The sequence below is a fragment of the Hyla sarda genome, chromosome 9, assembly GCF_029499605.1.
Source record: "Hyla sarda isolate aHylSar1 chromosome 9, aHylSar1.hap1, whole genome shotgun sequence".
Classification (NCBI taxonomy): domain Eukaryota; kingdom Metazoa; phylum Chordata; class Amphibia; order Anura; family Hylidae; genus Hyla; species Hyla sarda.
Genome location: NC_079197.1, coordinates 17,539,297 through 17,808,277, shown reverse-complemented (window position 1 = coordinate 17,808,277; position 268,981 = coordinate 17,539,297). Strand labels below are relative to the sequence as shown.

At 43.6% G+C, this 268,981-nt stretch overlaps 3 protein-coding genes across 19 annotated transcripts; 1 reads left to right on the top strand and 2 right to left on the bottom strand.

Moving 5' to 3' along the window:
* The first annotated feature begins 22,500 nt into the window (after positions 1 to 22,500).
* On the top strand, positions 22,501 to 66,146 carry KDM5C (lysine demethylase 5C). 3 transcript variants are annotated; one of them, XM_056539013.1, is made up of 28 exons: positions 22,501 to 22,822; positions 23,576 to 23,887; positions 35,412 to 35,489; positions 36,782 to 36,904; positions 36,993 to 37,163; positions 37,248 to 37,385; positions 37,621 to 37,686; positions 37,977 to 38,100; positions 40,026 to 40,198; positions 40,385 to 40,543; positions 41,238 to 41,357; positions 41,958 to 42,116; positions 42,205 to 42,386; positions 43,212 to 43,374; positions 43,469 to 43,588; positions 44,466 to 44,842; positions 44,953 to 45,077; positions 45,167 to 45,317; positions 45,725 to 45,821; positions 45,899 to 46,254; positions 46,348 to 46,486; positions 53,787 to 53,966; positions 56,224 to 56,364; positions 56,439 to 56,960; positions 60,431 to 60,485; positions 60,574 to 60,779; positions 63,873 to 64,091; positions 65,061 to 66,146. In XM_056539013.1, exons 2-28 carry the CDS (start codon positions 23,744 to 23,746, stop codon positions 65,067 to 65,069), a joined length of 4,497 nt encoding a protein of 1,498 aa, XP_056394988.1. In that variant the 5' UTR covers positions 22,501 to 22,822; positions 23,576 to 23,743; the 3' UTR covers positions 65,070 to 66,146. The 3 variants fall into 3 exon arrangements, with proteins under 3 accessions (XP_056394988.1, XP_056394986.1, XP_056394987.1); XM_056539011.1 differs by having other exon boundaries at positions 65,058 to 66,146; XM_056539012.1 differs by lacking the exon at positions 22,501 to 22,822 and adding an exon at positions 22,975 to 23,104 and having other exon boundaries at positions 65,058 to 66,146.
* Positions 66,147 to 78,163: 12,017 nt separating this feature from the next.
* On the bottom strand, positions 78,164 to 211,469 carry LOC130291575 (semaphorin-3F-like). Of its 12 annotated transcripts, none has more exons than XM_056540487.1 (19): positions 192,746 to 192,858; positions 176,420 to 176,565; positions 117,840 to 118,000; positions 112,214 to 112,321; positions 112,038 to 112,100; positions 108,382 to 108,534; positions 104,863 to 104,956; positions 104,304 to 104,423; positions 102,165 to 102,304; positions 101,957 to 102,071; positions 95,090 to 95,159; positions 94,411 to 94,555; positions 90,303 to 90,525; positions 89,709 to 89,797; positions 88,982 to 89,023; positions 84,345 to 84,508; positions 82,525 to 82,592; positions 81,107 to 81,240; positions 78,165 to 79,016 (listed from the first exon to the last, which is right to left on the bottom strand). In XM_056540487.1, the coding sequence occupies exons 3-19, from the start codon at positions 117,993 to 117,995 to the stop codon at positions 78,771 to 78,773; spliced, it is 2,130 nt and encodes a 709-aa protein (XP_056396462.1). In that variant the 5' UTR covers positions 117,996 to 118,000; positions 176,420 to 176,565; positions 192,746 to 192,858; the 3' UTR covers positions 78,165 to 78,770. The 12 variants fall into 12 exon arrangements, with proteins under 12 accessions (XP_056396459.1, XP_056396461.1, XP_056396462.1 ...); XM_056540481.1 differs by lacking the exon at positions 176,420 to 176,565 and adding an exon at positions 210,467 to 211,469 and having other exon boundaries at positions 78,166 to 79,016; XM_056540491.1 differs by lacking the exon at positions 176,420 to 176,565 and adding an exon at positions 210,445 to 210,564 and having other exon boundaries at positions 78,166 to 79,016; positions 117,907 to 118,000.
* A 1,039-nt stretch (positions 211,470 to 212,508) lies between these two features.
* On the bottom strand, positions 212,509 to 250,121 carry LOC130291576 (protein SETSIP-like). 4 transcript variants are annotated; one of them, XR_008847966.1, is made up of 10 exons: positions 249,965 to 250,121; positions 242,441 to 243,233; positions 240,362 to 240,439; positions 238,126 to 238,237; positions 235,173 to 235,312; positions 232,450 to 232,535; positions 232,210 to 232,370; positions 228,457 to 228,709; positions 217,598 to 217,720; positions 212,509 to 213,065 (listed from the first exon to the last, which is right to left on the bottom strand). XR_008847966.1 is itself a non-coding variant. In XM_056540494.1 (8 exons), the coding sequence occupies exons 2-8, from the start codon at positions 243,167 to 243,169 to the stop codon at positions 228,528 to 228,530; spliced, it is 1,488 nt and encodes a 495-aa protein (XP_056396469.1). In that variant the 5' UTR covers positions 243,170 to 243,233; positions 249,965 to 250,121; the 3' UTR covers positions 227,415 to 228,527. The 4 variants fall into 4 exon arrangements, 2 of the variants coding, with proteins under 2 accessions (XP_056396469.1, XP_056396470.1); XR_008847967.1 differs by lacking the exons at positions 212,509 to 213,065; positions 217,598 to 217,720 and adding an exon at positions 220,044 to 220,113 and having other exon boundaries at positions 228,461 to 228,709; XM_056540494.1 differs by lacking the exons at positions 212,509 to 213,065; positions 217,598 to 217,720 and having other exon boundaries at positions 227,415 to 228,709.
* Between the last annotated feature and the right edge of the window lie 18,860 nt (positions 250,122 to 268,981).

Here is a 268,981-nt window from a genome sequence, read left to right as displayed (position 1 = left end):
TAAAGCAATGTGCATAATTTATGCCGACTTAAAGGGGTTCTCCGGTGTTTAGACGTCTTATCCCCTATCCAAAGGATAGGGGATAAGATGCCTGATCGTGGGGGTCCCGCCGCTGAGGGACCCCCGTGATCTTGCATGCCGCACCCCGTTAAAATCAGTCCCCGGAGCTTGTTCGTTCCGGGTCTGATTACTGTCGGTCACGAGGCTGGAGCATTGTTACGTCAAGGCTCCGCCCCCGTGTGCCGTCTTGCTCCGCCCCCTCAATGCAAGCCTATGGGAGGGGGCGTGACAGCTGTTGCATAGGGGATAAGATGTCTAGGCGCCAGAGTACCCCTTTAATAAGAATCTAGGGGATCTGTGACACAGCATGTGACGGATTGCCATGACTTTTTTTTTTGGGTTCTGTGCCAACGTATGGCGGTAGTATGGGACCATAGCAGATTAGCCTGTATGCCACGGGCCCTTTAAGACATAAAGGGGTACAGAGAATATCCTATGCTATCTATACAACTGGTGCCAGAAAGTTAGACAGATTTGTAAATTACTTCTATTTAAAAATCTTAATCCTTTCAGCACTTATCAGCTGCTGTATACCACAGAGGAAGTTGTGTAGTTCTTTCCATTGTGACCACAGTGCTCTCTGCTGACACCTCCTCTGTCCATGTCAGGAACTGTCCGGAGCAGGAGCAAATCCACATAACAAACCGACCTGGAAATGTTACAAAACGCAAAAGTTTTACAACTTAACTTATTATTTTTATTTTTTTTAAATAAATTTCGAACTAATATTATGTTTTCGGACGCTCCATTTATCATGTGATGCTATTAAGAAGCCATGTTGTATAGCACAAATAGTAACATTTATGTGACCTAGTGAATGCACTTTAAATGAGGTGATGCCGTTTTTCCCCAATATATGTAGTTATTAGGGAATTTCCATGTACTGTGACTATGTGAGGCTCCTTTTATACGTTTTTAGTCTTTAAAAATCTTAGTATTCTGTAACAAATACCTTTTATGCATTGGATATTGAGATGAGAATCCAATGTATACAGCAATGTTTTCCAAACTGTGTGTCTCCAGCTGTTTCAAAACTACAACTCCCAGCAGGCCCGGACAGCCTTTGGCTGTCCGGGCCTGCTGGGAGTTGTAGTTTTGAAACAGCTGGAGACACACCATTTGGAAAACATTGCTATACAGCAAGGGAAATGTATAGACGGAGGAAAATTAGGAAATTTATTTTGGATTTCAAACCATCCCATCATGCTTAAGTAGTATCTGATTTATGTTATGATATCCATTGCAAGACAATTTAAAAGGTGATCTCCTAGTGATCAGCAGTAAGTCTTCAGTTCCCCTGCAGCACTCCCAGAGGAGACATTAGGCATTACACTGCTCTCATTTAAATTAAAGGGGTTATCCAGGAATAGAAAAAAAAACAGAGCTAATTTCTTTCAAAAAACGCTCCCAGTCTGTCTCCAGGTTGGGTATTGTTCTGCAGCTCAGTTCCAGTTGTAACACAACACACAACCTGGGAACAGATGTGGAGTTGTTTTTTAAAGAAATAAGCTCTGTTTTTCTATTCCTGGATAACCCCTTTAATGGTCTGTTTGTGTAATGCTTATTTCCTGCTAGGTCCACACGTGTTCAGTTCCCCTGCAGCACTCCTAAAGGAGAAATTAAGCATTACACTGCTCTTCTTTAAATTAGTGGTCTGTTTGTGTAATGCTTCTCTCATGCCAGGTCCACTAGTGATCAGCAATAAGTGTTCAGCTTCCCTGCAGCACTCCCAGAGGAGACATTAGGCATTACACCGCTCTTGTTTAAATTCGTGATCGGTTTGTGTAATGCACTGATGTGTTGGGTACTCCAAAGATAAGGTAGCTGTCAAGGGTCCTTAAATAGATTATCCAGGAATAGAAAAACAGCTTTCAAAAACAGCTCCACATCTGTCTCCAGGTTGGGTGTGGTATTACAACTTGGCTCCATTCATTTCAATGGAACGGAGCTGTAGAACCACACCCAACCTGAGGACAGACGGGAGCGGTTTTTGAAAGAAATTAACTGTTTTTGGATAACCCCTTTAATGCTGGGACCACCTTTGTTAACTGGCTTAACCAGACAATTTCTGTGCCCAGGGGTCATATGTGGGCATAGATATCACATTTCGCCTATTGAGAGTTTTTTCCTATTGATATCATGAGACTACGTAGGCCCTTCCATGATGTGGATCCCAATAATCAAAAATATTGGATTGCTTAAAATGGAAGGGAAAAATCTTTATTCGACCTTATTGACAGGAGGTCTTCACCTCCAATGGGCATGTCCAATCTGAGGTGGGTCCTTCCTCTATGGGTCCTATACGGACCCCATTTCCTCCCTCCATGGTTCATACTTTCTTGTCCATAGAATCATTTTTCCTTTTTTTCTCACGACCCTTGACCCCTTTCTATAAGATAGTAAGCATTAAACCAACACAATCTCATAGACATTAAAAATCATGGCACAATTTTCGATCATATCTGGCATCATATACCCCCGATATTCTGCTAAAATAATGCCTACAAGAAAACGGGAGCGCATCACGTAGTCACTATACTACATTGGACTTAAACATTTTTCTAAGTATCGCTGTAATTCTCAGGGTGTCCTGTAGGTGGTGCCTTTCTTTTCTCTACTGGAGTCCCCATGCAGAGATTCTACCATTGTTACGAAAGTGGATTCTCAAAACCAATTACAACAAAAAGATTGTTTGGATTTGGGCTAGAATACCCTCATATGGTAGTCTCCGAAACCTCAAGGACCCAAAGATTGTTGTTTTCATATATATATATATATATATATATATATATATATATATATATATAATTATTTTTTTTCCTCCAGAATGTTGTCACAATAGCTCGAATGTTTCTGGCATGCGTGTGTGATACGTAGCAGGTTGTTTCCATTGGAAATAGGTGAAATAGGTTTTATGGGTAGGGTCAGATTCATTCACTATGACTTGCTATTTCTGTTCCCAGACAGGGCCAGTACACTCCATTTTTTTATTCCTCTTAATGGCTTCTGTTCCCTTCTGTATGCTCATAGCATGCTCGTGGTGTGCTGCTTGCAAGCACAACACTGCTGTACAGTTCTGGATGTGTGTATAGAATATATATGATAAATATTTCCTATGGAATGGTTATCCAGCCTGTGCCGCGTGGGGTGGGAGGGACGTTTTTTGGGCAGTATTGGGCCATTTTTTTCCTGTGGGACAGGTATCTTGTCCTTATTTTCAGTTGGTTATTTTATTTTTGATCAGTTTTTACGCTCAATTTGGGACTGATTTTATTTTTGTGTCTGGACGTGAATAGGGGGGGGGGGTACATAAAATCCTATGAAGTATATATGAAATCCAGATGTATATATTGTGTATATTTAATGCTTCAGAAATGGAAAAAAAAAGTCTGTTACTGGTGTGTATTTTACTGTGTTGTTCATTTATTTCATTTGGCGTCTATTTTATATACAAGGTATGATCTGTGTCGTCGGGTCTAAAGCAATGGGCTTTATATGGAGGGAAAAAAAATGATAAACACTGACGATCCTAGAGATGGACGTTAAAACATGTGTATAAAAGTTTGTAACAGAGCTAGAATATAGATGCGTGATGCAAAAGGAAAAGGCAAGCAAAGAATTCTGCAAAAATCATTGTCTGATTTTTAAAGAATTTATTTGCAAATTATGGTGGAAAAGAAGTATTTGGTCACCTAAAATCAAGATTTCTGGCTCACAGACCTGTAACTTCTTCTTTGAGTCTCCTCTGTTCTCCAATCGTTACCAGTATTAATGGCTCCTGTTTGAACTTATCAGTATAAAAGACACCTGTCCACAACCTCAAACAGTCACACTCAAAACTCTACTATTGCCAAGACCAAAGAGCTGTCGAAGGACACCAGAAACAAAATTGTAGACCTGCACCAGGCTGGAAAGACTGAATCTGCAATAGGCAAGCAGCTTGGTGTGAAGAAATCAACTGTGGGAGACATTATTAGAAAATGGAACACCTACAAGACCACTGATAATCTCCCTCAATCTGGGGCTCCATGCAAGATCTCACCCGGGGTGGCAAAATGATCACAAGAATGGTGAGCAAAAATCCCAGAACCACATGGGGGGGACCTAGTGAATGAACTTCAGAGAGCTGGGACCAAACGGACCAAGGCTACGCATCTGTAACACACTACGCTGCCAGAGACTCAAATCATGCAGTGCCAGACTGTCCCCCCTGCTTAAGCCAGTACATGTCCGGGCCAGTCTGAAGTTTGCTGGAGAGCATTTGGATGAGCCAGAAGAAAATTGGGAGAATTTCAGATGAAACCAAAGTAGAACTTTTTGGTAAAAACTCAACTGGTGTTTGCAGGAGAGAGATTGCTGAGTTGCATCCAAAGAACACCATACCTACTGTGAAGCATGGGGGAGGAAACATCATGCTTTGGGGCTGTTTTTCAGCAAAGGGACCAGGACCACATCTGTGTAAAGGAAAGAATGAATGGAGCCATGTATCGTGAGATCTTGAGTGAAAACCTCCTTCCATCAGCAAGGGCATTGAAGATGTAACGTGGCTGTGTCATTCAGCATGACAATGATCCCAAACACATCGCCCGGGCAACAAAGGCTTGGCTTCGTAGGAAGCGTTTCAAGGTCCTGGAGTGCCCTAGCCAGTCTCCAAATCTGAACCCCGTAGAAAACCTTTGGAGGCAGTTGAAAGTCTGTGTTGCCCAACGACAGTCCCAAAACATCACTGCTCTAGAGGAGATCTGCATGGAGGAATGGGCCAAAATACCAGCAACAGTGTGTGAAGACTTACAGAAAACATTTGACCTCTGTCATTGCCAACAAAGGGTATATAACAAAGTATTGAGATGAACTTTTGTTATTGACCAAATACTTATTTTCCACCATAATTTGCAAATAAATTCTTTAAAAATCAATGTGATTTTGTGGATTTTTTTTCTCATTCTGTCTCTCATAGTTGAGGTTATAACCTATGATGAAAATTACAGGGCTCTCATCTTTTTAAGTGGGAGAACTTGCACAAATAATGGCTGACTAAATACTTTTTTGCCCCACTGTACAAAGAAACCAAAACAAATAAGATCAGAAATTAAGTTATGTAGGAAAGGTCCCACAGGTGCACCCGGACTGGACGTGTCCACACAAATAGCAAGAAGAAGCAAAATGTCCAACGCAAATTCGTGAAAAGGAACTTCTTTATTCAGTCATCATGGTTGCCATAGGAAACACACAGGATTCAGTAAAGTGGTGACTCGTTTCGACTAAGGCCTTACGGGCCGAAATGCGTCACCACTTTACTGAATCCTGTGTGTTTCCTATGGCAACCATGATGACTGAATAAAGAAGTTCCTTTTCACGAATTTGCGCTGGACATTTTGCTTCTTAATTAAGTTATGTGTAATAATGTGAAATGACACAGGGAAAAAGTATTAAACACATGCAGAAAGGGGGGTACAAAAAGGGCCCCTTGTCAGTGCAAATTAATATCAGCTGGTTCCGTCCTAACTTAGGGCTACAAAAAGGTCTCATTGCCAAGACTTCACCCAAGACACATCTCATGATGGGTAAAAGCAAAGAGCTGTCTCAAGACCTTTACAACCTAAGTGTTGCAAAACATAACAATGGCGTTGGTTCTGAAGGTTCTGAGCAGTGTTGGGGCCATAATGCGGAAGTGGAAAGACAATCATTTCACCATAAATTTGCCTCGACCAGGGGTTCCTCACAGGATTTCTGACAGAGGAGCGAGAAAAATAATATAGGAGTTGTCCAAGAGCCGAGGACCATTGGGGAGAACTTCAAAAAGACCTGGAATTAGCAGCTACTGTTGTCTCAAAGAAACAGGATTTAGTGAGAAAATGGTGACAAGTTCAATACTTTCACCCGCTGTATGTGATTAATTGTAAAACAAAATACCGATTACACAATTCCGTAATAGAAAACAATACCTGACTAATCCCACTATTCACTCAATAACAATATCAGCAACTGAAATCCAGTAATTCAAATCTGGTTAGTACTAAAAGTTAACACAAGAGGGCAGTGCAACTACCTGAATGCAAATACTCCCTTCTGCTGAGATATTCAATATCCATTTTACCCCCAAAATTTGTAACATCAGCCAACTCAAATCTAATGGAACAGTACCTGTTATATCAGAAAAAAGAATGCTTCTATATGTGACTCACTGGGTCATGCAGATGCTTTACATGTCTTTATGTGTCTAGCTTCTGTATTTGGATCACAAATCTCTCTGTTCTGCTGCTTACTCATTGTGAAATCCACTGCTCAGGAAGGGGTGTGTCCAAGGTAAGCACTGACCCCGCCGTTACTCACCCTGTAATCACTTCCTTCCTGAGTCTGCTGTGCTGGGTCCCTTGATCCAATCACTGCAGGCTGCTCTGTAAGCCCCCCCCCCCCCCACTCTGTTTTCATATTACAGTCTTATAGGGCAGGAGTGAGCCCAGAGTAGTGTTAGTCCCGCCCTCACTGGACTTTGTCCCAGTCTGTGCTTCAGATGGGACAAAGATAATGCTGTAGCTGGGCAGGATTATGTTCTGGATGGTAAGAGGACCCCTAGTGGCCTTGTTTTATTTTTTTTATAGCCACCAATATTTTACCAATATCGACAATATATAAAATGTTTTTGAATCTGACAGTGCCTATTTTAGGCTGTATTATCACCATGTTTGGGGCATATTGCAGTCGGATCCTTTAGGAGAATTTGCATACCGGTTGCCGCCGTATCCCTGCCGGACCCACGCTGTTCATCATTTATTTCAATGAGCTGTTGTAGTCAGCTCGTGACACTCGTCAGCTAATTTATGGACCAAGGTCTGCTGCGCTTTCAGTACCGCAAAAAAACACGTTCCCAGACATGGTACCATTTTGAGTTCAACATCATTGTCTTGAGAAATATAGGAGAGAGCGAAAAAAAGAGAGAGGACCGCGCCTCGTGTAATTCCGTGGGATCGATGGGTCCTTAGGTTGGTAGTATGATCACCTTATGTGAACCTTGGGTTCATGCGTCTAACCCCTCCGTGTTGGGGTACAGATGTGCCATCTGGAGCTGCGGCCGATGTCCTCGAGGGGGTCAGCAAGTAGGCAGGAGTAAAACTGAAGAAAAAAAGGCTGGCGATGGCGCTGCTCGATCAGGCACAATTCACAGGAGTCCAAATGTAAAGAGTATCAAATTTTAGTGGCACAAAATACAACAGGACAGGACATTACATAATACAAGACGCGTTTCGGGAGTAAATTCCCATCGCCAGCCTTTTTTCTTCAGTTTTACTCCCACATCATTGTCCTGACATCTATATCTTTACTAAAACCGTTTTCCAAGCAGTGTGCCTCCAGCTGTTGCAAAACTACAACTCCCAGCATGCCTGGGGGTTGTAGGTTTGCAACAGCTGGAGGCACAATGTTTGGGTAAACACTACTCACTGTTACCAAAAAGATTCTATATGGTTGGTTTAGGGCAATGTCTGGTTGTCTTAGATTTCCTAACCAGTTTAGTCATTTACAACCTAGATACCACATACACCGCTGTAGAAAGACCCCAATAAATATCTATTGTATGTCCGGGCATGCTGGCAGTTGTAGGTTTGCAACAGCTGGAGGCGTTCTAATTGGTAAAATATTGTCCTGTGAATAGGTGATACCTCATAATGGACCGATTGTTTCTGATTTAGATAAAGAACATATTACAGCCTCCAGGGGTGTAAAAAAAAAAAAAAAATACACTATAGTCATTTTTTTGGAGCCCAGTGCCAGCGCTCCAGTCTGGTCCCTTTGATTAACCTGCCCTGATGCCACTCTCTCCCATCCTTCCTAAAGAAGTCCCGAACATGCCGCAAACATTATTGGTCCAGAAGGTCATTAGGGTAAGAACACCGGCGCTGGACTCTGCAAGGAAAATAAAGTATATTTGATTATTTTACGCACCTGGTAGACTGTAATGTGTTTTTTTAATTTAAATTGCTGAACCCCTTTTGGGCATGTTCACATGGTGTGGGGTTTTTTTTTCTCCAAAGGAAACATATGCTGCAAACATTTCTGAAGGTACTCAAAAAGAATACGTGCCCAATTTACAGTGCAGACATACAGAACATAGCAAAAATGGTAATGGATCTTAGAAGCACGAACGAGAAAAACTTTCCACTTACTGATTTAACTTTTTAGGAAAAGGCCTTAAAGGGGTACTCTGGCGCTAAGACATCTTATCCCCTATCCAAAGGGTAGGGGATAAGATGCCTGATCGCTGGGGTCCTGCCACTGGGGACCCCCGTGATCTTGCACGCAGCACCCCGTTATAATCCATCCCGAGAGCGTGTTCGCTCCGGGTCTGATTACTGGCGATCACGGGGTCCAGAGCATTGAGACGTCACGGCCCCGCCCCGTGTGACAGCCCCAGCCCTGTCAGAGATTTTGATTGGCAGGGGTCAGACCTCCACCGGTTTGGAGAACGAGCCATGATAAGACTGCTGTTGTTCCCTCCTCTCCCGGATAAGTCTGCTGCCATGCCCTTCTCTCCCTGAATAAGTCTGCTGTCTTGCCCTCCTCTCCCTGATAAGTCTGCTGTTGTGCCTCCTCTCCCTGATAAGTCTGCTGTCGTGCGCTCCTCTCCCTGATAAGTCTGCTTTTGTGCGCTCCTCTCCCTGATAAGTCTGCTGCTGTGCCCTCCTCTCCCTGATAAGTCTGCTGTCTTGCCCTCCTCTCCCTGATAAGTCTGCTGTCTTGCCCTCCTCTCCCTGATAAGTCTGCTGTTGTGCGCTCCTCTCCCTGATAAGTCTGCTGTTGTGCGCTCCTCTCCCTAATAAGTCTGCTGTCGAGCGCTCCTCTCCCTGATAAGTCTGCTGCTGTGCCCTCCTCTCCCTGATAAGTCTGCTGTCGTGCCCTCCTCCATTCTGATAAGTCTGCTGTCGTGCGCTCCTCTCCCTGATAAGTCTGCTGTCGTGCGCTCCTCTCCCTGATAAGTCTGCTGTCATGCCCTCCTCTCCCTGATAAGTCTGCTGTCGTGCGCTCCTCTCCCTGATAAGTCTACTGTTGTGCGCTCCTCTCCCTGATAAGTCTGCTGTTGTGTGCTCCCCTCCCTGATAAGTCTGCTGTTGTGCGCTCCTCTCCCTGATAAGTCTGCTGTCATGCCCTCCTCTCCCTAATGAGTCTGCTGTCGAGCGCTCCTCTCCCTGATAAGTCTACTGTTGTGCGCTCCTCTCCCTGATAAGTCTACTGTTGTGCGCTCCTCTCCCTGATAAGTCTGCTGTCATTCCCTCCTCTCCCTAATAAGTCTGCTGTCGTGCGCTCCTCTCCCTGATAAGTCTACTGTTGTGTGCTCCTCTCCCTGATAAGTCTGCTGTCATTCCCTCCTCTCCCTAATAAGTCTGCTGTCGAGCGCTCCTCTCCCTGATAAGTCTGCGGTCTTGCCCTCCTCTACCTGATAAGTCTGCTGTCGAGCATTCCTCTCCCTGATAAGTCTACTGTTGTGTGCTCCTCTCCCTGATAAGTCTGCTGTCATTCCCTCCTCTCCCTAATAAGTCTGCTGTCGAGCGCTCCTCTCCCTGATAAGTCTGCGGTCTTGCCCTCCTCCATTCTGATAAGTCTGCTGTCGTGCGCTCCTCTCCCTGATAAGTCTACTGTTGTGCGCTCCTCTCCCTGATAAGTCTGCTGTCATGCCCTCCTCTCCCTAATGAGTCTGCTGTCGAGCGCTCCTCTCCCTGATAAGTCTACTGTTGTGCGCTCCTCTCCCTGATAAGTCTACTGTTGTGCGCTCCTCTCCCTGATAAGTCTGCTGTCATTCCCTCCTCTCCCTAATAAGTCTGCTGTCGTGCGCTCCTCTCCCTGATAAGTCTACTGTTGTGTGCTCCTCTCCCTGATAAGTCTGCTGTCATTCCCTCCTCTCCCTAATAAGTCTGCTGTCGAGCGCTCCTCTCCCTGATAAGTCTGCGGTCTTGCCCTCCTCTACCTGATAAGTCTGCTGTCGAGCATTCCTCTCCCTGATAAGTCTACTGTTGTGTGCTCCTCTCCCTGATAAGTCTGCTGTCATTCCCTCCTCTCCCTAATAAGTCTGCTGTCGAGCGCTCCTCTCCCTGATAAGTCTGCGGTCTTGCCCTCCTCCATTCTGATAAGTCTGCTGTCGTGCGCTCCTCTCCCTGATAAGTCTACTGTTGTGCGCTCCTCTCCCTGATAAGTCTGCTGTCATGCCCTCCTCTCCCTAATGAGTCTGCTGTCGAGCGCTCCTCTCCCTGATAAGTCTACTGTTGTGCGCTCCTCTCCCTGATAAGTCTACTGTTGTGCGCTCCTCTCCCTGATAAGTCTGCTGTCATTCCCTCCTCTCCCTAATAAGTCTGCTGTCGTGCGCTCCTCTCCCTGATAAGTCTACTGTTGTGTGCTCCTCTCCCTGATAAGTCTGCTGTCATTCCCTCCTCTCCCTAATAAGTCTGCTGTCGAGCGCTACTCTCCCTGATAAGTCTGCGGTCTTGCCCTCCTCTACCTGATAAGTCTGCTGTCGAGCATTCCTCTCCCTGATAAGTCTACTGTTGTGTGCTCCTCTCCCTGATAAGTCTGCTGTCATTCCCTCCTCTCCCTAATAAGTCTGCTGTCGAGCGCTCCTCTCCCTGATAAGTCTGCGGTCTTGCCCTCCTCTACCTGATAAGTCTGCTGTCGAGCATTCCTCTCCCTGATAAGTCTGCTGTCATGCCCTCCTCTCCCTGATAAGTCTGCTGTTGTGCGCTCCTCTCCCTGATAAGTCTGCTGTCGTTGGGCTCGGCTGGATCCCAATCCCAGTGCTGCACTCCATTCATTTGAAGGAGCCGGACAGAGCCCAATAGTGACTCCTGTCGGACAATTATTTTTTTTCTTATTAGTGTTTTTTTGCCGATCTTCTGACCACAGTTTTCAGTCAGGTAACAAAACCTGATACAGTCCAAAAGTGAGCTGACCATAGTCCCTATCTGACTCCATCCGGCCCATTCAAATGCATCAGGGATATGGCAGCTGCCGCTTTTAAATTCTCGCACCAGATCTGGCTGCCGAGGTGTGAATGTACCCAAACACTTCCGAATAGGTCTTATGACCCTTCTAGCTTTGCTTTTGTGGCTGCCCAAGGTTTTAAGGAAGCCAAAAACAAAGTCTACTGAATTGCGCAGTTGTGTAACTTTCTTTAATATTATTGGTAGTTGTCCAAACAGTTTAGTACCATGAGAGATTTATGTAACTCTATGGGAGCCATATTTAAGGGGGTACTCCAGTGGGGAAAAAAAATTCTAATCAACTGGTGGCAGAAAGTTAAACAGATGTGTAAATTACTTCTATATAAAAATCTTAATCCGTCCAGTACTTATCAGCTGCTGTATGTTCCAGAGGAAGTTGTGTAGTTCTTTCCAGTCTGACCACAGTGCTCTCTGCTGACACTTCTGTCCGTGTCAGGAACTGTCCAGAGCAGGAGAGGTTTGCTATGGGGATTTTCTCCTTCTCTGGACAGTTCCTGACATGGACAGAGGTGTCAGCAGAGAGCACTGTGGTCAGACAGAAAAGAACGACACAACTTTCTGTGAAGCATACAGCAGCTGATAAGTACTGGAAGGATTAGGTTTTTTAAATAGAAGTAATTTACAAATCTGTATAACTTTTTGGCACCGGTTGATTTTAAAAAACCCTTTAACTGTGTAAAACAGGGGGTTAGAGGGCCTGTGGCACAGTGCTAGGGCTGAACTAGGGGAGTAATACTATGTTTGCAACAATATAATTTTGTGATATCAGGGGATTTATTATGTTTATAAGCTTTGGTTCTCAGTCCCTCCAGAAATGAAGTGTAAGGACTCAGTCGCTGTGCTGTACAACAATTATAGCACCAGGGTTCCCAGAGAAAGGGCCCATGGGTGTCTGCTATGGGACCTAAATAACCCTCATTGCTACACATATCATTGTATTTCCCTAGTGCAGTCTTATTTCTTCATCTCGTGTAAAAATAGATCGACTCTCATATACATCATGTTTTATATAGTGTGTAGAGCCAGGGTCGAGGAATCAGAGCGTACAGTCCTATGTAAAAGGGGCGTGTCATCAATGAATTACCTATTGTTTAATTACCACTAGATATCTTATCCCCTATCCATGAAGTCATGGCCATGCCCCCTCAATGCAAGTCTATGGGAGAGGGCGTGACAGCCGTCACGCCCCCTCCCATAGACTTGCATTGAGGGGGCGTGACCGTGTAGTCACGAGTCTATGGCGCTGCACCAGACGCGCTAAACTAACGCCTGGTGCAGCAGGGAGATCACGGGGGTTTCCCATTGGCGGGACCCCCATGATCCGACATCTTATCCCCTATGCTTTGAATAGGGGCGGAGTACCCCTTTAAATAAAAAATTAAATAAAATTTCGCCATAGATTTTGTGGTGAAATGATTGAGGTCATTACAAAGTAAAATTGGTGACGCAAAAATAACAAGCCCTCATATGGGTCTGTAGGTGGAAAACTGAAAGCGTTATGATTTTTAGAAGGTGAGGAGAAAAAAAAATGAAAGTGCAAAAATTAAAAATGGTCCGGTCCTCAAGGGGTTAAGGATCTGCTACTAACGTCTTGGTGCTGATACCTTAGGACGCCTTTACAGGTCTTGTGAAGTTCAGGTCTTGATGGGTCAGCATGTGGGGGGACCTAAACTATGTGAGGAAGGTATATTGAATGTTATGACTGATCAGTGTATGTTAAAGGAATAGTGCAGTGAAATATAACTTTTCCCCTATACAAAGGATAGGGGATAAGTTCTAGATCGGGGGGGGTCCGACCGCTGGGACCCCCGCGATCTCCCAAAAGCGGTACTCTGACCCCTGCAGGAAGCTGTGGCTGACACACCCCCTCCAGGTATCTCTATGGGAGACGTGGAGAGGGCGTGTCGGACTCCCAGGGCCCCGTTCAGGAGATCACGGGGGTGCCAGCGGTTGGACCCCCACAATCTATAACTTATCCCCTAACCTTTGGATACATATTAATTATATATATATATATATATATATATATATATATATGGAGTACACTGATCTTTTTCCCATATGTAACACCCAGTTTCTAATAATACCGCCCCTACAATGGAGTCTAGGCCGTATACACTGTCAGGGGTGTAAAACAAAGAGCCACTGGGACTAGGGTACATTTTGTATTTTGTTTTAACTTTTTTCAAGGCCATTTAGAATAACATTTGCAGCTTCAATGCAGCTATAAATAGGTTTTTTGCTTTACTTCTTGCTATAAGAAGGAGGCAGTGTAGGCCTTTCCTGGAAGGTTCTATAAAGCTTCTGTTTTTTCATTGATTCTCGCACTATTCATCCTGAGCTTCCTGGTTCATGTTCACAACAGCACAACTGAGTTAGCTGCTGGTCTTTACACAGACCAGGCCAGAGGAAGCAAATGAGAAATATTACTTTGATTAGCAATAAAGATTTATCTGCCATTCCGGATCTATATACACTTGTGGTGGCCCAGTACGGGATGGTGTTTCTCCCTACCTCTCCTGCCCTGTCAGGCAGTGTCCCTTCATGTCCCCAGGGCCCCCCTCTAGTGTTACCCACAGTGTACATATGTAATACATTAAATGTGTAATGTTTCTTTAATTGCTATGACCATGTGATTGTTACCCAGGAGGCACTAGTGACCAGGTGACCCCCCCCAAGTGACCTATGGGATCCTTGCACAGACCCCCCCTATATAACCAGGGGAGGGGCTGCAATCGGTCTTCCAGGATTCTTGCTCCTGCTGAGGTCCAGTTCAGTGCAGTCGTCTCTGAGAGTCCGGAGCATTAAAGGCCTCAAGCCTAAAGTCTGGAGCCACAAGTCAGCGCAAAGTCATCTTCATGTCAATTGTCAAGTCTTCTATATGGTCACCGTGTCCTGCACTAAGGTGTCTCTACCTACTACAAGTCCCAGGAAGCCTGCGAGGTCCCCTTGTGTCACTGGTCACCTCCTTGAGATATTTGGCTGTACTGCATAGACCAGGGGTCCTCAAACTTTTTAAACAGGGGGCCAGTTCACTGTCCCTCAGACCATTGGAGGGCCGGACTATAGAAAAAACACTATGAATAAATTCCTATGCACACGGCATATATCTTCTGAAGAAACAAAACGGGAACAAATACAATATTTAAAATGAAGAACAAGTAAAGTTAAATCAACAAAATTACCATTATATTTCAGCCCCCATCCCCCCCTGTACCATTATATTTCAGCCCCCATCCCCCCTGTACCATTATATTTCAGCCCCCCTCCCCCCTGTACCATTATATTTCAACCCCCCTCCCCCTGTGCCATTATATTTCAGCCCCCCTCCCCCTGTACCATTATATTTCAGCCCCCTCCCCCTGTGCCATTATATTTCAGCCCCCCTCCCCCCTGTGCCATTATATTTCAGCCCCCCTCCCCCTGTGCCCTCATATTTCAGCCCCCCTCCCCCCTGTGCCATTATATTTCAGCCCCCCTCCCCCCTGTGCCCTCATATTTCAGCCCCCCTCCCCCCTGTGCCATTATATTTCAGCCCCCCTCCCCCTGTACCATTATATTTCAGCCCCCTCCCCCTGTGCCATTATATTTCAGCCCCCCTCCCCCTGTGCCATTATATTTCAGCCCCCCTCCCCCTGTGCCCTCATATTTCAGCCCCCCTCCCCCTGTGCCATTATATTTCAGCCCCCCTCCCCCCTGTGCCATTATATTTCAGCCCCCTCCCCCTGTGCCATTATATTTCAGCCCCCCCTCCCCCTGTGCCATTATATTTCAGCCCCCCCCTCCCCCTGTGCCATTATATTTCATCCCCCCTCCCCCCTGTACTCATTCACCAAACCCCCCTCCCCCTCTGATCCCCTGCTATTACTTGTCCTCCGTCCCATGTGCGCTCCAGCAGGCTCAAGGGCTCGGCAGTTGTTTGTGTTGCTGGACCGCATCCTCGGTCCTGACGGAAGTGCATGCGATGAGTGATGTCATTGCACGCGCCTACGCTGGGATGCCAACGTTCTGCACGGCTCGCTATGGACTGCAGCATACAGCTGCCGTCTATAGGAGTTTAGTGACTGGGCCCGTTATATGTGAATTCCTCAGGGATTTAGCCCTGCTTACCCGAAGCCTGAAGAATTTACCTGCCCGGGCGATACAATTTCCACATCCCTGATCAATGCGCAGCAGCCGTGCGAGAGTAAGTAGTACCTCCTGGCGGGCCGGATAAATGTCCTTGGCGGGCCGCACGTGGCCCGCGGGCCGTAGTTTGAGGACTAATGGCATAGACAGTATCATCTGTCTAACCTCAGTAAAGCTACCGTAGTCCGTAACTTGGCGTCGGTGTCTTCATTGCCCCGGGCCTAGCCCAGGACCAGTGGTATTACCTACGGGTGGTTAAGGCTAAACCACGCCCTGGCGTCACAACAAGAAGGGGTTAATAACATCTACCCAACATTGCACCCCGCTGACACCACACACTTATACAACACAATGTAACCAAGTCAATCACACTGTGAGATCACACTGTCCACTCAAGAAGCAACACTGATTGAAAATCTATTTCACACGATGTTGTGTTGCTGGCTGTTTTGGTCACTTTTGAATGCTGGCGGTGCTTTCACTCTAGTGGTAGCATGAGACGGAGTCTACAACCCACTCAAGTGGCTCAGGTAGAGCAGCTCATCCAGGATGGCATCAATGCGAGCTGTGGCAAGAAGGTTTGCTGTGTCTGTCAGCATAGTGTCCAGAGCATAGAGGCGCTACCAGGAGACAGGCCAGTACATCAGGAGACAGGGAGGAGGCCGTAGGAGGGCGACAACCCAGCAGCAGGACCGTTACTTCCACCTTTGTGCAAGGAGGAGCAGGAGAAGCACTGCCAGAGCCCTGCAAAATGACCTCCAGCAGGCCACAAATGTGCATGTGTCCACTCAAACGGTCAGAAACAGACTCCATGAGGGTGGTATGAGGGCCCGACGTCCACAGGTGGGGGTTGTGCTTACAGCCCAAACCGTGCAGGACGTTTGGCATTTGCCAGAGAACACCAAGATTGGCAAATTCACCACTTGCGCCCTGTGCTCTTCACAGATGAAAGTAGGTTCACACTGAGCACATGTGACAGAGTCTCGAGATGCCGTGGAGAACGTTCTGCTGTCTGCAACATCCTCCAGCATGACCGATTTGGCGGTGGGTCAGTAATGGTGTGGGGTGGCATTTCTTTGGGGGGCCGCACAGCCCCCCATGTGCTTGCCAGAGGTATCCTGACTGCCATTAGGTACCGAGATGAGATCCTCAGACCCCTTGTGAGACCATATGCTGGTGCGGTTGGCCCTGGGTTCCTCCTAATACAAGACAATGCTAGACCTCATGTGGCTGGAGTGTGTCAGCAGTTCTTGCAAGAGGAAGGCATTGATGCTATGGACTGGCCGCCCGTTCCCCAGACCTGAATCCGATTGAGCACATCTGGGACGTCTCGCTCCATCCACCACAGACTGTCCAGGAGTTGGCGGATGCTTTAGTCCAGGTCTGGGAGGACATTCCTCAGGAGACCATCCCCCACCTCATCAGGATCATGCCCAGGCATTGTAGGGAGGTCATACGGGCACGTGGAGGCCACACACACTACTGAGCCTCATCGTGACTTGTTTTAAGGACATTACATAAAGTTGGATCAGCCTGTAGTGGGGTTTTCCACTGTGATTTTGAGTGACTCCATATCCATACCTCCAGGGGTTCTTACATTTGATTTCCATTGATCATTTTTGTGTGATTTTGTTGTCAGAACATTCATCTATGTAAAGAGGAAAATATTTCATACGATTAGTTCATTCATTCAGATCTAGGACGTGTTATCTTTATTTTTTTGAGCAGTGTAGTTATAGATGACAACCCCTATGTACACTCAGTGCATGATACAAGCTCCGCTCTGGTGCTCGCGTCATGTACAAAACGTAAATATACGTCCTGGTGCAGCAAGTCCCGTCGCCTAAGGACGTACATTTGCGCTGATTTCCCCCTTTGGACACCATGAATCAATACTGACTATCTACAGCTATTTTCCCTATGGCTTTGTCTTCAGACATGTTTCATCAACACAGGTGTCGCTTATCTGGGCATGAAGGAGAAGAATTGTCAATGCATTACTGCCACTTTTTTGGCTGTAATTTGGTGCATTTATTTTGCGCAGTGAGTACTTACGCAAACATTTTGGGCCCTTTAAATGCAGGGAATTATTCTCGACTATCCAGTGGACGAGATTTGTTAATTTATATTTATTAAAGGGGTACTCCGGTGGAAAAACATTTTTTGGGAAAATCAACTGGTGCCAGAAAGTTAAACAGATTTGTAAATTACTTCTATTAAAAAATCTTAATCCTTCCAGTACTTATCAGCTGCTGGATGCTCCAGAGAAAGTTGTGTAGATCTTTCCAGTCTGATCACAGTGCTCTCTACTGACACTTCTGTCTATGTCAGGAACTGTCCAGAGTAGGAGCAAATCCCCATAGCAAACCTCTCCTATTCTCGACAGTTCCTGACATGGACAGAGGTGTCAGCAGAGAGCACTGTGGTCAGACAGAAAAGAGAAAGAACTTCCTGTGGAGCATACAGCAGCTGATAAGTACTGGAAGGACTAATATATTTAAATAGAAGTAATTTACAAATCTGTCTAACTTTTTGGCACCAGATGATTTAAAAAAAAAATGTTTTCTGCAGGAGTAACCCTTTAACTGCATCTTTTTTTCTTTTTCTTGTTTTTTTTTTCTTTTTATTTTAAAGGGCGCAAAAATACTTGTTGAACAGAAACGCAAATTCATACTACTTCTGCCTTGCCTTAGAAAAGTGACATTCTACCACAAGTTCTGAGGGGATTTTTATATTTGGGCAAAATGTATTAGTCTGTGCGCTGTTTGGATAAATTTGGCGCACGTAAGCCAAAAACACAGCGAGAAAAAAAAACAACATATTGATAAATCTCTCCCTCATGTAAGTATTATAACCTGAGATTCGCTTGTTCCCACCAGAATTTTCAGAGAGTGACAATTTGGTGCCTAATGGTGCCTTCACATTGGGCAAATCTCGCTGAATCTCCGCTCGCGGAATTCAGCGAGCGGAGATTCAGATCTGGCAGCCGCCGCTGAAATACTTCGGCGGTAGGACTGCGCGGCACTGCGCTGTCACCACTGACTGCTATGCAGTGCTCGCGGAATTCCACATACAGAATGTACATGTTCCTTCTCTGTGCGGAAGAATTGTCTGCCGCTGAAATTGCTCAGCGTGAACAGGTCTCGCGGAAATTACTTAGTGTGAACGCACCCTAACTTGGACAATTTTGGTATGGAAAAAAAAAAAGTGGCGTGGAAAAACAAACAAACAAAAGTGACATGAGAATAACCTCTCACATATTTATAAGGCAGTAAAAGGGACCTTTAAAGGGGTATTCCACTGGAAAGCTTTTTATTTTTATTTTAAATCATCTGCTGCCAGAAAGTTAAACAGATTTGTAAATTACTTCTATTAAAAAATCTCAATCCTTCCAATACTTATTAGCTGCTGAATACTACATAGGAAATTCTTTTCTTTTTGGAGCACAGAGTTCTCTGCTGACATCACGAGCACAGTGCTATCTGCTGACATCTCTGGCCATAGTAGGAGAAAATCCCCATAGCAAACATATACTGCTCTGGACAGTTCCTAAAATGGACAGAGGTGTCAGCAGAGAGCACTGTGCTCATGATGTCAGCAGAGAGCTCTGTGTTCCAAAAAGGAAACAATTTCCTCTGTAGTATTCAGCAGTTAATAAGTACTGGAAGGATTAAGATTTAGTGATTTACAAATCTGTTTAACTTTCTGGCACCAGTTCATTTAAAAAAAAAAAAAAATAGTTTTCCACTGGAATACCCCTTTAAGGTGACACACTGTTCTTCTAGTTCCACAAATGCAAATATTCATATTTTAAGCATCAGATATTAATGTTATTAATGTTATTAATTTTTTTTGTATCTGAATAATCCCACATATTTATAGAAACCATAATCAGAATAAAAAATGAAGCCATAATATCCTGTTTGTTCACGGTTTCCTGAAGAAATCGGCAAAAAACAAACTGAAAAATTGGAAATAAAATTAAAATAAAATGATTAAAGATAAATTAGATAACTTTAGATTTACCACTTGCTGATTATATTTCAATGCATCCTGATGTTAGAATGAAGCGTGTGGCAGGTAGCAGAGAGAATTCAGAACTGAAAAAGACATCTGTTTCCCGTGTGATGTCTCATGCGGAACCTGTAGACATTTTCGGACCTGTCACTATTCTCTGACTAAAAGTTTTCTATAACATATAGATCTGACCAATCATTGTCCATTAAAAAAAAAATTCAAAACAGCTGGTGCCAGAAGGTTAAACAGATTTGTAAATGACGTTTATATAAAAATCTTAATCCTTCCAGTACTTATTAGCTCCTCTATGCTCCACAAGAAGTTGTGTAGTTCTTTCCAGTCTGACCACAGTGCTCTCTGCTGACACCTCTGTCCGTGTCAGGAACTGTCCAGAGTACAAGCAAATAGAAAACCTCTCCTGCTCTGGACAGTTCCTGACACGGACAGAGAGCACTGTGGTCAGACTGGAAAGAACTAAAACTTCCTCTGTAACATACAGCAGCTGATAAGTACTGGAAGGATTATGATTTTTATATAGAAGTAATTTACAAATCTGTTTAACTTTTTTGCACCAGTTGATTTTTTAAAAAAGTACCTCTTTAACTCTTGCCATGCACTTTTCTACTGTAACATAAAAAACTTGGGACACATTAGGTAATTTTGCTGACCTGCTAAGATAACTCTGCTTTGGCAGGCAGAGCGCCGATAACACTGATCAATGCTATGCTATGCTATGGCACAGCAGTGAACAGTGAAGAGTGCATATAATAGTTTACTATGGGAACTAAAAATAGTGAAGAAAAAAAAAAAGTGTGAATAAACCCTTCCTCTGGTAAAAGTTAAGATCATCCCCCTCCCCCACTTTTCCACTTGTCATAAGAAATAACGTAAACAAAAACAGACATATTTGGTATTTTTGCATGTGAAAGTGGTCGAACTATTAAAATATAATGTTATAGCAACTGCATGGTGAATGGTGTGTGGTGGCCCAGTTAGGGAGGTGTTACCCCGTACTCCTGCTGTCCTGTCAGGCAGCCTCCTTCAGTGTCCCCAGAGCCCCCTGCATTAGTTTCCCCATTGTAAATATGTTGTACTGTATAAAATGTGTTATCACTTTAAGAGTTATACCATGTGATATGTCATGCTGCCAACCTAATGTGGGGGGAACTATACTGCCAACTAATGTGGGGGAACATGCTGCCTACCTAAAGTGGGGGGAACTATACTGCCTACCTAATGTGGGGGGAACTATACTGCCAACCTAATGTGGGGGAACATGCTGCCTACCAATGTGGGGGAACATGCTGCCTACCTAATGTGGGGGGAACTATACTGCCAACCTAATGTGGGGGAACATGCTGCCAACTAATGTGGGGGAACATGCTGCTTACCTAATGTGGGGGGAACTATACTGCCTACCTAATGTGGGGGGAACTATACTGCCAACCTAATGTGGGGGAACATGCTGCCTACCTAATGTGGGGGGAACTATACTGCCAACCTAATGTGGGGGAACATGCTGCCTACCTGATTTGTGGGGGGAACTATACTGCCAACCTAATGTGGGGGGAACTATACTGCCAACCTAATGTGGGGGGAACTATATTGCCAACCTAATGTGGGGGAACATGCTGCCAACTAATGTGGGGGAAACTATACTGCCAACCTAATGTGCCCTTTGAGGGTGACCAAAGTGCTGATGCGGCCCCCGATGAATTTGAGTTTGACACCCCTGGTATTGAGGATAAACCACACCCTGGCGTCACGAATACAAGGGGTTAATTCCATTACCATTACCACAGGTGTAAATGTGAATAAATACCAAAGCCCAAAGTTGGATTAGATTCTCACCTAGCTTTTCTCTACTCCTTAATAGCATATCTACACCTGCAGGTAGTATATATTTGTGCACAGGACACTTTGGTGCATTATATGACTACAATCCCCCTATAGTCAGAGCCCCACACTCTGTACCCTAATCATCATACACCATGTTGTGGTGACGCACCTGCCTCGGGGGAGCTGATCATTTTGGAGGTAGCGGCGTTCTCGGGGCTGTCCATGCTGGAGATTTCCAGTCCTTCCACAGCTCTGCCACTTTAAAAGCGGGGCTACTGGTAGCAGATGTGCCATCTGTCATCGAGAGGCCCCGACCACCCATGCAGTCCTCTACGCCAGGATAAATGCAATTGTTTCTAGTGCCCAAATGACTTTCCAACCTGTAGATCCCCAGCTGCTGCCAAAATTCATCTTCGCCATTGCATGCTGAGAGTTGTAGTTTCCGAACAGCAAGTGGAACACCACCACAACCATAGCAGCTGTTAGGCTACAGCCACACGTGGCAAAAATGCTGCAGATTTTCTTCACTGAATTTCCATGGTCTAAGAATTTATTCTGATTGTTATATTAGAAAGCGGTAAGGAATGGGAATAATGGAGCTAATTTCTTCCAAAAACAGCACCACTCCTGTCCTCAGGTTATTTGTGTTATGAGCTTCAGCCCTAGCAGCTTAAAGAGGTAGTGCGGTGATCTTATCTTATTCACAGGATAGGGGATAAATGTCTGATCGCAGGGAACCGACCGCTGGGACCCCAACTCTGGCGCTGAACTTACCAAACTCCTAGCGCCCCAGCCCCCACCCTCGAAGATGTGGAGTGACAGTCTGCTCAGGGAATTGGCCGAGCGGTTCGTCACTACTGCTCATCTCAGAAGGTGGCTCAGAGAATGGGTGAATAGCCAGGCCCTGTAGAGGAGATTGTGGGGTCCAACCACTGGGACTTCCTTCAGTCTTCAGTACAGGGCCCAGCTACTCATAGGGGATAAGTTTAGTTCCTCAGACTACCCCTTTAGTAGATGACCAGATGGGGTGATCAAATAGCTGACCCTCAGCCAGAGGAACCATGAAAAATGTAGGTTGCATTACAGAATGCACATCGTTGTGCATTTGTAAACCAAAATGGGGCCTATCCCATGCCTGACACATCAGCAAAAAGAGGTAAGCCCAATGCATACACAAGAAGCTCCTCGTCATTCTCTAATAATACAGAGAAAAAATCCCAGAATGCTTCAAGGGAACATTGACCTAAATAACCATTTATTAACTGCTGTGCTAAGAAGTGGCCGGGGCAGTTCTGCAGCATTGTCAGCAACGCTCCTGTCCCTTTAAACATTGTTTTTCAGCGTGCATTCCCACACTTCCGGGTTCCACTGACGTCACCCAGCAGGTATTTCCCCCCTCCCTTCACCAACCCGCTTCCTGTGTGGCGACGCATGCGCAGCTGGGACCTTTAAACGTGCGACTGGACGGGAATATCAAGTCCGGGCTCCCTTCCCCGGCCTAGTTGCTGTGTATTCCTATATCCTTCCGCTAAGGTGGACTTATTGACGTGCGCGTCACACCGGCCTCCTCCCGACCTCCGTCCTCTCACTGACGGTCTTGACAAGTGTCACGTTGGACGGTTTCCCGTCTCCTGTCACCCCTGGCGCTTTTCTCTCCCCGTATAGGGCCCGGTAAAGGGTGGGGTCACCGAAGGGGGCGCGGAAGGACATCGGTGATGCGATTTTTCAAGATGGCTGCTGCGGGAGACTGAGGGGGAGAAACGACTCTGAAAGCAGAAAACAACAATAACAAGGTGGAGAGCTGCTCTTGGGTGTCCTTGTGGGCAGGCTGGGCCCTGGCTGTGGAGGCTGGAGGAGGTGTGAGGGGATGGGGAGCCATGTTTGAGGGGACCCCTTATCTGCCATATTGTCATATAACTCCATGTTTGTAGTGACCAGGTGGTGGGGGGGAGGTAAGGCTGGAAACTTCCGTGACTGACGACTACGACAACAACTGAGCGTAATTATGTCACCGCGCCGATCGTGTGGATAAACCCACGTCGACCAATGTTAAATTTTATGCCGAAATTTTTAAGGTTACGTTTGCGATTTTTATTTTACGCCTTGTTATAGCGAATATATCTATATAGTCTAGACCAGTGTTTCCCCAACCAGCGCGCCTCCGGCTGTTGCAAAACTACAACTCCCAGCATGCCCGGACAGCCAACGGCTGTCCGGGCATGCTGGGAGTTGTAGTTTTGCAACAGCCGGAGGAGCGCCGGTTGAGGAAACCCTGGTCTAGAACTTTGTCGTGTGTGTATATACACTGTGAAACTACATCTTCCATTATGTCCTGACATCCAAAGGCTGATGGGAGTTGTAGTTTTTCAGCCATCGAAATGCATGCAATTGAACTATCTGATTTATGCGCAGTCTGACCGCTGCTGGTACGCCACGCTTTTTGGGCTGTGTGTAATAATACAGGGCGGGGGGGGGGGGGGGGGGGGAAGTGTTGTCTATGCTCGCCCTCTTCTCACCCTGTTTTTATTATTATTTCTTTAATACAGGCAGATCTCAGGAAACAGTCACAGTCTGCCCATTTGGGGGGGGACATCATCTCCATTCAGGATTTGGATCTGGCTCATCCTCCATTACAGACGCGTAAGGATAATGCAGTGATACACGCACGCCGTCGCCCTTCCTTGGATTTACGTTCCCATAGCCCACCCCGAAACATGGAGTCTGAAGATTTTATCCCCCCTCCGGAGTGTCCCGTGTTTGAGCCCACCTGGGAAGAGTTTGCAGACCCCTTGGGTTATATCGCCCGCATCAGGCCTATAGCCGAGAAGTCTGGTATATGCAAGATCCGCCCGCCCGTAGTGAGTATTGGCCAACACCCGGCTACGTTTGCCGACCGATGTGTAAAGGTCTTATTTTTTACGTTACAGATCCCCCCCCCCCCCCCCCCCCCCACCCCCCCCCCGCTTATCTCTTTGTTTTGTAACTTTATTCGACTGCCTTATGTATCACAATAGCTTATAACGCTCACAGCTAACACGAAAAGGATCACTAGAGGCGACTAAAGGATGTGTTTACGGGGAGTCTCCCGCTGCGATTTTGAGTCACGACTGGTGTTCCGCGTTGGAAAATCCACAGCAGACCCCATTGAAGTAAATGTAATCCGCCGTGGACTTTTCCCTTTTGTAAAACTCTCCGCTGCTCAAACTCTCAGCAGGAAACTTCCACCCATGTGAGAACTCGCCCTATGGGGGTACATTCAGACGTGCGGATTTCGCTGCGAATCCGCAGCTGAAGGACCTCTGTATGCTGCCTTTACATGTGCCTGCTTGGAGTGTCAATATGCCCCCTATGAGCAGACACACTGTGATGTGAGTCGCCGTGTGCATGCGCAGTATACTCGCTCATCGCGGCAGCTCTCGGCCTAGCTCATGGAGCGGAGGGAACGGCAGCGATGTGTGCTAGTACACCGCGCATGCGCGGCAACTTGCACATCGCTTCAGTGTGTCTGCTCGTAGTGGCGTATTGCTGCTCCGAGCAGGCACATGTAAAGGCAGCACACAGAGGTCCTTCAGCTGCATAAATCCGCTCTTCTGAACGTACCCTTAAGGAGTGTCCCCAGCTGGGCATCAGACAGGATATGCCTATGGGTACGTTCACACGCGCGGTATTTTGCTGCAAACAACCGATGAAGGACCCGCTAAAGGACCCTCTGTATTCTGCCTTTACTGGTGCCTGCTCGGAGTGGCAATACGCCGCTACGAGCAGACACAGTGCTATGTGCGAGTCACCGTGCGCATGCGCAGTATACTCTCACATCGCGGCAGCTCTCGGCCTGGCTCATTGAGCAGGGGGAACGTCAGTGATGTGTGTGAGTACACTGCGCATGCGCGGCGACGCGCACATCTTTGTGTCTCTGCGTATTGCCGCAATGAGCAGGCACATGTGAAGGCAGAATACAGAGGGTCCTTCAGCGGCGGATCCGCAGCGTAAAGTACGCTGTGGATCCGCTCGTGTGAATGTACCCTATTAGATGCGGATCCCACCCTGATATCTGGCTTGGTTATGGCTGCCGGAGGGGTCCAGGAAGCCAAAAATAGTTCAAATGGTATATGCCGTAAATGTCTTATGGTGCAGGTCCCCCTCCTCTGTCTCAAGATGGTGGATGCTGTGGCCTTCAGGGTTATTTGGGAAAGCACAAATAGCCAAACCTGCTGTTTCACACAGTTTGCATAACTCCTATACAGGTTACCAGGAGTTGCGTAAACAGCGTAGCCCTGCGCACAATGCTGTATCTGTAACTTGAGATGTAAACTGCGTAGCAGTTAACCATAGCAGTAGGGGCAGCCATTTTGGCAGTCAGGCAGGGTTTATTGACGTACTGGAAGCTGTGATGACGGCCATATTTGTGTCACCCCAACTTTCCCAAAATTGGATTGAAGAGCTGTTATTTTATAATTCTTACAGGAAGACTTATAAGCCATTATTGTAGCTGTTATGTGGTCTCTTTGTTGCTCCTAATATGAACACCAGGCGCCTCCCATGCCTTTTGTTTATAATAACCTCAAAGGAAGTTCTGTAAAGTGTGTAAAATGGCCCTTTTAGCTGTTTTCGACATCCATTGGCCGGAGGACTCTTGATCCAGAGATCAGACCGGCATCGATCAGACGTATAGCGTAGATTATGCCATAAATGTATAGATAGGACTAGACCTTTTTTTTTTTTATTAAGTTTCCAATATGGCTGCCATTACAGCTCCCATAGGGGGTTGCCTCCCAGTTTTTGTCATATTCCCACAGGCCCGTTTACTATGTCCCCCTGCACAATTATATGCATAAGGCTTTGTTTACATGTCATGGGCCCCATAGCATATGCATACGGTTTATAGTGACTACAGGGGGTAGAACTTTTACTTGCCAAGAGATGGCGGTACACCACGTTACACGCTACCACCCCAGCTTAAGTGGGTAAATCTGCTTTTCAGTATCTGGGGGGAAAAACCCACAGCAGTAGTGGCAGCCATTTTGGCAGTCAGGAGAGGGTTTGTTGACGTCTGGGGAAAACTGGAAGCTGCAACGGCGGCCATATTTGTGTCACCCGGCTTTTCTAAAAACTGGATTGAAGAGCTGACATTTACTTTTAGAAGCCATCATTGTAGCTGTTAGGTGGCCTCTTTGATGCTTCCTCTATTATATTGGTGTAATCGCCTCCCACGCCTGTCGTCCGTAACGACAACCAGTGAACTTCTACATTATAGAACCTGCTAGCCCGGTGCTTTCCAACCAAAGTGTCTCCAGCTGTTGCAAAACTACAACTCCCAGCATGCCCAGACAGCCGAAGGCTGTCTGGGCATGCTGGGAGTTGTAGTTTTGCAACAGCTGGAGGCGTCCTGGTTGGGAAACGCCATCTTGTGGCAGACACCCCAGGCCTTTTTTTTTCTTTATTATCCTTTGACCCTGGAAGACCAGACGACTGTGAGATCACTACAGTCCGATCCGCCTCCCCCCCCCCCTTCCTCTCCTTGTCACCGCTATACACACACCTCACATTGTATAACATGGCTTCTAAGTGAGAGGCTTTGTCAGCGGAGCCGCAGGAGGGGGCTGCCCCGGGCAACATGGCAGCACTGTGGCCCTCATCCAGGCCTGAGGACACAAGCCAAGTCTAACTCTATTCATTGAGGACTTTTTTTTAATTCTTTATACTACTACTAAGGCACTTGTGCTGAAGACAGATTATAATTTTTTTTTTTAAGTTGTAAAACTAGCTGACTTGGCCAGAGCGGCCTTGTAGTATGTACAAGGGGGGGGGGGGGGGGGGGGGATGGGCCTCATAGGCCTAACAATGCTCAGTAGGTTCCTGGATGATCCGCCATATGTATGCTGGTGCTGCAGGTATAGATGTGAAGTGACGCAAGGTTATCCGTCCGCAGGAGGACGCCCTAATTCTCTAATAATGGTGCAGGCACGCCCCTGAGGCAGACGGCGATGACTGTCCATTATCTGGATCGTCCTTTTTTCTCACGTCACCAGTGAAATTCGAAGATCTGCTTTGCTGCAGTAAACACTGGCTCGGGCCTACACTGAATCACTGCCATGGGTGACGTAGACGGAGCGTTGTGCAATGTGGATTTGCTGTTTTTCTTAAAGAGGACACGAGCTATAAATGACTGGCAGTGTGGTCGACCCTCCCCTATATGTAAGGATCACATTCACGTTCGCTCCTTTTAATAGAAAACATCAGGCCCACAGTGAACATTTTTCCCTTACATGGACACAGATGAATTGCCTGACAATAGAAAATGTGGGTGGGCGGTGGGGGGGGATACAGGGAATCCTCTTTGGAAACAAGCACCCAAAATTACGCTTAATAAGTAGTGGCCTAAGGCAGTGGTCTCCAAACATGGCCCTCCAGATGTTGCAAAACTACAACTCCCAGCATGTCCGGACAGCCGTTGGCTGTCCGGACATGCTGGGAGTTGTAGTTTCGCAACCTTTGAAGGATCACAGTTTGGAGACCACTGGCGGTCTTGTCAAAGAATGCATAATACGGCCCGTAAGGCTGCGGCTAGAGATGAGCGAACTTACAGTAAATTCGATTCGTCACAAACTTCTCGGCTCGGCAGTTGATGACTTATCCTGCATGAATTATTTCAGCCTTCAGGTGCTCCCGTGGGCTGGAAAAGGTGGATACAGTCCTAGGAAAGAGTCTCCTAGGACTGTATCCACATTTTCCAGCCCACGGGAGCACCGGAAAGCTGAACTAATTTATGCAGGAAAAGTCATCAACTGCCGAGCCGAGAAGTTCGTGACGAATCGAATTTACTGTAAGTTCGCTCATCTCTAGCTGCGGCCTTTCTTTTGGAGAGGTTTCACTGTTAAAAAATTAAATAAAAAAATAATAATTTTGCCGGCTAGTTTGGGGTACGGTATGATTCGTGGCGGACATTCATGCAGCGTTTTCTGATGCGATCGGTCAGAATTTTGCTGGACTAATAGTAGACTGTAAAAGGGGTTCAAATTTTTTTATCTATTTTTTTTTTTGCGCTATGCTAGCTCCAGATTTATAGACTTTTTTTTTTTTTTTTTTTTTTTGCAACATACTGAAAAGAACACAAAATGAATAAAGGTTTGGCGGTATTGTAACTCTTAAAATTCATGGCGAAAAACATGTGCAAATGCAATGTGCGTTGGTTTTTTAATGGCAAGTGCACCTCAGTTCACACTGTGTTGCGGCGCATTTTTTTTTTTTTTTTATCGCTTACTATGGCGTGGGACGATGGAAAATGAAGGATGGAGCTTAGCCCCATTGCAAAAATCTGAGACTACCCTCAGTAGGTTGTGTGTCTTGTTTTTTTTATTTAATTTTTATTTTTTTGTCCTTTCCAAAATGACCACCTCTTTAAGACCCAACCCCCCTAGAATACTAATAAGGTGGGCTTCTCAGATATTTCCCTGTAAATCTGGGCCAATATGGTGTAGAGTTTATTCCCTGTGTATGGTTTCTGTTTTATCCCAAAAATCTACAGGAACCTTTTTTATTGTGAATTTTTTTTTTACTTCCTCTTTGGGGAAAAATCCATACCACAGGTAAATTTCCCTACAGATTCTGATATAATTTACATAGCTGGTGTCATAATAAGCTGTGGATTTCCTGCACGCTTATCCATGCAGAAAATCTGCGGTGTTTCCTACCTGTGTGAAAGGACATTACAAGAGGAGGACATTTTAGCTTTAGGGTAGAGTATACGCTGCATATTTCTCTGCTAGTAAAGTCTATAGAAGTAATAAACACCCATAGACTTTGTTAGCACTGAAACATGCAGCTTATGTGTTACGTGTGACCCTACCCTTAATGGGGTACTCCGGTGGAAATTTATTTTCTTTTTTAAATCTATTGGTGCCAAAAAAGATTTGTAAATTACTTCTATTAAAAAAAAAAAATCTTAATCTTTCCAATACTTAGCTACTGTATGCTCCACAGGAAGTTCTTTTCTTTTTGAATTTCTTTCCAGTCTGACCACAGTGCTCTCTGCTGTCCCCTCTGTCCATGTCAGGAACTGTCCAGAGCAGAAACAAATCCCTTTTGCTAACCTATGCTGCTCTGGGCAGTTCCTGACATGGACAGAGGTGTCAGCAGAGAGCACTGTGGTCAGACAGAAAAAGAAATTCAAAAAGAAAAACTTCCTGTGGAGCATACAGCAGCTAAGTATTGGAAGGATTAAGATTTTTTTTTTTTTTTAAATAGAAGTAATGTACAAATCTGTTTAACTTTCTGGCACCTGTTGATTTGAAAAAAAAAAAATAGCTTTTCACCGGAGTAACCCTTTAAGAGTGTTTATACTTATTGTAAAATGCAATTGGGCACTTTTAATATGTGTCAAATTTATCAACCCATGGAGGTCTGGATATCGACCAAAAATCAAAGTGGAAAACCCCACTACAGGCTGATCCAACTTTATGTAATGTCCTTAAAACAAGTCACAATGAGGCTCAGTAGTGTGTGTGGCCTCCACGTGCCCGTATGACCTCCCTACGCCTGGACATGCTCCTGATGGTCTCCTGAGGGATGTCCTCCCAGACCTGGACTAAAGCATCCACCAACTCCTGGACAGTCTGTGGTGCAACGTGACATTGGTGGATGGAGCGAGACATGATGTCCCAGATGTGCTCAATCGGATTCGGGTCTGGGGAACAGGTGGACAGTCCATAGCATCAATGCCTTCCTCTTGCAGGAACTGCTGACACACTCCAGCCACATGAGGTCTAGTATTGTCTTGTATTAGGAGGAACCCAGGGCACCGCACCAGCATATGGTCTCACAAGGGGTCTGAGGATCTCATCTCGGTACCTAATGGCAGTCAGACTACCTCTGGCAAGCACATGGAGGGCTGTGCGGCCCCCCCAAAGAAATGCCACACCATTACTGACCCACCGCCAAACCAGTCATGCTGGAGGATGTTACAGGCAGCAGAACGTTCTTCACGGCGTCTCCAGACATGTGCTTAGTGTGAACCTACTTTCATCTGTCAAATAACAACAAGAGAAAAGGTAGTGGCACCGGTACCTTGAACCTCCTGAGACCACGAGATGGAAATGGCGTCCCGCAGATATGGAAACCCAAATCTGGCAGCGGAGGTGCTAGGACAGTGAAAACAACAATCACCAAATAGTAATATACAAAGGACAGAGGTGCCCTGCACTCGCCGCTATAGTCCAGGTACTCCTGCTCCCATCTCGGGTCACGGCTCGGACACGGAGGACTCGCACAGTGGAGCACTCAGAGGCGACTGCCGGCGGTTTCACGCATAGGAATGCGCTTCATCCGACCTCGTACTTTCATCTGTGAAGAGCACAGGGCGCCAGTGGCGAATTTGCCAATCTTGGTGTTCTCTGGCAGATGCCAAACGTCCTGCAAGGTTTGGGCTGTAAGCACAACCCCCACCTGTGGACGTCGGGCCCTCATACCACCCTCATGGAGTCTGTTTCTGACCGTTTGAGTGGACACATGCACATTTGTGACCTGCTGGAGGTCATTTTGCAGGGCTCTGGCAGTGCTCCTCCTGCTCCTCCTTGCACAAAGGCGGAGGTAGCGGTCCTGCTGCTGGGTTGTTGCCCTCCTATGGCCTCCTCCACGTCTCCTGATGTACTGGCCTGTCTCCTGGTAGCACCTCTATGCTCTGGACACTACGCTGACAGGCACAGCAAACCTTCTTGCCACAGCTCGCATTGATGTGCCATCCTGGATGAGCTGCACTACCTGAGCCACTTGTGTGAGTTGTAGACTCCATCTCATGCTACCACTAGAGTGAAAGCACCGCCAGAATTCAAGTGACCAAAACATCAGCCAGGAAGCAGAGGAACTGAGAAGTGGTCTGTGGTCACCACCTGCAGAACCACTCCTTTATTGGGGGCGTCTTGCTAATTGACAATCATTTTCACCTGTTGTCTGTTCCATTTGCACAACCTCATGTGAAATTGATTGTCAATCAGTGATCTTCCTGAGTGGACAGTGTGATTTAGGGATCGACCGATTATCGGTATGGCCGATATGATCGGCCGATAATCACGATTTTGGGCATTATCAGTATCGGCAATTACCTTGCCGATAATGCACCGCACCGTGACCGCCCCCCTGACCCACTGCACCGCGTCTCACCCCCCACCGTAGTGCTGGGCGGTATACCGGTATGGATTTTTGCCCATACCGCTATACCAGTCGTGCCCCTCCCCAACCCTCCGAGTCAATAAAAAAAAATTAAACTTACCCGTAATGGGGGTGGTCCGTGCCATCCATCCTTCCTGCAGTGTCCGGCGGCATTCCGGGTGGAGGGTGCACCGGTCCGGGCTGTCCTTCTCCGGGGGTTATCTTCTCCACTCCGGGCAGGCTCCGGCCTAGTACGCTGCATAGACGCCGTGACGTCAGTTGCGTCGCTGCGCACGGGCGTCACTGCGCAGCGGCGTCTATGCAGCGTTACTAGGCCGGAGCCTGCCCGGAGTGGAGATGATGACCCCCCCCCCGGAGAAGGAAAGCTCAGACCGGTTCACCCTCCACCCGGAATGCCGCCGGACACTACAGGAAGGATGGATGGCCCGGACCACCCTGACAGGTAGGGGGAGAGAAGCAGGTGGTGGCGGCGGCGGCCTATGGCACCGCAAAAGCCACGGCAGTGCATTGATTTAAAGCGCCCGCTTTAAATCAATGATCTGCAGCGGTGTCGCGGGGGGATAAATAGCCGATATTCCGGTATAAGTTATCGGTTATCGGCCCTAACCTCCACCGATTATCGGTATCGGCCCTAAAAAAACGATATCGGTCGATCCCTAGTGTGATTTCACAGAAGTGTCATTGACTTGGAGTTACATTGTGTTGTTTAAGTGTTCCCTTTATATTTTTGAGCTGTGTGTAGGTAGGTATGTATGTCCCGATCCCCTCATCTGCTTCTGATGTGACCTTTTGTAGTATCGGCCACTTATTGTACTGATATGACCATATGCTAAACGGTCACCATTAAAATAAGTTTTGGGGTAAAAATGTCACTTATCTTGGCAGATGTTTGTGAGAAACCAGTTGCTTGTTTCATGCTGCCTAAACCACAGGCAGCCTGGAAGAGATACAGGATTCCTACACACTATGACCATGTTTTCTAAGCCGTGCGTCTCCAGCTGTTTCAAAACTACAACTCCGGGCATTCTTGGAGTTATAGTTTTGCAACAGCTGGAGGTACACTGCTTGGGGAAACTCTGCACCAGGAAAACTACTACCTTCATCTTCCCATCAGAACTCATGTGGAAAATGGGGGTTGTAGTGCTAATATACCATCAAAGAGCTGCTGTGCCTTAGTTTTCTTACAGGAGCTAATCACATAATTGCGTACATGTCGCTAACGCCCTACACTTATCCCTAACCACCTTGATTCACCTGAAGAGGATGGTGGGGGGGGGGGAGGGTGTAGTGTCCTACAACATTGTCCTGTTGAATATACCCAAATCCATTTTTTTTTTATTTTTTTTTTTAAACCTGGGCTGCACAAAAACAAATACTACTACTCCTATCTTCTCACTAGAGCAGTGGTTCTTAACCTTGTTGGAGGTACTGAACCCCACCAGTTTCATATGCGCATTCACCGAACCCCTTCTTAATTGGAAAAATAAAATTATTTTTTTCAAATTCAAAACATAGGAGGTATATATTTATACATAGGAGGTATATGTTTAAGTATATATTTATACATAGGAGAACAAAACCATTAAGACACATTAGGCGCAGGCAGTGGTCTTCAACCTGCGGACCTCCAGATGTTGCAAAACTACAACTCCCAGCATGCCCGGACAGCCAACGGCTGTCCGGGCATGCTGGGAGTTGTAGTTTTGCAACATCTGGAGGTCCGCAGGTTGAAGACAACTGATGTAGGCAGTGTTCCCCCACAGACATACAGCCTCCAGCCATATACAGTGTACATATACTGCCCACTTCAGTGCACCGCTCCGGCTATAGCAGTAGGTCTTGGGACCGGTGGTCGGAGCTAGAGATGAGCGAACTTACAGTAGATTCGATTCGTCACAAACTTCTCGGCTCGGCAGTTGATGACTTATCCTGCATAAATTAGTTCAGCTTTCAGGTGCTCCCGTGGGCTGGAATAGGTGAATACAGTCCTAGGAGAATCTTTCCTAGGACTGTATCCACCTTTTCCAGCCCACTGGAGCACCTGAAAGCTGAACTAATTTATACAGGATAAGTCATCAACTGCCGAGCCGAGAAGTTTGCGACGAATCGAATTTACTGTAAGTTTGCTCATCTCTAGTCTGAGCACCAAAGATGACGTGCCGCTGGTCAATTACCAAGCTGGCCAGCGCGCATCTTCCTCCGGTCCCCTGCGCCTTTGTTTCCATGGGCGCACACACAGGACTTCAGTGAAGTCCCGGCGGCCCTGCATTTTTAAACTTAACGTGGGGCCTCAGGGGGTTAATAGTGATGGGGGGGGGGGGGGGGGAGAATTGCCCCATCACTACAGGATGGGCAAACACCGGCTCTGCTTGGGGGCCCCAAGCAATTGCTTGGTTTGCCTGTCCTGTTGCGACCTCCCCCCGCCGAACCCCCGGGACTGACTCGCCGAACCCCTGGGGTTAAGAACCACTGGTCTAATAGGAAAAAGAGCAGCAACTTCGGCAAAATCCTGTTAGTCTGCTTGTTGCTTGAGAGAGGCTCTATTGTTGAGCCGAAACGTCGCTTTTGCACAGGTGTGAATAAATCCACGATTTTTTTTTAATTAAATTTTGGAGTGCCGCTTCTACTTTTACTTTAACTGTATATCTATATAGCAATCGGCCTGAGCCCAGCCCAATAATTACAGATTTGGGCCCGCTGGGGATTTTTGTTTCCTCTGACCACCCTCCAGACTTCTTTGTCTATTGAGGATCTTTACTTTTTATTATTTTTTTTTCAAGGTGCTGCCGATAAGTGTGAAAGTCCCTGCGTCACCTTCATTATACACAGGCAAAAAAAAAGTGAGGGTTGTTGCTTTATACGGGGATCTATGTCGCCTTTTGCTCCTTTTGAACTTTTTCGGGCTTTGTCTGTGCTGGCAGAAAGTTATAAGGAAGGGTGAACGAATTAATGCTTATAGCAGTGTTTTACAAACTGTGTCTCAATCTGTCACAAAGCTGCAACTCCCAGCGTGCCCGGATCCGGGCACGCTGGGAGTTGTAGTTTTGCAACAGCTGGAGACAGTTTGGAAAGCACTGGCTTCTGTGAAAGCGTTGCTTGGTCGGCTTTTGTAAGTCACATATAGTTAGAGCAGAAGTGCAGAACGACCACTCCCATCCTATACAAGGGAAGAAACCGTGTAAGGCTGGGGTCACACCACGTTTTGTTAAATACGGTTCCCGTCTACGGCTGGGAGGAGGGGGGGGGGGGGGGCTTAATTGTGGCACCCGCACTCAGCTGTATTCGGAAACCGTATTTAATGTATGTCTATGAGCCGACCGGAGTGAACCGCAGCCTCCGGTCGGCTTAGTTTTCGGCCGTGTGCGGTTTCCCGACCGTAGGCAAAAACGTGGTCGACCAGCCGTATACGGGAACTGTAGTTAACAAAACGTGGTGTGAACCCAGCCTAAGCCAGTGTTTCTCCAACCAGAAGCCTCCAGCTGTTGCAAAACTACAACTCCCAGCATGCCCAGACAGCCAAAGGTTGGGAGGATATTGCTCTAATGTAGTGTTTCCCAAGCGGTGTTCCTCTAGTTGTTGCAAAACTACAACTCCCAGTATGCCTGGACATCCAAAGGCTGTCAGGACATGCTGGGGGTTGTAGTTTTGCAACAGCTGGAGGCATTAGATAGTGGCTGGATCCTCTCACAACTGATGGGATCTGCTGACTGCACTATAAAGTCTACTCCCAATGCACCGCACCCTTCACCCTTTTTATTACGATGTGAAGGCGTTTCTGTCAGTCGTGTTCCACTATTGTTTGCTGTTTCCCATTGGGAATTGTAATGAGTAGTTGCACCAGTGCAGTTCCCGTCTGTTCTGTTGGAAGTAGTCAGGTGAGGTGCAGTATTACTACACTAGGGGGCAGAACAATCCATTAAATGGCTGTCCTTTATAAATGGCTGTCCTCTGGTTAGAACAGATAGTTTCCACTTTATTATTCAGTGTAACCAACTATTATCTGTCCTGTTTCTCTTGTGTTTTAATATTATACAGATGACACTTTATTAACTTCTGTAAACCGCATTGGAAAGCCTGTACCCTGTAAAGCAAACGTATATATGTTCTGTTCTACAGTTAACACTTGGAACATTGTGGAAATGTGCTTTGCCCTTTTTGCACTTATTGCATATAACTAATGACATTATTGTAACTTTTTTTATTTTCTCTACTTTCCAGGACTGGCAGCCGCCATTTGCTGTTGAAGTTGATAACTTTCGTTTCACCCCACGTATTCAGAGACTAAACGAATTAGAGGTAAGTCGGAAGATTGATAGCGATTTGTTTAAGTAAGGTATCTCCTGTAGGGTCTTTTCACATGTACAGGATCTGCTGCATATTTTGTGCAGCTGATTTTGCTGCCCACTGATTTTAGTGGATAGCAAAGTCAGCTGCAGAAAATAAGCAGCAAAAATATGCAGCAGATCCTGTACATGTGAACGGGCTCTTAGGCTATAAAAATGAATGGGATCCTCTGCTCCCCTTAACAGTATACGTTGGCATCCATTTTTCACCAGGGGGTTGCTACCGATATGATTGCAGCAAGAACGCTGTGTGATCGTACACAAAGGGCACTTATATGCTTGCACGGCATATGGCTTTGGGCTAATAACGGACTAGAATTGGTATCCTTGTTTAATTCTGAATAATTCACATATTGGATCAAGGTCTTGTGCACGTGGTGTTCCTGTGGCTCGACATAGCCCAGTAGTAGGGAAAAAAAAGTTAAAGGCCTTATCCAGGAATAGAAAAGCAGAGCGAATTTCTCTCAAACGGCTCCACGTCTTTCTCCAGGTTGGCTGTGGTATCACATCTTTGTTCCATTCACTTCCATGGAACTGAGCTGCAGAACCACACCCAACCTGGAGACAGACGGGGAGCATTTTTTAAAGAAATTAGCTCAGTTTTTCTATTCCTGGATAACCCCTTTACATTCACATACACAGGTAGTTTGTTCTAGTATAGTGCCATATTAAAAATTCATGCTGTTAGCAAGTGTATTGGCGCTGTATCTTTTACGTGATCCCTTTAAAGGGGTACTCCACACCCCTAGACATCTTATCCCCTATCCAAAGGATAGGGGATAAGATGTCAGATGGCAGGGGTCCCGCTGCTGGGGACCCCCGGGATCTCGGCTGCAGCACCCACCTCTACGGCTTCCACCTCACACTGGCAACGCTGGAGGCTTCGGATCCCGACCTCAATGGCGGAAGAGCGTGAATTCACAACTCCGCCCTGTGTGATGTCACTCCCCACCCCCTCAATGCAAGTCTATGGGAGGTCCGTCACGCCCCCTGCAATCTGACATCTTATCCCCTATCCTTTGGATAGGGGATAAGATGGCTAGGGGTGCGGAGTACCCCTTTAATGTGAAAAATGAACACCTCTTTTCCTAGTAACATGCATAAAGTTTATCTGGACAGTGATTGAAATGCCTGTAATATTCCCTGCACTCTTACTCACCTTGTGTATGAGCAGTGCTAGAAGGGTGCAGTGTGAGGGTGTGGTACCTAGAGTTTAATATGCTAAAATGTGTTACTTGTTTTCAGGCCCAAACTAGAGTCAAGCTAAATTACTTGGACCAAATTGCCAAGTTCTGGGAGATCCAGGGATCATCGCTGAAAATTCCCAATGTTGAGCGAAGAATCCTTGACTTGTACAGCCTCAACAAGGTAATGTTTTATTTGCACATAATATACAGACCTCCTATGGGAAAATCCTATTATGTTGCAAAATCTCATTCCTGTGTGTCTCATCTAGATTGTACAGGAGGAGGGCGGCTACGAACCAATTTGCAGAGAAAGGAGATGGGCTCGTGTGGCACAACGCATGGGGTATCCCTCAGGGAAAAACCTTGGCTCCCTGCTGAGGTCCCATTACGAACGAATTATATACCCCTTCCATATGTACCAATCAGGAGCGAATTTGGTGGTAAGATTTCCAGTGTTTTAAGCACTGACCCTGCACCGAGGTATGAGGCTTTTTTTCCCTTACATTGGGGTGTTTTGAATACAGGATTGCGGTGAACGACCACGTTACGACAGCGAAGAGAAGGATAAGGAATACAAACCACACAGTATACCGTTGCGGCAGTCTGTCCAACCTTCCAAAATCACCAGCTATGGGCGACGAGCCAAACGTCTAACTCAGGAGGTGAGAACCACAGGGTTTCCTTCGATTCTGACGCTTTCTTTCTCTAGTGCAATATTCTCATTCCTCAGATTTCCACCAAATACTTGGCAGGTTGCTTAGTTATTGCGATAATGGTTTCATCATCACTGTCGGGATGGTGTGGAGGCTGAGGAAGGTTTCACTGAGAGCCTGTGCTCCAGGGACTGTCCAGTCTCATGCCTTTTTTCTCTTCCCTTGTTCTTGTCATTTCACGTAGGATCCTGACAGCTCAGATCCTGCCTCTCAAAGTTCCTCTCGGCCCCCAGAACCATCACCAACCTGGGTATATGGTCTTGTGTGTTTTCATTACATTGCATTAAACGTGTGTTTCTAATAACTGGGATGTACGTGACCTTCATATAGTTTATAAGACTGTGTGTGTAATTCTGTCCTGTTGGAAGAAATCTTACCTAACCTTTTTTACTGTTACCATTTTTTTACTTGTGTAGATTAAGTCCTTGAATGCTGCTTTGCTTTCCTCTTTGCCTTACCATCTTCCTCCTGTAATAATCATGCTTTTGGCTTAACGTTTTTTTTTCTTTGTCATTTGCGCGTTACCCCCCCCCCATTCAGCCGGAGCCCACTGAAGAAGATATTGAAAAGAATCCGGAGTTGAAAAAACTCCAGATTTATGGCGCTGGGCCCAAAATGATGGGACTTGGATTAATGGCAAAAGATAAACATCTTAGGAAAAAAGGTATGCAAGAGAACGTTGGGCTGTATGTACATATGGCTGACTTATTGCTGAAACTTATGATAAAAGTCCCAGTCATCTGAAATGCATATCTGCCACACGTGAACTCTCCCTTACTCCAGAGGAGGCTTCTGTCATGTAGATATTGATGTCATATCCTTGGGATAGGATATCTATACCGGATCCCTAGCAGTCTGATTTCTAGAAGCTCTGCCTGGTGTTATAGGGCAGTGCTATTCGCTTGAATAGGAATGAGTTGCCGTACGAGGCACAGCAGCTACCGAATACACTTGGTAAACTAGGAGGAGGAGGCTGCGGTGCTTTTTGGCGTTCTATGGCCCCTCTGAGTTAAATACGACATTTGGTTTGTATAGAAATTAGAATAAAGCTAATGGGTCATATCTGGTTTTTATGCTTAGCTTCATTTACTTGGTACCTGGAGTACTAGATACAGCACAGACAAGTGGTGTGTGTGTTTTTATAATCTAGACAATACAGGAAAGCGGTCGTTTTTTGTTGCAAGGTTAGTAAGAGACATGAAGTTTGCTGAAAGTGTTTAAATTATATAATATTTTGGAAGATTAAAGCTAAAATTAAAAAAATGTTGCATTCTGTTAACCCTTAAAACTAGGCATGTCCCGATACTGATACTGGACATTTGCACGAGTACTTGTGCTCGTGTAAATGTGCCCGATACCTGCTGGCGGGAGTCCCGGTAAGCTGCCTGCACTCTCCGTTACCGAGCTATGCAGTGCGCTCAGCAGCTGAGCGCGCATTAAACCTTTAGACGCCACAATCAAAGTTGATCGCAGCATCCAAAAGTCCTGAGATGTACTGCTGGTTAGCTCAGGAATGCTGGTTGGGATCACCGCGGTATGATCGCGGTGTCCCCAATCAGCTGTGAGGATGGCCGGAGGTCCCTTACCCTGCTCTGTGCATCCGATCGTCGCTCCAGCCATGGCAGGCATTCGTAAAGGAGCGCCAATAACACTGATCGCTGCTGTGCTATGGCATAGAATTGATCAGTGTATGAAATATACAGATTGCAGATATACAGATTCCCTGTGGGAACTAAAAAAGTAAAGAAAAACATTGTAAAAAATAATTTTGATTTAACCCCTTCCAAATAAAAATTTAAATCACCCCCTTTTCAATAAAGTTTAAATAAAATAAAAATATTTTTAATACAAAAAAAAATCATAAAAACAGAAAAAACACCCCTTTTTTTTCTCATTAAGGGTATGTTCACACGACGGATCCAAAGCGTATTTTACGCTGCAGATTTGCTGCTGAAGGACCGCTACCTGCTGCCTTTAGATGTGCCTGCTCGGAGCGGCAATACGCCACTACAAGCAGACACACACTGAAGTGATGTGCGAGTCGCCATGCATGCACGGTGTACTCGCACACATTGCGGCTGCTCCCCCCCCCCCCCCCCCCCCCGAGCTAGGCCGAGAAAGGCCACAATGTGCGAGTACACTATGCATGCGTGCTGCAACTCTCGCATTGCAGTGTCTCCGCTTGTAGCGGCGTATTGCGGCTCTGAACAGACACATCTAAAGGCACCACATAGTGGTCCTTCAGCGGCCGATCCTCAGGATAAAATACGCTGTGGATCCACAAGTGTGAACGTACCATTAGGGTCTATTCACACGTACAGTATACTGTGCTGGATTTGATGCTGCAGATTTCAATGTAAACGGACTGCACACAGCTTGAAATACTGCGTTAAATCTGCACAGAGTACTGTATGTGTAAATAGACCCTAAAGGGGGGGGGGGACCCTGTCACATGACATTGAAAAAAGTATGGGTACTTTGGTCTTAAAAGAGTGGTATCGGGATATCCCTACTTAAAACAATATATAACAATATGGAAAATTTCTGCTTTATGTAGCGTATGTAACCTAAGCTCTGTTTCTGTTACAGACAGTGATATTCCAGAATGTCCACCAACACTGGTGGTGAAGGAGGAGGTTGTAGATACAAAAGGTGAATATGGTGTATACCATTCACACATAAAGCGGGAACGGTCCCTCAGCCCTGAACCCTGCACGAAGATGACTATGAGGCTTCGAAGAAATAATAGTAGTGCCCGAATGGTAAGTCCACTTTTTTTTAGAACTTCTCATAAAGGCAACCCCTGTTCACATACTCCTAGGACATATTGCGTCATAAAGGGGATCCCCTAAGGACCTAGCAGCAATGCCAGTTTGTCTAGCAATCTATTAATCTCCCTGGCAGCTGCATACGGTCTTACGTTACCTCCTCTTACATTTTCATTACAGGTGGATGCCTATGTCTGTCGGATTTGCTCCCGTGGAGACGATGATGAAAAGTTACTACTTTGTGATGGTTGTGATGACAACTATCATACATTCTGTTTGCTCCCTCCTCTACCAGAACCTCCAAAAGGCATTTGGCACTGTCCTAAATGTGTCATAGCAGTAAGTACCTGAGGACCTCCATATATTGCAAAACTACAACTCCCAGCATGTGAAATATTGATCCCTTAAAGGGGTACTCCGGTGAAAACCTTTTTTTCTTTTAGATCAACTGGTGGCAGAAAGTTAAACATATTTGTAAATTACTTCTATTAAAGAATCTTAATCCTTCCTGTACTTATTAGCTGCTGAATACTACAGAGGAAATGCTTTTCTTTTTGGAATGCTCTCTGATGACATCACAAGCACAGTTCTCTCTGCTGACGTTATTATAATAACGCTTTATTTATTGTTGTCCTTAGTGGGATTTGAACCCAAGTCCCCAGCACTGCAAGGCAGCAGTGCTAACCACTGAGCCACCATGCTGCCCTTAGCATACATCTGCTATGCATGGTTGCTAAAATGGACAGAGATGTCAGCAGCGAGCACTGTGCTTGTGATGTCATCAGTGTTCCAAAAAGAAAGGAATTTCCTCTGTAGCATTCAGCAGCTAATAAGTACTGGAAGGATTAAGATTTTTTAATAGAAGTTATTTACAAATATGTTTAAGTTTCTGCCACCAGTTGATTTAAAAGAAAAAAGGTTTTCACCGTAGTACCCCTTTAATGTCCTACTTTGTATGTTTTTTGGTCTTTATTTCCTCTGCCCCTTCCTTGCCTTCACTGTATAAAGTCTTCTGTTCCTGCTTTGCCTCTAGGAATGTAAAAGACCCCCTGAAGCTTTTGGGTTTGAACAGGCAACTCGAGAATATACATTACAGAGCTTTGGTGAAATGGCAGACACATTCAAGGCAGATTACTTCAACATGCCGGTTCACGTAAGTTGTACCACTTGGTTTGCGCTTACACTGAGGGCACTTCTGAATACATGCAACTGGTTTAAAAAAAGGAAATGACTATTTGTACCCTGCAGGACACACTGGCACCGCACCAATAACCAATATTTATTTAGGAGCACAATACCTGGTTGCAAAACTGCCTCAGTGCAGGCTATGCTCTAGTACAGTGGTCTTCAACCTGCGGACCTCCAGATGTTGCAAAACTACAACTCCCAGCATGCCCGGACAGCCAACGGCTGTCCGGGCATGCTGGGAGTTGTGGTTTTGCAATATCTGCAGGTCCGCAGGTTGAAGACCACTGCTCTAGTAACTCAATTTATACGTTTCCTTCAGGGTAGTATATGCTATGTCTCAAAGCAGTACCCACACTATTGCAGCCCCTAGTATGATTGATTATACTTGTCATTTTATATTGGTAAGTGCTATAACAATGTGACCACAAAGCACACATGGGCTAAAGGCTACGGAATATCCTTCCCTGCAATAGTCCTATACCTCTTTATGATTGGGCTTCAAGACAAAGCAGACATCATTCTTACTGATCCCAGGAGACTGACTATTCTTCCTTGTTGTCTACAGATGGTACCTACAGAACTGGTAGAGAAGGAGTTCTGGCGCCTGGTGAGGAGTATAGAAGAGGATGTGACCGTACAGTACGGGGCAGATATTCACTCCAAAGAATTTGGCAGTGGTTTCCCAATGCTTGATGGCAAAACAGAGTTGACTCCCGATGAAAAGGTGATTTTATGTATAAATCCCATTTAAATCTACGTATTCTCTTGGCCTGTAAGGTTTCCTCTTCTGACACTTTCTTTGCTTCCTTCAGGCATACGCTACAAGTGGCTGGAACTTGAATGTTATGCCGGTGCTCGAGCAGTCTGTCCTGTGTCACATTAACGCCGACATCTCTGGGATGAAGGTGCCCTGGCTGTATGTGGGCATGGTTTTCTCTGCCTTCTGTTGGCATATTGAGGATCACTGGAGCTATTCCATCAACTACCTTCACTGGTAAGTGTCCCAGAAGGAATGTTGTTCCAATGCGAAGCCCTATTTCATTTTATTTATATATATTTTTTGGAGCCTAGTCAATTGGCCTCAAGATAAAGTAAAATCTAAGGGTAGGGGCACACGTGTCGCATTTTGCTGAACATGTCTCCTGCTGTTTTAGATACCCATCGGCTACAATGGTTAGGAAAATACGCAGCAGTAAATACGGCATTTGTGACCCTACCCTTATAAGTGATGCTCAAATAAATATAGGGACACATAACCTCTTCGGAATTTTCACTGTAAATGAGGGTGACTGTAACTTGTAGTTCCTTAACCTGTGACTCTCCAGCAGCTATAGCAAACAGCCTTCTGCGGTCAGGACATGATGGGTGTTGTAGTTTGCTCCAGGTTGGGAAACAAACCTATAACTCATACGTAAGGTTTCACCTATCAAGATCAGTGACCTTAAAGGGGTTCTCTGGTGCTTAGACGACATATCCCCTATCCAAAGGATAGGGGATAAGATGCCTGATTGCGGGAGTCCCGCCGCTGGGGACCCCCATGATCTTGCACGCGGCACCCTGTTTGTAATCCGTCCCCGGAGCGTGTTCGCTCCAGGTCTGATCACCGGCGACCACAGGGCCGGCGGCGTGTGACGTCACGCTCCGCCCCTCAATGCAAGCCTATCATACCAGGAAGCTCTACTGACCTATCTATCCCAGTGACAGACGACCTGCAGCAGAGCAATCCGGATTACACTTATATGTATTTTTATCTTAATCTGAGATGATAATGTTGTTTTTGGAGAGTAAGATTAAACCTTTGCCTTTGCTATTTTTCCAGGGGCGAACCTAAGACCTGGTATGGGGTGCCATCTTCTTCTGCTGAAGAACTCGAAGAGGTTATGAAGAAGTTGACTCCAGAACTGTTTGAAAGTCAGCCCGATCTCCTTCATCAACTGGTCACACTGATGAACCCCAACACCCTGATGGCACACGGAGTGCCGGTTAGTTATCGTTTATTATGTTTTCTATTGTTTATCTTATATTTTTACGCTTGTCGCAATAAATTGTTGCCATTTATTTATTAATTTTTTTTAGGTTGTGCGGACAAACCAGTGTGCTGGAGAGTTTGTAATTACATTTCCAAGAGCTTACCATAGTGGCTTCAACCAGGGGTACAACTTTGCTGAGGCGGTCAATTTCTGCACTGCTGACTGGGTAAGTTGCTTATTTAGTGTGTTAAAGCTTAGAATGTAGATCATAGCATTTTTAAAAGGCTAAATATTAAAATAAAAAGGCCTTAAAGGCTACGGGCCCGACCCCTTTTAAAATATGGGGGGAGGAGTTCTTGACTCGCTTTCAAGTGTTTCACTTAGTTTGCATCTGAAATCTTAAGAGATCTGTGGTACACGTTTTTTTAGAATCCCCTGTGCCTGGGCTGAAAAAAGCAACATAACAAACTTAAACTCTCCTTCCGAAGTCTCCCTGTTGTGCAGTTATCGGTGTCTCTGTCCTCCAGTGATGGGCTGCTTCCTGGGGACGGGGACTCCTACTGCGCTCAGTGTGTCGCCGGCTCCAGTGATGTCCCACCTTGGCCGGTGATAGGCTGAGCGCAGTGTCATGTAAGGAGCCCGAGCAGCAGGGAGAAGGCGGGGTCCTGTCTCCTTACAGGACACTGCACTCGGCCTCCTTTAATCCTTTATATTCTGTCTACTTGATATTCAGTCTGCAGCTAGCTCCTATGTTCATGTTGTTCTTATATAGGGGTATCCTCCATGTAATACATGTTGGATGGGAGGAATGTAAGTTTGTACTAACTTTAATGGGGTACTCCACTGGCCAGCGGTCGTAATATTTAGTTCCAAACGCTGTGCGCGCTATGGGGGTCGGCCATGCCCCTTCGTGCCGCCAGGCCACGCCCCCTCAATGCAATTGGCCAGATGGCATGAGAGGTATGGTTGACCCATGCCCCGCGCAGTGGAGTACCCCTTTAAGACCAGTGTGTGTATGTATATATAGATATATGTGTGTATATATAGTTAAAAAAGTGTCTTAGTTTATCATTCAGCCTTACTGACATTTGTCATAATTATAGCTCACAGCTGGCCGAAAATGTATAGAGCATTATCGGAGGCTCCGGCGATACTGCGTCTTCTCACACGAAGAGCTTATGTGTAAGATGGCTGCGTGTCCTGAAAGACTAGACCTTACTTTGGCTGCTGCAGTGCACAAGGAGATGCTTATTCTGGTGCAGGAAGAACGGAGACTACGTAAGTCGCTGATGGAGCGCGGGATAACCGAGGCAGAGCGGGAAGCTTTTGAGTTGCTCCCAGACGACGAAAGGCAGTGTCAGAAGTGCAAGACTACCTGCTTCCTTTCTGCATTGGCGTGCTATGACTGCCCTCAAGGCCTTGTGTGCTTGTATCACATAGACGACTTGTGTCAGTGCCCACCAGCTCGTCAGTATCTCAGGTAAGACTGGCACATCCAACAAACTTCCTTTGCTACAGTCTAGGAGTCTGGTTTAGAGTTGGACACGGTAGTTGTTGAAGTTTTGTATTGAATGATCAAATGCATTTTAGGTACCGCTATACTCTCGATGAGCTGCCAGCCATGTTATACAAGTTGAAGATTCGGGCGGAGTCTTTTGACACCTGGGCAAACAAAGTGCGTCGGGCCTTGGAGCTGCAGAATGGGGCTAAGATAGGTAAGGTTTAAAGTGTTCTTAAGATTGTTCTTTTACCTCCGGCTGTCTCCGTTGTCTTAACTTTGCTTGGGTTTGAATTTGTTTTGCAGATCTTGAGCAGCTCCAAGCTCTTGCAAAAGAAGCATCAGACAAGAGGTTTGCCGAAAATGATATGCTCCAGCAACTAAAGGGCACCATTAAGGAGGCTGAATCTTGCATTAGTGAGGCCCAGAAAGTATTTGGCGATCCCAAATCTTTAGGGTAACGTTTCATATATTATATTTGGCATAGCATGTCTGTGTAAATCAAGAAGTGTATAATTCAATGTTCACAGCTGAGTTTCTGTGCGGGGTTCTGCAGAAATATTCTGCTCTGAAATTCTGGAAAGTTTAGTTTTTTTTTTTTTTTGTTTGTTTTTTTTTTTTTCTTAGTTTTTGTTTTTTCTACTGGGGATTTCATTGTCCAATTCACACAGCAGAATCATCACGGAAATGACCCATTCTGGACTCAATGGGACTCTGAAATCGACCAAAATTCTGCAGCCTGGACTGGAAATGCAGTAATTCTGCTGTGTGAATATAGCCTAAAGGATCATGTTCCATTATGGTTTTACATAGGAGACGTACAGTTTTACATTTTAGAATGATTGCATTCTTCTTGATTTTTAGGAGCAACTCTACAGTAACGTCTCTGGACAGTTTGCATAAACTTATAAAACGTATCCAAGCTCTTCCATGTACGCTGGATCTGCTGTCATCACTACAGGTATTTATAATGGGATCATCTTGCCCATCTTATTCAGTGTTGTGCAGGACATTACTTTGTGTGTTAAATCTCCTCAGATACTTCTGGAGCGGGCTGAAGCTTTACAGAAAGAGGCAAAGAATTGCTTGAACTCTCTCCCAGACAGCGCACCTCAGATGCGGGAAATGTTAGACCGTTGCAATGCTCTTGGTGTTCAATTACCTGAAGCTATACAGCTGGCAAGGCACTTGCGTCAAGGGCAGTGGTTATCGCGGGTACAGGCAGCCCTTGTAGCAGGACGTCCAGGAACACTCCAAGAGATGCGTTCATTGTTACAAGAGGCTGATGAAGTGGCGGAGAGCCCTGCGGTGGAGAAGGCTTGTAGTGAACTGCAGGAACTAATCTCCATTGCTCTCCGCTGGGAAGAAAAGGCTCAGATGTGTTTAGAAGCAAGGTGATCTTTTACTTTATAATGAGCCACATTTACTAGTAATCAGCCCATTATTTCACATATATCGATACAAACCTCCTCATGTTAACTTTTCAGGCATAAGCATCCTCCTGCTACCCTTGAGGCAATCATTAAGGAAGCCGAGCACATTCCAGTACAACTTCCTAATACACTAAGCCTTAAAGAGGCCCTCTGCAAGGCCCGAGCCTGGAGTGCAGATGTGGAGGAAATTCAGGTTAGACCTTGTTTTGATTGACATTTTATTTGTCTGATGAAGGTTTGAAAGACTTAGCCGATTACCTTTTATGAGTGTGTTATAGAGATATAGATATATATTGTACACTTTAATTCTGAATATGTAATTCTGATCTCGCTGGTGTTCCCACACGTTCAGCCTGCAGTGGGCTTGTGCTAATGCCTACCCAAGGCCTCCTGAGAACTATATAATGGAAAGGACTCTTAAGTGCTTCAGGGTATGGCTCTTTTATAGGCTAATTACAGAGTACAAAGATAAAGGCTGTCCAGTCATGCTGGGAGTTGTAACTTTACAACAACTGGATGCACCATTTTTTGGAAGCACTGATTTTTGAAGTACAGATCGTGACTAGAGATGAGCGAAGTTACAGTACTTCGATTCTGCACGAAACTCACGGCTCGGCGGTTGCTGACTTTAGCCTGCATAAATTAGTTTGGCTTTCAGGTGCTCCGGTGGGCTGGAAAAGGTGGATACAGTCCTAGGAGCCCACCGGAGCACCTGAAAGCTGAACTAATTTATGCAGGCTAGTCAGCAACCGCCGAGCCGCGAGGTTCGTACAGAATTGAAGTACTGTAACTTCGCTCATCTCTAATCATGACCATGACCTGCTTTCAACTTTGGGATTTGTTTGTGCTTTACATCTTGCTTGTGTTCAGAAGCAGCAGAGGAAATGTTCTGTTCCTGCTGAACCAGCCGGTAGAAATTTTTAAAGTGAAACTGACAGGCTGTTCATCTGCACAAAACCAAACTTGCTGTGGTGTAGTGCGGGTGAACAGCATTGAATTGCGGGGACACTTACTCGTATTAATCTAGTGTTGTAGGAGTTATAGATTTTTAATCTTCTAGCTGCATAGTGCAGCTCTGTGCAATGGAGGTGGGCAGCCGGCTCGCCAGGCTCCACCGTCTGCTCCATATTTTCCGCTCTGGCCCTCCCCGTAATGAATATGCAAAACTTTCTTGTTCGGCTACATTGGGGATACAGAGACCATGGGTATATGCTGCTGCCACAAGGAGGCTGACACTAGGCAACAAAAAAGAAAGTCTGCCCCTCCTGGCAGGATATACCCCGCCTACAGACTGAGCTAATCAGTTTTGGCGTCCGTAGGAGGCAGACACAGGTCTGGAGCTCTCAAGACCTGGTCTTTTTCCTTTTTTTTTCTAGTTAGGGACGTATGTTTATTTTTTTATTTTTTATTTTTTTACATTTTATTTATTTATTTTTTCCCTCCCTCTTTGTTTCTTTTTCAGGTGGGGGCTCAGGAGCATGGTGCTACCTGGGGTCTGGTTTGCCCACTCTGTCATCCTGAAGTTCTCCTGTGCTGGTTCGCAGCATTCCTCGGCATTAGTATTTGTGGGTTATTCCCCAGCTGGCCTTCCTATTCGGCGCTAGAGTGCGCCAGAACATTGTCAGCTGCACGGCTGGCAGCTTTAGTTTTTTTCCGGCGCATTTCCTCCACCCTATAGTGCGACATGGCAGCACCGTTGGTCGCCCTTCTCCTCTGCTGGCCTGCTTCAGGGAGGTCATTTTCCAGGCATATCCTCCCCTCCCCTCTCCTCAAATGTGCTTCCTGGAGGACCATGCTGGCTCATCTAGCACCTCCCCCCTTCTTATAGGGGGTCAGCCTCTGTCTGTACCGCTTAGCTGCTGCTTCTCCTGCCTGAACTGAGTGATTGCTCCTATCAGCTGGAACCTGCCTCTCCATCTGCAGGACACAGGACCTGGGTGAGATTGCTCCATTGATCTACGGACTCTCTCCATTTTTTCTTCTATGTCCGACCCCAGACAGGTGACTGCAGCCCTAGTCACTTATTACTCTTGTGTGGGCTGCAAAACCAAAATGCCTGGTGACTCCGCTGAATCCACCTGCACTACTGCACACCCCAGCCCTCCTGATCCTTTCACCTAGGATGTTCCTTCGGAACATGCGGGTTCTGCTCTCCCTCTGGAATGGGTCTCCTCCCTCTGTCTATTTCCGATCTGGCTCTCGTCTCCCGTTCCGTGGTTACCTTTTGCACGTTCTTCCTTGCCCTCCAGGGAGGCTTGCTCACTCACCTGACCCCCCCCCCCCCTCCCCCTTTTTGGGCGATCTCACAAGCACCCTAAGGTGTTGACCACAGGCTCTTCTCTGGAACCCCCAAGCTCGGGACAGGCGCACTCCTCCTGAGTCTTGCTCCTCCATCCCAGCAGTGCCCCCGTTCAAGGGGTCGCTCTCCTGGTCGCTGTTCTAGGCTGCTTCCACCTGCTCCCGTTCTCCTGGGGAGCTGGAAGATGTCTGGTTCTGCCTCTGATCCAGAGGACCAAACCAGCGTGTCAGACATGGTGGACAACCTGGTGTCGGCCATCAGAGACACACATTTCGCCTTGAGGACCCTGAAACTTCCGGCCCAGCTCTAGAATTTTTCTTTCATCGCTCCAGTCTCTCTCCTAAGGTATTCAGCTCTCATGTTGAATTTGACGCCTTACTAGAAACTGCATGGAAGCATGCAGACAAATGCTTTCAGGGGACTAAGAAGGTTCAGGCACAGTTTCCCTTTGCCCAGGACCTTATTGCGAAATGGACGTCACCGCCGGCTGTGGATCCTCTGCTTTCCAGTCTGTCGAAATCTATTACTCTACCATTGGCGGATGCGGCATCCTTTAAGGAACCAGCGGACAAAAGGATTGAGAATCTGGCCAAGTTTGCCTTTGAAGTGGCGGGTTCATCCTTTCTTTCGATTCTGCTTGGGTGTCCAAAGCCCTTTCTGTCTTTGCTTCCCAGCTCCGCCAGGGCATTTTGTCCACGGCTCTTGCTCTTCAACTCTCCAATGCTGGAGACTACTTGTGCCCTGCTTCCTTGCAGTCTGCTCATTGTATAGCTTTTGCCACAGGTAACCTGGCAGTGATTTGTTGCTCCAGGTCTGGGATGCCGATGCCTCTTCCAAGAAATATCTCGCTGAGCTTACTTTCTCTGGGACCCGACTCTTTGGGAAACGCTTGGATGAGATTATCTCCAAGGCTACTGGAGGTAAGAGCTCCTTATTGCCACAACCTCCTTTTGGCCCTTTCATTCTTCTGGCTAGGGTCAGGCATCCAGACCGGTGCCCTCACAGGATAGAAAGGCTCCTTCCTTCAAGGCTCTCCCCTCCGGGAAGTCTGATACCCGTTTTGGCCATTTTGCGCCCAAGTCAGGCAACCGTAAGCCTTCCTCTGCCTGAAAGGACTCTCCCACCTGAAAATTAATTTCGGGAGGGAGGTCTCTTGTCCCTGTTCCAGGACGTTTGAATTGCCCACGTGCAGGACTCTTGGGTCCAAGATGTCGTTTCCAATGGCTATTGGATCGAGTTTGCTTCCTTTCCAAGGGACCGCTTTATTCGATCCCACCCTCCTCGCTCTTCCTTGGCAGAGGCTTTTCGAGTCGTGCTTCGGACCCTTCTAGCTCAGAGTGATCATCCCAGTTCCTCCAAGGAGTGTTTTTTGGGGTTCTATTCAAACCTGTTCGTTGTCACCAAGAAAGGGGGTTCTGTCTGCCCGATCCTGGATCTGAAGCTCCTCAATTGCCACCTTCTCCTGCGCCATTTCCATAGTCTCTGTTCTGTGGTGGCATCCATGGATCAAGGGGAGTTTCTTTCCTCGGTGGATATCCTAGACTCTTACCTTAACATTGTGATTTTTCCGGCGCATCAGCATTCTCTTCGCTTCGTCGTTCTGGAGGGCCATTTACAGTTTGTGGCCCTTCCTTTTGGCCTTTCCTCGACCCCAAGGGTCTTCACAAAGGTCCTTGCGGCAGTGAACGCCATCCTGCGAGCCTGGGGAGTGTCAGTAATCCCCTACCTGGACGACTTCCTGATCAGGGCTCCTTCCGGGGACCAGAATCGGGAGTCTCCTTCTCACTCTTGAAACCTTGTCCCCTTTCGGCTGGGTTGTCAATCGGGAACACGGCAGCCGCCCGGGTTCGGCTCCCGCTGGACAAGTGACGCGCTCTGTCAACAGGAGTTAGTTTTCTCCGTCGTCCTCTTCCAGTGTCCATTCGTTTCTGCATGGAAGTCCTGGGTCGGTTAGAGGCCGTTCCCTTTGCCCAGTTTGTCGCCCTCTTCAATTTTCTCTTCTGTCCTGGTGGGACAAGTCACCGCTGTCCCTAGATCGCAGGATGATTATTTCTAAACCACCCCCCCTCGCCAGTCCCTACTGGGGTGGCTTCGGTCTCCTCTTCGACAGGGGCGATCTTTCCTGCATCACGACAGCTGCCAGTCTCAGTGGTTAGGGGGAAGTTTTCAGGGTCGCTGGTCCTCCCAGGAAGCTCTTCTTCTTCTCCCCATCAACATCCTGGAACTTTGGGCAATTTACCTTTTTTGTAACTTTTGCCTTCTCCAGGGCCATCCTGTTCGTGTCCAGTCGGACAACTCCACTGCTTTGGCATATGTCAATCTCCAGGGTGGCACTCGCAGCCCTGCAGCGATGTTCGAGGTCTCTAGGATCCTTCTCTGGGCAAAAGTCAGAGTTCCCTCCATCTGTGTTTCACATCCCGGGGGTGGACAGTTGGGAGGCGGCCACTCCTCTGCTGACCCCGGCGAGTGGTCTCTTCATCCAGAGGTGTTTGCTGAGATCTGCAACCTCTGGGGGACTCCGGACATGGACCTCTTAGAGTCTCTACACAACCAGAAAGTTCCTAGCCTCGTCGCGAAGTCCCAAGATCCTCTGGCCCTAGCTGTGGATGCCTTAGTGAGCACCTGGTCACCTCTCGTCCTGAGGAAACTCAAAGCGGAGGGCATCCCCGCCATACTCGTGGCTCTGGACTGGCCCAGGTGGGCATGGTAAGCGGGCGTTGTTCGTCTAGTGGCCGACGTACCACTGCGCCTCACAGTTTGTCTTGACCTGCTCTCTCAGGGCCCCCTTTGCCACCCCAATTTACTGTCTCATTTGATGGCGTGGTGGTTGAGACCGCAGTTCTAAGGGCCAGGGGTTCTCTCCCCAGCTTATCCGCACAATGATCAGGTTGCGCAAGCTTTCCTTTGCCAAGATTTTGCACCATACTTGGCGGTCCTACTTTCGATGGAGTGAGTTTCAATCCTTTTCCCCAGTTGTTTTCTCCCTTTTGCGCCTTCTTTCCTTTTTGCAGTCTGGACTGGAACGCTTGGCTCTCAGTTCCCTTAAGGTTCAGGTGTCTGCTCTCTCCATTCTTTCAGCGCCCCCTGGCGCCGACCCTCACATCCGCACTTTTCTGCACGGTGTAGCTAATGTGGCTCCCCCATACAGATCCCCCTACTCCTCCGTGGGCTCTGAATCTGGTTCTCAGAGTTTTCCCGGGTACTCCCTTCTAACCTCCTCGGGATGTTTCTCTGGGTCCTTTTCCTGGAAGATGACCTTCCTCATTGCAGTTACTTCCATTAGAGTTTCTGAGCTGGCGGTTCTCTCCTGCTGTTCCCTCTACCTGGTCTTGCACCAGGACAGTTTTCTGTCCGGTGCCATCTTTTTGCCTTTTTCACGTAAATGAGGATATCGTCCTCCCGTCCTTTTGCCCAGCTCAGTCCCATCCCAGGGAACGGTTGCTTCATGGGGATGTTCGGATTTACCTTTCGGTCACTTCATCCTTTCGCCAGTGTGACTCTTTCTTTGTGTATACGGAGGGTCGTAAGGGTTTTACTGCTTCGAAGGCGACCATTTCATGGTGGATTCGTTCTACCGTCTTGGAAGCTTACTGCTGCATAGGGAAGACTCTGCCTTTCCGGGTCTCATCTCATTCCACTCGTTCCATTGGGGCCTCCTGGGCTCTTTGCAATAGGGCTTTGGTTTTGCAAGTCTGTAAGGTGGCCACCAGGTCGTCCTTGCACAATTACAAAATTTTACCAGGTGCACACCTTTGCATCCACTGACGCTGGTTTGGGTCGTAAGGTGTTGCAGGGTGTTGTGGCCCAGCCTTCTACCTGAGTTGCTTGGGTTCTCTCCCACCCCGGGGACTGCTTTGGTACGTCCCACGGTCTGTGTCCTCCAATGGAGCTGAACGAGATAAGTAGATTTTTATGCTTACCTTTTAAATCTTTCTCAGAGGATCCATTGGGGGCCAACTTTCTTTTTGTTGCCTAGTGTCAATAGCATATACCCATGGTCTGCCCCGCCCCCCCCCCCCCCCCCCCCCAATGGATCCTCCGAGATTTTACGGTATGCATAAAAATACTTATTCGCTCTCACATCACGTTGCTAGGACATAAGAACCTGCAACCAGAGTGCAGGACAGCAGAGTACAGGCTGTCATGTCCTAGCAATGTGAGTGACTATTTTGCATATTCATGGAAACACAGAACCAATAGTTTGCATGTAAGACTAACCAATAAAGACATACAACAAATGTAGTGGTGAAATAAGGCTGCAATGTTTAAAGTAAAACCGTTAACAATAAAGTAAATAAAATTACAATAAAATAGAATAAAGAATATTATGTCCACCTGCATTAAACAGGCGACTACCCCCCCCCCCCCCCCCCTATAAACATTGCTACAAAATATAGAAGGAAATAAAAAGGTAAAAAATAAAATTTAGGGAGGGGGGGTGGGTCTTGATCCGAAGGCTGAAGTGACTTCACCGTACCGCCACCCGCTATATAAGGGGGAAAAACTGCCAGTTGCACGGGCGCTACAGCCACTCCAGTAGGGGAATCTACCACTGCCAGCCACACAAGGTATCTGCAGTTAAGGACATTAAGCAAAGGAAGCCCATAGACAACTACAGAAGTACAGGAGCGGCAGCATCAAACCATATAACATTGTTCATCTTTCCATGCGGTCCCCCCTTCTGTATGTGTCTTGGGGGTCCTTACATTACTGGAGCGGTAATATGTAGGAGGCAGGGGAGTGTGGAGTCTGCTTCCCGCCTCAATTGTGCAAGTTACACAATACAGCTAAAGTGCTATAAATTCTGCAGTACCTGTAAATGACCCTGCAATGTAATGCTGCTCACCTGCACTTCACCACAGTATATTGGGTTTAGTGCGGGTGAACAGCCTCTCCCGACATGGAGTTATGTAGTCCCCTCGCTCCAGTACCAGGACAGTGTCATTTTAGCATTAGTCAATGAGCTGTAATTCTCCCAGAACAAGTCCTGATCGCAGTACATAAGCTGCCATCCAGTAATAAGCTCATTCAGTTCACAGCCTTGTCTGAAAATCACTAGAAACCGTAATGCTGAGAGAATGGAGGCTTGGAATATACCAGATAAGTGTTTTGGTATTTGGCCCTGTATACAAATTGGGAAATCTGTGCTATTCTAATATCTTATTTTATTTATTTTTGTTGTTCTTGTTGTTAGAGTGGCGATCACTATCCCTGTCTTGATGACCTAGAGGGTCTTGTTGCTGTGGGTCGGGACCTCCCTGTGAAAATGGATGAACTGCATCAACTGGAAGTGCAAGTGGCTGCAGCTCATTCCTGGCGGGACAAAGCGACAAAGACCTTCCTGAAGAAGAACTCCTGCTATACTCTTCTAGAGGTGATTACTTTAAAAACTGAGTTTTAAATATGTCTGTCGTGTATAGCAATAAAGCTTCTTAAAAGTAAAACTTTTATTAACTTCACTAGCCTAGTCTTCCCATAGCATCAGTAGGGTCATGTGCCAAACTACCTTATAATCGGGAGGCTCCCACATTGTGGTACAGTGCAATATTATTACAGCACAAGTCACTATTTGTGGTCACTGAACAAAAACAACCCTGGTTACAATATTAGGGGACAGCCTCTCAATTTACAAAGTTGTAATAGTGGACTCTGTTACTCCGCAGCCTGACATATGTTCTATACACGGATGAGCAATAAGTAGCTGTTTTATTAATAGAGAACTGCCACAAAGGGCCTTGTCATATATACAATTTTATGTATAGATATATTTAAAATAGAAATTTTTCTGCAAAATGACAGAAAAGGATTGCAGTAACACATGTTTATTCCCTTTTGTGTGTATTGGAACTAAACCAAAAAAGAATAAAAAAGCAAATTGGACATAATGTCACCAAACTCCAAAAATGGTCTGGACAAAATTATTGGCACCCTTTTTCAAAATTGTGGGATAAATAAGATTGTTTCAAGCATGTGATGTTCCTTTAAACTCATCTGGGGCAAGTAACAGGTGTGGGCAATATAAAAATCACACCTGAAAGCAGATAAAAAGGAGAGAAGTTCACTTAGTCTTTGCATTGTGTGTACACTAAGCATGGACAACAGAAGAAGAGAACTGTGAGGACTTGAGAACAAAAATTGTGGAAAAATATCAACAATCTCAAGGTTACAAGTCCATCTCTAGAGATCTAGATTTGCCTTTGTCCACAGTGCGCAACATTATCAAGAAGTTTGCAACCCATGGCACTGTAGATAATCTCCCTGGGTGTGGACGGAAGAAAAAAATTGATGAAAGGTGTCAATGCAGGATAGTCCAGATGGTGGATAAGCAGCCCCAAACAAGTTCCAAAGAGTTCACGCTGACACTGATGCTCCCTGAGCCTGCAGGTCAGCTTGATTATCTGTCGACATTTAAATGAAATGAAACTCTATGGCAGGAGACCCAGGAGGACCCTACTATGGAGGAGACCCAGGAGGACCCCACTATGGAGGAGACCCAGGAGGACCCTACTATGGAGGAGACCCAGGAGGACCCCACTATGGAGGAGACCCAGGAGGACCCCACTGCTGACACAGAGACATAAAAAAGAAACACTACATTTTGCCAAAATCCTTCTGTGAAAACATTGTGTGGACAGATGAGACCAAGATAGAGCTTTTTGGTAAAGCAAATCATTCTACTGTTTACCGAAAACGGAATGAGGCCTACAAAGAAAAGAGCACAGAACCTACAGTGAAGTATGGTGGAGGTCAATGATGATTTGGGTTGTTTTGCTGCCTCTGGCACTGGGGGCCTTGAATGTGTACAAGACATCATGAAATCTGAGGATTACCAATGGATTTTGGGTCGCACTGTACAGCCCAGTGTCATAAAGCTTGGTTTTCATCCGAGATCTTGGGTCTTCCAGCAGGACAATGACCCCAAACATGCGTCAGAAAGCTCCAGAAATGGATGACAACAAAGCGCTGGAGAGTTCTGAAGTGGCAGCAATGAGTCCAGATCTAAATCCCATTGATCACCTGTGGAGAGATCTTAAAATTGCTGTTGGGAAAAGGCGCCTTCCAATAAGAGAGACCTGGAGCAGTCTGTAAAGGAAGAGTGGTCCAACATTCCGGCTGAGAGGTGTAAGAAGCTTATTGATGGTTATAGGAAGCCACTGATTTCACTTAATATTTGGTTGCACACTCTTTGGAAAAATATTAAGTTAAGGGTGCCAATAATTGTGTCCAGCCCATTTTTGGAGTTTGGTGACATTATGTGCAATTTGCTTTTACACATTTTTACGGTTTAGTTCCAATACACACAAAGGGAATAAACATGTGTATAGCAAAACATGTTACTGCAATTGTTTTCTGTGAGAAATAGTTAATTTTGGATCAGTGGGGACCGACTGATGGCTCATCTGCTTTAGAGCTGGAAGCTGGACCTCCGCAGATCTAAATTGATAGGCTGAGAATAGGTCCCCAATCTCAGGTTGAATAAGCTGTTTAACTACACAACATTTTTACCATGAGGGGAATCCCTAAAACTGCCCGATCTCTTCTGTGTAAGTAGTATCACTGTAACCATGATCTGATCTGTGGAGCCTTTACAGTGGTCCTGTGCGGGAAGGTAACACTTTGTCTCTTATCAGGTGCTGTGCCCGAGTTCAGATGTCTCCTCAGGTACTGGCAAGAGGTCCCAGTGGAGGAGGGAGAAGGAACATGGCTTGTATCGATCTGATATAGAAAGTCTGGGGTTATCAGCACAAGATCTGCGGGATCCTGGATGCATTGTAAGTAACACCTGTTGTACTATTGGCACTTGGCCTGGTGAAGTGTTTGTATTAATTTTTGTCCATCCATTTAGGTCCTGGCCTTTAAAGAAGGGGAACAGAAGGAGAAAGCTGGCATTCTCAGACTACGGACTATGAATTCCTCTCTGGAGAGAGGCTGTGTTTGTGTGTGCGGAGAGCCTCCAGGGGAGCTTATGCTGCGTTGTGAGCTTTGTCAGGACATGTTTCATGGGCTGTGTGTACCTGGACCCAGACTGTTTTCTCACCGCGGACCGCACACGTCTCCATCTCTGGCTTGGTGGGAATGGGACAGTCGGTTTTTGTGTCCACTCTGTGTGCGTTCACGGCGGCCTCGGCTTCAGACTATACTTTCTTTGTTGGTTGCTCTTCAGAAATTGTCAGTGCGCTTACCAGAAGGAGAAGCGCTGCAGTGTTTAACGGAAAGAGCAATGAGCTGGCAGGATCGAGCTCGCAGAGTACTGGCTACACCAGAAATATCTAATGCTGCTACAACCCTGGCAGAGAAAAGACAGCGGGTACTAAATTATAAGGACCCACAGGCCCTGAGGGAGACGACACGCAATGAGCAGAATCCTGTAAGTTTTATGTGTCACTGTCATTTGAGACAACTATCCCAATGTTGCCCAGACATGTCGAGGGTGTAGATCGCAGTAGGTTCCGATCCTGAGACCTGGTGTGAACCTATTTTTTTGACATGTCTCAGCAACATGTCATGTAATTTCAACTGACATCGACCCTTTTAACACCATCTTTAACCTCTGTGAAATAATTTTTATTTATTTTTTTTTTTTCACAGTAAATTTTCTGTGAAAAAAATAATCAGCAAATACACTGTTGGCTGTCCGGGCATGCTGAGTATTTGTTTTAGCTTTGCAACAGCTGGAGACAGACTGGGCAATGCTGAATGACTTAAAGGGGTACTCCGGCGCTAAGACATCTTATCCTCTATCCAAAGGATATGGGATAAGATGCCTGATCGTGGGGGTCCCGCCGCTGGGGATCCCTGTCATCTTGCACGCAGCACCCCCGTTACAATCAGTCCCCAGAGCATGTTCGCTCCGGGTCTGACTGGCGATCACGGGGCCGGAGCATTGACGTCATTCTCCGCCCCTCCTCCCATAGGCTTGCATTGAGGGGGTGGAGCGTGACGTCACACGGGGGCAGAGCCGTGACGTCACAATGCTCTGTCCCCGTGATCGCCAGTCATCAGACCCGGAGCGAACATGCTCCGGGGACTGATGGTAACAGGGGTGCTGCGTGGCGGGACCCCCGCGATCAGGCATCTTATCCCCTATCTTTTGGATAGGGGAAAAGATGTCTTAGCGCCTGAGTACCCCTTTAAAGGGGTTGTCCAGGGTTATAATAAACATGGCTAATTCCTTCAAGAAACAGCTGCTCACTTGTCCTTGTCTGGTATTGCATCTTTGCACCTGTAACTTAAAGTACAGATAACAGTTTAGTGTCCGGTGTCTTCCGTTTCACCTCTGCACCCCGGTAGTCTAACAAAAATGTCCGTGACCCAAGTTGGATATTATGAGATCCAAACTTTACTGCTGTGTCTGACTGGAAAATATATAAAGCCGGATGGGACAAACCTTGCACAACTCTTGAGTAAAACTCCTCCTCTTTACGTTCCAAGTATCGTAACTCGCAGCACATTTACTCTACCATTCACTTCAACCACTACCCTGGGAATTTTATAAATCTATTGTGGACTTTTGGTGGTCCCGTTGTTGGAGGGATTGGTAGTGTAGCTCACATCAGGTTACCCATGGTGAGTTACGATTGTGTGAACATAACCTTCCATGGTGTTCTTTAGAGATGAGCGAGCTTACAGTAAATTCGATTCGTCACAAACTTCTCGGCTCGGCAGTTGATGACTTTTCCTGCATAAATTAGTTCAGCTTTCAGGTGCTCCGATGTGCTGGAAAAGGTGGATACAGTCCTAGGAGACTCTTTCCTAGGACTGTATCCACCTTTTCCAGCCCACCGGAGCACCTGAAAGCTGAACTAATTTATGCAGGAAAAGTCATCAACTGCCGAGCTGAGAAGTTCGTGACTAATCGAATTTACTGTAAGTTCGCTCATCTCTAGTGTTCTTGATAACCTGTCAGAGGGTCGAATGGGATGGATGAGAAGATCGCTCATCATTTAGTATGACCTACCAGAAGTATATGCGGTGCAGCTTGAAAGATGACAGGAATTCCCCTATTAATAGCTGCACAAGTGTTATGTGGAATATTCTACTAATTAATAAAATTAAAAAAAATTAAAAATTAGTCTGTAAATTTCTTAGGCTCCTTTCATACTATACTGTTGCTCTGTTTTTGAAGACCTGTTACAATGTCCTGTTTAGAAAACCCTTAAAAACGGCTGTTAAAAAAAAAAATCCCATAGACATATAGGATTTTTTTGTCTATGGGATTTTTTTTTTTATGTCTATGGGATTTTTTTTATATCAATTCTCATTGGACGTTATTTGTGACTGGAGAAAAAAACGTTACATGCACTAATTTTTCTCCCATCACAAATAACGTCAGTCATATTGGGTGAGAACGGATAATCAAAAAATCCCATTCAAGTCTATGGGATTTTTTTTGAACAGCCGTTTTTAAGTGTTTTCTAAACGGGACATTGTAAAAGGTCTTCAAAGCGGAGCAACAGTATAGTATGAAAGAGGAGCCTAAGTAGTCTTTGAGAGAGTATTTTTTTATATATCAGAACTGCTCTGAAAAGTGAGTGATCCTTTTTTTTTTTTTTTTCTTCTTTCTTTATTGGTCTTTTAAAACCATGTATTGTGTTTTTTTTTTTTTTTTTTTTTTTAAAGGAGTATTCCAGTCTTGAAAAACTTATTCCCTATCCTTAGAATAGGGGATAAGTTTCAGATCGTGGGGGGTCCGACCACTGGGACCCCTCGCAATGTCGAGGACGTGGCCCTGGCGGCCCGTGGGAAGGGAGCGTGTCTGCCACCATACGAAGCGACGGCCAACACGCCCCCTCAATGCAACTCTATGGCATAGCCGGAGCGCTGCCTTCGGCAATCTCCGGCTCTACCATAGCGCTGTATTGAGGGGGCGTCTCAGCCGCCGCTTCGTGCCGTGGTCAACACTCTCTCTCCGGCCAGCGAGCCGGGGCCCCGTACAGGAGATCTGAAACTTATCCCCTCTCCTTTTTAGGATAGGGGAAAAGTTTTCAGGACTGGGCTAGTCCTTTAACATTTCCTTAGGACAGTGTTTCCCAAGCGCGGTCCTCAAGTACCCCCAACTGGTCATGTGTTCAGGATTTCCTTCCGTCTTTTACAGGAGATATAAATGTGGTGACGTCTGATGCACTGACCATAATGATTACCTATAAAAGACCAAGGAAATCCTGAATACATGACCTGTTGGGGGGGGAAACACTGCCCTTGGAGATGGAAGCCCCACACTTTTTTTGGGGGGGATTTTTTCCTTCCCCATGTGAACTTTGATGTACTGCAGCCTCCCATTTACCATTTAGGGAATGGGTGCTTTTTTTTAAATTTAATTAGGATTCTTTTCTAAATGCTAAATTAACTATCGGCAGTCAAAAACCATGGCAGCAAACCATAATAACAGATGCTATGACTTTTTTTATTTTTTTATTTTACTGCTATATCCCTTATGCAATTGGTCTCCAAACTGTGGCCCTCCAGATGTTGCAAAACTACAACTCCCAGCATGCCTGGACAGCCAACGGCTGTCCAGGCATGCTGGGAGTTATAGTTTTGCAACATCTGGAGGGCCACAGTTTGGAGACCACGGCCTTAAACATTAGAAATGTTAGACAGGAACCACTAACCATGATGGCCTCCTGACTCCCCTGACAAATGATGTCTAGGATCAGGATGTTGGATTCCAGGTGCCTGGCCTTTTTTTTTTTTTTTTTTTTTCGGAGGGGACACCTGTCCTAACCTAAGGTTCAGGCCTAATTAAAATAATTATCTCAAATCTAAATGATCTGGTTTTATACCGCCAATAGTTTTTGTGTTCCTAGCTGAACTAAATTTTAACTTTTTACTAAACAGGTTCCCCATGAAAATGGAGATGCTCATTCAGAGAATGGCGCTTGTGCAATGCCAGGTAACCTAACCTCTATTGTCTTTGCTATCTCGGTGGCCATGTTGGATGTGACCTTTTTTATTTTGCTTGACTGTATACTTCCTTTCAGATCTAGATGCCATGGCAGCCCTGCTCCCTCGCATTGACAGGACGTCGGTTCTGGATATCTCTATAGGGTCTCGTACTCTGCTGGAGGACCTTATGTTGGAAGGGGACCTACTTGAAGTCACGTTAGAAGAAGAGGAAGTCAGTATTTGGAGGCTAATACAAGCATCACAGACACCGCCAGTGGAGAGGCTACGGGCGCTGATAGAGGTAACACAAGTCTTCATATTATTATGCATTTATTTTACAAACTATAAAAAGACCTAGGTTTGTTGGGCTCCATTCACATCACGTTCCGGGTTCATGTATGCAGACGTGTACAGTGGTCCCTCAACATACGATGGTAATCCGTTCCAAATGAACCATCGTTTGTTGAAACCATCGTATGTTGAGGGATCCGTGCAATGTAAAGTATATAGTTATACTCGCCCGTCCTCGCCGCTCTGGACCGTCACCGTTGCCCTGGATGTTGCCCTCTATCGCTGTCACCGCGTCCCCGGGGTGTCCCCGACGCTCCAGACGTCTCTGCTTCCCTTCCCCGGGATCCTCGCTCTTTGTCGCCGCCATCACGTCACTACGCACGCAGCTCTTATTGGATGACTGGACGGCGTGCGCAGCGACGTGATGACGACTGAGAGTGCCGGCGATGCAGGGGATCCCAAAGAGGACGCGCCGGAACCCCGAGGACAGGTAAGAGACCATCACCGGAGCACACAGAGCACCGTAAACTGCTATCCGGTGGCAGCTGAAGCAGTCTGCGCTGCCGGATAGCTGTTTATGCGATGGCCCCGACATACGAAAGCATCGTATGTTGATGCTGCCTCTGAGAGGCCATCGCATGTTGAAATGATCGTATGTCGGGGCCATCTTAGGTCGAGGGGTCACTGTATTTGGGAATTCTCACGGCAGGCCCATTGACTTTAAAAGGAACCTGTCATCACTTTGTCTGCCTTAAACTAATCATGTTGGGGATTTTTTTCCCCCGCCTTTCCGGCCTTGAGTGATCTCTCCCTGTGCCTGGGAGAAGCGGCCGCGCACCACACTGACTTGTGGTTCAGGCAGGATTAGTGGCGATTGGTTCCCTTTTTAAAGGGGTAGTCTCGGGAACTAATCTTATCCCCTATACACAGGGGCTTGACTACTCACCTGTCCTTGTCTGCGAGTAGGAGAGGCAGCCCGGTCAGCCATTCACTGGCTGAGGCTAAGTCCCATCTCAGCTGCTGATTGGCTGAGCGGGCTGTCACTCCTGCTTATCTCAGAGGTTGGTGGAGGGGGCAGAGCACTCAGGAGTTTGGTAAGTTCAGCACTTGTCCTGGTACAGGAAATCTGAGTCTTATCGGTTGTATTCCCCTCAATCAGACACTCATCCCCTGTCCTTTTGGGGAACTTAAACGGGTACTCTGGTGGAAAACTTTTTATTTATTTATTTTTATTTATTTATTTTTTTAAATCAACTGGTGCCAGAAAGTTAAACAAATTATAAATCACTTCTATTAAAAAATCTTAATCCTTCCAGTACTTATTAGCTTCTGAATACTACAGAGGAAATTCTTCTTTTTTGAACACAGATCTCTCCAAGTACTGGAAAGATTAAGATTTTTTTTTAATAGAAGTCACTTAAAAATCTGTTTAACTTTTTGACACCAGTTGATTTGAAAAAAATAATAAATAATAAAAATATCGAATATAATTCATATAAAAATAATATATTATTTAATAAAAATAATAATAAAAATATATAATATAAAATATTATAATATAAAAATAATAATATAATATAATAATTTCCCACCAGAGTACCCCTTTGACGTAGTCCTTATTCAGAATAGTTTACTAGACTACGTGTGGTGCATTTCCTAAACCTGTACTGTTTCTCTGTGGGACCCAGAACCCTGGTCTGTTGTGATTTCATATAAATTCTGGAAACAGAAATTATTAGACTACGTCTTAATCCATCAAACTCAATCGGCTCCATTGCGGTATACGGATTCTCCAAACCTGATGTGAATGGGGCCTTAGTTGTAAATCTCCTGCAAATTTACACAACCGGGGCCAGACACGACTGTCCACTAAAAAAAGAAATTCAAGGCAACACTTGACTGGATGCTTAGTATGCACGATGTGTAGCTCTTATGCCAGTGTTTGCCAACCAGGGTGCCTCCAGCTGTTGCAAAACTACAACTCCCAGCATGCCCGGAGTTGTAGTTTTGCAGCAGCTGGAGGCACCCTGGTTGGGTAGCACTGTCTTATGCAGTGAACTGCATTGGGCTCCCATGACCATGATTTGTGGGTGATTCAGCCTGGCACATAAGGCAACTGAATGGGGTCATCATGGGACTCGATAGCTGCAAGAAATCCAACCATCCCTGCATTTCTTGTCATGGTTGTGGCCGCGTGTGGGTTGCAATTCAACCGCGTCCAGTTGCCTTAGTCCCGACACCGTGCGATTTATAGTGCAGCACAGCAGTTTTTTGATTTGGCGACCCCTTGTTGTGACCAAGATCGCCATGAAGCTCGGCCCTAGGCTAGGTTCACACAATGGAATTTCTGGGTGCGTTCACACGCTCTTTGTTCTTGCGGGTTTTCCGCTGCGTATTTGAAAGTGGGCGGGCTCTTCTCGGCTGTCCATAGCAGATTGTCTGCGGCAGAATTTACGCTGCGGAAAATCCACCGCAGTCCCTACTGACTTCAATCGGGCTTGCGGCGGACTTCTGCGGAAAATCCTCCGTGGAAAATCTGCTGCGGATAGCCGAGAAGAGCCCGCACCCTTTCAAATACGCAGCGGAAAACCCGCAAAAACAAAGGGCGTGTGAACGCACCTTCTGAGTGGATTTAATACTCTACCTTGAAAACTCCACTAGGATATTCCGAATGGCAGCAATTGGATTCCTTTGCACACCACTAAATTTTAGCGGCAGACATGCTGTGGAAATTTTGCCGGAAAAATATTTGCTAATTTTTTTTGGGTCAGGTCCACCTAAAAATACATTGCCGTCTATGTGGACGGCAATGTATGTTTAGGCTACACTCTGAACTAGAGATTCCGTAGTGTGAACCTAACAAAAAATAAGAGTTCTATATGAGCTGCTGTTTCGCAGTAGAGAATTTCATTGTCGGGAACTGGAGTTCAATGACCCAGATTTATCAAAACCCGTCCAGAGAAAAAGCTTGTCCATAGCAACCAATCAGATCGCTTCTTTCATTTTTGAAAAGGCCTCTGAAAAATGGGCAACTCAGCAACTTTTCCTCAGGACAGGTTTTGATATAAACCTCCCCTAATGTCAATGTCCCCCCCCTTAACAGATAGAACGGTGTGAACGAAGAACCAGTCGGCTGAAAGGAAAAGACCCCGAAAAGAAGAAAAAGAGGAGGAGCGAGAGGGCAGAGGGGGGTTTCCTGCCCCCAACACTCCAGAAAGAGGAGCTGGGACCAAAGAGAAGCCGCAGTGACCGATCTCAGGACGTGACGGCCGACAAGGAGAGTCCGAGGAAAGTCTGTGCTGAAAGTAATCAGAATGGAGAGGTGAGCGAAAGATCGTCAGAAACGCGGCTACTAGAGATGAGCGAACTTACAGTAAATTTGATTCGTCACGAACTTCTCGGCAGGTGGATACAGTCCTAGGAGACTCTTTCCTAGCACTGTATCCACCTTTTCCAGCCCACCGGAGCACCGGAAAGCGGAACTAATTTATGCAGGAAAAGTCAGCAACCACCGAGCCGAGAAGTTCGTGACGAATCGAATTTACTGTAAGTTCGCTCATCTCTATCGGCTACTTAAAGGGGGGGGGGGGGACTCAGGGGAGAAACAAATGTTTAAATCAATTGATGCCAGAAAGTTATACAGACTTGTAAATAACTTCTATATGAAAATCTTAATCCTTCCAGTACATATCAGCTGCTGTATACTCAACAGGAAGTTGTGTAGTTCTTTCCAGTCTGACCAGTGCTCTCTGCTGACACCTCTGTTCAGAGCAGGTTTCTATGGGGATTTCTTCCTTCTCTGGACAGTTCCTGACACGGACAGAGGTGTCAGCAGAGAGCACTGTGGTCAGACAGAAAAGAACTACACAACTTCCTCTGGAGCATACAGCAGCTAAGTACTGGAAGGATTAAGAATTTTAAATAGAAAATGTATACAGATTTATAAATTATTTCTATTACCAGTTGATTTGAAAACTCCCTTACCCCTTTTTAAATTCATATGTTTACTCTGAGGCTACAGAAGACAAAGATGGTGGCACTTGTGTTAGAAAGTTCATTTGAATGTGCAAACCATGAAAATCTAGTTACATTTTAACTGTTTTTTTTCAACCGGGTGCCTCCAGCTGTTGCAAAACTACAGCTCCCAGGATGCTCGGACAGCCTTCGGCTGTCTGGGCATGCTGGGAGTTGTGGTTTTGCAACAGCTGGAGGCACCCTGTTTGGGGAAAACAGTGTCCTAGTGAACTTTGCTGACCTGACACTAAATCTTTTTTCTCTTTCTCGCTAGCAGCGCTTGTGACATTCAGCCTGGTGACCCGACACTATACGAACTGGGACAGTAACACTCCCCACCAGACACGTGGTGTTTTATTTTACCTCTCTGGATGGTTAGAGGCGGCTGTAGGGGGTGTCGAGATCCGAAAAACCCCTCTACCTCTTACACGGCATTCTCTGTTCTACACATACACTCGTCTCCTGGAGGGGGGAGGGGGAGTACTTCTTTCTGGGGGACACCTAGTGGAAACTGGTGCTACTTCCTCAAGACAGATTGCAAAACTCTGCATAACAAAAAGACTCTAGGATCCGGAGAACGTCTCTGTCTCTTCTTGCTGATGTCAAGCAAAATAACTCCAGATTTGGAGACGATGCAAATTCTGGCGAGTTTTAGTTTCTCCATAGATCCTGCAGGGTGGGGTCCGGCCCTGGCAAAGACGCATGTGCAGGTCCGCTTCCCCCCCCCCCCCCCCCGGGACTGACGTCACACACGTAACGTGACCGATACCAGCGTCTGGTGCTGCGTTGTGGGGGGTGCGAGGGACCTCTGTCAGTAAGGAAGCTATAACAGTGGTTGGGGGTCGGGGGCACACCTTTTTTATTTATTCCCTTCTCCTTTTGTGGTTTATAGTTTCACTAACTGCCCTGCTTCCCCTCCTGTTTCCCCCAGTAGTTCAGGATCCAGGGCGCTCTGCACTTCCCAATCCCCTGTAAAACAATTGTTCACTTTGTTGAGAACACCTTTTGTTTAAAAAAAATGGAAAAAAAAGAATTTCTAGAAAATGTTAACAAAAAAAATTGAAAAAAAAATCCCTGAAGTCTCCATTCTGGAGAGTTATCTTTTCTGACAATGTAGAAATAAAGGTTAGAGGTTTTTTTGGACTCTGTCTCCCCGTCTGCTTTGCCAGGCGAACTCCACATTGTGTTTTATACCTCAGTATTGCAGATTTATTTTACCTATATGTTGAGCGGGCCTCTGGGACTTACTAGTGAGGGTTTTATTTTCTCCTTCTCATACGGAAAGATTTAACTTATTGTTCTTTGGAAGTATTGTTTTTGTTAGGTTCAGTCACTTATAGTTTCCTTTTTTTTTTTTTGTTTTCCCTTAAAACTTTATAAAGTTCTGTTAAAAATCACTGCAGCTTCTTGAATGATCCCTTGTGCTGAGAATGTGGTTCTTTTTTAAAAAGGAGAACTCCAGCTACTTTTTACCCCCTAACCTGTGGATACAATCATTTTGGCTAATCAGGTGGGGTCCGACCATTGGGATCCAGCGCTCAGTGATGAGCGAATTCTGCAGCCAGCACGCGCTCCATTCATTTCTATGAGAGCGCCAAAGTGACCCAAGTACAAAAATGAATGGAGCATGTGCAGCCTACCGCTCAACAACACGCTCCTCACGGAGAGCCAGGGTCCCGTTCTGGAGATTGTTAGGGCTTCCAGCGGTCGGACCCCCAGCAATCTGCCTTTTGTACCCTGTGGATAGATAATTTCGTTTTGGCTGGAGTTCTCCATTAATGGATCAAAGGATGATGATGATGATGATTTCGGGAGAGATGCTACAATGGGTAACAGTGCCATATTATTTGTAGTGGCGGTATCTGGTATTGCAGCTTGGTCACATTCATATAAATGGGAAGGACACATGGGGGGGGGGGGGGGGGGGGGAATTATCAAAACCTGTGCAGAGAAGTTACCAATAGCAACCAATCAGATCAATTATTTCTCAGAAGATAAAAAATAAAATGATCTGGTTGCTATGGGCAACTTAGTTTACTCTGCACATGTTTTGATCCCCCCCCCCCCGGTCTATACTTAATACAAGTATTGACCATCATGTGTCTCAAGTTGTGGCAAAACTACAATTCTTTCTTGTGTCTGGACAGCGCAACTTAATTCAATACGATGCTAGAAGGGAGGTACCTACCTAAACCTGGCCCCCTAGACAGTGTCTGAAATAGTCAATAAACCGTCCCTCCAGGTGAAGTGTATGCTTAGTAAATTCCAACCTTATTAGCCATGACATAACAAAGAAAATCTATAGACCTTTTTGTAACTACCGTAATTTGTGTACCCTATAGAAACGTTTCGGGCCTAGGTCTTCCTGTCTACTAGAGATGAGCGAATTTACAGTAAATTCGATTCATCACGAACTTCTCTGCTCGGCAGTTGATGACTTATCCTGCATAAATTAGTTCAGCTTTCAGGCGCTACGGTGGGCTGGAAAAGGTGGATACAGTCCTAGGAAAGAGTCTCCTAGGAATGTATCCACCTTTTCCAGCCCACGGGAGCACCAGAAAGCTGAACTCATTTATGCAGGAAAAGTCATCAACTGCCGAGCCGAGAAGTTCGTGATGAATCGAATTTACTGTAAATTCGCTCATCTCTACGGTCTACAGCTGACCCCCCAGTCTTCATTGGTGATAATCCCCCATGCAACTTTCACAGGACTCTTGCACTAGTACTTAAAGGGGTACTCCGCCCCTAAACATCTTGGATAGGGGATAAGATGTCTTATCGGGCAAGTGTCCCGTCCCCCCCCCCCCCCCCCCCCCGCGATCTTGGCTGCGGCACCCCAAACATCCGGTGAACAGAGCGAATTCTGCTCGGTGCTAGATGACCGGCGATATGGGGCAGAGGCTTGTGACATCACGGCCATGCCCCCTCAATGAAAGTCTATGGGAGGGGGCGTGGCCATGTCACGAGCCTCTGCTGCTCTAAAAGAATGCTGGGTGTAGCAGGGAGATCATGGTGGTCCCCTGCGATCAGATATTTCATCACCTATCCTTTTGGAGAGGGGATAAGATGTCTAGGGGCTGAGTACCCCTTTAAGCTCCCGAGCAGCTGCACACAGTCTTTGCCTCCCCTAGGGGTGGAGTACTCTTTACCTATTCTCAGGAGTTCTGCGAGAGGTAAATCAATTTTGAGACTGGATAAGCTTCTTAAAGGGGAAGTATCATGTAGGGCACTTTATCCCCTTTTGCTTCTCTGTAAGTAGAGATAAGGCACCAAACAGGAGATCTCTGGGCCGCCTTTTGAATAGGGGATAAATTGTCCTAAATGAGACTTCCCCTTTAACTTTTGTGTGATAGGTAGAGCCCATTCAGGAAGAAGTGAGCAATGATGGGTAAGGCTGTAGATTTATTGGAAAGTACAATACACAGTATCGCCCTGTTTTATAGAAGCTGGGGGATGGGTGGGAGATGTAAATGGACAAGGCTGAACTGGATGGGTAATTGACAATATTCTAGAACTTGGAGTAAGCTATAAAACTTCTGGAGCCATCGTTGGAAAGAGTCTGAGAAGAATAAAAAAAGTGTTATGGTGCTGGCGGCTGTGTGTAGGGGGTAGAGATGAGCGAACTTACAGTAAATTCGATTCGTCACGAACTTCTCGGCTCGGCAGTTGATGACTTTTCCTGCATAAATTAGTTCAGCTTTCAGGTGCTCCCCTGGGCTGGAAAAGGTGGATACAGTCCTAGGAGACTCTTTCCTAGGACTGTATCCACCTTTTCCAGCCCATCGGAGCACCGGAAAGCTGAACTAATTTATGCAGGAAAAGTCATCAACTGCCGAGCCGAGAAGTTCGTGACTAATCGAATTTACTGTAAGTTCGCTCATCTCTAGTAGGGGGTATGGACTTCTTATTAATGGCGGCAATCACACCGCTTCACGCTTTGAGGAGTAACACACAGAGAAGATGCAGTGATGCCCCCATAACAGTCACTGTAAACCATCTCCTCCATATTGTTCTGTACCATTAGAAAGTTGGGCTATGTTCACATGAGCCAGTGTTACCGACCAGGGGGCCTCCAGCTGTTGAACTTTAACTATGAATTGAGATTATCTACATAATGGGAGATTTATCAAACCTGTGTAGAGGAAGAGCGGTGTAGTTGCCCATAGCAACCAATCAGATCGCTTCTTTCACTTCAAAAGAGGCCTGTGAAAAATGAGACCTGATTGGTTGCTATGGGCAACTGCACCGCTCCTTCCTCTACACAGGTTTTGATAAATCTCCCCCACTGATTACCTCACTTAAGGGGGCATTTATTATTGTTGTCTTTGGAGTCAAAAAGTGAATTTTGAAGTCACATTTTTATTTATTTTTCCTTATGTGCGACATTCGCATTTCGTAAACTTGTGCCCCTGTGGAAACTGAAAGTAGCTTATGTAAAGCTGTTCAAGGGGTATTCCAGGAATTTTATTTGATTATGCTACAGGGGCTGTAAAGTTAGTGTAGTTCATATTATAGTGTCTGTACCTGTGTGTGACGGTTTTCTCACAATTCTTCTGTGATTTTCAACCAATTATTTATTTTTATCAGCATACAAAATGACTGTTGTCTCAGATTTTTCCCAGGTTGCAATGTGGCCGAGACCTGACATCACTAGTCAGCTGATGACAGGGAGCCTGTCTGCGTCAATGGGTGGAGCGATCAATCTGCAACTAATGCAACAGCTGTAGGCACCCTGACTGAAAACCACAGGTCTTTTGAATGGATGCAGCTCACTTTTATATTTTAATGGGTGCGGTGGCTGATGTGTGGGAGGGAGGAAAATGGAATTATGGGATTTGTAAGCAAAAAAAAAAAAAAAACAAACAGGAAATACCAGTTCCCAAACAGCTAGCCACAGCATTATGGTAATCTCATAGCCATTTATCCCCCAAGACAGGCGCAGATCCTTCCTAAACATGTCCATTACTGTCTGCCAGGTACGTACTAAAATCACCTCATGGTGGAGAACACCTTAGTACTTTCTGCGTACCCAAAACAAAAAGTGCTTAGGTGCATGTGACCAGTTGTGCGCCTAGCGGCCGACATTTATTGTGTTTTTATGTCTAGAAAAGCAAGCAGGGTTTATTTGCGCCTTTTTTTTTTTTTTTATTACACATTTCTGCTAATTTTGAGTTGTAATCCACTGATTTTGGCAATACACATATGGAAGGGTTTTATGAACTGCGCCTTTTTGTGAAAAGGTGCAAAAAAGGCGCAAAGCCACTGAAAAGTCTCATTAGCCCAGACTTAGCTTTTTGGTGTATGTGAAGAGAGAAATTTCAGAAAATGTGACCTGCACAAAATGTATCATGCGCTGTGACCATTTTAATAACTTTGCTCCTACACATTACCAGCACACAAATAAAAAGGTGATGGTAAATGCGTCACTTACACCTACAATGGTAAATGCGTCACTTACACCTACAATGGTAAATGCTTCACTTACACCTACAATGGTAAATGCTTCACTTACACCTACAATGGTAAATGCTTCACTTACACCTACAATGGTAAATGCTTCACTTACAATGATTAATGCCGGTCAGCATAAGCACAAAAAAAAAATCTAAATGCAATGATAAATCTCCCGCTTAGGCCCAGATTTATCAAGCAGTGTGTGAGAGAGAAAGTGATTTTCCCATAACAACCAATCACAGCTCAGCTTTCACTTTAGCAGAGCTCGTTAGCTGAGCTTTGATTGGTTGCTGTGGACAAATTGGTTGCAGTTTGATCAGTCTGGGCCTAATTAGTGTTTTACATCTTAGAGCAGTGGTCTTCAACCTGTGGACCTCCAGATGTTGCAAAACTACAACTCCCAGCATGCCCGGACAGCCAACGGCTGTCCGGACATGCTGGGAGTTGTAGTTTTGCAACATGTGGAGGTCCGCAGGTTGAAGACCACTGCCCTAGCGGAATGGTCTTTCACCAGTGACTCTCCAGATGTTGCAAAAACATCAACTCCCATCATCCCTGGACAGCTGTGCTCATCCTCCTCTTGTCTCCTATTGTGTTCATTGGAGATTTACTAATACAAGGCGGAAAAATGAAAATTCTCCTTATCTTTGACGGCATCTGAAGAAAAGGGTGTGATAATGTGGTTACTATAGGACAGTGTTTCCCACCCAGGGTGCCTCCAGCTGTTGCAAAACTACAACTCCCAGCAGCTGAAGGCTGTCTGGGCATGCTGAGAGTTGTAGTTTTGCAACAGCTGGAGGCACACTGGTTGGGAAACACTGCATTAAAGGGGTACTCCGGTGAAAAACTTTTTTTTTTTTTTTTGTAAATCAACTGGTGCCAGAAAGTTGAACAGATTTGTAAATCTTAATCCTTGTACTTATTAGCTGCTAAATACTACAGAGGAATTTTTTTTTTTTCCTTTATCCATTTTAAGAACTGTCCAGAGTAGGAGAAAATCCCCATAGCAAACATATGCTGCTCTGGACAGTTTCTAAAATGGACAGAGATGTCAGCAGAGAGCACTGTGCTTGTGATGTCAGCAGAGAGCTCTGTGTTCCAAGGAAAATAATTTCCTCTGTAGTATTCAGCAGCTAATAAGTACTGGAAGGATTAAGATTTTTTAATAGAAGCAATTTACAAATTAGCTGGGAGTTGTAGTTATGCAACAGCTGGAGGCACCCCGGTTGGGAAACACTGTCCTATAGGAAATAACTCTTATTTGCACCTGCGTTGTTCGCTCTTCCCCCAACATGCGGAGATGGATTTCCAGATTCTTTCATCCGACGTCGCTCTGTTATCGTGCGCACAGAATATGACAACCACACAGGAGTAGGAGATAAATGATCTTTATTGTTGGGATCTTACGGTTGTTTGCAGTCACATCATTTATATATATATATATATATATATATATATATATATATATATATATATATATATATATAATCAGTGTACGGACATCACCAGTCCTCCATGGCTTTGATGGCCGCAGCCGGTAACTGATACAGCAGAGCGTGAAGTCTTATTGACAGATGGCGTCTGAATACTGATCTCCGCTGCCAGATGAATGCTTCAGCCATGATACATCTGAGAGGGCCCAGTCTGGCCTCCTGTTTGGACACCTTTTACACGTACTGGATTGTTAAATATGTTTCTTTAAATGTTTAAAGGGGTACTCTGCCCCTACACATCTTATCCCCAAAGGATAGGGGATAAGATATCTGATAGCTGGGGACCCCCGCAATCTCTGCTGCGGCACCCCAGACAGCCGATGCACGGAGCGAACGACGCCCCGCCCCCTCAATGCAAGTCTATCGGAGGAGGCGTGATGGCTGTCACTCCCCCTCCCATAGACTTGCATTAAGGGGGCGTGACGAGCCTCCGGTGCTGAACTAGATGCTCTAAACAAACGCTGGATGCATAGGGGATAAGATGTCTAGGGGCGGAGTATCCCTTTTAACCACTTTTGGGTGAGGTACCACTTATGCAGTGTATTTCAAACTGCGCAAAATCGTCAGCAGCCTCAGGACATACGCTGCATAAGGGTACGTTCACACAAGCGTATCCCCATTGCTTATTATGCTGCGGATCCGTCACAGAAGGACTGCTGTATGCTGCCTGTACAGGTGCCTGCTCGAAGCGGCAATATGAGCAGACACACTGCGATGTGCGAGTACACTGGGCATGAGCAGCAACTCGCACATTGCTTCAGTGTATCTGCTTATAGCAGCCTATTGCGGCTCCGAGCAGGCACATGTAAAGGCAGCATACAGAGGTCCTTCAGCGCCGGATCCACTAAGTGGCACATGGGACCGTACTCTCATAGTGACGTTATATGTTGTATCACAGATGGCGATGGCTTATATCCTCTATTAGGGAAAAATCACTCGTGTGTTTTGCAGCTGATTTTTGGTACCCATTGACTTCAATAGGTCATGAATTCTTGCAGCTAAATTATACATGTGAACATACTTTTACAGAAAAGGCATCCAAAGCCGACATTCTGAACATAAATGTTTAAAACGCGGCGGTGTTGGCTCAGAGATCGTGGGTGGGTCTCAGCAGCCAGACCCTCCGCAATCGGACATCTTATCCCCTTTGGATAGGAGATAAGGTGTCTAGGGGCGGAGTACCACTTTAAAGGAGTTCTTCTCATGCTCCAGGAGGACTTCACTAATTATATGGACATGGCTGCCGTCAGGGGTCAAGTCCTGGGGAAGAAAAGTGAGGGAACCCACCCAAGATTTCCACTTAAGGGCTGGTCCTGTAGGACTTCTGCTAATGGGAACGGTGTTCCTGCTGTGGAAAAAGTGCAGGTACTCCGTTCCCATACCTTCCTGCAGGACTTGAGCCCTGGGTGCCATGTACATCAGCAGCTATAATATGCCGTTATTGCTGAGGGTTCTGAAGCAGTCAGGTCAGAAAGGAGCGTATGTGGAGGAAAACACACCCAAGATTTCTTTTCTCTACAGCGTACAGGCTGCCATAAAGTGATCTGCAGGGGGCAGCAGTGGACGAGTATTCTTCTCTATAGAAATGGGACTAAAGATCGGCCAGCTTCACTGTTCTTTAATGTTGTGTATCCTTATACAGCAAATTCTTATTACTAATACCATGGTGCCCACAACCTTGGCAGCCGGTAGGTAGTAAAAGTTTTACATTGGATCGTATTTCAGCAGTTCCGGGTGTAGAGCAGCCATGTTGGATCTTTATTGGATACAAGGAGAGCTGAATAGATGTATACATGAGTTGTCTATACCACACAATTAATACATATATACATGAGAGATATATTCCAACCATCAAGGAAAGTTCTTCTTAGTGTCACTATAACTTGGCGCTCTTAGCGGACTCCTCATCAGCTGATAGAGGGCGCCATGGGGGTTTTGCCCCCTTTAGCGTTCATCTGACACTGCTCTTCTGCGCCTGTAGTTCATGAGTTCACCAGCATTGTCCAGGTGCCTTAGTGCTCGGATTAATTTCTGACAATTCAGTGTTTCCCAACCAATATTTAGGCGGGCATGCTGGGAGTTGTAGTTTTGCAACAGCTGGAGGCACCCTGCCTCCAGCTGTTGCAAAACCACAACTGCCAGCATGCCCATCTAAATATCATTCATTAGCTAATAGAGCAGTTTCCCCTCTTTGGTTGTATACATGCATGAAGTGAGGGAATTACATCGTCCACTCTGTCTCTGGTCCAAATCCCTCTCTGAAAGCAGCCCCCACCCTCCTGAGAGAGACAGACCATGTGATTTTTGCCCTGCACTGATGAGTCATGCTCTTTTTTTTTTTTTTTTTTTTTTTTTTTTTTTTTAGTGATGACAGCTGGGAAGTTTATGCAGCCTCAGCCAATCAGACACTTAATCTTTCTGTTGCTCAGACCAGGAGGGTGGGGACTGGCAGAGCAGAGCTGCAATGATTGCTGGGAGATGTAGGCAAGGGGAGAGAAGGATGGCAAAAAATATGAAGCAGCCAGAGAAGACAACAGAGGCCACAGGAGCCATGTGTACCAGGCAGAATGGTTTACAGGGAACACATCCAGGCAGTGTGTGGGCTTTGGTGATTTTTAATATATAAATGTGTGTGTGTGTGTGTGTATATATATATATATATATATATATATATATATATATATATATATATATATATATATATATTTTTTATCTTTCTTCCCTGTAATACCCTTATTATTCCCAGCATGCCAATCGGATCTATCATAAATGTCTGGCCTCTTTCTGTACAGGTTGTTCTCACCAGCGGTGGTCAGGAAGCCAAAGTAGCTGTTTTACATAATTTTTGTAACTCATTGGCACTTTGTTGTACAAACAATGTAGCACTGTGAACTATTCGGTTTACAAAAAAATGTTCAGCTTCCCAACCACCTCCAGTGGCCACTGACCGACCGACCGGCCAGACTAGATCAGGAAGCGCTTACTCTTGAGATAACCGCAGGTTCTATACTAAGCTATTAGACATTTATGGCATATTCTGTTGCTGCGCCACCATTGTACACTGGGAATATTCACAACTACAGTGGCATCCATTTATAATGGGTCTTTCCTGGATCACTTTCCTGATGGATGATACTCTGGGTATTATTGGGTTCTGCTGCGGTGTTCCTGGTAAAACAGTAACTTACATTAGCAATGTTCTGCCCATCTTCTCTCCCTGCCAAACTGCAAAATGGGCAGAAGAACATTGCTAGACTTCAGTGTTAAGAATAATGTACTTGTCTAACCAATCCCTGCCGGCACCTGTCAACAATATGGACACATCTACCTCTTACAGCTGCGTTTCCCAACCTTGGTGCCTCCAGCTGTTGCAGAACTACAACTCCTAGCATGCAAGTGAGAAATGCAGAAAAACCATCTAAATCGGTGTCTCCAAACTGTCTACCTCCAGCTGTTGCCAAACTACAACTCCCAGCATGCCCGGACAGCCGCTGGCTGTCCGGGCATGCTGGGAGTTGTAGTTTGACAACAGCTTGAGGCACCCTGGTTGGGGAACAAGGTCTTACAGCCAGAGCTGGAATCTGCATCTTCTAGCACATCAGTAGGTCCACACCACGTTTTAGGCAATACGGGACCGCATACGGCTGGGGGGGGAGGTAAAACCTTGCGCTCCGGTATCCCTGCCGTATGCCGCCCGTATGTAATTCATTTCAATGAGCCGACCAGAGTGAAACGCTGACTCCGATCGGCTCATTTTTGCCCCGTATGCGGTTTCCCCACCGGACCTAAAACAATGGTCGACCATGGTTTTAGGTCCGCTGGGAAAACCACATACGGGGCAAAAATGAGCCGACTGGAGTCAGCGTTTCACTCCGGTCGGCTCATTGAAATACAATACATACGGGCCGCATACGGGAGCGCCCGGTTTTAGCTCCCCCCCCCCCCCAGCTGTACGTGGTCCCGTATTAAAACGCCTAAAACTTGGTGTGAACCCAGCCTTAGGACAGACGATCTCTCTTCTGCATTTAAAGCACCAGATGGGTACGGGCGCATGTGGTACATATGCTCTGGTGTTTCCCTGGTATTCCCGACAGGTCCTGTAGCAGCAAATCTCCATTTTTTGGGATTTTAGTGCAGTATTTATAAATGGTATAAAAAATAAATAGTGTATTAAGTGGCACTGTCATTTCAAACAACTTCCCTTTTTTGAAAGTCAGATATGTTAGGGATTGCCAAACCATTCATTGGCCACTAGGTGGGTCTTAGCTACAGATATCTGTGAGCCTGTCTCCATCCTCCACCAGATCTTTACTGTCCCTGAAAGGTAAATCAAGGCTTTACTCTCATCCACAGCTTAGTGTAACCCCTTCCTTTCTACCAATGTCAGTGCATCCCTTATCCCATTCTCCCTCCACATGCCATCTATAGTAATGTATAGTAATCATCACCCAGCATAGTGCAAAGCTTGTTCAGGCCAGTGAACTGTCATGACATAACAGTTAAAGGGGTACTCTGGTGGAAAACTTTTTTTTTATTTTTTCAACTGGTGCCAGAAAGTGAAACAGATTTGTAAATTACTTCTATTAAAAAATCTTAACCCTTCCAGTACTTATTAGCTGCTGAATACTACAGAGGAAATAATTTTCTTTTTGGAACACAGTGCTCTCTGCTGACATCTCTGTCCATTTTAAGAACTGTCCAGAGTAGGAGAAAATCCCCATAGCAAACATATGCTGCTCTGGACAGTTCCTAAAATGGACAGAGATGTCAGCAGAGAGCACTGTGCTCATGATGTCAGCAGAGAGCACTGTGTTCCAAAAAAAAAAAAAGAATTTCCTCTGTAGTATTCAGCAGCTAATAATTACAGGAAGGATTAAGATTTTTTAATAGAAGTAATTTACAAATCTGTTTAACTTTCTGGCACCAGTTGATTTAAAAAAAAAAAAAAAAAGTTTTCCACTGGAGTACCCCTTTAAGGAGTAGGTGTTGTGCTATGATTAGCCAGACAACTAAGGGAAGAGTGTGCGTGCGTGCGTGCGTGCGTGCGTGCTACTGGCAAACAGTCCAGCTCTGGTCCTGTTCCCTTAAATGGAGAGACTCTCATGGGCCTAATCACCAATGAGAGCCTAAAATTTAACTTTTCACCACTGCGAATCATGAATCAAACAGAACCATGCAGGATTTCAGAAATATTTTGAAACAGCAGGTATGTGTTAAAATATAAGCAGATATGCTTTTGGCTCCACCCCAGAATATGCCACAATAAGGCTAGGTTCACACCACGTTTTGTACTTACGGTTCCCGTATACAGCTGGGAGGAGGGGGGCTTAATCGCGGCGCCCGCACTCAGCCGTATAGTCTATGTATGTCTATGAGCCGACCGGAGACTGCGGTTCACTCCGGTCGGCTCATAGACAAGCATTAAATACGGTTCCCCTATACGGCTGAGTGCGGATGCCGCGATTAAGCCCCGCCCCCTCCTCCCAGCCGTACACGGGAACCGTAAGTACAAAACGTGGTGTGAACCCAGCCTAACACGCCACTGCAGGTTTAGGCCATTGAACTCAATGAAAAAAAAATATTCACAACATATCTGCAGCATATGTGCCACATAAATGACCAGGCTGCATATGCAACACATTGTGGACTTGTGGTTATTCCATATTAAAGGGGTACTCCCGTACCTCAGCCTTTTAAACATCCGGTACAGAGCAGCGGTCAGGGTCGTGATGTCATGGTCACGCCCCCTTGTGACATCACGGTCACACCCCTTGTGATGTCACGGTCACGCCCCCTCCATCGATCTCTACCGTCACGCCCCCTCCCATAGACATCGATGGAGGGTGCGTGACCGTGACGTAACGGTCACTGCTCTTAGCCTTCTGAATGAGAGTACCCCTTTAACTAGAGGTGGACTTGGACTTCAGAACCAGGACATTTCTCTGCCACTTTCCAGACCCATTTTAAACTTTAGATTTTTTTTTTTCTTTCTTAAACGGTTATTCCAGGAAAAAACTTTTTTTTAATATCAACTTGCTCCAGAAAGTTAAACAGATTTGTAAATTACTTCTATTAAAAAAAAAATAAATCTTAATCCTTTCAATAATTATCAGCTGCTGAAGTTGAGTTGTTGTTTTCAGTCTGGCAACAATGCTCTCTGCTGACATCTCTGTCTATCTCGGGAACTGCACAGAGTAAAATAGGTTTGCTATGGGGATTTGCTTCTAAACTGGGCGGTTCCCGAGACACGTGTCATCAGTGAGCACAACTCAACTTCAGAAGCTCATAAGTACTGAAAGGATGAAGATTTTTATTAATAGAAGTAATTTACAAATCCGTTTAACTTTTTGGAGCCAGTTGAGATATATATATATATATATATGTAAAAGTTTTTTCCTGGCTAACCCCTTTAAATTCAAAACTGTACAGCATAATACGGCAAAGATATTAGCAAAAAGATAAAATATATAAATATATAAAAACGTGAGCAGGAACACAGGAGATCGGGGACTTGACGGGTTCACTGAAAATACTGTAACAAGGACCAGATACAAAATAGATTTAATATCTTACTGCAGTTTGTGACCTGATATGACTAGTTACAGGAGGGCCAGCAGTGTCGCCTGGCATCTGTCCAGTTCAATGTGGTGCAACTCAATCTCTTGTGCAGGAAATCGAATACATGAGGCCGAGAATGGGTACACAACATGGCAGCCTCTCACAGGGCAAAAAAACAAGAAATCTGGCATCCAGTGTTTGTGATAAATAGGAATACGTCACACGCTCACTACATACTCACTCACACGCTTCTCTATACAAAGTATCGTTCTGGAATGTCTTACTACCACTAACACCTTTCACCCCCTACACAAACCAATACTCATCTGCTCCCTATAGACGGCACGTCTGCCAGTCAGCAGGGAAGGTGCCGCCTCCACAGTCTCCCAGCAGTCGGAGTCTCTTGTGTTTGATAAAGTTGGGCGGTGGGGCTGCAGGCGGCCAGCTCTCTCCTTACGGGTACGTCCATACTTGAACCCCCCTCAGTTCCTTTCCGCTTGTGCTCTTGATTTCTGCCTGCCGCGGGTGGGTGGGCACTGTGCTGCCAATGGGAGCATAGTGGGGGCAGCTGTCAGTTTTTCTAACATTTCGCGGGGTAGAACACTTAGTCTTATTTTGCTACGTGAGCGCCGGAAACCATTTTCTGTCCCCAGGCAGGTATAGAGGCCTGCGTCATTGATCTGTACAGAGCGTAGAATGGCGCCTCCTTCCATAGGGTGAAGACGGACCTGGTGAGGAAACACAATATTACTATAGCTGTGAGGCAGTTAAAGGGGTATTCTCTAGGGATCGACCGATTATCTGTTTGGCCGATATTATCAACCGATATTCACGATTTTGGACGCTATCGGTATCAGCAATTACCTTGCCGATAGTCCGATAATGCCCCCCCGCACCTTGAATATCGGTATAAATTATCAGCTATTGGCCTTAACCTCCACAGATTATCGGTATCGATAATCGAAAATTGATATCGGTCGATCCCTTGTATGCTTATTTTATAACATTTATACTAGTGTTTCCCAGCCAGATTGCCTCCAGCTGTTGCAAAACTACAGCTCCCAGTATGCCTTGAGCCATCAGTGCGGTCCTCAGTGCCTTTCTTTCACCCCACCACACCAGCCTTGATGGATAGATCTCTCCTTATACCCAAATAGGAAGATATCTATCAATCAAGGTTGGTGAGGAGAAGCAGCAGGGGACCACTCAGATGACCCGCACTTCAGGCAGATTTAAAGTGATGACGTGTTCCCTTTGAAAACGGGTTCATAAGATACTGCACTGTGCAATCCCACTGTGTTATTATATTATGCTTATTTTAATAATTCAGATATTTCTGGCTCTAACAATTAGGTTAATTTTCTTTGTAGAATTTATTATTAATGATATTTTATGTAAAAAAAAAATATATATATATATTATGTAAAGTAATAAAAAATTATATATAATGTAAAAAATAAATAAAAAATCCACTAGGGGACATTGCTGTGTGCTGTCAAAACACTGATCTCCCAGTACAGCCTGCCAATGGCAGATTGTAATAGCAGTCAATACCACGACATCCTTGGGGGCGTTCAGAAGCCCATGGCTGCCAAGACACATTGATCGCTACTGCCAGTGGCATCTAGGTGGGTAAATATCCAGCATCGGAGCTTCATCTCTGTTACATACAACTGCTCCTTTTACTGCAAGAACTGACTAATGTGAAGGCGGCTGAGGAGAAGTCACAGCAGATGCGGGAAGAAGCTGCTGCAGCGCAGGAAACTTCCTGATGTCTGATCTCAGCAGGTGAAGCACATACGTCATCTGTCCATGTCCCAGGTTAACCTCCTATAATAATTATAGCTGAATAGCAACCTTCCGGTTGAAAGTGCATTACAGTGGCCTCATGTTGTTTCCTCTGCTGAACCAATAGGCTCTCTCTTAGGGAATGTTCACACGGTGGAATTTTGGCAGAATTCTGTGTTATGTAATTCGCTGAAATTCAAGCCTCATTGATTTCTATTGGATTCCGCCACAGAATTCCACAAAAATATAAGACAAGTTTATTTTAATGAAATACGGAAAACAGAATTTCTGCTGTCTAAATGGGACTGCAAAATCCCATTCAAATTAATTTGCAGTAAAGTACTCCAGAATTTTCACCGAAATTCCGCACAGAATTTCCGCCATGTGATGATACCCTTACAATGGATTATTCCTTCAGCCATTAATAGCATGAAGCCAGTAGAGGTGGATGGGATAGCGGCTGCAGTATACATACTTTTAGGCCTCATACACATTGCTAAATCTCTGCCGGGAGGTTCGGAGATTCTGCCTGTAGCGGATGCCGCCAAAACCAACAAAGGTAGGACCGCGCGGTTATTGCAGTCTCCATAGACAGCAATGCAGTCTGGCAGAATTCCGCCCAAAGGATGAACATTTTAACGGGGTACTCTGTTGTTAGACATCTTATCCCCTATCCAAAGTATAGGGGGATAAGATGTCTGATCGCGGTGGTCCCGCTGCTGTGCCCCCTCCCCCCCCCCCACAATCTCCTGCAGCACCCGTTCCTGCGGCAGCGGTCGTGATATCTGGAGTATGCATATAGTGGCAGAATCCTTCTGAAAACAATGGGACTTTGCTGCAAGCAGAATTGTGCCGGGTGAATTTCAGCAGTGTGGACAAGGCCTTACTGTAGAGTGCAAAAAATAAATAAAAATATGCATAGCAAAACCATATGGCTCTGAGGTATAAATATGTATACGAATAATAAAAAGATCTTGGCAGAAGGAAAGGTGATGTGCTGGTAAATGAAGTAGAGCACAGATGCTGGTACCTCTTTTCGGTGCTGGGTTCCTTCTCTCTGCAGTAACCACGTGACACTTTCCAGGGGAGAGTTTGTGTCACACTGGAGAAATACAGTTCCCCCTTCAACTCCTATCTGCAACTTCTCCGAGACCCCTCGATCTACTGTAAGACAAGAACAATGGTTAGATTCCACTAGATAGAGAGAGAGAGAGATATATGAGATAGAGAGAGATCTGAGATAGAGAGAGAGAGAGAGATATGAGATAAAGATATGAGATAGAGAGAGAGAGAGATATGAGATAGATATGAGAGATAGATATGAGACAGATAGATAGATATGAGATAGAGAGAGAGAGAGAGATATGAGATAAAGATATGAGAGAGAGAGAGATATGAGATAAAGATATGAGAGAGAGAGAGATATGAGATAGATAGATATGAGAGATAAATATGAGACAGATAGATAGATATGAGATAGAGAGAGAGAGATATGAGATAAAGATATGAGAGAGAGAGAGAGAGAGATATGAGATAGATATGAGAGATAGATATGAGACAGATAGATAGATATGAGATAGAGAGAGAGAGAGATATGAGATAAAGATATGAGAGAGAGAGAGATATGAGATAAAGATATGAGAGAGAGAGAGATATGAGATAGATAGATATGAGAGATAGATATGAGACAGATAGATAGATATGAGATAGAGAGAGAGAGATATGAGATAAAGATATGAGAGAGAGAGAGATATGAGATAAAGATATGAGAGAGAGAGAGATATGAGATAAAGATATGAGATAGAGAGATATGAGATAGATAGATATGAGAGATAGATATGAGACAGATAGATAGATATGAGATAGATATGAGATAGATATATATGAGATAGATAGATATGAGATAGATAGATAGATAGATATGAGAGATAGATATGAGACAGATAGATAGATATGAGATAGATATGAGATAGATAGATATGAGATAGATAGATATGAGATAGATATATATGAGATAGATAGATATGAGATAGATAGATATGAGAGAAATAGATATGAGAGAAATAGATAGATATGAGATAGATAGATAGATATGAGATAGATAGATATGAGATAGATAGATATGAGAGAGATAGATATGAGATAGATAGATATGAGAGAAATAGATATGAGAGAAATAGATAGATATGAGATAGATAGATAGATATGAGAGAGATAGATAGATATGAGATAGATAGATATGAGATAGATAGGTAGATATGAGAGAGATAAATATGAGATAGATATGAGATCGATAGATAGATATGAGATAGATAGATAGATATGAGAGAGATAGATAGATATGAGATAGATATGAGATAGATATGAGATAGATAGATAGATAAGAGAAAGATAAATAAAAGCTGGAAAATGTTATTAAAGCAGCATTGCTGTAACACGGGCATATACCTTGCATGTTGTAGCCTCGGCACTGCCTCATTGGGTCGCCATGTTTAACATCCTGTCGCCTATTCCGTCTGCAAGGAACAAGATGTAATGGTATGAAAGCAGATATGAGATTTTGCACTCGTCCATGGTGTGTGGGCCTTTTCCAGGAAAATAATTATTGATGAGCAAACCACAAGAATATATGACAATAGGGCAGAAGCTCAAAAGGACGTATAGGTCTATGGAATATACTCGAATGAGGTGAATGACAAACAGTGGTTTAAACCTCTGGGGGCCAGCGCCCCTAACCGGTAGATCCATTGTGCCTCCTTCTGCAGGAGGCGGCGGTCTATGTCTCCCCCTCTAATTCCCAAATGTAGGACCTCAATAGCCTGAAAGACCAGTGATAGTGGACAGTCAGGATGGGTTAGTCTCATGTGGGTTGCAAGTGGTTTTTCACATTGGTGTTTAATGTCACCCAAATGTTCAAGTATACGTTGGCCAAACTCTCTTTTGGTCTTGCCGACGTATTTATGGCCACAGGGGCAAGTACAAAGATAGATAATATTTAAAGAGTACCAATCATGATCTAAACTCTCCCTAATCCACCCCCCCCCCCCCCCACATCTGTCCCTGACTCTCACTGACATTATCCCTGTGTTTCTTTTCATTCAACCTGATTTATTGTCTTCTTGGTTGCTCATTCAGCTGTCCTAGTGTGAGGGAGGAAGGGGGGCGTGGCCAAGCATAGAGGCTGTGAACACAGCAGCCGGCAGCTCTGAATCTTCTCCTCTCTGTTTACAACTGCATGTGCAGAGAGAAGAAAGATCGAGCTCTGATAGTAAAATGAATGAGGGCATGCAGTAAGGCAGAGTCAGGAGTATGCTCTGCTGTGCTAAGAGCACAGTGCTGGCTCCTGCCTGTCTGATTGACAGGCAGGGAGCAGTGCTGAGCTTGTCTGTGTCCTGGCTGCAGTCTGAGATTTAGGACTCCAGCATGAAATCTATAAAATGGGCTTGCAGCCAGGACTGGTAGGGAGACCTCTAGTGGTCATTTTTTCAAAGTGGAAAATTAAATAGAAAAAGCATATTCTTTAATAACATGTAATTGGAAAGTTATTCTGCATACATTAATCTATAATATATCAAAAGTTTTTTTTTGATGAAAGGTACTCTTTAAAGTCTGCAATTGGCAAATTGGCGACTAAAAAAAAGTTGGCCTTTAAACTGTTTGGAAACACATATGTACTTACATGTCTTGCAGGCACCACAGTGATAGGTGCCTGTGATTTTTGGATTTAACCAGGTTCTGCCCGTGGGAGGAGCGAAGCGACTGTTCACAAGGCGGTTTCCCAAAGTATCAGAGTGCACCGTCTCCTGATGACCCATATTGGAGATAAGCATCTATCCATACTCCTAGGGGATTTGTTATGTTACATATATCTACCATCTTATCTAACACCCCCCCTTATAACTATAGGGTTATGCTCCGCAGCCCGTGACCCCCTGGACATTTCATTGTTTTAGTGTGGAGGTTTCATAATTGGTTTATCACGTTTTTGAATAATGTTTGGCTACTTTTAAGTGATGTATATTAAAGGTTATGTTTTATGACTGCATTCTTATTCAAATAAGAGGCTACTTTTCGGTGAATTTGCCTCCAGCTGTAGCAAAACTACAACTCCCAGCATGCCCGGACAGTTGAAGGCATGCTGGGAGTTGTAGTTTTGCTACAGCTAGAGGCACAGTGTTGTAAGGTATATGGATACCTTGAGGCACGTAGCCAACCAGCACCCTGCTCTGTTCTGATGAGAGACAACATGGAAACAGATGTTATCTTACCGCACGGGTGATGGGGTGTAACGTGCGCAGGCGTTTGTATTCCCGTCCCAGGCACAATAAGGGTCCCTGGAGAGACAGCAGTCTGCACAAGTCTTCCCGTAGACTGGACAGCGATGGAGAGAAAGCTGTGTCACCCCCACATCTGAAGAGACGTATAACTGGTGCTGCAAATAAAAAGAAATGATAAGGCTGCATTCACACCACGTTTTTACAATGCAGTTCCCGTATCAGGTTTTTGATGAAAAACTGATTCCTCAAAACCTGACTAAACTGTATCAAAACGTGTGTACAAATTTTAACTTGTATACGGTTTGAAAATGATGTCCGGTTGCATCTGTTATTTTTAAGAAAAAAACGTATAGGTTTTTAACTTTTCACTCTATTATGAATAAAGTTTCACTTGTTTGATTGAAATTCCCCCCCCCCCAAAAAAAAACTGTGCAAAGTCAAAAACCGTATGGTGCAAACCGTATGGAACCGTACGCACATACGGTTCTGTACGGTTCCCATAGACCACCATTTTTTTTTTTTTTTTTTTAAACATACACGGTTTCTATCAGTTTTTTCACCCGGACATAAAACCGTAGTAGACTACGGTTTTGTGTACGGGAAAAAAAGGATTTAACCGTAAATGATGCAAAACGTACACAACCAGATACTACGGTTGGCATACGGTTTTCAGTGACATGTCTATACATACAGTTTGCAATACGGTTTCATACGGTTTTTACACTGAAACCGTATACGGGAACCGTATTGCAATAATGTGGTGTGAATGCAGCCTAGGTCACATGTGTGGTGGGTTTACTAACTGGAGGGCACTAGCCATAAAAAGTCGAAAATTCTTGTGCAACACTCCAGATTTTTTTGCACTAAACACTGAAAAAGTAGCAAATTCTTCTGTGGAAATGAGGCTTGTAACAAAATTTGCAACTAATTTGGTGTCAAGCATTGATACATTTTCCCCACGTAGGCAGGACTTATGTCTTTTTTTTAGTTTTTTAGGCTGTCTGATCTTTTTATTTCTTTTTTTTTTTTGTGCCAGAGAAGCCATAGGTTACTGTTCTTAAGGTGGCCATGGCCCGTGCTACCCAATCCTAATGTGGTAGCTGGCGCTGAAGCCACTTTAAGTCAATGAGTAGTGGCTACCGGCACTTGGGATGTGTCGCACCCTGAGGAGCAGAGCAGGGGGGGCCTTAGGAGAGTGCGAGTCTGGACCCTGGAGTGGGCAACAGGACGGTAACTAAACTACCCCCCATGTCAGCTTCAGTGCTCCTCTGGTCTGGCAACCTACTGCTATGGCTGGGCTGCTGGGAAGTATGTCTGTGGGGGCCACCTACCTACTACTATATATGATGGCACACAGGACAGGGAGCCTACAACTATATGGGGGGCACAGAGGCGGCCTACAACTATATGGGGGGCACAGAGGCGGCCTACAACTATATGGGGGGCACAGAGGCGGCCTACAACTATATGGGGGCACAGAGGCCGCCTACAACTATATGGGAGCACAGAGGCCGCCTACAACTATATGGGGAGCACAGAGGCCGCCTACAACTATATGGGAGCACAGAGGCCGCCTACAACTATATGGGATAACAGAGGCGGCCTACAACTATATGGGAGCACAGAGGCGGCCTACAACTATATGGGAGCACAGAGGCGGCCTACAACTATATGTGAGCACAGAGGCGGCCTACAACTATATATGGGGCACAGAGGTGGCCTACAACTATATGGGAGCACAGAGGCGGCCTACAACTATATGGGGGCACAGAGGCGGCCTACAACTATATGGGAGCACAGAAGCGGCCTACAACTATATGGGAGCACAGAGGCGGCCTACAACTATATGGGGGCACAGAGGCCGCCTACAACTATATGGGAGCACAGAAGCGGCCTACAACTATATGGGAGCACAGAGGCCGCCTACAACTATATGGGGGCACAGAGGCCGCCTACAACTATATGGGGCACAGAGGCGGCCTACAACTATATGGGAGCACAAAGGCGGCCTACAACTATATGGGGGCACAGAGGCCGCCTACAACTATATGGGGGCACAGAGGCCGCCTACAACTATATGGGGGCACAGAGGCCGCCTACAACTATATGGGAGCACAGAGGCGGCCTACAACTATATGGGGGCACAGAGGCGGCCTACAACTATATGGGGGCACAGAGGCGGCCTACAACTATATGGGGGCACAGAGGCCGCCTACAACTATATGGGGGCACAGAGGCCGCCTACAACTATATGGGGCACAGAGGCGGCCTACAACTATATGGGAGCACAAAGGCGGCCTACAACTATATGGGGGCACAGAGGCCGCCTACAACTATATGGGGGCACAGAGGCCGCCTACAACTATATGGGGGCACAGAGGCCGCCTACAACTATATGGGAGCACAGAGGCGGCCTACAACTATATGGGGGCACAGAGGCGGCCTACAACTATATGGGGGCACAGAGGCGGCCTACAACTATATGGGGGCACAGAGGCCGCCTACAACTATATGGGGGCACAGAGGCCGCCTACAACTATATGGGGCACAGAGGCGGCCTACAACTATATGGGAGCACAGAGGCGGCCTACAACTATATGGGGGCACAGAGGCCGCCTACAACTATATGGGGGCACAGAGGCCGCCTACAACTATATGGGGGCACAGAGGCCGCCTACAACTATATGGGAGCACAGAGGCGGCCTACAACTATATGGGGGCACAGAGGCAGCCTACAACTATATGGGGGCACAGAGGCGGCCTACAACTATATGGGGGCACAGAGGCAGCCTACAACTATATGGGGGCACAGAAGCCGCCTACAACTGTATGGGAGAACAGAGGCGGCCTTCAACTGTATGGGGGCACAGAGACCGCCTACAACTATATGGGGGCACAGAGGTGGCCTACAACTATATGGGAGCACAGAGGCGGCCTTCAACTATATGGGAGCACAGAGGTGGCCTACAACTATATGGGAGCACAGAGGCGGCCTACAACTATATGGGAACACAGAGGCGGCCTACAACTATATGGGGGCACAGAGGCCGCCTACAACTATATGGGAGCACAGAGGCGGCCTACAACTATATGGGAGCACAGAGGCGGCCTACAACTATATGGGAGCACAGAGGCCGCCTACAACTATATGGGAGCACAGAGGCCGCCTACAACTATATGGGGGCACGGAGGCCGCCTACAACTATATGGGAGCACAGAGGCGGCCTACAACTATACGGGAGCACAGAGGCGGCCTACAACTATACGGGGGCACAGAGGCCGCCTACAACTATACGGGGGCACAGAGGCGGCCTACAACTATATGGGAGAACAGAGGCGGCCTACAACTATATTGGAGCACAGAGGCGGCCTACAACTATATGGGGGCACAGAGGCGGCCTACAACTATATGGGGGCACAGAGGCGGCCTACAACTATATGGGAGCACAGAGGCGGCCTACAACTATATGGGAGCACAGAGGTGGCCTACAACTATATGGGAGAACAGAGGTGGCCTACAACTATATGGGAGCACAGAGACCGCCTACAACTATATGGGGGCACAGAGGCGGGCTACAACTATATGGGGGAACAGAGGCGGCCTACAACTATATGGGGGCACAGAGGCGGCCTACAACTATATGGGAGCACAGAGGCGGCCTACAACTATATGGGAGCACAGAGGCGGCCTACAACTATATGGGAGCACAGAGGTGGCATACAACTATATGGGAGCACAGCGGCGGCCTACAACTATATGGGAGCACAGAGACCGCCTACAACTATATGGGGGCACAGAGGCGGCCTACAACTATATGGAAGAGCACAGAGACGGCCTACAACTATATGGGAGCACAGAAGCGGCCTACAACTATATGGGGGCACAGAGGCGGCCTACAACTATATGGGGGCACAGAGGCGGCCTACAACTATATGGGAGCACAGAGGCGGCCTACAACTATATGGGAGCACAGAGACCGCCTACAACTATATGGGAGCACAGAGACCGCCTACAACTATATGGGAGCACAGAGACCGCCTACAACTATATGGGGGCACAGAGGCGGCCTACAACTATATGGGAGCACAGAAGCGGCCTACAACTATATGGGAGCACAGAGACCGCCTACAACTATATGGGAGCACAGAGACCGCCTACAACTATATGGGAGCACAGCGGCGGCCTACAACTATATGGGAGCACAGAGACCGCCTACAACTATATGGGAGAACAGAGACCGCCTACAACTATATGGGGGCACAGAGGCGGCCTACAACTATATGGGGGCACAGAGGCGGCCTACAACTATATATGGGGCAGTATAGGGGGTCTACATCATATATGGGCCAGTATAGGGGTCTACAACTATATATGGGGCAGTATAGGGGTCTACAACTATATATGGGGCAGTATAGGGGTCTACAACTATTAATGGGGGCAGTATAGGGGTCTACAACTATAGCGGGCAGTATAGGGGCTTAAAACTTTATATGGGGCAGTATGGGAATCTCGTTTTTGCTATCCCAATGGTCCTCCTATACATACTGTATGTACAAATTTACATAAAGGCATATTCTTTCTGACTCCTCTACAACATGAATTAGGATAGTGATGGAGAGACACTTACCCTCTTAGATGAAATTTTGATGTTTTTAATAGGGGATGGCACCTGTATGTGGCAAAGAGAAAGAGACAGGGCATTGTTTTTGCACATACTGAACATACATCAATCTATATAAGATAACAGATCCTTACAGAAGAGATGTGAGTGTCTAGATATGAGTAAACATTACGTATATAGGACTCTGTTATTCCTCCTAGAAATGTATGAATAAATAGCCAACTGGGTGTGTTTCTGCGCTGTCATCTCTGATTGGATAGTGAAAGGCCACGCCCCCAAAACTGGTAACACCCAGCTGACTGTTTACTCCGACATTCCTAGGAGGCATAACAGAGGAACTACACAGAGCTATAATGGGGAATTATATGATTTTGCTGAAACAGATCAGGACAGTCCTTAGATATTTAAAGGGGTTATCCAGGAATTAAAAAACAGAGATAATTTTGTTCAAAGACTGCTCCCAGTCTGTCTCCAGGTTGGGTGTGATTCTGCAGCTCAGTTCCATTGAAGTGAATGGAGAAAAGTTGAAATACCACACCCAAAGTGGAGACAGACAGGGAGCGGTCTTTTAAAGGAAATAGGTCTGTTTTTTTTAAATTCCTGGATAACCCCTTTAAAGGGGAACCCTCAAAATATATATATATTTTTTTACCCCTTCAGGTTTTGTGGGAAGTCTTATTATAAACAGAAATCACATAATAATGGTGTGACCCTGCAGTAAATCAGGTCTTACCTTAAACACTTCCACCTCCTCCAGAGTGATGCCTTCTGTCTCCTCAGGACCTTTGGGCAGGATCATCACCTTCTGCACTGTACCACGATCTTTAGGAGAGAGAAGCCTGATCATAAGCTACACAAGTTTTTTTCCAACCAGTGTGCCTCCAGCTGTTGCAAAACTACAACTCCCAGCATGCCCGGACAGCCAACGGCTGTCCGGGCATGCTGGGAGTTGTAGTTTTGCAACAGCTGGAGGCACACTGGTTGGGAAACACTGCATTAGAGCAATATTCCCCAACCTTTGGCTGTCCGGGCATGCTGGGAGTTGTAGTTTTGCAACAGATGGAGGCACACTGGTTGGGAAACACTGCATTAGAGCAATATTCCCCAACCTTTGGCTGTCCGGGCATGCTGGGAGTTGTAGTTTTGCAACAGATGGAGGCACACTGGTTGGGAAACACTGCATTAGAGCAATATTCCCCAACCTTTGGCTGTCCGGGCATGCTGGGAGTTGTAGTTTTGCAACAGCTGGAGGCACACTGGTTGGGAAACACTAACAGGTCAGTCAATATACTGTCTATGAGACTATAAACAAGAGCATGTTACTCACCAGTGCCCAAAAACAGGACCGTGTACTCCCCATCAGCAGCGGGCACAGTGTCTACAGCAATGCTAGTGTACGTGTACAAGGCATCTGACAGCAGGAGCAGAGGCCTCCGGTGGACGGGGTACACGGAGGTATACATGAGGGGATGTGTGCGTACAAATCTAAGCACATCCTCCCCAAAAAGCTTACTGGAGTGGATGCCGGTGACAGAGAATCCACCTGCACACTGCAAAATAGATCACAATGAAATACAATTTCATGAAATAATACAATGAAATAATACAATCATACATGATAAATTCACAGTTTAAAGGGGTATTCCAGGCCAAAACTTTTTTTTTATATATCAACTGGCTCCGGAAAGTTAAACAGATTTGTAAATTACTTCTATTAAAAAATCTTAATCCTTCCAATAGTTATTAGCTTCTGAAGTTGAGTTGTTGTTTTCTGTCTAACTGCTCTCTGATGACTCACGTCCTGGGAGCTGTGAAGTTCCTATGGGGATATTCTCCCATCATGCACAGCTCCCGGGACGTGACATCATCCTTGAGCAGTTAGACAGAAAACTTCAGAAGCTAATAACTATTGGAAGGATTAAGATTTCTTAATAGAAGTAATTTACAAATCTGTTTAACTTTCCGGAGCCAGTTGATATAGATATATATATATAAAAAAAGGTTTTGCCTGGAATACCCCTTTAAAATAAAGAAGCAAGAAGCTCCTCCTGAGCCGACGCTTCCCTTGTCCCCCTATGGTCTCTGTTTACCTGTATCAAGCAACGCCACGTCCTGTCATCACGGGACACAGAGACAGCAGGACACTGCTGGTAAACAGAGATCGGCAGGGAAGCTTTGGCCCAGAAGCAGCAGATTTATAAGGTGAATATTACTTGTTGCTTTTTTTTTTTTTTTTAATCATTTTTAGCTATTTGTAAAGGATGTCATCGGGCTGGAAAGCCCATTTAAAGGTGTATTCACACCTACAGTATCCTGGGCATATTTGATGCACAGGATATGAAGCTGCAATTTTTATGCAATGTAAACTAAATGACTAATCTGCAGCATCAAATATGTGCGGGATACTGTACATGTAAATACACCCTTAGGGTAAGTTCACATTTGCCGTATTTTGTTGCATATTTTCAGCTAGCAGCTAGTATGACTACTCATTCACTTCAATGTGTAGGAAAATATGCAGCAGCAAAACGGCACGTGTGACCGTAAGAGTACGCTCACATAGGCGGATTTTTTTTGCGGGTTTTCCGCTGTGTATTTAAAAGTAGGCGGACTCTTCTCGGCTGTCCGCAGCAGATTTTCCGCGGCGGAATTTACGCTGTGGAAAATCCGCCGCAATCCCTACTGACTTCAATGGGGCTTGCGGCGGATTTTCTGCAGCGTAAATTCCGCCGTGGAAAATCTGCTGCGGACAGCCGAGAAGAGCCCGCCCCCTTTCAAATACACAGCGGAAAACCTGCAAAAAAATCCGCCCGTGTGAACATACCCTAAGGCTGTATTCACATGTACAGTATCCTGCTGCATATTTGAAGCTGCAGATTTCAATGTAAACTAACTGATTGAACACCGCTTCAAATCCTGGATGGCAAATATGTGCAGGATACTGTATGTGTGGATAGACCCGAGAGGGTTTTTCTGGGACTTTATCACTGATGGCTTATCCTTAGAATAGTCTGTCAATATCTGACCAGATGTTTGCCAGAGCCACGGCACTTGGATACGGAGAGAACGGAGCTGAAAGCAGATAACTCCATACATTTACCTGGGAGCTGCATTTACCCAGCACAGCCCAATGTATAGAGTTGTCTGCATCCGGCTGTGTCCTCGGCGGGTCAGTGGGGGTGCCGGGTGTCAGACCCCCCATGGTTCAGATATTGACAACCTATCCTGAGGATAAAGCATCATTAAAAAAGTCCTGGAAAATCCCCTATTACATTTTTCATTAAAGAGAAGCCCATCAAGTAAAACAGGACATAACCAAGTAATTCCTCATTATCCATCAATCTCCCTTTACACATGCACAGTCAGCTCAGCTGAGGGTGCATCTATTCTGAATGCGGAGAGGAGAGATAAGCCATTGGTTGTGGTTATCTCTCTAAGAACAAGAGGGTCATGTGCCTAAAAACGAAGGGGGGGGGGTAACATTAGTGGGTTCTGTTGACACAAATCTTGTGTGTATGGGGGGCTTTAAAGGGAATTTATAATCTGCTGCCCAAACCACAAGCAGCATGAAACAGGTGCAGTGAGTGAGGTCGTGGAACACATCATTTACTCTGAATGGACCAAAAACGAATAATTTGACCGTCCGCGTGGTGGATGGGGGGACACGTTTGGATCAAAAAGTGCGCTAAGAGCCTCCATTTTTTGACCAAGTGTGCTGCTGCAATCTTCTTTTTTTTGTATACGCTGTATTTGCCATGGCAGTGTGCACCAGTGTATTAGGTTTTTGTGCTGGCTATTTTTCTTTTTGTTTGTTTGTGCAACTTAGGGGGAACGGCACCCTCTGTAGCCGTGCACCCCTCCCCCTTTTCACAGGAGGGATTTTAAATTGATAATGGATCCAGTATGTCACCCAGTCAGAGGCTATGAGGGACATTTATCAATGTTTGCTTATTTATCTTTTTTTTTAGTAATTTTTTCCTTACTTTTTTATTGCTTATGTGCGACTTATTTATCAACTGGTTTCAGCCTGTTGATAATTTTCTTTCACGTCAGCAATTTTTCCTTTTTTACTTTGGTAGTAGCTTTTTCTGCTCCATGTTTGAGCTGGAGTAAATTTAGTCAGTTTTTAACCCTGTTGTGACTTTTTTTTTGCGCAGTTGCGACTGTCGCAGTTAATAAATACCAGACTACCCGTAGTCCATTTTAAATTACTACGTAGTTAATTTTTGGAAAACTTGCTTTTCTCGCTTTCCAGTCAAAATGTTGCACGAAAAATCGCGTAGTCGCAGTTGCGACAATTTTGCGACAATTATAGTAAAGAAAACCTGACTAAACCCGTTGATAAATGTCCATATATATGCCCAACAGAGGTTGTGAGTGTGAGAGGTTGTGAGAGTGTTCTGAATATTAGGCTCAGAATGTGTGTTCGGGTCCCATCCGAAATGAGGCCACCTCCGCGTGGTGGATGGGGGGACACGTTTTGATAAAAAAAAGTGCGCTAAGAGCCTCCATTTTGTGACCAAGTGTGCTGCTGCAATTTTCTTTTTTAGTAAAAACTACTAAAGTAAGAGGTGGAAAGAGACCATAGTTTTAAAAAGTTGCTGGGACCTGGGCAAGTTGGGTGCCATCAGGCCCGAGCGACACATTTCTTCCTACCTGTATACAGGGAAAGACACGTCACTTCACACATCACAAGGGGTAGTTCAAAAATAGATACATTTAGCTCATTTATTCCAAAAACAGCGTCACCCCTGTCCTCAGGTTGTTTGTAGTAATAACATTGGAAGCCATTCACTCAACTGAACTGCAGTAGAGTGGTGCTGTTTCTTTAAGAAATCAGCTGTTTTTTTGTAATCCTGGATCACCCCTTTTAGGCCTGTGGGGGCGGGGAGGAGCTGCGGAGACCGCCCCAATGACCTATCCGGGTCCCGGAGGCTTTCTTATACTATGATTTTTCTCTCCACCTCTTATTATTTTTGCTTTGGTCTGAAAACTCTCCACAATGAAAATAAATAATCATCAGAGATCTCCAATTCCATAAAGGTAAATGATAAATCTGAAGCCACAACTACAGGGAACCTAAGACTTTACTGCAGTGTTTCCCAACCTGTGGCTCCTCAGCTGTCCAGGCATGCTGGGAGTTGTAGTTCTGCACCAGCTGGAGTGCTACAGGTTGGAGAACAGTACCTTACGGCAGATCGTTTCTACAATGAGTTAAATAATATGCAGTAAGCGTCTAGTTCCTCATTATGGTGCTCGCGTGTTTCCAGGTATCCCCAATGTTTTTTACACTGTAACATCCCTATTATTACAGGCAGAAATTCTAATAATCCTTTTGTAGGCTCCAATACTGAACGTACATTTCAAAGTCCCAGTGCACTTATCACCGCATCATTGTGCCACTTAGGCTCTCATATTGTCATAACATATCTCACCGCTCCAGGTCGGGGATAGGGGGTTTTCCCTGTATACGCAGTCATCTGGTACCCATGTCCCTCCTTGTGTGCGAATGGCCCATTAAACACTGCACGGATGTCAGCAAGAGAGAACACACAGACGGCAGAGCCCCGGAACACGGAACTAAGAGACGCACAGAGACAGATACATTAGGAAAAACACACACAGCAGGGTGACCGAAGATATCACACACCAGGGGGACAAGACAGCCGTATACCATGCCAACGAGGACACAGTATGCCAAGTGCAGGCCTGGTCTTCATGCAGGGCAGGCAAACAGTGGTGTAATAAATAGAGATGAGCGAACTTACAGTAAATTCGATTCGTCACAAACTTCTCGGCTCGGCAGTTGATGACTTTTCCTGTATAAATTAGTTCAGCTTTCTGGTGCTCCCGTGGGCTGGAAAAGGTGGATACAGTCCTAGGAGACTCTTTTCTAGGAATGTATCCACCTTTTCCAGCCCACGGGAGCACCTGAAGGCTGAACTAATTTACGCAGGATAAGTCATCAACTGCCGAGCCGAGAAGTTCGTGACAAATCGAATTTACTGTAAGTTCGCTCATCTCTAGTGATAAACAATATAAGACACATACAGTATATCTGGAGACTAAAGACAAAGAGACAAAGCAACAGACGCTATTTAGTTATGTTCTTACCCTAATGTGGTGAACACCCCATAAATCAGGGGGTTCTGCTTGTCCTGAGTCTGCTGGATGAATATATCCCCTGCAAGAAGACACAACGAGAGAGATGAAAAATTAGTTTATATATCTGCTGGAAGTTCATTCTAAGCAATGAAAATATTATTAGTATTTCTACTGATGCCCGTATGCCCTACTAGGGTACAATGGAAAGGATTGTTCCTGATGATATACAGCAGTGTTTCCCAACCAGGGAACATATAGTGCAGCATTATACATCTGCAGTACAATATTCACCCGCTAACTACATCACTCATTGCTAGGCAACACACCAAGCATAAGGACTATAAACACCTTTGAATTCATTGCTTTGTACTTATTTTCTCTTCTACAGCCTCCTGCAGTGTCCTGTTCACCATCATGTCTGGCAGAAGCAGTCTGACGGCTCAGTCTCCAGTCCTCATCACTGCTCTCCTGTACAACTTTTAAGTAGTCATAAAATTATCTTACATATTTGTACAGGAGAGGAGAGTTAAGGACTGGAGACTGAGCCGTCAGACTGCTTCTGCCAGATATGATGGTGAACAGGACACTGCAGGAGGCTGTAGAAGAGAAATTTGATCTGGACACATATCACCTTGCAAGTTTGTACAGTTTGGCTGTCCAGGCATGCTGAGAGTTGTAGTTTTTAACAGCTGGAGGCACACTGACTGGGAAACACTGATTTATAAGCTTGCTTTGTACTTATTATGAAGCAAAAACAGTTCTTCCATAGGGTTTTATTACTAATGTTAAGTTTCTCTTCTACAGCCTCCTGCAGTGTCCTGTTCACCATCATATCTGGCAGAAGCAGTCTGATGGCTCAGTCTCCAGTCCTTATCTCCCCTCTCCTGTACAAATATCTAAGCTGATTTATGACTACATGAAAGTTGCCCTTTGTTCTGGACACATATCACCTTGCAAGTTTGTACAGTTTGGCTGTCCGGGCATGCTGAGACTTGTAGTTTTGTAACAGCTGGAGGCACACTGACTGGAAAACGCTGATTTCTAAACTTGCTTTGTACTTATTATGAAGCAAAAACAGTTCCTCCATAGGGTTTTATTACTAATGTTAAGTTTCTCTTCTACAGCCTCCTGCAGTTCACCATCATATCCAACAGAAGCAGTCTGACTGTTTGGTCTGCAGCCCTTATATCTCCTCTTCTGTACAAACTTGCAAGGTGATATGTGTTCAGATCAAAGGGCAACTTTCAAGTAGTCATAAAATTATCTGACATATTTGTACAGGAGAGGAGAGATAAGGACTGGAGACTGAGCCGTCAGACTGCTTCTGCTCGATATGATGGTGAACAGGACACTGCAGGAGGCTGTAGAAGAGAAAATAAGCAACAAGTACAAAGCAATGAATTCAAAGGTGTCTATAGTCCTTATGCTTGGTGTATTGCCTAGCAACGAGTGATGTAGTTAGCGGGTGACTACTGTACTGCAGATGTATAATACTGCACTACATGTTACTTTACAGCACTTTTCTTTTTGGCCACAATATATAGATATTTTCCCTAAATGCATAGCCCAATCTTCATGCCTTTTTTTTTTTCAGTAATCCAGCTATGACACAGATCTGTCCATTAGATACAACTCCTCCTTAGAGATACGTGTGTTTCCCGAAATACGTTTTGGGTCCGAGCGCTAAAACAACAGCCGATTTGCCCAAAACAAATCCAGCTGCACAGGAACGCAATTTTGGGTGAAATTCTGAAGAAATTTGAAAGAGATTTGCTTATCCTGCCACATCCTGTGCAAATGCATATAGCTGGGCCTGTGTGTCTAACCCAGTGTTACTCAACCAGGGTGCCTCCAGCTGTTGCTAAACTACAACTCCCAGCATGCCCGGACAGCCGAAGGCTGTCCGTGCATGCTGAGAGTTGTAGTTTTGTAACAGCCGGATGTTCCCTGGTTGGTAAACACTGGCCTTACCCTTATCATTTTTGATGACTTTAAATAAAGATTTGATCTAAAAAAAAAAAAAAATGCAGAAAACTATGGAAAGAAGCCGAGAAGCAAAACAAAGCGTTTAACAGAACTAGAAAAAGCCGATTTTCTTTCTTAATAAAGTCATCTTGAGAAGGAAAACTCCCGTCTGCGATCCCCATTCTCTTTTCTCTACGGAGCCTGCCTTTAATAATAAACACTCCATCGCAGAAAGAGCCGGGTCATTGACAAGCACTAGAAAGTTCTGCCAAGACATGTGGTGACTCAAGTGGTGTCATGGGGAGTTCATTACTTTTTCATAGGGTAACATTTGTAAAAGATAAAATAAGCCCTCGCTCCCCCCCCCCCCCTCCCCTGTTATCCCTTGTCGCAGTATAAATGGCGTCTGGGTTCAGCGCAGTGTACACTGTGCAGTCAGGAAAAAAAAAAAAATGGGGAAAATAATCCTAGATCTGAGAAATATTTTCCAGTGATATCATAAGCTGAATAGAGAGACGTAACCTGACTGATGATTGTGGTAACTAAGACTCCAGATCAGGACCATTATGTAGTATCCAAAAGGAAAGAATGTCCAGTGCTAGGTGTGCACTTAAAAGCTTAAATATTTCTTGACATGGAGTCACAATAACAGGTAAAGGAACGTCTGACGCGTTTCGCACTCACTGGTGCTTAATCGTCTACGATTAAGCACCTGTGAGTGCAAAACGCGTCAGACGTTCCTTTACCTGTTATTGTGACTCCATGTCAAGAAATAAATAAGCTTTTAAGTGCACACCTAGCGCTGGACATTCTTTCCTTTTGGATTATTGCCGTGAAGCCGGGGCGGGACCGGCGGGTCCGATTGCGCAGGTTTATTGCATTGGCCGATGGTTAGAAGCGTGCAGCTTTCTTAGTGTGCATTATGTAGTATTACTCAGGACGCATTATTTGTTTACCAGTTCTCGTCATTCATTTGTCTCTCCACAGCTTCGGGCCCTTAGGCCTAATTCACACCAGCAACTTCCCATCGCTGATCAGGCAAATAGACTGAAGAAGTGATGGTGCAAGGAAGATACAGAGGAAGAAGTAACAGGGTACAGAGCGGGGGTCTGTCTGCTGTGATGAGCGCAACACATACAGTGCGAATCGATAACGTGTCATATCTGTACTCGCTAACACTCCGGTCCTGATCTGACAGCTAAGTCACCTCTGTAGAATACGTAGCAGTCACAGGTGATGTACTGTGCCCAGGGGGAATCCTGCTGTCGTTGTATAAAAACTTCAGCTTCCCTGCAATTACATTAAATTAATGATAAAACAAAGATTTCTTGTATTAAACAAACCACTTTAGCGCAGGGTCACATGTGCCGTATTTTGCTGCTTAGTTTCTGCAGCTGATTTTGCTACCTATTTCAATGGGTAGGAAAACATGCAGCAGCAAATATGCAGTAAAGTACGGCATGTGAGACCCTACCCTTAAAGGGGTTATCCAGGAAAAAACTTTTTTTATATATCAACTGGCTCCAGAAAGTTAAACAGATTTGCAAATTACTTCTATTAAAAAATCTTCATCCTTTCAGTACTTATCAGCTTCTGAAGTTGAGTTGTTCTTTTCTGTCTAGGTGCTCTCTGATGACACCTGTCTTGGGAACCGCCCAGTTTAGAAGCAAATCCTCATAGGAAACCTCTTTTCCCTAGACAAGCAGAGATGTCAGCAGAGAGCACTGTTGCCAGACAGAACACAACAACTCAACTTCTGCAGCTGATAATTATTGAAAGGATTAAGATTTTTTAATAGAAGTAATTTACAAATCTGTTTAACTTTCTGGAGCCAGTTGATATAAAAGAAAAAGTTTTTTCCTGGAATACCCCTTTAAAGTGTAATTCTACTTTAGTTGTCTTGAGGTGCAAAAAACATATTGGGGAATTAGTTCTATAACAATCCCAGAATGCACCATGATCGGTCCCGTGGGGCTCTTCACAGTACTGCTCCTGTTCACCCGCTGTGTAGCTGCATTCATGTGAACAGGAAAGGTGCCCTGTAGGACAAGGTCCTTTATTTTGGGAATAGGTGGGGAGGACCATCGCAGTCACATCGGGAAGGGAACACACCCTGTCAATGCACCATTACTTCTAAAGCTGGAACCGCACATGCCGTTTTTGGTGAAGTCATTTGTGAATCAGAGCCAGGAAAAGGTTTAAAAGCAATGGGAAAAATAAAGGAAGGAATTGTAATTCTTTGTCTTGCTGGATCCACTTCTGTCTTCGGCTTCACCTCAGACTGCACCAGAAGCTGCCGTGTGATTCCAGTCTAAGGGCGTATTCACATTGCTAAAATCTGCACTGATTTCAAAGCTGAACCTGCATTGTTTTTCATGTCCAAATAAACTTTTTTTTTTACATGAAAAATCCATCTCCTGAAGCTCTTGGGGTTTTCTCAAATGCCACGGAGAAAGGTCTTCCCTGTGAATTTTATAAGTTGCATGGGGAGTTCTTGGTCAGATAGAGGACACTTTGTAGTGACGATATGCTGCTGTTATGGGTGAAGCGGCCGCCTCGCCTCCTCCTTTTATGAGTCTTATGGCAGGTTTTCAGGCCTCTTAAACTGTGACAAATCCACCCTGGGCCCTCCGGACCTGTTGCCTTTTATGCCTGAGATATTGACTCTGGGCCTTCCGAATTCCGCTACTTGGGGGTGCAGGTGACTGCTGGGGTAAAAATCAATTTCCCATAGATCTTAATTGTGTGATGTCCCAGTAAAGGATATAGTCCCGTACAGTACTTAGGCCCTGTCAGGTTGAGTCCCTCTGTGCCTTAGGGTCTCTCCTGCAGTGTCTCCCCATTGCGTTATCTGTATATTAGGTGTATTATATATAAAGGACCTTTGAGGAGCTTTGAGTTAGTCACAGGATACTGTTGTCACATGTTTTGTTACCCAGAGAGCCCCAGCTAACCAGGTGACTTGCGGCTTGACCTATGAGCTCCTTGCTCATCCCCCCTTTATAAGAGGGGGAGGTACTACCATTTCTCTCTTAGATCCTGAGGTCAAGTCCAGTCCAGACGTCTCAGAGCAAGTGTCCAGCACATCTGGAGCCTCAAGCCTAAATTACAGCCACAAGTCAGTAAGTCAAGTCATCTCTGTCTGTTGTAGGGATGTAAGAAAAAATCGATTCTCGCGATAATCGCGATTTTTCATTTGCCGATACAGAATCGATTCAAAATATTTTTGAATCGATTCTTTTAGGGATGTGGAATTTTTATCTGCGGACGCCCGGAACAGCATGTCCTGTCCTGGGAATCAGGAGATAAAAGTTCCACATTAGTGGAGCCGGGCAGGCCGGATCTGACACGGCTATGGAGCGGGCTCCGACTCGTGCCCACTCCGTACTATGCGACCCCCGGCTGATTTCAGTAGCCGGGGGCCGCCGCTAATAGCCAGCATGCGACAATCGCCGCGGCTGGCTATTAAAGGAGTATCCGGTGCGCACTTTTCTCATTTTATCCTATCCAGGCTGCAAAATAAAACGCACTTTATCTTACCTGCCAACGAGCCCCCGGAGCTCCGGTACAGGTGTTCGGTCCCCGGGCTGTATTCTTCTTACTTCCTGTTAGTCCGGCACGTCACATGGAGCTTCAGCCTATCACCAGCCGCAGCGATGTCCCGCCTCCGCTGGTGATAGGCTGAAGCTCCATGTGACGTGCCGGACTAACAGGAAGTAAGAAGAATACAGCCCGGGGACCGAACACCTGTACCGGAGCTCCGGGGGCTCGTTGGCAGGTAAGATAAAGTGCGTTTTATTTTATTTTGCAGCCCGGACGGGATAACATGAGAAAAGTGAGCACCGGAGTACTAGATCGCCGCTGTCAAAGCTGACAGCGGCGTCTATTGGGATCTATGAATGCTCCCAGGTGGGCGATATATCGGGATATATCGCGATGTATCGTCACCTAGACGGTATCGCGATATATCGGGATATATCGAATCGCCACACTGGTATCGCGATTCGAATCGAATCGCCAAATTCTTGGCGATTCACACCCCTAGTCTGTTGTCACTACCTACAGTCAAGTCAAGTCTATAGTCAAATCTATTATAGTCAGCGTGGCTGAGTTGAAGTCTGTCCAAACACTGCAAGTCCCAGCAAGCTGAAAGGTCCCCTTTGTGTTACTGGTCACCTCTCTGGGATCCTGGCCTAGCTGTAAAGACTATTACCATCTGTCTACCTCAGTAAAGCTACCGTTAACCCTAACCTGGTCTTGGACTATTATTACCCTGCCTAACCTAGGGATAGCGGTACTACCTTCGGGTGGTTACCGGGAAAACCACAACCTGGCGTCACGAACATGGCGACAACATCTGCCCCATACACCTCACACCGCACCCCCCTGGCTCACCACAATTGAATCTCTACAATCTGTGCATCACAGATTTTTTCAACAAGTCTACAAATCTGCAGCAGAATCAATAATTAAAAAAAAAAACACAAGGATTTTAAGGCAGAATTTTACTATTTTCTATTTCTATTTTACTAAGTGAACAAGCCCTAAAGGTGGGAAAAAATCCATTAACTAAATAACAGGGAATCTGTAGACACAGGTGCAAGGAATGAAACAAATCATAACTTTGTCTTTGCTGATGGCCGTTTTCACAGTTATAAAATCATGTTTTTCTTTAGAAGCTCAAGTGTCACAAAGGTGTCGCTGAGCCCCCAGCATGCGCACCCCCTCCCTCCCACACTGGCTTCATTGATTGATGGGCCATGCTCAATGCTGGAAACTGAGCCCTGTTCATCGATCATTATAACTACATAGATTTACTTCACATGATACATTAGATACATAGATACATTCACAGAAATGCCTTTTCTCTTTAGCTGTACGTGACTTCCTGCAGGGAAGCATGTTACTTACGTAGCTGATCAAAAGATGTTTCCACTCCATCTGGACCAATGACGGAGCACACAAGCCTTGCCTTAAGGAAGGATGTCCACTTTCCAACCAGCGAACGCATCCCGCCTTCATCATTCTGTAATAAAAACGCGAGATGGATAACAGGATAGTCATTGAACCCAGCAGATAATGTAAACCCGGACATAACTAAAGGGAACCCCATCCTCACCAAGCAAATCCGGGCAATCCGTGATACCATAGCGGGGCCGCTCTCCCCCTCCAGACTCCTTTCTCGGAATAAGATATATAGTTTATCGTCTTCTTTGAAGCTGCTCTCGGACACCACCAGCGATCCCACAAATACAGGGTCTGGAAAAAGAAATTATGTATATGGGAATTTTTATACAGTGCTCCCTCAAGTTACAATATGAATTGCTTCCAGGACGACCATTGTATGTTGAGACCAGAACTCTACGGAAACCTGGTAATTGGTTCTGAAGCCCCCAAAATGTCATCCAAAAATAGTGAAGATTAAAGAAAAATAAGTAGATAACTAATATAGATAAAGCAAATCCTTCCATATAAAAGTAATAGAGATCTGCTGGGAGCTGTAATCACTGTCTATGTAGAGGACAGGAGCTTCTTCAGGGTCCTGTACAGTACACAGTGTACTAAAAAGTAACATGGAGCCGCCCTCACCTGGTGTCCAAAGGAGCAGCTAACTCTGGTACAGGTAAAGAGTACAGAACATGTAATACCTCCCTGTACTGTAGGGGGCGCTACCAGACACCAGTCAGTGCATACACTTCAGTAATACAGGTAAAGAGTACAGAACATGTAATACCACCCTGTACTGTAGGGGGCGCTACCAGACACCAGTCAGTGCATGCACTTCAGTAACACAGGTAAAGAGTAGTACAGAACATGTAATACCTCCCTGTACTGTAGGGGGAGCTACCAAACACCAGTCAGTGCATGCACTTCAGTAATACAGGTAAAGAGTACAGAACATGTAATACCTCCCTGTACTGTAGGGGGTGCTACCAGACACCAGTCAGTGCATACACTTCAGTAATACAGGTAAAGAGTAGTACAGAACATGTAATAACTCCCTGTACTGTATGGGGCGCTACCAGACACCAGTCAGTGCATACACTTCAGTAATACAGGTAAAGAGCACAGAACATGTAATACCTCTCTGTACTGTAGGGGGCGCTACCAGGCACCAGTCAGTGTATACACTTCAGTAATACAGGTAAAAAGAACAGAACATGTAATACCTCCCTGTACTGTAGGGGGCACTACCAGACACCAGCCATTGTATACACTTCAGTAATACAGATAAAGAGTAGTACAGAACATGTAATAACTCCCTGTACTGTAGGGGGCGCTACGAGACACCAGTCAGTGTATACACTTCAGTAATACAGATAAAGAGTAGTACAGAAGATGTAATACCTCCCTGTACTGTAGGGGGCACTACCAGACACCAGCCAGTGTATACACTTCAGTAATACAGATAAAGAGTAGTACAGAACATGTAATAACTCCCTGTACTGTAGGGGGCGCTACCAGACACCAGTCAGTGTATACACTTCAGTAATACAGATAAAGAGTAGTACAGAAGATGTAATACCGCCCTGTACTGTAATACCTCTACCAGACATGAATTCAGTGCATACACTTCAGTAATACAGGGGTTTTACCAGTGAATGCCCAATCTGATTGGTCAGATCTTCCGGCCATTGACACGTTTCATAGATCTGGCCTGTCCGTAGCATTGTATGGTGAGTTTGGTTTCAAGTTACAATTGTCCAGAAAAGACCGAAAATATTGTAACCTGAGAACATTGTATGTTGAAACTATTGTACGTTGAGGCCATTGTAAGTTGAGGGATCACTGTATAATGCAGGTTTACCAAGGTTATGCGTTACATCAGTGTTTCCCAACCAGGGTACCTCCAGCTGTTGCAAAACTACAACTCCCAGCATGCCCGGACAGCCTTTGGCTGTCCGGGCATGCTGGGAGTCGTAGTTTTGCAACAGCTGGAGGCACCCTGGTTGGGAAACACTGGGTTACATCTTCAGGTAAATCACAACTACATTGTCCCGCATGGCACAAGTTTATATCCTTCCTCTGTATAGGCTATAAACACATCCCTGGCTGTGCGTACAGAGATGACATTTTAATGTTCTTGATTCTGACCAGATCCTGCCATCTTCTCAGTACTGACACAAATCACATCTGCAACCATGTCACCAGCAGCCACATATTCATTCTGCCATATGGGTACGTTATACAGCAAAATCCTACAACTGTTCCTATAGGCACTTTTTATTCAAACAACAAAATGACAGAGACATTTTACCATTCAGCCAGCGAGAGTCATACTGCTCTGTGCGGATCGGAAGTCTGTGACCCATTGTACGGAAAATTGCAGAGTCCGTCCCCATGTAGTCCACCTGCACCCCAGCATACAGCACCCCATCTGAAACAGAATACATTATTATTTTTTTATTTTTAAATCAGATATTTTTATTAAAATTTAGAAACATTTTTTAAACATACAAAAAAAACTCCCCACAACTCACCCCCCCTCCCCGACAGTACCCCCCCCCCCCACATAAACATTCCGCCTCTTCCCCGCAAACTAAAAGCCTGCAACTATTATAGCAACACAATAAATGTATTAATTTATTTTATTATTATTATTTATAATATATAATAAAAACTATATAATATTATTTATATATTATTATTAATAATATACTAAACATTGAGTGTGTCGAACCGGACTTCCTCGCCATCAAGCTGGAGGACGCGCACAAATATAACAATCAAATAGAATACGTTTTTATAAGAGAATGGCTGTTGTTGATGGTAAATTGACTTATTAGTTGATGTGTCTGAAGGGTTTAGGAACTCACCAATAATAGTGGCCATGTTTTCTTGCTTGGGATCATAGGGGCACCTCCCTTTTCCGGATTCGTGAGAACCAGAAATAATTCGGAATACATAATCCTAGGACAGAGATGGAGAGTCATTTGTGTAGACAGGAGAGCCAACATGGGCAAGATTAAAGGAGAACAACAAAACAATGTTTCACCTCTGAATCACATTAAAAAGGATTTTCTCATTTGCCTTATTTTTTAGCTCATAGCATAGCAGAGCGTCCTCTCTCTTACTGCTTTAAAGGGGTATTCCAGGAAAAACTTTTTTTAACATATCATTTGGCTCCAGAAAGTTAAACAGATCTGTAAATTACTTCTATAAAAAAAAAAAAAAATCTTAATCCTTCCAATAATTATCAGCTGCTGAAGCTGAGTTGTTCTTTTCTGTCTGACAACAATGCTCTCTGCTGACACCTCTGTCTGTCTCGGCAACTGCACGAAGTAGGAGAGGTTTGCTTTGGGGATTTGCTTCTACTCTGGACAGTTCCCGAGACAGGTGTCATCAGAGAGAACTTAGAAAAGAACAACTCAACTTCAGCAGCTCATAAGTACTGAAAGGATTAAGATTTTTTTAAATAGAAGTAATTGATATATATAAAATAGATCCAATTGATATATATTTAAAAAAAAGGTGTTTTTTTTTCCTGGATAACCCCTTTAAGCAGGGCTCCTGCTCTGTGACTGACTCTTCAGACACATTGGTTGTGTGCAAGCTACTAGCACTTTGCATGACTCACTGACACGGTACAGCTTGCACACAAGCAGCAGCGCCTGTTTGTCTGAAGTGTTAATAAGGTTCTCGGCAGATAACGTCCCTCTCCTGCTCTGTGCATTAAGAACGTGTAACGTCAGCAGCAATGTAACAGCTGTAACATAAAATGGAGGCAAGTTTGAAAATCATAGATATTTACAAAAGTGTATAACTTTACATGCCCTACAATTTAAAAACTGATTATGGACATGGGTATACGGGGATAAAAATGCTCATAGGGTAACTTTTTTTTTAGATGGAAGGCAAAATAGCTACCTTTGGCCTCCATCTGGCCGGTAAACAATAGTATATATTGCAAAAAGATAAAAATTAAGTATGAAATAGTGTGGCAGACTACGTTACTTTATACCTTGAAATCCTTTAAATGAATACCATACCAGCCAACAGGCGAAGCATGTACGGCATCCATCACAGGTATGTGTTTAATGGATACCTTGAGATGCTCCAGTGACATCACTGCTCTATTTATGGACACTATTACTGGAGATTCCCGGGGTAGTGACATCCTTGCTTTTGTTTCTCCTCCGGAGGGGTGAGATTGATGACAGAAACATTTTACATTAAAATGCATGGCGGGCATCTGTCTGTGGTACCATTGTTCTGCTGGGAGCTCAGGAGGAGAAGACTGACTGGCTTCCCAGGGAGCTTTCATGATGTCACTGCCCATGTATCACCACATCTCTGAGGCCATCTACTGGGAGCGCATGATGTATCCCACTACCTTAATACCATTACAGTGGATACAGTCCAGCCTCCCATTGGAGCTATACGTTGGGAGCTCTCACAATGTATACCTCTTACCAGGGGCCTTAAAGGAGTACTCCACTGGAACATTTTTAAATTACTTCTATTAAAAAAAATCTTAATCCTTCCAGTGCTTATCAGCTGCTGTAAACTACAGAGGAAGTTCTTTTCTTTTTGTCTGAGCACAGTGCTCTCTGCTGACACCTCTGTCCATTTTAGGAACAGTCCAGAGTAGGAGCAAATCCCCATAGAAAACCTATCCTGCTCTGGACAGTTCCTGAAATGGACAGAGGTGTCAGCAGAGAGCACTGTGGTCAGGCAGAAAGGAAATTCAAAAAGAAAAGAACTTCCTGTGGATCATAACAGCAGCTGATAAGTACTGGAAGGATTAAGATTTTTTAATAGAAGTAATTTACAAATCTGTTTAACTTTCTGGAACCAGTTGATTAAAAAAGTTTTTTTTCCAGTGGAGTACCCCTTTAAACTGCAGAATACAACAGGAGGCAAGTGGATAAGAGTTAACAAAAACTCAGAACGTAAATTGATGACCCAATCCTCAGGAAAGGTCTTCATTAGTAGATCATGGGAGTCCGACTGCCAACAACCACTGCCGATCAGCTGTTTAAGGGTGCGTTCCCACCTGGCGTATACGCAGAGTATTTCATGCTGCGCAAAATTTAGGGCAGCAGCGGGAAATACGCTGCGTATTCCTTGCTCACTATACACACAGGGCTTTCCGCCGGAAAGCCCTGTGTGTATAGTGAGCAAGGAATACGCAGTATATTTCCCGCTGCTGCCTAAAATTTTGCGCAGCGTGATATATGCTGCGTATACGCCAGGTGGGAACGCAATCCCTGCTGCCTCTTCCATGTTTATCTGTGCGTATATCTGCATCAACAAATAATCTACATGTCAAACAACAGATTTGTCTGTATATTCAATATGGAGTTCCAGCAGGAAAATCCCCCGTGTGTGGACTGCCACCAACCATTCCTTTGATAGGAATGTATTTGGGATGCTTTGCCTGTAGTAACCACTGTCTGCCACAAGATGGCGCTACAATTCTAATGCTGAAAGTAAAACCTGTTAACGCTGTAAATAAGCTATGTAAGGCTGGGTTCACATCACGTTTTCTCCCATACGGGAGCGCATATGGCAGGGGGGAGCTGAAACCTCGCGCTCCCGTATGCCTTTCTATGCGCTCCCGTATGTAATTAGTTTCAATGAGCCGGCCGGAGTGAAACATTCGGTCCGGTCGGCTCATTTTTGCGCCGTATGCACTTTTTCACCAGACCTAAAACTGTGGTCCAACGAACATTTCACTCCGGCCGGCTCATTGAAATGAATTACATACGGGAGCGCATAGAAAGGCATACGGGAGCGCAAGGTTTCAGCTCCCCCCTGCCGTATGCGCTCCCGTATGGGAGAAAACGTGATGTGAACACAGCCTAAGGGTGCGTTCACACGCTCTCTGTTTTTGCGGGTTTTCCGCAGCGTATTAGAAAGGGGCGGGCTCTTCTCGGCTGTCCATAGCAGATTGTCCGCGGCAGAATTTATGCTGCGGAAAATCCACGCAAGCCCCATTGAAGTCAGTAGGGACTGCGGTGGATTTTCCGCAGCGTAAATTCCGCCGCGGACAATCTGCTATGGACAGCAGAGAAGAGCCCGCCCCTTTCAAATACGCTGCGGAAAACCCGCAAAAACAGAGAGGGTGTGAACGCACCCTAAAAGGGTAAACAGGCACTGATATTTTGAGGAAGCCATGAGGACAGTGTGAAAGTCCAGCTGTTGCAAAACTACAATCCCCAATATGCTCTGACATCCGAAGGCTGAATTGTGCTTACGCAACAGCTGGAAAGCCATAGAATGGGGAACAGCTGGAAAGCCACAGAATAGGATGTGAAGAAATATTATCAAAACCATTCAGAAAACTAGAGACATCTATTGTACACACAGAACTAGCGGATGAGTGACATCACCTGTCTCTCCCACAGCGATGTCACATTCCTCACCTCTGACCTCCAGCCCCGGTAGATAAGGGTGCACTGAGGCTGATAGGCACCTGTCCCACACGCGTAGAGATGTGTCCGGTTCAGCGGCTGAATGACACGCAGGTAGTTGGCGCACTCATCCTATAGGACAGGTAAGATAGGAGAGGTGAGAAGGTGACGGGACATGCAGTGCGAATATTAAAGGGGTACTCCGGTGGAAATTTATTTATTTATTTTTTTTAAATCAACTGGTGCCAGAAAGTTAAACAGATTTGTAAATTACTTCTATTAGAAAATCTTAATCCTTCCAGTACTTATTAGCTGCTGTATGCTACTGAGGAAATTCTTTTCTTTTTTGGATTTCTTTTCTGTCTGACCACAGTGCTCTCTGCTGACATCATGACCACAGTGCTCTCTGCTGACATCTCTGTCCATTTTGGGAACTGTCCAGAACAGGAACAAATCCCCATAGCAAACCTATGCTGCTCTGGACAGTTCCTGAAATGGACAGAGGTGTCAGCAGAGAGCACTGTGAACAGACAGAAAATAAATCCAAAAAAATAAAAGAATTTGTTCTGTAGTATACAGCAGCTAATAAGTACTGGAAGGATTAAGATTTTTTTTTTTAAATAAAAGTAATTTACAAATCTGTTTAACATTTTGGCACCAGTTGATTTAAAAAAAATGTTTTCCACCAGAGTACCCCCTTTAAGAAGAGAATCAGCAACAAACAATTACTAAGCAGAAGGCACAAAAAATACATATAATGTGGCAAAAGTATAAAATTATATTGAAGACAACTAAAATATGGCATAAGGAAGAGAAAAGTGATCAATTTTACAGGGCAGAGGGGAGTGTTTCCCAACCAGTGTGCTTCAAGCTATTGCAAAACTACAAATCCCAGCATGCCCAGACAGCCGAAGGCTGTCTGAGCATGCTGGAAGTTGTAGTTTTGCAATAGCTGAAGGCACACTGGTTGAGAAACAATGGCATAGCATGTCTTAAAGGGGTACTCTGGTCAACTGGTGCCAGAAAGTTAAACAGATTTGTAAATTACTAATCCTTCCAGTACTTATTAGCTGCTGAATACCACAGAGGAAATTCTTTTCTTTTTGGAACACAGTGCTCTCTGCTGACATCTCTGTCCATGTTAAGAACTGACCAGAGTCGGAGAAAATCCCCATAGAAAACATATGCTGCTCTGGACAGTTCCTAAAATGGACAGAGATGTCAGCAGAGAGCTCTGTGTTCCAAAAAGAAAAAAATTTCCTATGTAGTATTCAGCAGCTAATAAGTACTGGAAGGATTACGATTTTTGTAATAGAAGTAATTTACGAATCTGTTTAACTTTCTGGAGCCAGTTGATCTATAAAAAATTGTTTTTCCTGGATAACCCCTTTAATTTTCCAGTGTGCATAGCCACTTTATACAGATCAATCCAAAAAAAGAAGGGCCAGACAGTGATTGGAACATTTGCATGTTTTGTCCCACCATATTAGGGCAGTTTGAGGTAATACTATACTGTAGACTTGGCAATTGTAGAATGATGCAGCTGGCACTATCTGAACGCCTGTATAGCCGACTCACCCCCCGTGTGCGGCTGTATGGCGCCATCTCTGGCAGCGCGCTCTCTTTATTGATGGGGTAATATAGAGCGACGATTGTTTCGCAGGAACTACCTTCTTTAACTGGCTCCTACCTATTCCTACGCTGTAGAGAGTACCATCATCGCTTCCTTCTCTTCTTCGGTCAATACTATATTCTCCCTCCTCATTTTCTGACACCCTTTAAAGGGGTACTCCGGTGGGAAACATTTTTTTTTTTTAAATCAACTGGTGCCAGAAAGTTAAACAGATTTGTAATTGACTTCTATTAAAAAATCTTCACCCTTCCAGTACCTATTAGCAGCTGTATGCTACCGAGGAAATGATTTTCTTTTTAAATATCTTTTTTGTCTTGACCACAGTGCTCTCTACTGACACCTCTGTCCCGTTTCAGGAACTGTCCAGAGCAGCATAGGTTTGCAATGGGGATTTTCTCCTGCTCTGGACAGTTCCTGATACGGGCATCAGGTGTCAGCAGAGAGCACTGTGGTCAAGACAATAAAGAAATTCAAAAAGAAAAGAATTTCCTCTGTAGCATACAGCTGCTAAAAAGTAAAGGAAGGGCAAAGATTTTTTAATAGAAGTCATTTACAAATCTGTTTAACTTTCTGGCACCAGTTGATTTGAAAAAAAGAAATTTGTTTTCCACCGAAGTACCCCTTTAATGTATAAAAAGCTAGCCTTGACAATAAGTCGTGATATCAAAGGTCACATTTAAAGGACACCTATCACTTTAAAGGGTTTGTCCAGTGACAGAATAGATGAAATGAAAAGTAACTTATTGCAGGGGGTTCGACCGCTGGGACCAACCCTCCCCCCCACGATTTCCAGAACCGGACCCCGGCTCCCAGTGAAGTGCACTTGCAGTAGACGGCATGTGCTCTATTCATTTCTATGGAAGCGCCAAAGATGGCAGATTGCTGTACTTGGGTCTCTTTGGCGCTCTCATAGAACTGAACGATGCCCATGCCATCTACCGCAAGCGTGTCAGGGTCCCGTTCCAGAGATCGCGGGATAGGGGATCAGATCAGTGGACAATCCCTTTAAAGGGGTACTCCAGGGGAAAACAGATTTGTATATTACTTCTATTGAAAAAAAATCTTAATCCTTCCAGTACTTATTAGCTGCTTAATACTACAGAGGAAATTCTTTTCTTTTTGGAACACAGAGCTCTCTGCGGACATCTCAAGCACAGTGCTCTCTGCTGACATCTCTGTCCATTTTAAGAACTGTCCAGAGTAGGATAAAAAAAATCCCCATAGCAAACCTATGCTGCTCTGGACAGTTCCTAAAATGGACAGAGATGTCAGCAGAGAGCACTGTGCTCGTGATGTCAGCAGAGAGCTCTGTGTTCCAAAAAGAAAAGAATTTCCTCTGTAGTATTCAGCAGCTAATATGTACTGGAAGGATTAAGATTTTTTAATAGAAGTAATTTACAAATCTGTTTAACTTTCTGGCACCAGTTGATTAAAAAAAATAAAAATAAAAATAAAATAAAAAGTTTTCCACTTTTCCATCTCTGTCATTTTAGAGATTAGTAGGAGTCTCAGCACCAGGACCCTCACCGATCAAAACGTAAGACGTGTCACTATGATAGGTGTGAAGTTTGTTAAAGTGATAGGTAACCTTTAACCTCAGTAAATTTAGGAAGGGCATGCTGGGAAAAGGCCGGAGATCATGAGGCCTTGTGCCCAGCATATTGCAAAACTCTTGAATCCATGCTATGGAAAGTAGCGCTAATTCAATACTTCATCTTGCGCTTCCCGTGCATTGTTCCTGTGGGTACAGTTTCACGTCTCAGATACCTTGGAACATCACTTTTCCGTAGAATATATATTGCAGCACGACACATCAATGTTACACAGAGAGCCTATTTGGACTTTTATATACCTTTTTATGCGGCTACAATGTTTTTCCCCCCATAAAGATTAACCTAAGACATGTGAGAAAATGGCCCATAAAGTCTTGTGAAGCGGCTGTGCGTGTTTGCACTTAAATAGAGATTATAAGTACAGTATAAGGACGGACTCGTATACTCACTGCACGTCCCCTCCCGGCCATGAGACATTCCTTTTGCCGACTCGGGGCAGCGGGCCAATGAATCTGACAGTGAGAAAAGAGAACAGTCACTAACCATATTAGAAGAATACTTAGGGGGGAGATGAACCCTATTACCAGCAGATTATAAATACAACTTTATAGTAGTGTTTCCTAACCAAGGTGCCTCCTGCTGTTGCAAAACTACAACTCCCAGCATGCCCGGACATCCCCCTCCCGGCCATGAGACATTCCTTTTGCCAACTCGGGGCAGCGGGCCAATGAATCTGACAGTGAGAAAAGAAAACAGTCACTAACCATCTTAGAAGAATACTTAGGGGGGAGATGAACCCTATTACCAGCAGATTATAAATACAACTTTATAGTAGTGTTTCCTAACCAAGGTGCCTCCTGCTGTTGCAAAACTACATCTCCCAGCATGCCCGGACAGCCGTTGGCTGTCCGGGCATGCTGGGAGTTGTAGTTTTGCAACAGCTGGAGGCACCTTGGTTAGGAAACATTTCTAAAAAGTCTACATATATTCCCTTTTTGCTTTCTGGTATCTTGTGGACACATTTCTGTGGCTAGAATTTGACCTCAATGCAAGATGATAATCTGACCTCAATGGATATGGGTAACGCTGGGCACCTAGTAGACACCATGGGGGGACATGTATCATTATTTGTGTATGGTAGAAGCAGTTTACCCCTTTTCCTGAATTCTAAATTATGTGCAGAAGCGCTAAATTTATCAATCAAGCGCAATGAGCTTCATAAATTGTGGGTAAATATAATCATCTCCTCAATCCACTCTTTGTAAAATAGAATCGATGATTTAGAGCATCTTGCTACGTTAAGTCCAAGATGGCATTTATTTGCGCAAAAAAAAACAGCACGTGCGGCAAAATTTTTGGTGTAAAAGGAAAAGTACGCAGTTAATAAATCCATGCGTACTATAGATGTTACTCCAAAGTACCCCGATTTGGCCACATCTGGAGGACATGCTCTACCAAAACGTGCGCAAAAAAATGCGCAAAAAAGGGGCTTGCGCAAAATTTTGCGCAAAAAAAAAAAAATACACACAAAACAGGGGTAAAATCTTTGATACATGTCCCCCCCATGTGTGGTCACCCTCCACCCACGTTCATAGTGCCTCAGGGTTAGAGGATCTCGTCGTTACGATGTGACAAGTTGCATCCTAATCTTGTGGGTGTTTCACACGTGGTAATAGAACAACGCAATAAATCACACAAAAAGACAACTCCCTTATTTTCTTTCACTGAAGTACCAGCAAAGGAAAATAACACTTTACTTCTCCAAAGCAGACATTTTCCATACATGATATCAGGGCTGTTGAGTCGGAGTCGAGGAGTCGGACGAAATTTTGGGTACCTGGAGTCGAAGTCGGCAAACAATGCACCGACTCCGACTCCTTCCTACTAAATTTAGATTGGAATAAAAAAATATAAAAAAGCAAGTTTGAATGTCCCAATTCACTAAAAATTATAATTAATGAATTATCTACTGTAAGAATAAAGACCAATGCATGCAGTGCCTCACGTAACCGCAAAACGAACACATTAAGTGACCGTGAAGAAGCTTTTCATGTGCTTCACTATATGGCACGCAACGCACAATTAGGAGCGGCAATACTTATACTTTACATAGTGTTGTGTTCTGCTGTTACAGGGAACCCATGGGTAACCTAGCCTCTCACTGATAAGGGATTAAGGAAATATGTTTTTTGCAGGACTAGAGACACTTTTATAAGTGAAGGGAATGGAGGGTCAATAGTTCAAGACTGAAGCTGTAAACCATTGGAAAAACTGCTGCCATTCAGCTAAGGCTATAAAAACTTGTAAACTCCGATTGTTAGCTTAAAGGGGTTATCCAGGAAAAAACTTTTTTTTTTTTACATATTAACTGGTTCCAGAAAGTTAAACAGATTTGTAAATCACTTCTATTAAAAAATCTCAATTCTTTCAGTACTTATGAGCTTCTGAAGTTAAGGTGGTTCTTTTCTGTCTAAGTGATCTCTGATGACACGTGTCTCGGGAACTGCCCAGTTTAGAAGCAAATCCCCATAGCAAACCTCTTCTAAACTGGGCGGTTCCCGAGACACGTGTCATCAGAGAGCACTTAGACAGAAAAGAACAACCTTAACTTCAGAAGCTCCTAAGTAATTAAAGGATTAAGATTTTTAAATAGAAGTAATTTACAAATCTGTTTAACTTTCTGGAGCCAGTTGATATATAAAAAAAGTTTTTTCCTGGATAACCCCTTTAAACTTTAAACATGACTATGGGATTCTACTCATGTTTTATAATAAATTCCCCTTTCTGGATCCTCCCACTGCCCTATCTTCAGCAGCAGATCAGCACACAAAAAGGAAAAGGCAGCAGCTTCTGCCCAATTACCTCTCTCTGCTAGAAGAGCTTAGAAGAACTTGGTGGAACAGCTTCTTGGATTCAACTGTAAGTGTTTATAAATACATTTGCATATTAATACAGAGGAGTCAGAGTCGGGGAGTCGGAAGTACAAAAAACTGTGAAGTTGGAGTCGGAACATTTATCTACCGATTCCAAAGCCCTGCATGATATGTACATGCTGAGATGTTATTGTTATCTATAAAACATTGTCTGGCTGGGTGGGAATGTGGCTGATCCCTTATATCTAGGTATAACCATGATGAAGCTCTGAAGTCTGTGTCATGTGACCAGGACATATCACAACCCAATCTCCCATAGGGTACCCAGGGTTATCCAAATTCACAACAATTCTAATTCACTTTACAGCTGACGCCCCTCAGGGACTAATTAATTCTACCAGGGATACCCTTTTAAAACTTCACTTTTATTTCTACTATTAACACATTTAAAATATTTTGAATTATTTAAAGGGGTACTCAGGTGGAAAACTTTTTTTTTCTTTTTTTAAATTAACTGGTGCCAGAAAGTTAAACAGATTTGTAAATTACTTCTATTAAAAAATCTTAATCCTTCCAGTACTTATTAGCTGCTGAATACTACAGAGGAAATTCATTTCTTTTTGGAACACAGTGCTCTCTGCTGAATCATGAGCACAGTGCTCTCTGCTGACATCTCTGTCCATTTTAGGAACTGTCCAGAGCAGCATGTGTTTGCTATGCGGATTTTCTCCTACTCTGAACAGTTCTTAAAATGGACAGAGATGTCAGCAGAGAGCACTGTGCTCGTGATGTCAGCAGAGAGCTCTGTGTTTCAAAAAGAAAAAAGAAAAGTACTGGAAGGAATAAGATTTTTTTATAGAAGTAATTTACAAATCTGTTTAACTTTCTGGCACCAGTTGATTTAAAAATAAAAATAAAAGTTTTCCACCGGAGTACCCCTTTAATAGTAGAAATAGAAGTGAAGTTTTAAAAGGGTATCCCTAGTAGAGGGAATTAGTTCCTGAGGGGCATCAGCCCTAAAGGGAATTGGAACTGTTGTGAAATGTGACCAGGACAGACTCATAATGTAAGTCTATGGGGCTGTCCTGGACTCATGGAAATAGAGCAGTGCGGAGAGGCACGCGGCCGTGCACTTCTCTCGCAGCTTGTTCTTGTGAACTTAGACCCTCACCGATAAAAACGTTTGACGTGCTTAGGATGGTTGCCAATCTTATTAAATTGCCTTTTTATTTTGCAGCCAAGTGACAAGCAAATAGGTACTGTGGCAATTGAGCAGTTTGGCTCCGCCTCTTTGACACTTGGCTGAGAACTAAAAAGTATTTTTTTAAAGCTTTTATACCTTGACAGCTATCCAACCATGTATACGGCTTAGTAGCAAATAGAGATGATAGATTCCCTTTAAGCTGGCTTTACACATAAAAAGGGGTGGTCCGGTGAAAAACAACTTATCTCCTAGCCACAGTATAGGCAATATGTGTCTGATCACAGGGGTCCCAGCGGCCGGACGCCCCGCGAACGGACACTTATTTCCTGAATGGGCCCCTGCTATCTGAGAGGAGCAAGTGCTGCAGACGGCACAAGCTCCATTCATTCTCTATGGGAGTGCCGAAGAGACCTGAGTGCTGTACTCGGGCACCTCTGGCGCTTCCACAGAAATAAATGGAGCACGTGCCGTCTGCAGCTCTCGCTCCTCTCAGAGAGCAGGAGCCCGTTCTGGAGATCATGGGGGGTCCCAGCAGTCTGACCCTCGCAATCAGACACTTATTCTTTAACCTGTGGATAGGGGATACGTTTTTTTCGCCAGACCACCCCTTTAAAGAGCTGTCAGCTAACTACCCGATCGACATGCACACCTCATTTATTATGAATGTGTTCTCTATGAAGAAAGGGGAGTAAGCTGCTGTCAGACTCTTGTAATGGTGGCTTATCTTCCCCGAGAACAAAGGATGGGCCGTATTAAAATCAGACTGCTAGATTCAGGGGTCGCCCATACACATTAGATGGCAGGCTGGTTTAGACAAAATCAGTGACTGCATCCGCAATATATCTAATGTGTATTGTGAGAAATAAATTACATTAAGACATCTATACACAATTCTGGATTACTTAATATTATGACTCATCAGACAGCTACTTCTTAAAGGGGTATGCCGGTGGAAAACAAATGTTTTCAAACCAGCTGTTTTCAAACCAACTTCTATTTAAAAATCTTAATCCTTCCAGTACTTATCAGCTGCTGTCAGAGGAAGTTGTGTAGTTCTTTCTAGTCTGATCACAGTGCTCTCTGCTACCACCTCTGTCTGTGTCAGGAACTGTCCAGTACAGGAGAGCTTTGCTATGGGGATTTGCACCTGCTCTGGACAGTTCCTGACACGGACAGAAGTGTCAGCATAGAGCACTGTAGTCAAACTAGAAAGAACTACACAACTTCCTCTGGAGCATACAGCAGCTGATAAGTACTGGAAGGATTAAGGATTTTTATATATAAAACTAATGTACAAATCAGTTTAACTTTCTAGCACCAGTTGATTTGAAAAAAAAATATTTTCCATCAGGGTACCCCTTAATAATAATAATACATAACCACATTTATGTACTTACCTTCTCTCCAGCAGCACATAGTGAACTGGGCTCTAGGGGCAGCACTTTACTCAAAAGTCACTAAGTGTGAGCCCTGTGTTTCCCAACCAGTGTGTCATCTAGCTTTTGAAAAACTACAACTCCCAGCATGTCTGGACAGCAAAGGCTGTCCAGACATGATGGGAGTTGTAGTTTTGCAACAGCTGGAGGCACACTGGTTGGGAAACGCTGCTGTAAGACATGACGAGCTGCAGTAGTATAGAATACTGTGTAGTATCGGCTTATGATGGATACTCTGCTTGTTATAGCTTTCACTGTATATTCCAACTTCTGTAATCCAGGCGCCTTTTCTTCTGATCCCTAACAACCTGCAGCGACTCTCTCACCATCTGCATCCATCTATTTCTACTTCAGCACTTGCTATCATCTATCATGCTGCAGCTTCGTGAGCCCAGACGGCAGATGACAAGACCCCAAGCTGAAATCATTACTTTAATATTCCTCCCCTGATATTACTGAGTACACTCAAATGACTATAATACGTCTTCCAATGATTTAATACCAAGTCAAATTAACATCTTCAAGGTCTCTCTATGTGTTTTTACCCTAAAATGTCCGACCCTACAGATTACAATAATAACCTTGCAGGAGCCATAACAGGAAGGGGATGATTTGTAGCGTCTGGGATTAGTGGGAATCCTTATCTCAGATTCCTAATTCTGTAATTTATAATGTAACAATCCTGAACGTTTTGCTTTAGTGTCTTGCGGTAGGAATTTCTCCAGTTTCTGGGCTTACAATTAAGGGCTCCCGATTGATGTTGCCAAGGTCCATTGACACCAGGTAGTCGCGGCTCCCTACGTACATGCGGTCCTGGTCCTGGTCTAGGAGGAGGATCCGATAATCGCTGGTGTTGAAGCCAAAGCTGAAGAAACGAGCCGTGCGAGACTCCATGAGCTCTGCGGGGAGAGAGCGACAGAAACAATACATTTATATTATCAGCAAATACGGATATGAGAATTGTTTAAAAAAAATTCAGTTTATGGAAAACCTAACAAAAAGGTTTTTAGTAAAAATCACAGTTGAATTACTATATATGTTATTGGATACAGATACCAAAAGAAGGGACACTGTTTCCTACAGTCATCAAGAGACACATTACTGTACAGCCGGCTATACACTAAATATATAAGACACACATGTTACAATACAGCCAGCCATACAAGAGCCATATAGAGCCATGGTACTATACAGTCAGCCATATACAATACAGCCAGCCATACAAGAGACATAGTACTATACAGTCAGCCATACATCACATACAAGAGACATAGTACTATACAGTCAGCCATATACTACATACAAGAGACATAGTACTATACAGTCAGCCATATACTACATACAAGAGACATAGTACTATACAGTCAGCCATATATCACATACAAGAGACATAGTACTATACAGTCAGCCATACATTACATACAAGAGACATAGTACTATACAGTCAGCCATACATCACATACAAGAGACATAGTACTATACAGTCAGCCATATACTACATACAAGAGACATAGTACTATACAGTCAGTCATACATTACATACAAGAGACATAGTACTATACAGTCAGCCATATATCACATACAAGAGACATAGTACTATACAGTCAGCCATACATTACATACAAGAGACATAGTACTATACAGTCAGCCATATATCACATACAAGAGACATAGTACTATACAGTCAGCCATACATCACATACAAGAGACATAGTACTATACAGTCAGCCATACTACATACAAGAGACATAGTACTATACAGTCAGCCATACATTACATACAAGAGACATAGTACTATACAGTCAGTCATATACTACATACAAGAGACATAGTACTATACAGTCGGCCATACATTACATACAAGAGACATAGTACTATACAGTCAGCCATACATCACATACAAGAGACATAGTACTATACAGTCAGCCATATTCTACATACAAGAGACATAATACTATACAGTCAGCCATATACTACATACAAGAGACATAGTACTATACAGTCAGCCATATACTACATACAAGAGACATAGTACTATACAGTCAGCCATATACTACATACAAGAGACATGGTACTATACAGTCAGCCATACATCACATACAAGAGACATAGTACTATACAGTCAGTCATACATTACATACAAGAGACATAGTACTATACAGTCAGCCATATACTACATACAAGAGACATAGTACTATATAGTCAGCCATATACTACATACAAGAGACCTAGTACTATACAGTCAGCCATACATCACATACAAGAGACATAGTACTATACAGTCAGCCATACATCACATACAAGAGACATAGTACTATACAGTCAGCCATACATTACATACAAGAGACATAGTACTATACAGTCAGCCATACATCACATACAAGAGACATAGTACTATACAGTCAGCCATACACTACATACAAGAGACATAGTACTACACAGTCAGCCATACATCACATACAAGAGACATAGTACTATACAGTCAGCCATACATCACATACAAGAGACATAGTACTATACAGTCAGCCATACACTACATACAAGAGACATAGTACTATACAGTCAGCCATACTACATACAAGAGACATAGTACTATACAGTCAGCCATATACTACATACAAGAGACATAGTACTATACAGTCAGCCATACATCACATACAAGAGACATAGTACTATACAGTCAGCCATACATTACATACAAGAGACATAGTACTATACAGTCAGCCATACATCACATACAAGAGACATAGTACTATACAGTCAGCCATACACTACATACAAGAGACATAGTACTACACAGTCAGCCATACATCACATACAAGAGACATAGTACTATACAGTCAGCCATACATCACATACAAGAGACATAGTACTATACAGTCAGCCATACACTACATACAAGAGACATAGTACTATACAGTCAGCCATACATCACATACAAGAGACATAGTACTATACAGTCAGCCATACACTACATACAAGAGACATAGTACTATACAGTCAGCCATATACTACATACAAGAGACATAGTACTATACAGTCAGTCATATATTACATACAAGAGACATAGTACTATACAGTCAGCCATATACTACATACAAGAGACATAGTACTATACAGTCAGACATACATCACATACAAGAGACATAGTACTATACAGTCAGCCATACACTACATACAAGAGACATAGTACTATACAGTCAGCCATACATCACATACAAGAGACATAGTACTATACAGTCAGCCATACACTACATACAAGAGACATAGTACTATACAGTCAGCCATATACTACATACAAGAGACATAGTACTATACGGTCGGCCATACATTACATACAAGAGACATAGTACTATACAGTCAGCCATATACTACATACAAGAGACATAGTACTATACAGTCAGCCATATATCACATACAAGAGACATAGTACTATACAGTCAGCCATACATTACATACAAGAGACATAGTACTATACAGTCAGCCATACATCACATACAAGAGACATAGTACTATACAGTCAGCCATATACTACATACAAGAGACATAGTACTATACAGTCAGTCATACATTACATACAAGAGACATAGTACTATACAGTCAGCCATATATCACATACAAGAGACATAGTACTATACAGTCAGCCATACATTACATACAAGAGACATAGTACTATACAGTCAGCCATACATCACATACAAGAGACATAGTACTATACAGTCAGCCATACTACATACAAGAGACATAGTACTATACAGTCAGCCATACATTACATACAAGAGACATAGTACTATACAGTCGGCCATACATTACATACAAGAGACATAGTACTATACAGTCAGCCATACATCACATACAAGAGACATAGTACTATACAGTCAGCCATATTCTACATACAAGAGACATAATACTATACAGTCAGCCATATACTACATACAAGAGACATAGTACTATACAGTCAGCCATATACTACATACAAGAGACATAGTACTATACAGTCAGCCATATACTACATACAAGAGACATGGTACTATACAGTCAGCCATACATCACATACAAGAGACATAGTACTATACAGTCAGTCATACATTACATACAAGAGACATAGTACTATACAGTCAGCCATATACTACATACAAGAGACATAGTACTATATAGTCAGCCATATACTACATACAAGAGACCTAGTACTATACAGTCAGCCATACATCACATACAAGAGACATAGTACTATACAGACAGCCATACATCACATACAAGAGACATAGTACTATACAGTCAGCCATACACTACATACAAGAGACATAGTACTATACAGTCAGCCATACATCACATACAAGAGACATAGTACTATACAGTCAGCCATACACTACATACAAGAGACATAGTACTATACAGTCAGCCATATACTACATACAAGAGACATAGTACTATACAGTCAGTCATATATTACATACAAGAGACATAGTACTATACAGTCAGCCATATACTATATACAAGAGACATAGTACTATACAGTCAGCCATACTACATACAAGAGACATAGTACTATACAGTCAGCCATACTACATACAAGAGACATAGTACTATACAGTCAGCCATATACTACATACAAGAGACATAGTACTATACAGTCAGCCATACACTACATACAAGAGACATAGTACTATACAGTCAGCCATATACTACATACAAGAGACATAGTACTATACAGTCAGCCATACTACATACAAGAGACATAGTACTATACAGTCAGCCATATACTACATACAAGAGACATAGTACTATACAGTCAGCCATACTACATACAAGAGACATAGTACTATACAGTCAGCCATACTACATACAAGAGACATAGTACTATACAGTCAGCCATATACTACATACAAGAGACATAGTACTATACAGTCAGCCATATACTACATACAAGAGACATAGTACTATACAGTCAGCCATACTACATACAAGAGACATAGTACTATACAGTCAGCCATACTACATACAAGAGACATAGTACTATACAGTCAGCCATATACTACATACAAGAGACATAGTACTATACAGTCAGCCATACATCACATACAAGAGACATAGTACTATACAGTCAGCCATATACTACATACAAGAGACATAGTACTATACAGTCAGCCATACATTACATACAAGAGACATAGTACTATACAGTCAGCCATATACTACATACAAGAGACATAGTACTATACAGTCAGTCATATATTACATACAAGAGACATAGTACTATACAGTCAGTCATACATTACATACAAGAGACATAGTACTATACAGTCAGCCATACATCACATACAAGAGACATAGTACTATACAGTCAGCCATACTACATACAAGAGACATAGTACTATACAGTCAGCCATACATTACATACAAGAGACATAGTACTATACAGTCGGCCATACATTACATACAAGAGACATAGTACTATACAGTCAGCCATACATCACATACAAGAGACATAGTACTATACAGTCAGCCATATACTACATACAAGAGACATAGTACTATACAGTCAGCCATATACTACATACAAGAGACATAGTACTATACAGTCAGCCATATACTACATACAAGAGACATAGTACTATACAGTCAGCCATACTACATACAAGAGACATAGTACTATACAGTCAGCCATACATCACATACAAGAGACATAGTACTATACAGTCAGCCATATACTACATACAAGAGACATAGTACAATACAGTCAGTCATATACTACATACAAGAGACATAGTACTATACAGTCAGCCATACATCACATACAAGAGACATAGTACTATACAGTCAGCCATACATCACATACAAGAGACATAGTACTATACAGTCAGCCATACATCACATACAAGAGACATAGTACTATACAGTCAGCCATATACTACATACAAGAGACATAGTACTATACAGTCAGCCATACATTACATACAAGAGACATAGTACTATACAGTCAGCCATACACTACATACAAGAGACATAGTACTATACAGTCAGCCATATACTACATACAAGAGACATAGTACTATACAGTCAGCCATACATTACATACAAGAGACATAGTACTATACAGTCAGCCATATACTACATACAAGAGACATAGTACTATACAGTCAGTCATATATTACATACAAGAGACATAGTACTATACAGTCAGCCATATACTACATACAAGAGACATAGTACTATACAGTCAGCCATACTACATACAAGAGACATAGTACTATACAGTCAGCCATACTACATACAAGAGACATAGTACTATACAGTCAGCCATATACTACATACAAGAGACATAGTACTATACAGTCAGCCATACACTACATACAAGAGACATAGTACTATACAGTCAGCCATATACTACATACAAGAGACATAGTACTATACAGTCAGCCATACTACATACAAGAGACATAGTACTATACAGTCAGCCATACTACATACAAGAGACATAGTACTATACAGTCAGCCATATACTACATACAAGAGACATAGTACTATACAGTCAGCCATACTACATACAAGAGACATAGTACTATACAGTCAGCCATATACTACATACAAGAGACATAGTACTATACAGTCAGCCATATACTACATACAAGAGACATAGTACTATACAGTCAGCCATATACTAAATACAAGAGACATAGTACTATACAGTCAGCCATACATCACATACAAGAGACATAGTACTATACAGTCAGCCATATACTACATACAAGAGACATAGTACTATACAGTCAGCCATACATTACATACAAGAGACATAGTACTATACAGTCAGCCATATACTACATACAAGAGACATAGTACTATACAGTCAGCCATACATCACATACAAGAGACATAGTACTATACAGTCAGCCATACATTACATACAAGAGACATAGTACTATACAGTCAGTCATATACTACATACAAGAGACATAGTACTATACAGTCAGTCATACATTACATACAAGAGACATAGTACTATACAGTCAGCCATATACTACATACAAGAGACATAGTACTATACAGTCAGCCATATACTACATACAAGAGACATAGTACTATACAGTCAGCCATATACTACATACAAGAGACATAGTACTATACAGTCAGCCATATACTACATACAAGAGACATAGTACTATACAGTCAGCCATACATTACATACATGAGACATAGTACTATACAGTCGGCCATACATTACATACAAGAGATATAGTACTCTACAGTCAGCCATATACTACATACAAGAGACATAGTACTATACAGTCAGCCATATACTACATACAAGAGACATAGTACTATACAGTCAGCCATATACTACATACAAGAGACATGGTACTATACAGTCAGCCATACATCACATACAAGAGACATAGTACTATACAGTCAGCCATACATCACATACAAGAGACATAGTACTATACAGTCAGCCATATACTACATACAAGAGACATAGTACTATACAGTCAGCCATATACTACATACAAGAGACATAGTACTAAACAGTCAGCCATACATCACATACAAGAGACATAGTACTATACAGTCAGCCATACATTACATACAAGAGACATAGTACTATACAGTCAGCCATACACTACATACAAGAGACATAGTACTATACAGTCAGCCATATACTACATACAAGAGACATAGTACTATACAGTCAGCCATACATTACATACAAGAGACATAGTACTATACAGTCAGCCATACACTACATTCAAGAGACATAGTACTATACAGTCAGCCATATACTACATACAAGAGACATAGTACTATACAGTTAGCCATACACTACATACAAGAGACATAGTACTATACAGTCAGTCATACATTACATACAAGAGACATAGTACTATACAGTCAGCCATATACTACATACAAGAGACATAGTACTATACAGTCAGTCATACATTACATACAAGAGACATAGTACTATACAGTCAGCCATATACTACATACAAGAGACATAGTACTATACAGTCAGTCATACATTACATACAAGAGACATAGTACTATACAGTCAGCCATACTACATACAAGAGACATAGTACTACACAGTCAGCCATACATCACATACAAGAGACATAGTACTATACAGTCATCCATACTACATACAAGAGACATAGTACTATACAGTCAGCCATACTACATACAAGAGACATAGTACTATACAGTCAGCCATATACTACATACAAGAGACCTAGTACTATACAGTCAGCCATACACTGCATACAAGAGACATAGTACTATACAATCAGCCATATACTACATACAAGAGACATAGTACTATACAATCAGCCATATACTACATACAAGAGACATAGTACTATACGGTCGGCCATACATTACATACAAGAGACATAGTACTATACAATCAGCCATATACTACATACAAGAGACATAGTACTATACAGTCAGCCATACACTACATACAAGAGACATAGTACTATACAGTCAGCCATATACTACATACAAGAGACATAGTACTATACAGTCAGCCATACACTACATACAAGAGACATAGTACTATACAGTCAGCCATACATTACATACAAGAGACATAGTACTATACAGTCAGCCATACACTACATACAAGAGACATAGTACTATACAGTCAGCCATATACTACATACAAGAGACATAGTACTATACAGTCAGCCATACACTACATACAAGAGACATAGTACTATACAGTCAGCCATATACTACATACAAGAGACATAGTACTATACAGTCAGCCATACTACATACAAGAGACATAGTACTATACAGTCAGCCATACATCACATACAAGAGACATAGTACTATACAGTCAGCCATACACTACATACAAGAGACATAGTACTATACAGTCAGCCATACATCACATACAAGAGACATAGTACTATACAGTCAGCCATACACTACATACAAGAGACATAGTACTATACAGTCAGCCATATACTACATACAAGAGACATAGTACTATACAGTCAGCCATACATTACATACAAGAGACATAGTACTATACAGTCAGCCATACTACATACAAGAGACATACTACTATACAGTCAGCCATATACTACATACAAGAGACATAGTACTATACAGTCAGCCATATACTACATACAAGAGACATAGTACTATACAGTCAGCCATATACTACATACAAGAGACATAGTACTATACAGTCGGCCATACATTACATACAAGAGACATAGTACTATACAGTCAGCCATATACTACATACAAGAGACATAGTACTATACAGTCGGCCATACATTACATACAAGAGACATAGTACTATACAGTCAGCCATACACTACATACAAGAGACATAGTACTATACAGTCGGCCATACATTACATACAAGACATAGTACTATACAGTCAGCCATATACTACATACAAGAGACATAGTACTATACAGTCAGCCATATACTACATACAAGAGACATAGTACTATACAGTCGGCCATACATTACATACAAGAGACATAGTACTATACAATCAGCCATATACTACATACAAGAGACATAGTACTATACAGTCAGCCATACATCACATACAAGAGACATAGTACTATACAGTCAGCCATATACTACATACAAGAGACATAGTACTATACAGTCAGCCATATACTACATACAAGAGACAGAGCACCATACAGCTGGGCATACACTTTATATATCAGGAAGATGCTTCTGTACAGTCGTCCATACACTCAGCAAACAACGTCCATGGAACCGTATAGCCAACCATATATTCTACATACAAGATACTAGGTACATACAGAACTGTGGTGCTGTATAGCTGCCCGTAAACCAAACATTATATTGTCGTGGTACCATACAGCCTTCCGTATAACCTTTGTATAACCTCTGTATAACAGTCCATACATGCAGAACCCAATACACAAGCCTGACACAAATGAACAAATACACCTGTACAGTAGATTGTACATTCCCCTTTAATCTGCAGGATACCTGTAATGGTGACAGGCGTCGTGTCCCGCCAGACAGACCTATACATCATGAAGATCACAATCTCTGCCCTTGCTGCAATATTAAATTTTTTTTTTTACCTACACATTTATATTAAATTATTCATGTGGATACGGGTCTCCGCGCCGGGGGTTGTTTTCTCATCATAACATTTGGAGGGTGGCAGCTGCCGTATAAATACCCAGCTATGTTAAAACTGTTGTAATAAAAGCCAGCAGCTATATTCACTCTGATAATGTGGAGCAATCCATTAGCGGAAATATGTGCGCCTTACTGTTAAGTAACATACACCCCGGCTCTGGATCACTGGAGATAGAGGAGCGCGGTCGGCTGTATCTACTACGCAAATTCCTCCGATATCCCCCGAGGTCTTACAAATTGATTCCCCGAAGTGCGATTCAAATCTCACATTAATTCTATTTAGTCCTTCGCTCTCGTCCTCTGATCCCCGGGGAACACTGTACCGGAACGGTGAAGGTTTCGGACTCAATTCCTCCTGTATCACAATTATCCGGTGTAATGTTCTGCATTAACTTGCACATATGCGATTATGCGCTAACCCCGGACGCAGGTCACATCTTTTCCGTACAAGTGGTGGTTCTTACTTGAGCTTAAAGGGGAACTCCAGTGGAAAACATTTTTTTTTTTTTTAAATCAACTGGTGCCAGAAAGTTAAACAGATTTGTAAATAAATAACTTCTATTAAAAAATCTTAATCCTTCCAGTACTTATTAGCTGCTGAATACTACAGAGGAAATTATTTTCTTTTTGGAACACAGTGCTCTCTGCTGACATCACGAGCACAGAGCTCTCTGCTGACATCTCTGTCCATTTTAGGAACTGACCAGAGCAGCATATGTTTTCTATGGGGATTTTCTCCTACTCTGGACAGTTCTTAAAATGGACAGAGATGTCAGCAGAGAGCACTGTGCTCGTGATGTCAGCAGAGAGTTCTGTGTTCCAAAGAAAAGAATTTCCTCTGTAGTATTTAGCAGCTAATAAGTACTGGAAGGATTAAGATTTACAAATCTGTTTAACTTTCTGGCACCAGTTGATTTAAAAAAAAAAAAAAAAAAAGTTTTTCACCGGAGTACCCCTTTAATGGAGTGTTTCCCAACCAGAGTGCCTCCAGCTGTTGCAAAACTACAACTCCCAGCATGCCCGGACAGCCGAAGGCTGTCCGGGCATGCTGGGAGTTGTAGTTTTGCAACAACTGGAGGCACCCTGGTTGGGAAACACTGTCCTAAGGCTTTGAATGGCCACCTGCATATCCCAGATGAATGATGACCCTGTGCAAGTGTTGCGGTGGCTATTGTCCAGCCTGGGTTAATGCAATACCTGACGAAATCCTATCCCAAAATGGGATCACATGCTATTTACAGATCTTGGTGGTGGCCCAAATTTACTGTCGGGCATCTTGGCAAAAGCGATTAATCAAAAAAAACATAACATGGGTCTAAAACAAAGCTGGAGCATATACAGATTTGTAGATGACTTCTAAATAAAAAGCTTAATCCTTCCAGTACTTATCAACTGCTGTATGCTGCAGAGGAAATTGTGTAGTTCTTTCCCGTGTGACCACAGTGCACTCTGCTGCCACCTCTGTCCGTGTCAGGAAGTGTCCAAAGCCCCAAAAAAATCCCCGTAGCAAACTGTTCCTGATACGGACAGAGGTGGCAGCAGAGAGCACTGTGGTCAGAACTGCACAACTTTCTTTGGAGCATACAGCAGCTGATAAGAACTGGATGGATTAAGGTGTTTATACAGAAGTCATTTACAAATCTGTATAACTTTCTGGCACCAGCTAATTTTTTTTCCTCCGGAGGACTCTTTAGCATAATTGCTGCGGAAATTCCACAGCGGATTCTACTACCATTGACTTCAATGGGTCCGAAGGAAAATCTGCAAATCTACCTCTACTGCTGACCCACTGAAGTCAATGGTAGCAAAATCCGCAGCAGACTGTCCACAGCAAAGACGCTGCTTAAATACCGTAGATAACCCGCCTGTGTGAACGGACCCTTAGGGTCATAATTGCTGAAAATTTCAGCAACAAATCCGCAGGTTGGCTGAAGGTGCGTTCACACGCTCTTTGTTTTTGCGGGTTTTCCGCTGCATATGTGAAAGGGTGCGGGCTCTTCTCGGCTGTCCATAGCAGATTTTCCGCGGCAGAAAATCCGCCGCGGTCCCTACTGACTTCAATGGGGCTTGCTGCAGATTTTCCGCAGCGTAAATTCCTCCATGGAAAATCTGCTGCGGACAGCCGAGAAGAGCCCGCCCCCTTTCAAATACGCAGCGGAAAACCCGCAAAAACAAAGAGCGTGTGTGTGAACGCACCCTGAAGATGCTAAATCCACAATACAAACCTGCACCATATCGTGAGTATTTGCAGATTTTGACTATCCCAAATCCGCTGTTGGAGATTTTAAAACCTGCAGCACACGGAAAAGGTTTCTATAAGTCCTTTCACATATGCCCAGGATGTCGAACCAGAAGGTAAAATTTTCGGCAGTTTCGCCACGTGTGAATTCAACCCAGTATGTGCACTGAAGAATAGACACATGAAAGAATAGACACATTCAATGGGGGAGATTTATGAAAACCTGTGCAGAGGAAAACTTGCCCAGTTGCCCATAGCAACCAATCAAATTGCTTCTTTCATTTTTATGAAGGCCTGTGAAAAATGAAAGAAGTGATCTGATTGGTTGCTATGGGCAACTGGGCAAGTTTTCCTCTGCACAGGTTTTCATAAATCTCCCCCATTGAGGGATATTTATCAAAATCTGTGCAAAGGAAAAGTTGCCCAGTTGCCCATAGCAACCAATCAGATCACTTCTTTCATTTTGCAGAGGCCTTGTTAAAAATGAAAGAAGTGATCTGATTGGTTGCTATGGGCAACTGGGCAACTTTTAGTCTGGACAGGTTTTGATAAATCTCCCCCATTATCCAGGAAAAAAACTGGCTCCAGAATGTTAAAGGGGTAATCCGGTGAAAGCCTTTTTTCTTTTATATCAACTGGTGGCAGAAAGTTAAACATATTTGTAAATTACTTCTATTTAAAAATCTTAATCCTTCCAGTACTTATTAGCTGCTGAATGCTACAGAGGAAATTCCTTTCTTTTTGGAACACTGATGACATCACGAGCACAGTGCTCTCTGCTGACATCTCTGTCCATTTTAGCAACCATGCATAGCAGATGTATGCTAAGGGCAGCATGGTGGCTCAGTGGTTAGCACTGCTGCCTTGAGGTGCTGAGGACTTGGGTTCAAATCCCACTAAGGACAACATTAAATAAAGCGTTATTATTATTTTAATAACGTCAGCAGAGAGAACTGTGCTCGTAATGTCATCAGAGAGCATTCCAAAAAGAAAAGAATTTCCTCTGTAGTATTCAGCAGCTAATAAGTACAGGAAGGATTAAGATTTTTTAATAGAAGTAATTTACAAATATGTTTAACTTTCTGCCACCAGTTGATTTAAAAGAAAAAAGGTTTTCACCGGAGTACCCCTTTAAACAGATTTGTAAATTACTTCTATTAAAAAATCTTAATCCTTTCAGTACTTATGAGCTGCTGAAGTTGAGTTGTTCTTTTCTGTCTAAGTGCTCTCTGATGACACCTGTCTCGGGAACTGTCCAGAGTAGAAGCAAATCCCCATAACAAACCTCTTCTATGTAAATCCCCATAACAAACCTCTTCTACTCTGTGCAGTTCCCGAGACAAGCAGAGATGTCAGCAGAGAGCACTGTTGCCAGATAGAAAAGAACAACTCAACTTCAGCAGCTGATAATTATTGGAAGGATTACGTTTTTTTTTTAAATAGAAGTAATTTACAAATCTGTTTAACTTTCTGGACCCAGTTGATATAAAAATAAAAGTTTTTTCCTGGAATACCCCTTTAAATATTATATCACGAAACGTTTTGCTCATAGGAGCTATTTCTTATTATACATTACGTAATACATTGTATTACAAGCATAATATTGGGACGTGAACACATGAATATGACCCAGGAATACAGTATGTTCAGTTACTGCTCTGATTTAGTAATTGATTGTGTTTGGCAGTAAAATAATCTCCCAAAAAAACAAGTTTATTTTCAACCATCTGGTTGACAGATGAGAGCAATCTGTTTGTTCAGCTGAACGCACTAACAAATCACCGCATTATCAGCAATGTCAGCGACGGGGGATCGATAGATAAGACTACGGGCAAAATAGCAGCATGTTCTCCGCACATGCAGATTTTCTTCTATCCTAGTGTTGGTGCCTCCAGCTGTTGCAAAACTACAACTCCCAGCATGCCTGGACAGTCATTGACTGTCTATTTTACTGAAGACTGCATTGTCTGGAACACAGTTTTCCAACCAGGGTACCTCCAGCTGTTGCAAAACTCCAACTCCACAAGCTGGAGGCACCCTGGTTGGGAAACGCTGTTCTATCCAGTCCTGTAATTGTTTCGTGCATTGTTGTCTATTTTCATATTGCAGGTCCGCACTTCCCTTAGTGCAGGTTCTCTCACAGCCGGGAGCCCCTGTGATCAGCTTCTATCTGCAGGGGACCATAGTATAAATGTGATGTCCCAGTACGGGATGTGCATCTCACAGTCCTATCAGCTTGAGTCCCTGCACGTCCCCTGGGCTCGCCTGCATTGTACCCCTGTAATCTGTATAATTGTATATTATGTGTAAAGGACCTTTGATATGGTCACGTGGTTATTAGTCACATGATAATGGTTGTCACATGTTAATGTCACATGTATTGTTACCAGGTGACCTGCAGCTAGCCTATGGGCTCCTTGCTCAGCCTCCCTTTATAAAGAGGGGGAGGTACTACAATCGCTCTCTTAGATCCTGAGGTCAAGTCCAGTCCAGACGTCTCAGAGCCAGGGTCCAGCACATCTGGAGGCCTCAAGCCTAAATTACAGCCACAGACTGTTGAGACCCAATTAGCTCCTAGCAGGCTATAACTACCCCTCCCCCTTACTACAATAATTAATTAAATAATAACTGACACAACAACAATTCCACTTTTCCGTGGGTGGGGATCGGCCAAAGCTTTATTTATAAAATTACTTATATAAATAACAATTTAACTGTAACAAAGACACCGATTGGGTTCTTGCCAACCCGAGAGGTGCTGCCACACTGTCCTGTGTGGAGGTCTACCCCGGGTTGACCCCGCTTTCACCGTCTTCTTACCGCCAAGCTGTGACTTACAATAAACAGAGATACAAAAAGGGAGGGAGGGAGGGCAAAACTCCGGGTCCTGGGCAGATTGAGGGGGGAAGGGAGGCACCACAGCTATAAATACCCAGGGGAGGGCCCCTGAAAGCCCGGGAAACTATTAGACCCCTGATTGGTGCACTCCTTCCCCCCCACCCATGGGACATACCACTATAGTTAGCAACAAGTTTTTACAGGCGGGGGAGGGGGCTAAAAAACATTGCCTGTATATTTCTTAACCCCTTAACTGCTCACCAGTCAGGGGGCAAGCTAGTTATGCACAGCTTGCCCCTCCATGTCAGTAAGTCAAGTCATCTCTGTCTGCTATCACTAGAGATGAGCGAACTTACAGTAAATTTGATTCGTCACGAACTTCTCGGCTCGGCAGTTGATGACTTTTCCTGCATAAATTAGTTCAGCTTTCAGGTGCTCCGGTGGGCTGGAAAAGGTGGATACAGTCCTAGGAGACTCTTTCCTAGGACTGTATCCACCTTTTCCAGCCCACCGGAGCACCTGAAAGCTGAACTAATTTATGCAGGAAAAGTCCTCAACTGCCGAGCCGAGAAGTTCGTGACGAATCGAATTACTGTAAGTTCGCTCATCTCTAGCTGTCACTGTCTTCAGTCAAGTTAAGTCTATTATAGTCAGCGTGGCTGTGCTAAAGTCTGTCAAAGTCACTGCAAGTCCCAGCAAGCTGCAAGGTCCCCTTCGTGTTACTGGTCATCTCTCTGGGATCCTGGCCTAGCTGTGAAGACTGTTACCATCTGTCTACCTCAGTAAAGCTACAGTTAACCCTGACCTGGCCTTGGACTCTTATTTGCCGTGCCCAAACTAGGACTAGCGGTGCTACCGTTCGGGTGGTTCTCGATAAAACCACGCCCTGGCGTCACGAACATTTAGGGGTAAAAGGGGTTATCCAGGAAAAAATAACTTTATTTTTGATATATCAAATGGCTCCAGAAAGTTAAACAGATTTGTAAATTACTTCTATTAATTTTTTTTTAATCCTTTCAGTACTTACGAGCTTCTGAAGTTAAGGTTGTTCTTTTCTGTCTAAGTTCTCTCTGATGACACATGTCTCGGGAACCGCCCAGTTTAGAAGCAAATCCCCATAGCAAACCTCTTCTAAATCGGGCGGTTCCCGAGACAGGTGTCATCATAGAGCACTTAGACAGAAAAGAACAACCTTAACTTCAGAAGCTCATAAGTACTGAAAGGATTAAGATTTTTTAATAGAAGTAATTTACAAATCTGTTTAACTTTCTGGAGCCAGTTGATATATATATATATATATATATATATATATATATATATATATATAAAAAAGTTTTTTTCACTGGATAACCCCTTTAACACCATCTGCCCCATGCACCTCACATCGCACCCCCGTGGCTCACCCCATAAATGTCACGTTTCTTCTTCTTCTAATCCATTTTAATGAACGATTTGCAAGCTTCCAGGGTGGAGAGCTGTGCAGATAAAAAGACTATGAAATACAATACCCATACCAATCTGTTTACCAGTGTTTTTTTCAAACCAGGGTGCCTCCAGCTGTTGCAAAACTACAACTCCCAGCATGCCCAGACAGCCTTCGGCTGTCTGGGCATGCTGGGAGTTGTAGTTTTGCAACAGCTGGAGGCACCCTGGTTGGGAAACACCTCCGTATACCCTCACTTACCCTGCCAGTCATCATACACGACAACACCAACGTTCATGGAAGTGTCTGGTGGATCTAAGACGTCAAGTACTTCACCATATGTCTGCACAGTGACGGCTCGGAGGTGTCAGTGATTAACAACATTTCTTACATATCGGAATAAGGTCAGGTTCACAAAAGGACGGTTTGATTACGTTTTTAGGTTCGCACTTTGCTGTATTTGCTGTAAAATTGCATTTGTGGACTGCAGCTATAGGAGGTGAAGAGGTAGCAGTCACACCAGGGTCCTAAGGAGGCTCCAGAGTACATCTGTCCCATTAGAGACCAGTATTATAACTGGCACATGGGGCCCCGTGCAGATTTTTGCAACGGGCCCGGAAGTTACGACTCTGTTTACAGATGAAGTGTTATTCCAGACGGAAGCATTTGTCACCTAAAAAAAAAATCCATAAAATCACGTTGTCTGATTTTTGAAGAATTTATTTGCAAATTATGGTGGGAAAATAAGTATTTGGTCACCTACAAACAAGCAAGATTTCTGGCTCTCACAGACCTGTAACTTCTTCTTTAAGAGTCTCCTCTGTCCTCCACTCGTTACCTGTATTAATGGCGTCTGTTTGAACTTGTTATCAGTATAAAAGACACCTGTATACAACCTCAAACAGTCACACTCTATGGCCAAGATCAAAGAGCTGTCGAAGGACACCAGAAACAAAATTGTAGATCTGCACCAAGCTGGGAAGACTGAATCTGCAATAGGCAAGCAGCTTGGTGTGAAGAAATCAACTGTGGGAGCAATTATTAGAAAATGGAAGACATACAAGACCACTGATAATCTCCCTATATCTTGGGCTCCACACAAGATCTCACCCTGGGTTGTCAAAATGATCACAAGAACGGTGAGTAGAAATCCCAGAACCACACGGGGGACCTAGTGAATGACCTGCAGAGAGCTGGCACCAAAAGCTACCATCAATAACATACTATACCGCCAGGGACTCAAATCATGCAGTGCCAGACGTGTTCCCCTGCTTAAGCCAGTACATGTCTGGGCCAGACTGAAGTTTGCTAGAGAGCATTTGGATCATCCGGAAGAGGATAGGGAGAATGTCATATGATCAGATGAAACCAAAGTAGAACTTTTTGGTAGAAACTTAACTTGTCGTGTTTGAAGGAGAAATAATTCTGAGTTGCATCTAAAGAACACCATACCTACTGTGAAGCATGGGGGAGGAAACATCATGCTTTGGGGCTGTTTTTCTGCTAAGGGACCAGGACGACTGGTACGTTTAAAGGAAAGAATGAATGGGGCCATGTATTGTGAGATTTTGAGTGAAAACCTCCTTCCATCAGCAAGGGCATTGAAGATAAAACATGGCTGGGTCTTTCAGCATGACAATGATCCCAAACACACCGCCCGGGCAATGAAGAAGTGGCTTCGTAAGAAGCATTTCAAGGTCCTGGAGTGGCCTTGCCAGTCTCCAGATCTCAACCCCATAGAAAACCTTTGTAGGGAGTTGAAAGTCCCTGTTGCCCAGTGACAGCCCCAAAACATCACTGCTCTAGAGGAGATCTGCATGGAGGAATGGGCCAAAATACCAGCAACAGTGTGTGAAAACCTTGTGAAGACTTACAGAAAACGTGTGACCTCTGTCATTGCCGACAAAGGGTATATAACAAGGTATTGAGATCAACTTTTGTTATTGACCAAATACTTATTTTCTACCATAATTTGCAAATAAATTCTTTAAAAAAATCAGCCAATGTGATTTTATGGATTTATTTCCTCATTCTGTCTCTCATAGTTGAGGTTATAACCTATGATGAAAATTACAGAACCCTCTCATCTTTTTAAGTGGGAGAACTTGGACAATTGGTGGCTGACTAAATATTTTTTTTGCCCCACTGTATATAAATATATATATATATATATATATATATATATATATATGTAACATTAGTGTTCTCTTTTATGAATTTGGTATACATGTTGAAGTACATCACATCCTCATGTGCCCAGATAAATGCAGCATTTCTAGCTACATACTAATAATATGTAAATGTCTCCAGCTATAATTCAGATTTCCCATTTATTTAATCTTACTGGGGGAGATTTATCAAAACCTGTGCAGAGGAAGAGTGGTGCAGTTGCCCATGGCAACCAATCAGATTGCTTCTTTCATTTTCCACAGGCCTCTTTAGAGGCCTGTGGAAAATGAAAGAAGCCATCTGATTGGTTGCTATGGGCAACTGCACCACTCTTCCTCTGCACAGGGTTTGATAAATCTCCCCCACTGAATGTAAAAATAATCAAACCAGACAAGATCCAAATGTGGACACGAGTAAAGACGTTCAAGGGAGATGTGTAAAACAGGAAAAATCAAGATTGCATCTGAAAAAATTAAACACTGGCTATCTTTATAATGGGAATCTTCGCTGAGGATTAGATTCTCATGCTCGGTCACCACCGCTTCTTCTGTGGTTCTCGGGATCCTCGGTCAGCTAGATGCACTGCCGTCAGGGAAACAGATAATATAGCTTCACTTTGGATTGGCGCTGGCTTTTTACATCTCCTAAAGATGAACAAGCATGGCTGTCCGGGCATGCTGGGAGTTGTAGTTTTGCAAAAGCTGGAGGCACCCTGGTTGGGAAATGCACTGATATAAATGCAAAAAAGCATTCCCAAGCCCCTGAAGTACTGAGTTTTGGAATGCCTCCTCGCTCCCCTAAATGATAGCCATGTAGTTTTGCAAGCAAGGGTTTGTTCCGATAATGTGGATAGAGTCACTTAAAGGGGTATTCTGGGCAAAAACATCTTATTCCCTATGCAAAGGATAGGGGATAAGATGTCTGATCGCGTGGGGGCCCGTCTCTGAGACCCCCTGCGATCTCCCTGCAGCACCCGTATTCTATGCAGGTGCTGAATCTCCAGTTTCAGAAACCTCCGGGTTTCCGGGACTGGGGACGTCGCGTCCCCAGTCCCGGAAACCCAGAGGTTTCTGAAATGCGGATGCTGCAGGAAGATCGTGGGGGGTCCCAGCAGCGGGCCCCCCCGTGATAAGACATCTTATCCCCTATCCTTTGGATAGGGAATAAGATGTTTTTGCCCGGAATACCCCTTTAAAAGGGTACTTAAAGGGGTACTCCACTGGTCTGCGTTAGGAACATTTAGTTCCAAGCGCTTTGTGCGCACTGCAGGGGTCGGCCACACCCCCTCAACGTAAGTTTATGGGAGGGGGCCGCCATGCTCCCTCCCATAGACTTGCATTGAGGGGGGCGTGGCCAACCCCTGCAGCAAGCACACAGCGTTCGGAACTAAATGTTTCGAACGCTGGGCAGTGGAGTACCCCTTTAACAACTTATTCCCTATCCACAGGATAGGGAATAAGTGTCTAATCGCGCTGTATCTACGGCTTTCCCATGGAGATGCATGAAAGGGTCGTGTCGGCCACCACTTTGTGCAGTGGCCCACACAGCTTCATGTATGGGGAGAGCCGGGACACCTGGAAAAAGATCGCGGGGGGGATCAGAGCGATCAGATACTTCTCCTCTATCCTGTGGATTGGGGATGAGTTGTTAAATGGGCACTCTCATTAAAACAAATTTTTGCTATTGCACTCCTTATGGTAAATAAAAAATCTTTCTAAGGCTGGGTTCACACTACGTTTTCTCCCATACGGGAGCGCATACGGCAGGGGGGAGCTAAAAGCCCGCGCTCCCGTATGTGACCGTATGCGCTCCCGTATGTCATTCATTTCAATGAGCCGACCGGAGTGAAACGTTCGGTCCGGTCGGCTCATTTTTGGGCCGTATGCGCTTTTACAACCGGACCTAAAACCGTGGTTGACCACAGTTTTAGGTCCGGTTGTAAAAGCGCATACGGCGCAAAAATGAGCCGACCGGACCGAACGTTTCACTCCGGTCGGCTCATTGAAATGAATGACATACGGGAGCGCATACGGTGACATACGGTAGCGCGAGCTTTTAGCTCCCTCCTGCCGTATGCGCTCCCGTATGGGAGAAAACGTAGTGTGAACCCAGCCTAATATACTTTGGTTAAAAAAATGACATTTTCTATGTTTTATTTGTGCTTATAAAAGCTCGAGCACATTTTCCCCCATCTTATACACAGACTTAGGATAGAAGTCCAAACACAGGAAGTGCAGCCTGGAGTGCTGAGGGGGGTGTGTCCAACCAACAGCATATGGCAGTTAAGTGTGAGAGGAGCTATGATTGGATGAGGCTGGACACACACCCCTCAGCACTCCAGGCTGCACTTCCTGTGTTTGGACTTTGGTCCAAAGTCTGTGTATGAGATGGGGGGAAAATGTGCTCTGGAGCTTTTTTAAGCACAAATAAAACATAGAAAACTTCATTTTTGTTAAACAAAGTATATTAGCAATATTTTTTATTTACCATAAGGAGTGCAATAGCAAAAATACATTTTAATGAGAGTTACCCTTTAAGTACCGGAGTTCTCCTTTAATACCACTGCTTACCTGCACAGTCATGTACCTATTAATGAACTGATCCTATGGGAGCACAATTATGCGATTAACCACTTTAGAAAACTGCACAGCTTCTGACAATCATAAAACGGCACTGAATTTCCACAGGATTTTTGGCTGCGCAGCAGCTGATAATATGACGTTTAAAGGTGAAACATCTGGCAGGAGAAGCCACAATATAAAACTTGCAAGCAAATCAGAAAACCCTTATAAGGCCTCGTTCACACGGTAGAAAATCTGCCCATTTTCCGGGCGGACATTCTGCAAGTAGCACATTCTGCAAGGACAAGGACCGCTTGGAAATGCGGAGTCTCCATAGACGGCAAAAAAATTTCGAGTGAATACCGCCGAAAGAATAGAACTCCGCTGCAACAGAATTTCGGAAAACAATAGGACTCTGCTGCAACAGAATTTCCCGACAGATTCTGCTAGGTGAACATATCCTAATTGGCTAAGCAAAATCTTCAACATGTCTTCAAAACTTATTAGTACAAGTGGGGATCATTATATTGTCAAATGACTTGTATAGGAACAAGAATTTCTTGACCTGGAATTTCAAAATGACAAAAATGATTTCAACACAAGAAAATGTCATCACTAAATTGGGGCTTTGCACTCCTGGTTGCACCTGTCTGGGCAGCAGGTTAATCATTTGGCTGGGTTAGATGGGTGAGAACGTTTTCTCATCAGTCTGAAGCAAAGGGTGTGTGTACGAATAAGCAAAACTAACACTGAGTCACTAGTAAAGATCCACCACAACCTGTACAAGAAACTGCAAATAAAGTCATTTTGTATGTTAAGGGAAGGAAGTATTAAAGGGGAACTCTGGTGAAAACCTTTTTTCTTTTAAATCAACTGGTGGCAGAAAGTTAAACATGTTTGTAAATTACTTCTATTAAAAAATCTTAATCCTTCCTGTTCTTATTAGCTGCTGAATACTACAGAGGAAATTCTTTTCTTTTTGGAATGCTCTCTGATGACATCACGAGCACAGTTCTCTCTGCTGACGTTATTATAATAATAATAATAATAATAACGCTTTATTTATTGTTGTCCTTAGTGGGATTTGAACCCAAGTTCCCAGCACTGCAAGGCAGCAGTGCTAACCACTGAGCCACCATGCTGCCATTAGCATACATCTGCTATGCACGGTTGCTAAAATGGACAGAGATGTCAGCAGAGAGCACTGTGCTCGTGATGTCATCAGTGTTCCAAAAAGAAAGGAATTTCCTCTGTAGCATTCAGCAGCTAATAAGTATTGGAAGGATTAAGATTTTTTAATAGAAGTAATTTACAAATATGTTTAACTTTATGCTACCAGTTGATTTAAAATAAAAAAGGTTTTCACCGGAGTACCCCTTTAAACACCGAACCAGCCAACAAGCCATACAGTGTATATATAGAAACTATCTACATAAAGTGTTGAACAACTTTTGTAACATTTCTTACCTTGTACTGAACCTGAGTTAATAGCCTTCATTATACTCCGGAGCTGGAAGGATTAAGGGGACGTCCAGATGTAGCAAAACTACAACTCCCAGCATGCCCGGACAGCCATCGGCTGTCCGGGCATGCTGGGAGTTGTAGTTTTGAAACATCTGGAGGTCCGCAGGTTGAAGACCACTGATCTAGAGCAATGTTTCCTAACCAGGGTGTCTCCAGCTGTTGCAAAACTACAACTCCCAGCATGCCCGGACAGCCAAAGGCTGTCCGGGCATGCTGGGAGTTGTAGTTTTGCAACAGCTGGAGGCACCTTGCTTGGGAAACACTGGGTTAAGGTGTTGGATGTTTTACTGTACTGATTTCCCATTCAATGTGAATAAATATTAATCTGAATGTCGCCTCCAATGTAGATGTGAACAAAGCGTATATGTCATAAATACACGAAATTGACACTGTACAGAAACTGCATGTATTCTTTCGATTTAATGGGCCATTAAATTACATATGATAGCTTCCTGACAATGCCCCCATTATGTCTAAATAATTGGGGGGAAATCCTACACCATCTGGCGTGCCATGAGGTGCCCAGTGCCAGGGGAATACTTATAGAAATAACGGCAGGAAAACTTTTCAAACACCATATTGTACTGTTGCTTCCGCTGCCAATGTTCCTTTAAGTCCTACAAAAGCTTTTTTTTTTCCTTTCATTTTTTATGCAGAAAACCCTTCACATTTATCATCACTGAATGACAATCACATACGAATCCCTTCTGTATTGTTCATGGAAAATATCAAAACTAAGTGGAATTAAAGGGGTATTCCAGTCAAAAACATTTTTTTTTTTCATATCAACTGGCTCCAGAAAGTTAAAGGGGTACTCCGGTGAAAAACTATTATTATTTTTTTTTTAAATCAACTGGTGCCAGAAAGTTAAACAGATTTGTAAATGACTTCTATTCAAAAATCTTAATCCTTCCTGTACTTATTAGCTGCTGAATACTACAGCGGAAATTCTTTTCTTTTTGAAACACAGAGCTCTCTGCTGACATCACGAGCACAGTGCTCTCTGCTGACATCTCTGTCCATTTTATGAACTGTCCAGAGCAGCATATGTTTGCTATGGGGATTTCCTTTTACCCTGGACAGTTCCTAAAAATGGACAGAGATGTCAGCAGAGAGCACTGTGCTCGTGATGTCAGCAGACAGCTCTGTGTTTCAAACGGAAAAGAATCTCCACTGTAGTATTCAGCAGCAAATAAGTACAGGAAGGATTAAGATTTTTTAATACAAGTAATTTACAAATCTGTTTAACTTTCTGGCACCAGTTTATTTTAAAAAAAAGTTTTTCACCGGAGTACCCCTTTAAACAGATTTATAAATGACTTCTATTAAAAAAAATCTTAATCCTACCAGTACTTATCAGCTGCTGAAGTTGAGTTGTTCTTTTCTGTCTGACAACAGTGCTCTCTGCTGACACCTCTGTCTGTCTCAGGAACTGTCCAGAGAAGGAGCAAATCCTCATAGCAAACCTCTCCTGCTCTGGACAGTTCCTGAGACAGACAGAGGTGGCAGCAGAGAGCACTGTTGTCAGACTGAAAAGAACAACTCAACTTCAGAAGCTGATAAGTACTGGTAGGATTAAGATTTTTTTTAATAGAAGTAATTTACAAATCTGATATTGGTGTAGTAAGAATTGAGGACGGCACTCACCGGAGATGGTAGCTTCTAAAGGTTCATTATTGTATAAACACAGTGGCGGTGTCAGACAGGTAAATGGACAGGAATGCCGAGGCCCTCGGTGTTCCTGTCCATTTACCTGTCTAACACCGCCACTGTGTTTATACAATAAAGAACCTTTTGAAGCTACCATCTCCGGTGAGTGCCGTCCTCAATTCTTACTACACCAATATCAGATTTGATCTATTATGTTTGGACTGAGCACAATAAAGATTTGGTCTTTGCTTCTTCTATCCACCTGTTGCTGATTATTTGCCGTATATACAGCAGTGCCGGATCCTGTATCTACATTCTGTTAATTTACAAATCTGTTAAACTTTCTGGAGCCAATTGATTTGAAAAACATTGTTTTTGACCGAAATACCCCTTTAATGCATTTTGACACTGGTCAAATAAGACAGCACCCTAAATGATTGCAGGTGGTTGTATCCTGGTCTCTGCAAAGATCCTCTACTACCAACGATTTATAGATGGTACTACATGGTCCAGCTGGCAATATGCTCCAGGCATTAGAGATGAGCGAACTTACAGTAAATTCAATTCGTCACGAACTTCTCGGCTCGGCAGTTGATGACTTATCCTGCATAAATGAGTTCAGCTTTCAGGTTCTCCGGTGGGCTGGAAAAGGTGGATACAGTCCTAGGAGAATCTTTCCTAGGACTGTATCCACCTTTTCCAGCCCACCGGAGCACCGGAAAGCTGAACTAATTTATACAGGATAAGTCATCAACTGCCGAGCCGAGAAGTTCGTGACAAATCGAATTTACTGTAAGTTCGCTCATCTCTACCAGGCATCTGTGAAAGCTAGGCTAATAGGAAATGAAGGGGATGAGTATTCTCCTTAGGGAGTCAGCACCACTCCTGGAGATTCAAAGTAGGCAGTTAGCACTTCGCGAGCTTTCTGGTGATATATACCGTATCTTTCGCCCTATAGGATGCACCGGCGTATAAGACGCACCCTATTTTTAGGTGCAAAATCTAAAAAATTAAAGATTTTGAACCCAATAGTGGTCTTCAACCTGCGGACCTCCAGATGTTGCAAAACTACAACTCCCAGCATGCCCGGACAGCCAACGGCTGTCCGGGCATGCTGGGAGTTGTAGTTTTGCAATATCTGGAGGTCCGCAGATTGAAGACCACTGCTTAGGAGGTAATACTCACGTGTCCCCGCCTCTCCGGACCCGTCACCGCTGCCCTGGATGTTGCTCCATCGCTGTCGCCGTGTCCCCGTCGCTCTGGAACGTCTCTGCTGCCGGCCGGGTATCCTCGCTCTCCGTCACCGCCATCACGTCATTACGCACGCCGACGCAAGTACGCGACAACGTGATGACGAGGAAAGAGAGCGCCGGCCATACAGGGGATCCCTGAACGGAGAAGACACCGAGGAGGCAGGTAAGGTCCCTCCCGGTGTCCTGTAAGCACTAACCCGGCTATTCAGTCGGGCTGTTCGGGACCGCCTCAGTGAAATCGCGGCGGTCCCGAACAGCCCGACTGAACAGCCGGGTTAGTGTCACTTTCCCTTCAGACGCGGCGGTCAGCTTTGATCGCTGCATCTGAAGGGTTAATACAGGGCATCACCGCGATCGGTGATGTTCTGTATTAGCCGCGGGTCCCGGCCGTTGATGGCTGCAGGGACCGCCGCGATAGGGGTGTATTCGCCGTATAAGACGCACCGACTTTTTCCCCCCAGTTTTGGGGAAGAAAAAGTGCGTCTTATACGGCGAAAAATACGGTATATATATCTATATATATATATATATATATGCAAGACATATGTATGTACTGCATATATATATATATATATATATATATATATTTTTTTTTTTATATATATATTTTTTTTATTTATCTTTCAAATGGCTGGAGTTATTTCGATGAAACTTGGTCACATGTTACTTATATGTCAAATAAAAATACAGGAGAGTGAAATTAACCCTAACCCACCTCCTTATGCAAAGGTGAGTTTTTTTTTGGTCTGAAGTCCCATGCAAGTCTATGGAACTTCCGCTTCTGATTGCGCTACTCCTGGGCTGCAGAGATTGCCCAGGTTTTTTACACATCCTGCCCACTGTCTGGCATGCGGAGGACAGGAGATGAGGATGGGATTGTGAGGAGGAGAAATAAGGTTGGGATTGTGAGGAGGAGATTTGAGGTCTGGATATGAAGACGGGATGTGAGGACGAGGGAGGAGGTTATGTATTGATATACTGTATAATTATACATCTAATTATTACCCCTGTACACTCACAATTTTTAGCATTATTACTAAAAGGGGCCCTCCGGAGGATAACTTTTATTACTGCATTTGATCAGAGATCAATTTAGTATAAAAAGTCATATCCATCTGGGGGTTCTGTCTTCTTATATCCTAGCTAGAGATGAGCGAACTTACAGTAAATTCGATTCGTCACAAACTTCTCGGCTCGGCAGTTGATGACTTTTCCTGCGTAAATTAGTTCAGCCTTCAGGTCCTCCAGTGGGCTGGAAAAGGTGGATACATTCCTAGGAAAGAGTCTCCTAGGACTGTATCCACCTTTTCTAGCCCACCGGAGCACCTGAAAACTCGTATCTCGGTAACCTCCCAGTTTAGAAGCAGATCCCCATAGCAAACCTCTTCTAAACTAGGTGGATCCCGGGACACGTGTCATCAGAGAGCACTTAGACAGAAAAGAACAACCTTAACTTCAGAAGCTCATAAGTACTGAAAGGATTAAGATTTTTTTTAATAGAAGTAATTTTACAAATCTGTTTAACTTTCTGGAGCCAGTTGATATATATAAAAAAAGTTTTTTCCTGGATAACCCCTTTAAACTTTGGATTAGTCTCATACGGGGTCCTTCTAATGCAACAGGCCCCCCAGGCTACCACCCAAGACCTCCTTCAATACAATCCCCCCCCCCTGTAAAGCCTTTGACACCCCTTGGCTCTCCACAGATGGCGCTGTGTTATTTGATATCTACAGACTGGATAAGGCCAACAATAATATTTCTCCACCTGCAGGCTTATTGCGTATAAAAGCAGCAGAATATGGGAGCTTTATTGATGACATATGTATCCATACAATGCCATTAGTGACCCCCATGACACCAAGCCAGTCTTCCTGAACCGGCGGCTCTCTAGCTGTTGCAAAACTACAACTCTCATCATGCCCTGACAGCCTGCGGCTGTCAGGGCATGATGGGAGTTGTGGTTTTGCAACAGCCGTCGAGCCGTAGGTTGGGAAAGACTTCACTAAGCACTTGTAGCCTTGACTATAGGGTACGAAAAACGTAGTAGCTCTATCGAGTCTGCCCATTGTATACGTTCCTTTAATCCTCTTGGGATATCTTCAGTTTCACGAGAAGTTAATTGGCCAGTAAAGAATATGTCGTCCTTTCTGCCAAAAAAAAGACTCCATCAGAACCCCCAACCCCCCCCCCCCCATCCCCACCGTTGACAGTCGCTGACTCAATTAATTGCATTTACACGAATGAATTCCTGCCCCGAGGCGAGAATCAATTTTTTTTTTCTCCTGGCTTTCCGAGAGTGCGTAGAGAGTTCTGCAAGGATACTTAGTGCCGGAGGCAAAAAAAAAAATTCGACTTATACCGCCAATCCCCCCCTGTAAACACAGAAAATATACATTTATTCAGCAACGTACTCAGCTCAATGATTTCGTAGATTGTTTCCATGGCAGCAGCCCAAATCAGGGAAAACACACCGGCGCGCATCCTTTAAGACCGCCGCGACATTTTCGACTTTTCTACTTCAAAGTTTTGGGTTTTTTTTTCGATCTGGAAAGTCAAATATTCCCCACAGATCTCGGCTGCTCGGTGATATCTCTTTCTACACGGTGACATCGTACAAATATAGGACTCCGTATAGACGTTCCTGCTCCGGCAATGCTCCCCGCAGAGGTAAGCGGGACGAACGCCAATCTACAAAAAAGGAGATCCAGGATGGAACGGCAACTTGACGGCTGAAGGGCAAGGACTGCCGAATGTTGGGTAGAATTGTGTTTAGATTGCACTGGAGATGCATTAGGCCGGGTTCACCCCACGTTTTTGCAATACAGTTCCCGTATACCTTTTCAATTTGAAAACCGTACGGAACCCTATTGAAAACCTTATGCATTGACTCTCCATTGAAAACCGTATGCCGAAAGATGCATCAGGTTGTGTCCGTTTTGCATCTTGTACGGTTTTGTCAGTTTTTTTCCCCTGTACCCAAAACCGCAGCCTAAGGCTGGGTTCACACCACGTTTTGTACTTACGGTTCCCATATACGGCTGGGAGGAGGGTACTTAATCGCGGTGCCCGCACTCAGTCGTATAGGGGAACCGTATTTAATATGCATGTCTATGAGCCGACCGGAGTGAACCGCAGCCTCCGGTCGGCTGTGTTTTCGGCCGTATGCGGTTTCCCAAACGCAGGCTAAAATGTGGTGTGAACCCAGTCTTAGTGCTGTTCATCCTGTTTTTAGCGATTCATGCAGAGAATGTCAGAGATGCAGTGAAGATGGAGACTCAGTGTCAATTCACACATAGCATTTTTTTTTTTTTAGGCCGCAAGTAGAGTAACACTGGCTTAGGCTACGTTCACACGGCGGAATATCCGCAATTCCGCACAAATTCTGTTCAGCAAAGCTTCCGGAATTCCACAAAATTAAAGACCCATTGACTTCAATGGAATTCAGCTGTGGAATTCAAGAAAGGTCTTTCAAATTTTATGAAATGCGGAATTTCTGCTGTCTGAAATGGAATTGTTGTCAATGGGGGAGATTTATAAAAAAAAATCTGTCCAGAGGAAAAGTTGCCCAGTGGCCCATAGCAACCAATCAGATCGCTTCTTTCCTTTTTAACAAGGCCTCTGCAAAATGAAAGAAGAGATCTGATTGGTTGCTACGGGCAACTGGGCAACTTTTCCTTTGCACAGGTTTTAATAAATTCCCCCCCAATGGGCAGTAAATTTTGGCAGAACTTCCGGCGGCATTACATGGATACATATGTCAGTAATAAATGCTACACGTAGGTGAAGTCCTCAGTGGATTTCAGTCCCAAGAAAGTGGATTAGAATTGTCAAAATCCTTTCCACATGCTGCGGATATTGATCTAAGGGGAGGGATGGGGGTGGACTCCAGACAATGTCAATTTCTGTTGTGGATTTGGTCTCAGATTTGTTGCAGTCCGGCAAGAAGTGTATTGCTGGGGATTTTGGTTTGGATTAGTCTAGGTACACATCTATAAATTAGCCTATGTAGCAGGCAGCCTTACTTTTAAATCCTGAAAAAACAAACTACGGTATATAAAAAATAAAATAAACTTGCATTCGCTTGGAAACAGACTAGACATAGCCACTAGTAGACTACATTTGGTCCATTAAAGGGGTACTCCGGTGATGTCCGGGCATGCTTTGAGCTGTAGTTTTGCAACAGCTGGAGACACCCTGGTTGGGAAACATTGCTCTAGATTGTTTGTAGATTCAAAGGGGTATTCCAGGAAAAAACTTTTATATATAAAACTTTTATATATATCAACTGGCTCCAGAAAGTTAAACAGATTTGTAAATTACTTTTATTAAAAAATATTAATCCTTCCAATAATTATCAGCTGCTGAAGTTGAGTTGTTCTTTTCTGTCTGGAGACAGTGCTCTCTGCTGACACCTCTGCTTGTCTCAGGAACTGCACAGAGTAGAAGAGGTTTGCTATGGGGATTTGCTTCTACTCTGGACAGTTCCCGAGACAGGTGTCATCAGAGAGCACTTAGACAGAAAAGAACAACTTAAATGGGTACTCCGGTGGAAAACTCTTTTTTTTTTAAATCAACTGGTGCCAGAAAGTTAAACAAATTTGTAAATTATTTCTATTAAAAAATCTTAATCCTTCCAGTACTTATTAGCTGCTGAATACTACAGAGGAAATTATTTTCTTTTTGGAACACAAAGCTCTCTGCTGACATCACGAGCACAGTGCTCTCTGCTGACCTCTCTTTCCATTTTAAGAACTGTCCAGAGTAGGAGAAAATCCCCATAGCAAACATATGCTGCTCTGGACAGTTCCTAAAATGGACAGAGATGTCAGCAGAGAGCACTGTGCTCGTGAGGTCAGAAGAGAGCTCTGTGTTCCAAAAAAGAAAAGAATATCCTCTGTAGTGTTCAGCAGCTAATAAGTACTGGAAGGATTAAAATTATTTAATAGAAGCAATTTCATTCTGTTTAACTTTCTGGAGCCAGTTGATATATATAAAAAAAAGTTTTTTCCTGGATAACCTCTTTAATACAAATATTTTTCGATCCATGGGAGCTTATCCTTACAGAAGAAGATAGTAAGAGAATGAGGTCAGGGGTCAAGTGAAAGCACCTTCTGTGAACTTCTCATTCTCAAGACCCATCTGCCATTGATTTGACTCCTGCATTGTCTGATTGACAGAAGTCACTAGTGGGAAACCCCCATGAATAGGCAAACGGAGGACATGACCATAAACGTTTACCACACCTCTGTATAACCACAAATCATATACTATTATGACAATGTGCCCACGCTACAACTGCAACTAACAAGGAACTGTGCCATAATGTAATTTCTGCCCACACAGCTATTTGCAGATACACAATAACTGCGCCAGCATTATTATTCCAACACAACATAGATAAACTATGGTGAATTTCCGCCAACCATTCAGCATATGGCCCTCACACTTTAGTGCCACAAAGCAGAGTTTTTCCATATCACTGCCACATTGAGAAGATTGCCCCCACATTGGGAGACGCATTGCATGTACCGAATACAAACATACCTTTTACATGGCAGCTACGGCAGGTCTCAGGCTGCCCTCACAACCGATCAACACCCAATTCAATTATGGGGGCGCTGATCAGAACCGTGATGCAGTGCAGTCAACTATCAGATAACTAACATAAGGCAACTGCTATTGACTGTAGCATCTAGGGGGGGATAAATGATTAAAGGGGTATTCCAGGAAAACACTTTTTTTTTTATATATCAACTGGCTCCAGAAAGTTAAACAGATTTGTAAATTACTTGTATTAAAAAATCTTAATCCTTCCAATAATTATCAGCTTCTGAAGTTGAGTTGTTCTTTTCTGTCTGGCAACAGTGCTCTCTGCTGACATCTCTGCTTGTCTCAGGAACTGCACAGAGTAGAAGAGGTTTTCTATGGGGATTTGTTTCTACTCTGGAAAGTTCCTGAGACATGTGTCATCAGAGAGCACTTAGACAGAAAAGAACAACTCAACGTCAGCAGCTAAAAAGTACTGAAAGGATTAAGATTTTTTAATAGAAGTAATTAGCAAATCTGTTTAACTTTCTGGAGCCAGTTGATATATATATAAAAAAAAGTTTTTCCTGGATAACCCCTTTAACATTGTTGGAGTGATCTTTGAAAGCGGTCACTGATTGTGAGTGTCGGCTGCTCATAGCATCTGACAGCACCGGCCGTGTATGGAGCAGGCTTAGCTCCTGAGATTGCTCCATACTACCCAGTGCGCATCGGCCATAAACGCACAGCCATACAATGGTCTTTTCTGGTTAATTGTAACTTAATACCAGACTCACCATACAATGTACAGACATCTCCAGATCTGTGATACCTGTCAATGGCCGGAAGATCTGACCAATCAGAATGGGCATTTACTGGTAAAACGCCTGTATTACTGAGTGCATGCACTGACTGGTGTCTGGTAGCGCCTCCTACAGTACAGGGAGGTATTACATGTTCTGTACTACTCTTTACCTGTATTACTGAAGTGCATGCACTGACTGGTGTCTGGTAGCGCCCCCTACAGTACAGGGAGGTATTACATGTTCTGTACTACTCTTTACTTGTATTACTGAAGTGTATGCACTGACTGGTGTCTGGTAGCGCCCCTACAGTACAGGGAGGTATTACATGTTCCGTACTCTTTACCTGTATTACTGAAGTGTACGCACTGACTGGTGTCTGGTAGCGCCCCCTACAGTACAGGGAGGTATTACATGTTCTGTACTACTCTTTACCTGTATTACTGAAGTGTATGCACTGACTGGTGTCTGGTAGCGCCCCTTACAGTACAGGGAGGTATTACATGTTCTGTACTCTTTACCTGTATTACTGAAGTGCATGCACTGACTGGTGTCTGGTAGCGCCCACTACAGTACAGGGAGGTATTACATGTTCTGTACTACTCTTTACCTGTATTACTGAAGTGTATGCACTGACTGGTGTCTGGTAGCACCTCCTACAGTTCAGGGAGGTACTACATGTTCTGTACTACTCTTTACCTGTATTACTGAAGTGTATGCACTGACTGGTGTCTGGTAGCGTCCCCTACAGTACAGGGATGTATTACATGTTCTGTACTCTTTACTAAATCCAAGTCTACAGGATAAAATGCTCTACGGTAAACATGAATGTAGACATTGCTATGAAGAAATCTATCAAACTCGGCGCACAAAAAAAGCGCAAGGAGATGCTTTGCGCAACATTTTGCGCACAAATATACACCAAAAAAAAAAAAACTCTATATCCTATGATAAATCTCTCCCACTGTGTGTACTGTACAGGACCCTGAAGAAGCTCCTGTCCTCTACATAGACAGTGATTACAGCTCCCAGCAGATCTTTATTACTTTTATATGGAAGGATTTGCTTTATCTGTATTAGTTATCTACTTCTTTTTCTGTAATCTTCATTTTTTCCTATTATTGGATGACATTTTGGGTCTTCAGAACCAATTACCAGGTTTCCATAGAGTTATGGTCCCAACATACAATGGTTTCATTATAGAATGGTCATCCTGGAACCAATTCATATTGTAACTTGTGGGACCACTGTATAACATCAGTTTTGGCAAAGCTCCACTAAAGCCTAAGAGGAATGAGTGGTCCAAGTATCGTCGGCAGGAAAAGGGTTAAACGTGTGCCTTTAGACGAAGACACACATGACAGGGTTCAATGAATGTGTTTGGAACTTGAAAGCACCTGGCACTGTACAAAGTGATATATTGGATTACTTCCAGGGGGGCTTTTTAGCATTAACCCGCAGATCGGTGCTGCCCTGAAGGGCTTGCAACAGCTTGGAAGTTGTCCTCCCCCATCATCATCATAAAAGATGGGAAGTTCTGTGATCTACGGTATATAAACAATGCAAAGTGCTAGAATTCCTCATCTTCTTCATGATGTGAAGCTGCAATGTCTTTATCTACCCATCAGCCTGGAGGTACACTGACATAGAATTCTGTGCCGGAATCCCATTACAGGGGTACTCCAGTGGAAAAATTTTTTTTTTCAATCAACTGATACCAGAAAGTTAAACAGATTTGTAAATTACTTCTATTTAAAAATCTTAATCCTTCCAGTACTTATCAGCTGCTGTATGCTCCACAGGAAGTTCTTTTAAAATTTCCTTTCTGTCTGACCACAGTGCTCTCTGCTGACACAACTCTGTCCATGTCAGGAACTGTCCAGAGCAGGAGCAAATCCCCATGGCAAACATATTTGTTTGCTCTGGACAGTTCCTGACATGGACAGAGGTGTCAGCAGAGAGCACTGTGGTCAGACAGAAAGGAAATTCAAAAAGAAAAGAACTTCCTCTGTAGTATACAGCAGCTGATAAATACCGGAAGGAGTAGAATTTTTAAATAGAAGTCATTTTCAAATCTGTATAACTTTCTAGCACCGGTTGATTTAAAAATAAATTGTTTTCCACTGGAGTACCCCTTTAAGGTCTATGGGGCTTTGTGTTTTGAGAACACAGAATTCTGCCGGAATTTCGCTTGGCAAGCTTTGCTGACAGAATTTGTGCGGAATTGCGGCTATCCGGATGTGTGAACATAGCCTTTAGGCCCACACCATGAATTGAGTGCAGCATCTGATCATAGTATGAAGGGTCGAGCACAAGTCTTAGAGGCAAAACTTACTTAATAAATTCTGTCCTAGAACAATTTACGAGTTTAAACCAGGCAGTCGCAGGGCACAGAGGCTCTTAGTAAACCAAAAAACACACAATAACGTACGAGCTCGTAAATAGTTATTGACAACTTGGCAAACCCCTGGAGCAGATAATGTTCCCGGTTCGGCTATTTCAGTGGAGTTCCCGGCAGCGTGATGCATTGTGTTATGGAGGACAATACGTTATTGTGAAATCTCTTGACTCTGCCGTGCATAGAAGACTGAAATAAGAGAACGCGCTGATGTCAATCACCGACCATCTTTTACTTTTCACATAACAAGAGTCAGTTGTTCATAAGAAAGTGATATCATCCCAGAGAAGGAGAACCCTATCCTTACTGACAAACTGCTGTCCTGATCCCATATGGGAAGAAGCCCCCCTTTAAAGGGTATTCCAGTAAAAAACATTATTTTTGTCATATCAACTGGCTCCTTCCAGTACTTATCAGCTGCTGAAGTTGAGTTGTTCTTTTCTGTCTGACCACAGTGCTCTCTGCTGACACCTCTGTCTGTTGCAGGAACTGTCCAGAGCAGGAGAGGTTTGCTATAGGGATTTGCTTCTACTCTGGACAGTTCCTGGGACAGACAGAGGTGTCAGCAGAGAGCACTGTGGTCAGACAGAAAAGAACAAATCAACTTCAGCAGCTGATAAGTACTGTAAGGATTAAGATTTTTAAACAGAAGTAATTTACAAATATGTTTAATTTTCTGGAGCCAGTTGATAATGAATTTTTTTTTTTTTTTTTTACTGGAGTAGCCCTTTAAATCCTGACAGTAAGGGTCTCATGTTGCTTGTTCTCAATGGAGGAGGCAATGTACTTCTTCCCACCCCCACACACTAAAAAAGGACTAGAGAGGTAGCATACATATACTGAAAAAAGTATTAGAATAACTCCAATTTCAAAATAGGGACAGCTATGGTAACAAAAAGAGGGTCTAGCCTTGCAGAATTGTTGTTGTGACGGGTTATTCTTCACATAAATGTATAAGTGTTTCCCAAGCAGCTGGGAGTTGTAGATTTGCAACAGCTGAAGGCACGTTGGTTGAGAAACACTGCACTCTATGGAGAAAAGTCATACAGTCATTTTTGATGCACTGTCACTATTTCATTCATTCTCATTGTAACAGGTGTATAACATCCATCCCCTACCAATGCATTCGCTTTTAGGGCAGGGTCATATGGCGTATCCACAGCGTATTTCATGCTGTGGATGCACCAACGGTAGTCACAGAGGGACTGCAGACTGAGCTCCCAGCCCCAGCAGGGTAACTCGGTGCATCTGCTCGTAGTGGCGGATCTACTGCTGTAGAAATTGCTCTGCAATCCCTCTGTGACTGCCGTGAAATACGCTGCGGATGTGCCCCGTGTGACCCTGCCCTTACAGACATCAGTGATGGAATATGCTGTAATATGGTCCACCGCTGCAACAAGTCGCTTCCTGAAATGTCTTCCCTCCTTCCACCTTCACCTGTGAGTGGTAATAGTGAGAAGTGGAAGAGATTAGGAATCACAATGACTCGAGGTGGAGACGGTATGAAGTTATACAGCAGGGTCACCGGGTGCTGAAGCGCACAGTGAATAAAAGTCGCCAACGCTCTGCTGAGACCAAACAATATCTGGTATAAAATCAGCACAAAAACTGTGCCAGGCGGGAGCTTTGTGGTATGGGCTTCCATGGCCCAGCAGCTACACCCCAGCCTTACATCACCAAGCACGATGCCAAATGTCAGATGGAGGGACGAAAAGCCGCCACCACTGGATTCTGGAGCAGAGGAGACGTGTTCTGTGGAGTGACGGATCACACTTCTCTATCTGGCATCTGATGGACCAGTCTGGATTTGGTGAATGCCAGGAGAACGTTACCCGCCTGACTGTATTATGCTAGTTGTAAAGTGGTGGAGGAGGGATAAGGTTATAAGGTGTTTTTCAGGGGTCGACCTCATGTGGGAACAAGTTGGGTTCTGCCCTTTTCCGTTTCCCCCATGACTGTCCCCAGTGCAGACAGTGAGGTCCATAAAAACATGGAGTGGTAGTCTGGGGTGGAATAACTTGACTTGGTGCACAGCGCCCGGACCCTAACTCCATCAAACACCTCTGGGATGAACTAGAACAGAGATTGTGTATTAGTCCAGTGATGCAGATGCAAAATCATAGAATGTTGCAGAATTTTGTAATACCTTTTTTATTGGACCTTGTAATACCTCAGTATTAGGGCTCGTTCAAATTGCTGTCAGGCTCCGCAATATGAAGCTCCATCAGAAAGTCTGTCATAATGACGAGAGTTTAGCGGAGAAAAGAATAGTGCATGCAAGTCAATGGGATCTGTCGGGACCCAGTGGTGTCAGTTGTGCTCCGACCCGTTTTGGGGCCATTCAGCACAAAAAAATAAACAAAGGGACCCAAAGTGAACCTAGCCTTAGACTGTATCTCCTCATGTCCTGCTGTATCACCATTCTCACCCTTGTTTTCCCCCTCCCCCTTTTCTCCTTATCTATGTTGTCCATGGTCCGATAACTGGACAATTTATGGCACATAAATTCTCCACCACTGTTGTTTTAACCCCTGCATATTTGTGAGATGTAACCTGTGTGTGTTCTGTTTATGTGCTCAGAAATGCTTTTGACTTAAAAAATGGAGGACTCTCAAAAGCTTGTCTACCAAATCCCGTTAGTCCAATAAAGTTTTTTTTTTTTTTACAAGATTCAGAGACTTGCTTCCATTTTCACTATTGTTTAAGATGTTTTGTATCCTAAGGATAAAATATTTTAACAAAAAAAGAACCTAGATTGTAAGCTGGGACTCTCCTCCAACACCAGTGTCTGACCTTACAAATGTTGTACTGGATAAATGGGCAAAAATTCCAAAAGACATCTCCAAAATCTTGTAGAAAGTCTTTTCAGAAGAGTAGAAACTGTTATACATTCAAACGGGGAGCAACTCTTAGGCCTATGGATTTAGAATGGGACGCCCTACAAGCTCCGGTAGCTGTATTGTGTCCCAACACTTTTGTCTTAAAGGGAATCTGTCATCAGATTTTATCATATATAACGAGTGGCAACGAGTCATATATAGGGTAAAATCTTCTTACTCACCACCCCCGAGGATGTTCCTGCCAGCAGGAATGGTGAGGATATGAAGTTAGTAAGTCTTCCACGCCGGTCCCGTAACTAGTCCCCTGGGTGGGGAGCTATACACAGTCATGGCCGTAAATGTTGGCACTCCTGAAATTCAAAGTAGGCAGCTAGCCCTCTGCGAACTTTCTGGGAATATATATATATGTGTATACAGTCATGACCGTAAATGTTGGCACCCCTGAAATTTTTCAAGAAAACTAAGTATTTCTCACAGAAAAGGATTGCAGTAACACATGTTTTGCTATACACATGTTTATTCCCTTTGTGTGTTTTGGAACTAAACCAAAAAAGGGAGGAAAAAAAAGCAAATTGGACATAATGTCACCAAACTCTAAATTATTGGCACCCTTAACTTAATATTTGGTTGCACATCCTTTGGAAAAAATAACTGAAATCAGTGGCTTCCTATAACCATCAATAAGCTTCTTACACCTCTCAGCCAGAATGTTGGACCACTCTTCCTTTGCAAACTGCTCCAGGTCTCTTATTGGAAGGCGCCTTTTCCCAACAGCTATTTTAAGATCTCTCCACAGGTGTTGAATGGGATTTAGATCTGGACTCATTGCTGCCACTTCAGGACTCTCCAGCGCTTTGTTGCCATCCATTTCTGGGGCTTTTTGACGTATGTTTGGGGTCATTGTCCTGCTGGAAAACGCAAGATCTCGGACGAAAACCCAGCTTTCTGACACTGGGCTGTACAGTGCGACCCAAAATCCATTGGTAATCCTCAGATTTCATGATGCCTTGTACACATTCAAGGCCCCCAGTGCCAGAGGCAGCAAAACAACCCAAAACATCATTGACCCTCCACCATATGTCACTGTAGGTACTGTGTTCTTTTCTTTGTAGGCCTCATTCCATTTTCGGTAAACAGTAGAAGGATGGGCTTTACCAAAAAGCTCTATCTTGTCTGCAAGACGTCTTCCCAGAAGGATTTTGGTTTACTCAAGTTCATTTTGGCTTTTTTATGTCTCTGTTTCAGCAGTGGGGTCCTCCTGGGTCTCCTCCATAGTGGGGTCCTCCTGGGTCTCCTGCCATAGCGTTTCATTTCATTTAAATGTTGACTGATAGTCCACGCTGACACTGATGCTCCCTGAGCCTGCATGACAGCTTGAATATCTTTGGAACTTGTTTGGGGCTGCTTATCCACCACCCGGACTATCCTGCATTGACACCTTTCATAAATTTTTCTCTTCCGTCCATGCCCAGGGAGATTAGCTACAGTGCCATGGGTTGCAAACTTCTTGATAATGTTGCGCACTGTGGACAAAGGCAAATCTAGATCTCTGGAGATGGACTTGTAACCTTGAGATTGTTGATATTTTTCCACAGTTTTGGTTCTCAAGTCCTCAGACAGTTCTCTTCTCCTCTTTCTGTTGTCCATGCTTAGTGTGACACACACAGACTAGTGTTGCTCGCGAATATTCGCAATTCGAATATTATTTGCGAATATCGCATATTCGCGAATTTCGCGAATATAGCGCTATATATTCGTAATTACGAATATTCGGTTTTTTTTTTTTCCCCAGTACACATCACAGTGATCATCCCTCTCTGCTTCCAGCTTGTGTGGTGTAAAGAAAGCTCTAATACTACTGTGTGAGACTGGCGCGCGAATTTTCGCATATGCGAACATTTGCATATGCTAATTTTCGCATAAGCGAATTTTCGTTTATGTTAATTTTTGTATATACTAATTTTCGCATATGTAAATTTTCGCACGCGCGAATTGTTCGCATTTGCGAAAATAACACGAGAATATGCGAATATTCGCGAATATATGACGAATATTCGTCCATGTATTCGCGAATATTCGCGAATTCGAATATGGCCTATGCCGCTCAACACTAACAGACACATGATGCAAAGATTAAGTGAACCTCTCTCCTTTTTATCTGCTTTCAGGTGTGATTTTTATATTGCCGACACCAGTTACATGCACCAGGTGACTTTAAAGGAGCATCGCATGCTTGAAACAATCTTACTTTTCCACAATTTTGAGAGGGTGCAAATAATTTTGTCCAGCCCATTTTTGGAGTTTGGTGACATTATGTCCAATATGCTTTTTTTTCAGGGGTGCCAACATTTACGGCTATGGCTGTACCTAGTCCTGTCTCCGGCTGTAATCATGCCCTCTCAGCGTGATTGATAGCTCGCATCACTACTAAGGTAAGTATAGCTCCCTGCCCAGGGGACTACTTACTGGACCTGCGGAGAATACATACTAACTTCATATCCTCACCATCCCTGTGGGCAGGAACGTTCCCCGTGGATGGTGAGGATAAAGATTTTACCATATACAATGCACTGCCACATGTTATATATGGTAAAATCTGATGCTTAGTTTCCTTTAAAGCGTACATAGTATAAAGTAATTAATAAGACTGTCTTGTCCTTTATAGAGGGTGGTGCTGTAGTACTAAATATTCTACCCTCGCTGAAACACCCCCCCACCCCGTTGTCTTTATGCAGCATAAGATGCCTTGTGTCGCACTATGATAACACTGCTATCACACATATTTATGTTGCTAGCACCTTGTCAGCTAGAATACCACTCGACTTCTTACCAGCGAATGTTTATCATGAAACATCCACACAAGTGCTGCTCTTCTACATCCATTAGGCTGGAACGTTCCCTCCTCCCCATAGGTTTACTTCACAGCAAGCTTAAAATGAAGTGCAAGGCTATATTGGCAGTAATACCCTGCACATGGGAGTAATACCCTGCACATCTGTATACATTTCTTAACAGAGATCTATTCATATCACTCTCTCTCTCTCTCTCTCTCTATATATATATATATATATATATATATCTATATACCGTATATATATATATATATATATATATAGAGATAGATCTCTGTAGTGATATCACTCTCTCTTCTTTACTGTTACAGCAGTGCAAGTATCAAACACTCTGCCACGGATAGTTGTCATGATGAACTTAAGTACAGAGCCCTGCATGTCCTCAGTGTACAGAGCCCTGCTTGTCCTCACTGCACAGAGCCCTGCTTATCCTCAGTGTACAGAGCCCTGCTGGTCCTCAGTGTACAGAGCCCTGCTTGTTGTCACGATTTGGCTGGCTGGAGGTGGATCCTCTGTGCCAGAGAGGGATTGGCGTGGACCGTGTCGGTGGACCGGTTCTAAGTTGCTACTGGTATTCACCAGAGCCCGCCGCAAAGCGGGATGGTCTTGCAGCGGCGGTAGCAACCAGGTCGTATCCACCGGCAACGGCTCAACCTCTCTGACTGCTGAGATAAGCGCGGTACAAGGGAGTAGACAAGAGCAGGGTCGGACGTAGCAGAAGGTCAGGGCAGGCAGCAAGGATCGTAGTCAGGGGCAACGGCAGGAGGTCTGGAACACAGGCTAGGAACACACAAGGAATGCTTTCACTGGCACAATGGCAACAAGATCCGGCAAGGGAGTGCAGGGGAAGAGAGGTATAAGTAGGGAGTGCACAGGTGATGACACTGATTAGGCCTGCTGCGCCAATCAGTGGCGCAGTGGCCCTTTAAATCGCAGAGACCCGGCGCGCGCGCGCCCTAAGGAGCGGGGCCGCGCACGCCGGGACAATACAGACGGAGAACGGGTCAGGAACGGGGGCCGGGATGCGCATCGCGAGCGGGCGCGTCCCGCGTCGCATCCCGGCTGGGAGTAATATCGCAGCGCACCCAGTCAGGTCTGACCGGGGCGCTGCGAATGAGAGGACGCTGCGAGCGCTCCGGGGAGGAGCGGGGGTGACCCGGAGCGCTCGGCGTAACACTTGTCATCAGTGTACAGAGCCCTGCTTGTCCTCGGTGTACAGAGCCCTGCTTGTCCTCAGTGTACAGAGCCCTGCTTGTCCTCAGTGTACAGAGCCCTGCTTGTCCTCAGTGTACAGAGCCCTGCTTGTCCTCAGTGTACAGAGCCCTGCTTGTCCTCAGTGTACAGAGCCCTGCTTGTCCACGGTGTACAGAGCCCTGCTTGTCTTCAGTGTACATAGCCCTGCTTGTCCTCAGTGTACAGAGCCCTGATTGTCCTCGATGTACAGAGCCCTGCTTGTCCTCGGTGTACAGAGCCCTGCTTGTTTTCAGTGTACAGAGCCCTGCTTGTCCTCAGTGTACAGAGCCCTGCTTGTCCTCAGTGTACAGAGCCCTGCTTGTCCTCAGTGTACAGGGCCCTGCTTGTCCTCAGTGTACAGAGCCCTGCTTGTCCACCCTCACTTCCTGTATTTGGACGCCTCATAGAGACACACAGGCAATAGCTGAAGGGACAAAAATATTCACATTTTTAACCAATGTACATTACAAATATACATATAATGGTATTATCTACATTATATAAAAAGTTTTTGTTGACGACGGGTACACTTTAATAGGTACCAAATCAACAGTCTCACTGAAACTGGCAGCACTAGTACACCTGTCCCCTAATACAAGTAGGTAATAGTTACTCCTCAGGTCACAAAGCAGTTTAGACTCCAAGGTGATCTTCATCTTCTATCCCACAATAAACTATTTTATTGGCTTACTGCACTGGCTAAATATTCCACAGAAGATTTAATGTATTAATAATAAAGTTTACTTCTTTATTAATAGATCTCCATTTATACAATCCATATTTATGTGTTTTGAGATGCGCTCATATTCCATCAGCGTCTTGGAGACATCTTGCCGCCAGAATCAGCAGTATGTTTTTTATATGAGCCGTCCATGACGTTTCTTGGTGGTAGTTGTATCGAGCGTTGCCAAAAACGTGGAACTTGTGTACATGACAAGTACGATGTTTTGGTGCCAAGAATTAGCCGATGTTTACAGACCTTGTTCTGGATAATCCAGCTGTTGTGAGCGTGCCCAAGAAACATTTCTGAAGAAATATCGAAGCTTGTAGATTCCTCTGTCAATACGCCTGTCATCCATCATTTAGTTGTTAACACAAACTCATCTCCATATACTGCAATGGCAACAGTGAGTACTGTGTCAGTGATAATAGCTGCATTCTCAAGTATATTGCTTGAGAACTGATAAAGTGCAAGAAATTACTGAAAGTTCTCTCGCTAAAAATATTTCTTGCCAACGTGGCGGAGAGATAGATAGCAGCAGTTTAAGACCTGCTCAGTCTCCTTACACCTTTGTCTGGTTCTATGCCTTAAAGGCATTGCCCTAGATTAGAAAACGTATATTTACATCCTCTATTAAAATAAATTGGTATAACATCCTCATCTCTTGGGCAGAGTGGACACATCTACAAAGAGGTGTCTCTCTCAGGAGGATAAGTCTTGTCCTCTATTATATAAACCAGTGTTTCCCAACCAGGGTGCCTCCAGATGTTGCAAAACTACAACTCCCAGCATGCCCGGACAGTCAAAGGCAACGCCCGGAGGCACACTGGTTAGGAAACACTGACATAAACAGTTTATAGATTTTATTGTACACTGTGTAATGCTTCATTTTCCCTGTGGTGGCGCTGCAGGGAAACATTAGGTGCGGGGAAACTTCAGGTGATTGTGGGCCGTCCCAGTCAGCTTATTGTCTCTCCTTGTAGAAATGTATGACTAAGCCAAGGATATGTCCCTACACTGTTTGAGTCTATCCAATCAAAGCTGGCTGTGCCAATCTAAGAACACCCCCCCCCCCCCCAAACTGGTAACACCCAGTTGGCTATTTAGTCATACATTTCCAAAACGGCACAACACAGAGGAAATTTTAATCTTATGGGGAATACAAGTATTTAGTAAAACAAAAAATCTAGTTTTTTCTTCCTGTAAAGCATAAAAACACTAACTGAGCTCCGGTCGCTACGTACAATTAAACCAATCAAATAAAGAATAAGCGGCTGATTGGCACTGTGATGTAATGGGCCTGGACACCAGAAAGACCAGGCCCAGACCTTACACTGCCGCTCAGCCTATCTCTGGCCGAGGTGGGACATCGCTGCAGCCGGTGATAAGTGGAGCAATGTGTAATGTGTCGCCGACCAAAAGCCGGAAGAAGACCGGGGCCGAAGGACGAGAGAGCGAGTCCAGCTGCACCAGCAGAAGGTAAGTCAACATTTATTATCTTATTTCGGCAACCCAGGCAGTTCATCTTTAAGGGGCATGGGTTAAAATGAGACACACTGCAGAAGTTATCACATCGTAAACTGTACAAATAAGCGGTAAACGTGAAAATAAGAAATGCAGCCCTTTTGCCGAACATGGACCAAAATGAATGCATATAATAAAATATGTCAGTATATTTTAGGATGTAAGAACTTAGCCTTAAAGGGGTACTCCGCTGCTCAGCGTTTGGAACAAACTGTTCCGAACGCTGGAATCGGGAGCTTGTGATGTCATAGCCCCGCCCCCTCATGATGTCATGCCCCACCCCCTCAATGCAAGTCTATGGGAGGGGGAGTGACGGATGTCACGCCCCCTGCTTATTTGTAGTTTGTTCCAAATGCTAAGAAAATCTGTCTGCGCCAGAATGGGCACCAGAATTGAAAAAAAAACAGATTAACTCTCCATATTACGGAGAAACCCAGAAAAGGGGCGTGGTCATCAGGAATGTGGGCGTGGTTGCTGAAAAGGGGCGTGTCCCCGACATCTTCAGGAAAAACGAAGGTTTCCACAGAAAATGTAGTGGATTTGAGCTGAGGAAAACCCTACAGATCAGAGCATGTGTAAAAAAAAAAAGCAAAATGTAGGGAAAAGTGCAAAATTTTGGTAAACATAAGTAAATATCATGGACAAAATTGTAGGGAATTATCCCACCACTAGGGGTCCCCATACCTCCTGGGACACTGGTGAGTCCCACAGCAGCATGAGCGTGTCCAAGGGTCATGGACACGAGATAGCAACACTGCTGTAAAAAGAGTTATCCAAAAACTGTACCTCCAACTATTCCCAAACTACTACGTCCCAGCATTACAGAACTGCCAAAGGATGACACACATGAATGACAAAGGAAGATGTAAGTTATAAACTCCCCATATAGTCTTTGGTGGTAGAGTACAGGCAATCCCCAATAATCATTGTGTGTGTGTGTATGTACAGCATAAAACCCAACATATTTACTAAGGTTTCCACAGAAAATGTAGTGGATTTGAGCTGAGGAAAACCCTACAGATCAGAGCATGTGTAAAAAAAATAAATTAAAAATGTAGGGAAACATTAGTAAATATCGTGGAAAAAAATTATAGGGGATTAAAACCCACAAAAAAAAAACTACACAACACTCTTTGTAAATCAGGGCCACTGTATGTAAATTAGCAAACATTCGGGCCACATGTAACAGATTTGATGCCATTCTATTGCCAATATGAGACTGATGATGAATGATCCCATATTGGCCATATAGGAAATATGTATTTAATAATCTAGCTATTATATATAGTACTAGTAAACTTGGGTTAATCCAGCAAACCTGGATTAAATGTTTACCTCTGTCTTTTATTATGTTAGATACGATAACATGCAGTTTCCCAGAATACTACAGCTCATAGAGATGATCCCCCAAAATTGCTGATGAAACCTAAAAATTGGTCTGGACAAGGAGGTGGTCTTTTCAAATTGTTTTACTGTATAACTTTATGGAGTAGTCCACATGAAAATGACTTTTTTTTTTTTATTGTAGTCACGTTAATCATTAATTGTAAATGCATCCAAGGACAAGCCCGACATTAAAACCTAGATTACAGAACAAAAACCTTGGCAGCCATATATCAAGGAATCTATAAAACAGCGCAATAAAATGAGACAAAAACCCGCACGCAATGTTTTGTTCCCCCAGTTAATGTTTATTTTCTACTACCATGCCTCCAATGAAAGCGGCTACAAGGGTCCCAAAGAGAGAGGGCTGCCCTTCCTGGGTGAGCGGGATCTCACAATTGCTGGTAAACTTTGTAATGGTCGGATGAGCCTGAGTGCCTGGGATTTAATAGAGCAGAATATAATGGAGGCAGATCCGTCATTGCTGCACAAGCGTTGGAGGGGAAAGAGACCACTCGGGAGATGCGGTAGACTGGAAAAAGGATGATTCGAGTCTCTGTACCACAAAGCTGTCATCCTCTAAGGACAGTCAGATCAAAGGTAAAAAAACGAAAAAGGACCGATTTCAATCAGCATTCTCCTGATGAAGTCAACTAGAAAATATAGTCCTTGAGTCGTCCTTCTGCCCTCACTGTAATACTGGTAATAAATGTATTCAATGGTTTCCAGTCCGAGATGGAAGTTACTACTCCAGTTATTACTTCTTAGTTGTAAAGTCAGGCAGACATGACCAGACTTATCAGTGCAAAACTATGCTTTTCTATTAAAAAGTTTTAAGGAAGTCTGATAGCAATGGCAACCTTATTGATGGTCATATATAATGCCACAAAACAGAACCAAGGGTTTATTACATCAGACAGGTGAAGGCTGTTTGGGCATGATGGGAGTTGGTAGTTTTGCAACAGCTGGAGAGTCACATGTTGGAGAACCTTGATTAATTTTATGTACATTTGTGCTATTCACGTCTCTAAACAGCAATAACAAGTAAACAAAAAGACTGTATAACCCCAACTAAATTGTGTATGATGTAGCATATAAGAAAATAAAACATGGAGCACTCACCATACAGGACTGGATTAAATGGGCACTGTTAGATATAAAAACCTTTTAGATGTTGTACATCTTGGCAAAACAATAGTATTACTAATATACTTCTTTTAAAAATGTTCACATTTTATTAAAGAAAACTGCCTTTGAAAATCCCACCACTAGGGGTCCCCATACCTCCTGGGACACTGATGAGTCCCACAGCAACATGAGCGTGTCCAAGGGTCATGGACACGAGATAGCAACACTGCTGTAAAAAGAGTTAGCCAAACACTGTACCTCCAAGGCTCCATCTATTTCAAAACTATTACATCCCAGCATTACAGGTGTGCAAAAGGATGACACACATGAATTACAAAGGAAGATGTAAGTTATACACTCCCCATATTGTCTTTGGTGGTAGAGTACAGGCAATCCCCAATAATCAGTGTGTGTGTGTGTGTGTGTACAGCATAAATCCATAGAGGAAAGGGTTACAGAGAAGGGCTGCCAGGCTCCCAGAGCAGTGAGTCAGCAGAGTGAGGGAAAAGGGAGGAGTCCCAGTGCAGGCAAGAGAGGGACACGCCCCCTCCCTTTGACAAGATGGAAAAGACATTAGCAGTAATATGCTATTTTTTGTGAAATATGGGTGATAGAGACATAAAAATGTCAGACAGTGACTCCAGTCGGCTCATTAAAGTGAATGGATTTCGAGGCCGTTCCACCTGGGATATGGGAGCTCCTGGTTTTGAAATTTCCCAGCTAGATACGGCAACCGTAGCAAGCAAATGTAATGTGAATGCAGCCTTAATGAGGTTTGGTAAAGCCCCATTCACCAACATAGTATTGTACTTTGTTGTGGAATTTCAGTAGGTATTCCGCAGTATGCAATGTGTGTATTCACCCTTAGTTGCGAAACGGCAAGTCTAGTAGATTATATTCTCCTTAAAGGGTAACCTGTCAAGCTGCCAGAACCTCGCTTCATTGGGCAGTCCTCAGAGGCTTCTCCCCACCCCACCAGCCTTGATTGATAAACTGTACTTATACCGAATCAGGGAGAATACTATCATTCAAGGCTGGTGCGCCGGGGAGAACTCACCTGGGACCACCCGGATGACTCATGGATCAGGCAGCATATAAAGATGATGACAGGTTACTATCTAAGAGAAAAAATTCTTTGTAGCCACTTTCCACTCCATCTGGACCCGGAACAGAGAACCCCCTCAAACCATTAATTTAGAATTCCTAATAGGGGGTATGAAAATGGGTTTTCTAAACTAGACAGAAGCCTGAAAAATAAAATCTATCCTAACCAGTGAGATCCTTTGACTTAAGAGTAATTTTGGGACTTTCTTTCCAAATCTTATCCGGTGTTATTTCCCTTTCCTGAATATTATTGTGAACTGGACTGTGAAGTGTATGCTGTATACAAATAAATGTGCCGCTTAGTCTAATTGGCCAAGAGGTATAAGGAGGTCACAAGGGAATGTTTCTGCTGGAAAAAAAGCAGCCACGTTTCATCTTCAATGCCCTTGCTGATGGAAGGAGGTTTTCACTCAAAATCTCACGATACATGGCCCCATTCATTCTTTCCTTTACACGGATCAGTCATCCTAGTGCCTTAGCAGAAAAACAGCCCCAAAGCATGATGTTTCCTCCCCCATGCTTCACAGTAGGTATGGTGTTCTTTGGATGCAACTCAGCATTTTTCAAATACAAGTTGAGTTTTTACCAAAAAGTTCTACTTTGGTTTCATCTGACCATATGACATTCTCCCAATACTCTTCTGGATCATACAAATGTTCTCTAGCAAAATTCAGACGGGCCTGGAAATGTACTGGCTTAAGCAGGGGGACACGTCTGGCACGGCATGATTTGAGTCCCTGGTGTTGTAGTGTGTTACTGATGGTAGCCTTTATTACTTTGGTCCCATCCTCTCTGCAGGTCATTCACTAGGTCCCCTGTGTGGTTCTGGGATTTTTGCTCACCATTCTTTTGATCATTTGGACACAACAGGGTGAGATCTTGCGTGGAGCCCCAGATCGGGGGAGATTATCAGTGGTCTTGTATGTCTTCCATTTTCTAATAATTGCTCCCACAGTTGATTTCTTCACACCAAGCTGCTTGCCTATTGTAGATTCAGTCTTCCCAGCCTGGTGTAGGTCTACAGTTTCGTTTCTGGTGTCCTTCGACAGCTCTTTGGTCTTGGCCATAGTGGAGTTTGGAGTGTGACTGTTTGAGGTTGTGGACAGGTGTCTTTTATACTGATAACAAGGTCAAACAAGTAACGAGTGGTGGACAGAGGAGACTCTTAAAGAAGAATTTACAGGTCTGTGAGAGCCAGAAATTTTACTTGTTTGTAGGTGACCAAATACTTATTTTCCACCATAATTTGCAAATAAATTATTTCAAAATCAGACAATGTGATTTTATGGATTTTATTTCTCATTATGTCTTTCATAGTTAGTTGAGGTATACCTATGATGAAAATTACAGGCCTCTCTCATCTTAAGTGGGAGAACTTGCACATTTGGTGGCTGACTAAATACTTTTTTACCCCACTGTATATACACACAAAGTGTACTAACATTATCAGACATAACTCTACGAAGTCCTGCCACCCGACTTAACACGCTAAAAGGCTGTATTCACATGTTGCGTTTTTTTCCATTTTTTTTATACGTTTTTCCTGGAATTTTGCCGCAATTAAGCCAAGGGTGCTATTTTTCAGCAATTTACGCAAATCATAGCAAAATAGCACAAAAATTCATCAAAATGCTGAACAAATCATGAGGTCATTAATATTAGGTCAGTTGCCATCAAACTTCCAAAACCCCTGACAAATCAGCTGTGTGAAAAGGCTGCTACACTTTCCTTAATGCCATAGCCTCTTCAAATAGAGGTATCAGAAGTCGAAACCTCTCCCCTTCTCGATCTAGTATTGACAAGCTATCCCAATGAAAGGCTATCATTTTACAGGGCTGGATAACTCGTTTAAAGGAGTTTTCCATAAGGGACACTTATCTGCAGGAGAGGGAATGAGTGTCTGATTTTGGGGGTCTGACCACTGGACCCCCATCATTTGGTTCAATGAGCCTGACAAAGATAGTTACGCGCCATACTTGGCTATCTTTATCTGGCCCATACAGCTGAATGGAGCAGCAGCGCACATGTTACTTGTAGGTATATAATTAGGACCGCAATATCATTTGGATTGTATTAGCAATAATGTGCCGCCTAGTATACATGTTGAGGATAAACAGTGTCCCGAAACAGATGCACACAATGACACCAGCCAAGTTCTATTATGTAAGACGCACAAACTAAACGAATAGTGACAGCGTTATTAATTAAAAAGGGACACAATCTTCTAAATAAGGCATTGGCAGCCATCAGCGTCCTATTTATTCAAGTACTAAAGTGATGATGTAAAGTCTAGTAATTATCATTCCTGCTATAGTTATTATAGTTACATCACGCCTAAAAATATCTAGATGGTCCCAAGTTACGATTTATGTCCAAAATACCCCCCTTAACTTGACCCAAACTACATGTCAATGTCTACAATGGAGAAGGGCAAGACTGGCTGTAAAAATGCTGTTCAGTGCAAAAGCCCATCAGATCCCCCAAAATCAATAGGATCATCCCCCGGCTGGAATCTATTGAAGTTACATACCAGTGTGATTGTGCATTCCTTCCTCTGCATTTTTTCCTTTTTATTCAAAAACATTGGACACGGATAAGATTAGTCAAGAATGAGAGGGTAAGAGTGCATTCACAGCACGATTTAGGGGTACGGCAGCCGGTTCCGGCTGCCGTACCCCTAAATCGTGATGTGAATGCACCCTAAGAGGTTAAAACTGCAGGTCCAAGACACTACTTTAGTATGTATAACATAGGATGCACTGAGGTCATATAATCTTACGTCGGAAAAAATGTATTCACGTGCAAACGTTAGTGGTACATATATGAAAATTTATGGCTGGAGGCATAATGGTTGGGAAAAATTGTGCTGGCGTGTGGGTGACTACTTATAGATTGTACCGAACAATTTTCGAGCAATGGGTCAAAAAGATGCAAAAAAAAAAAAAAAAAGTTGCAATGACTTTAGAGTCTTTCAAGAAAACAACGAATGTAGTGTGGCATGGTAAGCTTTTTGCAGTGGTGTGGGATTTATCAACGGCGGCTTTAGAAAAATGTAGCCATTTTTTGTGCAAAAAAAAAAACCTCCAAAAAGTCACAAACATACACTAGCCCACACATGGCGCAAGCTTTTTTTTGGTGTGTGTAGAAAAGTTGCTAATATTTGCGCAAAAGGGATAAAAAGTCCCAAAGTTTTGTGCAACGAGTAAACTATAGGAAATGGTGTATAGAAGTGAAATTTTAGGAAATGTATCAAATGCTGTGTGACCATTTAACAAATTTGGCGCACATACACATCAGCAGCATACAAAGTAAAAGTGGGCAAAAATGGTTCACCTACACCAAGAATGAAAAATTCCCTTCCCACCAGTGTTTGCTGCACTACAGATAATACACAAAGAAGGGATAGTGACTGATGCTATGTAATATACAGGTGTCGCAATGTAGTCCTGTAGGTAGGTCTCGGGGACCATGACTACAAGCTGTCCTGGGCATGTCAAGACGGTTCATATCCATTATTAATGTTTGCCTGGATTGTGCCTGCAGAAAACTAATGTGTACAGAGAACTCAATGTAATCCGCCTGATCAGTGGGCACCACCTATGCATGTAGAGTATTAAACCCCCTGAGGAAGCATTTTGGTAGTGAAACGGTCGTTGGGGCTTTTATAGGTATGGTTTGCCATCCTAAATGATTCATCCATCATTTTTGTCCAGATTTGCTTTCTGCCTTGTTCTGTGCTTTATATGCATGTGTATTATGTATTTGTGCCTGGAGTTTAGCCTACATATCTATTTTCTGTATGTGTTCTGGTGCCTTTATGCGATGTCCATTATTGTATGTATTTCAAAGGGGTTGTCCAGGAAAAAACTTTTTTTTTATATATCAACTGGCTCCAGAAAGTTAAACAGATTTGTAAATTACTTCTATTAAAAAAATCTTAATCCTTTCAGTACTTATGAGCTTCTGAAGTTAAGGTTGTTCTTTTCTGTCTAAGTCCTCTCTGATGACACGTGTCTCAGGAAATGCCCATCTTAGAAGCAAATCCCCATAGCAAACCTCTTCTAAACTGGGCGTTTCCCAAGACACGTGTCATTAGAGAACACTTAGACAGAAAAGAACAACCTTAACTTCAGAAGCTCATAAGTACTGAAAGGATTAAGATTTTTTAATAGAAGTAATTTACAATTCTGTTTAACTTTCTGGAGCCAGTTGATATATATAAAAAAGTTTTTTCTTGGAATATCCCTTTAAGCTTTCTCGTGAGCAACTAATAAAGATATGCATATATTTTTTTGTATTCAATTTGTGGTGCACTATTTTCCTATCTAGGTGTAGAATAATCAGAGTATATTGGACCAATGGAAGAGCCATCAGCAGTACTTTTGGACAAGAACATATGTACCGTAATGGAAGAACATTCGGCTGCTATGGGGCTCTTGGCGAGAAGGGGTTCTTCCCTGGTTGGTCCTGTTTCTTTTATTCATTGGTAAAACTGTGCAGAACTAATCTCTTCAAGGAACCGCATTGTAGGAAATTAATGGGGAACTCCACAGGATAGGGGATATATGTCCGATCGCGGGAGGTCCTACCGCTGGGACCCCCCCGTGGTCTACTGTCCGCAACACTTTCTCTCCTTATGCACGAAGTGACCTGCACGAATTAGTGTTGACAATGGCAGTGGTGTCTGAAACGCCCCTCCATGTACTTCTATGAGAGAGACGGAGGTTTCCGGACACTGTATCTCCAGCTCTCCCATAGAGATACATGGATGGGAATGTCGGCCACCACTTTGTGCGGTGGTCCAGAGTAATCCGTATGTGAAGCAGAGGTCACTCCGTGCATAAGGAGAGCCAGGGTGCCGGGCAGGAGATCAGACACTTCCTGTGAAAAGGGGATATGTACTAATGTATGGGAGTTCCCTTTAAAGGAGTACTCCGGTGAAAACCTTTTTTCTTTTAAATCAACTGGTGCCAGAAAGTTAAACATATTTGTAAATTACTTCTATTAAAAAATCTTAATCCTTCCAGTACTTATTAGCTGCTGAATGCTACAGAGGAAATTCCCATTCTTTTTGGAACACTGATGACATCACGAGCACAGTGCTCTCTGCTGACATCTCTGTCCATTTTAGCAACCATGCATAGCAGATGTATGCTAAGGGCAGCATGGTGGCTTAGAGGTTAGCACTGCTGCCTTGCAGTGCTGGGGCTTTGGGTTCAAATCCCACTAAGGACAACAATAAATAAAGACTTATTATTATTATTATAATAACGTCAGCAAAGAGCACTGTGCTCATGATGTCATCAGAGAGTATTCCAAAAAGAAAAGAATTTCCTCTGTAGTATTCAGCAGCTAATAAGTACAGGAAGGATTAAGATTTTTTAATAGAAGTAATTTATAAATCTGTTTAACTTTCCGGAGCCAGTTGATTTAAAAGAAAAAAGGTTTTCACCGGAGTACCCCTTTAATGGAGGGGGGGTATTGACCAACGGTCATGGAAAGCAAAGTAGAATAAATATCACACCTTTCTGTCCTGAGGGGTAAAATCAGACACCGCTCTATTAGGCCCATTTTGATATTTGCTATGGGGCCCCCTTTTTCTTGCGTAATTTTCGACCTTGCAAAACATGTCGGGACAAGATGCACCAGTTGTGGAGTTTCGACCGCCTCTAGCAATGACGGTAAATAAATAAAGTAAATTTCATTAGTAATGCACGAACATGATCCAAATAGAGGAGATGTAGAAAAATCAACACACAGCCAATATATATATATATATATATATATATATATATATTAGGCAGGAATATTTTATATTAGGAGAATTGGACACATTGTAAAAAAAAAAGCCATTCCCTTGTGCAATGTTTCCCAACCAGGGTGCCTTCAGCTGTTGCAAAACTATAACTCCCAGCATGCCCGGACAGCCTTTGGCTGTCCGGGCATGCTGGGAGTTGTAGTTTTGCAACAGCTGGAGGCACCCTGGTTGGAAAACACTACCCTAACATGTATAATGCCCCATTAAGGTGGCCTCATGTGTCCATATTGACCTGAACTGACTGCGGTCATCAGACCCATGGTCAGGCAGGTACTTGTGGCCATAATACTGACCAAAAATGCATCCCTATTACCCTTGTGGGAAACTGAACTAAGTAAAAGTTTGCTGAAAAGGGTTAATCTTTACTTTTACAATAGAGAAAGGATGTCGGCGTAAAAGGATTATTCCACTGAATAAACAAAGGATTTCTTGTGCTTTCTTAGTTTATCTCCATGGCCATTGTGACCATGAGATCCCCAAAAAGCAGTTTCCTCCCCAACATCAAAGAATGAACAAATCTTCTGTTATGTCAAGTTCTTAAGGTACCCCCAAGTTTTCTTTGGCCGACAGCTATCTCTCCCCATCCCTCAATACACATGACTGGGCCGAGCGTTCAAGTGTTCAGACTGAGTCTCCCCTCTGGCAGCGGCTTATGTCTCTAAGGGTACGTGCACACACATATAGGATCTGCTGCATATTTTCAGCTGCTGATTTTGTTACCCTTTGACCTCGATGGCATGTACGTATGAAGGTACACTAAGGGCAGGGTCACACAGGGTGCATCCGTAGCATATTTCACGCTGCGGATGCACTCACTTTCTGTAAGAAAGTTGGGTGCATGGGACCAGGGCCGCCATTGCTCACTTCATTCCTCTTGTGTCCACCCCTTGGTCTCCGGGCCACAAGGGGTTAACCCCCTTGCTGCCTTGGCTTTCTCTCTTCTCTACCTCTGATTAATTTAGCTAAAACAAAGGAAAGCGCTCCATACTGTGATAACGTAGGTGCATATAAAGATGAACACAAATTAAAAGTGCTCACCCTCGGTGGTTGTACTGGACCAAGTACAACAATGGAAAAGCATGTAGGTGATCAGTAGATCATGGATCCAGCAGCCGCTCCTGGGATACACAGCAAACACAAAAGGACCTCCAAGACACTCAGGATCAAGCAGGGCGCATGGAACTCAGGTGAGGTAAGAAAGGTTTATTACCCACAATGCAATGCGTTTCGCAGAAAACCGCTTCATCAGACATCATGATTAAGCGGTTTTCCGCTAAACGCGTTGCATTGTGGGTAATAAACCTTTCTTACCTCACCTGAGTTCCATGCGCCCTGCTTGATCCTGAGTGCCTTGGAGGTCCTTTTGTGTCTGATTAATTTAGGGCTCTCACCTGAGGACGCCAAGGCTTATTGGTCCGGCAGGTCAGCATGTAGTTCTCCATTGGCTATAAGTGCCTGGCGGTACCGCTATCCGGTCTCTTTGATCGCCGTGGCAACAGGAGCAACATCATCCCGCCCCCCCCCCCCCTTTTGTTATTTGTCACTTTGTTTAATAGTGGGGATTTTGTTGCCAAAAGCTTGGGTGAACTTAATTGGGCATGATTTTGTTGGTTCTATTCCCAAGTAAGGTTTCCTAATTTTTGCCCTGATGGTAACACATTAATAAATACCACGGCCAGTTATTTCCAATACTTGTGTGTGTTTCTTTCTTATTTAGGTATTAGTAATTTATAATGTGGGGCCCTCTGGTTCCGTGCAGTCAGAGGGACTACAGAGGGAGCTATTGGCTGCGGCCGGGTACTCTGTGTGTCCGCTCGTAGTATCGGAATTCTCGCTGTAGAAATCCATCACTACAAAAAGACACGCAGAGCTACCCGGCCGCAGCCAAGAGCTTGCTCCCATCCGCAGCGTGAAATACAGTGCAGATGTGCCCCTGCCCTAAGAGAATAAAATTTGAGTAAATAAAAAATAATGTTTCTATATGTTACTCACTAGGTCATGCAGATATTATACACGTCTTTTTAAGGTGTCTAACCATGCATTCACTTCCTCCCTGAGTCTGCTGTGCTGTGCTGGGTCTCTTCATCCAATCACTGCAGGCTGCTCTGTACCCTTCATCTCTCTGTATTCATGCTGCAGTCTGATTGGACAGGAGTGAGCACAGCGGAGTGAAAGTCCTGCCCTCACTTCCTGGACATTGTCCCTGCCTGTGCTTCAGCTGGGACAAAGCTGATGCTGCAGCCGGTCAGTATTATGTTCTGGATGGTATGGGGACACCTAGTGGTCTTTTTTTTTTTTTTAAAAGCCATGATTTCTATTAAAAGGAGATAAAAATTTTATTATTATTATTATATTAGTAAGGTTAATGTTTTTCCAGGAATTACAATATATAAAAAGCTTTTGATTCGGACAGCACCCATTTAATGTGAAAAGTAAGGCCAGGATCACACTACGTAATGTCTGAGTACATTTCAGGTCGAAAATCCTTCGCCACTAGGCCACCAAAATCCTTCGCCACTAGGGCCCCCGCCCATGTTTATTCTTTTGGTCGGTGAATTTCCACAGAGGAATTTTCCTTAGCTGAAATTCCACAGTGTGAATGAGTCAATGGAAGACCCCTTCACACCAATGCAAGATTAGTGCAGCAGAATCTCGGAGCAGAAATTCTCAGTGGAATAAAGCGTTGAGATTCCGTAGTGTGAACATACCCTAACATTGGTCGTCATATTATTTGTAAATTCGCAAACGGAATGACAAAGGAACGGCACAATGCTTAGTTACATGAAAGGCGTTCGAGAATTGAAATTATATTGAAAATGCAAAAATTTACTAAAACAGACATGTCAGGAGAGCTGACAGGTTGTCTTTACCACCCATCTATTCAGCTGTTTCTGGGAACTCTAGTTGACAATCAAACACGCAGGTTGCCACCCATTTCTTTGACTCCTGAAGGGCAAGTCTGCCTGGCTAAAGAGTGACACAGGGTGATGCATTACTTCATAACTATGAAGACTTGTTTTGAGAAGTCAGATGATATTTATACGAATAAGAAATAGCTGGAATAGAAAACAATTGTTATTTTATTACAATCCAACTAACCCTATAGTGATCAAGCCATTATGTACAAGCTCAATATACCAGGCCCATAGCCATAACTCATATCTCCATCGGCCTTCCTTAGGCTGGGTTCACACCATGTTTTTCAAATACGGTAACCGTATACGATTTTCCGCAAAAAAAAGTATACGACCGTATCCGAAACCGTATGCATAGAGAATGCATTGTAAACCGTATTCCAAATGTTGTGTACGGTTGCATCCGTTTTGCCTCGTATACGGTTTTGACGATTTTTCAACCGTAGGCAAAAACGCTGTCGACCATGTTTTTGCCTCCGGTTGGAAAACCGTATGCGGTTCTTTTAACATTGTTGTCTATGAGAACCGTACACAGAATTTCAGAATACGGTTGCACACGGTTTTTCTAATCCGTTTTTGGAGTTGACACATGCACAGATTGGAATTTCAATAGAACAATAGTAACTTTATTAAATTGCTGGAAAACTAATTCCAACAAAATAGCAAAACCGTTGGCAAAAACTGATAGAACCGTACGGGGAAAAACCGTATACATTTTAATTTGGAGTCATACGGTTGTATACGGTTTGCATACGGTTTTTGCCATACGTTTTTTAGTGGAAAACCGTATACGGTAACTGTATTTGAAAAACGTGGTGTGAACCCAGCCTTATACAACATAACAGTTTAACATTGTATTTATGCAAAAGTCCAAAGTGGATACAGCACCAAACAGCTGGGGACTCAAGCAGGTAGATGGAGTGAGACTTTATTTGCTATCCAATGTGCAACGTTTCGGCAACAAACTGCCTTTAGGCAGTTTGTTGCCGAAATGTTGCACATTGGATAGCAAATAAAGTCTCACTCCATCTACCAGCTCGAGTCCCCAGCTGTTTGGTGCTGTATCCACTTTGGACTTTTGTATGCTTTTCCGGGTTGGCATTCTCGGATGATTACTTGCACACGCTGAGGGGATCGGTGTTGTCTCTCCTTTTCACTTATTATTGTATTTCTGCAAACACATTACGGTAGATTACTATTGCAAATTCATCGGCATTATGGTGGCACTGGGGTCTAGTCGTAAGTTACAACTGTCTAAGTTTCCCAACGAAGGTGCCTGCAGCTGGTGCAAAGTAAAGTTTCCGGGCATGGCAGGAGTTGTAGCTTTACAACAGCTGGAGGCACACTGTCTAGGAAACACTGGTCTAAGGGAAAATGTTGACTTTGGTCACAACAGGTTTCTCGATCACAGACTGTCATGTCATATTCCCTGAACCATGCTGCATTGTATGTGACCGGAATGGTACTGCAACCAGCAAGTGGCAGCGACCGTGACCATGACACTTGCAGGTTGAGAACGACATGGCAATCTTTGGCTGTACAAATGACAGTGTAGCCCAAACCCAAGGTTGCACAGTCTGAGAATTAAACAATATTAGTAAACCTCCCCCCAATGATTTACAACCATGTGCAAAGAATTCATATGATTCGTATAATAAAATTATACTTTCATGCATAACTCTGCAGCTTCGCCCTTGAAAGACTGGAAAGTCCATCTGCTTATAAAGTCACCTTTATCTGCATTGTAGTATGCTTTTTTTTTTTTTTTTACAGTGGAGGGGTTTTGTTCCACTCTTTTTCTCACCCGTCATAAGGCATCCTTTGTCTGGTATGTGGCCCCAGTCCAGATTCACAGTGCACAAGGCAGGCTCACAAAGATGAGAAACAAATGGTGATACTCACCATCTGATCGCATTCTCCGCAGCAAGTTTCTCTAATCCGGAGCGTTATAGTCTTGCTGTGCTCTACCACACACTGGGTGACATTTACAGACATCGCTGACTGCTCATAGACTACAGTCGAAAAGGGGTGGAAAAAAAAATAAATAAAAAATACCCAGCATGTCAGGTGACACGTATGAGTGGTGTCTGCATCTTCATCAATCACAGTCAAGTCTTGGGAACTTATAACGTACCTTCAGGGATACCAGCCTGCCTCGTATGGTGCACGGAGAGACGCCATGCTGGGCGCTACAGTAGTTGCCGAGGCAACCATACGATGCCCTGCGAGCATCCGACATGGATTCTATTAACCCCTTAGGGATGACATTTTAATTTTTGTTCTTTCATTCTTCCACTAAAATGGCTGATTAAGCGCTTGTTTTTTGTAGGATCAATTGTGCTTTTTTTTTATCAACAGCTTTGACTTTACCATAAAATAATATATGAAACAAATAAAAAAAATTTGTGGAGTAAAATTAGAAAAAAAAAAAAAAAACATTATGCGCATTTCTGCTATTTATAGCGAGGGCGTTTTGCTTGTAATAAAACTGGCATGTTAATGTTATTCTGCGGGTCAGTACAATTACGGCTATACACAATATATCGTTTTTGTTACATTTTAATGCTTTTGAGAATTATAACTTACCCCTATAACTTTTCTTTAATTGATTTTTATTCTATGCTTTCTGGGATTTGAGGTGGAAAAAAAAATAAAAATGTAATTCTGGGATTGGGGATTTACTTATTTATTTTATGCTGTTCAAAATACGGGAAAACTAAAGCTAGATTTCTGCATGCGGTTACACAAATGTGTTTATTTATTATTTGTGTTGCTTAGATTTTTCATTTGAAAAATTTGAAAACTGGTGTCACAGCAGCCTCTTGCTGCTATGATAACCAGCTGCCAACCTTCAGCTGTCCAGGCATGCTGGGAGTTAAAGTTTTGCAACAGCTGGAGGCACCCTGGTAGGCTTACTATACAAAGTTCCAGTTCCACGGTTCTAGAGTATACCTCCAGATATGCATCCCACCCGATTGTATGAAACAGTATTGTCGGATCGGGTGGGATGTATATATGTTGCCTTAGACGAGTGTTTCCCAGCCAGTGTGTCTCCAGCTGTTGCAAAACTACCACTACTAGCATGCCCAGACAGCTGTTGGCTGTCGGGCATGCTGGGATTGTAGTTTTCCAACAGCTGGAGTCACACTGGTTGGGAAAAAACTGCTTTAAAAGAGCAATTCAGTTAAATATGAATAGTCAGCCATCACAGTGAACCTCATTTATCAAAACTGTCTAATAAAATGGAAAAAAACTCTCGTTACCAATAACAACCACAACTCAGCTTTCATTGTTCCAATAAATGTAGCTACATTGCATCCGGTTGCTATGTGCAGTGCCAGTCTTAGTTTTGTTAAACTGTTGTCTTTGTCTCCTGATATGTCTAGCAGGTGCACACTACGTGGGTGATCTGAGGGTGACAAAATAAGGCAACTTTATTTATCTCCATTAGGTCATTAGGGTCGCAAGACCTGTCTGCTACATGACCCGGCATTCTGGGAGTTGTAGTTTTGCAACAGCTGGAGGCACCCTGGTCGGGAAACACTGCCATGGGCAAATAACAGCAACTGAACAGGGAATCTATATTAGTATTGCTTTCTTTGCAACCCAAAAAATAAAAGCACCTTTTGTAGTTACAGATTAGAGGCTTCTCTCCAATATAGCCCATCTACCCATAATGCCATTTCCTGGCACCGAGAGCAGATGTCACTTGCAGTAAAGCAGTGTCCCCCAACCTGTGATTCTCCAGCTGTTGCAAAACTAGAACTCCCATTATGCCCTGGGGTTGTTCAGGACTAGAAAAACACGTCTGCTTTCTTCCAGAAACTACACCACACCTGGGTTGTGTTACGATTACAGCCTAGTTATCGCAGACGTGAATAAGACTGAGCTCTAAAACCACACACATCCTGTGGGCAGGGTGGTGCTGTTTTTGACAGAAAGCCATGCTTTTTTCTAATCCTGGGCATTCCATTAATGGACAATGTGACTTAAAGAGGCACTGTCATTATGAAAAACTTTTTATATTTTGTAGTACTACTGATAAGACGACTTTTTTATATATACATTTATTTAAAAACATTTCAAACCGAATTTCTGCTGACACCGAAGCGGGAGGTAGTGGTGGAATGCAGCCTTCCTGACTTTTAGGCCATTGGCTTTTCTTTAATCAGTATTAAGCTGTGTATTTTATATTTCATGTATTTAATGTATTGCATTATGTCATACGATGCTCCCTATTGTTTTGTACAAAATCCAATAAAAACCTTTTGAAACGTATTTAAAAACATTTTTTAAATTTTACTAAAAATAAAAATTGAAAATAGCCGCCACTAGGGGTCATCTATCTTTATGCAGACAGACTACTCTGTATTTTGCAGCATACTGGATATCAGCAGTAAAGTGTGTTGGTATCCAGTATAGGAGATCACCATTGCACCACTACTCCCATGATGGAGCTGCATATTCTCCAGCTGAGTGCCTCCAGCTCTTGCAAAACTACAGACAAAAGGATATGTGGGCATGCTGGGAGTTGTAGTTTTGCAACAGCTAAAGGCAACACTGCTTACACAGTGCTCTACAAACACTGCAACTCCAGCAATACAAAACTACAACTCCCAGCATGCTTGAACAGCCAAAGCTTTCTTTGACTCCTGGATGACAAAGAAGTTGATCAGACACTCAGAATCTGTGAAAGCCAAATGACACACATAGTGACAGCTATGTTGATTAGCATCCAGCTTTACTAGGGACAGATAGAGAATGTATGCATAAAAACTACTGTGCAGTGATCTGCAGACTGCCAGGCTGCTCCCAGACTCAGAGCAGATGAGTCATCCACAGTGAGGGAGAGAGATGGACACGCCCCCTCCACACGGCAAGAAGAAAAAGCAAGTGAGCAATATATAAATGCTGTTTGTTAGGGATATATAGGACCTAGACACACTAACATATCACTTTTTTATTTATTTATTTTTTGCACTATGACAGCTACGCTTTAAGGAATACATTAAATCAAAGTAACAATTTGCTGTTGGGTTAACACTGATAGCGCAAAAGTAGTGGGCTGCAAATGTCCTAAAAGGAATCTGACACATGTTAAATTGGTGTGATAAAAAAAAACACCCCTGTGACGCTTCCAAGAGAAGTTCACGTTTACAGAAAGTGACGAAGACGTCTGCAAGCGGTGGCTGGAATGTTCTCTGCACAGATGTAAGAAGACGTGATAAATATGCAATAACGTTCTGCAGCAGGAGCTACAACTGCTGGGGCCCCCACGCGATCTCCTGTATGGAGTCCCGGCTCTCCTTCACAGCGGCGCTTCATGACTCCCGCCCCCTCATATATATATGGCTCTATGCGAGAGCCGAAGATTGCCGAACGGCTCTCTCATAGAGCTATATGGAGGGGGCGAGGTCGTGATGCGCCGCTGTGAAGGAGAACCGGGGCTCCATACAGGAGATCGCGGGGGCGCCAACACTCGGAACCCCTGCGATCTAAAACGTATCTTCCATGATACTTTTCCTTTACATTTTATTCATGCCACGATTTCCCCCACCTTACAATTACACTTAAAGAGGTGTTTCCCAACCAGGGCACCTCCAGCTTGTTTCAAAACTACAACTCCCAGCAAGACCGGACAGCCTTCGGCACCCTGGTTGGGAAACACTGACTTAAAGGCTATGGGTACATTTGAATGCAAAGTTATTATTGTGTTGTACTTTTAATTATGTTGCATCATTATTCATTTGTTGTATTATTATTATTTTTTTTATGTTGCATAATTTTTTTGTTTTATTATTTTTTTTATTAATATATTATGTTGCATAATGATTTTTTTATTTATTTTGTAGCATTAATATTAGTATTGTTATTATCTTACTCCGTTTCTATTCTGCAACCTGCATGGTCCCTTATAACGCCAGCTCCTCTACCCACTTCAGTGCTAAATCAGTTACTGGCTGAAGGCTTGGTCAGTCTTGTATCTCTCTTCCCCTAAACAATCTAATCTGATTGAGGACTCCTTTAATCCCTTAAGGCCCAGCGTTTTTCCGTTCTTGCCTTTCAATTTTGCACCTAAAAATCCATATTATGGCTTATTTTTTGCGCCACCAATTCTACTTTGTAATGACAAAAAATCATTGTGCGACAAAATTGAAGAAAAAACACAATTTTGTAACTTTTGGGGGCTTTAATTTCTACGCAGTAAATTTTTCGGTAAAAATGACACATTTTCTTTATTCTGTAGGTCCATACGATTAAAATGATCCCCTACTTATATAGGTTTGATTTTGCTTTACTTCTGGAAAAAAATCATAACTACATGCACGAAAATTAATACGTTTAAAATTGTCATCTTCTGACCCCTATAACTTTATTTTTCTGCGTACGGGGCAGTATGAGGGGTAATTTCTTGCACCGTGATCTGAAGTTTTAAGCAGTACCATTTTTGTATTGATCGGACTTTTTGATTGCATTTTGTTAATTTATTTTTGAAGTGACCAAAAATCCGCTATTTTGGACTTTTTGGCACGTATGCCATTGACCATGCGACTTAATTAACCATATATTTTATAGTACGGACAATTACACACGCGGTGATACCACATATGTTTATTTTTATTATGGTTACATTTTTTTATATGGAATTTGGGAAAAGGGGGGTGAGTTAAACTTTTAATAAGGAAGGGGTTAATGTTTTTTTGTTGATTTTTTAAAAACTTTTTATTCAATCTTTTTTTTAATTTTTTTCTTTATTTACACTTTTAGTCCCCTTAGGGGACTTTTAGGAGGAATCATTAGATTCCTCATACAGATGAATGTGGTTTCATAGATCTGCGCTCGATTGATAAAGCCTGGTCCTGCCAGGCTTTATCATTCACAACGCAGAAGCCAGCACAGGACGTGAGGTAAGCCCTCCGGCCACCTCAGAAGTGGATCACAACACCCACCCCCCACCCCCCCCCCCCCGCACTGCGGGGGCGATCCACCCCACTGGACCACCATGAATGGAATAGTTTAAATGTCCTTTTAAAGGGTTAATAGCTGGCTTCGGCAATTGCCGCATGTCAGCTATTAACGCTGTCCCCCAGCTAGAGGAATCAGATGGGGGCCGGCCGAGTCGGGAGCCCGCATCATACAAAGGTTGCCGTCTCAGGAAGAGCCGGCTCGTCCTTAGACGGAAACCGGTTAAAGAGGCACTGTCATGTGTTTGATACATTTTATAATCCTCCCAGATCACTGCCCCCATCATGATAAACCACCCCCTGCCTTTATTTTTTATAATTTTTTAGTTTTCTACCTTGATATCGCTCTGTATTTTCTGCTCAGCCTCAGTCAGATTCACAGACTGGGAAGGGGCGTTCCCCAGCAGGTGTGACATCATCTGAAGCCATACAGGGGAAACCTTCCTCCCTTACTCTAGAGACAATCTCCAAGCAGGACTGTAGGGAGGACCCCTGGTAGCCAAACTTTTAGGTTAATTTAACACATAAAGCTACTTAATTTTATTAAGAAGTATATTAGAAAGATAATCTATAACATATCATCTATAGGCTAATCTATAACATATTCATTTATTACTAATGACAGGTACCATTTAAAAATTGCTACAGATTTGGCTTATAGAAGCAGATGACAACTACTAAAGGAGACGTAATGTCAACAAATGGTTTAAACCAATTACATTTAGGTATTAAGGAACCTCTTTTAATAGCTAGAGCCCCCAACAAAGGGACACCCATTTATTTAATTGGATGTAGTTTATTAAGCGGTTCCCTGAGGGAAGGGGTGCCTGACGTCAGTGTCCACCCATTACACTGCTCTTCCTAGCAGACACAGTGCCAGGTTATCTTCTGCCCATGTTGTTGGGTCCCTGTTCTGGCCACCAAGCTCCTGTTTCCAACACGTTTCCAGCGTGCTCCCAAATATGTCCCCGACCAACCATAACCTTTATAAGATAATTCCCATGTTATCAAGATGCGTGAGCAATACGTTTTCTAGGGAAGTGTTTCAGCGAAGGTGTTCTCAAGCATATAAATTACTTTCAGTTTATGACCCCGGCTTGCTTCCCTATCGAATGCCTTGTCCTATGTTGTATCTCCAGCGTCTGACTTATAAACCTGTGCTACCCACCCTGACATGTTTGGTCTCTGAACATGAAAGAACACCGTCTGTCCACTCCTCAGGTTGCACCCAGACTACTCTCCAGTCTGTATAAGAATAGAAAAAAAGAAAGACCATAGGACAGCGCCTCATGTATTACCCCAGCGTTCAATTACCCTGCTCTGGGGTCCACACAGATAGAAGCCTCTGTAAGATGGCCGCTCACCTTGTGCATGGGAAAAATGCGTCTATCAACCCTATTTAATGTATCAAATGCCGAGAAAAGGCTGCCCAGCACAGGAATTGCAGAAGAAGGGCAACCTGTCCTGTAGAACATGGTACGGAGGTGAAGAAAGAAAACCCTTCAGATGAAAGGTGCTGCTCATCCCAATGAAAATGGATTCCAAATCACGAGTAATGTTTAAATTCAAAGTGGACTTGAAATACATTTTTATTGAGATAAGCAGCGCCTGACATCAGAAGGGTTGTTTTCCCTCACCTCTGTACCATACTCTCCGGTCTGAGTGTCTCACACTGGTGTCTTGTTGGCCTCACATCCAACCACCACCTTTATTAGGACCATTATTTGAGGTAGTTACTCGGTGGTCTCTGCAGCAAAGACCACATCCTCATACAAGTAAAATAGGGTGAAAACCAGGGGACCATTTAGACCAGTGTTTCCCAACCAGGGTGCCTCCAGCTGTAGACAAACTATAACTTCCCGCATGCCCGGACAGCCTTTGGCTATCCGGGCATGCTGGGAGTTATAGTTTGCAACAGCTGGAGGTACTCTGGTTGGGAAACACTGATTTAGACAATGCCCACACAAGCTCAATGTTAGCCTGTAGAGAAGAGAAACAGAAAAAGTTGAGGCCAAACCTAATTCTAACCAAGTTTGCAAAACTTTTGCAACTCATTGAAATTGCCACTGTCAAGTCCTAAAAGTGTACCTGTCAATATAAAAAAAAATAATAAAAAAACTCAACATGGTACATGTCAGAAGAGTGTACAGACCCGACCAATGAAAAGAGCAGGGAGAGAGGTGCACGGCCTCGGGCTTCCCTCCCCATTTTTTGTCTATAAGACCTGGATGGCCCCAAAGACCTACATTATGAATCCATTCAGGTCATGTGACACAGAGCCAGGAGAAAACACGCTAAGCGCGTCCTTCTCCTGACTCGTTCTCGGTCATGGTCTGACCAGACAATAAACTTTAGAGATGTTTTTACGATATATCTAAACGAATTGTAATGAGAGAGCCCACTTAAGCCCAACTGATAATTCTCTGTATTTACCACTTCTTTAAATTTTATAGATATTTTTATTTGCAAATGCAAAAACTTGGCCGCATCATTGTACAGACGTCCACTAAATTGCAACTATTGGCAACCAAAAAGAAGAAGAAAAAATTGCTCTTTTGCAAACCTGGTCAAACGCGCTAGAGGAAAGTCAAGCATAGCAGCGGGACGTACAACTGTAGAACACAAGACAATAAAACGGCTTTGAGCGCAAGACAAAAAGCCCCACACAAGGCATTAATAGGCTTACCCTACAGTGGAACACTCAACGCTGTCCGAGCTGTTTAGACTAATAAGAAGGAATATTTTGTAGTTGTCTTTGGTTACAAAACATTGTAGCTACATTCACTGACTTATTAGAGGGGATTTGCACTTTTGGACAGTCTTTATTTTCTAGCCTCCATATGGAGAGAAGGGGCATCTCTCCCACGGGACATCTAGGTTACCTAGTGCCAGAATATAGTGTTTATCTGAAGGCAGCTGTTACAGCTCACAGTGCATTAGTGTGACAGACAACAATGGACATTTTCTGTTCTCCCCTATTACAGACGGACAAGGGGCCTGCACTGCTCTTCTGTCCAGCAAAAGCAGACGGCCGCCATCCAGAAAATGTTAGAGTCTGCAAGCGCACTCATGCAATGAGCTTATGTGCTGGGGTTGGCCAAGGGTGTCAGGTGCACTGGTTAGTAGTGGATCAGTCTTCTGCTCTCCAAAGAGGTCAATAAGCTTCTGGAAAGCAATGATTCCTAACTATTGGTTGTCCAGCATGGACTATTGGTTGTCCATCACGACCACCCTACATATCACTCAAAACCATTCAAAAGGATTTTTTAATAGACGAACTGCCATAGACTGATTCAGGAATGCAGCCAGCTGCAAAAAAATAAATAAATGAAAAAAAGAAATAAATGCTCAGCTCAGATGGAGATTATGACGTAACTCTACTTTGATCATACTAAAATACAGAGTGACGAAGAATTACCAATACTGTCCAATACTTAGACCATTGTTTCTCAACCAGGGTGCCTTTAGTTGTTGCAAAACTACAACTTTCAGAATGCCCGGACATGGTGGGAGTTGTAGTTTTGCAACAGCCGGAGGAACCCTGGTTTGGAAACACTGACTTAGACGGTGGTAACTTAAAGGAGTAGTCCAGTCTAAAAAATGTATAAGTGTCAGATTGCTGGGGGGGGGGGGGGGGGGGGATGTTCAACCACTGGGACCCCCAGCAATCTCCTGCCCTGGTTCTCCCCATGAAAGTATGTCGACCATGGCACGAAGCGGTGGCCGACACCCCCCCTCCCATCCATCTCTATGGTAGAGCCGGAGATACTGCGGATAGGGTATATGGTTTTATGACTGAATAAATCCTTTAAGACTAGACCAGTGTTTCCAAACCAGGGTGCCTCCAGCTTTTGCAAAACTCCCAGCACTCCTGGACAGCCGAAGGCTTTTATGGTATTATGATGTGTTTCTATACCAGAGACGATAAATATGATGTGAATGGGGCCTAAGAATCGGCCTTTGCAGGCAGTCCTCATGCTGCCATAAGCTGCACCTGTATTTGGCAGCTACATCCTGCAGGAATTTGGTTTCCCAACAGCCCTGGTTACCATCTGAATATCCAAGTCTCTTGTTTAGGTGATGACTCAGATACTAGCATTGTAAAAGGGAATTACACAGAAGGTGATACCTTAATATTTACAGAGGCTTCTCTTGACTGCTGCATGCACGCATGAATGAAGGAGCAATCCGTGTACTCATGACGTCCGCACTGAAGAATGACAATAGGGAGGGGGACAGTCTGCAACTGATATATCTCAATGTAAACCTGATAAAATAACTAAAATGTAAGTTATATATAAGGAAGAGCTGCAGACGGCAAGTGAAAGGTGGGAGATATATGGCAATATAGGAAAGAGCGGTATGTGAGTGAACTGGAGCTGGTATAGTCTGCTTGGATTTCTCATAAACCCGACTGCTTCACATACATGCACTGGCTGTGAGCTCACCCTTCTCATACATAGATATGCCCTGACACATAGGATGTCTCAGGATTTATAGTCAGACACACAGAGGGTGTCCCCGGGCACTGCCTGCTGTGGAGACGCAGCTTCACACCCAGTGACTCGAGGGATAAAGGCCCAGCTGTCACGCACAGATAGCGGGGCTCAGTGCTCCCTATTAATAGGCCCCCGTGAGGTAACCGTGGTATTTTTGGGATGCGCTTGTCAAGAACAAAGTACATCACAATCCCGACAACTGCCCGGTTCCTCTTTGTTCTTCGCATAATCGACGTTGAAGACACGTCGACACCACAACTGCTGCAGACGTGACTCCTCTACCCGCCGGAAAAAATTTAAATAAAATAAGAACAGCTTTTATATGTTCGGCTCCCGCTCATATAGTTATAAAGGCCAGACATTCTTGTATCCTTTTCATTCTAATTCACCATATCAGAGAATCTGCTGTTGCTTGTAACATGAGTGTGTGTACGACCGGTTGCCAGGGGCTGTAAAGATGGCATGGCCTGAGCATTAGCCCTGCGATTTACAGCCAAGAAAACTGTACAAAATGGTGACAATGAGGGCGTGTTATTTTATTGCACAAGCTTGTTTATGGAAGGATAGGTGTTAAACAGCCTTCTTTGTCTACTAACCCTTAATAATGTCAATACACGCAGAGAGTCTGCCAACATTGCCCCCCTTACCGGCCGCTCCGAATTCCTTCAGGAGGAAACATAAGGAGACAATTCTTCACCCTTCTGTGACCTTTTAGGGTTAGAGGTCAAATACACACAAAAACACAAGGTTATCTCTTCCCCCTTGATGACCCTACGGCAAAGGGCACCCACACACAGGACACATTTTATCACATGCAATAAGGGGGATTAAGGAATGGGTCCGCGGCACTGCCTGCAGGGCCTATGACACGGGAGGTCAGCAAGGAAAGGGTGTACGCTGCAGGTGTCCACAGGGGGGCGGTTATATCATATACGACATATGCAGCTAGAATACGTAATGAAATTGCTTAAATACCCCAATACATTATAGTCACTGCACTTGCTGCCATAGGTCCAAAGAAACTGCAGGACTGACATGAGAAATTGGAATTCTTTCCACCCAGGGGTCTCCCCGGCTATGGACTGGCAGACTACAGACAGATTTATGACAGTCTGGATCCCATTCACAGATTACACACTGCTGCTTGCTACAATGCATTGCTTAGGCCCCTTTCACACTACAGGTATCATCCTGTAAAAAACCTCCGTTATTACTCCCGGCAAAAGGTCCTGAAAGCGGGCGTCAAAAAATCCCATTCATGTCACTGGGATTTTTTGACCATCCTTTTGCATCAGACATGTCCGTTTTCACTAATGTCAGTTATTTTTGCCGACACAAAAGACGGTGCATGCACTAATTTTTGGTCCGGCAAAAATAAAAAAAAATGGTGACAAACCGGACGTTAAAATTTCACATTGAAGTCTATGGGAACCGGATGTAAAAAAAAAAAAAAAAAAAAAAAAAAAAAAAAAAAAAAAAACCATCCGTTATCATTTATTGTCAGTTTTTTTTAAAGGGGTACTCCGGTGGAAAACTTTTTTTTTTTTTTAAATCAACTGGTTCCAGAAAGTTAAGCAGATTTGTATGTAATCTTAATCCTTCCAGTACTTATTAGCTGCTGAATACTACAGAGGAAACTCTTTTCTTTTTGAAACACAGTGCTCTCTGCTGACATCATGACCACAGTGCTCTCTGCTGACATCTCTGTCCATTTTAGGAACTGTCCAGAGTAGGAGAAAATCCCCATAGCAAACATAGGCTGCTCTGGACAGTTCCTAAAATGGACAGAGATGTCAGCAGAGAGCACTGTGCTTGTGATGTCAGCAGAGAGCTCTGTGTTCCAAAAAGAAAAGAATTTCCTCTGTAGTATTCAGCAGCTAATAAGTACTGGAAGGATTAAGATTTTTTAATAGAAGTGATTTACAAATCTGTTTAACTTTCTGGCACCAGTTGATTTAAAAAAAAAAAAAAAGTTTTCCACCGGAGTACCCCATTTTTTTGGTACTGAGCATGCTCAGTACAGCTTTACAAAAAAATGGTTAAAACCCGATAAAACAGCCTTTGGCTGTCCGGGCATGCAGGGAGTTGTAGTTTTGCAACATCTGGAGGGTCACAGTTTGTAGACCACTGCTCTATGCACGGGATTCCCAAGGGTCAAGTGTCCCCAAAGCACAAAGATGACCGCTGCTCCATTCATTCTCTATGGGACTTATGAATGTAGCTGAGGGCTCAACCCTTATCCTGCAGACAGCAGATAACTAATAATCTAGGGATAACCCCTTTTAAGCAGCATAAGAATTCTGGCAATACCATAATATACATACGAGTGGTTTAAATGTCTGCAAAAGTAGTTAGTTGTAAATGTAAAATGTGAAAATGTGCAAAATAAAATGTAACTTCGCCTAAACAAGATAAGTGATAGAATTTATGTGCTAAGAATTACAGTCTGTATCATCCTCCAGAGCTTCACTTATAGTTCTGCTCACAGTCAACTAGATTAAAGGGGTTGTCCCGAGATGACGTCCCCTATCCACCGGGCATATGAATGTCACAAAAGAAGAAGAACCCCACCACTCAAGACTCTTACCTATGTGCAAGAAATGAGAAGGTTAGAAACAAAAAATGTGTCGGCAGATAAGAACCTTTCGGCCCCTCTAGTCTGCCCTATATTTTGAATACTATGAATAGTCCCTGGCCTTATATGACATGAAGGATAGCCTTATACCTATCCCTATCTTATATGAAGGATAGCCTTATACCTATCCCTATCTTATATGAAGGATAGCCTTATGCCTATCCCTATCTTATATGAAGGATAGCCTTATGCCTATCCCTATCTTATATGAAGGATAGCTTTATACCTATCTCTATCTTATATGAAGGATAGCCTTATACCTATCCCTATCTTATATGAAGGATAGCCTTATACCTATCCCTATCTTATATTAAGGATAACCGTACACCTATCCCTATCTTATATGAAGGATAGCCTTATACCTATCCCTATCTTATATGAAGGATAGCCTTATATTTATCCCTATCTTATATGAAGGATAGCCTTATACCTATCCCTATCTTATATGAAGGATAGCCTTATACCTATCCCTATCTTATATGAAGGATACCCTTATACCTATCCCTATCTTATATGAAGGATAGCCTTATATATATCCCTATCTTATATGAAGGATAGCCTTATACCTATCCCTATCTTATATGAAGGCTAGCCTTATATATATCCCTATCTTATATGAAGGATAGCCTTATACCTATCCCTATCTTATATGAAGGATAGTCTTATGCTTATCCCTATCTTATATGAAGGATAGCCTTATTCCTATCCCATGCATGTTTAAACTCCTTCACTGTATTTGCAGCGACCACTTCTGCAGGAAGGCTATTCCATGCATCCACTACTCTCTCAGTAAAGTAATACTTCCTGATATTAGGTTCTAGGGGAACCAACAGATGCATTCACACGGACGACCATTCCTATAGTGGCTGCAATATACAGGACACAGTAAGTTTCTCCTACCTTAGACGCTTGTTGCTACACTTCTCAGAATGCAAATCGCCAAAAGCTTTGCGCAAAAATTGAGCCAGCAAGGAATGCTGGGAGATATCAACTTTAAAGGGGTATTCCAGGAAAAAAAAAATATTTTTTATTTCAACTGGCTCCAGAAAGTTAAACAGATTTGTAAATTACTTTTATTAAAAAAATCTTAATCCTTTCAATAATTATGAGCTGCTGAAGTTGAGTTGTTGTTTTCTGTCTGGCAACAGTGCTCTCTGCTGACATCTCTGCTTGTCTCGGGAACTGCACAGAGTAGAAGAGGTTTGCTATGGGGATTTGCTTCTAAACTGGGTGGTTCCCGAGACACGTGTCATCAGAGACCACTTAGACAAAAAAGAACAACTCAACTTCAGCAGCTCATAAATACTGAAAGGATTAATATTTTTTAATAGAAGTAATTTACAAATCTGTTTACCTTTCTGGAGCCAGTTGATATATAAAACATTTTTTTTTCCCTGGATAACCCCTTTAAGGTCAGAAAAATGTTAAACACAGATCTGTAATATAGTACAGAATTAGTAGAAGGTAAGAATTTTAACGTATAGACAATACTCAACTTATTTTATCGCTCGTCCATACATCTCAACTAGAGATGAGCGAACTTACAGTAAATTCGATTCGTCACGAACTTCTCGGCTCGGCAGTTGATGACTTTTCCTGCATAAATTAGTTCAGCTTTCCGGTGCTCCGGTGGGCTGGAAAAGGTGGATACAGTCCTAGGAAAGAGTCTCCTAGGACTGTATCCACCTTTTCCAGCCCACCGGAGCACCTGAAAGCTGAACTAATTTACGCAGGAAAAGTCATCAACTGCCGAGCCGAGAAGTTCGTGACGAATCGAATTTACTGTAAGTTCGCTCATCTCTAATCTCAACGTTAGGATATGCAATCACTTTATGATTAGTGTGGGTCCGACCTTCTTCCTGTGAATGAAGGAGGAACGCAGTGTCTTTTTGTTTCCCTCCTCCTCGGCTACCTGGCTGTGCAGGGCATTGCGGCATAGTCCTATTCACTAGATAGCAGCTGGCTGCGCTTCCCTGCCCCGCTGGGTTTCCAGGAGAGCTGCTGTGCAGGGATTCAGTGCTCAAACACCACATCCCCTTCAATCTTATAACTGGTCAGGGTCCCAGAAGTCGGACTCCTGCCGATCATAAAAACAAATGGCATATCCTAGCGTTTCGCCTTTATGAGATGGGAAAACTCTGGTGTTGTATTCACCTTAACTACAGGAGTTGCAACTGCAGCTTTTACAAGGCAAATCTTATATACTGTATATTTTATTGTCTTATAAAATCCGCAACCACAGTGTTTGAAATTGTGGATCCACAACTAATCGTCATTTGAAGGGGTATTCCAGGCAAAAACTTTTTTTTATATTTCAACTGGCTCCGGAAAGTTAAACAGATTTGTAAATTACTTCTATTAAAAAATCTTAATCCTTCCAATAGTTATTAGCTTCTGAAGTTTTCTGTCTAACTGCTCAATGATGATGTCACGTCCCGGGACGTGAGTCATCAGAAAGCAGTTAGACAGAAAAAAACAACTCAACTTCAGAAGCTAATAACTATTGCAAGGATTAAGATTTTTTTAATCGAAGTAATTTACAAATCTGTTTAACTTTCCGGAGCCAGTTGATATATAAAAAAAAGTTTTGGCCTGGAATACCCCTTTAAGGTGTGAATACATTGTTGCAATAATCCTAACAGTAAATCAGTGTTTTCCAACCAGTGCACCTCCAGCTGTTGCAAAACTACAACTCCCAGCATGCCCGGACAGCCTTTGGCTGTCCGGGCATGCTGGGAGTTGTAGTTTTGCAACAGCTGGAGGCACCCTGATTGGAAAACATTGTTACAGATAGTAATACTGATGGATTTGACCATTTATCTTAAATTTAGCTCAATGCTATGACCACAGTCACAATGAGAGTTGCAGGAAAAATGGAAGTGCGTTCCTCTCAAGAAAGGCGCTGGTCCCCAGATGTTATGACAAATATTTCTTTATTTGCATCGCGTTTCGATCCCGGACAGGGATCTTCGTCAGGCATACATGTAGATCAACGAACATGTCGATCAACCTGACGAAGATGCCTGTCTGGGATCGAAACGCGTTTCAAATAAAGAAATATTTGTCATAACATCTGGAGACCAGCGCCTTTCTTGAGAGGAACGCACTTCCATTTTTCCTGCAACTCTACCTCCACCGGTTCAACTGACGTTACACCGGGAAGTTCCTCGTGGCAGCGGTCTACCTGTCTCTCTCCAGACGCTACTGTAAGTGTTGTGCCCTGAGAGCAAAACCTAGGGGTAAGAACCCATCTTTGACTTTATCTAGTCACCCATGGTAAACGGTCTTCACTAGGGGCGCACCTCTTGTTGTTTTCTCTTTTCTATATTAGTACACAGTCACAATGAGAGAATAGACAGAGTTTGGAAGGTATTCTTCTCTATGATTAACGCTACAGTCCTCCGCTCGGCAAGTGGCTGAGGTACTGCTGTGCAGGGAAAAAGAAGCTCAGGGGGACGCAGTGCTAAATGTAAGCTCTCCTTCCTTCTCACGAAGAATCGTAAGATTATGGCTTATCCTGGCATTATGCATTCGCCTTATAAGGGTGTACTCACACGTACAGTATCCTGTGCCTATTTGATGTGTAGGATTTAAAGCTGCAAATTTAATGCTGCATTCAATCATTTAGTTTGCATAAAATCTGCAGCTCTAAATCCTGCACATAAAATATGCGCAGGATGCAGGTTAACCTGCGAAATTTCCCATGTGGATTTGCTGAGGAAAATACTCAGAGGATTTTGCTAATATTGACTTAAATGGTTCAAAAGGAAAATCTTCCTTAATGGGTGCTTTCACACACTAGTAACTAGCAGCGGCTTTCCCGCAGCGGGAAACCCACTGCGAGTTACGCTACTGTTCATTTGAATGGGTCCGTGGACAGTCCACAAATCTGACACTATTGCGGACTGTCTGTGGACCAATTTAAATCAATGGTTGCGTAACTCGCTGCAGGATTCCCGCAGCAGGGATCCCGCTGCTAGTTACTAGCGTGTGAACGCACCCTTAGGGTATGTTCAGACGGGCGGATCCACAGCTTATTTTACGCAGCTGATCCGCTGACACTGGCCCCCTACAGGGTGCCTCAGATGTGCCTGCTCGGAGTGGCAATACACCGCTAGGAGCAGACACACTGTGATGTGCGAGCTGCTGCGCGCATGCACAGTATACTCAAACATCGCGGCTGCTCTCTGCCTAGCTCAGGAAGCAAGTGGAGCAACCGCGATGTGTGCGAGTACACCACACATGCGCAGCGACTCGCACATCGCAGCAGTGTGTCTGCTCGTAGCGGCGTATTGCCGTTTTCGAGCGGGCGCATCTGAGGCACCAACTAGGGGTCCATCGTTGGCGGATCCGTAGTGTAAAATATGCTGTGGATCCGCCCGTCATGAACGTACCCTTACTGCGGACTTTGTGCTGTGCTGACCCATTGAAGTCAATAGTAGCAAAATCTGCAGCGGATTTTCCGCAGGTAATCCGCCCATGTGAACGGACCCTAAGAGTGAACTGTCCATGTGATTTTGGGTATATGCCCTATAAATGTAAACAATATACAGTGACTCCCCAACCTACGATGGCCCCGACATACGATAATTTCAACATGCGATGGCCTCTCAGAGGCAGCATCAACATACGATGTTTTTGTATGTTGGGGCCATCGCATAAACTGCTATCCAGCAGCGCAGACTTCTTCAGCTGCCGGCAGATAGCCGTTTACGGTGCCCTTTGTGCTACGGTGATGGTCTCTTACCTGTCCTCGGGGCTCCGGAGCGTCCTGTTCAGGATCCCCTGCATTGCCGGCGCTCTCCTTCATCGTCATCACATCGCCGCGCACGCCGTCCCGTCATCCAATAGGAGCGGAGTGCATAGTGACGTGCTGGCGGCGACGGAGAGCGAGGATCCCGGGGAAGCAGAGACGTCCGGAGCGTCGGGGACACCCCGGGGACGCGGCGACAGAGGTGGAGGACATCCAGGGCAGTGGTGACGAGCGGCGATGGTCCGGAGCGGCGGGTACAGGTGAGTATAACTTCCTATTCTTTCCATTGCACGGATCCCTCAACATACGATGGTTTCAACAAACGATGGTCCATTTGGAACGGATTACCATCGTATGTCGAGGGACCACTGTATTTGGTCTATGGAAAGTAGAGATGAGCGAACTTACAGTAAATTCGATTCGTCACGAACTTCTCGGCTCGGCAGTTGATGACTTATCCTGCGTAAATTAGTTCAGCCTTCAGGCGCTCCGGCGGGCTGGAAAAGGTGGATACATTCCTAGGAAAGAGTCTCCTAGGACTGTATCCACCTTTTCCAGCCCACCGGAGCACCTGAAAGCTGAACTAATTTATGCAGGAAAAATCAACTGCCGAGCCGAGAAGTTCGTGACGAATCGAATTTACTGTAAGTTCGCTCATCTCTAATGGAAAGCATTGTCTGCCCCTATGCATTGCTGACAAACACTGCAAATAATTGTAAAGCTTTATTTCATCTTACCTTTGTATGACAGGTAGACACGTGCCGGTCTGGAGGTCCATGTCCTCACAGAAAAACTGAGAAGCAGGAGAAGTAAAGACGGCAGCACAGACACCAGCATGTTGCCGCTACACCTAGACACAGAGACAAAACAAAAGTTTACACGCTGGCAGTAACACCACAATAAAGACACAATCACCGTCTCAAGGATAGATCACCGTACAGCACAGGGCGTACATCAAAACTGACCGGCCGACTCATAGCAGGATGGGAGATTTTTTTTTTTTATTGCTCTAATATAGAACAAATCTGCATTTGCTGAAAATACACTTATATAATCTGTCCCGTCAGTGCTGGGACGTAACGGGAAATTTCCTTTCCTTTTAGCGAAAAAGGAAAATGATGTGGACATTAGTCAAAGTGATAAAAATAAGCATCCCAGAATTCATCGGGCACCACAGACAATGAAGAGGAAATCTGTTCATTTGTTCTGTTCCCAGGGCTCATGAGAGTACGTTCACCCTGATGACGGCAGATAACGCAGGCTTACGTAGATACGGCCCCGGCCCTGCGGGAGCACAACCGGCAGATAGGCCAATATGTCAATCCGTAATGTACTGCAGAAGACACTGCCACTGTATAAATCCTAAATCAACAACTTCCTGTAAGATTATTAAGATTAAATAACTATAAATTACATAAAAGCCTAAAGCTGCCCAATTGCTTTAGGATTTAGGCTTTTATCCCGCGTATGCATGCTCGTCTCCGCTATGTGTGCATTTTATTTTAAAGGTGTGAAAGTAGAATATACTCTAGCATAGTGGTCTCCAACCCGCGGACCTCCAGATGTTGCAAAACTACAACTCCCAGCATGCCCGGACAGCCAACGGCTGTCCGGGCATGCTGGGAGTTGTAGTTTTGCAACATCTGGAGGTCCGCGGGTTGGAGACCACTGCGCTAGCTTATTCTTATTGAACTGGAGTCAAATAGGAATCTTATTCCTATTGAACTGGATCAAAATTACTTTAGGATTTAGGCTTTTACCTCCATATGCATGCTCATCTTGACTGTGTGTGCATTTCATTTTAAAATGGTGGACGTGGAATGAGCTGTAGCCAATTCCCATTGAATTCGATTATTTCCAATAGAAGCAAAAGATAAGGCATGTTAAAATTCAATGAAAATGACCTTAGGATTTAGGCTTTTACACTCCATATATGCATGCTCGTCTCAACTGTGCGTGCATTTTTTTTTCTTCTTTTTTTAAATGGGTGAAATTGGAATAAGCTTTAAAGGGGTACTCCGGTGAAAACCTTTTTTCTTTTAAATCAACTGGCTCCGGAAAGTTAAACAGATTTGTAAATTACTTCTATGAAAAAATCTTAATCCTTCCTGTACTTATTAGCTGCTGAATACTACAGAGGAAATTATTTTCTTTTTGGAATGCTCTCTGATGACATCACGAGCACAGTGCTCTTTGCTGACGTTATAATAATAATAATAATAAGTCTTCATTTATTGTTGTCCTTAGTGGGATTTGAACCCAAGTCCCCAGGACTGCAAGGCAGCAGTGCTAACCACTGAGCCACCATGCTGCCCTTAGCATACATCTGCTATGCATGGTTGCTAAAATGGACAGAGATGTCAGCAGAAAGCACTGTGCTCGTGATGTCATCAGTGTTCCAAAAAGAAAGAAATTTCCTCTTTAGCATTCAGCAGCTAATAAGTACTGGAAGGATTAAGATTTTTTAATAGAAGTAATTTACAAATATGTTTAACTTTCTGGCACCAGTTGATTTAAAAGAAAAAAGGTTTTCACCGGAGTACCCCTTTAAGCCTTTTCTATGCTTATCTCCCATGGAAGTAAGAGATAATGCTTGTTATATTCTATTAAAATCTCTGTCTCCAACATCTGTGGTAGGGGATCAGTCAGATGTGGGGGTCCTCATACCAATTACATTGTGTACAATTTACTTTTTAGCTTTGGCAGGTGCAGAGTATGAGATAATATTTGTCTTTCTTTCGAAAACAGTGCCACTCCAGCTCACAGGTTGTGTCTGGTATTGCAGGTCACCCACATTGATGCGAACGGATCTGAGCTGCCATACCACGCACCACCTATGGGCAGCTGTGGCGCTGTTTTTTTTTTTTTTTTTTAAATCTGTACATCTGCTTTAAAAGGATCCAAAACTATAACATTTAGAAGTGATTGCAGGTAATACCAGGTTTCCCCGCAATTGCAAAAGGAAAAGTGTTTTCACCGAAGCTTGGATATGAGAATATTTATTGGCAGGGTTCTCACAATATACTGTAATTCTTCAGGATCAAGGAAAAAAAAATCAATTTTTGACCCTGCAATGTTAATATTCACACAGCTTTCCAGTATGAGGGATCTACCAAATAACAACCTATATCTCCCTGTGCCTGTGACTGGACTAAGCTTTGACTTTATACTTCACAAAGGAATAAAATATATTTTATAAATTATGAGCCTGATCACATCGCAGGACCAACAGACCATTTAATGTGTATGGGGGTATCCCCACTTTCCTATAGACCAGTGTTTCCCAACTAGAGTGCCTTCAGCTGTTGCAAAACTACAACTCCCAGCATGCCCCGACAGCCTTCGGCTTTCCTATATGCCGACTTCCCTATATGCCAGTGTTTCCCAACAAGGGTGTCTCCAGCTGTTGCAAAACTACAATTTACAGTCAAAGGCTGTCCGGGCATGCTGGGAATTGTAGTTTTGCAACAGCAGAAGGCACCCTGGTTGGGAAACATTGCTATAAACAGTAGATCTTTGGGGGAAGGATGTGTTTTTCCATCCAGAACACATGCACACTTAGCCGAGCTGAGCATGCACATGTATGGAGGAGTTAAGAATAATAGCTGTGGGTATATCATAAGAGTACGGCCAACTCGACACATATGGAAGAATTTTACTTTTATACATCTATTTTATCTCGCTTTTTATTTTTTGCTCTTACTGGAAGCTGGGAATTGTAGTTTTGCAACAGCTGGAGGCACCCTGGTTGGGAAACATTGCTCTAAACAGTAGATCTATGGGCTTTCCTATATGCCGACTTCCCTATATGCAAGTGTTTCCCAACCAGGAGTTGTAGTTTTGCAACAGCTGGAGGCACCCTGGTCGTGAAACATTGCTCTAAACAGTAGATCTGGGCTTTCCTATATGCCGACTTCCCTATATGCAAGTATTTCCCAACCAGGAGTTGTAGTTTTGCAACAGCTGGAGGCACCCTGGTTGGGAAACATTGCTCTAAACAGTAGATCTATGGGCTTTCCTATATGCCGACTTCCCTATATGCAAGTGTTTCCCAACCAGGAGTTGTAGTTTTGCAACAGCTGGAGGCACCCTGGTTGGGAAACATTGCTCTAAACAGTAGATCTATGGGCTTTCCTATATGCCGACTTCCCTATATGCAAGTGTTTCCCAACCAGGAGTTGTAGTTTTGCAACAGCTGGAGGCACCCTGGTTGGGAAACATTGCTCTAAACAGTAGATCTATGGGCTTTCCTATATGCCGACTTCCCAATATGCAAGTGTTTCCTAACCAGGGTGTCTCCAGGTGTTGAAAAACTACAACTTACAGCCTTTGGGGGAAGGATGTGTTTTTCCATCCAGAACACATGCACACTTAGCCGAGCTGAGCATGCACATAGATGGAGGAGTTAAGAATAATAGCTGTGGGTATATCATAAGAGTACGGCCAACTCGACACATATGGAAGCAATTTACTTTTATACATCTATTTTATCTCGCTTTTTATTTTTGCTCTCACTGGAAGCCTTCAGGATATCCTGCCTTCCCTTTCCTACACTATCTGTATTATATATCACTATACTATATTGTATATCATTTTGCATCTTAGCTTACTATATGTGTGTGTGTATATATATATATATATATATATATATAGATCACTATTTTATATTACTATATTGTAAACTGTTTTGCATCTTAGTTTTTCATTCTATATCCAGCCCAGTTATGTATAACATAATTTATTTTTACGTCACTATAAATAAACGTGACCACAGATTAAAGGGTTTCTGCTCTGACTGCCGCAAAAAAAAAAAAATGTATATATATCTTGTGTGGTTCCGAAAATGGAAAGCTGAAATTATTCTATAACTAAACAATGACCAGGAAGCGGCGCTAGGGAATAGCATTTCTGGGTCAAATTAGGATGCAAATGCACTTTGTGCAAAAACAATTGCACCTTCGGCCCGGGGCTTTCAAGGGATTTTGTGTGTAAGGGAAGGAGCGTGAGAATAGACTGCGGTAAAAAGGAAGTCCTTTATAACAGGGTGTCCTTCAGGAGGATACACAAGGGAGTGACATTATAATCTTAGAAACCGCGAGGTTTCTTGAAGGAAATCACTTATTTTTGTTCTTAGGAAGCAACATTTTAGAAAGGGATATGGAGCCCGGAATCTTTGTGCATTTAGATTACAAAATAAAACTGAGACTTCTAGCCAGGCCAGATCAGACGTAGGGCTGACGTGCCAAAGTTACATTTCTGTCATTCCTTAAAGGGAAACTGCACCGTCAGGTGAATGCATATATGTATACACACACACACACATATATATATATATATATATATATAGATAGAAATATACACATACAGTATATATATGTGTGTGTATAGATATATGCATATGTACGTGTGTATGTATATACATATATATAGTAGCACGTGATATGTGTTACTTTTTGCACATCATGTGTACATACATACACGCATACGTATATATATACATACAATTTGTGTGTGTATGTATACATGACGTACATAAAGTAACATATGTAATGTGTGTTACATTTTGCATGTCATGTGTACATACACATACACACATTATGTATATATATCTTTATATATGTGTGTGTATGTAGCACATATTACATGTGCTACTTTTTGCACGGCAGGTGTACATACATTTTATATATATATATATATATATATATTATATATATGTGTGTGTGTACACCTGACGTGCAAAAAGTAGAACGTAATATGTGCTACACACATATATATATATATATATATATATAAACAGCAGCACTGTTTATGACTACTGCATCAGGCGAGGGTTACCTGCTGAGAAACACAACTCTCCACGATTCATTACATAAGCTATTAAGCTCCGATATACCTATTAAGTGTTTAATGTGCAATAAATGTCTGCAGCATCTCATTACTTTGGGCAATGAAAAGAATCAAAGAAACGGCACATTAGGAATGAGACAATAAGGTTTTTCCCTTTTTAATCCATGCTTGTGTGACCGATGGGGGGATGGGGTTAAGGAGTGTAATTACTCTATTTTTGGCAGAGGTATGATTTCAGGGTTTAGAAAGAAAGGATGCCGATCTGTCAGTCTGGCTTCTCTGGAAAGCTGGTACGGAGAAGCGAACCACCACCTCTCAAACCTGGGACACCTCGTACCAGGCACCAGATACGGAGCAGCTCTGTGTTTTCCCAACTCTGTCCAACTTACAAAAGAGGTTGGAAGGGAGGGAGAGAGAACGTGCTGGAAGGCAGGGAGTGATGAAAAAAGTGAAAAGAATAGGGGAAGGGTAGAAAGAAAGGAAGAAAGTGAGAAGTGAACAGAGGATGGAGGGAGACTAGACAGGGAGGAGACTTTTAGTGAAAGATGAACTTGTCAATTATGAAGAAAGGTGAGAGAAGGACAAGGCAGAAGAATGAGACACTGGATAGGGTGTGAATGGAATAAAGTACAGAGCAGAAGCTACTGTGCTACACCGAGAGCAGAAAAGGTATACAAGACAAGGAATAGAGCAAGGACATGGAGCAGTACAGCTGTGTTCACACATTGGCCCTCATTTACTATTCTAAACCCAACTTGTTTTGTCAGGTGTTTTTGGCGCATCTTTGTCTGCGACACGATGCAACATTTTTTCCCGACGGACCCGATGTGGATTCTCCCAAACCCGAAAAAGGGGAGTAACCCGACATTTCTGAGCTTTACCACGTATTTATAAAGGTTTCCAACCCGAATTTGTTGAATTGTTGTGGATTTTTTCCCGACAACTCAGAGGAGTTGGAAACCAAAACCAACAAAACCCACGTGCGACAAACAGGATGCGACATAATAATAAATACCAGGGGAAAAAAGCAGTCGGGTAAGAAAGCAAGATAGACTTACAACCCGATTTTCTAAGTAAATGAGGGCCATAGTATTTTGGTCAGTATATGTAGCAAAAACCAGAGGTGGGCCAAACACAGGAAAAAACTACAATGTAAGATTCACTCTGTGTTTTGGAGCCACTTTATAGATTTTTCTGCAAATACTGACCAAAATACTACGTAAGAACAGAGGCTAAAGCTATATACAAGGAGGAAAAAAGACAAAACGTTCCAAAACGCTTAAATACATACAATTTAAGGAACGTTGGCAAATGTCGGAATGACTTGGCCATGCAGAATGTTTTGGAGTTCATAGGAGAGGATTTTAATGGTACATACCTCAGATATGTTCTTGCCAGTGGGGATTAGATAAAGGAATAGGAGGCAGATATCCCCAATCAGCTGATACGACTTTGTACCATGGCGAAATGTGCATTACGGGAAGTATACGTGATCATTGGAGGCAACATGCGAGCTGTCAGACTGACAGGCAGGAAACTGCAGGTGTGCCCGGGTGTGTATTTCGTCCAGAAAGAAGTCACAACTTTTTTTTTCGTTAGTTGGATACAGGTTAGGTGAGGATGGTTGAGGATAGACAAGCAGGTGAATGGGTGGTAAGTGCTGACAGTCCGCAGGTGGATACAGTCCAAAGGGAAAGAAAAAAAATCTCCTGTGATTCCTGGAGCCTAAAACCAGCAATAAAGCTCAGAACGGGGCAGTTTACGTGCTCATCCCGGTTTAATACTGAGCCACCGTGTCTGTGCAGTTATGTTGGGAGAGCAAAGTGTGACTGTGTGAGGGAGGGCCCCGAGTGACAGAACCTGACAGCTCCACTTTCCATTCTGTTGGAGAGAAAATGAAAGGGGGAGAGAAACAGTGGAGAAGGGAGGAGGGAGAAGGAAAGGGGAGAGAGAGAAGAGGGAATATAAGGGGGGTGTTAAAAGAGAGCGAATAAGAGTAAGCACAGAGGGAGGGACAACCCAGCCAGAGGTATGAGGGAGGAGAGAAGATTAAAGGGAAGGAGTACGGCTGGAGAAAACTACCTGACTCCAAATCACAAGTACAAGGGAAATGAGACGCACAAGACCCGAACACCTGAGAGACAGAACAAGCCAGAAAGGAAAGGGGGGAGCGGAAGGAGGGGGCTGAGGTATAAGGATGGGTTCACACGTAGCATTTTGGTCAGTATTTGTAGCCAAAATCAACAGACACAGAGAAAAGTTTAACGGAAAGGTTTGGAAAATATAAGTGTGAACATAGCCCAAGAGTTAAAAGTAGTAAGGCTGGTTATACCTAGACAAGAGGAGAGCTGGAAAGTGCCAACAAAGAAGTCCCCATCGTGTGAAGCCCTGAACTCTCCAGGTTGCCATTATGATGCAGTTAACCTCTCACATGCCCACAATGTGGGGGCAGCATGATGTAATGGAGAATTTACCGCACACGAGCCCTATCTGACCGAACCACTTGGGAGATCAAATCTATAGATGAATATCACCGATACAAATAAAGGAACCACAGAGAAGAAATTTGTTAAATCTGCTGTGCGACGTTCTTTCCAGTTTAGGGTATTTTCGTTTGCACAGCCATTTGCCCCTAACACTGCAACTTTTTAGAAGCGTCCCCCCCTGCGTGCCCATGAAAAAGCTCATTAGATATTCTGTTCTTTGCATGTTCTCGTGACCTTGGCGTGCCCTTTACTTCTTTGTTTTGCCAATCCTCTCCTCTGTCAACCACTCCATTTATATCCAGAGCAGGTACGTAGCTGGCAGCGCAAGCCTCCCCCCCCCCCCCCCCCCCCTCCAACTAAGCTCCCTACTGAGCGCAGTGGATTTCTATCCTATAGCTTCATCCATAATATAGACATATCAAGGGCAATGGAAGTGCAGGCCTTGCTACCCTTTACCCCTAAGCCAAGACAAGGGAACGATCTGTGCTGAAAGCTGTTGACTATTCTCTGCCTCAGCGGGACACCGAGACGTGGTAAATAACTGGACACAGAGCATAGCAACCGGCCAAGATAGAAATGCTCTCAATGGCACTGGGTTCAAAGAGATGTCGAAAACCCTTAACTAGAAATCACCTTATTAATTCTCCTTCATTTACAAGGTTCACAATAATCATTGGCTGCTTCTCGTCAGCTAGGGATGAATGAGTGTCATCCGGATAAAATAAAGTGTTGCCTGATGAGATAGATTGCAATGATCTAATAGCTATGGTATTAATGGACCGGGAAGCTACCGGGACAGTCCATGCATATGGCATTACATAGAAACAACTCGTCCCCTCCCAAAGGAATTCTAAACGCACGGCTTATCAGAAGTCTCTATGGGATGGAGACCAGAACACAGAAACCAGAGTGACAATATAACAAAGCCCAAGCAACAGAGCCTTGTGGAGACAAAATAGTCAGAGCGGACTCTAACAATAGACTGTGCAGTCCCTGAAATACCTGGCGAGCAGACAAGACAGGGCATCTTACTTGGCATGGGATAGGGATGTGAGACATCAGGGCACAGACAAGTGAAACACAAAATAGGAAGAATATATAAGTGCCTAGGACTAGGCCGGTAATAACCTAAATTATATCATGTAAGCAGTAAAAAAAAAAAAAAGCAAATATTTGTTGTGAAAAATCTAGAATTAAATACAATAGCAGTAGGAGAAAGAATTCTGGTTACTACATTCATTCCAGCAGATTTGGATTTTTGCTACATTATTAGAAAGAAAAGCAATAGCATGTGATCGTATAATACATACGAGTTATAGCATGCTAAACACAGGTGCTCCGTGTTATCTGTACCTCATTACCTTTAGGCTTGAACATTGAGAAGCCCGGACCCGGATAAGATGCCGCGAGGGAGCTGCGCTTTTTCCGTTCTTTATCCCCAACAATGCAAACACTGGATAGAAGGGACACAAAAAAGTCTGGAATGTGCTGAGGGTCTCATAAAGTGATCAAGGCTCCCGCTGTGAGCCCAGCTTATGTCACTCACTCCTACAATCTCGCCTGTCCCATTGAGACTCTGGAGAGGATGCTGCCCTCTTGCCCAGTGTTCTTGAAGAGGACACCTACACTTATTAAGAGGTTGGAACCAACCAGAACGAAGATGAATGCAGAAGGCGACTCCAAGGGACGCTTCTAATAATCGCCTCTAAATGGCATAACTAGCTGGCAAATAATAGGCTCCGAAAAGACAAAGAAGAGAAGGCTGGACCGTGCCAGATGATATGAATGTCACTGAGCTCATAGACAAGTGTGCTGGAAAGCACTTATGGTAGTGTAAGTATGTGCGGCGCAGCTCTTATGCCCCCCAAGAGTCTCTTGGGTTGGCAGTAAACACATGAGAAATGGAAGGAGGGCCTGAGAATCAAATGAGGGGGGACCCGACTTAACGCGTCATCTTGATTAGCCACTTGAAGACATTTTTCAGGGTGTTTCTGGCCCTCTGTTAACATTCCTGTTAGCGTGTTTAATCCTGCATTGAGAGCGCTTGATAAGAATCAGACAAACAGGCAGAGCAAGCTGGCAGGGAGCGAATGATGAGGGGAGGGGTGGATGGTGCAAAAGGGAAAAGGAGGGGTAAAAAAAAATCAGTAACCAGTTCAAAACAGTTTTATCTCAAAAGGCAGCAGCATCCCACTGTCCTCCGAGCAGATGGTGACATTGACAGGGAATATGTGGGCGCCTGCGTGCATATAGCATCTTCCCTTATCCTTAGATAGCATACGGATAAGGGTGACAATTCCGACTGCTGGCATGCCATGCTGCTTCTGTATAAGAAATGACTCTATAGTTATCTCACAACAGAAGCCTGGATGCTGTGTGTGTGTAGCGATAAATCCTGCATGCTGTAGCGTATTGTGATCATTTCTCCTGATACTAGAAAAAAGAATATATTCACATAAAAATGTTATGGAGTTAAATGATGGGATTTGCAAACAATGTTTAAAACCCCAACCAAACAGGAGGAAGATACTGACGTACGAAACGGTTAATGAGTAATTCTATTCTTCTGTTTAATCTGTTTTGACTGGAAACGGTTTTTATGATTCCTGAAAGGAAAATTTACAAGAAAGATAAAGTAAAATTTAACCGGTAGAAAATAAGGTCTTGTATTTTTATAGGAAGAGTTTGTGGCAAATGAGTTAGTCGCTTAATGGAATAACCACTGATCTCTCATTTACATGCGGCTGTCACATGGAGATGGAATACGATTGTTGCCTTTTATTTGGTCATATATTTGGTCCCCATTACCACACAAGAACGGATCCAAACACAGACATTTACAAGCCGAGACGTCTGTTGAGAAAGTACAGGACTGGTACAGACAACAGAGGAGATTGCTGTGCATCTGTAACACAGATGTAAAATAATATGGCTGCACTGAATGACAATATGGTACTTAGGGCTGGGCGGTATGACCAAATGTGTGTATCACAGTATTTTTTTTACTTTTGGTGGTTCCACGGTATATAACGGTATTTCCTAGCCCCCCCCCCCCCCATATTAATTATCAGCCCACATCCCCATCGGGGTAAATGCTCACATATCACCCGCATGCGCTGCCCTCCTCGTCCTGCTTGTTGCAGCCGCCGGTGCTGGCAGTCTATACTGTGCGGTATCCCTATGCTCGGGCTGCAGAAGGTAAACAAAATAAACTTTAACGCACCTACGTCGGCCTTACGCTGGGGACGGGAACGTCGGACAGCTGTCAGCCTATCACAAGGTCGCAGCGATGTTCCTGCTCGGCCGATGATAGGCTGAGCCCACTGTCATGTAAGAAGCCGGCTTCTTACATGACAGTGGGCTCAGCCTATCATTGGCCGAGGCGGAACATCGCTGCGGCCGGTGATAGGCTGACGGCTGTCCGACGTTCCCGTCCCCAGGAAACAAGTGAGGCCGGTACCGGACCAAAGGGAGGTGAGTTAAAGTTTATTTTGCTTATTTTTTGCAGCCCGGGCATATTGATACCGCACAGTATAGAGCAGTTGTCTCCAACCTGCGGACCTCCAGATGATCCAGTTTTGCAACATCTGGAGGTCCGCAGGTTGGAGACCACTGGTATAGAGTGTCAGCGCCGGTGGCCGCAACAAACAGGACGAGGAGGGCAGCGCATGCAGGTGACATATGTGAGTAGTACCCTGATGGGGACAGCGCTGGGCTGGGCTAATAATTCATTGGGGGGGATCTGAACAGCGCTGGCGGGTCACAAAGGATTAGTTTCCCGATGTGGGGACAGCGCAGCGCTGGGCTGATTCATTCAGGGGGAGGGGCCAAACCGGTATTGCGGTATGGGTTAAAATTCGTGCAGCACAAAAATTTGATCAAGGGAGCTCTTGCCTGAAATTTTTGCACTTAGAGAAAGGCACATTTAAAGTGTACTCGTCAGATCCAACAAAAAAAACTTTTTTTTAAATATATCACTCAGTACCTAATCCTGACCATGTACATCTAATTTTTATGTGTCTAGCACCTTTACTAATTTTTTTATTACACTTTTAATTTAGCTCACTAGTCTGAATTCCTCTCAAAGGGAGGGGGCGTGGCCTCACTGTGCAGGTCTCCGCCCCCTCCCTCAGTATTCTGTCTGCTCACATCTCCCCTAGCATTAGCAAAACTACAACTCCCAGCATGTCCTCACTGACAGTAGCGGGACACAAGCTGACAGTGGGAGGATTTTTCCTCCAGGTGTGAGCCCTGCACTCACAGCTGTCAATCAAGGAAGTGTGTCCATGACATAAGTGATGACTCATGGACACAGCAGGACTAGTATGTGTCCAAGCAGGCAGGGGGGCAGTTGTTTGACTGGATTTTTCAGTATGAAATACTGAAAATTTTCTAATGGAAGCAAATGCAAAACCTACTGGTTATACATGCTTTACAACATATCAAAAGTTTTTGTATCTGGCAGTGCCCATCTAACCATACCAGCGATGCATTTCTATAGGAAAATTGGACAATATTTGTGGAAAACAGTAACTTATGTATCAATAACCAATTTTTCTCAACACTGAAAGATACTTTTTGGGGATAGCCAAAGATGGCAGAAATACTGCTGGTTTACCACACAGGATTTCTGTGAAGAAAAATCAGCAACATTTAGGCTAGGACGCCACTGAGGTTTTTGTCTTGCCTTTTTTTTAGGGTTAAATACGCCAGAAAAACTGCCACTGATTTTCCCTGCATTTTGGTGTTTTTTCTGGCGTTTTTGCCTTTGAGTGGAAATTGCATTTTTGGCTCCTTTGGCGTTTTTTTTTAAATGTGTTGGATACCAAAAAATAAATAAATAAAGGATGCAGTAGGGATGGAAAATAAATTGTATTTAACGAAATTTATATATTTTTATAACAAAATTTTTTATTAATTTTTAAACAGGGATCCATTTATGTGGGCGGGGAGGGAACTAAAAATATAGCTGACAATAATAAAAATTTAGAAATGGGCCATTCAAATGTAAAAAAAAAAATTTTGTTTTAATATTTGTAACATTTTTATTATTAATGTATTTAAAATGTGTTTAATAAAGTGTGTGTGTTTTTCACTTTTTTTTCCTCTATTTTTAAAAATTATTAGGTAGTACTACTACTCCCAGCATGGAACAGACTGCTCCATGATGGGAGTAGTAGTACCTGTACTAATAGACAAATCACCCCGGGTGACACCCGATGTGATCGCCCTATCTATTGCACAAATGCGGAGCGGCGCTCGCATCTCTGCACTATACTCCGGTCAGCCAGTGATGTGAATAGAAATTCACCTCACTTATTCATATTTTCTGCCCAGAGTGGGGATTGGCTGGATGGTTGTAGCCAATCAGAGCTCTCAGAGGGAAATATGAATCAGTGATGTTCTATTCATATCACTGGCCAGCCGGGGTATATTGCAGAGATGAGAGCGCTGTACATATCTGCAAATGATAGGACGATCGCATCGGGTGTCAGGAGTGACACCCGCTGTGATCTGTCCTTAACTGCAGGTACTACTAATCCCAACATAGAGCACACTCTGCTCCATGCTGGGAACTGTAGTACCTGCATTAACAGATCGCAACAAGTGTCACTTCTGACACCTGTCTATTAATGCAGGTACTACAGCTCCCAGCATGGAGCATAGTGTGCTCCATGTTGGGAGCAGTAGTACCTGCAGTTAAGGAAAGATCACAGCAGGTGTCACTCCTGACACCCGCTGTGATCCTTCTGTGATCGGACGGCCGCTTTTCTATGGTTCCCTGCACTGACGTATATATACACTTATTCATATTTGCCACAGAGAGTTGTGATTGTCTGGAACCATCTGGCCAATCACAGCTCTCTGCAGGAAATATGAATATATACGCAGTGCAGGGGACCACAGAAGAGCGGCCGGCGGCATTTATACATTATACAGGAGGATGGCAACAGTGTCAGAAGTGACACCACTGGCGATCTGTCAATTAGTACAGGTACTACTACTCCCATCATGTAACAGTGTGTTCCGTGCTGGGAGTAGTAGTACTACCTAAAAAATAAAAAATAAATAAAAGTGAAAAAAGTGAAAAAGACACACACACACTTTATGCAACACATTATTAAAATAAATTATTAATAAAAAGTTTAACAAAATTAATTATAACAAACATATTATTTTTACATTTAAATGGCCCCTTTTAAAATTTTTAATACTGTCGGCAAAATTTTTAGTTCCCTGCCCGCCCACATAAAATGATCCCTGTTTAAAAATTTATAAAAATTTTGTTGTTAAATACAATTTTTTCCATCACTACTTTTTTTAATGGTACCCTACAAAATTTTATTAAAAAAGGTATCTCCATCACTTTTTTGGATCATCAAAGTCCAAAAAAAGAATAAAAACCACCGGCAAAAAGTTAAAACCGACATGGCGTTTTTTTTTTACTCCCATAGACTTCTAAGGGAGAAAAACGCCATGATTTTCCCGAAAAAAATGCCAAAATGAAAAACTCCAAGTGGATCTGGCATTTTGCAGTTCACTATTGGCTTGCAGCTAACTTCTAGCCGCTGCGTTTTTTCACAGAACAAAATGCTGTGCGGCATAATGGGCATATTTATCAGCGTTTTGCATGAAAAACCTCAGTGGAATCCTTAGGGTAAATTTACGTGTGCCAAAATGTTGCAGAGATGTTTGGGACTGAATTCTTTCTGGTCATCAGAATGGGGCTATATGAGGTGAAAAGGACAGTTAAAAAAAATTCTGCATCAAATCTGCCGTGTGTGAAGATACCTGCACAGTAGCAGCAAAGTGGGTGAGGTTTCTACAAAAAAAAAAAAATCGGCATAAAATTTAAATGGAAACTGGCTGGCAGTGCAGGAGGCAGAAGGCCATTTACATCTGCTAAATATTTATTAATGATCCCCCACCCCTAAGATTTAAAGGGGAAGTAAAAATGTACATTAAATCCACGGGTGTTGTGGATTTTGCAATAAATGTGACTGGATACACTGAAAATTCACAACTGAGTAACTGAAGTACACAAACTTTTTTATCTATAAAATACTAGCTTATTTATCTTCACATACGCACCAAATAGAGCAGATTTACTGCCAAAAAATCCAAAGCATTTCTGCAGAACATGGTCATACCCTTAGAATTCTCTTCAGTGTAAAATGTGCAGCATTACTTTAAATTATTTAGTAACACTATTTGTTGGTGAGTTAAAAGGTATATCCAGCAAAAACAAAAAATGTTTTTAAGGTATTGCAACGGAGGAAAGATTTACCAAAGCCTGATCAAGGCAAGCAATCAGATTTCATTTTTGAAAAGGACTCTGAAAAATGAAGCGATCTGATTGGTTGCTATGAGCAACTCAGCAATTTTTCCTCTGGACAGGTTTTGATAAATCTCCCCCAGGATGTGTTTAAAAAAAAAAAAAAAGAGAGAGGTAAGTAAAGGCTTTTTTATTTTAGTACACAGCCTGGCTACAAACTTTAGAAGAAACATTTGTGCTGGATAACCCCTTTAAAGGGGTTCTCCACCATAAGGTGATTTTAGTATGTACCAGCCAGACAGTAATGGAAATGCTTAGGAAAGATCTGCGCTTGTCTTGGGGCTAAATGGCTATGTTGTTACTATAATACTGTGGCTAGCTTTTTGTGAACTGGTATTTCCTGTTTGACTTTTCTTTTTTTGACTACAAATCCCACAATTCCATTTTCCTCCCTCCCACACATCAGCCACCCCACCCATTGAAACATAAATGAGCTGCAGTCATTCAAAAGACCTGTGGTTTTCAATCAGGGTGCCTACAGCTGTTGCATTAGTTGCAGATTGATCTCTCTCCCACTAAGCGATTGATCCACCCATTGAAGCAGACAGGCTCCCTGTCATCAGCTGACTAGTGATGTCAGTTCACGGCCACATTGCAACCTGGGAAAAATCTGAGACAACAGTCATTTTGTATGCTGTTAAAAATAAATATTGGGGTGAAAATCACAGAAGAATTGAGAAAACCATCACACAGAGGTACAGACGCGCTCTGTTCCCGAGGAGAGTCGGGCCCCCCTAACCCCCCCCCCGGAGGTCTAAAACTTATCCGCTATCCTTTAGATAGGGGATACGTTTTTCAGCCTGATGTTTCTCCATTAAGTATAATAAATAAACAAATCCATGTGTAAAAAATCCACAGCTGCAGATTTCGCTGCAAATCTAAAATTAAATTTAATTGCAGATTTTTTTTCCCCCTCACTGAAGTCATTGGAGCAAATCTATAACCAATCCTCAGTGTATCCGCCACACAGACAGACAGACATACCGTACAGGTTCTGTGTAGATTTTTTTCTACAGCATGTGGATAAAATTTCTTAAAATCTCATCTACACTGCTGGCACTGTAAAAATTTGCAGATTTTCCGCATGCAAATCTGTGGCATATACACCACATGGGAATATACCATTATTACTGATCGCTCTTTGCATCTGCACAAGATCCTTCCCTAAGTGCCCATGCCTATTGGATCTCCTGCCCACGTTCCACCAGGCAAAGGGCTGTATCCCATCACAAACTGAATCTGATAAATGGCTGTGCATGTTTACAGCTGTAGAAGCCGGACCTATCAGACATTATGGATTTGCCATAAATCTCTCAAATGGGAATATCCCTTTAGGTTAGAGTTACACGTAGCAATCTGCAGTGGATTTCCCCCAACTGAAATTCGGCTTGCGGATTTTTCCCTGCAGAATTTCCACAGCAGAAAATCTGGAAGCGGAACCTATCGACTTCAGTAGATAGCAACATAATCTGCTTGCGGATTTTCAGCTGCAGAAATTCCGCAGCAGAGGATCCACAAGTGGAATTTTGGCTGTGGGCAACCCGCTGCAGATGTGCTGTGTGTGATCGTACCGTTACGGTCTACATATATGCTATCTGCTTGTTTTTGGGGGGTGGAGAAGAGAAGCAAGAAACATGGGAGTATAAACAAAAGTGTGCCTTGTTTTTCCTAAAAAATAAAAGCAAATCCATAAATTATCCCGTGTGCATGAAGTTAATTGTCCTCAAAACCTAATCCTGATGAAATGTTGAGCATTTTTTCACACAATGTGAACTAAAACATACATAATAAGAACTACACTAAACCAGTTTTTACCAACTAGTGTGCCCCCAGCTGTTGCAAAACTAAAATTCCAAGAATGCCCGGACAGCCAAAGGCTGTCCGGGCATTCTGGGAACTTTAGTTTTGCAACAGCTGGAGGCACACTGGTAGGTAAAAACAGGATTAAAGGGGTACTCCGGTGGAAAACTTTTTTTTTTTTTTATCAACTGGTGCCAGAAAGTTAGACAGATTTGTGAATTACTTCTATAAAAAAATCTTAATCCTTACAGTACTTATTAGCTGCTGAATACTACAGAGGAAATTATTTTCTTTTTAGAACACAGAGCTCTCTGCTGACATCATGAGCACAGTGCTCTCTGCTGACCTCTCTTTCCATTTTAAGAACTGTCCAGAGTAGGAGAAAATCCCCATAGAAACATATCCTGCTCTGGACAGTTCCAAAAATGGACAGAGATGTCAGCAGAGAGCACTGTGCTCATGATGTCAGCAGAGAGCTCTATGTTCCAAAAACAAAATAATTTCCTCTGTAGTATTCAGCAGCTAATAAGTACTGGAAGGATTAAGATTTTTTAATAGAAGTAAATTACAAATCTGTTTAACTTTCTGGCACCAGTTGATTTAAAAAAAAAAAAAAGTTTTCCACCAGTACCCCTTTAAACCATTATTGCCTCATAATGGAGCAAAGCAATTGTTGGAGAGAAATAAAACAGGTGTATTGTGCCTTATTTATGTGAATGGAGCCAAGCTGCAATACCATACACAGCCAATGTATAAGAGTGGCACTCTTTCAAGGGGGGGAAAAAAAAACAGACCCCTTTAATTTCTTGCATCCTCTTCTGTTTTGTTGTCAAAACTTTACACAATTCTTAAACTTAAAAGTAAATTTGGGATTTCATGGAAATATGTGTGTTTCTCTGTATCATTTATAAAGGAAAAAAGGCAAACAAGTTCATGCATAAGACTAAAATATTTCACTGTGTGTTACTTTTATAAAGAAAGATACAGACTTTTTCCCTCCTTTTCTTTTTCAACAAAATGAGGGCGTACGACATCTCCGGCCAGCTGCTCACAGGCTTTTCTCTTCATGGCTGACTGGACTGGGACCCTGAGGATGAAATGAAAAGTACAGGTGTCTCTCTAAACTTCAACAATGTGTCAATAGGCTTTTATTAAGGACAATGTAATGGTCCTCCATTCATGAAAAGCTATAGACAGGGAAGGGGAAAGGAAGGAGAAAGATTAGGAAGCAGAAAGAGGAAATTAGAAGGGAAAGATACCATAATTGTGAGTGGAAAAAAAAGAGATACAAAGGAAACTATTCAAACAAGTAAAAGCTAAAATGTGACAAAAACTTTTTCTTAAGTTTTTTCTCTCTTTCTAGGGGCACGTTATTCCCATCTGGATATTTATGGGATATCCACATGATATGCCATAAATATCCAACCTCTAGGGCCTACACCTATCTTCTGGGCAGGAGAGAGGGCGCTTGGATCCAAAAGGTGGACACAAAGGGCGTGGCGGCTATCGTGGTGGTCCCCGGCGGCTGGACCCCCATGATCAGACGTTTTCCGCTAGCCTGATGTTATCCCCTAGCCTCCGGCCGCTGGGGACCCCTGCGATAGCCGCCACGCCCCCTCCATTCATGTCTATTGGAGGAAACATCATGGCCGTGTACTAGCCTTCAAGCCCCCTCCCATAGACATGAATGGAGGGGGCATAGTGTGACGCCACGGTGCCTGCTGCCTCGGCCCGGAGAAAGGAGATACCATGTCTTGGGGCGGAGTACCCCTTTAAATACCTCAATGTTCACTAAGATGTAAATCTGATAACACTATGGCTATACAGGACCTCAACTGCGTGGCCAAATACTGCACTGTAACTAATGAAAGTGAATAGGTTCGGGATGTGACCTTCAAGTGGCCGTCACCATTAGCCCATCGAAGGCTATGTTCACACAAATATTTGCAGTTACAACAAAAAAAACATTTTTTATATATATATATATATATATATATATATATATATATATATATATCACTCAGTACCTAATCCTGACCATGTACATCTAATTTTTATGTGTCTAGCACCTTTATATATTTTTTCATTACACTTTTAATTTAGCTCACTAGTCTGAATTCCTCTCAAAGGGAGGGGGTGTGGCCTCACTGTGCAGGTCTCCGCCCCCTCCCTCAGTATGCTGTCTGCTCACATCTCCCCAAACATTAGCAAAACTACAACTCCCAGCATGTCCTCACTGACAGTAGCGGGACACAAGCTGACAGTGGGAGGATTTTTCCTCCAGGTGTGAGCCCTGCACTAACAGCTGTCAATCAAGGAAGTGTGTCCATGACATAGGTGATGACTCATGGACACAGCAGGACTAGTATGTGTCCAAGCAGGCAGGGGGGGCAGTTGTTTGACTCCCTATTGGTTTGGCATGCTTTACAACATATCAAAAGTTTTTGTATCTGACAGTGCCCATTTAAGGAAAGCAGCGAGTCGGGAAGTGAATCGCTCAGTTGTGCGCTTCTCCAGGCTTTAGTGAGCTTAGGAATCTATTGGGCAGTCTTAGTCTGTGATTGACAACCTTTACTGATTAGGACCACCCACTGGACTCCTAAGCATAGAAATGAGGGATTTCAAATAACAACTTACAAGTTATATTGAATTTTCCAAGATTTTCATGGCAACAGGTTCTCTATAAATCTCCCTTGTGTCTAAGGTTGGTATAAGCACTGTCACTGTTTTGCTCTGCTGGGAAGACTTGGGTAAAATTAAAGGAGTACTCCAGTGCAATAAAACTTACCCCCTAATCTAAGAATAGGGGATAAGTTTTCGATTTTTGGGGTTCCGATCGTTGGGACCCCCATGATTTACTGCACGGCACCCCGGAAGTCCCCAGGAATGGGGCGTGCCGACACCCACAGGAAGTGGCAATTGACACGCCCTTTCCATGTTTCTTTATGGAATACATGGAGGGGGCGTGTTAGCCAGCGCTTTGTGCAGGGGTCGACACATCCCTTTCCTGGAGACTGCCGTGCAAGAGATCGTAGGGCGTCCCAGCAGTCGGATCCCCCGTGATCTAAAACTTATCCTCAATTCTGTGGATAGAGGATAAGATTTATCACACTGGAGTACTCCTTTAAGACTTTTTGGTTGCTTTTGACTGGATATCTTAGAAGCTGAAAAGACCAGGCTGCAGATCAAACATTGCAGCTATGTGGGGTTCTCTATAGGCACAATATTCTACAATCATAGGGTGCAAGTATTTCTATTGTAGAAACCGGAGTCTGCTGTTTGTATTCAATGCCATGCCAAACCTGCCAAAACGAAACGGCTCTTATTTCTAGAATGCAAGTGCAATGAGGTTGGATGAGGACATTTGGCTGTGAACATTGTCATTTTTTTTTTCTAACTACAGATCTCAATCATGTTGTGACATTAAGATGGACATAGACTTGATAGCTGCCAGTGAAACAATGGACAGACGTCTCTGGTGCCACTTATCTTAGGGGTGAAACAACAGGATCTGACAGGTTGGAATCCAACCTAGGGCATCTTTGTTTGGTCTCTGAATGCAAGACAGATCCTATCAATCATCGGAATCTGTCAAGAAAAATCAAGTTGCTTTATTCTTTTTTTTTTACAGCAGAGAGAAGAAAAATCTAGATCCTAAAATCAGATTAATACTGAAATACGCAGATTTTATTTTCTGTTGTGCCAACAATCTGGATGAAGGATGGAGGATGACAGAGGCCTCTGCAACCATAGTTACTATCAGGTCTCATTATACCAGTTTGAGGGTAAGTTCACATGTATACCATCTGCTGAAGGTTTTTCACTGCAATGTTGCTACCCATCGACTTTAATGTGTCTGAAGCAAATTATGTATATGGATTATGAACATGTAAACATACCCTAAGGGCACATTCACACTATGGAATCTCTGCCCTGAAAAATTCCCGATGGAGATTCCAAAAGCAGCTGGTGCTGAGTGAATCCGTCATTCATTCTTATGGCAGAGGAATTCCAGTGGTGGAAAGCTCTGAAGCTGAAATTCTGCAGTGCACACTGTGCAGCAGAATTCCATTGACAGCATTGGGATATTCGATAGTGTGAAACATAGAAACATTGCCATTCTGATTAATGGAATTGATTTTCAGTCACAGAGATTACTGCAACAAATCTGCCGAGTTTGTTTTATACTGCCTGTGGCCCTAGACGGGCTACCTTATTATATTATGGTTTTATTTGTTCTAAAAAGGTTGTGGCAGGATAGAGGAAACCTTGTTACAATACCAGCTGGGAACAGGGCCCCAAACTCATTGGGGCAGTCCCTAGGGGCTTCTCCTCACTCGCTGGCCTTGAATAATAGATCTATCACTATTTGCATACAGCGAGACATCAATAAAGGGCAGTGGGTGAGGGAGAAAGAGCAAGGGACCGACCTTATGCCTCGAAGCCCCGTTCATAGCTGGTGTTATAAGTAGGATTCCTCTGAAACGTGGCAGCTCTTCAGACCGTATCACACATCATTGTTATAAAGTAGTCTGTCCCTGTTTCATGCAGCCTTTGGTTCAGTCAGCATGAAAATAATGACAGGCGCTCTATAAGGAAATACGATCTGTGGAGGTAGCGAGCCCAACATGTATTTTCTTACCCAGCGGAGGTGCTATTTTGTTAGAAAATGCAAATTGTTCATATTCAGTATTCTCTCCACATCACATCCAGATACAGGGGACAATAGAGATCACGTTCAGATTTCAAAAGTACTTTTCCACATAATGCTATGTGATGCCATCTTATCCCCAGCACCTGATCGCCGCCTGTCACTGTAAACTATAACAGGCGCTCAAAGACAAGATTTCCTGTTACTTGTAAACTTGTTACACAATCATTTCCTTGCAGGCTTGAAGTGGAAGCTACTGACTTCCCAGAAATATATATATATTTTTTTCTGTTACTGCGGACTGGAAAAAAAAACACCTCCACTATTCACCCTCGTCATGCAGCAGAAAAGACTTCCATAATGCCAGACACACATAGTAATTGTGGAGGATGTGAAGACAGTCAGAAACAAAATTCATGCTTCTTTGCTTTTCTGGGGATAAGTTCCACTACATGAATTTGACAGGCACCGGTCAATTCTACATTTGACATTCAAAAGGCAATGTTATTTGGAAAAAAAAAAAGAAAAAAAAAAACTTTTTATAAGTCTTAGGCTGCGTTCACACGACCATCTAGACCCGTTCTGTTCTTCTCCCCTCAAAATTAAAAACAGACTTAAAAGAAACAGATGATAACAGATGTTATCCGTTTGTATTCGTTTTGTTCATTTAAAGGGTACCTCTCATCAAATAAACTTTTGATATATTTTAGATTAATGAATGTTGAATAACTTTCCAATAGCATGTTAATGAAAAATATGCTTCTTTCTATGGTATTTTTCCCGATCAGTCCTGTCAGCAAGCATTTCTGACTCATGCTGGAGTCCTAAACACTCAGAGCTGCCAGCCTGCTTTGTTCACAGCCAAACAGGCTGTGAACAAAGCAGGCTGGCAGCTCTGAGTGTTCTCCTTTGTGAACAAAGCAGACTGGCAGCTCGTAGTGTTTAGGACTCCAGCATGAGTCTGAAATGCTTGCTGCCAGGACTGGTAGGGAGACTCCTAGTGGTCATTTCTTCAAAGTGGAAAATTAAATAGAAAGAAGCATATTTTTTAATAACATGCAATTGTGAAGTTATTCTGCATACATTAATATATAATATATCAAAAGTTTTTTTTTTTGTTCAGAGCATGCTCAAAAGTAAAAACAGATCAAAAAATGGATTGAAAAAAACTTATGCAAACAGATGACATTAAAGCCTCATCCGTTTTCCATAGACTTCAATGTTAAATTTATTGTATCCGTTTTTTCTTCCGTTTCTTGGACGGAAGAAAAAATACTGCATGTGCCGTTTTTTTCTGCCGTCAAAAAAAAAAACGGAAATACGTGCAGATGGGTGCAAACTGATCGTAAAAAAAAATCCCATGGACATTAATGGGATTTTTTTTTTAAACAGTTCTGAATCCGTTTAAAAGCCTGCAAAAAAGCAAACAAAACGGGGATAAAATAAACAGGGACAGACGGGCGTGTGAACGCACTCTTAGAGACACATCAAAAGTTTTGCTTGGTCAGAGTCTGAGTGTTCAGACCCAACCAATCAATAGGAAGTGGCAGGAGAATTGCCCGATTATCGTTCTCTCGCAAGGTTGAGACAGTCTCATAATGTACAGTAAGTCTATGTGACCATCTTGCTTACGCTGAGAGTGGAGATCGCTTTTCTTCCTATTGGTTCCCTAGGACACGATAAATTTTTTTTTTTTATAAAGACAGACACATTTTAAGATGCATGTCTACCAATCCAATCATAGATATTGATGGCAGAGGCAGTAGATATAGTGGCCTGACAAAAGCTTTCTAAAGCATCATTTTTTTCTTAAATGTATTGGAAAGGTGCTTGCTATTTCTCACGGGGCCATTATATGGGTGCAATAATGCCCCTTAAGTCAGCTTTGAAGGGCATGAAGCTCTGAATTGGTGACAGATCATGACTTCAAAAGTATTAGGTTAAAGGGGTACTCCGCTGCTCAGCATTTGGAACAAACTGTTCCAACCACTGAAGCTGGGAGCTTGTGACGTCATAGCCCCTCCCCTAAATGACATCGCGCCGCGCCCCCTCAATGCACGTCTATGGAAGGGGGCGTGACGGCCGTAACGCCCCCTCCCATAGACTTGCATTGAGGGGGCGGGTGTGACATCATGAGGGGGTGGGGCTATGACATCACAAGCTCCCGGCGCCAGTTTGTTCCAAACGCTGAGCAGCGGAGTACCCCTTTAACCTAATACTTTTGAAGTACTTTTTTTTTTTTAAATCAACTGGTGCCAGAAAGTTAAACAGATTTGTAAATTACTTCTATTATTAAAAAATCTTAATCCTTCCAGTTCTTTTTAGGGGCTGTATACTACAGAGGAAATGCTTTTCTTTTGGGATTTCTCTGATGTCACGACCACAGTGCTCTCTGTTGACCTCTGCTGTCCATTTTTGGAACTGTCCAGAGCAGGAGAAAATCCCCATAGCAAACATATGCTGCTCTTGTCAGTTCCTAAAATGCACAGCAGAGGTCAGCAGAGATCACTGTGGTCGTGACACCAGAGAAATCCAAAAAGAAAAGCATTTCCTCTGTAGTATACAGCCCCTAAAAAGTACTGGAAGGATTAATATTTTTTAATAGAAGTAATTTACAAATCTGTTTAACTTTCTGGCTCCAGTTTTCCACGGGAGTACCCCTTTAATGTTGGAGCCTCTATTGATAAATTTAGACAGGTTCTTTCCTAAAAGAATTCTTCCCAAACGATAGACACTATGAAGGAACAGGACAGACTCCACTGTATGCCAATGGGTCTTGTGGATTTCACTGATCTGTCTAGAGATGAGCGAATTTACAGTAAATTCGATTCGTCACAAACTTCTCGGCTCGGCAGTTGATGACTTATCCTGCATAAATGAGTTCAGCTTTCAGGTGCTCCGGTGGGCTGGAAAATGTGGATACAGTCCTAGGAAAGAGTCTCCTAGGACTGTATCCACCTTTTCCAGCCCACGGGAGCACCTGAAAGCTGAACTAATTTATGCAGGATAAGTCATCAACTGCCGAGCCGAGAAGTTCGTGACGAATCGAATTTACTGTAAATTTGCTCATCTCTAGATCTGTCCTACAACAGGTCTACCAGTGCTGAGGCTTATTTTATTATGAACGGAAAACATAATGCAAGTGTAACTATAACCTGACCGCCATATTATAACGGTGCATAAGAGGGGGTTAATATTTGCAGCAGTCTTGAAATACAGTGAGAAAAACAATCGTCAGGTTACAGCAGCCATAAGGATACCCTTGGTTGGACAATACTGAATCTAATTAAAATATCATCTGATTCAGTCTCTTTGTGATTCTATCATAGTGGTTTTGTTGTAGCTCTTACATGGTATATGTAAGGAAGACATGGGCTCAATGACCTTACTTAGCCGTGCAGAATTACATATTTTGACTCACGCTGTAGAATGACTTTAGCAGAACAGAAGGAAGAGCCAAATTTCCTACCGTAGGTTTGCAAAAATATTCAATTTGCCACGTAGTTAACTAATGATGTGAAAACACGGCGATCACTTTCCTACTGCTGTGTGACAATATTTAGCTCCGCTTTGCTGAGGTTCCATCACCCACCTGTCTACAAATAAAAGTTACAAGTTAAAAAGTGCAAGGCAAAGTGCAGCTCCGTTATATTAGAGGGGTTATCCAGGAAAAAAAACTTGATATATATATATATCAACTGGCTCCAGAAAGTTAAACAGATTTGTATATTACTTCTATTAAAAAATCTTAATCCTTTCAGTACTTATGAGCTTCTGAAGTTAAGGTTGTTCTTTTCTGTCTAAGTCCTCTCTGATGACACCTGCCTCGGGAAACGCCCAGTTTAGAAGAGGTTTGCTATGGGGATTTGCTTGTAAATTGGGCGTTTCCCGAGACAGGTGTCATCAGAGAGGACTTAGACAGAAAAGAACAACTTTAACTTCAGAAGCTCATAAGTACTGAAAGGATTAAGATTTTTTAATAGAAGTAATTTACAAATCTGTTTAACTTTCTAGGGTCAGTTGATCTATAAAAAAAATTTTTTTCCTGGATAACCCCTTTAAATTTTATAGATTCTATCTTTAATTCTTTAATACCTACTATATCTTTGTACTGTTAATAGGAATCAGTCATCAAGTTCATGCTAACTGTGTACCATAGGAAGGAGACTTTTTCTATAAAAAATGTTTTGTATAATTGGCTTTGGAATGCTAAATGGCTCTGTCACTTTAAGTAGTTGGTTAAATAGTTTTCTTTACTTATCTTGTATATCATAGTCAGTCCACATACCCTGACTTCAGTCTCATTGTCAAGAGGATCTGATGACAATCTCATGTATATGGAATGTGGCAGAGCTTCAGCTGATAGCTGCCATTGGCATTTAAACAAAAACAAAAGAAAAGCCTTTGTCGGATGGATTTTTACTATACACCCTTAACCGCCCACTCTTGATAACAAATGGTCCCAGACTGGTTTGGTAGCCCCTTTACTATTGTATGTTGGATTGGTTTTACACAAAAAGTAATATGGTTGCATTTTTACGTCTGTTTTACCACCGCAAGTCTTGGTCCAAACCATGTCCAGGATGGGGCTCGCAGCTGTAATACGGATGCAAAAAGGCAACTCTATTACATACGTGTGAAACTGGCCTTAAAAGAGTACTCCGGGATACAAAAACTTATCCCCTATCCTAAGCATAGGGGATAAGTGTCAGATTGTGGGGGGTCCGACCGCTGGTCGGACCCCCACAATCTGACACTTATCCCCTATGCTTAGGATAGGGGATACGTTTTTGTATCCCGTAGAACTGCTTTAATAGGGAAATGGAACATGGTCTGCGTTCATCTTAAAAGAGTGGTTTGGTGAAAAATAACTTATCCCCTATCCAAGAATAGGGGAATAAGTTCTAGATCGCAGGGGTCCCGAGCGCTGGGACCCCCTGCGATCTCCTGAATGGGGCCCCGGCAGTTTGCCAGAACCTGCAGGAAGCTGGCACACCCCCTCCATGTATCTCTTTAGGGTACATGGAGGGGCGTGACGGCCAGTGCTCCGTGCGGGATACGGAATACCCCCCTTCCAGCCGACTGCCATGACCCCGTTCAGGAGATCGCGGGGGGTGTGAGCGCTGGGACCCCCCGCGATCTCCTGAACGGGGTCATGACAGTTGCCTGGAAGGGGGGGGGGGTCCTCCGTATCCTGCACAGAGCACCGGCCGACACGCCCCTTCATCTATAACTTATCCCCTATTTTTTGGATAGGGGATAAGTTATATTTCATCAGACAACTCCTTTAAGATTTAAATTTCACATCCTATGGTGATCTTTATTCTGGTGTAGTGCAATCTGGGGGATCCCTTTTCTTTATGGCAATGTCCCCAACCTCTCCAACTGTTGCAAAGCTACAACTCCCATCATGCCCTGACAGCCTGACTAAGAATCAGTATTGCAAATCCACACCTTATGGAAGTGAACACCAAACAGTGGTTGCAAAAACTACAATTCCCATCATGACCTGACAGCCTGTATTAGTATCAGTATTGCCATTCCCCTGCCTGTGGCAGTAATCCTTGACCCACAGCGGTCCCCTCGGCTGCACGACCGAAGGCTAATCAGGGCATGATGGTAGTTCTGTAACCTCTGGATAGCGTCAGATTAGACATCACTGCTTTATGGGTATGGAATGAAAGTGATCCAAGTAAATCCCTTTTTTCCTTGCAAAATAAACTCATGATCAAAATTAAAGTTGCACTTTAACCTTTATAAAACCAGACTAAGACGCGTAAGCTTTGTCATCCAGATATGAACTTCCACCCGGTTAATATGTTATTTCATTTACTGCTAAGTGTAGAAATCACGTCCAGACATAAAATTGGCAGAAACAAGTAATGTAGGAAGAATTTTATTAAAAATTAAACAACCTTCTCTGTGGAAAGGAACAAGTAATTTTTTTCGTTTTTTTTTTTTTTTTTTTTTTTTAAAGAAGGGAAACTGCAAAACAGCAAAGAAATAAAAAGCATCGAGTTGTTAGCAAGAAAAGCATTCAAACACCATTAGGTTACATTATACAATATACTATAAACCTTGTAATAAGATTATCCCAAACTCACTGCTAGAGTAGCCCTAGAGACCATCCTGGCATAAAGAAGAGGACAGTCGGACTCTCCAACCTATAGACTACCAGGATACGGGTACTCCTACATCTGGTAGATTGGGCACTGGGCTGAGCCTGCCTCTCCACTAGACAGAATAGTAAAGCTATGCCAGATGTCTAAAAGCAAGTTTGAAAATCTTTCAACCAAATAGAAATCCTTGTAAGTTCAGCACATAATAAATGCGGTAAATCACATGACCACTAGACCTGCGATACACATTGTGTTTTGGTTTTTTTTAGCTTAATTTTTTTCCACAGAATTCTACAAAAATAAATGTTTTCTCGGCAACAGTAAATGTAGATTTTACACTGTATCCAATGTCTACTGCAGATTGAGTCCGACTCTAGGCTCAATCATGGTATTGTGTGGATGAAGTCTGCTGGGGGCCAAACCTTATAGTTCCGGTCCGTGACTACTACTACTACTACTACTCAATCTGTTTAACAGGTTTAGTGGTCGACATGGGGGGGGGCAGTATCTCTATAAACAGAATATATATATATATAACAAAAAATATTCTTTATCTTAAACTTGAATTTTTACAACCATAGCCCACAAAGTTACTACATAAGAAAGAATGAGCAACAATCACATATAGTATACAAAAAAAAAATAATATATATATATATATATATATATATATATATATACTAGAACAAAGCAAAAGGTGCAGCACTCCAATTCCGGTAGAAAAAGATTTGTGTATTTATTCACCACATCTCAAAAGTACAGCAACGTTTCAGCTCAACAATAGAGCCTTTCTCAATAGAGCCTTGTTTTTATATATATATATATATATATATATATATATATATATATATATATCTCTTCGGAAGAAACTGCAGAAATCAGGAAGACAACTGCTCACGCTGTGCTTTATAAGCAATTATTCTGTATATACCAATTATGGCAGGTCATTGGTAGATCCAGGTTTTTATTGCAAGATGATGTCAGCTAGACCAATGTGTAGGACATGTGTTGGGTAAATAGAACACTACATACAAGTAAATAGCTGAACATGAGTAGTGCTACAACTTACTGACATATAGCCTGGTCCTGCAGCTTTAGAGAAGGCATTGTTTGATTACACAAGAGCCATTCAGACTTCTGAATGGACAGAATATGTACAGGGCTTTCTATGGGTGTATAAGATATAGCTGGACCATACAAAGCAGCCTGTAAAAATCAAACCTGCAGGGAGAGAACACAAACTATGCCATCTGTGCTGTCCCGGATCCCCTAGGATCAACATTCAGGGATCAGTCTTAACACAAGGGCAAGTGTCTCTGTACCTCTAAAGCTAGCTACATCATCAACGTTCACCAACAAACGATGGGTCCAGTCCTGCATCTCAAAAGGAAAGAATCTAGTCAAGGAACAGAACTTTTACAACATGCCAGAAAGCGAGCAATGATGAGTAATTCTGATGATCAGACACCTCCACTGTTCAGCTGATTTAAGGAGCCAGAGTGCTCCAGTGAATGCAGTGGCCTCTTCAGAGTTCATCAGGCATAGCGCCATATATTCTATAGTGGCTGTGCCTGGTACTGCAGCTCAGTCCCATTAAAAGAGGGACTGAGATTGCGTTATGATTAAATTGCTTATGGCTCCCTGATCACAATTTCTTTTTTTTTTTTTTTTTTTTTTTTTTTTTTTTTACAGTTTCTTGATATGCCCTACGATTCCTGAGATGAGGGTTTTTAGTCTGTCTCAATTCAGGGAATGAGTCGGATGGGCGGGACTTCATTTTAACAATGGCAGCTGCTATCAGTTGATGAGCGGGATTATAAAGTCAAGCAAAGTGAACTTTGCACGTTGAGGGATGTGTGCGCTGTATACACACCCTCTGACTGTGGAATCCTGCGCATCACTTCATAGTCCCTCCCATTTTTAAGATTAAGTCCCGCCCATCTGAATGATTCCCTGAATTGTGAGACAGACTATAAGGCTAGGTTCAGACTACGGAATTTCTGCCTGCAATTTCGCTTTGAATTTGCAGGTGGAAATTCATAGTGCACACTTCGGAATTTCCGCTTGGAAATTTCCGCCTGAAGAAAGGGGTTGCTCTTTCTTCAGGCGGAAATCCGTGCGGAACACATTGCAGTCTATTGGAGACCGCAGTGTCCGCGCGGTCTTAGCGCCGACTGATTCAGTCAGCGCTGGCCGCACTCGGAATCTCCGGGCGGAAATTTTCTGCCCGGAGATTCCGTAGTCTGAACCTATCCGAAAACCTCATATCTCAGTATTGGAAGGGCATATCAATAAACTGTAAGAAGGTGTGTGATCAGCCTTACCTATTTAATGACCGTGAAATCATTTTTTGGGGGTTGGCCACAGGTCCTTTTTAAAAGGTGTATTCCAAGATTAAAACCTATCTATTCACAGCAAAGACAATATGTATCTGACCCCCACCAAGAACAGAGGTACCCTGACGCACAAATGAATGAAATAGCCAAACACACGATTGGTTGCTGCTTCATTCACTTGTATTGGGACTACTGAAGATAGCCAAGTACTCTATGTTTCAATGTCATGCAGCGAGTTAATAAGGCAGCATTCGAGCATGCACGCTGCCGCATCACTCACTCAGAGGACAAAAGACCTCCATTTTCATTATCAGTGGGGGGATCCCAGGGGTCAATCCCCCCCTCCCCTCCACCACCAAGGATCAGGTACTTATCACCTACCTTGTGAAACTGTTTCAAACAATATATCACAATATAGATTGCAGTAAAGCATATGGTGCCATGTCTGGTTGTTAGTGGCTCTGAACACATTAATGGACATGCTTGCTGAAATGGCTAACCTAGGGAATATATTCAAATTTCTGCAGCTAAAGTTTAAACTTAAAACAATACATCACAAAGAAAACAACATACAAAAAGCACAGACAATCGCGTATCCTTACATATGAAATATAACAAGTTCAAAATGCTTTTAAAAACATAGATTTCATGTGTGTTTGGGGAAATTTTGGTTCCATCACTTATAGAGTAATATACAATACACAATGACAATATGTGAAAACTTAAAGCATGATCCAAGGGGAAATGACTGACACTGATTTTAAGAAAAGCCTCATTGTGAGGTTTCGTATAAGCAAAAAGGCCAGGGTGACTATGTTCAAGATAATGGATGATAATAAAATGTTTATGGTGCATAAGAAAGAAGGGAACAAAAAAATCCTCCATGTTTAAAGATTTTATTTCTAGTATGTTTTTGGAAAGTATTCATACATATGTTTGTGACTACTATTTGTAGTTCTTTGCATAACAGAACTTGCATTTAAAACATATGGAACAAGATTGTACAGTTTATTTGTAGATATAAGCTATACAAAAGATTTTAGGCAACTTTGCAAATAAATGACCTATCCTGTACTTATCCTAAATTACAGCCTGTATTAAAGGGGTACTCCACCCGTAGACATCTTATCCCCTATCCAAAGGATAGGGGGGATAAGATGTCTGGTCGCGGGGGTCCCGCAATATAGCACGCAGCATCCACCTGTTACTGCTCCGGAAGCGCTGGAGGGTCTGGCTCCCGACCACGGAAGATCGTGACTTCACGACTCCGCCCCCTCAATGCAAGTCCATGGGAGGGGGCATGTCACGCCCCCTCCCATAGACTTGCATTGAGGGGGCGGGGCGTGACGGCACAGGGGGGCGGAGTCATGATGTTGCTCCCAACCATGGGGACGGAAGATCGCAACGTCATGACTCCGCCCGTGTGACGTCACGCCCCGCCCCCTCAATGCAAGTCTATGGGAGGGGGCGTGACACGCCCCCTCCCATGGACTTGCATTGAGGGGGCGGGGTGTTACTTCACACGGGGGCGGAGTCGTGACGTCACGATCTTCCGTGGTCGGGAGTCAGACCCTCCAGCGCTTCCGGAGCAGTAACAGGTGGGTGCTGCGTGCTGTATTGCAGGGGGCCCCAGCGGCGGGACCCCCGCGATCAGACATCTTATCCCCTATCCTTTGGATAGGGGATAAGATGTCTAGGGGTGGAGTACCCCTTTAAACTCCAGAAATGGATTTAGAGTTCTACTGGTTGCTACAGTAGCCAGTTAATGTTGACAGAAACTCCCTTGGTAATTTAGCTGAGCTCCTATAAAACTGCATAGCATTCTGTACGTGCAGGGACTGAATGTATACGAGGGGACTTTGTCAGCGCCTAAGAAGTCATTTTAAGAGTAAATGCACATGTAATGGAATTGTGGCGGATTATCTATGCAGAGTTCTGCAGGACACTACTGCCATCACTGGCTAACCATAAAGGTCCTTGTGCCAACACAGAAACAAAGAAGTGCTCACAGCAGGAACCAACAAAGACAAAATTAGCAGCGGGAGAGCAAAGTATAGAATTTATTTATATTTGTGCCCTAAACACAAACAGAAAATAAATTAATCAGGAATCTCTCTTTAGGGTAGGTTTACACGGCAAAATTTCCGTGTGGAATTCCGCCAAAGAATTTTGCAGTAATTTAATGCCTATTCATCTGAATGCGATTCCACTGTCCCATTCAGACAGCAGAATTTCGTAGTAGGCATTCCGTCGCATAAATTCCGCTTTCTGCAGAAATTTGGATCAGTCATATTTTGCTGAAGTCCACAGCAGAATACCATTGAATCAACGGGACTTGAATTTCATCAGAATTCTGTGTTCTAAGAACTTTTGCGGAGTTGCAGACATGCACGCTCAGTTGAGCCAAGAATGCAGGAAAAGTGTGCTTATTTATCCGGCAGCTTTCTTTCCTGACCATTGAGCTGAAAGGTATTTTAAGATCTTAAAGGGGTACTCCACCCCTAGACATCTTATCTTATAAGATGTCTGATCGCGGGGGTCCCGCCGTTGGGGACCCCCGCAATATAGAATGCAGCACCCACCTGTATCTGCTTCAGGCAGCGCTGGAGGTTCTGGCTCCCGACCACGGGGACGGAAGATTGTGACGTCACTCCCCGCCCCCTCAATGCAAGTCTATGGGAGGGGGCGTGACGGCTGTCACGCCCCCTCCCATAGACTTGCATTGAGGGGGCGGGGTGTGACATCACTCGGGGGTGGAGTCGTGACCTTCACGATCTTCCGTTCACGTGGTCGGGAGCCAGAACCTCCAGCGCTGCCCGAAGCAGATACAGGTGGGTGCTGCATGCTATATTGCGGGGGGTCCCAGCGGCAGGACCCCCTGCGATCAGACATCTTATCCCCTATCCTTTGGATAGGGGATAAGATGTCTAGGGGTGGAGTACCCCTTTAAGTTAATAAGCAGCTTTAAAGGGGCTGTTCAGGAACAGAGAGACAGTCTGTTTATCCTTTGTTTCCTTTTATAACTAATTTCTAAGGTTAGTGTTCATGTATACAATACGCAAATCCAGTTCTGTTCAGACAGTGAACCAGTAGGGGATGCTAGGAGACTCAGCTACTTGTAAAAGTGTGGAAGGTCTATAATACAAGCTGTAACTCAAAATCATCAGAAGACAAGTATTGCAAAGTTTTCAAAAAAAAGTTTATATCTAAAATCATGTTCAAAAGGTGCATCTAGACCTTTAAGAGCGCTGCAGTTCTTTTAAGGGTACCTCCCCATGTGTCACACTACACAAGTATCATTCCTTGCGATGTTGTCATGGGCAGCCATCCTGGAAAGGAACTGCAGAATAGACCTCCAGATCTGAATGCCAATTGGGAAAAGCTATTTGCCCCTAAGAGTTTAATCCCACGTCCTGTATCTCCCACATCCCTAACAAACGTCTTTCTATAATAGCAGGAGAAAAGAAATCTAAAAAAAAAATAATAATAATGCTACAAAAGGTAGCCTACTTAACAATGAAGAGAAGATTAGCAGAAATTCTTTAGGAACATGTTACAATCTATATACAACACTAGGTTATGACAAAAAGGGTGCCCCCCCCCCCTTTGCAGTGCAGTTTACCAAGATAAAATACGGAAATAATGGATATCCTACAGGTAATCAGTGCACTAAAATCCTGAGCAATACACTGTCTAGCAGCAGAAAATAAAGCATTGCAAATTGTTCCCCAAAATTTCCATTCCGCAGATTATAAACTGAATGACGACTGAATCCCCAGGCACCAAAGCACCTACAATGATGCCCATCTTATTTATTTGTTTCGACTCCTCCTGACAACTAAGTTTGCCTTGGAGTACATTACAATAAAAACATATGACATAGGGTGAAAATAGAAACACCATCAAGCTTGTTGGGCAGAATTATGTGCAGATGCAGATGCCCCTTCCAGTGGGATTAAATGATGGGATAAGCAAATCCTACTGAGTGCTATGTATGTGAAAGAATAGATATCGCGTTGCTCAGCTATGCAGCTTTCATGCCAAGTGGCTAGTGTCTGTCAGACCAAATAGCTGCCACCAGGGGGCAGTATGCTCACATTTAGCTAAAACGTGGCCTGCGCAGAAATTGTACGAGTGAGAAATAAGTAGCTGCGAAAACAAATATTAAAATATTTCACTTTGGAGATGGTGCGGCACTGCGTTATAGAGTGTGCTGGAGATAGGATGGCGAGTGGGAACAGGTGTAGCTGTTTTGACTTAGGCGGTGCTCAGATATGGTAGACAATATTCACAGTGTCCATAGAGAAGCATAAAGAAATATCGGCAGTCACCAGTGTGGCTGTGAAGTCTTCTTTATTGAGACATTCTCACTAGAGATGAGCGAACTTACAGTAAATTCGATTCGTCACGAACTTCTCGGCTCGGCAGTTGATGACTTATCCTGCATAAATTAGTTCAGCTTTCAGGTGCTCCGGTGGGCTGGAAAAGGTGGATACAGTGATAGGAGACTCTTTCCTAGGACTGTATCCACCTTTTCCAGCCCACCGGAGAACCTGAAGGCTGAACTAATTTACGCAGGAAAAGTCATCAACTGCTGAGCCGAGAAGTTTGTGACGAATCGAATTTACTGTAAGTTCGCTCATCTCTAATACTCACAAGTAAGGGTACAGAAGAGAGGGGTGGTGGGGGGGGGGACAAGTGGTGGCGACCGAGCTCCTGTTTCACACGCCTAGCGCGCTTCGTCCGGCCATTAATGGCTGGACGAAGCACGCTAGGCGTGTGAAACAGGAGCTCGGTCGCCACCACTTGTCCCCCCCACCACCCCTCTCTTCTGTACCCTTACTTGTGAGTATGTCTCAATAAAGAAGACTTCACAAATATTAAAATATCTCTGCATGTGAATTACAACATATAACAGGATTGTGCCTCTGCTAAAATGCTGCAGCTACTTACAGCGCTCGACACTGTGGACGTTGAACCACCGTTGCTGTACCACATCCTACTAAGCACACAAGCAGAATGGTAATCCAAGTTCTTTAGCAATCAACTCTCTTTCTATAAATACACACATACACACTAAGCCAGTGTACACACTATTGTGCTAGGAGAAACACAGCTTTGCTAAGTGTCAATGGAGTAAGACGGGACTGAGGTTTTAAAGGTGTAGTCCATGTGATGAAGCGTCGGGGTTTGTAAAGAGAGAGCTTTGCCATGGAGAAATATGGTTGAGGACCACAGCAGACGACACGGATGTGGAATGAACTGCAATGAAGTCATAAATATAACTGCCCGATGAAAAGACCGACCCTGTATTTAGAGATCTTCTCTGTGTGTATTCAAAGAAAAAAAGAAATGAAAAAGCTTACCCACTGTGGCCTGCCGAGCACTATTTGGTGCTTTGTGGGGTTATGTTTTTTTTTTGTTTTTTTCCCCTCTATTTTTTGGTGGCACATCTTGGTGCCAATTTAACATATTAAGCTTTAAAAAAAAAAAATAAAAAAAAATAAAAAAAAAAAAAAATAAAAACCTGAATTATAAAAAATGCAAATATCTATTTATCTAAAAAAGAAAACTCTTAAAATTCACTGATAAAATAGCTTCTTTTTTTTAAATTAGAGTTCATCCTTAACAAATCCAGTATTTGGCTCCTGTGTGCCTACTTTGCAGTGCAAACGCTATGGATACTGCAATGGGATAGAAGCCGATGTCCACTTTCCCACTACGTTAACTAGAAAAGCGTATAAATGGGTTGTCCCTGATCAAACATGCTTGTGGAGCTGGGCATGAGAAGCCCCGCAAGTATTTGTATATTTTTTTCCTATGCCAGTGGAATTCACCAAGTTTCCTACAAACCTTACTCCCTGTAGTGCAACTTGCCTCCTAGTTGGGTGAAGGATTCCCTGCACCTACTAATTATTTAACTAGTCAACATCTTCCTTGCATCCTACTCAGAATCACCGCCGCCTTCTTCTGAGGAGTTTTCTGAATCGTCTGCATCCAGCACAATGTTGTCTGTCTCATCAACAACAGTTGATTCCACCATTTCTTCAGGCACCGATTCTTCGTCCTCTTCATCATCATCGTCATCATCATCATCATTATCATCATCATCATCATTATCAGTACCTTAAGAGCAGATAAACAAAGTACTAAATGAGATCTGTATCATGTTACATATTATTTTAAAAGAAACATAATGACCATTTTAGGCAAGAACTTAAAAAAGTGTTATCCAAAGATTCACAGGTATCTGAAAAGTAGGTTTCCGACCACTGAGACTTCCAGCAATCACAAAAACACATCCCTGAAGTGACTAGAGCAGCAGTGAGCATGTTCAGCTGCTACAACATTCACTCTCTATGGGACTCTACCTCTGGCAGTCCCTATGTGAGTGAATTGACTGTTAGCCAGGCATGCTTGCTGTCGCTCTATTCACTTAAAGGACAAGGGACCTCAGTTCTTGTGATTGGTGGAGGTCCTGACAGTTGGGCTGCTACTAATTAACCCCTTCCCGCTATGGGACGTATGCATACATCCTAGCGATCTCCGCTACTGCCGCGGGCAACGCAGGAGATCGGAGTCGGGACCCGGCTGTCAATCACAGCTGGAGTCCCGCCGCAGCTGCCGGAGCCGCGGTCGCGCCGGTCCCGGTAGCATTAACCCCATAGATGCCGTGATCAATTCTGATCACTGCATCTATGGTATTGACAGGGGGAACGCCGCTATATGATCGCGGGTCGCCGTTTGTTGCTATGGCAGCAGGAGGTCAGATCATGACCTACTGTCTGCCTGCTATGGAAGCCTGTGAGATGCAGCCAGAGGCTGGATCGCACAGGCTGTAGTGTGTGCAGCTGATTGGGTCATACTGTGCTGCAGGACAAATGCATTGCAGCATATTATAACCTGTAAAAAGTGTAAAAAATAAAAAGTTCTTCAATAAAAGTATGAAGTGTAAAAAATAAAAAGTTCTTCAATAAAAGTATGAAGTGTAAAAAATAAAATGCCCCTTTCCCAATAAAAGCCCTGTATTATCACCAAAAAAAGATCAAAAACACAAATCATATACATAATAGGTATTGCCACGTCCGTAATGACATATACTATAAAACTGTAATGTAAACTATCCCGTATGGTGAACGCTGTAAAAAACAACAACAAAAAAGCACAAAATTCGCCAATTTTGGTACAAATAGCGGAATAAAAAAGATGAAAATGTAGTACGTATCGCAAAAAAGATACAAATGAAAAGTACAGCTCATCCGGCAAAAAATAAGCCATTGGAAAATGAATGGCAGAAAAAAAAATTTGCTCAGAAAAGGAAAAAGAACATAGAAAGCTATATAAAATGGGTATCGCCATAATCGTACTGACCCACAGAATAAATATAACATCACTTTTACCACACAGTGTACACCATAAAAATAAAAATAAATTTAAATTCCAGAAATTTTCCAGTTTTTTACAATATTTGGGAGTTTTTCACAAAAATTGCTGCATGTGTCAACAAAAATGCAACACTTATATAAAGTACAATATGTCACGGAAAAAGGATATCAGAATCGCTCCGCTCAGAAAAAGCGTTCTAAAGTTATTACCATTTAAAAGGGACACGTGTCAAATTTAAAATAAAAGAGCCTGGTCATTAAGGTAAAAAATGGGTCCGTCCTTAAGGGGTTAACATATAACCTATCCTGTGGATGGGTGATAATTTTAATCTAAAGATAATCCCTTTAAAAGGGAAATTTCCTTCAAACGTTATCACTTATTAACTAGCAAAATGTGACTAATATATGTAATTGGTTTTCTTGTTATAACAATGTCAAGTCTTTTCACATAAACTACTTCCTGTCTTAAGCTTATAACTTCCTCTCTGTGGCCACCCTTAGCACAACAGATAGGATTACCCAACACATTCTTATCAAATGTCAACTTTCGCCTTCTTTCTCCTCCCTCCCTGAGGCACCCTAATCCCTCTTCACTTCCCATCCATTATGTGAGATCATTGCCAGGCATTTGATGTGGCTATGGATATCCTGATGAGGTGGAGGATGGTCTCCTGAGGGATGTCCTCCCAGACCTGGACTAAAGCATCCGCCAACTCCTGGACAGTCTGTGGTGGATGGAGCGAGACATGATGTCCCAGATGTGCTCAATCGGATTCAGGTCTGGGGAACGGGCGGCCAGTCCATGGCATCAATGCCTTCCTCTTGCAGGAACTGCTGACACACTCCAGCCACATGAGGTCTAGTATTGTCTTCTATTAGGAGGAACCCAGGGCCAACCGCACCAGCATATGGTCTCACAAGGGGTCAGAGGATCTCATCTCGGTACCTAATGGCAGTCTGGCTACCTCTGGCAAGCACATGGAGGGCTGTGCGGCCCCCCCAAAATGCCACCCCACACCAATACTGGCCCACCACCAAATAGGTCATGCTGGAGGATGTTGCAGGCAGCAGAATGTTCTCCACTGAGTCTCTAGACTCTCATGTCTGTCACATGTGCTCAGTGTGAACCTGCTTTCATCTGTGAAGAGCACAGGGCGCCAGTGGTGAATTTGCCAATCTTGGTGTTCTCTGGCAAATCCCAAACGTCCTGCACGGTGTTGGGCTGTAAGCACAACCCCCACCTGTGGACGTCGGGCCCTCATACCACCCTCATGGAGTCTATTCTGACCGTCTGAGTGGACACATGCACATTTGTGGCCTGCTGGAGGTCATTTTGCAGGGCTCCGTCAGTGCTTCTCCTGCTCCTCCTTGCACAAAGGCTGAGGTAGCGGTCCTGCTGCTGGGTTGTTGCCCTCCTACGGCCTCCTCCACATCTCCTGATGTACTGGCCCGTCTCCTGGTAGCGCCTCCATGCTCTGGACACTACGCTGACAGACACAGCAAACCTTCTTGCCACAGTTCGCATTGATGTGCCATCCTTGATGAGCTGCACTACCTGAGCCACTTGTGTGGGTTGTAGACTCAGTCTCATGCTACCAATAGCATGAAAGCCTCGCCAGCATTCAAAAGTGACCAAAACATCAGGCAGGAAGCATAGGAACTGAGAAGTGGTATGTGGTCCCCACCTGCAGAACCACTCCTTTATTGGGGGTGTCTTGCTAATTGCCAATCATTTCCACCTGTTCCATTTGCACAACAGCATGTGAAATTGATTGTCAATCAGTGTTCTTCCTGAGTGGACAGTGTGATTTCACAGAAGTGTCATTGACTTGGAGTTACATTGTGTTGTTTTTTTGTGTTGTGTTTTTGAGCAGTGTACATGGCCGTGAAATGGTTCTGTATTGTACATTAAGGCTTCTATAGAGTTACACGGTGCCACTATTGTTGCTTCATATATAGCTACAAGAAATAAAACCATGGCATGCTCCGTAATAACATGTATGTTGAAAGGGTTTTTGTGACCAAAACTGACAGTAAAAAAAAATAAGAAAACAATGTATCTAAATGTCTAGAGAATATATCATAATCATATGCTACAAAAAAAATATTTGTGTGATTTGCTGTAAAGCAACTTTAAAAGGGTTAGAGTAATAAAAAACATTTGACATGTCAAACTATTTTATTAATGTCAGACTATTATAAAAAGAGAAAACAAACACTATAGAACCTATTCAAATTTACCTTCTGTGTGTTTTTCTGTATTATCAGATATTTCATGAACATCATTTTCATCATCCTCTTCATCATCTTCCTCATTTTCATCTCCTCCTTCATCTTCCTCTTCATCATCCTCATCATCGTCATCCACAATAACAACACAATCATCTGTGTTGTCTGGATCACTATAAAACACGACAGAACCTTGAAGATCACAACAGAATGTTATGGGCTGGAACCAACTATTAATATGACATTACTAACCTGTCCTCTGCTGGATGATCGTCACTTTCACCCTCACCAATAAGGTAATACTGCAGCGGATTTGGCCAAAGATCTTCTTTGATTATCTAAAAGAAATATTCGTAGCTGCTACAATTTCATCTCAGATAAATTAATGCAAATGCATTGATCTTCACATCCATACTCTGAAGGGAAGTTTTCTGTGGATTTACTTTACCAACAGAATTAGAATTTTAAGTTAATTAATTTTAAACTGTTAGAAAATTTAAAGCGTACCTTGGAGTAAAAAATAAAACTTAAATGGGCACTGTCAGATATAAAAACTTTTGATATGTTTTAAAGAATGAAAACCCAATAGGTTTTGCAATTGCTTTTATTAAAAAAAAATTCAGTATTTCATACTGAAAAAGCCTGTCAAAAAACTGCCTCCCTGCCTCCTGGGATACATATGAGCCTGGCTTTGTCCACTCGTCATCACCTACGTCGAGGACCCACTTCATGATTGACAGGTCTGCAGATCTAAAGCTGCTGTGATCGGCTCCCTCACTGTGTTTACTTCACAGTCTCCTGTGTGAGGAGAAGGGGCGGGAGTACATTGCTGCCTGTGAGGAAAAGGGGGAGGGGCGGGAGTACACTGCTGCCTGTGAGCAGATGATGAAGCTGGTGACTGAAGATGGGGACTGAATGGAGGATTTTTTTTTTTAAGTAAGTGTCCCTGCATGTATGTATGTGTGTAAATCTGTGTGGTCTAGGTAATGTGCATGTGTATGAATAAATGAAGTCAATATGTGTGTGTATCTAATACAGGGAGACCACAATTATATGCCTCCAACTGTTGCAAAACTACAACTCCCAGGATGCCTGCACAGCCAAATGATGTGTGGGCATGCTTGGAGTTGTAGTTTTGCAACAGTAAGAGGAACACAGCCCGCAGCAGCACTGCTGTAAATCTGAGTTTTACCAATCATATGCCTCCAGCTGTTGCAAAACTACAACTCAAAGGATGTGTGGGCATGCTGGGAGCTGTAGTTTTTCAAAAGCTGTAAGCACACAGTGTGTGTGTGTATAGCATAAAACCAGAAAGGAAAGGATTACAGATGCTCACTCCTGAGATCAGTAACTGAGGAGAGAGAGGGAGGGGGAGTGGTTATCACCTAAGGAGAAGAAAGGGACCCGCCCCTCTGCTTCTAGTCTACAACATTAAGGTAATTCAGAAATAAAGCTAATTCTGAGAGAAATATATGTCATAGACACATAAAAATGATATGTACATGATCAGGATGAGATAGATACTGAGCAACATATAAAAGTTTATTTTTTTTTGGGTGATCTGACAGGTACGCTTTAAAGTAAACTATTTTAAAGACTTAAAGGACATGTCCGGTGCTCACTTTTCTTATTGTATCCGTTCCGGGCTGCAAAAAAAAAAGAAAAAAAAAAAAGAAAATAAGCTTTCTCTTACCTGCATACGCTCCCCCAATGCTCCGGTACAGACGTTCGGTCCCCGGGCTGTATTCTTCTTACTTCCTGTTAGCCCGGCACGTCACACGGAGCTTCAGCCTATCACTGGCCGAGGCGGGACATCGCTGCGGCCGGTGATAGGTTGAAGCTCCGTGTGACGTGCCGGGCTAACAGCCCCGGGAACCGAACACCTGTACTCAAGCACCGGGGAGCCTAGGCAGGTAAGAAAAATTTGTTTTCTTTTATTTTTCAGCCCGGAACGGATAAAATAAGAAAAGTGAGCACCGGACAGCTCCTTTAAAGGAAAACGGTCACATGTTCACTCCCGCACTAACCACAGGTACTGACGGATAGTGCAGGGGACGCAGATTCATATGATCCCTACCTTGCCCGGATCCCTCCACCCGCAATCTTAGTTTTTCTATACACGAAATTGTGGCTGTAACTGGGACGGGTTTTCAGGAGCCTGTGACGTCAGCACCGCCCGCTTATGAATATTCATCCCCTCTCCCTCAGGATCTCCCTCTCCCCGCCGCTCCTAACTGGTCTTCACTGCGCATGTGCCACTTCCTGACATGCGAAGTGAAGACCAGTTAGGAGGGGCGGGGAGAGGGAGAGCCGGAGCGAGGGGGGGATGAGTATTCATAAGTGGGCGGCGCTGCGGACGGGCAGTACTGACGTCACAGTGCCAATAGGCTCCTGAAAACCCCGCCCGAGCCAGTTACAGCCACATTTGCATATATATATAAAAACTAAGATTGCGGGTGAACGGCTGGACGGATCCGGGCAAAGAAGGGATCATATGAATCAGCGTCCCCCGCACTATCTGTTAGTACCTGTGGTTAGTGCAGGAGTGAATATATGACAGTTTTCCCTTAAAGGAGTACTCAGTTACTTAAAAACTTACCCCCTATCCACAGGATAGTTGAGAAGTGTCTGGTAACGGGAGGTCCGACCGCTAGGACCCCCGCGATCTGCTGCCCAACATCCAGGCTCTCCCCAAGCATGGAGCAACCACTGCCAACACACCCACTCCATGCATCTCTATGGGTGCTCGTGTTTCGTGCTGTGGTCGGCACAGTTCCTTGAACGGATTTAAGTACCGGAGTACCCATTTAACTCTTCCTTTAAATGTGCAGCCTTCACATGCAGAAACAGAGCACTCAATGGAGGTATGCATTAAGGATTTGAAAATGTAGGTAACTTTTTAATAATGCATTTGGTATGTTATTTGGAAGGCTTGTGTAGTCCCAAGCCTTTAACGAAGAAACTTTATATCTTACTGTTGCAATACGATCTGCAGCAGGAAAGCTATGATCAGAAAACCAACTGAAAAAGCTTGGCGTAGAACTGTTTTTGCCGCTATATGATGGGTTCTGTCCTCGCCACCATTGAATAGGAGTAGAATGAGATGTGAGGCGCCCTGGAAAAAAAATAGATAGAAAATTGTACTATACACAGAAAACTATTTCATTTCATTAATTTCTTATTACTTTAATATTGGTACACAACAGGTTTCATAAGGTATTAATTGGATATGATATATACCGTAAGATGGTTTGGCTTGCAAGGCAAGTTTTACTGTTTAACAATGGTAAAGCCAGCAGAAACAATTCTAGCCATTAAAATGTTCATCAGAAGCAGAGATATCTTCAATAACATGAGCAATATGACATTCCACAACATAATCTCACATGTCTCCTGATGATCAGCTAACTGCAGATTGCTCATGGGCACTCTGACCCCATACACTAGCTGTGACGTCCTAACTAGAGATGAGCAAACTTACAGTAATTTGATTTGTCACGAACTTCTCGGCTCTGCATTTGATGACTTATCCTACATAAATTAGTTCGGCTTTCAGGTGCTCCGGTGGATACAGTCCAAGGAGAGAGTCTCCAGCCCACCGGAACACCTGAAAGCTGAGCTAATTTATGCAGGCTAAAGTCAGCAAACGCCGAGCCGAGAAGTTCGTGACGAATCGAATCACTATAAATTCCCTCATCTCTAGTCCTAACACACATGTCAAAGCCAGCAGAAAATTTTCAGCAGTTTGCTCTACAGCAACTTCTGATATGGTACTAAATGGGCTAGCCTTAACTCCCACACACATCAATGAGCCTACCACCAGTTGTCCTGTCTTGAAGCACTTTTGTAGTGTACTGACCACTATATGCCCTAATCCCTTAAGACTTCTGGAGATGCTCTGACCAAGTCATCTAGCTGTCTACCTAGTCATTTGGCCCTCCTCACATCTGCTCAGATCCTTACACTTGCCCATTTTCCTAATTCTACAAATCAACTATAAGAACTGACTGTTCACTTCATGCCTAATATATCCCAGTCCTGACAGGTGCCATTATCTCCACTGAGCAAAACAATGCTTTAAAAACATCTCTGGAGCTGGGAAACAGCGTTGAACATTTTTAGGTGAACTGCTGACAATTTATATAACGCGCATTCTAAGTCATTCCACGGAGGAATGCAGCCAAGGCTTTAGCCAAAACAAGTATCAAATAAATTTATAAGTAAAATTTATAAGTACATCTCTAAGTAAATCATGGAAAGGTTTAGGAACAGACAACTTCCAGCGCAACCTATGACTAAACATCACCCCTGCAGCTCAAACATTGTAAAGGGACAAAGGGTTGCCCATCCCAAGAATGGACTTCTCCCCTTTATTAATTACTGCAAAAATATTTGTGCAAAATTTATATTTTCTCTTAAAATAGTAAACGCAATATTTATCTGCATTCCAAACACAATGACCATGTCAATGACATAGGGGATACGCTGCCAGTGTGATCAGTTCTTACAAAACACTGAGAAACATTCTGCAGATTGTAATGGAACAACAGCCCACAAATGCTACAAAAGCAGCAGTGCACATTGTTGGTGGTATAGGGGGTCAGCACAGCTCCCCGCAGTCATGACACTTTAGGCCTTTAGCCGCTTATACTTGCTGATCACTAATTTAATGGATGAATGCAATGATATTGTATTGATCTGTATGAGAAATCAAATGATTGGGAAAAAAATCTTTAAAACTTGTTAAGTTAAAGAAATTAAATAGTTCTATCTATGCAGTAAGCATGGAGAGACTGAACTATATTATCTGCAGTAAGTATTGAGTCAAACTAGAGTAAATAGAGGGTCAACAATAAAATGCACCAACTTGACATTGCCAACTCCAGTTAAAGGGGTATTCCAGGAATTTTTTTTATTTGACTATGCTACAGGGGCTGTAAAGTTATTGTAGTTCATAATATAGTTTCTTTACCTGTGTGTGACGGTTTTCTCACAATTCTTATGTGATTTTACATAGTTACATAGTTAATATGGTTGAAAAGACATACGTCCATCAAGTCCAACCAGGGGATTGAAGGGAAGGATGTAAGGGGATAAGGGAAAGGGATGTAGTTTTATAATTCTGCATAAGCATTAATGTTATTTTGTTCCAGGAATGTATCTAACCCTGTTTTAAAGCTGTTAATTGTTCCTGCTGTGACCAGTTCCTAAGGTAGACCATTCCATAAATTCACATTCTCATGGTAAAGAAGGCGTGTCGCCCCTTTAGACTAAACCTTTTCTTCTCCAGACGGAGGGAGTGCCCCCTCATCCTTTGGGGGGGTTTAACCTGAACAGTTTTTCTCCATATTTTTTGTATGGGCCATTTATATACTTATATACATTTATCATATCCCCCCTTAAACGTCTCTTCTCAAGACTAAACAATTGTAACTCCTTTAATCGCTCCTCATAGCTAAGATGTTCCATGCCCCATATTTTCACCCCAATATTTAATTTTTAACAGCATACAAAATGACTGTTGTCTCGGATTTTTCCCAGCTTGCAATGCGGCCGAGACCTGACTCACTAGTCAGCAGATGACAGGGAGCCTGTCTGCTTCAATGGGTGGAGAGAGCAATCTGCAAGTAATGCAAGAGCTGGAGGCACCCTGATTGAAAACCACAGGTCTGCAGCTCATTTATGTTTCAATGGGTGGGGTGGCTGATGTGTGGGAGGAGGAAAATGGAATCATGGGATTTGTAGGCAAACAAGAAAACTGAAAACAGGAAATACAAGTTCACAAAAAGCTAGCCACAGTATTATGGTAATATCACAATATGGCCATTTAGCCCAAGACAAGCGCAGATCCTTCCTAAGCATGTCCATTACTGTCTGCCAGGTACGTACTAAAATCACCTTATGCTGGATAACCCCTTTAATACTCACCAGAAGAACCATACTGAAACTCCTTGATGATGACATCATTCTTGAAGTAAGGATTGGAGTTGAAATAAAATTTTATCTTGCAACTTGACTTTAAGTGTGTAAAGTCCTCTACCTAAATTAAAAGTAATGGTACATGGAGAGGACTTAATAAAACAAGAAAATCTGTTGTAATAACATATGTAGGTCATGGAATTGCAGTACAAAGAAATAGATTTCTGCAAATAATTGTCAGCATTGAGGAGGACCTTTCAGCTCTCTGCATTTGTCTGTTATCCTAAATTCTTGCACTCCACATGAAGTTACTAATGTTGCTAAAACATACCGTATTTTTCGCCCTATAGGATGCACCGACATATAAGACGCCCCCAATTTTAAAGGTGCAAAATCTAGAAAAAAAAAAAGACTCTGAACCCATTACAGTGATCTTCAACCTGCGGACCTCCAGATGTTGCAAAACTACAACTCCCAGCATGCCTGGACAGCCAACGGCTGTCCGGGCATGCTGGGAGTTGTAGTTTTGCAACATCTGGAGGTCCGCAGGTTGAAGACCACTGGTAGGAGGTAATACATGTCCCTGCCGCTCCGGACCCGTAACCTCTCGTCACCGCTGCCCTGGATGTCGCTCCATCGCTGTCGCCGCGTCCCCGTGGTGTCCCCGACGCTCCAGACATCTTCTTCCCCGGGATCCACGCTCTCCGTCGTCGTCATCACTTCGCTACGCACGCCGCTCCTATTGGATGACGTGACGGCGTGTGCAACGACGTGACGGCGTGCTCAACGACGTGACGGCGTGCGCAACGACGTGACGGCGTCGAAGGAGAGCGACGGCCATGCAGGGGATCCCGTCCTGGAGCAGACACCGAGGAGGCAGGTAAGGGCCCTCACGGTGTCCTGTAAGCTGTTCGGGATGCCGCGATTTCACCGCGGCAGTCCTGAACAGCCCGACTGAGCAGCCGGGTTAGTGTCACTTTCGCTTCAGACGCGGCGGTCACCTTTGATCGCCGCGTCTGAAGGGTTAATACAGGGCATCACCGCAATCGGTGATGTCCTGTATTAGCCGCGGGTCCCAGCCGTTGATGGCCGCCGGGACCGACCCGATAGGTGTGTGTATTCGCCGTATAAGACGCACCAACTTTTCCCCCCCCCGTTTTGGGGAAGAAAAAGTGCATCTTATACGGCGAAAAATACGGTATCTCATGAGAGATGATATGTCCTCAAAGTGAACCTGTCACTATGTTTTGGGACACTAAACAACTAGCATGTCTTTATGCAGATGGAGTTTAGTGTCCCCAAACTGCCAATATGAAGTCTTCCCATCACTGCAATCACAATTTATTTAACATTTATCTCACTAAAGCAGACACCTGCACTCACATCTAGCGGCTTACAGCATCTGCACATTGCACCGATGAAGCCATGGACAGTACACCTCACTTCATTACACATGCACTGTTAAGCAAGGTGTACTCAGCTGTATTAGTGCAATGCACATATGCCGGAAGCAGCTGGGGTCTGGATGTCTGCTCTAATGAAATGTTAAATAATGCACGACTGCAGAAACAGGCAGACTAAGGCCGTTTAAATAGGCACTCTCATTAAAACTCATTTTTGCTATTGCACTCCTTATGGCAAATAAAAAAAATCTTTCTAATGTACTTTGTTTAAAAAAAATGAAGTTTCTTATGCTTTATTTGTGTTTAAAAAAGCTGCCACTAGGTGTCTCCCACTTGTCCAGAGCATATTTCCCCCTCTCTCTCGCGCAGACTTTGGACTCCTGCTGGCCTGGCAGAAGTCCAAAATCAGGAAGTGCAGTCTGGAGTGCTGGGGGAAGGGGGCAGCCTTAGCCAATCATAGCTCATCTCACACACTGAACTGCCATGGGCTGTGTGTAGCAGAGCAAGGGAGGAAGTTCTCCCCTGTATGGCTTCAAATGATGTCACGCCTGCTGGGGAACGCCCCTTCCCAGTCTGTGAATCTGACTGAGCAGGAAATACAGAGCAATATCAAGGTAGAAATCTAACAAATAATAAAAGTAAAGACAGGGGGTGGTTTATCATGATGGGGGCAGTGAACTGGGAGGATTATAAAATTTAACAAGATCATGATAGGTACTCTAGCTGGTGACTTAGTGTCCCAAAATGTAGTTTAAAAGTTTGCTGTCAAACCAGATACATTATTTCTCAACTATATGCATATATAAAATAAGCAGGTTCACATTACAGGTACAACCACCCACCTGTAAATTGTTCATGTAACTTAATGTATCTTCATCACGGTCATCAATCATAGCAGAAAGTTGTGGGTGATTCAGAAACTGACAGAGGATAACGTTAAGGAAAATAGAGTGTTATAGTTTTGTAACAAAGAATTCAAATTACTTTAATACCTAATGGCCTGGCCTGTAAAGGTATGGCACTGCAGCATGCTACTTCATGCACAGTGCTGTACATTTATGGTGCATTTCCTTCCCTGACAGTGCCACTTCATCGTGGATAAGCACAGTTCTATCAGCAGCCAGGGACTCACAATTAATGACGGACATTAGCAATCCCGCTGATGTCTGCCATTAACCTTTTAGATCCCATGATCAATGCTGACCACAGCAACTATAGGTAACGGAGGTGCTGGTGGGTTCATTGGACCCATACAGTGCGTCGTGGTGGTCCAATGAATGCAAAATGGCGGTCTCTTATTTTCATCCAGCATGCAGAATCGTTGCTTGGCTGATACAAGCTGCAGAGACATGCTGTATCAGTAGAGCACCAATTTAACTTTCATTGTACCGTAAATGCAATCCAATAATTGCATATAACAGTCCCCTATGTGTAAAATAAATTATAAAAAAAAACAATATATAAAAGCCCCTCCTCCAATAAAAATTTCGCCCCTTTTCTAATTAAAAACAATAATAACAAAAAACAACATTTTGGGTAATGGTGCGTGCGGAAATGAACCATTGAAATTTATGGTCCCGCACGGGAAGTGGCATAAATGTAAAAACAAAACAACAAAAAACACCAAATGCCATAATTGCTGATGTTTGGTTATGTCATATCAGAAAAAAATTCATCAAAAGTGATTAAAAAGTCCCATCAAAACAAAAATAGTACCAATAAAAACTAAATCTCATGGTGCAAGAAACGAGCCCTCATACATCCTCATATACTAAAAAAGAAAGTTATAGGCGTTAGAATAGAACAATTTTGAGCATAATTTTTTGTCAAAAAAGTCTAACTTTAGAAAAACTATGTTGACCCACAGAATAAAGATAATATTATTGGATGTGCACTGAAGGCCCACCGGGCCGTGTCCTTAAGGGGTTAATGGCATTAACAGATGTAAACATTTTTGGGGGGGAATCCAAGCCCGTTTTAGGCATTTCTAATTTAATCCAAAGCCAAAAACAGACCCATGCAGTGAGATTTTAAAGATGACAAGCGGTAATAAGCTTATCCCCTATTCGAAGGATATGGGATAAGGGTCTGATCGGGGGACCCCGGCTCTTCTGTTAGAGCACGTTTCGTACACAGCAGGTCAGCTGATCCAAACACGGCCCCTCCATTAATCTCAATGGGAGAGGCACAGACACACCAAGGCTGTGCATCAGCCTCTTCCATAGAGATAAATGGAGAGGGCATGTTTGGATCAGCTGACCTGCTGTGTATGAAACATCACACACAGGAGCTGAGCCAGGGACCCGAACGGGAGATCGAGGGGGTCCCAGTGGTCGGACCCCACGCGATCGGACATTTATCCCCTTTCCTGTTGATAGGGGATATGTTTATTACTGCTAGATATCATCTTTAATGCATCAAGAGACACAAATAATAAAGTTGCACATACCCAACTCATCTACTCTCCATACTGCAATAAGAAGCCAAACTGTATGTGTTGCCAAATAGCTACAAGATGATAGTTGTGATTTTTTTATTTATATTTTAACTATGTGGTGCACAGAGGCCTGCCCCAAAAACAAGCAATCACAAATCTGGCAACATAATTATGAAAACAGGGCATTTTAGCTTTAGCATTAGAGGTGCTACACCCAGACCTTCATATGATTCCCCAGGACTTAGGTAGAGTTAGATCACCACTAAAACCTACAGTAATCTAAGCAGAGAGACTAGCCTAAATGTTTGCTCCTCAGTCTGTATAACCCTTCCTAGTACAAATTACAAACCAATCCATCCCAGCACTGCTGACCTCTATGGTTATTAAAACCCCTTAGAGAAATTCATAAATATAATCAGCATTGCAATATCTATGCCTGGAGACTGACTTAAAAGATATGGAATATAGAAAAGTTATAGGATACAGCAGTGACCCAAAAGCCCGGGATGGTACGTATGATGGAGTTGCGTTTCTGGATGTGTGGTTTTCTGAGTTGTCCATATCTCCGTTTCAGTTGCAGCAGGGCCCGGTCCGCCCGCTCATTTACTGACCTCAGTTCTTGCTGCACTGACTCCAGAGCCTGCAGGGAGCGATCAGTACTAGTAGCCTGGGTGCCAACAGAAACAATGCAACACTCATCACCCTCGCTGCACGATGGGTTGTCACCCGCTTCAGAATCTGAGGAAAGGGGTGACAGAACAGCAGGCTCTTCTGAGTCTGCTATCTCTAGGCTCGGCTGTACACATTTTCTCCGCTGATCTTCTGATTCGCCATTTCCTGTTGCATCTCTTTTTAAGGGGTCTTGCTTGGATGGTGTTGTATTCTTCTCTCCAGTTTCACCACCTTCAGGGATGTGAGGGGTTCCTGTCGCGCTTTCCCCTGTATCTCCCCTCTCTGGTGTACACACAGGTAGTCTTGCATGAGGGTCTTCTACTGTGCCATTTTCTGGAGTGTGTGGAATAACATTGCCTGGCTGCTCCTTCTCTTCAGCATTCTCTCTCCATTTAGTCATCTCCCATAAAGCCTGAGCAGCTTCAGCTTCCTGACTATCCGGTAGATCACGAACGCCATTGTTCTTTTCCTCAGTCTCCAAAACTCTCCTCTGTTTAGCTGGTGGAGGGGAGCACTCCCCGGTCTTCTCTGGACAGCTCATGTTGCAGGAACTTTAAAGCAGCGATAGTTTTTCACCAATGCTCCACATGGCCCATCATCTGACACTGAAATACAAGAGACAACATTTAGCATAAAGAGCAAATTGTGTTTTAGAATTAAAAGTATCAGTGTATATATATATATATATATATATATATATATATATATATATATATATATAGATATATAGATATATATATAGATATATGTGTATGTATATTAGTCTAAAGTGTGATATAGTTCATTATAACTGACAATACTGAACTGTGACTCATACAGTGGTACAGAAGGGCTACAACTAGAGATGAGCGAACTTACAGTAAATTCGATTCGTCACGAACTTCTCGGCTCGGCAGTTGATGACTTTTCCTGCATAAGTTAGTTCAGCTTGCAGGTGCTCCCGTGGGCTGGAAAAGGTGGATACAGTCCTAGGAGACTCTTTCCTAGGAATGTATCCACCTTTTCCAGCCCACCGGAGCACCTGAAGGCTGAACTAATTTATGCAGTAAAAGTCATCAACTGCCGAGCCGAGAAGTTCGTGACGAATCGAATTTACTGAAGTTCGCTCATCTCTAGCTACAACCCACTACCTATCATCTGTCCAGCCCTGCCACTATGGTACAAAATATTCTGCATTGTTGCACATGTCTATGATTTATTTTTATGGTACCACTGGTGTCAGAGTTTACTACAGTAGGACACTGAAGTAGTAGGTTACATGATATTTTCTAGACATAAGACACAGCTCCCTGTAATACAGCTATATGTAGAGTGGGACAGAGCCGTAAATCTCTATGAATTTCTATACAGAGTCCGAGCATGCCAGTTAAGTATCGTAAAGAATCCAAGAGTGTAATACTCTATATCAGTGGTCTCCAACCTGCGGACCTCCAGATGTTGCAAAACTACAACTCCCAGCATGCCCGGACAGCCGTTGGCTGTCCGGGCATGCTGGGAGTTGTAGTTTTGCAACATCTGGAGGTCCGCAGGTTGGAGACCACTGCTCTATATGCTGCTATATGAAATGAGGTCACTCCTAAATCTACTAGCACTCTGGTGTCTTCTGCTGGAAATGCTGCAACAATGTAATTTATAACGTAGCTCCTGACGTTGTTGTTACTCACTGGCCTTAGTAGTCACGGCTGAGGACAGTGCCAGCATCATATACACAATGGCCCTGATTTACTATTGTAAACCAGACATGTTTTGTCGGGCTGTGCGCCAGATTTTGGCACATTGCGCCAGAAATCCTGTCTGCGCCAGAATTGGAAAAAAATTAAAATAAAAAAACAACAGACTAACTCTCCATTTTACTGAGAAAACCTGAAAAAGGGACTAGGCCGTCTGGGAAAGTGGGCATTGTCACCGAAATGGGGGCGTTTCCCTGACATTTAAAAAAATTAAATAAAAAAACAACCTATTTACTAAGGTTTCCACAAAAAATGTGGTGGATTTCATCTGACGAAAACCCGACAGATCAGAACATGTGTAAAAAAATAAAATAAATAAATAAAGAGCAAAATATAGGGAAAAGTGCAAAATGTAGGGAAACCTTTGTAAATACAGTGAAAAAAATTTTTTGGTAGGGAATTAAAACCCACAAAGAAAACTACACAACACTCTTAGTATATCAGGACCAATGTACGTGACATCACTGCAGCACTTCCAAAGAAGGACACCAGGGTGGTGACAAATTCAGGGGTGACAAAACATGTTTTTAACCCAGTTCCAGTCTGTAATAAAAATGTTTTTTAAACTGCAAGAAACCCCTTTAAAGCAGCTCTGTGGAAGACCTGACACAGTTTTGTTTTTTACAGCTTTGTGAATGAAGCCTAACACCATACGTCTGGGTTCACACAGGGCCTCTTTTTGCCACTGCCCATATGAAAAAATGTGACGCTTTTAGGAAGCTTAAATCTAAATGGGGGCATCTGGAAAACCAGCGTTGGAGCCTGATTGGTTGCTAATGGCATATGCCCACTTTTTTATTTATTTATTTCTTTTAAAGCTTTGATAATTCTTCCCCATCTTGTATTATTTCCCAGTACCAAGAGTTCTGATGGGCCATTTTATGGCCACAAATGCCCGCAACAGCTTCGTGTGATTTAGGCAGAGGATGTGCCTTAAATATCTGATCGGCAGGGATCATATGTCCCGTGTTGCTCGTAAAGAGCAGACAAAAAAAGTGTAGAAGCAAGAATGTTACTTTACAGAGATCTGAGTCACCTGTTTTTTTTATAGTTGGCTTTTATTGCTCCATCGTGATGATACACCAAAGGGGTTCTAAAAAAGAAAATATTTGTTCTCCCTGCAAACTGAAATGTCTGTAAACACCCGAGTTCAGAGGTTCGCCCCATAAAGGGGACGATCACCCTGAGAATTACCGCCCGAATTTCGGACAGAGGTTCTCAGTGGAGGAGGCACTGCCGATGCGAGGACCGTGCGGACCTGTGCCGTTACCACTGACGGTAATGCAGCCTGTACGGCATTCCATACAGGTGTAGCCTGCTACTCTGAGAATCTCTGCCCAAAATTTGTTTGGGTGGAAATTCTCAGTACTCAAAAATGTTATCCCCACATTAGCAATGTTTTTCAAATGTATCTGCTTTTCTTTACTCCATTTCCTCTCCCAAGCCCCCCCTTAATCCTCTTACCACCTATGTGATGTAAGGTTTGTACACCAGGACTCTACAAATGCCAGGCCAGGTCACCATGGCAACTATAAATTTGGCACTGGCGCCTGGGATCTGGTCACCTCAGCCACTGCCACCATCCTGGTCCTCCTGATATCGCTGTCACAATGTGCGTCATTCAGCTTTCCCAGACTTCTGAAGGGCAGAGAAGCTGATCTGTCATACAGGAGTCTGTGAATGACACACATTGTGACAGCCATGTTGGTTGACATCCAGCTTTCCTAGAAACAAATAGAACCAAGAAATCTTATGAGGGGAAACTTATAACTGTGACACAGGGAGAAACTAATGACTGATCATCTGATGCGTGACATATGGGCTCCTAACTTTTGTTGGCTCCAACAAATTTGTCAAGTCCTGACATATACACGGACTTCACCAGCAGAATAGTGAGTACAGCTCTGGAGTATAATACAGGATATAACTCAGGATCAGTACAGGATAAGTAATGTAATGTATGTACACAGTGAACTCACCAGCATGATAGTGAGTACAGCTCTGGAGTATAATACAGGATATAACTCAGGATCAGTACAGGATAAGTAATGTAATGTATGTACACAGTGACCTCACCAGCAGAATAGTGAGTACAGCTCTGGAGTATAATACAGAATATAACTCAGGATCAGTACAGGATACGTAGTGTAATGTAATGTACACAGTGACCTCACCAGCAGAATAGTGAGTACAGCTCTGGAGTATAATACAAGATATAACTCCGGATCAGTACAGGATAAGTAATGTAATGTATATACACAGTGATCTCACCAGCAGAATAGTGAGTACAGCTCTGGAGTATAATACAGAATATAACTCAGGATCAGTACAGGATAAGTAGTGTAATGTATGTACACAGGTACCTCACCAGCAGAATAGTGAGTACAGCTCTGGATTATAATACAGAATATAACTCAGGATCAGTACAGGATAAGTAATGTAATGTATGTACACAGTGACCTCACCAGCAGAATAGTGAGTACAGCTCTGGAGTATAATACAGAATATAACTCAGGATCAGTACAGGATACGTAGTGTAATGTAATGTACACAGTGACCTCACCAGCAGAATAGTGAGTACAGCTCTGGAGTATAATACAGGATATAACTCAGGATCAGTACAGGATAAGTAATGTAATGTATGTACACAGTGACTCCACCAGCAGAATAGTGAGTACAGCTCTGGAGTATAATACAGAATATAACTCAGGATCAGTACAGAATAAGTAGTGTAATGTATGTACACAGTGACCTCACCAGCAGAATAGTGAGTACAGCTCTGGAGTATAATACAGAATATAACTCAGGATCAGTACAGGATAAGTAGTGTAATGTATGTACACAGTGGGGGAGATTTATCAAAACCTGTCCAGAGGAAAAGTTGCTGTGTTGCCCGTAGCAACCAGATTTCTTTCATTTTTCAGAGGCCTTTTAAAAAATGAAAGTACCGCTCTGATTGGTTGCTACGGGCAACTTTTCCTCTGGACAGGTTTTGATAAATCTCAACAAGTTACGTCACCAGCAGAATAGTGAGTACAGCTCTCTGAAAATACAACACCACCACCACCACCACCACCCACCACCCACCACCCACCACCCTCTTGCTCCTGTGCTGCCCCCAGAATCACAGAACTCTGTTCTCGTTGTCAGGCACCTCCGGTCATGTTTAACAAAAACACTGAAGCGCCGGACAACGGGAACAGATTTTCGTGATTCTGGCTGCGGCATGGGAGCAAGGAAGGTAAGAGAGTTTTTTTTTTTTTTTTTACTATCCCCCCCTCCCTGAGCAGATATTACATAGGAATAAAGGGGTTATCCAGGAAAAAAAACTTTTTTTCATATATCATCTGGCTGCAGAAAGTTAAACAGATTTGTAAATTACTTCCATTAAAAAAATCTTAATCCTTTCAGTGCATATGAGCTGATGAAGTTGGGTTGTTCTTTTCTGTCTAAGTGCTCTCTGATGACACGTGTCTCGGGAACTATCCAGAGTAGAAGCAAATCACCATAGCAAACCTCTTCTACTCTGTGCAGTTCCCGAGACAAGCAGAGATGTCAGCAGAGAGCACTGTTGCCAGACAGAAAAGAACAACCCAATTTCAGCAGCCGATAAGTACTGAAAGGATTAAGATTTTATAATAGAAGTAATTTACAAATCTGTTTAACTTTCTGGAGCCAGTTGAGATATATATATATATATATATATATATATATATATATACACACATACACAGTCCCAAAGTAATGCAGCACTACTTATCTAGTCCAGCAAAAATGATTGTGCCAGCATCCCAAAAAGACGATCAAAAGTCCATTCATAGATAAAAACCAGAGACAGGCGCAGTACTCCAAAAGAAAGGCGATTTAATATCTCATGTCAGCATTACTTACTCACTAGTAATGCTGAAATGAGATATTAAATAACCTTTCTTTTGGAGTGCTGCGCCTGTCTCTGGTTTATATATATATATATATATATATATATATATATATATATATATATATATACACACACACACACACACACACACACACGTTTTTTTCCTGGAATACCCCTTTAAAGGAAAACTGTCAGCTTTCTTCCCCCGCACTAACCAGTGGTACTGGCTGGTAGTGCGGGGGACGCTGATCAGTTTGATCCTTACCGTGCCTGGATCCGCCGCGCCGTTCAGCCTTAATCTTCTATTTTCGCTATATGCAAATGTGGTGTTAACTGGCACCAGCCGGGCTAACTGGCACTGACGTCAGTGCCGCCTGCCGCAGCGCCACCCAGCTCATCAATATTCCTGCCCTCTCTCTTCATTACAGATGGGGGAGGAGAGGCGGAGGAATATTGATGAGCTGGGCGGCGCTGCAGCAGGGGCACTGACGTCAGAGTGCCAGTTAGCACCTCATTTGAATATACCAATAATAGAAGATTACAGACGAACGGCGCGGCAGATCCAGGCACGGTAAGGATCAAACTGATCAGCGTCCCCCGCACTACCAGCCAGTACCACTGGTTAGTGCGGGGGAAGAAAGCTGACCGTTTTCCTTTAATTCACTGGAGTACAAAGACTGAGCTGCAATACCAAGGGTGGCCACACGTCCATGTGGCATTATCTGACCAATGCTAAACCACCCATCACCGACTTTTTCTAAGGATCAACGTTCACGTCATAGTGAAGCCATTTTTTTTTAAATTTTACTCTCTGAGGGTCTATTCACACGTACAGTATCCTGCGCATATTTGAAGCTGTGTTCATTCATTTAGTTTACAACGGTGTTTCCCAACCAGGGTGCCTCCAGCTGTTGCAAAACTACAACTCCCAGCATGCTCGGACAGCCGAAGGCTGTCCGAGCATGCTGGGAGTTGTAGTTTTGCAACAGCTGGAGGCACCCTGGTTGGGAAACACTAGTTTACGCTAAAATCTGCAGCATCAAATAGACGCAGGACACTGTACGTGTGAACAGACCCTTATGTGGAATTAAAAAGAATGGCGCCATACGTATATAGCCCGCCACTACTTTTTCTGGCTTACTGTGCAACACTGCAACGCAGCTTAAGGGGGCGCCATGTTCAGTATGTGCGGTATGGTAGAATACGGTGCAGGTTACACCTAAATATTGCCCAGGCGGTAAGTATATATATATATATATATATATATATATATATATATATATATATATATACTGTGCAACGCAGCTTAAGGGGGCGCCATGTTCAGTATGTGCGGTATGGTAGAATACGGTGCAGGTTACACCTAAATATTGCCCAGGCAGTAAATATATATATATATATATATATAAAGGTAAATATACCACATACAGCGCCAGCCATCTGTTTATGAGGTAAATATTTGAGGTATGAGCCCTCAGTCTGCCTCCTCTGAGGTAAACCTTCCCGGCGAGGGGACCAGGACACATTCCCATGGATAATACCAGTCCTGGACACAGCACAGACGCCTTCACATCGACCCCAAAACACACTGGAGCCCCATAAACCAACCACGGACTACTACACACGCACCCGAACTACGTCACACAAACGACGTCACACGTGCACCCCCCTCCCGTTGACCCCCGAAAGTAAATAAAATAAAAAAATAAATAAAAAAAAAACTCACCAGACGGGGACCCACTCAAAACTTGTTCCCACCCCCCGATGCCACCACGAGAACTGTCACCGCGTGACGTCACCGCCCCCCTGTCACCTCCGCGCCAGTCACGCGGCGCCACGTCACGTCAACAAGGGCCCACGTGACCAGCGCGCGTCACGTCGGCCGCCCGGGCCCTGCTGCATCTCCCGCCCAATACAAGCGAGGGGGGTCACGTGAGCGGCGATGAGAGGAGGAAAAAAAAAAAAAATCGACTTCCGACTCTCGCTCGCTCTCCCTCACTCCCGCCCTGCCTGCTTTACTACGTCATTATCGGATCGTCCAATCGGAAGGCGTAGACTCCCACGGGGGGCCACGCCCAAGGCGAGTACTGGCCAATAGCAATGAAGTAAGCCAATGAAATTTGCCGCTTGTAGCGAGAACGAGGTTTGTAACGCAAACTGTGGGGGTGGGCGGTGCCATGTTGTTATTGCTAATGGTTCCCGCGGGGATATCGTTGAGGAGCGTCCATAGTGGAAGCTTCATATTCAGCTTTTTTATTCGAGCATTTAATTATTTATTACCATAAAAAACATTCTACTTTTATTCACCTACAGTAAACGTTGATTTATACAGAAATGTTATGTGCCCAGAAAAACAATAGTAAATAAATAAATAGTAAATAAAAATGTTTTTAATAAGATACTAAGATTACAAAGTGTTAATGCAGTGTTTCCCAACCAGTGTACCCCCAGCTGTAACAGAACTACAACTCCCAGCATGTCTGGAGGCACACTGGTTACGCTGATGTATGGATTAGCCATGCAACCAATAAATGGGATTCCTACTGGAACCTTATAGTATGTTCACACGGCGGATCTTCTGTCATGCCGCAGAAATTCCGTTTAGCAAAGGCTGCTTAACGAAATTGCAGAATTCCAACAGAATTGCGGCAGAATTTCTGTATTTTGAGAAGGGCCAGCCCTGTCCCTGGTCCAGGCGGCATTTTGCTGCCCCCTTTGTTTTTGTTTTTTGTGCTACCTAGGTCCTTGGTCGGGCCGGCCCTGCCTCTGCGGCGCCACTTTAGACAGCGAGTCTGCGGCCGGCCAGCCCGGATCTATCGAGAGACGTTGTGCAAGGGATGTTCCTCCGCAGACCCGCATAGGAGGATGTCAGTGATGTCACTCGTCAGGCCGGAGAGGAGAAGCGCTGCGCAGGCCAGGTGAGTGTGTCGGGGGGGGGGGGGGGGCTATGCTACTTATTGTGGATAAACTATGCTACTTGATGTGGGGAAACTACTACCTAATGTGGGGAGACTATGCTACCTAATGTGGGGAAATTATGCTACCTACCGGCCGGCCCGGATCTATCGAGAGACGTCGTGCAAGTGATGTTCCTCCGCAGACCCGCATAGGAGGATGTCAGTGATGTCACTCATCAGGCCGGAGAGGAGAAGCGATGTGCAGGCCGGGTGAGTGTGTCGGGGGGGCTATGCTACTTATTGTGGATAAATTATGCTACCTAATGTGGGGAAACTACTACCTAATGTGGGGAGACTATGCTACCTAATGTGGGGAAACTATGCTACCTAATGTGGGGAAACGGCTACCTAATGTGGGGAAACTATGCTACCTAATGTGGGGAAATTGCTACCCAATGTGGGGAACCTGTGCTACCTAATGTGGGGAAACTGCTACCTAATGTAGGAAAACTATGCTACCTCATGTGGGGAAACTATCCTAACTAATGTGGGAAAACTATGCCACCTAATGTGGGGAAACTGCTACCTAATGTGGGGAAATTGCTACCTAATGTGGGAAACTATGCTACCTAATGTGGGGAAACGATGCTACCTAAAGTAGGGAAACTGCTACCTAATGTGGGGAAACTATGATACCTAATGTGGGGAAACTATGCTACCAAATGTGTGGAACCTTTGCTACCTAATGTGGGGAAACTGCTACCTAATGTAAGAAAACTATGCTACCTCATGTGGGGAAACTATCCTACCTCATGTGGGGAAACTATCCTACCTCATGTGGGGAAACTATGCTACCTAATGTGGGGAAACTATGCTACCTAATGTGGGGAGACTGCTACCTAATGTGGGGAAACTGCTACCTAATGTGGGGAACTATGCTACCTAATGTGGGGAAACTATTCTACCTAATGTGGGGAACCTATGCTACCTAATGTGGGGAACCTATGCTACCTAATGTGGGGAACCTGTGCTACTAAATGTGGGGAACCTGTGCTACCTAATGTGGAGAAACTGCTACCTAATGTAGGAAAACTATGCTACCTCATTTGGGGAAACTATCCTACCTCATGTGGGGAAACTGTCCTACCTAATGTGGGGAAACTATGCTACGAAATGTGGGGAAACTATGCTGCCTACCTTCTGTGGGAAAACTATGCTGCCTACCTAATGCTGCAGATTAGTGTGAGTTGCATTGCTGCGGAGCTCTTGAATATGCAATGCAAACTTATGGCATAGTACTTTTTTTTTTTCTTTTGGGGGGGGGGGGTTGGGGACAGCATTTCACTCTTGGACCCAGGCAGCATAATGTCTTGGGCCGGCCCTGGTTATGAGAACAAAAAAATCTGCCAAAATTTAAGCCCCATTTCAACGGGATTCCGAGTTGGAATTCTGCAAAATATAAGACTTGTGTCTGAATGGAACTGCGGAATCCCATTGAAAACAATAGACAGTAAACTTACTTTGGAATTCCTTACGGAAATTCCGCTGTGTGAACATACCCTTAGGCAATGTTCACACTGCAGAATTTTTGAGCTGAATCTGCTGGAAAACTTCTGCTCGGAAATTCAGCAAAGTTTACTGCACATTGGCTCTCATTTACTAAGAGTGGAGAGAAGTTTTCTTTGTGGGATTCTGTTTCCAACAGGCATTTTTCTATGGTGTTTAATATTGCGTTTTGTATTTGGCGATTTTTCCCTACATTTTAACTTTTTTTTTTTGTACACATGCTGAGCTGTGGGCTTTTCCAGAGCTCAAATCCACCACATTTTATGTGGAAACATTTTTTTTTTTTTTTTTTTATTTTTTTTTTTTTTTTTTTAGAAATGCCCCTTTTCCCTAATGACCATGCCCCTTTGTAGGTTTTTCTGAGTAAAGGGGAGAATTAGTAGGGTTTTTTTGGATCTTTTGTCAGAAATTCTGTAGCACTACACATGAGAAACCAAAAAGCCAGCAAAATGTACTCGGAAAAGCCTTGGTAAATAAGCCCATTGGCCCTCATTTACTATTCTAAACCCGACTTGTTTTGTCGGGTTTTTTTGGCGCATCTTTGTCTGTCGTGCGCCAGTCTGCGACACAATGCGACTTTTTTTCCCGACGGACCCGATGTGAATTCTCCCAAACCCGAAAAAGGGGCTTAACCCGACATTTCTGAGCTTTCCCACGTATTTATAAAGGTTTCCAACCCAAATTTGTTGAATTGTTGTGGATTTTTTCCCGACAACTCAGAGGAGTTGGAAACCAAAATCTACAAAACCCACGTGCGACAAACAGGATGCAACATAATAATAAATACCAGGGGAAAAAAGCAGTCGGGTAAGAAAGCAACATAGACTTACAACCCGATTTTCTAAGTAAATGAGGGTCATCGTGTTGAATTGGGATTCCGCTATCCTATTCACACAGCAGAATTTCTGCTGCGGATTCTGCAAAAACATTGGATCTGTCAAATTCTGCAGCGGAGTCCATTAAAGTCAATAGGACTCTGAATTCTGTAACGTCGACCTGAGGAAGTGCGCATTGATGCAGGAAATTGCTGTTGATTCCAGGTAGCACTCCCGTATGTTTTATGTCCCCCTGCTGCACTACTTTTTCGATGCTGTTGCCATGGCTCCTCTTAGTTCCCACTCCATGGGTGCCTGCTGAATGCTCACACAGCTTTTTTACATACATGTAGAGGGGACTGTTAAAGGATGGAGCACCAAGTATTTTAACTATACAATTTGTATTGTGAATCGGAATATACCTCTTTTGGACGGACAGCACCAACTTTTGACACAATCCCCTCTGTCCCTCTTTGCTCCTCAAATGTCCCTCCTTTTGACCTGGGAACTTTACTTGCATTATTAACTTTCTTTAATTGCTCCAGAAACTGTCTGCTGCCTGACTGTATATAAAATCTTAAAGGAGTACTACGGTGTAAAACTTTTTTTTTTTTTTTTTTTTTAAATCAACTGGTGCCAGAAAGTTAAACAGATTTGTAAATTACTTCTATTAAAAGATCTTAATCCTTCCAGTACTTATTAGCTGCTGAATACTACAGAGGAAATTCTTTTCTTTTTGGAACACAGAGCTCTCTGCTGACATCATGACCACAGTGCTCTCTGCTGACATCTCTGTCCATTTTAAGAACTGTCCATAGTAGGAGAAAATCCCCATAGAAAACATATGCTGCTCTGGACAGTTCCTAAAATGGACAGAGATGTCAGCAGAGAGCACTGTGCTCGTGATGTCAGCAGAGAGCACTGTGTTCCAAAAAGAAAAGAATTTCCTCTGTAGTATTCCGCAGCTAATAAGTAGTGGAAGGATTAAGAATTTTTAATATAAGTAATTTACAAATCTGTTTAACTTTCTGACACCAGTTGATTAAAAAAATTAATTAAGTTTTCCACCGGTGTACCCCTTTAAATTGTCACTGTCGGAGTCAAAAACTTTTTATGTGTAGTACATATTGGCAACATACTAACCTTTCTAATATACTTCATGGGAACATTTTATTTCCTTTTTATAGAAATCATGGCTTATAAAAAAAGACCGCTAGGGGTCCCCATACCATCCAGAACATAATCCTGTCCAGCTACAGCATCATCTTTGTCCAAGCAGTCCCAGTATCAGTCTGCAGCATGAAGACCCGGCACAGCACAGCAGACTCATAGAGGAAGCTGAGTCAAGCACAGTGACTACACGCCCCCTCCAGAGCACAGAATGACAAACCAAGTGAGCAACAGAAAGAAGGTATTTGTGGGAGAACTATAGGTGCTAGACACATAAATTATTTCTACATGACCAGGATTATGTGCTGAGTAACATATAAAAAAAAAATTCTGTCGGAAATAAAAGGTACTCTATCTTCCATATTATTGCATCATTTGGTGCAATATAGATGTTAAATATTGTTATATTGAACTGTATCGTGTAATGATATTTAAACAAGAAAGTATTTAGTAGGGATCGACCGATGTTGATTTTTTAGAGCCGATACTGATAACCTGTGAACTTTCAGGCCGATAGCCGATAACTTATACCGATATTCCGTGCATTTTAATTCCCCCCCCCCCCCAATATCCTTGGTAAAATGAGGGTGCGCGTTTGTGTGCGCGAGTATACCCTGATAAACTGTTTCTGGCACCGCAGAAGCCGCTGCAGATCAATGATTTAAAGCGGGTGCTTTAAATCAATGAACTGCAGCGGCTTTTGCGGGGCCAGAGACCGCAACCACCACCCGCTTCTCTCCACCCTGCCTGTCCTGAGTCCAACCACCGCCGCTGCCCGATTGTCTCCCCCTGCCTATCCTCTGTACAGAGACCGCCGCTGCTGCCCCATTGTCTCCCCCATCCCCGGTTTTATAATGACTTGTTCCCGGGGTCCGCGCTACTTGTGGCTTCGGCGGCGTCCTGAGCTGTCACTGTGCGCCGGGCCACTGACTGTGACGTTGCGTTGAGGACGTCACTCGTCATTGTGCAGCGCACAGCAACAGCGCAGGACACCGCAGGAGCCAGAAGTGCGCGGACCCCGGGAACAGGTAATTATAAAACCGGGGATGGGGGAGGCAATGGGGCGGCGGCGGTCTGTGGCTAGAGGATAGGCAGGGGAGGCAATCGGGGAGCGGTGGTGGTTGGACTCAGGACAGGCCTGGGGGAAGAGAAGCGAGTGGCGGCGGCGGTCTCTGTCCCCGCAAAAGCCGCTGCAGTTCAGTGATTTAAAGCGCCCGCATTATCGGCAGGTTAGATGCCGATACCGATAACTTACAAAATCGTGAATATTGGCCGATAATATCGGCCAAACCGATAATTGGTCGATCCCTAGTATTTAGTCCTATAAATACGCATATATAATTGGGAACTTTTGTGTATCTGTTTATAGAGGGACCAGCCATTGAGAGGGGGTGGGGGAAGCTATACAAATTTTCAATGGCCCAAGGCCATGGAAGACGTGTTCGCATAATCATATGATGCGGCATCACATGGCATACATTATTTGTAGAGGGGTATAAAGTGAAATTTCAGATGTCTTTAATACGAAAACAGAGAGGAGTGGAGTAGATTGACTCTATAAGCTGCGCTGTGTGTTCTGGTATGCAATGTATGAGTGAGATTCCTTATATCAGTGGTCTCCAAACTGTGGACCTCCAGCTGTTGCAAAACTAAAACTCCCAGCATGCCTGGACAGCCGTTGGCTGTCCAGGCATGCTGGGAGTTGTAGTTTTGCAACAGCTGGAGGTCCACAGTTTGGAGACCACTGCTCTTTGTTTTCCTTTTTATGTGTGCAGAGGATGAATAACAGTGGAAATTAACCAAATTTTCTAAAAAAAAAAAAAAAAAAATCTTAATTTATTTTCAATTAACCTTGAATACCCCTAAGGGATTAATTTTCCTAGTCACTGAATTTAGGTCTGGGTGGGAGTGGTAGGGGGGTCTGTCATTAATCATCCTGGCTACTCGTGAGACACGTCGTTTTTCAACACATTACAAGCGCCGGTTGGGACGTCTCCGTCGCGGTCATGTGACTGCTTTAATCAGGACCGTAACTCGGGTTTTAACCCTTAATAATGACATTCATTGGTAATCTTGGGATTTTATGAATTTGGCTAAAATAACAGAGCAGAAGGCTGTTTCAGTCCCTAATAAATAGTTCCCGCTCCCACCCTTTTATTGTAATAGGGAGGACCACATTTTTGTAGTCTATGGGAGTTGCAGAAGAGGGATGAACATTATTCATCATTGTTCATCCTGATCTTCTCGGTTCATTGCTTTATTGTGACACCTACACAAGGAGAATAATAGGAGAGAGTGATCTAGGGGAGGTAACTTAGTGCTTCCTTCACACTGCAGAATTTCTGAGCAAAAATTATGTTGCAGCAGACTCCCATTGTTTTCAATGGGATTCTGCTGCACCGTGCACATGGCGGAATCTCTGTGGCAGAAGGATTTGCCATGGAAATTTTAAATCCAGCCTCCGCTGATAGAATTGACATGTCTATTCTTTCTGCAGAATCCACTCAGAAATGCACTGCCGTCTTTGAAGACGCTGCACTTCCAAGCGGTCCTAGTTCTGGCATGTTCTGCCTGTGCCTTTGGCCCGCGGAATGTTTACGAGCGGATTTTCCACCGTGTGAACATACCATTAGGCTATGTTTACACGGCGGAATGTCCGCACGGAAAATTTACGCATGGACATTCCACAGACAGTGGAGTGCTGGCAGAACATGTGTGATTGGGACCGCTGAATCCTATTAAAGTGTAACTGTCGTTAGCAAAAACTTTTTAAATAATGAAGGTAATACTATTATTTTTATATTTGTAATATACATTGATAAAAAATGTTTTTTTATATTTTTGGGCTCTGTGCAGGCTCCTGACTTGTCAATCAGCCTGCTGTGTGAGCCGGTAGCATGTCAGAGAGCCCTGCTTGTCCTTGGTGCACAGAGCCCTGCTTGTCCTCGGTGCACAGAGCCCTGCTTGTTCTCGGTGTACAGAGCCCTGCTTGTCCTCGGTGCACAGAGCCCTGCTTGTCCTCGGTGCACAGAGCCCTGCTTGTTCTCAGTGTACAGAGCCCTGCTTGTCATCGGTGTACAGAGCCTTGCTTGTCCTCAGTGTACAGAGCCCTGTTTGTCCTCAATGTATGGAGCCTTGCTTGTTCTCAGTGTATGGAGCCCTGCTTGTCCTCAGTGTATGGAGCCCTGCTTGTCCTCAGTGTACGGATCCCTGCTTGTCCTCAGTGTACGGAGCCCTGCTTGTCCTCAGTGTACGGAGCCCTGCTTGTCCTCAGTGTACGGAGCCCTGCTTGTCCTCGGTGTACGGAGCCCTGCTTGTCCTCGGTGTACGGAGCCCTGCTTGTCCTCGGTGTACGGAGCCCTGCTTGTCCTCGGTGCAGAGAGCCCTGCTTGTCCTCGGTGTACAGAGCCCTGCTTGTCCTCAGTGTACGGAGCCCTGTTTGTCCTCAGTGTACAGAGCCCTGCTTGTCCTCAGTGTACGGAGCCCTGCTTGTCCTCAGTGTACGGAGCCCTGCTTGTCCTCAGTGTACGGAGCCCTGCTTGTCCTCAGGTACAGAGCCCTGCTTGTCCTCGGTGTACAGAGCCCTGCTTGTCCTCGGTGTACAGAGCCCTTCTTGTCCTCGGTGTACAGAGCCCTGCTTGTCCTCAGTGTACAGAGCCCTGCTTGTCTTCGGTGTACAGAGCCCTGCTTGTCCTCGGTGTACAGAGCCCTGCTTGTCCTCAGTGTACAGAGCCCTGCTTGTCCTCGGTGTACAGAGCCCTGCTTGTCCTCGGTGTACAGAGCCCTTCTTGTCCTCGGTGTACAGAGCCCTGCTTGTCCTCAGTGTACAGAGCCCTGCTTGTCCTCAGTGTACAGAGCCCTGCTTGTCCTCAGTGTACAGAGCCATGCTTGTCCTCAGTGTACAGAGCCCTGCTTGTCCTCAGTGTACAGAGCCCTGCTTGTCCTCAGTGTAAAGAGCCCTGCTTGTCCTCTGTGTACAGAGCCCTGTTTGTCCTCAGTGTACGGAGCCCTGCCTTTCCTCAGTGTACAGAGCCCTGCTTTTCCTCAGTGTACAGAGCCCTGCTTGTCCTCAGTGTCCAGAGCCCTGCTTGTCCTCAGTGCACAGAACCCCGCTTGTCCCCACACTTCCTGTATTTGAACTCCTCTTAGAGACACACAGGCAATAGCTGCAGGGACCAAAATATACACATTTTTGAACCAATGTATTAACACAGCAGAATTTCCAGCAGAATTTTTCTGCAGAATTCCGCATGGAATTTCGCCGTGTGAACATAGCCTTACTCCGGGCGGAGATTCTGAGAGCAGCTGCTAGGACCGTGTGGACATTGCTTGTGCCTATAGCCAGCAATGTATTTTGCTTGGTTTTCTAACAAAAGAATGAACATGTTCATTCTTCCAACACATTCATTTTTTTCTGTTGCTGAATTTCTGTAGTGTGCACTGCAGCAATGAAATTTCCAAGTGGAATTCCATTCCACATAGTGAGGGTGAAAAAAGACATACGACCATGCTACCACTCCAAACTCCACCGAACAAAAAGGATCCAATGTGCGCTGCCTCACCACGGGAAGAGGATACAATACTGTGCAAGTGGGTTTATTCTCATAAAAGCTTAAAACATGTACAACGCGTTTCAAAGCCAGACCGGCTTCTTTTTCAAGTACAAACTTGAATACGACCATGCTAGGAGTTGTAGTTTTGCAGCTCACTTCTCTTGTTTGAATATTTAGTGTGTCATTTTGTAATGTTTGATTATTGGCTGTATATGTTCCCTCAAAACTGCGGAATAATTTGGCGCCATATAAATATTTTTATTATTTGTATAGTTTTTTTATTTTTTTTACATAAAAACGCCTTTTTAAATGGTGCTTTCTCTTTTTTTGACATATTTATATGTTGTTGCCACGCCACCTTTATCCACATTTGCGCTATGCTCTTCTCGTTTTGATTCTGTCCTTGACATTACATCTTGTTTCGTTGAGAGTATAAATGTAGTAATAAATCTGTTTTTTTTTATTGCTATGATTGTGTAAATTTCACTGAATGTATCAAATGTACTGTGGGACAATTTCGTAAATTTAGTGCCAGTGGGGAAAAAAAAAAAGTAGAAAAAACTTTATTCAGACCTTCACAGTGTCCATACTCCTTTACTTCTCCGTTTCTGACACTTAGTTCTAGAGATCCATGCAGTGGGGGGGGGGGGGGGGGGGGTTAGCATTCGGACCCCCACTGATCACAATATGTCATAAGTTGTCAGAATGTTTAGGTACACTTTAAAACAATGGTGGCCTTAACTGATGTGGATCAATAAAGAGGTCACGCAGGATTAGTGGATAAGGCCTTATCTATAGAGGTGACAGGTCAGGGTCCCCTGGAGAACCTTTGTGTGGATTTAGTACATGCACCTGTGTGGTAAATGGCAGGCAGCCACCGAATAACAAATATCTGGCCATATACATTGTATGTCACCAGAAAATGTATGTAAAATGAACATATATGGGGGCATCCAAGTGACCCCCTACCTTCTAGTTTGGGGAGTCAGATCCAATCTATCCATTTCTAGGTTTCTCCTTTTGCTGGAGGTATCTGGCATCTGCGAATGTTCTCAACTAAAATAACATACCTAAGGGTACGTTCACACGCGCGGATTTTCGCAGCTTATTTTGCTGCGGATCCGCTGGTGAAGGCCCCGCTCTATGCTGGCTTTACATGTGCCTGCTGGTAGCGGCAATACACCACGACGAGCTGACACACTGCAGCGATGTGTGCAGCGTACTCGAACATTGCGGCCGCTCTCCCTGCTCTGAGCGAGGCAGAGAGCTCCCGCGATGTGCGAGTATACTGCGACTCGCACATCGCAGTGTGTCTGCTCGTAGCGGCGTATTGCCACTATGAGCAGGCACATGTAAAGACGGCATAGAGCGGGGCCTTCACCAGCGGATCTGCAGCGTAAAATACGCTGAAAATCTGCGCGTGTGAACGTACCCTAAAAGATCTTCCCTATCAAAGTTCTATACAGTTAAAGGCTACATATACATTGATTACCTATAAGGATAACTATAAAAATGATTAAAAGTAAAACAAAGACACAACAATTTTAATAAAATCGTTAAAAAAAAAAAAAGGAATACCTTGTTATTCTTTGATTTTCTGCTGGCCCATCTAGCAATTAAAAATGTTACTATATGTGTACCAGAACATCACCTGCTCATCCATCGGTCAGCTGGAAATGGAAAGGATCAGTAGTATTGTCCTTAAAAAGGTATTCTGATATCAGAAATTGTTTTTGAATAAAAAATCTTCTAAAGATTTATAACTTACTGATATGGTGTTATCAAAAATTGTGCTGGCTTCAGCATATTTTTGCACAATTCCTCCCTGACAGGAAGTTGTGTGGACATTGTTAGTGTGGTGTTGTCTCAGCAGCTCCCCTGCTTCTCCCTCTCTCCTGAGAAGAAGTTGTGTAGTCCTCTCATTGTCAGTGTGGTGTTGTCTTAGCAGCCCCCTGGCTTCTCTTTCTCTCTCTCTTCTGACAGGAAATTGTTTACTCCTTTCATCATCACTGTGGTATTTTCTCAGCAGGTCCCAGCTCCTCCCTCTCTTCTGACAGGAAGTTTTGTAGTCCTCTCATTGTCAGTGTGATATTGTTTCATCAGCTCCCCTGTTTCTCCTCTCTCGTAAGATGATACCTCATCCTCTGCTATATCAGAAAATATGCCTAAATCTTGATTCTGAACTGAAGCCCCACCTCCTGAGTGATGTCACCACCTCTGACCAGCCTCTACTCCCCACATCACCATCTCCCTGTCATATACATACAGTACACATAAAATATGCCACAGGCATAGGAACAGACAGGAAATGACTACAGCAGCTGCTGCAGACTTGTGTGGATCGATAGTCTGCTTTGTTATGCAACGTTCTGCAGCCCTGAGCAGGAGACTGGCGGGACTGCTGTGGGAGATGAAGAGCTGGGGAAACGCAATGCATTCTGGGAACTGTAGTACTGAGCAACTGCTCAACCAGGAAGCACAGTGTTTATGTTGGTATCTGACATAGGAAGATACCCACAGGCAGACAAAACACATGTTTGGGGGTTTTAGGGCAGACAGGTAAGCAATGCTATATTTTTTTCTCTGCAGGATTTATTTATTTTTTGCCTCACATCGGATTACCATTTTAAGATTTCTGCAAGACTTTTTTAGGCAGAGGCGAAACTTAAAGCTCCTGGGACTTAAAGGGGTACTCCACCCCAGACATCTTATCCCCTATCCAAAGGATAGGGGATAAGATGTCAGATCGCCGCGGCCCCGCTGCTGGGGAGCCCCGGGATCCTGCTGCGGCACCGCGCCATCATTACAGCACAGAGCGAGTTCGCTCTGTGCGTAATGACGGGCAATACAGGGGCCGGAGCATCGTTTCGTCACGGCGAACTCGCTCTGTGCTGTAATCTTTGGATAGGGGATAAGATGCCTGGGGCGGAGTACCCCTTTAATACAAAAATTCAGTCACATGGCCCCAACTATGATGCAATGTATAATATTGGTGTCTTCTTATGTGATCAGGGCCCAGGTGAAACTGCTACCCCTGTATCCTCTATAGTTACACCCATGTTTTCATGAACAAGCAGAAAATCCTGCAGACTTACAAGCGTTTATGACTCATTACATAACACAGCAAACTATCGCTCCACACAAGTCTGCAGCTGCTGCTGTAGTCTTTCCCTGTCTGTTCCTCTGCCTGTGGCATGGTTGAGCACAAGGCTACATGGAATAAACACACCTCATTCTTCCCTAAGTGTCCCAATAAATATATGGATGTATATATGTATATGACAGAGAGATAGGGATGTAGATTGGAGGGGCTGGTCAGAGGCGGTGACATCTATCGGGGCTTATTTCTTTCAAAAAACGCTCCCTGACTGTCTCCCTGTTGGGTGTGGTATTAAACTTGGCTCCATTCACTTCAATGGAATTGAGCTGCAGAACCACACCCAACCTGGAGACAGACGGGAGTGGTTTTTGAAAGAAGCAAGCTCTGTTTTTTGATTCCTGGATAACCCCTTTAATATGTAAACGAGTGAAGCATTTTATGGTGTACGGTGTCATTGTAATATACATTGTGAAAATGATTTTAAAATGATGGCAACTGTGTTATTCAGTGCTTTATATTTCAAGTCGCATCAACACCAGGTAAACCTGTGAGTATTTATTAGGAAAAAAACAAACAAAGAGAAGATCGGAAACCACTGCCTTATATGTGTATTAAAGGGGTACTCCAGTAGACAACTTTTTTTTTTTATCTACTGGTGCCAGAAAGTTAAACAGATTTGTAAATGACTTCTATTAAAAATCTTACTCCTTCCAGTTCTTATTAGCTGCTGAATACTACAGAGGAAATTCTTTTATTTTTGGAACACAGAGCTCTCTGCTGACATCTCTGTCCATTTTAAGAACTGTCCAGAGTAGGAGAAAATCCCCATAGTAAACATATGCTGTTCTGGACAGTTCCTAAAATGGACAGAGATGTCAGCAGAAAGCACTGTGCTCGTGATGTCAGAAGAGAGCACTGTGTTCCAAAAAGAAAAGAATTTCCTCTGTAGTATTCAGCAGCTAATAACTACAGGAAGGATTAAGATTATTTTATGTATTTTACAAATATGTTTAACTTTCTGGCACCAGTTGATTTAAAAAAATTAAAAAAAAATTCCATCAGAGAACCCCTTTAAGACTTGTTCACATCATTGTGCTCTGGTAAAGGGAGCTCCGTTGGTCAATTTGTTGGTAGGATAGGTGTCAGTTTTGCTCTGAGTGTGTTTGGCACAAAAAAAAGAGCCTAACAGACCCTGAATGGGTTCGAGCACAACAGCAGTGTGAACCTAGCCAAGTTTATTCAGGCCCTGTATCAGGGTTCACATATGCAGTAGACCCCTCTTTAAGATGGCCGCTCTCCTGATGTAGATGATCTATGTGCCTATCACCCCAAAAGTAGAGGGGTTCCAAAATAGAGAGAGATGCCCAGAGGTCTTCAGGAGTGGGGACAACCTATCCTGTGGTCAAAGTAGTAGTATGAGAAAATGCAAGGAAACTCAGAAAAAGAAGTGACGAGATTACGTGTTTCGGGAGGAGCCCTCCCTTCCTCAGATCAAGGACCATGATCTGAGGAAGGGAGGGCTCCTCCTGAAACATGTAATGTTGTCACTCTTTATTATTTTATTAATAAATATGTGGTCCTACTGAGGATCCTTTCACCTTAACCCGACTTCGCCTCATCCATTCACAAGAGTCTGCAGTGCCAAATTCGGAAGGGGCTTTTTCTGAGTTTCCTCGCATCATTCTCAGGACGACTTGCTGGTTGTTCCTGTGACCCATTGGCAAAGCAGTGACTCCGTTCATTTGGTACCCCATTATCCTTGGGGTGATATGCGTGTTCTTTTTATCCTGAGGTGAGCAGCCATCTATTAGCCCGGTGGGAACCCCACACTCATCTTCTCGCCAACATACCTAGTCTTCAATCTGAGGAAGGGGGAAGGTTACCCTCGAAACACATAATTGTTTTAATATTTTCACCGATAAACAAGTCCTTCTCTGGGTCTAAAGCATATCTGTGACTTGTTACCTTATTTAGCAGCACCTGGTTAAAATAGTTTATTTCTTCTCTTACTGCTATTTAACCTGACCATGACAGGACCCACAGGGCATGTTCATCTGGGTAAATATGTCAACCTTAGTCATGCAAAGGGTAAGTAAATGGAAGATCCACTGTGAGTCTGTTGCCCGGGGCCCATGTAACCTGGAGCTGGCACTCTTTGTATGATGCATTTTGTGTTATGTGTAGATACAATGTTTGGTATTCTTGACAGACAAGATTGGACTGGCCAAAAGAGTAACCCTGTGACGGAGCCAGGTTCTGACAGAATAAGGCTGGGTTCACACTACGTTTTTTCTATACTGTTTTCAATCCGTTTTTCTAAAGAAAACCGTATGGCAAATAAACGGATGGAACAGTATGGGAAAAAGTAAACCGTATGCGTTTTTAAACAGTATACTGTTTTTTAAAGTGCATACAGTTCCGTCAGTTTTTATTTAAAAAAAAAACCATACGTTTTTTAAAATTTTGTCCATTTTTAATGGGAGGGGTCTTGGGTGAGGACTTTAGGATTCAAATGCGCATGTGCAAAGTAAAAACGTATACGTTTTTCCCGTATGGAACCGTATACATGTTTGTTTCCCATTGACGTCCATGTTAAAAAAAACGTATACGGTTGCAGTACGGTTTTTAAACCGGAGACAAAATTGTGGTCAACCACGGTTTTGACTCCGTTTTACAAACTGTACTGCAACCGCATAAGTTTTTTTTTTTAACATGGACGTCAATGGGAAACGCACATGTATACGGTTCCATACGGGAAAAACGTATACGTTTTTACTTTGCACATGCGCATTTGAATCCTAAAGTCCTCACCCAAGACCCCTCCCATTAAAAATGGACAAAATTTTAAAAAACGTATGTTTTTTTTTTTTTTATAAAAACTGACAGAACTGTATGCACTTTTAAAAACAGTATACTGTTTAAAAACGCATACGGTTTACTTTTTTCCATACCGTTCCATCCGTTTTTTTTGCCATACGGTTTTCTTTAGAAAAACGGATTGAAAACAGTATGGCAAAAACGTAGTGTGAACCCAGCCTAAGAGAGGCCATAAGGTTCAGCAGTTGACAACCCAATTATCTGTATGGAATTCATAATTTTTTTTTTCTTTATCTCACGGCACCACAAGGTTCAGGTGTTTTGATTATTGATTATTGATTGATTGATTTTGGTTATGCGTTCCCAGGAGGGCTGACCATTCCCATGACACTAATCCAGTAGTATACAAAAAAGAAGGTTGCAGCAGCACTCTTGGTCAAAAAAATGGAGGCTCCTAGCGCACTTTTTGTTCTAAACGTGTCCCCCCATCCACCACGCGGAGGTGGCCTCATTTCGGATGGGACCCTAACACTGATTTCACTCACCTCTGCTGGGCACATGGCCTCTGACTGGGTGACATGCTGGATCCACTATCAATTTAAAACACCTCCTGTGAAACATGGAGGGGTGCGCAGCTAGAGAGGGTCCCACGCTAATCCAGTAGGTACAAGTAATGGGGCAGCACTCCCCAAAAAAACAGAATATTGCATAATATGCTTTTTACTCATCAGTCATATGTTTCAGAACCATAGTAGGCTGCTAGTGATTGTTCATATAGTGCAGTGGTCCCCAAACTGCGGCCCTCCGGATGTTGCAAGACTACAACTCCCAGCATGCCTGGACAGCCAACGGCTGTCCAGGCATGCTGGGAATTGTAGTTTTGCGACATCTGGAGGGCCACAGTTTGGTGGACCGCTAATATAGTGAGTGACAGCACATTTACTGTATATAATATCCTATGGATGGTTCAAATGTCACAATATCTTGGAGAGGCTACGAAGGTTTAGGAGTCCGTATGTTGTGACCTCACTGCGCCACACAGATTATCAAGCAACTCGAGGGTCATAACTTTCTGTCTATGAGGATTTTTTGACTTTTCACCATCTATTCACTCAAAACGATGTTGTCCCTCACTTAGAGGGACATTTATCAATGTTCGCTTATGTATTCTTTTTTTTTTGTAATTTTTTCCTTTACTTTTTTATTGCTTATGTGCGACGTATTTATCAACTGGTTTCAACCTGTTGATAATTTTCTTTCACGTCAGCATGTTTGAGCTGGAGTAAATTTAGTCAATTTTTAACCCTGTTGCGACTTTTTTTTTGCGCAGTTGCGACTGTCGCAGTTAATAAATACCTGACTACCCGTAGTCCATTTTAAAATTATTACTACGTAGTACATTTTTTGAAAACTTGCTTTTCTCTCGCTTTCCAGTCAAAATGTCGCACGAAAAATCGCGTAGTCGCAGTTGAGACAATTTTGCGACAGTTATAGTAAAGAAAAGCTGACTAAACCCGTTGATAAATGTCCATATATATGAACAATCACTTGCGGTGTAATATGGTTCTAAGATATATGATTGTCCTATTACTTGTACCTACTTTATGCTGCTATGACCCGTATATAGAATTAAAACGGTGAAGTTTAGAGTGCAAATAAAAGTGGACAAGTCATTGTATGTCTCAAGAACGGACCCTTTCCACCAGTGAGCCGAATTAAAGGGGTTATCCAGGAAAAAACTTTTTTTTATATATCAACTGGTTCCAGAAAGTTAAACAGATTTGTAAATTACTTCTATTAAAAAAATCTTAATCCTTTCAGTACTTATGAGCTTCTGAAGTTAAGGTTGTTCTTTTCTGTCTAAGTAATCTCTGATGACACGTGTCTCGGGAAATGCCCAGTTTAGAAGCAAATTCCCATAGCAAATCTCTTCTAAACTGGGCGTTTCCCGAGACACGTGTCATCAGAGAGCACTTAGACAGAAAAGAACAACCTAAACTTCAGAAGCTCATAAGTACTGAAAGGATTAAGATTTTTTAATAGAAGTAATTTACAAATCTGTTTAACGTTCTGGAGCCAGTTGATATATAACAAAAAAGTTTTTTTCCTGGAATACCCCTTTAATCTAAAACCAATGATGCTGTCTTTAAAGTGTTACTGTCACTGAAAACAACATTTCACATGTCAATCAGATATGTCAAAAATAGTTGATTGCACTGAGTCTCATTCTTGAGACCCCATTCAATTGTGAGTTATTTGCCAGGGAATTGGGCAGTATTGGGCTTCACTCCCCGTCCCCGGCCGAGAGATCCATAGATTTCGTTGCAGAGAAATGGACGGTATTTTAGGCCTGCCCGGAAAGTAGATTGCAATGCCGCCCGCTTCCCCAGCTAATATCTCACTATCGCAGCGGGTCTCAAGAGCGAGACCCAGTGCGATCAACAACATTTGACTTATCTGATCGACATGTCAAAAAGTTGTTTTTAATGACAGTAACACTTGTAAAATGTCACTGGGGTTCTCTTTTTAAAAATTTCGCCCAGACTGGCAAAATAAAAATACAGTGGTCCCTCAAGTTACAATATTAATTGGTTCCAGGACGACCATTGTATGTTGAAACCATTGTATGTTGAGACCAGAACTCTATGGAAACCTGGTAATTGGTTCTGAAGCCCCAAAATGTCATCCAAAAATAGGAAAAAATTGAGGACTAAAGAAAAATAAGTAGATAACTAATACAGATAAAGCAAGTTCTTACATATAAAAGTAAGAAAGAGCTGATGGGAGCTGTAAATCACTGTCTATGTCAGTGTTTCCCAACTAGGGTGCCTCCAGCTGTTGCAAAACTACAACTCCCAGCATGCTGGGAGTTGTAGTTTTGCAACAGCTGGAGGCACCCTGGTTGGGAAACAATGGTTTATGCAGAGGACAGGAGCTTCTTCAGGGTCCTATACAGTACACACAGTGTCCCAAATGGAGCCGCCCTTACTTGGTGTCCAAAGGAGCAGCTAACCCTGGCACAGGTAAGAGTAGTACAGAACTTGTAGTTCCTCCCTGTACTGTAGGAGGCGCTACCAGACAACCAGTCAGTGCATGCACTTCAGTAATACAGGTGATTTACCAGTAAAATGCCCATTCTGATTGGTCAGTTCCTCCAGTTGTGACACGTCTCACAGATCTGGACTGTCTGTAGCATTGTATGTTGAGTCTGGTTTCAAGTTACAATGGTCCAGAAAAGACCATTGTAAGTTGAAACTATTGTATGTTGAGGCCATTGTAAGTTGAGGGATCACTGTAATAATTTAACTTCCACCGCTCCCCCCCCCCCCCCCCCCCCCAGTGCCACTGATTTTGACGTCCCGTCCCCTGGCCCCCTTTTTTTTCCGGCCTTTGGTACCCGACACATCACACTGTGGCTCAGCTAATCAGAGTGCAGAGATGTCCCAGTATTAGGGACAAAGGCTGAGCGGCATTGTCATGTAATGGGCCCCAGCCCAGGCTTTTTCCTGGTGCCCGGGCTGTTACACGACACCTATGACAGGCTGAGGAGGGGTATAGCTGCGGACAGCATTTAGCTGAGCCGCAGTGTGATGTATTGGGCACCAAAAGCCGGAACAAGACCGGGTCTGGAGGATGGTTTGGGGGCATCGGGAAAATGGCGGAAGGTAAGTCAAAATTTATAAATGTTATTCCAACAGCCCAGGCATAATAGATAATTATAATTTTTTTTTTTTTACCAGAGCTATATATCAACTGGCTCCAGAAAGTTAAACAGATTTGTAAATTTGTAGATTAAAAAATCTTAATCCTTTCAGTACTTATGAG

Excerpts from the sequence above, each read along its gene's own strand:
- KDM5C (XM_056539011.1), top strand. The coding sequence starts at position 23,744 with ATGGAGTCTGAAGATTTTATCCCCCCTCCGGAGTGTCCCGTGTTTGAG. Across the intron at positions 23,888-35,411 it reads GCAAGATCCGCCCGCCCGTA|GACTGGCAGCCGCCATTTGC; the intron begins GTGAGTATTGGC and ends TCTACTTTCCAG. Across the intron at positions 37,164-37,247 it reads AATCAGGAGCGAATTTGGTG|GATTGCGGTGAACGACCACG; the intron begins GTAAGATTTCCA and ends TTTTGAATACAG.
- LOC130291576 (XM_056540494.1), bottom strand. The coding sequence starts at position 243,169 with ATGAGCTGTCCAGAGAAGACCGGGGAGTGCTCCCCTCCACCAGCTAAA. Across the intron at positions 232,536-235,172 it reads CTGCAGATCGTATTGCAACA|ATAATCAAAGAAGATCTTTG; the intron begins GTAAGATATAAA and ends TATTTCTTTTAG. Across the intron at positions 228,710-232,209 it reads TACAGAAAAACACACAGAAG|GTACTGATAATGATGATGAT; the intron begins GTAAATTTGAAT and ends TCTGCTCTTAAG.
- LOC130291575 (XM_056540481.1), bottom strand. The coding sequence starts at position 192,845 with ATGCTGGTGTCTGTGCTGCCGTCTTTACTTCTCCTGCTTCTCAGTTTT. Across the intron at positions 118,001-192,745 it reads TGTCTACCTGTCATACAAAG|AGCTCATGGAGTCTCGCACG; the intron begins GTAAGATGAAAT and ends CTCTCCCCGCAG. Across the intron at positions 81,241-82,524 it reads CCGAGGCTACAACATGCAAG|TAGATCGAGGGGTCTCGGAG; the intron begins GTATATGCCCGT and ends CTTGTCTTACAG.